The sequence below is a fragment of the Spea bombifrons genome, chromosome 6 (genome assembly GCF_027358695.1).
Source record: "Spea bombifrons isolate aSpeBom1 chromosome 6, aSpeBom1.2.pri, whole genome shotgun sequence".
NCBI lineage: Eukaryota > Metazoa > Chordata > Amphibia > Anura > Pelobatidae > Spea > Spea bombifrons.
In genome coordinates, this window is record NC_071092.1 from 5484845 (window position 1) to 5708357 (window position 223513).

The window sequence follows — 223513 nt, forward strand, 5'->3', positions numbered from 1 at the left end:
CAAACTTCAACAAATCATAAATATCAGACAAACTCCTCAAATTCCTCCCGAATTCCAAGATAACCCAAGCAGCAGGAGCAGGAATGGAGCATGCCACGACGAATGCACATGAGGTTTAACCGCTTTAAAGATTCACCTACATGCCCCCGCATCGAGCCCAACACTCTATTATATAGGAGAGATGGAATAAAAGGTTAGAAATGTTCCCGTAATATCTAAAAAAAAGAGAAATCATTAAATCTAAACCAAGAAGTACCAGGGAAGGTAAAACTTTAAATGCCTTTTAAATATTATTTCCGATATTATTATACATCCTTGGAATTTTATTTTTTTTTTAAGAATAAAAAAATTAGGGAATAAAAATGGTAAAATATTAAGGGAATTATATGAATGAATAGAATATAGAAGTCAATTCCGCTGGGGGGGGGAAAAAAAAAAAATAGGTCACAGATCAAAGAAGATCTGGGGATTTATAGCGGTGTTAATGTGTATTTTTATAATCACGGTGAAAGCTTTCGATCATTAAAGGTCCTCTCCGGTCCTAGTTTCATGTAAAATGCATATGGGAGGGCATCCTGCGTGGATTCCAATGCATTTTACGGCGCATGCCATGCAATGAAAAAGGAAGTAGAAGCAGCCAATCGAATTTATGGTAGCTGAATGCTGCGACTGTCTTGCTCTCTGATTGGTTAGAGAGACAATAAGGTCTATTCTCTAGACAGAGGACGTTGCGGAAAAGTTCACCTTGACTTCACTATACATTATGAAGAACCAACCCCAGTGAGCTTCTGCCGTGGAAGTGCTAGGCTGGCCCTGTATAAGATTTTTCCAATCGTTTCATACAAGGTAGGGAAAACAAATTCTTGATGGTCTTAGATTCGGGAGCCATATGCCTATTCCATGCATGTCTAAGAGGGGAACCTAACCTAATGCAATCTTCAATGATGGCCTAAAGCTGACTGACCAGGTCTTTTAGACGATCGGGCCTGGTTAATGCGTTATAAATAGGGTAGCAGGTGAGTAAATTACTGGTGGAGGCCATTGGGCTTCCGTGCCGGTTCCCTTTTCAATTTAATTGATTTATTAAATTACAATACATGCAGTTTGGGTCACACTGTACAGCGCTATGGAACATGTTGGCGATTTTTCCGAGGATTTTATGTTTCACAAGGGGGTTAAATTAAAAAGAAGTATAAAAATTCAAATCATTGTAAAAAAAATAATAAATAAATAAATTAATGATGCCACGTCAGATGCAGGGACGAGGTTCTGACGGGGAGCCAGTATTCTAGATTAAGGGAAGCGAGCGGGGAGTCCTGATCGGGATCGGGAGGTTGGAACTGAACCCGTTAGTTGTTATCTGCCTTCTGATGAGACTGTTTGCATAAACTGTTTATTACAATGTATCTTAAAATATAACGTTTCTCGTGAAAACTATTTACAGCCGCAGATGTTCAGTAAATTCAAAGCAGTGGGTGGAAATTCTAGATCGTGGCAGGATGTTCCAGCAGTTACAACGACATCCATCTGCCTAGGAAAATGTATGGAACGATATACTGGGCGAAACTGGGGTACGATATACATTCTCAGCACCACTAATAATAATGGAAAATAATAATAATAATAATAGTAATAATAATAATAATAAAAAGACTTTATAATTCCACGGACTTCACGTAAGCCTCGCTTCTGACCCTGGTCAACCCTTCCCAAGGTGCCTTATGACACCTCTGGTTCTGAAAAGGTTAAATTTATATATGTTATATAAAAAAAAAATCTACATTTTAACTTTTAAAACAAACACAATAATCTCCTTTATCGTGTACAAGTCTGTAGTTCTATCTTTCCATTCTATGTAATTAATTACTAAATTATGGTTTTATAACCCATTTTTGTATTTTCCCAAATATTTTTAATTTTCTGTATAAAAGACATGCCCAGTTCCCCCCTCCGGCTAATTCTAATAGGTTACAGATATTACAGAAAAATGGAAAATCATGTAACGGTTACGAAAAACATGTTCCCTTGAGCAATAAATGTATAATAATTAGTACAAATATATAATGACATAAATGTATCATAAAATAAATTAAAAAAATAACTTCATTTTTATGGTATACAGAGAAGAACTAAACCCGTTTCGGTGGCCGGCCCACTTTAAGGCTTTAAGACCCTTTCGCCATTGCCTGTTGACGCGCGAGAGATTGCGGTACACTTTAGAGCCCAGGAAAGCAATATTAATTTGATCTTAAAATTCAATTCACTTTCCGTCTACGCTCAAAAGTGGATCAATAATACTCCAGCTAAGAACTTTGCCAGGAATTTGGAAACACTAAGTCGTCGTTTCTTTTCTGGGATGCTAATGATCGCATTACAAGGTTATTCCTTAACCCCTTCCCAGTTGTGGCAAAAGGGGTTTATTTTCCGGGCAGAAATCTGCCCCTCTATACGGAAAATGGGGTAAAAACAAACAAAAAAAAACTCACGGGAGAAACATGGGGACCAGCAAATTAAAGAGAGATCTAGTCCAAAAACCTTCAAATGCCCTCCAAGGTAGCCAGCCATTGTTGGTACTTTTTGTGCCATAAATGACACAAAACCAGATATTGAGACACATTGAGACATAGAGGTTCAAGCAGGTCTGTTCCTGATCATGAATACATGATAGAACGGACTTTCGAGGCCTTAAAACGTACTGTGGCCCAACATCTTAACCTCCTTTAGATGTAGGCCCACTAAAACATCATTAAGTGCTAAGAACTCAACCATAAGTAACCGTTGCCTAGTCAACATCTCATGAAGGTCAACGCTGATATGAGAGACCTCAGCAGACACTGGGGCAGCTACCTTGTGACGAGGTTTACTGATGATCATACCCCACCACGAGAGCAAGAGAGCCCCCCCCCCCGGTGACTGACATCTTCCAGGACCAACTCTGGCCAAACGGTTATCTGAAAACATTGCAGTCTTTCTGGCAACAAAAACCGGATACAGTTACAGTAACGGAGATTGAGGCCACAAGACATGTCCTCCAAGCAGATTAGAAATAAGGACGTGGACACTGGATAGAAACTTCTGGAAAGATACATTTCTTTACAGGACTTTCTCAACGGGGTGATCCGGTCTTCAAGTCTACACGGAGCTTTGACAAATAATTCAGGAACGGTTAGAAAATGCCTAGCGGTGCGTCTTCACCTGGGTTTCCACCCAATAAGGTAAAAGGTTCGGAACCTTTATGAGGATTTGTCAAAGTAGTAAATGGAAGGAGAATACGGACATTCTACACCCTCAAAGTCTTTATTCCAGAAAGTCAGACAAATGGAAAAAAAAAAGCTTGGAGACCATCGACTAACATCTGGTTCTTGAAGTCTAGGTCCCAAAATTCCAGAAGCTTTACACCAGGTTTTTGGGAAACAAACAGAATATCATGGAACAGAATAAAATAATGGTAAAAAAAAATGTATAATAGTCTTACTTTTTTTAATTGTGAAAAATAGAAGTAGTTATATTTTGTGAAACGGACTCTGAGAAAGCCAATAAATAAATAAATAAATAAATAAAAAAATCACATTTTGCTCATCCTGGATAGACAGCAAATTCAACTGTCTTCCGACACTCACAGAGTCCATCTCCGCTGCTGCGCATGGTTAGATAACTTTTGCTATTTTTAGAGACTGAATGCAGGGTTTTTATCTTCTACCTATTTCCCCGGACCCGCGTTAAAAAAGACTACGGTTATTAATCCCGACCATAACGAGGTTATCTATGATTTTATAATAATTACGTAGATGTTGAAATCCCTTTTATCTTCCTTTTTGTAAACCTGCAACCACCAGCGTTGAGAAAGCAAGGAACTTCTGAATGGCTGTCTTGCCCCAGAGACCACTGCATCCTGTAAGTGTGGGGGGGGGGGTAGAAAGATTAACCCTTTCAAATATGACCCTTATGGAAAATGAATAGAATTCTATTTAGAACCCCCGGGCTGCCACTCGTCATCGCTGTGCCAAAGAAAAGTAGCGCGGGTTAGATTGTAACCCTGAAGTCGACGGGTCTATCTGGGAATCTTTTTAGAACTTCCATGGAATCATCAGGTTTGATCTTTGAATGCCAAATTCTAGATTTTCTAGAGAAAAGGTAGCAGGTGCCCTCAGTCTGGGCCAAGAAAGTTTCAACCAGCAGGGGTGAGTGTACCCAAAGATTACACCAAAAGCAAAATCCAGATGGCGTCACGAGATGGGGGTAACGGACCATCTTTGGAACATTTGAGGTTCCTACACCCCGGATCTGGCCGGTCACCTTTTCATTGGCTTCCGTTCCCGTGTTCTCTTAAAACAGAAAGGCATGCAAGTGATATTATGATGGCCGATGAAAGCTGGATTTGGCCACATCATGGGAATGACGATGGTGTCCTCAAACTGGCCAAACGTCTACTGAAAAGAACAGGACATCACCTTTGAGGTTCCTACACCCCTGATGTGCTTTGTATTTGGGCTTTTGTTCCCACTCGCTCTTTATGTGGCATGATGGGACATGCTACCATATCCCCCGGAAGCTGAATTTGACCACTTTGTGGGAAGGACACCTTAAACCGTGCAAACTTCTCCCAAAAAAGGAACCAGGACGCCAGGTTTCCCTAAGTTTATATTTCTGCCCCACAGACTGTTGTGACCCCAGAATCGGCCATGACAGATGGTAAGTACCACGTTCTTGTAGGTTCTGCCAATTTCCTACTATCGGAAGGCACTTTTTTAATAGTAACATTGGAAGACGTGCAGGAAATTATATTGCACGGGGGGCATTTGGAAGTCAAAAGGGAACCTCTGCTGCGAGTGCTTATAACGAAGGGAAAAAAAATAAAAATAATAATGGGATTTCAAAGCGAATTACCGTCTAGGTCATAAAAATAAAACAGCTGTGGATGGCATCTGTGCGCTAACTGCCAATTAGCGTGATCTCTGTATACAGAACAGCCCCGCACAATGAACTTCTGCACTGGAAGAAAGACGCAAAAAGTACTTAAATCGCTTAAAACGCAGGCAGCAAACAAATCCCCCCCCCCCCCCAGGAAAGAAAAATCATTTTTCAACTGATGGAGAACGGATAAAGTCATGGAGACCGCAACTGTAAAAAAAAAAAAAGGTATCGCACGGTCCCACTGTCAGTCAATCAGCGTGGCAGATATATGAGTAGCCCCTGAGATATTAACCCTATCCACGACGACAATGCGTAAACACAAGAAGATGTAGATGGCGGGCAGGCGATTAAAGAGAAAAGGATGGGACAATAGAATGGGGTGAGGTGACACAGTATTCCGTGTATTTAGTGTGTGCGGTGACATTGCCTTAGGAGAGGTTCTGTTTGCATACGGTTCATATGTCGGGTTGATGAGCGCGGCGCTGAACTCGACGCAGAATGGATTTAGGAAATGAGAATGCTGTAGCCCGGAGCTATGGGATCACCGGAGGTTCAGCGTTCAGGCTGGGTGGCTGTCAGCGAGGCAGAATCCCCCCGGGGTACGATTGATTTTAATGATTGCTTTCCTCCCACCACGGAATACCAGTCTCTCCCCACTTAGACCGGTACAGTAAAAAAGAGCACAATTACCCAGCGCTGGCTCTGCTCTGTGAGATCAGACTGGACAGCTGATTAAGAGGTTCTGCAGCAGCATTTTTTTTTATGTATATGACCCCCCCTTTAGGATTTCTGCACTGGCCCCGAGCATCCTGGGATTTACCCCAGTGCTGTTCATCTGCCCTCAGTCTACAAATCCGTCACCAAAATGAAGCCTAATCTGTGCCCAATGCACCAGGGAAGGGCAGTCATGGCATCAGAGAGTGTGAGCGCAGGTGAGACAGGGACCCCCACAAGTCTCAAGATGAATGTGACATCCTGATCCATGCCACTGGCAGCTGCCACCTGTATACCCACAGCTGATGTGATTAGGAAGAGACATCCAAGGCACTGGTAAGATAAAGCCCACATGTACTGTCCAGCAGAGGTGTGCTGCTACTCCCAGCGAAGGAGGTAGCAGGAATGATGTATGCATGCCTTACCTGGGCAGGATCCGGACACGTCGGCACAGGCTGGGTCCTTTGTGTGCTGGCTGCTATCACCGTGTCTGTGCCTCCAGTCCCTGCCTCTCCATCCTACCCTGCCCAGGGCTGATGTCAGCACATTCAGGGGCGGGGCCTGGAGTGCAAGGTGGGGCCTCAGACGAGCTGGCGACCAATAACAGCGGAGGGGAGTGGTTTACGTTTAAAAGGACCTGTTTGACGGGGAAGCGCATTTAATTCATTCACAAACCGTCACCCTGGGGACGGCGGGGTAGGCGTGCAGAGCAAGGTGGGGTAGATAGGGATAGCGGGGCATATTGGGGCAAAATACTGGAATAAAACGGGAGGGATATTTAATTCAGTTCCAACTCTGCATTAACCAATATTTTTTTTTTTTTTTTATAGGCGTTATATAAATAAAAAATGTTATATTATTGTATTCATTATACATATCATTTATTGGTCACATGGAATCACTCTATTATTTGTATTACATGAGATATATAATATGGTAATCACTGTGTGGCATATTTGCATAGGGCCTCTAATGGGGCTCCAAATTATTCCTTAATCTATTTAGTAGGGTCACCTATAGCCCAGCCCTGATAATCCAGTATACGATCCCACACAGACCAGTACATGGGGTCTAAATCAATTACAAAGTGCAAGTGGCAGTCTATAAAACCTGCTTTTATGGGCTACACCTCCAATCGCGTCCCTTTGGCTGACCCTGATGGGAGTTTAAAGTTCACAAGGACTGGAATTGTAAAGAGTCATTTAAGGTTACCTGAAGACCACCCCCCCGGCGTGAGCAGCAATGGGGGGCATTGTAAGGAATCATAAGGGCACTAAAAACATGAACCTGAAAAATGCAAGATGTGAGTGCCTTTAATAAATATCAATTCACAAATTCTACATATGGGTAGGATTCCTAGGTATACATATATTTATATTATATATATATATTTATATTATATATATATATACACACAGATACACATGTAGTCAATACTCAATAAATAATATATAGTAAAACGGCATGAAATTAAATGTTCCTTTTTTTTATCACAGTGCCCTTAAACATCAACAGATGTCCCTAGAAGGTAATCACGCCCCGACACTTAATAGGTTAATGCAGATTTCTATCTATATATAATATGTATATATATGATGGCTCCAGGGATGTCTAATTGAACCCAGGCTGATAGTAACCCTTCCCTGGGTATCCCAGAAACTGCAAGAAAACCATGTTTTCAGGGACATAACGACTAGACGGGTCTTCATCTAACCTAGAAGTTGCACAACTTGTCTTCTAATTGCCCCTGTTTCCATGACAATAAATATCAAAAGGATTTGACATTATACAGAGCTAACTTAATCTGAAAATGATCTGCCTGTTATCCGCAATGTTGACTTAAAAAAAAAATTATAAACAAGATATTGCTGCTTTTCCTAAATTTATAATCCCATAACCGCCGTCTACTCGCCTTACTTACACGTCTGTAAAGTTTTTATTTTATTATTTGATGATTTGATAATATGATGGCGCTATACAATCCAATAAATAATAGTAATAATAAAAGTGCCTGGGCTGTAACCCTCAGGACATCAAACAGTCTGAGTTTAATTTTTGTCATCCAAATATAATTCAATGACATAAATTGCCCACATGAACTCACTATTTTCAGCATAAAGGCAATTTTTTAATCTGGATTGTTTTGTTATTTCCAGATATCTCATGAACACAAATGTTCCTCCCTTTCTATCATGAAAGAGAAATCCAAATACGAATTCAAAAATGAATAAAACCAGAAATCAAAATGTAAAAAAAAACTGAATTACAGAACACAAAGTAACCAACATCCTTTTATTATTATTATTATTATTATTATTATTATTATTATGTTTAATTAACTTTGTTTTTGTTTAGTTTTTATGTTTCATTTTATGTTTTGCCATAGGTGTAGCATACAATGACTAAGACAGGTAATGTTGGAGATCATTATTCAGGATGTCCAGACATTATATAGAGTTCTACGCAATGCCTCATTTAAATGCGTTTTTTTCTTTATACTTTTTCAGTAACACAATCTGAAAGTGACTGATTCTCCAGTATTGGCCATTTTCGAGGCATATTGTCTGCTGGAGTCAGTGACGTCACCAGGGTTGGTGTCCCCCAGCGTGGTAACTCATGGTGTCGCCCCGTGGACCTCCTCCAGTACCTGACCACATACACACAAGGACGCACATACACACACATACAGTTACATACACACAGTTACATACACATTCATTCACACACATATGTAATCACACATTCATGCACACACATTCACATACACACACACAGTCACATCCATGCATGCACAGTTACATACACTATCACATACACACCACCACATAGTGACGCACACAGTCACACACACACAGTCAGTCACCGCTCCATGCTTGTGTGTGGGGGGGGGGGGCAGCAGTTTTGGGTACAGTGATACGGAATTTGATGGCGCTATAAATAATAATAATAAGTGTCAGTCACCCCAACCGATGGTGTCACCCGGTGCGGTTCGCAGTGACGCCCCTGATCGGAGCATTAGAGCTGTGATAAATCTTATTATAAGGGCCACCTTCTGCCATTTCAACGCCCCGTCTGCAGGGCCTGATGTAGCCGAGCCGTAAATCTAAGCGTTGCCTAATAAAAGAGGAGGCTTTAGGAAGCAGATGCAGAGGGGTCCTGTCATTATAAAGGATCGTGAGCTTTAATTAGGCAAATATGTTGAATAAAGGCCACGGTCCGTAGTGCAGAGGGCTCCATAAAGCACCGAAGTATCATCGCCAGCACGGCGCAGGCAGGTTGCCGGCAGGCATCATTTTTTTGTGGTCTAATTATAAATATTCCAAGTGCTGCCTGGATGTCGCTGGAAGAAAGGGCAGGTTATGGGGTCCCTGGTTACTGATGGGGGTTATTTCTGCAGAAAAACAGACCTGGAAATGTGTAACTATCACACAGAATAGAAACATAGACCCATTCGGCCCCATCTAGTCTGCTGGGAGGCTGTTCCACTTATCTACCACCTTGTCTTTAATATAAATCTTCTTTACATTACACCTAAGCCTCTGACCCTCTGGTATACGCACCTTGTAGTTTACACCCATGCTGATTAACCCATACTCTGCTACTCTAAGCCCATAGTCCCTTCTGTGTATGCTTAAGTGTACTATTTTTATTTAATGTTTGGTTTAAGCTTCAGCCTATAATTCCTTGTCCTTTTGTCTACACCAGAGCGGTACGACCAGTTTCTCAACAAGGATTTCGCACCGCAAAATGGTTTAAAATCTACTTATAGTAATTGATGTTAAGATTATTATCAACCTTTAGAGTCATGTAATTAACTTATCTATGTAATATGTGTATATATATATATATATATATATATATATATATATATACACACTCAATGTACAGCACTGTGGAATATGATGGCGCTATATAAAACAATAAGTGATATATTTATACATATATATATATGGAGCATATAGAGCATGGTTGGCAAAGGCTTGACTTGACTGTGACAGCTAACTGTGTCACAATAACTAGATTGTAAGCTTGCGAGCCGAGTCCTCGTTGCTATATGTATCGGTTTGTCTTGGTCCGGCAGTTCTAGTTTTGGCAGACCCTTTGAATGAAGGGACTATAAGAAGCGCACAAAATAAATAAGATAACTGAACGCACGTTATTAGTGGGGACCTTTATTATCAATACAAAATGCACCCTCTAGTGTCCGTTTGTGGAATTGCACGTAGGGTCTTTAGAGCTTCACATTGTAACGCAGTCATTTGGCCACTTAGTGGAAGGTGGGAGCAGCAGTTTTTGGGGTCCTAAAAAAAATACTGGGTTCCCTTTTTTTAACACAAATAGTAAAAAATAGTAAATACAATAACCAGAGCTGGATTGCCCGTGACTAAGCAGCCCTGGCACTTTAAGGCTAGCGTGTGGGTAAGTATGTGGCCCTACCAGCCACCGGCACACTAGCATTTGTCCCGTGTGTCAGACGGCAGATCCGGAGCTGTAAATAAAGGGTTAATAATGGCAGGGCATGTTCAGCCTCTCTCTTGCAGGAGAAGATCGACGAGAGAAATCAATGGCTCGAAAATGCTCATCTCACCTGTGAACCGCTTTTTGATTAAATGCACCTCGGAGGCATCGAGCAATGCCAGGCGGGAAGGGGCGACAGTAAGAAACGGGTGATTTGAGCCGCTTCTCTGTCATTGTCGGTCCGAGTTGATTCGTTATTTGTCACCAGGGTCTCTTTCCCAGCTTCTCTGGCGTCCGAATGGTTAATTCCCGTCGCACCTGCGCAGTGATGGATTGCAGCCGCCGCTGCGCTGACCCCGGAGTCACCCACAGATCGGCGCCCGCGCCTCCGCGCGAAAATGAATCAAATCTTTTATTTATGGAGCGCTTCGTTTTCCTTCTGATCCCGGCTTCTGCGGAAAGGAGCCGCCTGCATCTTAATGCGCTTCCCGCTGGAGGATCCGGCGAGAAGCCGCAGCGACTATTAATAACCTAAACGTGTATATTCACTAAACCATGCGCTTTCAGTGCCTTTATCAAGCGATCCACTCCTCCGCAGGTACCCGTGATATAGCCCTTCTGTGATATACAGAGGACAGCAAGCCATGTTCAGGGCATCCCTCCCAAGTGACCCTCTTCGGGGGGACAAATCCCTTTTTAGAATCAAATTCCTTTGTCCCCTTTTCCTCCCCTGATGCCCCCCTCTTTTCTGTTTGCTGGGTATGAGGGTATCAGAGGGTTCTACAGCCCTAAAAGCCCCGATCAGTATCCGAGAGCCGATGACAATGACGAAAGAACCTTTATTACTCGGAGGTTATATCAGTAATTCATCGGATTCCATTACCGTATAAAGCGGTCCTCGCCGGGATTTCATTGGCTGGAATATAATGCGCTCCTTGAGGGATTCTATTAAACTGTAGCCGATTATATTATAATATCGAGCAGATTTGAGATTTTTTTCCCATACCATAGTTCTTATGGTTTAGGACTACACAGAGCTGTAAGGATAAAGAACATTATGACCTACATTTATAAAGCCGGAGGGCGCGTATTTCGTAAAGCTCTTTATACAGCTGCAACAAAAATACAATCTGGGGGCGGGGGGTATGTGGAGTAGGGTATTTATTCCTCCCCTTAAAAGATTTAGATTTTCAAAGTAACACTTATCTATTGTTGGAGCTTCGGCGACATTCTGATTTTTGTTTGATGAGGTCCTGCAGCCAGTAAGCTCTTTTCTATTGGCATATATAGATTGTATAGGTGGCACCTATTATTTAGGAGGAATTTGCTCCCCCGATGCCCCTCTTTTCTAGGAGCTCGGAATGTTTGCTGGGTATGAGGGTATCAGAGGGTTCTACAGCCCCGATAATGTGTATAGAAACAGCAGTAAAAAGTAAATTATGTCAACAAAATACATTATTTTTTCTTGCACTTTATAGCTATCACTGGGTCACAAAGTCATATAAAATGCGTCCGTAATGTTTCCTCCTAGGCATTCCTCTAACTACGACCTCACCTTCATAGCTACCAACAGTTCCAAATTTGCAGGGACTGAACAGCTGCTTTCGCAACTTTATCACCCAACTTTAAACACTAACAGACCGGAACCCTCCATAATGCAGCAAAAACTGGGCGGCGAGCAAATCAGAAAGGATGATGCTTAAGTGGGCAGGGCTAGCTTTAAGCACCGCCTCTATGCAATTTTTAATTCGTTTTATCTTGGCTTGCTTTACCATCCAAAGGCATTATCCGGCACATCGTTTTTCCTCCCCAATGATCACTTTTGCTCTGCGTCTCACAAAGGGTTAACCACGAGTCATATTCATTGGTAAGAATGGGTGAGATGGTTGCTAGGCAACACCACGGCTATGATCTCCGATTCAAACATATCCCTCGTTTAATTTAAAGGGACAGCATGATGATAAAAAAGTGCTATAATATGAAAAACACTATTATCATTTTTATTTGCTGGCAGCGGCGCTTCTGTATCGGCGCCTTTATGAGTCTGCCTACGTCTGGGGCAAATGTGACACTTAGATAGGGGTCTGTTATGCATTTTAGGGATAAATCTATTCTCCCACCCATTACGGATTGAAATTAGAGATTTAGATATATATATATATATATATATATATATATATACACACACACATATACATATATACACACACACAGCACAGAGTAAATGTTAGATAAACGTTATTGGTATCTGTAAGTTACCGTAAAACGTAAATACCTCTTTTTGTTTACATAACAAAACAAGTAATTTAAAATCTATTTTCCCAATGTATAGGCGTGGAAAGCACAAATGCATTTAGAATAGCTAAATTGCTAATAGGCAAATGGCTATATTTAGTGTAATCAGTAAATGTAGTCCATAGAATCTGGTTTTACCTTATCCCCAAAATAAAAAAAATGTATGTATGTAATAAATTATATATATATATATATATATATATATATATATATATATATATATATATATATATATATATATATATATAATAACACAGCATATGCCTTCTAGCTTTTGTCACATTAATCTTTCAGAATTTCAAAAAGATTTATCACCAAAACGTTTAATTCTGTATGGATTCTAGTGCAGGGGTATCCAGCTGTCTACGTGATTAACCGAATTTTACACAAACTTTCTTTTGAAAAACTTCGCTAACCAAAACGGTAACTCGTGTCTTGTTAAATCGACCCCAGGACGGCAAAATATTTCACATTTATTTTATTCCAAATAAAATATCACAATGGGAGATATGATCACAAAGGAGAGGTCTGGGGGACGAAGAAAATAATATTAATAATAATAAAAAAAAAATGAATGCAACATACAAATATTTATATAAAAAAAGTTCTGTTTTCTATTGGAACACTAAAATGTCCTCGAGGGGGCAAACGAAATGGACTCACATCCGTACTCTGGGGTTCCCTGGTAACCAAGTCTGCTCGCTGAAAGCACACAGCCTTTCATATCCCAATCCACCAAACACATGTCCGTTTCACGGGAACCCCCTTTATCCGTCCAGTAATTTTAAAATGCTCTCCCTTTCTTTGAGGGCTTTCCAGGCCTGATCCTTCTCTTTCTTGGTCGGGGTTCTCTTCTTCTGCCGGGCCGCCATGATCTTTCGGAAGGCGTCCATAACCTCGTTGTCGGCCATGCGCACCCTTTGCCGTAGCTCCTGTTTATTCATTTCCTCCTTTGCTAATCTGGATCGGCAAAAAAAAAACAAAAAAAGTTACAAATAATCATAAAAATATAGTACAAGGTAACACATTTATAACACCAGACCAAACATCTCCTGCACGGCTGAAGTGTCCCTGTAAGGGCCTCGATTCACCAAATGGTTTAGTTAATAAAGCCCTTTATTGCAATGTAGTTTGTGACACCTGGGATCATGATATTAAAGAACGAAGGCATTGCATAGAAGCAAGAAGCCGTGGTGCGTGTCAGAGGACGTACTCTTTAGGCTGCGGTGGGACTCCTTACCTAAGCAGCTCTTGTTTCTTGGCTCGATTGTGGGCGCTCAGAGCTTTAAGCTCGGCCTGCCTCTTGCGTAGTTCTGCCAACACCTCGTCTTCCGAGTCTTCGGCAGGGCGATCCTCTGACTCCAGCAGACCCTGAGCGATCAACTCCTCCTTTATCCGAACCTCTAAGGACTTTGTGTGGGGGGCACTGAAACAAAAACGATCACCGATCAGTCGTAGAAAATCGTATTTGTGTAAAAAATATATGTTTAAATGAAAGAACCGCTCATCCTCCTTGCCAGAAGATCACAATGTTTCAGTTTTGGTCATTTATCTATACACAGGAAAGACATAGCGCTGTACGAATAAGCTGGCTTCCACTACAAGAATGTGCAAAGTAAGGGGAATCGAGTAATTTAATGGAAATTGCTTCATATCAGTCTTTGGTAGGCCACAGGGGTCTTAGGGATAAAGAAAATGTACCTTGTCCATATGATATACGATACATAAATAGTGTTCTACAGAGAGCATCCACATTACAATAAGAAATACATTAATAAATAAAAAAAACACACACATTCATGCACACACACACACACACATTCATGCACACACACACACACACACACACACACATTCATGCACACACACACATGCATTAAGTGGCCTTACCGGCAGGGACTTTATCATCCCCACACAGTATAAAGCATTTTGGAGCATCTCTCATAATGTAGATGTTGCTTGCTCTACATACACAAATTTGTCATTCTTTCTTGGCCCCGTTTGGAAATATTGCTACTTTAAACTCCTTAAATCAACATCTTAGGTAGCGAATAACATGTTAATTACCTGAACGGTTTATTTTGGCTTCTGGGAGATGTACTTGCGCCGTCGGTTCCAGACTCCTTCCCAGATATCTCTGGAATAGACGAATCTTCTATCGGGGATATAATGTTCTCCTGGTTTGGGGGAAAAAATCCAGTATGGAATTCTAAATTAAAAATGATTTCCTTTTGTTCCTTTTAAAATTAAGTATTTAAATCGGATTTATTGTATAAATAAGTCATTAAATGGACTTTCAGGAATAGAAGGGGTTGCATTGGATAAGACAAGCATGAAGCCTAACCGCGCATGTTAACGTGGGCAATTACCTCAACGAGAGCCTGCAGGAGACGCTGTGTCAGGTGACCAAACGGGCAGCCGTCTTCTGGCTGATCGTGCTGGGATTCGGATTTCTTTAGCAAAGAGTCCACATCTAAAAGCAGCCAGGACAACGTGTGACATAAATCTGCCCCGGTGTATGTTACGGAACGTTACGGTATAAGGGAGGCTTTCTTTACTGAATGGAACCAAGAAGCCGCGATTGTGTTATGTACTTGCCGGGCTCTTTAGGCTTTGATTTCGCAACAACGGCTACGTCACACATTACCTTCATACTATGACGCTAAGGTTTGGGATAAAGATACGTAAAGGGCTGGCGAGTTTTAAACACAAGCCCCCGTGCCATGCTGGTGAGCAGTTAAATGCCCGTAGACACAGTTTTCATACAATGTATTCTCTAGGCATCGATGCCAATCGCCGTCTGGGAATGAAGGGTCCATTTTTAATAGCCAAGTATCCGCTGCTAATAAAACACACGTTGCCTTGTAACTGTACTTAACCCCCACTCCAGGAATTATAAAGTACTACTACCTTTGGAGTCGAGTTCGGTCAGCGGTCCCAGGACACCTTTCTTCTTGTCTCCGGTTAGAGAGGCGCGGGCTCCATCTTTCTGCTCTTCCTGCAGGTCCTCCTGTGCCCACCGATGTGAATAGTGTTTCCCAAGCGGTGGAATCTTAAAGCAAAAGACACAGCATATATTTAAACAAAAACACCCCCAAAAAACTGAGCACGTTTGCTTTGTGGACTTTGGATGAAGGCGCAGCACCAGTGAAACCAGTACGTGCCAAGCGCCGCTCGATTCACGTTTTATTCTTACCTTGTAATAATCCGCCTCGTCCTCGGGAGGCTTCAGCAGATCTTCCAACACCTTTATCTCTTCTGAAGTGACGTCCGCACAGTAGGGTTCCACGGAGGCCCAAAACCTGCATTTCAGATCCACCGAGTCAGCCGAGAACATGCATTATTTATTATTTAGCCTCATTAAAAAATAAGAATCGCCAAAACCTTTTATGAAACGCTGCCCCTCATCCTGTCGTTAAGGATGCTTCCGCCCAACCACTCCGTACTCCAAGAGGCCTTAAAGACTCTTCATAGCGATAGGAAAAAAAATGAGGTTTAAGTTAAAAATAGAAATAACGTTACCTGTTGGGGGCATCATTTTTGGGAATTCTGGGCACATCTACGGGATCTTCTGTCATCTCATAGTCCTGGATCTTGGGCTGCACGTTTCTGGATTTGGGCCGTCCGGGGCCGGTGTTGGCGGCGTGACTACCCTTTCCGTCCAACTTCTGTTTCTTGGGTTTGCTGTGTTTAATGGGTGTTCCCGGCTCGATCTCCTTCCCCACCTTGAGAAATCTTCGATCTCCTTTTTTATCTTGCCAGTCTGTCAGGATCTATAATTAAAAGAGAGAAAGAGAGGGGGAGATCGTAAATAAAGAGCTGCGAGAGAGGAGTCAACTAGACAGACGCACACCGCGCACTTAGAGAGGGAGACATTCGCCATTTCCGGGACAAACATTAAATATTTGTGACCTCGAACAGCAAAAGTCACCTGGGTCTCAGCTTCCAGGACACGGAGCCGCCGGCTCGCTGATGACAGCAGAGTTTCCAGTTCCAGCTGCAACGTGTCGAGCTCCTCGATGCCGATTCCATCGTCTTCGGAGCGGGAGAGCACCGCGGTGTACCTGGGGCACAGCTTCACGTGGTCTACGGACTTAAACTCGTGGAATTGCAGCGGACAATCCTTTAATTCACTCATCATGGCAACAGAGAGGCTGAGGAAGGGGAGAAACAAACGGTTTATTGGCAGCCAACTTGCTCTGTGCGCTACCACACAGCAACACTACTACTACCACACAGCAACACTACTACTACCACACAGAAACACTACTGCAGGCAGTGCTCACTCACACACTACTGCAGCCAATGTCCACTCACACACCCCCACCCACACTACTGCAGGCAGAGACCACACACACACACACACACACACACACACACACACACACACACACACTACTGCAGGCAGTGCCCACTCACACACACTACTGCAGGCAGTGCCCACACCCACACACACTACTGCAGGCAGTGCCCACTCACACACACCACTGCAGGCAGTGCCCACTCACACACACACACACACACTACTGCAGGCACTGCCCACTCACACACTACTGCAGGCAGTGCCCACTCACCCCCCCACACACACACTACTGCAGGTAGTGCCCACACACACACCCCCACCCACCCTACTGCAGGCAGTGCCCACACGCACCCCCACCCACCCTACTGCAGGCAGTGCCCACTCACACACACACACACACACACACACACACTACTTGCAAGCAGTGACACCGCAAGCAATAGTACCAATTCCTACACTATTTCAGGCAGTGTTCACTCACACACTATTGCAGGCAGTGCCCATGCATGCCCTGCCCCCACATACCCCATCAGCCATTGTACCCACCATTCCCTCTCCAGCACTAAACACTCACACTTCCGCCCCACAGCCTGGTGGTTCCTGCCAGCCCCTCTCCACCGCCACCAGCAGATGGCAGGCCAGGGGCACCAGCGGCCGGTGTCACCTCCTCTCACTTACCGGGAGCCTCCGGCCTATACCACTGCAGAACAGGGGAATCCGCTTTTAGATTTTAATTTACCAAGAGCGCTTCGCGTACATTTAATACCCCCTTCAATATACGAATATGTACCGATACCATCAGCCGCCTCCATAAAGCTGAGTCATACTCAGGCATAACATTTACCTCAAAGACCCCTCTTCAGCCACATGGATTCGCCCAAACCGCTCACCGAGAGGGCTGGCTGAGCTGACAATGGACATGTCGCACTCCGCGAGAGGGGAGACCCTCTGAATATTTTAAAAAGAACAGAAACTCTGTGACATGAAATAATGTAAAATAAATGTTAAGTGACCTATACTTGTAGATATTCGTCTTACTTATAATCTTCCACGTAATGAAAGTCAGTCTGAATGGGGCATCAATCCACCCCCGACAGTCTGACTTGGTCTGATCCTTCAACATTCCATATTCCCTAATATGGCGAGAAGCTTTCAAGAAGGATGCATTTTCAGGGTAGAGGGAGAGCACATCGAATATTCCTTTCTTATGTTCAAAATATACGTCGTTGAGTCAACCCGTACCAACGGTTCTTGGGTTATTTATTACTATTAATCATGCCATCGTAAATTCCGAAGTAGCGGTTGTAATTAGAATCAAGGAGAGAAAGCAGTGGAATAATTCCTCCCCTGTCACAGGAATGGTATAGGCCGGTCGCTGGCTGTCTCAGTGAGGGGGAAGAAGGTAGTTGCGCCTGCGCAGAGCCGCCACTTCCGCTATCGGGGAGACCGGAGCGATGGTGAGGGGGATGTTGGGGTCCTCGGGGATACGGTGGGGTTGTCGTGCATGTAGTGGAGAAAGGGGCACCCAGGCCTGCACCGGGAATACCGGAGGCATTGTGGGTGGTGGTAGGGGGAGAGTGTCCGTGGCATGGGCATGGGAGTGGCCCTGAGGTGAGTGAATCAGTCTCTGCAGAGAGCACAAGAGCGGGCCCAGCCCAGGGGCCTCCTTAACATACCGAGGGTGCAGTTTCCGGCTGTCTGCCTCTGACAGGGGTCAGTCCAACTAGCACTTAATGATTTCGGGTAAATTTGGCTTCAGGACAATCTAAATTTTGGTTCAACTCATTCATTATCCAAAAAACAAGGGCTAGTTGTGCCAGAAGAACTGGTGCAGGAGCAATTTGACTGGCATTTGTTGCTGGGGCACCTGGGCTGGCGGGACTGTGTGGCGCCGGGGCACCTGGGCTGGCGGGACTGTGTGGCGCCGGGACACCTGGGCTGGCGGGACTGTGTGGCGCCGGGGCACCTGAGCTGGCGGGACTGTGTGGCGCCGGGGCACCTGGGCTGGCGGGACTGTGTGGCGCCGGGGCACCTGGACTGACGGGACTGTGTGGCGCCGGGGCACCTGACGTGACGGGACTGTGTGGCTGTTGGGACTGTGTGGCACCTGGGAGGTCGGGACTCTCTGTGGCGCCGGGGGGCACCTGGGCGGTCGGGACTCTCTGTGGCGCCGGGGGGCACCTGGGCGGTCGGGACTCTCTGTGGCGCCGGGGGGCACCTGGGCGGTCGGGACTCTCTGTGGTGCCGGGGGGCACCTGGGCTGTCGGGGACTCTGTGGCTCCAGGGGGCACCTGGGCTGTCGGGGACTCTGTGGTGCCGGGGGCACCCAAACTGACAATTGTTACCTTTGTAAAAGAAGTTGGTGCGTTGATATCTTTAGTGCCAAAACTATCTGTGTTCAATCCTCAACTTACAGTTGCATCAGCTGTATGACTTGCGCCAAACACAAAGTCTGTTTAATGCTAAGCCAGCTGTTTTCCTCAGCAGGATTCCGTACGCGTCCTGGGCATCCATCATTAGTTCCAGATGTTAACATTTTAAATAACACCTATTTTTAATTTTACTCCTTAATACCGTTATTTGAAGCACCGCATCATCTAATTCCCAGACTGTGTCTGAAAAAGAACTAAACTCCTGACTCGGGGCAGAATTTCCAGGTTAGATTGTCCTTCTTGAGTTGTAACTGAAGATTTAGAAGAAAGAAGAAGAAAAAAAAAACACAGCCTTTCCGCAGCCTTGTGGTTTCCTTATTTCTCAATCTCTTTATGCAGTCATGCTTCTGACATTTGAATCTGTTACCCAGCAAAGACGGTTCAAAATGCTGGCCTTCCGTCCCTCAAGAATAGCTGGTCGGCTGCCATGCATGCTAATAACGCAACGTATTGTGTTGACAATGAATTGTATAAAAGGAGTACTTTATATATGTATATAGTGTGTGTGTCCATTCATTGTCCGGACACTTGGAATGAATGCTACTTTGTGTTTTCTTTGTTAATCCTTTTGTGTTGTATACATAGCCTTCGTTGTTAAATGTTTGTTCTGACAGTAAAATCCTAGAAAAGGTATGAATATATGTAATATGTGTAAATCTCTGTATGTGGAAATGCCTCGGTTTGGGCAGGGTAGATAACGTGTTGTGATAACAGATTGTGAGCTTCTTGGCCTGTATAGAGGTTAAAGGCGTGTGGTTTTAGTGAAACGTTCCAGGTAATACTCGTAGTCGTGTACGGGCGCGTCGAAATGCCTGTGAGCTACTGCGTGTGTTACGGGCTTTGGGAATTTTGTAGAGGTATGTTGTGAATTCTGGTGAACGTCTTCCTATCTGGATCGTGTCGTTAGATCTATCTTTATGGTGATTTTCTCCCTCTTTGTCTGTAATGCTATTTCAGCCGTTATCAGATAATAAGAGAGCAGGCGTGATGGGTTTGGGTCATCCAGCGCGGGTTCAGCTCCTTTACCTGCCCGTTGCTTGTTCCGGAATAGCGATTGCTTTGCTTTAACTCATTCAAAGCTGGGACAGCTGCTTTTCCGTAACGTCTTCCATCTCTGCTGAGAACAGCCGGCTCCAAAAATAGACGCGGTTTCATTATTGCCGAAGCTGTGCCGTTATTCTGCTCGTGGGGGAAGCTTGTTTGGGAAACTGTAGGATGTTTTCTTTTTTTAGACATCACAAAAAGATAAGAAGGATTTAAGTGTCAATCTGATACTTTTGCTTATTTTTGTTCCTAAAAGGAATTCAAAGGAAAGTTTGTGTTAAATATAGGGAGCATTTCATTGAAATAGCTGAAAGCATTAAGTAGCAATACGTATTCCGGAAGTGTTTACCAACATTTATTTATGGATACGTTTATGTAAACAGTGGGGTATTGTGTGCCGTTCCACGCTGTGTGCACAGGAGCCGGGTTATATGGATCTTTTCATGTTTGGCTGTATTCTAGGAACAAGTTCTCTGCGGTTCAGAGGCTTATCTAAGGATTTGTTTACTTAAGGCTAAAGCAGATCTGTCTCTTTCCTGAGTCTTTATTACTTTATGTTCTATGCTTTTATATATATATATATATATATATATATATATATATATATATATATATATATATATATATATATATATATACACAATGTATCTTACAATGTACCATTTTTACCTGACTTCGAATTCGGGCTTGTTATGTCCGAATATATATATAAACATACATACATACATACATACACGCATTGCGTGTTCTCGGGATCAGCCTGTGTGAGGGTAGCGGATGAGAAGGGAAGTTCAGGAGATAAGATACATTGTTTATGTTGTCTACTATGCAGTAATTGTTAACGTCTGCTATGTTTCCTCCGTAGACCGCCACACTTCGCCCGTACCTCTGCGCAGTCCGTGCCACGCTGCATGCAGCACTATGTCTGGAAAACTTCTCGTCCCAGGTGGTGGAGAGACATAACAAGCCCGAAGTCGAAGTCAGGTAAAAAAAAACAAACATGCCGTGGAGGCCATATTAGTGCCCATCCATTCTGGATTAGTTTATCAGAAAGCTAGCTTTAAAACACCTGCTATTCTGTTTAACCACATTTCAAAATGCTGTGCTTATGAGCAGCTGAAATATTTGACGGTGGAAATATTTCTGTTAAATACTTTTATCAAATCACTGATTAACTCTTTAAATGCAAGAGGTTGAGACATGAATAGAGAGCTCCCCATAACAGCCAGGCTCACAGAAGAGATCCATCTCCTGTATAAAGTGATGCGATTTGTGATTGGATGCAGGCTGCGTGTTTACGAAAATAATATCCCAATATTTACACATTTTTAATGGAGGTTTACAAATAAAATGCGGCCTGTTTGATAACGAACTGGTTTATATAGTATCTTGTCTTTCTGCTTTTGTCACAATATAACCTTGTATTACAGGAGTAGCAAAGAGCTGCTGCTCCAGCCGGTGGTCATTAGCAGAAATGAAAAAGAGAAGGTTTTGATTGAGGGATCCATTAACTCCGTGCGCATCAGCATTGCAGTAAAGCAGGTGAGTATTCTGGGAATAGCTAACTCTGCCATTTCACGTTTTAGTTATCAGGCACAATAATTGTTCAAATTATTAGCAGTCTGTGCTGGGGGACTGCCATCTATGCACAGGTTTCATATGGAGTATTCTGGTTATATATTATCTGAGATGATAACTCTCACCAGTAACCCAGAACTTTGTCACTGGAGCATATAAAGTAGCCTTTGTGTTTGTAATTTGTTTTAAATACATTTTTTCATGATGAATCTCAGCTTGCCATAATGTGATGAGTTATCCAGGGAATATCTAAACAAATCACGTTTAAAATAACACATCATGTTGATTTTCATTCAAGTCTTAGCCAAGGCAGTGTAACTTTTTTTTTCTTCCTTTCAAAATACAACTTGATGTCTTCCTTCAATTCAACTAAACTTCGGCAAATCGTAATTTATTTTCTCGTCTTCTTCTCCAGGCTGATGAGATTGAAAAGATCTTGTGCCATAAATTTATGCGCTTTATGATGATGAGAGCTGAAAATTTCTTTATCCTCCGTAGAAAGCCCATTGAGGTAAGGATTTGGGGAGGGGGGGCTATTTGTATTTTTGACTTGTTTGCTCTTGATTGAGCCAACAATCTCTGGGTCTCTTCCATATGATCTGTAGTGTCTTATGTAATGGATCCCACCTGCAACAAGGACTTGTTGCTTATTGAGCTATATAAGAATCCCCCAAAATACATTTTGTCTTAACCTCTTACCGTGTAAAAGGTTTATTTTCCCTTCTGCTGAAGATACCGCTCCCCCCCCAGTCATTTATTTCGCCAATTTAATACATTTTATTCCTCTATGTACATGCCCAGTTCTTTGTTCAGAATTCTTTTATATAAATGCCCACATGCTGTCTGAAAGCTAATTGCTTCATGTGTAGGAGTGATGAGAAGTTTTTGCTCTATTACTGTATTGTTCTCCTGTATCTGAAGAACGTGTTCTTGTTCCCAGGGCTACGATATTAGCTTCCTGATCACAAACTTCCATACAGAGCAGATGTACAAACACAAGCTGGTCGACTTTGTGATCCATTTCATGGAAGAGATAGACAAAGAGATCAGCGAGATGAAGCTGTCGGTGAACGCAAGAGCTCGTATCGTAGCTGAGGAATTCCTTAAGAACGTAAGCTTGTATTTTCTTGGCTCTGTGATCCTTTCTGTTGGTTTTGGAAAGACTGGGTACAACCTGGCTTGAAGTCATCATTACATGGGGAGCTCTTAACACTTTTATATCTGTGACTTACTGTTTTTATTTCTCTCTTTTTGCAGTTTTAAAGACTGTGGATCAGACTGCAGGATGTAACTTCCTCAATTCGTCCCTCGATCTCTGCCTTGCTATCCCCCCAAAAAAGGGAGCCAGGCAGGGGATAATAGGGCCAAGGGAGGGGGCTTGCATTTCGGGGCAGAATAGCGAGGCAGTGAATGTTTGTAAGGGAGACCTCCGGGGGGGAAATGTTGCTTAATGGCATTTATCTTCATTCCAAATCCCCCGACAGGATGGGACAGAATATTTTTATTGTTTATTTTGAGAGAAATTATGTGCTTGTCTTTATTCTTCTTTTTTTATTGTTGCCTTTTTTTTTTTTCTTCTTCAAAGACATTCTGAGAGACATGAAACCAATAACCAACTGTCATAAAAGTGACATTTAGAGGGGTTTATAAAGCCTACCTGCCTCCCAACACAACAAAATTATTATTTTTTAATCTTTATTCAAGAACCGATAACCTGCAGCGATACAAGTGATAAATGAGTAAAAGCACAGATGATAGATGAACTGTTCACTTGCTCCGTGAGGCGGTGACCCAACCACCTGCACTACACGAGGTGTGTCATTAAAGTGTGGTTGTTCTGCTAATTAAATACAGTTTTACTGCCCTTGTATCCGGAGGTGCTGTAATAAACACCTTTCTTTCTGCTAAGACGGCTGTGCGCCCGTTCTTATTGACAGTCGTAGTGAAGGAAAGTAATGAGTCTGTATCTCTGGAACAGGCATCGCTATTTTTTTTTCTCTCTCCCATAGACCTTTTTTTGCCAAATACCACGGTTACTCCCTGAACTTCTTTGTAAATGACTTAAAGGTTTACATGCGGTCCAGGTCCAAATGAAAATTGGGAAGCTAAAGTCGTATCTTCTGTTTCTTCTGCTTTTTGCACTTAACTGTAGATTTTTTTTTTTCTTATTCAAAAAATAAATAAAGCCTTTTTGTCCTGTCTCCTGTGTGCAGCTTTGTGCATGTTACTTAAACTCGTATTTTTCAGTAGACTATTCAGTGATCAAAAACGTACATTTTACCTTTTTGAGCAGATTTCTACTCAGTTTTGCTGTTCATTTTTAGTAATGGTTATTAATGATACATCTGACCCAATAGCACGTGCATCATTTCATGGTTGAACCGTGGATGGAGCTTTCTCAGATCCAGACCCTCACCTGCCTTACGTTTGTTTGATTTCACGTTGCGATTGGTCGATCAGAATGACAGAGCAGTTGATTTGTCATCCGATTCTTTGTCAATATCGTTTAAAAGGAAACTCCACCGTCACAGTTTGTGGGTAGTTTTATTTTTTTATCTTTCTGTATTTCAATCAATAAGACTGGGAATGAAATGGTTTAAAAGTAAGGAATTTGTGTTTTTCTCAAAAGACTACACAACTGGTGTAAATAACCAATATTGCCTGTTTTATATTTTTCCTCCCCACCCTTGCTAAGGCTGCCAGAACAAATTAGCTGCCACCAAAGAGAGGGGAGATATGTATCAAAGAGGTAGAAGTAATGTAATGGGGAGGAATAGTTCTCCAGACCCTTTTGAACAGAAAGGTGGGATGTCTGCTCCCGCGGTAAACAGGTGAGTTTCTAGTACACTTTTTAATGTCGTGGAACTTGAGTGCAAAGAGAAAAGGTAGTGAGTGCCGATGGTGACGCCGTTGGGGAAGTGGTCGAAGTGTTATTTCAATAACGTGTTAGTATGCAACTTCCTCTACTTGGTTCTAGCGGGCGAGTAACGCAATTCCTGATACTCTTTACGTCGCTTTGTGTATTAAACACCTCGGTGCGCTATGGGGAGATGTTGGAAACTTGAGACCAATGGATAAAATAGTAAAACAAACCCAAACCCATTTTGTTGGCGGCGCACGTTATTCAGTCTGATTTAATACAAATCAAGACAAGAAGCTGCACTCAGAAGCCACGGAAGGACCACTGAAAGGATCTAGTACAAATGGTGCTGTATACTTTAGAACACTGGGCAAAACATTTTACTTGGCGTGGTGGTTGTAGCTACTGTTGACTGGTATAAGTTTGCAAGCTGTATTATCGATGTATAGTTGTCATTCATTTACACAGATAAATACACATTTATTCGTAGCAGGGGATCGTCTTCGCTATAATTTTAGGGGTATCCATGAGGTGCAGTCAGTGCACAGGTAGTAAGACAAGTGGTATAATACAGGTACACACAGCCGCAGGGGTACAATCAAGGGGTATAAAAGGTATACAGACAGTAGGTAAAGGGTACAGTCGGGGCACAGATTGTTCTCCCTCAAACCTCTTTTATATGCTCACAAATCGCCAGGGGTATCAGCCCTCCCCACTGGCACTGAAAGGGTTAAATGCTGCCTGTGTCCTGGGGACAGTCCACGCGAGGTCGCTGAAGATTGCCCGTCCGGGCCAACGTCACGATGGCTTTAGTTTACCTTGTTACCCTGGAAATGGTTGTCACGTGGACTACAAACAAAAGGGGCGGGATTACTCCGAGCAGGCAGTGTCAGACCGACTGCAAGCGACGGTGCATGCTGGGTGTACCGGGAGCCGGTGATACCCCCAACCCGGGCCAGGCCTGGGTCTGGGACTACCTGGGATGCCCCTCCTGCTATACGGTAAAGTGTATAAGTATATAAATAATCACTGTGCATTAAATAATGAGCAGAGGGCATATTATTATTATTATTATTATTATTTTTAATATTATTACTACATATAGCATGACATTAATAAAAACCACAAAATATTGGGCTTTAGTCACTGTTATATGAAAGTTACTGCATCATTTGAAAACATACAATTTTTGTAAATTGAGAAATAAAATAAAACCGGAAACGAGTACAAATTATAAAAAATAAAAAAAAGATGGTGATATATTAATTTCTGTGTATGGTTACCATATAGCCCCCTTTAGATAATGCAGGGTAAGGGGCAGTTATGAGGTTAATGCAGCCCTGTATCAGGATAGATTATTCTCCGGTATGTTAAAATACTTTTTTCTCACACAGGTCGGTGTATTTACCGTTTATCTGGTTGGACCGCGTGTCTCTTTCTGAAAGAGCACACATTTGATTATTGATTCCCGTTACCGATTGAGTCAACCCGCCACCATGGTGGTGCAGAAGGTACCGTTCATCTTATTATTTCTAATAATGGATACGTTCAATAGTGAAACAGGAACCCCTCTTCTTCCACTGTTTCAGAAATTCCTTTTTTGGCTAAATATTGCTTTCGATTGTTTTTCCACAGATTTCTTCTGAATCGCACAAGGAAGGGGGGGATTCCATTGGGAAAGAAGGTCCCAAAACGGGTAGGAATAATGATATTGACATAACCTGTACTGTATTTAATATATATATATATACTTTTATACCTCTATACATTTTAAATCCTTATCTTTGAATATATTTACACCAGCGCAAACACTGATATACAGAATAATTACACAGAGCTTTATTTAAAGGGAAAATAATTATTTTATTTTATTTATTGTCATATTACTCTAGAAAGAAGAGCGTCTTCTTCTGAAGGGCGTCTGCGGAAAAGAACCCTTCACTCGAGAATTAATCCGGAAAAACTGAAACAGGCCAAACTCCTGGCGGATAACGCCGTTAAGGTCAGCAGAACTCACTGTTACTGATTTAGTTATGTTATAGAAACATTTCCATTCATTTTGTCATTTTGAAGCTCGGGGGGTTACTGTATGGTCCGTGTTCTAAATTAGAACTCCAAGGTCCGTATTGTTACAAACATTTCACTTGTTTCCATGGTCCTCATTTAGATTTTTAATACAACTTTTTCATTTGGATGGAACAGAGACGTGCGTTCCTCAACTTTGGACGTTCGCTTGCTTTTCTTTTTAATTTATTTAAAGGAAGGCTGGGGGGGGTCCCCCGATTCGTTAGTGTAAATGTTGGGAGGTATGGAAACATGGAGTATGATCATTTAATGTGCATCTCCTCTCCTAACACCGTCGTACAGGAGAAGAAGATTTTTACCATCCATGGCCCGTACCCAGTGATCCGCAGATGCCTCAGAGAGCGAGGATGGGTGGAGAGAAAACTCCCCAGCCTTACAAAACCTTGTAGGAAAGGCATGGACGGGGAAAAAGGTGTTGGAAGTGGGAACGACGATGAAGGTAATAATACAGAGGAGGCGCTTTACTCATCATCAAATGTCTGCCGTCAATTAACATTTTTAGACCAGCTTGTTTTGTCGGCTCTTTAAATTATGTGTTATTTTTTTTTTTTTTTTTTTTTTTAATTATAAGATGAAGATGGTGATAACATGGACAAGGACGGTGATCTAGATGATTTCCACAACCTCACGGTAAATATTTAATGTATATATTAACGTACAATACAGATTCTTATTTCTAATCGTACATATTTCATATAAGTGCTGAGAAATATGCTGATTACCACGTTAGCTGAACAATTACCAGGGGACTTTAATCATCTTTGGGGCTCCTTTTAAAGACTGAATGGGATAAGAATAAATGTATCCTTTACACGTTTCCTCTTATTTCACTGGGTTTGGATGCTTTGAGTAACCATTGTTTTATATATATATATATATATATATATATATATATATATATATATATATGAAACCCCTGGTGTGTTTTCCCCATGTAGTCATGTCTTGTCCGCAATGAAGATCCCTATTTTTTGTGGACAACCAGACGCGACTCCGTGGACTGTCGTTCCCTGCGAAAGGATCAGATAACGAACCATTACGCGCATGCTGCAGCTATTACAACCAAGGTAAGAGGATGTAAAGACTTACAGTCCATTTAAAGACAGGCATCAGTACACGGAGAACCGATCTGTCTCCATCTATGAAAGCAGAACTACAAGTTATTTTTTTTTTCTTTTAATTGCTTGCAAATCTCTGTCGAGGTTATAGAATGATCAGGGAAACCATTAACACCCCAATATATTAATCATAAATCGCCTGTAGGTAGTTGTTTGCCCCCTTTGCTTTGGAAACGCACTCGAGTTACTTCCTAAACTGTGGAAGAACTGTGGCGGCTGCTTATTTTTGGGGTGAAACATGCTGTAAGTCTGCTGACTTGACTGGCCTAATACTTGAGTCTCTGATAACAAATAAGTTAGCAAAATGAATTACTTTTATTATAGGTTGGCTTATGTGTGAATTTGAGAAATCTGCGTTGGTTTGATGACACTGTTCCAGACACCTTTTTCCCGCGTTGCTACAGGCTTGGAGTTTTTGATGAGAAGCGAGCATTTATGGGTAGGAATACTTATCATGATAACTGCGTCCTCTCTGAATTGTGATATGTTGGTCAGATCTAGATGTAATTCTAGAGCACCGAGTAATGATACATTCTGTAAGTTACAGCGAGGAAGTTTGTATCTTGCTGTTATTTGTGAAAATCTCTTTTTATTTTAAAATCAGAAGACTTTTGGCTAACTGCTGCCCAGAGTATCCTGAAGCTGGTGTCAGGAAGCCAACACAGAAGTGGCATCATTTGGGACGGTGAGTAGGGTTTATATAAGACCAGCATAGAAAAAAATGTAGTTATAGAAGCTTTTGTTCCATCTAAGGCACTGAAAGCTTATGTAATTTTACATTATTTTCTATGTTGGTCTAGTAAAAGGTATCAACTTTGCATAAACGTTCCATGTTCTCCTAAAACAATATGACAATATCCAATTTGCTTCCCAGAGATGTTAAAGTAAATATCTAGGACTATTAGACGGATTAAAACACAAAAAGCTCCAATCAATTAATTATTTCAGCCAACAGTTCTGCAAAGTGCATTCATTTTAACCCTGCGTGTTCTTCTCTCCAGCAAACCGCGTCCCAGCTCAGGTTATTGTGACTGCCCTGCAAGCCTGTGAATCGTATCTCGGCACATTGGAACATCAAGATATCGATACAGAGATTCCCATCGTCACTGACGCAGCATGGAATGAGTTTCTACGCAGCTACTATCAAATCATCCAGTAAGTGACGCCGTACAGCGCAGATCTAGCTGCGATTAGAAACTAAATTATAATGAGAGAACATCTAGAATTAAGAGCATTTCTAAAATAACCGGTCAATCTAATTCTTATTTGTTTGTCAACCTAAACCCAGAGACCCAACTTGGGTCGCACCAACATTCTTTCGGTGAACTGGAGCAATGGCGCTTCAGGTAGGAGTATATGAACTGTACCCTTTTTATTGTTACAGTGATGGTGCTGCGATTGAAGACTCGGATCTGTTTGCGAATCGGTGCAACGATGTGCTGGAGAAGTTAAGATCAGTGAATCCACAGCTTGATATCGATGGCGTCAGGAACATCTGGATTGTAAAACCAGGAGCTAAATCCCGTGGCAGAGGTGAGTAGGTTGAGATGTCAGTCACTGCTAGATAGAGTTTCAGCCATTGCTGAATTATAGACAACAGTAAAAAGGGAAAAGGTGAAGAATTTTTTCACTCCTCTAGATGAAGTCCAAAATAAGAAATACACAAGTCTCATTTTCTCTATTTACGAGTAGCTCTGCCTCCATCTGTGTCTCTCAATGCCTGTCCGGATCTTCAGAATCAGCACCCACATTCTTTTTAATGAGGAAAGGACTTTAATCAACGGCCCAGACATTTCCCCGTGGTATTATGATAGCTGCTTATGTAATTGCATCTGAAATGAAATCCCTGTGCATTTCACATGTTCAGTAAAATGACCAGTTTATACTGTTATTTGAAGCTGAGAAACCTTGCATGTTTTCAGTTTGTGAGTAAGATTCTAAAGTCAAATGTTTGTTCCGGCGTAGGTATAATCTGTATGGATCGCTTGGAAGAAATTCTAAAGCTGGATAGCAGTGATCCAGGGATAGTCAAGGAGGGGAAATGGGTCATCCAAAAATATATTGAGAGACCACTGCTGATTTACGGCACAAAGTTCGATGTGCGCCAGTGGTTTCTGGTGACCGACTGGAACCCTTTGACGATCTGGTTCTACAAGAAATGCTACATTCGCTTCTCATCCCAGACCTTCTCCTTGGAAAATCTAGACAGGTAAATTAGTGGTGGGATTAATGTTATGTTATTCAAGTATCTTATTTATATTTAGTTTCCAAAGTCCCATAACAGACAGCCTAAACCTAGACAAGTAGTTTTTCATTGACTTGAAACTAAAAGCTAAACACCTTCTCTCGTTACTACAGCTCCATACATCTCTGTAACAACTCCATACAAAAGTACTATGAGAACTCGTGGAAGCGCCATCCTCTGGTGCCTTCTAGCAACATGTGGTCCTGCGATGAATTTCAGAAATATCTACAAGAGATGCGAGCGGGACGCGCCTACAAGGAGGTGATTGTGCCAGGAATGAAATCTGCCATAATCCACGCCATTCAGAGTTCCCAAGATGTGATGGAGCCCAATAAGAGCAGTTTTGAATTGTACGGAGCAGATTTCATGTTTGGAGAGAACTTCCAACCCTGGTTGATTGAGATTAACGCCAGTCCAACCATGGAACCATCGACAGCAGTGACCACCGAGCTTTGCGCTGCGGTGCAGGAGGACACCCTGAAGGTGGTGTTAGATTGGAGACGCGACTCAAAAGCGGATGTGGGGTTATTCGAGCTCATCTACAAACAGGTATTGCCTTAACTGAGTATCCTTTCTATGTTTTGCTTTAACATATTTTAACCATGTTTTACTGTATTTTGTTCTTTTAGGCTTCTGTAGATGTTCCTCAGTATAAGGGAATAAACCTGCTGGTGGAAGGATCCACTGTTAAGAAGCCACGTCCCCCTCCACAGAGACAGTCCCACGGTGGATTTAATATGGTTATCGCTCCTAGGATAAGACAAAAGTCTTCGTCGATGGTGCAGGCCAGCATCTCAACAGCAACTTCCCAGGCTAGTCAAGAGGCTATTACCGGATCACCGGCAAGCCATCCGTGTACATTAACCAGGCCAAAGACAACAGCGACTCTGACACCACCTAAAATATCTAGGGCAGAAAACAAAGATGTGCTAGGACTGGCACATGGTGGTAGATTATATAAGAGCGGAGTATCTACTTTCCATCATCATTCTCCAATCGACCTAAAACTGCGCCTGTCTGAGAAGCCGCCAGTCCTGCGTTATTCTACCGGGCTACGAGATAGAGGCTACATAGACATGAAGCTCACCAGCCTCGACTCTAAAGTCTTGCCGATTCTTAACAAAGGGGCAACAACCGGTAAGATGACTGACAGTAGAAATGTGTCCTTTTATTTTTTTTGTCCAAAGGGATGGGGTAACAACGCGTAAAACGTACACACTTTTTCATCTTAGCTACATGTAGCAAGAACCAAGCGATAAAAGACCTTTCAGATTTTTGTTGAGGCCTTCTCCATAAGTGAACGTTTATTGTTATTAAATACATGTTACAGGTTCCCATTATTTGATACGTTTGTATATTTGTGTGTCCTGTTAGAAAATTATTTTCCATAGTTTCTGTTCATTTAAAACGACTTGCTTTCCCAGAATTTTTTTTCCAGTTGCTACCCCATAACACTTTTTCAGGATCTCCACAAGCGAGGATGTCCTGAATTCTTTGGGGTAGAGAGAACAACTTAAGGGCAGAATTGTCAAGTGTAACCAACTAAAAGTCAGATTATTCGAGACTCTGCTGAAACATCCTTATTCCTTTTATCCACAGGTCCCATTTACCAACAAAAGATGCCCAGCGTCTTCTTTAAGGGTCCGCACTCCCTGAAGATCCCCTATGTAACAGGTTCCAAAAGTGGCAGGCTACTGGCTAAATCTACCTGCTTACACCTGTCCATGACAACCAACCCTATTAAGCGCCATGAACGAGCACCGCCATATATTCGGAACCCCGTTATCCCCACGCCGCTTCGAATGTGAATGCCACGTTTTCCAATACCACGGAGCGGTCATCTGCCGCCGAAAAAAACAAACATTTACGTTTTCAGGACAAATACCTAATTGTATAGACTTGCATAATTTACTCAGGATATTTCCATGTCGGACTATGTTTATTTTTTTTTCTGCTTAATGCAGCCATTCAAACAATTTACCGATATGCTGGTGCTTTAATATCCTCCCAGGCAGAGGGACAAAAAAAAAACCATCAACAAAATATATCTCAGGTTTTTAACAGATTAATACCTGTTTCAATGTGGCGCTAAAGACTGTTACAGCCAACATAATGTGAATAAATTACTGATACTACGTATAAAATATACATTTTAGAAATGTGTTACAGGGATATGGGTAACAAAATCAGACACTGATTGTATGCTAAACATGCAAAACATGAAGCAAATTCAAGTCAAGCAGATAAGCAGCGCACGGACTTAACTGCTGTTATAGAAAAAACATCGAGTCCAGTACGATTCAAAATCTTTATTTATCTTCGTAAGGATCAAATAATGAATTGCGCTGGATTCATGCAGATGTCATTTCTATGACGGCAATCTAGTGAGCGGGCTCCTTATCTGCTCAATCTGAATTTGTTTTGCTTTGTGATGGAGGGGAAATCTGTCGCGGCGGCACCCGGCTGTCTGGACCTGTATTGCTGGGAGAATTGGTGGGTGGGATGCCTGGTCCACCGGGATCCGTTTTTTTTCATGTAAAACGCAAAACTTGAACATTCGTTCATTCTCCAGCCAGGTACTGTACAGAACGCCTGAATCAGTGTTGGAAATTGACTGAATGGAACAATGCTCTGTTAACACAGAAGTGCTGATCAAACATAAAGAGAATACACATTGTTTTTTTTTTTTAATTATCTTTATTTAATTTTAAGCCTTTAAAGACCATTTTGTACCCTTCGTCACCGTGAGTGTTTTATCATTTCTGTTCTGTTGTGTTTGTGCTTAGCTGTAATTTTCTCATTTACTGTGTTCACACAAATTATATATTGTTTTTTTTTTTTAGAAGGGTTTTCTTTAGATACTATTATTTTGATTACATCGTCAAAATTACTATAAAATTAATAAAACATGGCTGACAAAAAAACAAAACATTTTTGTGGACTTTTGTTTAAATAATATTTAGAAATGCCTAATGTTTTTTGCATGTTACAGGGCAAAAAGTACAAGTAGCATATTGCTATTTCATAACCCTTTTCCCCCTAATCTGGTCATCCTGCACTCATGTCTTCTGTGGGACTTCTGTGACTCATGATATTACTTGTGTGTCTTTTATAAAATATACATTTCTTAAGGCAAGAAAATTATTTTATCAGTTTTATATTCTATTTTGCTTGAATTAAAGTTATTTAAAAAATAAAGCCATCAATTACTAGTGTTTTTTTATGTATTCCTATGTTTTTAAATTAGGAATAAGTAAGAAGTCAGATTCCAGTGTCCCAAAAAGCATATTTACATCCAGCTGAATATCCGTAGGAGACCCCCGTGACAGTATGCGTTCTGTTGCCTTTAGACATTACATTATTGTCCCAGGTAACCGACTTTAGGCAATCGGCTTTTTGCCTGCTATTGGAAAACACAAAATATCATTGTTGCGGACCGGCTTCTCTTCCATGGTTAGTCCCAAGAGCTGGAGCGTCCTTAGGTAGAAAGGTGGAGGGGGAGCCGTGATGAGTCGAGATCCCTTCCCATCAGGCTTGTCTGGTATCAGGAGCTGATGTAGATGGAGGTGAAGAGGCATGCGGTGCATCTGTTGCTGAGTAAAGTGCATCCTACGCAAAATCTTCTCTTCTAGCAGCTTGTGGAATAAAGTAAAGTAAAGGCATGACTGGAATTCACAAACAATGCATGTTTGTTTACATTTTATTTTTGCAAGCCGCATTTGCCCTAATTTTTGCCCAGACAATGTATAAAACCTCTAAAGATAAATTAATAGAATAAAGAGCATCTGCATTGCATTCCAAAAACATTATCTACAGTGATGCAGATATATTTCTATCACAAAAGTATGTTTTTGCTCTCAATCTCTCACTCTGCACTCACTCTGCCTCCGTATTATTTTATGCCCCATATAATTAATGGCAACATTTAAACACACTAGACTTATCTGAGACATAGTGGGATGGAAGCGACTACCCCTTTTATGCACATAATAACTGCAGGAAAAATACATGTTTTTTTTACTACGCCAGGACTCATCTGACAAATCAAGACTTACCTGCGTCCGGGGGACAGCATTCTCCAAAGGCACATATATATACTGCCCCAATACCCTCCCGACTCGCGAGGAGTATGTGTGATCTCCCAGCACAGGGCAAAGCAACCTCGTCATGTGAACCAGAAGCTGAGACTGGAAAACTATAAATATACATGGAAAAAATATATAAATATTTATCCAAAATGCACCATTAAAATGAAAACGCTGCTGCAAGTTCTTCTGGGCCCAAATTCCAAGCATGCGCTGATTTTATTTCTGACAGCCTTCATTTATAAGACATTGAAAATAAAAAAGATCTAAGATTACATTAAATAAGAGTCTCTTTGAAAATGTATTTCAGAAAAAAACGGCATTTAAGGGATTAAGGGTGTAACTTTAACCATTTGAGTCATATTGTTTCATGTTTTTTCGTGTTTGCCTGATGGAGGATATACGTCCTGACATATCACGCACATACCTGACATGGGCTGCAGCTGTACCAGAGAACAGCCGTCTGCGGAGTCTAGAACCTTATACCGGGTCTCTGTTCTCTTCACCTCTCTTCTCTCCAACTCTCCTTGCGTTGGATGGATAACAGGAACAACCTGTTTGTAAACAGGAGATGAGAAACACTATCAGTTAAAGTTATTAATAAATACCGTTTCACAGGCTGGACAGAATTCTATTTATTAAATTAACATGTAAAAAGAAATGGTTTTAACATTATAGTTCAGCAATAATTACACCATATAAAAATGTAAACTTAAATTTTACATTAAATCAATGATTACATTTTTTTTTTAATCAGGTTTATATAATACTAAAAATCAAAATGCATTACTCTATAGACATTGTTTCATAAAAGGTCATGCTTGTTCTGGATCGGACTACTTCCCCCAAGTCTCGGATCAGCCAGCCACTCAGTAACCCCAAGTCACCGGCAAGAGGCTCTGACCATTAAAAAACAAAAAATCCCAAGCCAGTGATCTGCTTAACCTAAACAATAACATCCAGATCATTCCTTTCACTGGCCGTCGGCATATGGTTCTTACCAGCCTTTGATCTCCAATTTGTTCCACCTTTAGTGCTACCTTCACTTCTCCTTCCAGAGGGTTAGGGACCCCGACAGTCACTGCGCTGGTAAACAGAAGCGGATTATTTGTTTATTGTTTTTTTTCTACTATCCTGTCTTCTATAAAGGTGCAAATCTTGCTAATAAAAAAATAAAAAGAAAGGCGACCTGGTTCCCCATCGGAGTTTAAATTTCCTATTCCTTAGTTTTCTTTTCCAGGTAGCCTTACATTAGTCCTACACAACTCTATGAAAATGTTAATTATACACAGATACTAAAATTATCAGTCTGAAGACGCAAGACTTTTGGAATATAGAATTTTAGTATTTTTAGCTCATCAGGGATAAGTGTATATATATATATAAGTGCAGATGAGTACATCTATACTACGGCCCATGCAGAAAGCTACTGATCTCAGCAGAAACTCACCAGTAAGTTGTCACTGGTGTCTGTGCTTTGCGACACTTGGCATAGAAATCTTCGAATTGCTGTGTAGTTGTATGACAGGTGGAAAGGAGAACCAGACCAGAACTTTCCCTGCATTGAGGAAAACATGCGAGGTTACAATGGGAATCCCTGCTTCCCAAAATCTACCCTTTAATACACACAGCAAACCGTAAAGAGGAATGATAGTCAATAAATGGGATATCCCAAAATGCAGCTCTCATTAACCATTCTTTAGTCCAAACAAGAATGTGAGGACCAACTGCTGGCTACCTCTGGGCTATAACATAATGATTTGTAACATTCGAAAACACGGAATTTAAAGAAAAAAACAATTGTAATAAAGTGTGAACGTCCCTTGACAGGGATCACATATGCCTGGAGTGCACTGTACACGTACTTTGATGCAGCTTTCACAATGTGCAGTTCAGAGCCGATTCCCAAATGATGCTGCAGGTGAGGGAGTAGTGAAGACACAGAGACCCCCTCCGGACTCCCTAAACATAAAAAGAAATATAAAAAAAGGGACATTCATAGAAAACGACAGCGGTTATTCTCACTAGCGATTGTACTGAAACAAAAGCCATCACTGTGGCGCCAGCAATAGCCAAATGACAGGAGCGAGTCCCGAGTACCGAGATGAAACTGTACCTGTAATAGGCAAGCCTTGAGGTTTGTTGATGGCTACGACGGGACCTGAAAAATAGAATAAACGCAGCGGTTAGCATGATTAAAGTAAAGGCTTGCACTGGGAACTTTAACCGTGTGAGTTACAGGGTGTGAACCTATCCAAAATGTTAAAACGCGTTCCAGACCTTTTCACTTGTAACTTGATCTATACATTTCTGCTCGTATCATTATGCCACCGACCGCTGTGCCAGTAAGAGGGGTAATTTACGGATAGTGCTGCGATGTATTGTATGCTCAAAGCGCACCATTTACACTAAACGTGAAAACATTAGCGGCATTCGCTTTAAACATTTACTGTCGCAAGGTACAAATATTTTCTTTATTCTATGTTTGTCGGATACACATTGAACAGTGTGAGACGTCGTCATTCCATGTACAGCCTACGCTTCCACAAACCCACCATCCGCGTAGACAACATTTTCCGTCAGGAGTTCACAAAGTTTGTCTCCGGTCAGATTGTGAAGCGAAACGACTCCCGGATCCCGCAGAATGCTGACTTCTTTCGTTGCAAAACGCGGCTTTCTTCGTTGGTCCTTTACGTCTAGCTTGGTCTTATACCTTAAATTTAATACAAAAAAACCCCAATACATTTATGCAGCATGATTACTGTCAAATCACACTATGATACAATATAACATTATATATATATAAAAAAACTTTAATTTCATTTAAAAATCTACAGTTTTGGAGCATTTCAGTTTGGCAGGAATCTTTTTTTAACGCTGCTGAATTTACCAAAATCCTCTTTATTCCTACTCCTGGCACACATGTGCTGTTACCGTGCCGTAGCCGGTGACTCGGTATTAACGATTTCTAATATTCTAATACATTTCAGTGAGATTTCATATAAATGAGCTTTTAAAAACCCGACGGGGCAGTGCATACATGACATCACACACAGCCACACTGTCTTCACTTTTCCATGAACAAGAAACAGAAGTGCTTTAAATGCTCGGCTGACTTACCAGGACTCTGTGTTCTTGGTAGTGACAGCAGACATGCACCTGGACACCCTCCGGTAACCCGCCTCACACGACGCCAGCACGGCCCTGCCGAACACTACCTGCCCACACAACACAGCCATCCCCAAAGCCCCGAGACTTTACTCCACGATAAAAAGAAACATCGCTGTCCTGTACTGAATATGTGACACACTCATACTGCCTGACAGGACGCTGCCATCTTGGATTCCTCACTGCACATGCGCACAGCTCAATGCATTCTGGGACGTGTAGTTTATGTTACCCAATGAGCGCCAGAGTTGCTACTGCAGTAATTCGGCTTTACCAGCAGGGGGCAGTGAGTGTTTTGGAATGGAAGGAAGGAGAAGAAGGAAGAAAGAAGAAAGAAGAAAGAATCAGATGCTTTCTTAGCTGAAGTGCCAGAAATAATTCAATGCTTTTTTTTCCCATGGGACTTCCTTTTACCTTCCAAGTGTCCCTGTTTAGGAAGGCTATTCCCTCCTTGGGATCCAAATTCCGTTTCCCTCCTACTTTCTAGGAGCTCGGAATGTTTGCTGGGCATGAGGGCATCACAGGGTTCTACAATAATAATGTGTATAGGAACAGCAAATGAAATGCATTATTCTTCGGAATGCCACACGCAGTAAACTGCCATCCATAGGTCTTTTACTTTGTTTAGCTAGTCAGGTTTGATCTTTTCTTGGCGCTCTCCCAAATAATCTTTGGAAAGGCTCTTGTGTTACTTAAACTTCCTAAACTGTGGAAGAAAGATGCTTATTTTTGGGGGTGAAACATGCTGTAAATCTTTGATAACAAAGAAGATAAAACAATGAATTATTTTTCTCCTAGATTGGCTTAAGTATGAATTTAAGAAATCTGCGTTGGTTTGATGACGCTGATCCAGACACCTTCTGGATTTCCCTATCTTGATTTTGGTTACTGTGCCGCTGTGGGTTTTATTTTTCCTAAAAAAGTTATTATATTTATTGATGTACGTGGCGCCATCATGTTGTGCAGCGCTGTACAATGGGCAAACAGGACATAACAAAAACGACATAACTATTTTCACCTAGAAAAATAAAAAGTAAGGAGGGCGCTGCTGGAACGAGCTTAAAGTCTAGAAGGAGTTGGAGGAATAATCTACACAAAGCTTTATTAGGTTGTTCTGCCAAATAATTTCACTGATAACCACTGAAAGGATCCAGTACAAACGATGGCTAAAGTCCTATACACTTTAGAACGCTGTGGGCAGACAAAATGCGTCTGGTAGTCGTCTGTTATCTCTAATCTGTGCCAGCCGTCTGTCCTGGCGGGGGCCGTTCTTTGGGTGGGATGGTTGTAGTGACAGTTGAAGGGTCTGAGTAATTTACAAGCTGTTGTATAGATGCATATTTATTCGTCATCAGCTATATTAATCATCCATTTACACAGATAAATACACGTTTGTTGGTAGCAGGGGATCGTTTTCACTACAAGAGGTATATGCCCTCCCCACTGGCACCAAAGGGGTTAAACGCAGCACATGTCATGTCTACAAGAGGCTGCAGAAGGACTGTTGCTGCGTGTGATGTCACAACGGCCTCAGAATGAAGGTTGCAAAAGAAATGTTGCGGCTTGTGATGTCACAGTGGCCTTGTTGCTATGGAAACGGACTCCAATAAAGGGGACGGAATTCCGCAGAGCTGTCAGTGTCAGTGTCAAACTGAACGCGCTCAGATAGTGGATAGTTACTATTTGTATTAACAGCCAGTCATCCCCGAACTTGGCCTTAGCCTTTGTGCGGGACAACCTGTGATACCCCTCTCATCGGGTAAAGGGGGAAAAAACCCCTGTGCTTTATATATTATTATTATTATTATTAATACGTGTAACATGACATCAGTAAACACCACAGAATATTGGGATTTAGTCACTTGCATATGAAAGTTAATACTTTAACAACACAAAGTAAAACATTCTGAATAAGTCAAACATCCAATAAGTAACTGGGGGGATGGGTTAAGCTGGGGGGTATATGAATTTCTGTGTATGGTTACCATATAGCCCCCTTTAGATAATGCAGGGTAAGGGGCAGTTATGATGTTAATGCAGCCCTGTATCAGGATAGATTATTCTCCAGTATGTTAAAATACTTTTTTCTCACACAGGTCGGTGTATTTACCGTTTATCTGGTTGGATCGCGTGTCTCTTTCTGAAAGAGCACACATTTGATTATTGATTCCCGTTACCGGTTGAGTCAACCCGCCACCATGGTGGTGCAGAAGGTACCGTTCATTTTATTATTTCTAATAATGGATACATTCAATAGTGAAACAGAACCCCTCTTCTTCTGTTACATTAATTCTATTAATCAGTAATCATTTTTTGGCTAAATATTGCTTTCAATTCTTTTTCCACAGATTTCTTCTGAATCGCAAAGAGAAAGGGGGAATTCCATTGATAAAAGATGTCCTAAAACAGGTAGGAATAATGATATAGACATGACCTGTACTGTATTTAAAATATATATACTTTTATACCTCTATACATATTACATTCTTATCTTTGGACATATTTACACTGAAATACAGAATCATTATTAATTCAAATGATATTTTTATTATATAACTGTAGAAAGAAGATCTTCTTCTTCTGATGGACGTCTCCGGAAAAGAACCCTTCACTCATGCGTCAAACCGGATCCACTGGAAGAGGCCAAACTCCTGGCGGATAACGCCGTTAAGGTCAGCAGAGCTCACTGTTACTGATTTAGTTATATTTTGTTATTTACAATAAGCCATCTTTAGAAACATTTTCACTCATTTTGTCATTTTGAACTCATTTTGAATTAGAACTCTAAGGTCTCTGCTGTCGCAAACATTCCGATGGTTTCCATGGCGATTTCACCAACTCTCATCCCAGCACTGCTTTAGTTCTGGGTTGATTCATTTGGTCCTCAGCGTGACTTTTAATACAATTTCTATTTTGTTTAGCATGGAAAAAAAATGTTTTCCTTTTAATTTGGTCAGACGCTAAATGCTGACGCTTTTCACGTATGTAAAATGTAGCAAGTTCAGAGTATGATATTTCAATGTGCATCTCCTCTCTTCACTCCCTCGTACAGGAGAAAAAGATTTTCACCATCCAGGGCCCGTACCCAGTGATCCGCAGATGTCTTCGGGAGCGAGGTTGGGTTGAGCGAGAGTTCCCCAGCCTCACTAAGCCTCCTAAGAAAGACATAGACAAGGAAAAAGGTGTCGGAAGTGGGAACAGCGACGGAGGTGATCCAAAGGATCTCGCGGTAAATATTCAACTGACATATTAATAGAAATGACAGATTCTTAATTCTAATTGTACATTTCCCAAAGTGCTTTATAATGGAGAAATATGGTGGTTACTGAGAATTATCTGGGGACTTTAATCATCTTTGGGGCTTCTTAAAGACTGAAGGGGAATAAGAATAACTCTATCCTTTATAGACATTTCCTTTTATTTAACCGGGTTTCCAAGACATTTTGTTGCAGATGTAGTGGTTGAAATTCATGTCTATGTTGTTGCTTTGAGTTCTCTGGATACTTTGTAAACCATTGTTAATTTATATATATATATATATGAAACCTCCGGTGTGTTTTTTTTCCTGGTAGTCATGGCTTGTCCGCGATGAAGATCCATATTTTTGGTGGACAGCCAAAAGCGACCCCGTCAACTGTTATTCCCTGCGAAAGGATCAGATGAGGAACCATTACGCCCGTTCCACGGCCTTCACAACCAAGGTGAGCCACGCTGGGGAGCTGCTGTGTCCCCTCAATAAAATTCAAAAACAGTCCATTTAAAGCCAGGCCTCGGGACACGGAGACCCGATCTGTGAAAGCCGAGGGTTAATTTTCTTGCAGTGGTTAACGTTTTATCTTAAATCTCTGTTGAGGTTATAGAATGATCAGGGAAACAATTAAGCCCCCACGATATTATTCCTAAATAGTCTCTAGGTAATTATTTGCCCCTTTGCTCTGGAAGGACTCGTTACTTCTTAAAGTGGGCTAATAACGGAGTCTCCGATAACAAATCAGATAACGCAATGAATTCCTTTTCTTGTAGATTGGCTTATGTGTGAATTTGAGAAATCTGCGTTGGTTTGATGACGCTGATCCAGACGCCTTTTACCCGCGTTGCTACAGCCTCGGAGATGTCAACGAGAAGCGAGCATTTATGGGTAGGAATTCTTATCATGATAACTGCGTCCTCTCTGAATTGTGATATGTTGGGCAGATCTAGATGTAATTCTAGAGCACCGAGTAATGATACATTCTGTAAGTTACAGCGAGGAAGTTTTGCTATTAATTTGTGAAAATCTCTTTTTTTTTTTAGAGGACTTTTGGCTAACGGCTGCCAGGAGTATCCTGAAGCTGGTATCAGAAAGGCAACACAGAAGCGCCATCTGTCTGACCGGTAAGTGGGGTGAAATAAAGGGTATACTTAGGGGTATTTGGTATTTAAAATCTTACAATACACAGCTTTCCAGCAGAGATTGAAGCTTTAGTTTAAATTATTTATTATTTCAGCATAAGAAGGGAAAATGTAATTATAGAAAGGTTATTTAACTTTACATTATTTTCTATGTTGCTCTGGGAAAAAAAGTACCAAATTTCACTAAAGACTCCATCGTCTCCCGAACCAACATGACTCTATCCGGGTTCCTTTAGAGATAAAACGGTCATTTTAATTGGAATATCCAGGACTATTAGACGGATTAAAACACAAAAAGCTCCGATCCGTTAATTATTTCAGCCAACAGTTCTGCAAAGTGCATTCATTTTAACTCTGCGTGTTCTTCTCTCCAGGAAACCGCGTCCCAGCTCAGGTTATTGTGACTGCCCTGCAAGCCTGTGAATCGTATCTCGGCACATTGGATCATCGGGATGTCGATACCAAGATTCCCACCGTCACCGACGCAGCACGGAACGAGTTTCTACGCAGCTACTATCAAATCATCCAGTAAGTGACGCCGTACAGCGCAGACCTAGCTGCGATTAGAAACTAAATTATAATGAGAGAACATCTAGAATTAAGAAAGAACCGGTCAATCTTTTATAACATTTAAAAAAAAATTATAAAAATAAATACATTTTTATTTATTTGTCGACTTGAACCCAGAAAGGGCGTTTGGGTCGCACCAACATTCTTTTGGTGAACGATGATTGTGCTCCAGGTAAAAGTATATGAACTGTACCCTTTTTATTGTTGCAGTGATGGTGCTGCGATTGAAGACTCGGATCTGTTTGCGAATCGGTGCATCGATGTGCTGAAGAAGTTAAGATCGGTGAATCCACAGCTTGATATCGATGGCGTCAGAAACATCTGGATTGTAAAACCAGGAGCTAAATCCCGTGGCAGAGGTGAGTAGGTCCAGAGACAGCGTTTTGGCCATTTCTGAATTATATACAACCGTGAAAATGGAATAAAAGTGGAGAAATTCTACAGCCCTCTAGACTTGGATATCAAAAATGCAAAAATGAGCAATTAAACAAATAAGGTCCAGAATATGACGCATATAAATCCCGAGCCTCATTTCTCCGTTGAGTAGCTCTGCCTCCACCTGCGTCTAGTCAATCCCTGTCCACGTCTTCTGAATGACCAACCAAATCCTGTTTCATTGGGAAACAAGCGATTTAATCAACGGCCCAAACATTTCCCCGGGGTATTATGATAGCTCCTTATGAAACTGCATTTGAACGGAATCCCTGTGCATTAATCTGTTAAATTATCCGGTTTCTGCTTCTACTATTTCTTTAACCCTTGCATGTTTTCCATTTGTGAATAAGATTCTAAAATCGAATGTCTGTTCCGGCGTAGGTATAGCCTGCATGGATCGCTTGGAAGAAATTCTAACGCTGAATCCAGGGACAGTCAAACAGGAGAGATGGGTCATCCAGAAGTATATTGAGCGACCGCTGCTGATTTACGGCACAAAGTTCGATGTGCGCCAGTGGTTTCTGGTGACCGACTGGAACCCTTTGACAATCTGGTTTTACAACAAATGCTACATTCGCTTCTCATCCCAGACCTTCTCCTTGCAAAACCTAGACAGGTAAGTTAGTGGTGGGATTAATGTTATGCTATTTAAATATCTTACTAATATTTAGTTTCCAAAGTCCCATAACATACAGCCTAAACCTAGACAAGTAGTTTTTCATTGACTTGAAACTAAAAGCTAAACACCTTCTCTCGTTACTACAGCTCCATACATCTCTGTAACAACTCCATACAAAAGTATTACGAGAACTCGTGGAGCCGCCATCCTCTGGTGCCTTCTAGCAACATGTGGTCCTGCGATGAGTTTCAGAAATATCTGAAAAAGATGGGGGCAGGACGCGCCTACAAGGAGGTGATTGTGCCAGGAATGAAATCTGCCATAATCCACGCCATTCAGAGTTCCCAAGAACTGGTGGAGCCCAATAAGAGCAGCTTTGAATTGTACGGAGCAGATTTCATGTTTGGGGAGAACTTCCAACCCTGGTTGATTGAAATCAACTCCAGTCCAACCATGGAACCATCGACAGCAGTGACCACCGAGCTTTGTGCTGCGGTGCAGGAGGACACCCTGAAGGTGGTGTTAGATTGGAGACGCGACTCAACCGCGGACGTGGGGTTATTCGAGCTCATCTACAAACAGGTATTGCCTTAACTGAGTGTCCTTTCTATATCTTTTTTATTAACACAGTTAGCATTATGGTCTGTAGGTTAATGTGCTTTATAGGCCAAACATGTTTCACAACACAAACCCCTTTAACATACCTGAATCACGCGTTACTGTATTTTGTTCCTGTAGGCTCCTGTAGATGTTCCTCAATATCAAGGAATAAACCTGCTGGTGGAAGGATCTGCTTTTAAGCAGCCACATCCCCCTCCAGAGAGACCTTCCCGCGGTTCTGTTAAAACGAGGATCCCTCGTAGGAGAAGAAAGAGGTCTTCCTCCATGGTGCAGGACAAGGTCTCAATAGCTTTTTCTCAGGCCTGGGAAGAGGCTAGTATTGAGTCGCCGTCTATTGAATCATTAGTGCCAAAAACAACGGTACTTGGGGGAGACAAAAAAATATTAACTCCGACACCACCTAAAACACCTAAGACTGAACGCAAAAATCGGACAGGACAGGTACATGGAGGTAGATTTCATAAGATCCGAGAATCTCCTTCCCATGATCCTTCACCGGTTGCCCTGAAACCGTGCGCGTCCGAGAAGCCGCCAGCCCTGCGTCATTCTACGAGGCTGGGAGACAGAAGATGCATAGATGAGGCGATCACCAGCCTTAACATCAAAGCCTTACCAATCCTCAGCAAAGGAACGGCAACAGGTAAGAAGCCTGACAGTAGAAATGCGTCCTATTATTTAGTGCCCAGAATTAAGTTATGGGGTAAAAACACGTAAAATGTACCAACTATTTCATCGTAGCTACACGTAGCAGAAGAACCTAGTCATTAAAGGACCTTCAGATTTTTTGGAGGCCTTCTCCATAAGCGAACCCATCTTGTTTGCTTTGCAGGAAATGAAGATATGATGTCATATTCCAATGTCTATTACTGAGTCTCCTGAGAACAGCTTTTAAAGCTTCTGACTACAATATTCTAGTTTTCCCTTTTCTGTGGTTTGATTAATTTGTAGAAGGGAAAAGTATATTTTTATTAAATACATATTACAGGCCCCCGTTATTTGATTCTTTTGTATATATAATTGTATCCAAGTCGTGTTAGAGAATGCTTTCCCCTTGTTCCTGTTTGTTTCAATTAATGAAGTGGTGTCCTATATAAAAATAATGGTTCTTAGTTGCTCCCCCATCATAACACTTTTACACGATCTCCCCAAGTGTCCCGGGAGGTTGTCCTGAAATCGTTGGGGTAGAGAGAACAACGTTAGGGCATAAAGTGTAACAAACTAAATGTCAGATTACTCGAGTCTCGGCTAAACCATCCTTATTCCTTTCATCCGCAGGTCCCATCAACCAACAAAAGTTGCCCGGTGTCTTCTGTAGGGTTCCACATCCCCCGAAGATACCCCGTGCGACATGTCAGAAAAGTGTGAGGCTACCGGCTATATCCAGCCCTATGAAGAGCCATGGGCGATCAACATCACGGAATCCAGTGATCCCATCAGCCCTCTTTCTGTAAATGTCACGTCTTTCAATTTCCAATACTGCGGACCCATCATCTGCCGCAGAATAAACTACATTTTCCTAAAAAAAACAAAAAACGTGAATGTTTTCAGGACAAATACCTTATTTTACAGACTTTCAATGTGACGCAAAGGACGTTACAGGAAACACAATGTTAATAGATGAATGATATTGCTTGTAAAATATACATTTTATAAACGTGTAACAATTAGACACTGATAATATGCATAAAATGCAAAAAGATTCCTTCATACCCCGGCTGGGTGCTGAATGCCTAGCGGTGCGAGGATTCATGTTAGTGAGACTTGTGGGTACAAAGTACCGTCTATTAACCCCCTTATTCATGAGCAATAAGAAAGCTTTAACCCCACTGACCTTACTTAGGGAGATGTACGAATCGTTACATGGAATTGTTATATTTAAATCCTTTACCCATTTATCAGCTATTAATAATTTATTAGTAGACGCTTTTATCCAGACGATGGTTTCCTTAGGTCTACTATATAGATATTTATGTATTCCATGTTCCCCCATATTGGGGAAATGATTTAATGTTGGAATCCTTTTATTCATATGCCGGTGCTATAATATCTTTCCTGGAAGAGCGGCAAACAGCACTTTTCAACAAATCAAATCTCAGGTTTTTAAAAAGTTAAATCCCGTTTCAATGTGATGCAAAGGCTGTTACAGCCAACATAATGTGAATACAATGACGCTACTAGATAGACATTCATCTCTAGGACTCGTGATCTCATTTGTGTGTCTTTTATAAAATATACGTTATATATCCCAAAGCAAAAAAAAAAAGTATTTTAGTAACTTTATATTTTAAATAAAGTTATTTAAAAAAATAAACCCAATTATTATTTTTATTTATTGCTGTTTTAAAATGATCAAGATTTACATTTTTAGCTCTGACATCCATCCGACAAGCAATGGATTCCATGCACATCCTACTTCTTTTCTCACGATCCACACGTCTTGTAGCCAAGGTGCGCTCTCTCTCTCTTTAGAATGCACAGTCCCTCCTTCGGGCCCAAATCCTCTAGATTTGGGGCAAAAACCCTGAGCTTCAAATCCTGAGGAGTTCCCAGATATAGAAATAAGGTTCAAGGAACCCACAAGCTGCAGTATATGAAGTAGTTCCAATAAGACAGATACACATTTGCACAAAATGAATACATTTGTTTTAATATTAAACAGAAATTGGTTTATAAATATAATAAATATGAAAGTATTACACGTTAATATCACATCCATGTAGTAGATTTAGTGCGGGGAGCGGATAAAAGTCACACACTGTGAAGCTACTGACTGAATCACAAGCAACGCCGCTTTTAGTATTAGCTGATAAGAAATATTCTGAGTTTATTTGTGCGGTGTAGTGTCTACATTACCTGCCCTATGGGGGGGGGGGTCGGTACTGCATGGTTAACATTTCCTTAAATATCATTTATTTTGTACCAGCAAAGGTTTATGGGAATTGCAGTCAAAATGAAAGGTCATAAACCTGTTGTAAAATGTAAAATATATATAATATCTTAATATGTAAGTGATCGCTGTGAGACAATTTAAGTTAAAATCGAGAACATTCACAAAATAACAGGTGGAAATCTTATAAAAATGTTGGGTTTGGATTCGGAGTATGAGTACTCGACAGGCGTTACTCTTAGCGTTTGGGTCATTGAGCTGCGGGTAATAGGAAGATCCTGGAAATGCTTACAGAACAGTCCGTATGTCAAAGAGATAATGACAGCTTTCATCATTCATCTATACTGGGATTAACCTAAAGGTTATCTGTTGCTGGACTACCTCGCCCATCATCCTCTATCTCATAAAGCATCGCGAGAAACGCAGTTCAAAGCGTTGTGCTTTTGGACACCTGTCGCCTATACCTTTCTTTAGAAACCTACTTAATATTCTCTATGTTCTCTGGAACAGTCCTATGTTAACATGCTCGTGTGCAAGCGTGATGCTCGATACAGATTGCGGCATCCAGCGGGTTAAAGTGAGGATTAGCTGCGGAGTGAGTGCTTGTCCCGGCAGAAAGGAAAGCCTTCGTTGAGTTTTCATAATGTTCTCCAAGTGCTTTCAGGTCTCTACAGCAGCATTTTACGCGGGTAGAAGGGAAGCAAGTCTTTAAGACCAGGCGCGGGTTTGTCCTCCACCGGCGTGGCCTTCTCTGTATGTTCCAGGAGCTGCTGCATGTAACACGACGTCCCCAGCAGGACATGGCCGGTGGCTTGCATGGTGAAGAGCGTCCATCGTAAAGCCTCCCTGTAATGAAGCAAAATGAGAAGTATGCTTCCAAAATATCTACTGATAAATGATGGGTGTCAAAGCGGTGGGCAGTTTGTCGCTAACTGGCTACGGGGTCTCTACTCAGACCTCGCTAGTTACATTACGGTAATGAGTTTACCCCCTACACTGCCAGGGGACTTCATGACTACATACAATGAGACTTATTCTCCTGCTACACTACTAGCCTCCAGTGTTATATCCACTCACTTCATCATTCTTTTCGCTCCGTGGCACTGCAAGTCGTAAGAGACAGTATACGCGCCATAAAACGTGGCTTTGACGTTCAAGCAGCCGATGAAATCCTCAGGGTGGTTCTTGTACAGATCAAAACTGAAACGGGCAACGTCGATCTTCTTCGGAGGCTTGTTGGAGAGGGAGACGTGGTATCCGGCTTTCTGTGGGACACAAGGTGACGGCCGACGGTCAGTACGTCCCGTGACATACGGAGGAACAGAAGCTGTACAAGTTATAAAGAGTTTTAACCGACTCACCCGTTCATCAGGCTTCCACTTCTGTCCTTTCGCTAGAGCCATGAAAACCGCCCCGCTCTCCAGCGACTGGAAATAGTCCTCTGTGTCCACCCCGGTCCCGTCCTCATCCAGTACTAGAGTTATAGCCTCGTTCATCAACATGGCGTCTTGTGCCTAAAGAAAAATTAACCATTAAACAATTTAACCATTGTTAAAGAAAATCGGCTGAACGGTCACCAGGAAAACATACGAGGTCTTACCTTCTCGACCAGGTCGCCGAGGCTGTCGGCCATTATTCCTTTCCGTATGCTGCGGTCATGGTTGCACACTCGAAAGGGCCGAGGCTTGGCTGGAGGGCCATATAGCAACTGTTGAGTCATGGAAGTGCTAACGGAGACACATCTGTAAATAAAATAGATGCGTTACGTCTATTTACTAAGACGTTGGGAGGAAGACATTCAATGAGAAATGATGGGGTACGTCAGAAACTGATCCGAGGCTTGTATCGACAAACACAAGGTAGATCCCTGCATGGAAATATTCCAGACATATATATATATATATATAACAGACACTAAATTAATTGACCCTATAAGCTATAGGTATATAGGGTATATAAACCTATATGACAGTTTGACTTGAATTGAACTCTGGGGTGGAAAAATAGATGTTTTTTAGTATTCCGCTTGCTCAATACTTTTTGTCATTTTTTCCTGACCTTTAGTCTCGGTTTCCAGCCCCTTGGATTTTGGACACAGCGTAGAACATCGATCGCAAGCGGCCAAGTTTCAGATAACCACCCCGGATTTCAAAACCAGACTGTCTGAACATGAAATGGAGCTAAAGGTGACCGTGCCCTTTAACGACTAAAGAGAATGTTCTAAATCATATCCCGATACGCTCTAATCACTCTATAAAAATCCTACTTTCAGCTCCTGAAATTAGCTTATAATCAGACAGTTTTACACGTGAATAACTCTTAATGTTCTGCGCTGCGCAGTAAAGATCTTGAATTCAATACTATACGTTTGTAATCTATTGCCGTGAGTTAATATTTAATATATTTATATTTCACTATTTGGAGAGGCAGCACTCTAACCCTATTTTTAGTCTAAAAATTCCATTTTCCAAAATGTATTAATCATATCATATTGATTATCCTGAAAATCAGTACATTTCCAGATTTGTTAATGAGTTTTAATAAAATTCAATGTTGCAGTTGGATCATCTGCATGTTTTCTATATCACCTGATAATGTTAATTATTCTTGCATTTATTGCCTTATTCTTGAATTAAAAAAAAAAAATGTACATATTATTTAAATATTTATATACTGTGTATACATACTACCGTTCAAAAGTTTGGGGTCACTAAGCTGTTTTTATGGAAAACAAGGAAATTTCTGGCTGTAACATAATTACAAAATAAAGGTTTTCTAACCATCAATTAGCCTTTTAAACTTAAACTTGGATCAGCGAACACAAGAGTGATGGGAGTGATAAAGGAGTGACGGGAGTGACAAAGGGCCTCTGTACGCCTATGAAGAGATTCCATTAAAAATCAGCCGTTTCCAGTTACAATAGTCATTTACAACATTAACCCCGTCTGCGCTGGATTTCTGATCCATTTTATGTTATTTTAATGGACAAAATGTGCTTTTCTTTCAAAAACAAAACATTTCTAAGTTCCCTTAGTTTTGAACAGTAGGGTATTATATAAATAAATAAATAAATAAATAAAATGAAATGTGTTTTCTTACTTGGAGAGAGACTTTGGGGATAGAAAACTTAGAGACTTTGCTGCATACTCCATCCTTGTCAGAATTATTTGGTTTGATCTAGAAAAAGAAAAGAGACAAAGCGTTTTACCGAACTCACATTTCCACAACGTAATGACTGTTGGACTTTCAAAGCTTCTCAATCAAATTCTGAGATTCTGGAGGAATAACGTAACCAACCTCTCTGCATCATTTGCATTAAATATAATAAAAACATCGCGTCTAATGCATACAAAGTATACTTACGCCGAAGCCATCGTATCCAAACCAACTGCTATTGCCTCAGCCACAGAATCTACTGTTAGTCCCCACCAGAAACCGTCTTAAATGACCTGACAGGTATCTGACCTTTGTGCTGTTGAGGAGTTGATGAAGTCACCTGAAGGGTCAAAGTCTCTGCCGGTTACTGTGACATCTGCCATATAAGTACAACGTCCGTTCTGACTAATCTTTGTAAGCTTAAATAATCATTAGTAATTTATTTTACATAGAGGTGGCCAACCCAGTGTAGGTTCTTCTGTCACAAGGTTGTGTTATGCTGAAGTTTCTTTTAGATGTCATGAAATAGTCATCACAACAAGTGAACTCAACGACAGATCGGCTCCATTTGGTCGCCTGTTTCTCTTGCTGTAAAGACTCAAACCTTAATCAGTCGTTGGTCTCGTCTTAGATTCAGGAGCCGTATGTCTATCCCATGCGTGTTTATCCCCCCTCACTGTATGAACGTTCGTGGCAGACCGGGAAGGAAGTTGGGTTGGGGATGCATAAGACCCTGCGGAGTCCGCTGTGAAGGGAATCTTTGTGTCTACCCATAGCTAGAATGTAAACCGATGGAACCTCCAACTGCAACTGATGTGTCTGGTAGGCTAAAGGGAGAGCTGACAGTCGAGTTGGCAAGAGAGTTGGGTTTTCAGATCTCCATCGTTTCACTATACATTATGAAGTTCCGACCCCAGTGAGCCTCTGCTGCATGAAGATCTTAGCCAGCCCTGAATAACGCGTGATGAAATCAGTGAAAGTTCTTCAAATTGAATTATACATTATACAGGGCCAGTTCAGCCCTTCTTGCTGATAAACTTGCCAGTGACGGACCTTCATAATGTGTGGTGAAGTGACAACTCTTCCTTTAGTGAATAGGCGCCAGAGTTTCTCAACCTTAGGTCTTCGGGATCTCCTGGCTTTCATAATGGAAGACAGCAATAGGTCCATATGTGCCGGAAACCTGCCCAGCTGGGGGCAATTGAGGACGGATGTAGTGGCCCGCCAAAAAAGGTTTCTCAAATGGGTCTCATATCGGTCCTCATGAAAACCTTGACTTGCCATTATTTAAAGATACACTTCACACAGTCACCTGCATTCAAGCAGGGATATCGACCATAACATCCTGGTATCAAAATGACTAATTGGGAGGGTAGAATACAAAGGAGTCGGCTCCAGTCTGGGTGACCCTAAGAATCTGCTCCTTCACACTGAGCTTGGGGCAAAAACCCTGCAACTCAGGCTCAAATGCTGAAAGCTACCCAGTACGATCATAACATCACGAGGTTGTATGACATCAAATGTCAAGTTCCCAGCGATGGGCAAAAAAACTAAACATAAAAAAATCAACACCTGAGACATTTATTATATATTTTACTGTTTTTACATTATTTCTGCCTTTCAATCAATTACTTTAATATTCGATATACATAATTATCTCTCGGTATTAGCAAAGAGGTCTCACACTCCTGTTTTGATGAATTCAGATTACAGACTCACATAAACCGTATCCCCCCAATAATAAAATTATTAATGTATGCGACTGTCTGACCAGCCTTATACTACATCTCAAAACACCTTCCTAATCCAGCCAGGGATCAGCCAGAAACCTGCTTGTTTTAGGTTAAAAATCACTCGCATTAGTAGAAGCAAATCCCAGAAATACTAATTATTACCAGGTTTCTTTTTTCCCCAAATTAGTGATAATTCCAAGTAAAATGAAGCTTGGCTCCGGCTACGAGTTATTATAACAGCTGTTATAACAAGCAAGCTTTTAGTTGAAAAGGAAATTATTTTTAGATCCGGATCAAAACAAAAATTGTGTATTTCTTTTTTTTATAAAAAAACAAATCTGATCTGTAAAAAGAGACATTTAAGGCTGATTTTTATATGGAAACACATCACAGTGACATATAAAGCACATATATGTGGGATACATTGTATCATGGTATACTCACATCACAGCTGCCCGATCCTCTGTGTCTATACCTCACTGTCACCTGTCTTGCTACATACTGTGACTGTGACTTCCTGTTGGGATGTATATGACCTTCTCTCTGCCCCACTCCCTTCTCCCCACCTCCCCCAACCGCAGAGTATTTGCCCTCAGATCACAACCCAGGGAGTGTGGAAAGTGGAGCACAAGTCACTCCACATCCCAGTGTTTTCTGCCCTCAAGTCTGCAAGCAGTGCCAGCTGCTGTCTGGGACCATCCACACCCAGTCAATTTAGCCAGGGATATAACTGACTTTTACCAAAGCTCTTCATACTGAAGCCTATTCATTTAAAAATAAATACTAATTATTAGCTAATATAGACACATAGAAGTCATGAATGTGGTTATTACGTGAAATGTATGGGTGAAAGGTGGCTGATGATGACGTATTAGTGTGAGTAACCATCGCTTGGCAATGACTGCTGGAGATGAGGCATTAAGATGTCAGCCATCTCCCTTTCACTGACACACTTCCTGAGTGGCGCTGCTTCCGGGTGTAGCAAGATGGCGCGGGGTACTCACCGGAAGTGATCATCGAGTAGCGCTGACTGTGCTGTTGTACCTGGTCCTTGGGCTGAGGTAAGTCGTATTCATGCCTGCTGGGCTCATGTTAAATGTCAGCATTGCATGCATTAACCCCTTGGGGTTCAGTTGGGGTAAATAATGATAACGTTGCAGATTACTTCTCCAAAATGCGGTGTGCAGAGGCAGGGGCTGCTGTCCCTTTGTGTCTCATTGATCTGGGGTAACAGGCCATTGACATCTCTTCTCTCCTCATGCGTGTACAAAAAGAACAGAATCTGCCCTTGAAGAAATCCAGGGCCTAAGCTGCAGCAGCACCTCTTGGCAGGCAGTCACGTGTTTCTTCATACATCTCAAGTTCATTTTCCTGAATTTCAGTCGATTAAAATAATGGAGAGGAAATCCCACAAGAAAACCATAAAAGCCCCTCATCCGAATGCCGCGCTGCCTGGCGATATCCCCCGCTTATTAACATGAATACGCAGCCATTATTGTCACTTGTATCCCTGACATACATTGCAGTGGAGATGCATACATTGTATGTACTATTCCTAACGCCATTTTTAATGGTCAGCATGCGAATGAATGAAAACGACTGATCTGTGTGCGCTTAACTGGACCCTACAGCCGTCACTCGGTGCATATCGTAGCTGTGAGGTCCCTTAAAATATTCGGCGTGACCCCGTTGCAAGAAAAGTACCCCCCTCTATGTATTTGCCCCTTTCTCCATCTCCTAGGTACTCTGCGTGCCGGAAATGTGTTCAGCCGAAGAACTCGAAGAAAACTTTCTTCTTTTCAGGGACAGTAAAGCTTCCCTTTAACTTTAAATCATATGTAAAGACTGCGTGTCCGCAATGCACGTGTTATACAGATTGCTGGCGTTCCGCAGGCTGTCGCAATATTTACCATCATCCCACGGTACAGAATTAACTGATAGAAGTAATTACGTTTATCCTCAGCTATCTGGAAATTGCTGTCATTGTCATCTACAGCAGCAATGTTCTTTGTGAACATTTCCACGTTTGTAGAACATGGCTCTAGAATTATTTATCTAATGGCGTATGATGATTATTATTATTATAATTGAAACAATCTCTTTTTTTCTGTTCGCTTTTAGAGGTTTGGACGTTGACGATGGCATCACGTGCAGGTCCCCGGGCATCTGGAACAGATGGAAGTGATTTTCAGCATCGTGAACGTGTAGCTGGCCATTACCAGATGAGGTATAAACACAGAACAATATAGAAGGGCTACTCAAGCAAGCATTTTATACATATCTTTGGGCACTTGGTGGCACTGCCTGCTTGCCGCTAAAGAGACGCAGTTCCAGTCTCAGCCAGTTGTCATTTCAAGGCTGCTTCGAGCAAGGTAGCTGCAGCTTCCACCTCTGGTTAGGGCTTTATTTTTGAAAAATGCATATTAAAATACTTGAGAGTAATTTAATGTGCATTTTTCTCTAGTAAACTGCCCCCTTTAATGGAAAGTTTTTGAACCCGGCCTTGCAGATTTCGAGGGGCGTGCGATTGGTCGAGTTGCCATAAGGTGGCCGTGCAGCCAATTCACGTGAACCACTGGCTTTCCGCTTGTCTTCCCTCTTACAACCAGGAAGACTTTTCACCAAATAGCATTCGCTCTTCCGGTTCTCAGTAACATTGCATTTTGATAAACAGACCAAATTGTTTTTACATCCGATTTTCAACTTATGTACATTATATATAATATATATATTTGGATTATGTTAATGTAGTTGGAACATCAGGTTGTTCACTTAATGCGTGTTTGTTTCTTTTCAGCGTATCGCTAAAGTCTGAGATCAAGAAACTAATCTATGCCCACCTGCTGATTTGGTTACTTGTAGCGGCACAGATTGGTGTTGCTCACCTAAAACTGGTGCCCCATGATTTGGTGGCAATGCCTTACCAGTGGGAGTACCCTTATCTACTGAGCATCGTTCCTTCACTCTTTGGCTTGTTTTCCTTCCCACGCAACAACATTAGCTACTTGGTGATTTCCATGATCAGTGCGGGTTTGTTCTCCATCGCCCCTCTCATCTACGGCAGTATGGAGATGTTCCCGGTGGCTCAGCAGCTGTACCGCCACGGCAAGGCTTACCGCTTCATCTTCGGCTTCTCAGCAGTCTCTGTCTTGTACTTGGTCATGGTGATCGCCATCCAGGTTCACAGCTGGCAGATCTACTACAGCAAGAAACTCCTGGACTCTTGGTTCACAAGCACTCAAGAGAAGAAAAAGAAGTAAATTGGGAGTGAGACGGTGCTGAGAGACTTGGAAGTGGGTGCAGCGCATCCTCCGCATTCATGATGAATAGTCAAGATTACTGCAAACACAAGACAAAGGAGGCATCAGAACTGTTTTCTGAAATCATTCGGAAATGTAAACCTTTTCAGGTGCAGAGCTGTCTTCAAGCCTGTGGCGCTTTGAAAGGTGGCTTCCTCGCTCACACGAAACATATAAATTGTGCTCATGGAAAAATGCTTGTGCTTTATATCATGTCTGCTTGTTATATCACTTGCTCTTTGTGGTCTTCAACTCATTAGGAAGAAATGGAAGACCCAAGTTCTTCTCAGTTCTTCTGTTCCTCGTTAAAATGATTACAGAACAATTTTCTTTTTGGATTTCAGTTGTCCTAAGTCCGCAGAATAAACCATTCCTGATTTGCCTGTATGTTCGTGTCTGTGTCACGTATCACAGTTTGGTCTGTTATCCAGTTGTTGATATGGAAGTCACACGGTGACACATTGATCACGTTGTTGGTTTCCATAACTTGATTGTGTTTCCAGTTTGGTTTGGGTTTTTTTTTGCCTTTTTTGGAGAGAAAATGCATTGCCAGGCCGACATCTCGTTACTGATGCTGTTAAACCGCTTTCTTTATCACTGTAGTAAGTTACTTTAACACAGCAAGTCTTAGGCTTCTGGTCACTGATCACTCTTGTCTCAGACCCACGCAGGTTCAGTGATCGCATCTATATGATAAGTCTATATAGTTGCAGGGTTTCCTTGTAGCTTATCTCGAAGCCAAAGTACTAAATGAAATGGGTAATTGTGAACATTTTAGTGAAAATGAATTGTGATGTTAGTTTTTAGTTGCAATTCAGCAATATCTCCACTAGGGGATGAGAGGCACCCAAGAGCGTAAAACAGCTTATTCCTCCCCATTTGTCTTTCCATTTCACTTTCATATAACCTTCATTGTAACTCTCCACGCAACAAAATGGTTAATACATCCAGGATACAATGTATGCGTGTTTTTCCCTATTAAACATTACCGTGATTATTGGCTTGCAATCAATTGGCAATGAGTTGCTTCAACACGGACCAGATAATTGACGTCGAATAAAAGAACAAAATGAAACGGCTTTTGTGTCTTCCTTTAAAGGGGGACTTAGAGGCATAAACACAATGCAAAAAGTGCATCATAATTCTAATAGGAATCCGACTTTGTTTTAAAGTCAAATAAATTATTCATGTGGGACAAGGAAAATATTATCAAAAGGAAAAAAAAAAAAGCAAACTGACGGGAATCGGTTGGCAAACGGAACAATACGAGGATACATGTCTTTGTGGGATGGGTAAAACCGGACAATAAAAAGCCTTTGGCAATATTTTCTTATAACCTGGAATGATGGGTTTATATTCAACTTTCTCATTCAATTCCGGATATTACAATCTTGTTAACCGTTGTATGCAAAAGAGTAATTTGTCAGTAAATCTGGATCTGTCATCTTTTGTTATTTTTTTGTCATTTAATTTACCTACACAAACAGTCTGCTCTGCCTAATGGTTTATAAGCTATATAATTAATTAGGGAAGATTGTATCTCGGTATGTTTTGAAATGTCCTGATCCGACCTTCCTACTTCCATTACCTGTTAGCGTCAGCATCCACCAAACGGGATAAATTAAAGAGCCGTTCCAGCCGTCATATTTAATGCTGAGTGGTCCTTATGCATTTGTTTTACATAATCCTCCATAAAGAAGTACTTAAGGAGAAGCTGCAGCTCTAGAGCTCCTTTACGCCAAGGGCATGGAAGAAAGAGGGTAAATAGTACATATGGAGAGGGGACATAAGAAGGGAAGAAAATGGTAATTTAAAGGGGACACTCGGCTATCAAATGTATTCAAGTGGAGACAGGACTGTCTTTTAAAACTCAGGGTATCGGATCCATTATAGGTGTCCCCCAATGATGACTCTAGAGCAGGGGTTCTCAAACTGCGGCCCTCCAGCTGCTGCAGGACTACATCTCCCATACTCCTCAGCCAGCCCCTTAGCTGAAGGAGCATTATGGGAGATGTAGTCCTGCAGCAGCTGGAGGGCCGCAGTTTGAGAACCCCTGCTCTAGAGCACAGTGTACAGAAGACAAAGATACATTTAGCTTAGACCATGTTCTAGGCAGCTTTTTGTGAAAGTGAGTGTGAGTGTGAGTACCATAGAGATCTCTTCTCTCCTCTAGACAGAGTTGAGTACACCGTGTCTTAAAATTGGATCATACGCAGCAGCCAAAATATGCTTACGATGATCTTTCACAAACTATTTTTTTATGTGGCTTCTACCATTGAAGTTTAAGGTAGAATGTTAGTAAATTGGGTCAGCAGTATGTGGGAAGATGCGTTCATCTTCCTCTTGGCCTACTTTTAGATGCCTGTTCTATCTGTGGGGTTATGTGGTTCTTTGACTTGACTGCAGAATGAGTAAAACCCCGTACATGGGTTATCTGAAACCTTCCCTTCTCTCAAGCCTGTTGTTTGTCTTGTATAGGAGGAGCCTTCTACAGACTCAACGATCTAAAACAGGAATCAGGATAACAACGAGTCCTGTAAAACTTTACGAAATCCACTCACCCTACAAGATGAGTTCTAGTTCGTTTCATCTCAAATCACTACAAAAAGCAACCCCGGGATCAAACGCCCTTATGGGTTTGGCAAGTAGGCTGGTAAGATGTGTGCCCACCAGAACATAGACCTCAAAAGACCACCAAGAACAGGGGTCTTGAGCCATTGAACCCCTTAGATTCAGGAACCTGATCACAGATGAAACATTTGTAAGTTTGACCCCAGGTACATCTCAGGGGCAGTTTCATCAGCAAATTACTTCCATAAAACTTCATAATGAGGGCAGAAACTTCTAGCCATAAGACACCATTGGCAGATACCCCCCCCTTGCCTTCCAACTCAATCTTTATATAATTAAAAACGAGTCACTTTTAGAATACCTGTCATTGTGGTGTTTTTTTGCCCTTACACACCAGGAGTGGCTAGGTGCAGGAGCCACATTACCACTAAAGAAGCCCCTGACAGTCCCTTTTTCCTCCCCTGATGCTCCTCTGTTCTAGGAGCTCAGAATGTTTGCTGGGTATGAGGGTATCGCAGGGTTCTACAGCCCTAAAAGCCCCGATAATGTGTATAGAAACAACAGGACATGCCTTTATAATTTAAAGTGTGTGAATGAAATACATTCTTCTTCTTCTTCTAGATGTCTTGCCCAATAACATAGTTATAAATAGATTGTAAATGCACATAAACCCTGCCCTTAGCTCCACCTCCAACCACACCCCCAAAGCTAAAGTGTCCTTGCTTGGCCATTTGAAATATCGTTTATAGCTAACCTGGGGAATTTGGGTAACCATATTTTTAGATGTCATTGCTAGTGGGTGTTGGCCATAATTGGCCAGAGTGCATTAATGGGGTAATGAAGTGTGACGCGCGTCTTTGCGTCTCTTAGGTGCCCTTTTGCTTGACCGAACTAAAGCACTTTACTAAGAGACACCGTGTGTCTTCAAGTGATCAGCCTTCTGCCTGCAAGGGTGCTTCAAACCTACATCTTCCCAGCCCACCCCACCCCACCCCATGTTCCTTGGATCCTTCCAAAGTCTTTCACGTTTAGCCCTTGTTGGTACCAGTAAGACTTCCAACCTCTGCCAACACTCCCGGGTGATACAGTCACAGCTGCTGTACCCGAACTCTGTTTGGTTGCCAACCGCATACAGAATATATACGCCAAATAGGAGTGGCCCAGTTCACGCCTGAGTCATCTGGAAACTAACCTTGACTCATTACACCTTTCTGCCTAGGGCTTAGATAGTAAACAACAACACTAAGGATATTCCTATGGATATGCATGAAAGCCTGAAAGAAAATATACATAACAAAGGAGTTATGCAAAAATCTGTGTGTATGAATGACTGTGTGTATGAATGACTAACGTGTATGAAACCCAACGACCCAGAATGCAGGATAGCCTTGTGAGCGAGGATTGGTCACCTGTGCATTATGGAGTCATTGTTTATACGGATCTGAAAAGTCATTTGTAAGATTTTCAGCAGTAGTTGATTCCTTTCGTTGAAGTTAGAGAATGTGCTTCAAGAAATGGGCTGTGTACAGGAGAGTCAGCCAGTCCAACTTGAAGTTGAGTGTCAGCCATGCTTGACCGTCCATTGGGAGACTAGAAGGTCCCTTTATGACCCTTTAAGTAATTGGCTGAAAAATTGTAGAAATTTACAAAATCATAGACTTATATAATCTGGAAACCCTCCCAAAAAACAGTAAAATACAACATCTTAACCTTAACTACATACTAACTCAACCAATGTCAACATTTGCACCTTGCTTGCGGCATGCGTTACAATGTAACCATTTACTAAACTTGACAGATGACCATATTAGCTGAATCAAGTCACCTGTATTAAAGCAGGGATCAGAGTCACCTCCAGACTATGTGATCCTGAGAATCTGCACACTCATCCTCAGATCTGGGTAAAACCTAGGGCCAAACCGTGACAGCTCCCATGCATGCTTATTGCGTGTTAAGGAAATCATGTGACCGAGTTGACCCGGTTTCTCTAGTTTTTAAGCGAATTCCACGTAACTGTTACCTCTCCTGTGATGCGGATCTGACCAAGACAAACCCATTTGCACAAAGACGCTTCACCTCTTACTGTCCGTGGCAGACTGTTGCATGAAGTTATGTGATTGTGTTGTTTGTATCCCGTCGCCATTGTACTTTTCTTGATTCTGTGCGCTGTTCCTCATGGGTTTTGGTTGTCTTTGAATGCAGTTGTTCCAGAAAATGTTACGAACAAAGGTTTGGCCGCTGTGGTTTCTGCCTTTTTAATCATTATTTTTAATAAAAATATTGAAGCCCCAAATCCTGGCACAGATCTTTCTATAAGGGATTCCTCCTTTGAGGTCCATCTGGTGCGATACCATATCCCGGCGCTCTGCAACATCTGGGGGAGCACAGACCTCCATCACAACCATATTATACCCATGGCTGCCGCTCAGGGGGGCCAAGGGACAGCTGCCGTGGGTCCCTAAGCCTGTCTCTGGGGGAGCTGTCTCTTTTGCCCTATGTTATAAATGACCCTAATTGCAAGCCTAGCGTGCTCTTGGCATTCCAGGGAACATTTCGGCTCCAGCTACCCAGTGTCCTCCATTTTCGGGATGTGGACGGGTGGTCTTCTGACGTCGGCAGGCATTAAAGGTGTAAAGCACCTTTTAAAGCAGTCTAGGCAGCCTCTGGGCCAGTTGGGGAGACCAGAGATCTCCACTGTAACCGTCTCATTGAGCGGCAGTGCACCGGGGGTCCTCATCACCCAAGAGGGTGATCTGCCCCTCCAGTTTTGCAGGAGGGGGACAAAATGGGCATAACTACCCCATTAAGTTAACTTACACTCAAAGAGACGTTCCTTGGTGTGCAGCCGTCAATCATGTTTGTGACCATTGTGTAGGGTGTAAAAGACCGTCTGCATTTGGAAGAGACAGAGAAAACAGCTTATTAAATGTTTTTTTTAGCCCAAAGCCTTTTTTGATATCGTCATTCAGATGCATTATTCTCCATAGTAACCATTCGCCTGGACACGGAGGAAACAAATTGTTATTTTAACAAAAAGGTAACGTCCAGACTTAATCGCCCAACTAAAGAGGACGCATCGTACATTCAGTACTCGGATTAATTAGCAGTCTAAGTGATTACATGAATTATTAAATAGGCGATATCTGTCACATTTCCGCAATCTAATATACCAGATCAGTGCACTAAAAAAACCCACATCTTATGATTACGGATGGGAATAACCCACATGTACTTTTAGAAACCCATCTACTAAAATGCGAGCCGCCATCTTTACTTCTTCCCCATTAGGTTATCTCTCCCCTTTTGTTACGTTGCTGATTGCTGTTGATTGGTTCAGGCAGTCTGGGGGGGAGGGGTTAGGAGAAGTGAGAGGAAATTGGTTAGATAATGCTGGATTTGCCACTGGCTTCCTCCTATCTCTGCTTTTCATATATATATAAGATCAATTACGCTGGTTGGCAACTGCATAGACCTCACTTGGCTGGTCAAAAGAGATGAGAGGATAGGAAAGCAGGACAAGCCAGGACTGTCCAGCAAATAACAGGATGGTTGGAATACACATAGTACATCCATATATATAAATATACGATTAAAGGACTACATGATAAAACCAAACAATCTTTTATCATCGCACGAAGCTCACACCATCGCAGTCTAATGAATTCTGTGCTGATGGAACGGAGATCATGAGTATTGTAAAGATGTCATTTCTTACTACATGGATGTTAGAACCGAGGAATTCCAAATATCTCCATTGCTGTATCATTTTCTGTAGGGTTAATCCGTAGACATTTTAGTTGTTTTAAACTCAATGTACCCCAATCCTGTTTGGCAATCTTTCATGCCAAGTCTAGACACATCTTCGTTGGGTTCAAACTTCAGGACCCATAACCCAAGGTATGCAAAAGTAACTATGCCATGCCGCCTCCATACTGTTTAATGTCTCTAAAAATCAATGCCGAAGAAAAAGTCTAGAATATAAAACAATCTCCAAGGAAGCCAATGGAGTATTCCTGCTAATTGCTACAATTTACAAGTTTGACCCAGAATTGGCCACTTTTAGAAGTATATTTCATGCCCAATAAATCAATATTTGGAATCCTACCAGAACATCATGAATATATCATAAATGTTAATTCCCGATAACATACATGCTATATATATATTATATATATATATATTTTGTTATTTTCACTGGCATAAACATGTGTGAGCATGGCTGTGTAATTGTGTGCGAGCATGAATGTGTAACTGTGTGTGAGCATGAATGTGTAACTGTGTGTGTGTGAGCATGAATGTGTAATTGCGTGTGTGTGAGAATGTATGTGTAGGTTTAGTTGAAGTTGGGGAGCCTGGGGCAATTTTTGCACCAGGACCCCGTGGTTTCTAGTTACACCCTGGTTATTTTTATTTCATTTGAGACTGCATGTAAGAAGCTTGCAGGTGTCCCGAAGGGCCGGGTGTCAAAAGAAAACGAATGTAGATAGAAATATTCATTCTTTTTTTTAAAAAATGACTTAAGTGGTGTTATGAAGAACAGGTGTAAGCGAGGAATGAAGAGACTATCCTTCAGGGCCAGGTGTATGATGGCAAACATGACCTTTCATTTCTGAAGTGGAATCTAAAGCACTCAGTTTACATGCTTTGAATTATTCCGGTTTCGGGATTATTTGTAAAAACAAGGTATTATGTTGTGTACAGGCCAGCGGGGGATGGGCGACAGAGAAAAACAGATTTTGAATGGTGAACGAACATTATTGAATAAATAAGCTGTCTTAAAAAAGCTCTATGATGTGAAAACAAGAGCAGGACATTTGGGGTATTAAAGGGGTCCTTGATGTTCTCTAACTTCTCCTCAACCAATCCTTGAAAACGCTGCCTGAACCAATCAACAACAATCAGCAATTTAGCAACGGGGGGGGGTTAAAGGGGCACTACAGTGTCCAAGGCTGCCTAATCAAAGAAGATGCATATTAAATTACTTTACTATTCATTCTTCAATATGCTAAAAAAACACCTTTAAGAGAAGCTGCAGCTCCAGAGCAACGCAGTGCAATCCTTCTCTCCGTGGTCCTGTTTTCTCACCCAATCAGAGGAGAGAAAGCACTCCAGTTGAAATCAATGGCAGTGGTTTCTGGGGTCTTCGCAGTACTGGAGCTGACTGGTGGTGAGAATACCGCATATATACGTAGGTGCAGTAAGGTGCAATGCAAGGAGCTAAGGGGGTGGGGGAAAGGGGCAATAAACATATGGGGGATTCCGCAAAATCCCTCCACGCATCTGCAAGGGGCAGTAAACGAAACTTTAAAGGGACCACTCCGCTATCATACACATTAAAGTGCATATGACGGCTGGAGTGCCTTTTTTTTTAAAACAGCCACCCAGCAGAAGTGAGAAAAGTTTTTTAAAAAAGAAAGAACGGTTAACCCTTTCATTGCTAGGAAGGGACGATGCAGAATACAATTAACAAGGTCTATTCGCTAAAGTGGAGAGCAGTGTTTGCTAGAGCGATGTGTTTCAGCTCATTAACTTCGCTGTTCACTATGAAGGACCAATCCAAGTGAGCTTCTGCTGTAGAAGGAGCTTGGCTGGCCCTGCATAATGTATAGTTCAATCAGAGTCTACATTACGCAGCACGCAAAATGGAAATTCATTAATAGGCCCGGTCAGTACACACTTTAGCGGCACTTAATTCTATCTGTGGTCAAGCATGCTGACTGGTATTAACGTATCTTTAGCATTTAAGAGCCCTGTAAAGTGACCGGCAGATTAAGCAGCACTCCCATCACTACTGTGCTGAAGACACCGGCCAAACCTCTGGTCATTTATGTGCAAGAATTCATTTGCCTTCCTGACAGCTTCTTACCGTGCAACTTTGTGACAGTTCCTAGTACCTACTACTACTACGCCATCGCCTACACAAGGAATGCGGCTCTAGTTTAACCACAAAGCATCAGCATTTTATTATGCAATACCCCCCAAAGGCCATAAAGAAATTTACTAAAATAAGTCAGAACTAAATAGTTGTGAAGATTGAATTTATGACAGCAGGTGAGTCACTGGTCCCACCTTAACCTGGAAGCATGTTAGGTATGGAGCCATCAATAGCACATAGTGGGGTGACTATAACTCCCATCACTCCCAGCAGGCGGCAGCTGAAACTTTCTTTTATTCCCTCCCTACTGTCTAACTGTAAATGATGAGTGATGGGTGACCTCTGCCAAAAAAAAGATGGGCAGGTGTGATGGAGTATGGGTGCTCATGTGCTGGCTGAGCATGATAGGAGTGTGTCAAGCAGGTTCCTTCACTGTGTCTGACAAGGAACTCGTGCTGTGACGTTGAGGCGTTGTCCTGCCACCGACAGGTTTCTTGCATTTCTGGGAAAGGTTGGGTGCCAGGAAATCAGAAGAGCAGATAGTGGGAGGGAGAGAAGGGCAGGAGGAGGAGGGCAGGGGCAGGGAGGAGCGAAACGGCGAGGGACTCAGACACAAGGTAGCCAGAAGTCTGCTGGGGAGACAGGCAGGTGACAGCCCCTTAAACAATGCGGCTCGGCCGGGTGTAGCAGCTCGGAGTTCGCCCTCCACCATGGAGCCTGACTGTCACCGCGCACTAGGAGCTCCACCATGAGATAACAAACTGGAACCAATGGGGATCGTACTGGGATTTGGGACTTTTCTGCCGGTTGCTCTCACCCTTCCTTTACTACTCCTGCTCCTGGGCTCCAGCCACTGTTGGGTGGAAGATGTTTGCGAAGTCAGATGGGCCAATTTTGTAAGTTCCTAGAGGCAGAGAGGGATTATATGTTTGTTTGTTAACGTGATACAATGTATCGTGTATTATTATTAATATTATTATTATTATTATTATTATTATTACGCTCATAATCACTGTATGATCATTGACTTATTTGTGTACAAGTATATACTATATAAGTAGATAAATATATATATACTGTATATACTTCCCAGTCCTTAGAAATATATATATATACACACACAGTGTATACACACACACACACACATATATATATATATATATATATATATATATATATACCTTTCTGTATACATGATATTCGATGTGTTGCTGTCTCGTGTCACGCTGATGAAGTTCTTGTTATTCCGGTAAATCCTGGGGTAATTTCTTGCGCAGCAGTTCACGTTACTATGACACGATCATTTCATCAGAGTACCTGCCTTGCGCCCTCCTTTAGGGTATCACCTAACCCCCCCAAATCCATCTGTTCTAAGAAAAAAATTCCTTCTAGCCGTGTTAGCCCACGAGAAAATGTTGAGACCTTTTATTGGCCCAGCATAAAAAAACAAGATGCATAATTATATGTTGCAAAGTTACATATGTTTTCGGGACCTCAGAGGTCTCTTCTTCAGATGGAATGAGGTGGAGGCCCCCTAGGTGTGTGTTTTCTTGTGTTTTAAAGGATGATGCACTGGAAGATAACTCTAGTTTAACCCTTTCAGCTCCAGGGGGCGTATTTCATTCCCATTTAACATTTAGGTCCAGAAATGTTTAATTTTAAATAAAAGTGAATCAATTCCTCCGGTAATTAAAGTAGTTCTGTCTTTTGTCCCCTGTTCCTTACTGAAGACCCTGCAGTAGATATTTAATCAGTAATATTTGTTGTGAATTAAACAAGAAATAAGTTGAAATCCAGGATAAAATCCCACCGCTTTAGCATCCTGGTGACACCAAAAAAACGTAAATATGTTTCTTGATATTTTTGTACATAATTATAGAATTTTAGGAGACTTTGTATATTTGGAAGAGAGATGACCCCGCAGAGTAGTCAGATACCCCTCTAAATGTAAAAGATACATGGGTCAGGTCTTCCAGCCAATTAACAGCCTGCTTGTTAGAGCGTGATAAGGGTAAATCCGTAGGTTTCTGCTGTGATAATATAACATAAATGTTTATGTCAAACAGTGTCAGGGGTATAACAGGGCCTGGGAGCCCTCAGTTCCCGGGACCCCTAAGATTTCTTGATCTATGCCTAGTGGCGTTCATATCTGCTGCCAGTGACTCGTACGATTACTTATTATCAATCGTGCAGAGATTTTCGTATTTTTATTATTTTGCTGAATTATTTTTGCAACAATCACGGTCGCTGGGGTCGCAACTGTGACCACCCCTCTAAAAGTCACTAGCTGAGGGTAACACCTGCAGTCAGTGGCACAGATAGCGATTGGATGATCTCTCACACTCTCTCCCTACAGGCTGTTTGATGCAGCATACAGGAAGTGACATCACATCCATATCCTGCATGCTGGATCAGTCTGTATGGAGGGAGAGCATACCAAAAAAAGCAAGCTGTTTGAGGGCTAAAAAGGCTCAGGAAAGCTGTTTGGGGCTAAGATGGCTCAGATAAGCTGTTTGGGGGTTAAGATGGCTCAGATAAGCTGTTTGGGGGTTAAGATGGTTCAGGAAAGTTGTTTGGGGGCTATGAAGGCAGAGATAAGCTGTTTGGGGACTAAGATGGCTCAGACAAGCTGTTTGGGGTTAAGATGGCTCAAGAAAGCTGTTTTGGGGCTAAGAAGGCACAGATAAGCTGTTTGGGGCTAGGATGACTCAGGCAAACTGTATGGAGGCTATTATAACGGCTGTTTGGTGACAAAGTTGCCTGGTAAAGTCGGGGGGGGGGCTCAAAACAACCAGCATGGGGACCCCGGTATTTTGTATTATGCCAATCATTAGTGTCTCTTAAAAAGTGTACTATTTTTTTGGGGGTGGATCAGTGAAGGAAATCTTTGTTTATCCACCTAGAAATCTTTCAAGCTTCTAACCGCTATTTCCAAGAGAATGTTTGCCGGTTCGCTCGACCCCGCATCCCTCTCCTGATTAGATCTGCATAAAAGGTGAACAAAAGCAGAAAACTTCATGTTTTTTAACAATCGCCCCCGAGAGCAAAGACATGACGGGTAGTTTCTGATGTCAAAGTTCATGACGCGAAATAACTCGGAAACATGACTTTCCTCCTCGGCATTTCCCTCCGGGCATAAAGTGTTACATTTTTCCGCAGTACGTTGTAGAGTTTAATACACCAAATTAGCCTATTTCATATAATATTACATAAAAATACGTGTTTAAATCCGCCATATACGCTTTTGCGAATCTATCCCTCTGTCCCGCTTTTTGGAGCTTGGCAGGACAGCGGCAGTGCATTGAGCAAACTTGTGTGCATGCGCAGCAGCGCTGACAGTTTGAGTGACACTCTACCTCTCAAGCTCCGCCCCCTGCACAGGTACACTTAAAACACATAGCGTGCATTAACGCGTGTACATGACTATAGATCATGCTCTATCAGGGCGTATGTGCAGACCTCTCTTTTAGATACCAACTATGCTGATCATAGGAGCCGAACGAACTACCTCCTTATTCTATATATTGAATGATCAGGTATTTGTAACCCAGAGCACCATCGCTTTTACCAAATCCTACATTTTATACTTGGTGTTTACAGGTCAAAATTAGCAATAGAGAACTCCAGGGCAGGAAGTTCAGATCATCAAACTAATTGTAATTTTACACACAGATGATTTCATGTATAGAAGGAAAAAAAACGGATCCAACCCCACCTGGCCCTATGTTAAAAAGTAATTGACCCTTTTAGTTACTAAATCAACCAATTAACCAAATTGAATCAATAGTTGGGTTCATTTTCACGAGACGCATCGGAGGCGTGATTACTGCCGCTTAAAACGTCAATTAGATAGAACCTGTCTAGTGAAATCTCCCACAAAGCAGCACGTGATGCAGGTGAGAAGCCATCGACGTCTGTCAGTCTGGGAAGCGTTACCAAGCCCTTTCTAAGGCTCTAGGAGAGAGCCATAATCTATGGAGAAACCTTGGAACGATGGTGAACCTTCTGAGGAGCGGCCTGCCGGCCGACCAAAATTCCTCCAAGAGCTCATCCAGGAGGTCACAGAATAACCCGACTGCCATGTAAAGTTCCGTAGGCTTCGCTTGCCTCGGCCAGCGTTCACGATTCCATGGAAGAGTTACCATCGCTGACCAAAAAGAACACAAAGACTCTTCTCCCATTCGCCAAAAAACTTCTCGATGACCCCCAAGCCTTTTGGGGTAATTCTCTGCAGACTGATGAGTCAAAAGTGGAACTTGTTGGAAGACGTGGGTCCCGTTACATCTGGAGTTCCACAATAAGAACGTCACGCCAACAGTCAAACAACACGCTCTGGGGCCGCTTTACTTCTTCAGGACCTGGACGACCTGCCATGATTAATGGAACGATGAATTCCCTCTACCAGAAAAGCATGCAGGAGAACGTCCGGCCATCATGACCTAAAGCTCAAGCGCCGTTGGGTTATCCAGCAGGACGATGATCCGAAGAACACAAGCAAGTCCACCTCTGAATGGCTGAAAAACCCAAAATGAAGGTTTTGGAGGCCGAGTCAAATCCCGACTTGAATCCGATTGAGATTCTGCCGCAGGACCTTAAAAAGCCAGCTCGTCCTCCGAAACCCTGCAATGTGGATGAATTAAAGCGGCCAAAAAAGGGACGTGAGAGACTCATTGCCGGTTATCCCGAACGTTTGATTGCGGTTGTTGGCGCCAAGGGTGGAATAACCACTTATTGGGTTTTGGGGGGGGGAATACTTTTTTTTTTTTACATAGATAGTGAAAGATTTAGATTTGCCGCGTAGAATAACACAAAAGATTCCGCTTTCTGAACCCGCGACGCGTGTTATTGTGAAACGCGTTCAACCCTAATAACAGCAGTGTGACATTGCACAAAGAAACAAAGGTTACCTACTCCAAAATAAATAAAACAAGGGAGCGCTGACGGCCGCCATATAGAGTTTGGGAAACAGAAACAAGTTTATTTTAACTGATTTTTTTTTAAAAAACCAGACCTACCTCCAGGATAAACTTAATATAAAATAAGTAATAAGTAAACTGCCCTTTTTTTAACGTTGGCCAAATTTTAAACCTATAGTTACTTCTCTGTGCTCACACACTCCTCGAGTCCTGCACCAGTCATCAGTCAACAGAAACTATCTAAGTCAAAGTCAACCAGAAAGAGGGGGGGGGGGTCAGGCACTGCGTGCTTTGACGTTTTTAGTATTCCTCGTCCCTCTGGTACTTAAATGGTTAAAGAGGACATAGCAGAGAGGTGATTATGACCCTGCTGAGCCGGTTGGTTGTGGTTTTAGGTGAGTTTAACGTAGAACGACTCGGCGGCTTTCTCAGAACTCCGAACCAAAGCTGAACCTTCGCCGACTTCTCAGTAGAAGTCAAGAACATGCCCTAGTTTCTTGCGGTCTTGAAGCTGATCTGTGGCGGATAATCTAGAAGTCGCCGGTGGCATTTGCCACGGTCACTAAAGTCTGACAGTGGCTCGGATGCCTCTCTAGAGCAGCAACAAAACGTCATAGAAACTGTGAATATTTACGCTTACTTAAAAATGGCATTTTTTCCATCGAACCCAGCTATGTTGTTTATTGTAAACTGGATTTGTCAAATTTCGGGCATAATGTATGGATCAAAATATATATATATATTTTTTAATATTCTTTACACTCCTGGCTGACATTTTGTTCCGATCAGTGGCAGATCTATTAAAAATAAATCACATGGTTGCAGTATTTATAAGCGCGAATTTAAATAGTTGCAATGGTAATTACGTAAATAAAAAAAAAGAGATACAAGTTTATCAAGTTCAGCATTAGGAAGAACTTTAAACGCGATATCATTGGATCCATGCAAATTTATTGGATCCATGTAGATTTGTGATCCTCCAAAAATAATTCTTTTAATAAGCCAGATTTATCAACGAATATTGTTACACATTGCTGTTGGATGAAGACCTGGGAGATGATACGAGAGAATTAGAACGATTGCTTTACCAGTCCCTACGTGGCTAATACAGGTAGGGCTATGGCTAAAGAAACCTAGAATTTGTCAGCTTATCTAATCGCCTCCTGCTGTAAAGACTCAAACCTTAATCAGTCGTTGATCTCGTCTTAGATTCAGGAGCCATATGCCCATCCCATGCATGTTAAAATCCCCCTCGCTGTATTAGCCTCTACCATTTCTGCCGGAAGGCTGCTCTACTTAACTACCACTCTCTCACCCTCTCTCAGGTGCAAGTCAACGGTGTCTACAATATCACGTGCCTATTCCTATACAATTAAGGAAGTGTTATAGTGGACATCCTTGCCTTGTACCTTATTCTAAACCATTTGGAAAGTGGGCCAAAGCTATCATTGAATGAGCACATAGCACATGCAGCCATCGTGTAGATATCTATCTTTTAGGGAGCAGCATGTCCTGTAGCTTTGTGGAGGAAAGACCCAGAAAATCCAAAATTACTCAGGGGTCTACCATTAACGTTGTTCATGGTGGACATTTAATGGGGTCTGTGGTGGACAATTTAATGATGTTCTATGGACCCCATAAATCTTGCCGTGGTCACTCAACGCTGCCAATTAATGATGTATATTTGGTTTGTGTGAGTACGAGCGTGTGTGAGATATGGGTATTGTTGTTTAAACTCCCTTGGATCTCGCCCTGTAACAAACAACCGTTTATTTCCGTGCAATAAACTCAGTTATTGACACTTATTTCATAAAATTTAGGACGTGCTTTATAGCTACCAAGACTTCCCTAAGAAAATACCTGCTGACCTTTGAAGTGTAATAAAAAAAATTTACATCTCTGTGGACGTACGTCGGTTGCCACGGTGACGAGACCGCTTCAAACGTTAAATCAGAATATATATTTTTTTATATTTTAGTTCGGAAAACCAGTTTTATCGCCAAAACAGGATGAAATCACCAGGAACATTCTATTGGTTGCTATGGTGACAGGACAACATTTGAAACTTCGCACCGCAATCACTTTTTATACGGTGGTTGTCAGGATAGTTATTTTTGTGAAATAGCGATGACGCGTCGTTGGCTTCCTATAACCCCAAACATTTGGAATAATTGGTATCCACTCTATGAATAGCAGGGTATTCCACCATAACGTATGGTTATTATACAGGGCGGGACCCTATATGTTTGCATTATGTAAGATGGCGGTAACCATGTACCTGCACGCCTCCTTCCCTAATTATCTGTGGTAGGAGGGAGAGGAATTACGACGAAGAATAAATGAAGGGAATTTCCTGAAATAATCGGTTGTCAGAGACAAACTCACACAAACAAACAGCGATCCCTTCCGAGAAACCTCCGCAATACCTTGGAAGAGAGAGGCGTGTGTTTATTAGATATATATATATATATATATATATATATATATATATATATATATATATATATATGTGGGGTAAACAGCTGGGACGGCCCATTGGTTGCCATAGCAACTATCCCGCTTTTATCACTTTTGCACCAGATTTTCTCAACATAACCCTCATGGTATCTGAAAGAGGTTATGATCTAGTGAAAGCTCGTCAGTCAGGGATACAAAAAAGTAAAACTAGAAATATCAGCTAAAATCTATAGATTTGTTAAAATGTGTTTTTTTTTATATGGTCTATATTTTGAATTACCCCTTATAGCCTTGGAATCTTTTAGGATAGGAGCATAGATGGCTAACCCCTACGGTGCGTCATGCGAGGGAGGTAGTGATGCGTATAGCCATATATAAACAGGGCCGGACTGGCGATCACCAGGCAACCTGAGCGCTTTAAGGCCAACGGCCACTCGATCGCTTGGGTGTGGATGACCGCTGGATATCCACCCTCAAGCCCAACGGCAGGTCAGGCGAGTATGGGGCGCTGATGGCCAGCCTGGGCCTGTATATAAAGAGCTTGAAGACCTATTAGCCTAGATGTAATATTATAAACGCTGGATCCTAAACATTTGTGTTATCTCGTATAGAATTCTAGGCACGTCAGAAAAACAAACTGTCTCGTAAAGGTTTCTGTGTGGTCTCCACAATCTATATACGTTTTCCCCTTTCTCTGTTTAATCACGTAAAGCTAATTTTAGACGGCTGTAAATGTTCCTTGCAACACCATCGAGGTCGAACTTGACGGACGTGTATTTGTTTTCAACCTAAATTACCAGGTTACCATTCTGGTTAAGGTCTGCAACCAGATTTTCTCTGGTGTGAGCTGAGACGTTTCATGGTTGGACTCCTCTGCCTGTGAGCTTCTAGATCAGCGATGGCCAATGTTTGGTCCTCCACCTGTAGCCCACTAGAGTCTCCAAATGGTTCTAAAGGTGGATTGTGGAATCCTCAGGGTATAAAGCTACATTCTACGGCTAGATGAACGTACAGGTGGACCTCCACCTGTGGCCCACTAGAGTCTCCAAATGGTTCGGTTTCTTTGTTGAAAGATTAGTCTGCTGATCTGGATTGGCAGTACTATCAGAGGGTTATAAATAGGTTGACTATCTGTTATGTTTAGCACAGGACAGTTCTCTTTTTGGAAGGTGTGTCCTTCGTTCTGTTCCAGATACATTGTGTTCTGCGCTTAAGGCCAAACCTGCCAAATCTGTTTGTGCTTGGGTTACTAATTATCATCATAAGCGGAGATCTGGTTCTACCAGGCAGTCAGGAAAATATGCGACTCTCTAGAAAACCTGGGGTTCCCCTTAGGATATGGTTGGGCAGGTAGAAGCGAGAAGTCACGAGAGAAGGCTCGTCAGGAGGCTGGTTTGACTTGTGGAGCCAACCTACGAGGCAAGCTGAGTCCTCTTGGCAGATAAAGGTCTCCATGCTCACCCTTAAGGTGGCCAACTAAACCCTCAAAATACTGAACCACCTATCAATCCAGAACTTGCAGGGATTTAAAATAGATATCGAAATGTTTGTGGGTTACAAGTCCGTGACTCTTGTGTTCTGTAGAACAGGCTACCATTTTGGGTATTTATTCATATGTTATGGTTTTAATGCAGCCCCCAAAAATTATATTGATACATTTATGCCTTTATACAATTTTTTACAAAGAAACAGCACATGTGATGTGAGAGAATCAGTAGGGAGCCGCGTTGAAGGTTCACCACCCACGCAATGGACCTTAAATCTATTTAATCAGCCCATTGAAGGAGATGACATTAGTTTTGTTTATATTTCAGTAATTGAGCATTCTTTATGGCTAATATTCAAATAATTGTAATTTGCGTACTCATTAGTTCCGTGTGTTTCATGCCAAGCTTTTGGGGATTGAGTAAGAGACTGGTGTTATATGAATACATTTATTGTCAACATGTTAGGGCAAAGCTCTGGGAGCTTCACACAGAAGAGGAATGAGGCTCCAGTTGGGAGACTCCCGTGCCTTTTGCTCCATACTCAAGCATTGAGGTTGTCCAGGGATGAAGCCTGGAGCAGGAGACCGGTGTTTCTGATGGCTTAATTCCACTATAATGGAACTGGGAGATAATGTCATGTCCCTGGTACTGTCTGTCTCTGAAACAGCAGAATGACAAGCGATCATGGCGTGAGTGAATAGGTGCCTCAGGCGCGCTAACATGGAAAAGGGCATATTAATTAGTGTATGTTTTTGGTTTGAGAAAACGCAAACTTTGTCCAGATTGGTACAAAAAACAGGTTCACAAATTGGCCTGGATTGGTTCGTTTCAGACTGTCTATGGCTACATTCTAATACTGGGTATGAGGATTCTCCGGGTATAAAGCTACATTCTGCGTGTAGATCTCTGGGTATTCAGGGTATATGGCCACATTCTAAAGATGGACGGCGGAGTCTCCGGGTATAAAGCTACATTCTGCGGGTAGATGACTGGGTATTCAGGGTATATGGCCACATTCTAAAGGTGGACGGTGGAGTCTCCGGGTATAAAGCTACATTCTGCGGGTAGATGACTGGGTATTCAGGGTTTATGGCCACATTCTAAAGGTGGACGGTGGAGTCTCCTGGTATAAAGCTACATTCTGCGGGTAGATGACAGGGTATTCAGGGTATATGGCCACATTCTAAAGGTGGACGGTGGAGTCTCCGGGTATAAAGCTACATTCTGCGGGTAGATGATAGGGTATTCAGGGTATATGGCCACATTGAGGGTGCATAACACGAATGAGACGTAGGGACGTCTAGCTGAAAATGAGTTAAAGACACGAGCACATTTTTTTCCACAATAGTAAACATAAAGGAAGTAAGTCAGGTGTGGGAGTCAGGAAGCTTCTTGAACTCAAAGTTAAATGTCAACTGCTAGAGCTGTCACCAGAACTAACGAGGATTAATTGATGTTCAGTGTGAATTTATCGTCCAAAATAAATAAGCACTTTCTGCCTGCAGCGTCCCCGCTCTCCCCATTTAACTGATACACGGAGCCAATTGCTATATAAAACCTGGTAAAATCGCGTTTTTGTAGCATATGGCCCTAAAACACGCAAGACCCTGCTTTGTCTTACGCTAGGTACTAATACCCTTTAATAACCCATCACGGACAGTCTATGTAGTGACTCCCCCAATGTGTTACCCAAATGGCTCTAATACCGGTCATCATGGTCCTCGTACACTTAATGGAGTCACCTGCATTCAAGCAGGGATATTAACCATAATATACTGGTAGCAAAAGCTCCAACTGGGAGTCACAGTGCAGTTAAATAGGCATCTGGCTGCTTACCTACACCCTTAATTACCCCTTCAATTACCCGGTTACGCTCTATAATTATACCCTTTTACATAATCCATCGCCCCGCCACACCTCTGCTTTTCGCAGGCATACTTACTAGAATTCCTTTTCTGGTTTCCAAATATAAGAAGAATGGAACCATAAAACACGCTAGTCAAATAAAAATAACTTTTCCTGGTTTTATATGCTTGACGCTGCTGCCACCAGGCAATGAGACAGCAGGAATCCGATAGAGCGCTTTCATCACGTGTGTCCGTGTTCATGCTACATTGTTTCCGTACACACCGCCGTTCAAAACTTTGGGGTCACTCAGCTGTTTTCATAGAAAACAAGAAAATTTCTGGCTGTAACATAATTACAAAGGGTTTTCTAATCATCAATTAGCCTTTGAAACTTACATTTGGATCGGTGAACACAACGTGCCATTGGAACTCAGGAGTGATGGGAGTGATAAAGGGCCATTGGAACTCAGGAGTGATGGGAGTGATAAAGGGCCATTGGAACACAGGAGTGATGGGAGTGATAAAGGGCCATTGGAACACAGGAGTGATGGGAGTGATAAAGGGGCCATTGGAACACAGGAGTGATGGGAGTGATAAAGGGCCATTGGGACACGGGAGTGATGGGAGTGATAAAGGGCCATTGGAACACAGGAGTGATGGGAGTGATAAAGGGCCATTGGAACACAGGAGTGATGGGAGTGATAAAGGGCCATTGGAACACAGGAGTGATGGGAGTGATAAAGGGCCTCTGAGCGCCTATGAAGAGATTCCATTAAAAAGCAGCCTTTTCCAGCTACAATAGTCACTTACAACATTAACCCCGTCTGTGCTGGATTTCTGATCCATGTTATTTTAATAGACAAAATTTGCTTTCCTTTAAAAAACAATGAAAAATTCGAAGTGACCCCAAACCGTTTGAATGGCTGTGTGTCTGGGAGTTACCGTTATATACAGGAGGGAGTACTGATTGTAAATGACACCAAAGCTCTTCTTTCTGAATGGATCACTAAAGAGAACTTTCTGTTTGTTTTTCAGAACTACAATGTGCAAGGTGAGTTCTCTTATACATTCTTCTGTATGTTGGGCACGGTATCTCTGTGTGTTTAGCTTTATACGTTTAACCCTTTCCTGGCTAACATAGAAACCCAGAATTTGGCGTCAGATAAGAACACTCTTAAAAACGTCTTATTCGTCGGCATCCCAAACTTAGTAGTCATTAACACTGTCTTTATGTTAAACTTAACCCTTAAGCCTATTTGATGCATGATTACTTTTTCTTGTTGCATTAACCTCTACCACTTCTGCTGGAAAGCTATTCTAGCCGTCCGTCACTCTCGTTAAATAAATACTCTCTCACGTCACGTTCTAAATGTTCTTGTCCTGCTATTCCTATGCTTCTTGGTCAACCCTTTATGTTTTGAAATAAATAGTTATGTATCGCCAACATTGTATCGGACTGCAGATTATTACATGTTTTCCCCCAAAACGAACACATAAATGTGCCCTGCGTAAAGCCAACATAATCCAAAGAGATGAAAGTCTTCATAGCCCCCCAAGTCAGTTCTTAAACCCATGCTTTACATATACATTTGTTTTGTCTGCGCTCCTTCTTTGAATGTGCAGATCACCCATAAACAGAGCACAGAAAGGATCCGATCTTTGTGTAAGTGATAAAATTCTTTATATATTATGGAACTGCAGGTACCTCTTATTGGGCCAACATAGAAAAAGTTACATAAACCTTTGTGCCCTCGGGAGTCTCCTCTTCAGATGGAAATGATTGGAAGTAAAACACACGATGGAACTCCAGGTTCAGGTGGCAAAAACTGTTTAAATCAGGGCTACCTGGGTTGGGGGGGGGCAGTTCCAGGATCTCCTACAGAAACTCCAGTTCCTTATGTTTTTAAATGGCCAGAGAGGCATGGCGGACAATTCGGGGTTTGGGATTTTACCCTCATAGCCCTTCTTTTTTTGCAGATGTGATCTTTGACGACATTAACTCTATGTTACCCAGCACCCAGTCAGTGCCATCAGATGCCCTCGTTCTGTCCACCGTCGAGAGTTGTTCCTTGACAGCCTCGTGTGAACATTGTCTTCGCATCGACATCTCTCTGAACGCGACAGGTAATGCAATGTCGGCACCCAAATCACTGCAAATCTTTATCGTCTGGCAAATGCATAGATCATAATCTATAATTAGAGGGTCGGAGGCTTAGATGGAATGTAAGGAAACTGAATAGAAGGGGCCGAATGGGGCCGATCTGCCAGCAGGTTCTATATTTTCTAAAAAGACCCCTAAAAATACCAAATACACTTCCGGACACCCTTGGGTTTTTTAAAAATATATCTTGAAATCTTAATAGTGTTATTTGTTATATAGCGCCATCATATTCTGCAGCGCTGTACAAAACACAGGAAATAGGGCATCACATAACAAAGGTAAGGCGAGCCCTGCTCAAAGGAGCTTGCAATCTGGAAGATACCAGTCCTATGGACGCCGTATAGACGAGGTCGTAGGAAAGAATATGTAATGTCAGGACGGTTCTGCATCCGGATTATTAGAGGCGTCCTGTTTGGATTGAGCGTTTGTTCTTGGGTTCTGTTTCTCGCCCTCCTCCTTGGCAGAGACCTCTCGATATAAACGAGTTTGGGACTCGTGTGCCGCAGCTTCCTTATACACCTTTGTCAAAGAATCATTCGAATAAATCAAGTTTGTTTTCCGAGTGCAGCTTCTCTGCAAATACAGAAATTATTTTATAATAAAGCTTAACGCGACAGACAAATGTAATTATCTGATAAAGTAAAACGCTGATCAGAGCAGACAGGGTTCTAGAAGCCTGTAGATGGAATCAGGGGTAGATCAGGGGTCCGGAATAAACCCCCTCCCAGCACGTTATGGGGAAACGCATGAGAAAAATAGAATCTGACAGCAGATCGGCCCTATTCGGCCCCCTCTTTTCAGCTTGTTTTTCCTGCTGTAAAGACTCAAACCTTAATCAGTCGTTGGTCTCGTCTTGGATTCAGGAGCCGTATGTCTATCCCATGCATGTTTAATACCCTCACTGTATAACCCTCTACCACTTCTGCTGGGAGGCTGTTTCGATTATGTACCGCCCTCTCGGTTTTATGTCCACCTACTGTGGGAAGTATATATATATTAAATATCTGCGTAGGTAAAGTAGTCATGTAGGTCAGTGCAATATCAAAGGAAGAAAGTGTATAGTACTCTGACTTCTACTGCCGTCTGAAATGATTATTCTTTATCATACCCCTCCCCCCGTCTCCTTTATTCCAGGGCTCCCGCAGCTGAATGGTTTTGGAATCCAAATTCTGGAAGTAAAATACAACGCGTTTCACTCATTCAAAATCACTAGAAAGAAGACTAGAAAGGAGTTCAGGAAGAATTTGGTGAGTGATTATTTGGGTTCTTTTGGGCATATTTGGAGCACATATGGTGCAGAATTTGTCCTCGTGAACAAAGAATGCATACTAGATGACTTTGTAGGGTCTTTAATATGCACAAAAAATAACTTACCTGAAGGAGAAGCTGAATCCCCAGAGCTGCAACTGCTTATCTGCCTTCGGGTGGGGGGGGTCCAACAAGGTATTATTATCGCCCCCTTCAGTGCTGTAGCGGACTGGCAGTAAGCGTAGCAGGTGCCCAGCTGAACGCGTGGGCAAAAAGATGGTGGGGAAAGAGGCCAACGCATTTGGGGGGATCCTGCTCATCTATCATATGGCTGGAGTACCTTAACCTTCCCCATACATGTGAGGCCGGAGGGTCATGAAATGATAGCTGGGGGGCTTCGGGTCTTGTATTGTAGGTTAATAAAGTAGAAACACCTGCTGGTGCTGCAGACTATGGAGCGTTGCGAGGGTGGTCCGTGCTACGATTCTTCTTCTTCTGCGGCCGTTCCATTGATGGTGCTCTCTCTCTCTCTCTCTTTGCCTCCCCCTCAGTGGAAAGCACAGATTGATTGCTGTAATGTTGAAGTCGGACAGTTCATCGACGTGACGTTATTTACCGATCCTAACTACAGCTTAAGCATCAACAAGCGCCACTTCGTCCCGGACCCCGATGGCAGTAAGTAGAACACGAGCGATAAGTGTCATCAGAGACATAGAAACGCATCAGATGAGACCTGCGTTACTCTTAAGGGCAAAAAACGCATTGACCCAAGGGGGGGGGCTCCACGCCGTTTGTATTGACCACTTTTTCTGTTTCTCGATCTAGTGCCGGATTTCAACCACACGCATATCCCGGGGAATCGAGAAATCGAGGTTTTCTTATCTCCTGGCCCGGACGCCATCGCTAGTTTAATGTATAAAATTGAATCCGGTGAATGTGACTTCGTGAGCCTCAACAGGAACGGCGTTCCAAAAAAGGTGAAACGCGTGGCCTTAAAGGGACACAACCTCGAGAACTATTTAAAAAGAATGTAACAAAACGTGTCCCAACATTCCATCCGGCAACAAATCAACCCAATCCATCCATGACAGCCATTAATAGGAAAGAGGAAGCCTTAACAATGCTACCCAGTGTTTTATTTGGGTGAAGAAGGTGGTATGTTTTGCGGGGGCAGACAAAATTTCCATACCCGGAATTTAATTGTTGCTTATGGGGCATTTAGCCAAATGTTGTTCACAAAGCCCCAGGTGAGGGGCAAAATTATTACAACATCAGCTTCCTAATCATTAGTCAAAAAGTCAACCAAAATAAGCCCCGGCAGTGCTAGAGGGGTATTAAAGAACGACCTTCTTGCGATTTACAATGGGATATTAGTGATTTAACACTTATTTACTAATCTCTCTGACTTCCAGATTGATGCCTCCCAGAAACTCATCTTAAAGTATGAAGTCCTTCTTCCCTGCCTATGCATTGAGGTAAATACCACTGTTTTGCGTTTTTTAAGCTTTCCATTAACTGTTTGGGAAGAATAACAAAATATCAATAAATCGAAGCATATCATATTTGAAGTCCAAAATGATGTACTCCAGGATGGGTCTGCTGTAAATGTACTCCTTTTTATTTATGAGTCAACTGTCCATCATCTATCCTGGGGCAGAAGACCCCGTAGCTCTTCGGCTGATGTTGAGTGCCCACTGGGAACCTCGCTGTACCTTCTCGGAACACCAGGGGTGCTATGGAGCATGTTAAGAGCTGCACTACCTCTCACTGTCCAGTGGGTGGCAGCCTAGAACAAACTGCTAAAAGTTTTGCGCTTTTCTAGCTCTTTAAGCCAATCTCATTTAACTTTCTTTGCGTAGACATAAAATTGTGCACAGGGGTCATATGTTATTTGGTTCAGGTGGGTTATGTGTTCCCCAATCTAAGTTACACACTTCTTATTCATTCTGAACTATGTAACATCTATAAACTGTCTTTTTTCCCCACCATAGGTGTATTATAATGTCACAGACGCGGAACGGAATACAGCTTGTCCATTTTACAGAAACAGCATAGCCTGTAAGTCATGCAGAACAGTTTAACTCCATGGTTGCTGGATTTTGTTGAACATCCCTAATATAAACACTACCATTCAAAAGTTTGGGGTCACTGTTTTCATGGACCCCAAGGAAATTTCTAGCCGTAACATAATTACAAAAGGGTTTCTAACGGTCAATTAGTCTTTTAAACTTGGTTCAGCGGACACAACGTGCCACTGGAACACAGGAGTGATGGGAGTGATAAAGGGCCGTTGGAACACACGAGTGATGGGAGTGATAAAGGGCCATTGGAACACAGGAGTGATGGGAGTGATAAAGAGCCATTAGAACACAGGAGTGATGGGAGTGATAAAGGGCCATTGGAACACAGGAGTGATGGGAGTGATAAAGGGCCATTGGAACACAGGAGTGATGGGAGGAACACAGGAGTGATGGGAGTGATAAAAGTCCTCTGTATGCCTATAAAGATATTCCATTAAAAATGAGCTGTTCCAGCTACTTTTCTTTGTTTCTTATTTCTCAGCATTGATATTATGTTGCAATTTTGTTTTCTGGATAAAAATTAGACTTTTTCTTGATTCTCTTACAGACACTGAAGAATTCTGGGACATTTCTATGATAGATATCAGTAATCACACCAGCATGCACATGGCCTTCAACAAAAAATGCGATCTTGAACCCAGTGTCACCCTGTGTGAAAAGAAAAATGACAGATGCACTACTGTCCCGAACGCCACAATCCAGACAAACCAATCCAGTCTAGCATGCATAACGGTAAGAAAGCCAACGGATTTAAGTTAAATATAACAAAAAAGGAAAAATCCATAAACTGATTTTTTGGTTTGTTTTCTTCCTTTAGGAGTATAGCATTCCCAGCATCGACCGAGACCCTCACCTCTGTTTTAAGGTTAGTTGGGGCCGTTTTATCCAAGTTGTATACATTTTTGCATTCATTTTAGGATTTGTGAAAAGTGAGAGTATTTTAAAAGCACGTTTAAATCAAAGGTCATAATATATCGGATCCCATAGTTGGATTTAAACAGGGTAAAGTATAATCACCCTGAAAGGCAGCTCATCGGACCTGCAGAACATGACTTTATTATCCCTATAAAGAGCGGGATATACGTAGAGAGAGGGGTCAAGACCTTAATTGCTTAAAAAGTACTAACGCGTTTATTTTCTTGCAGTTCAATGTATCGAACGTGACCCATGAGAGATGCCCCGAGGCCAAAGGTAAGGACAAGTGCTATATAACATATAATCTACCCAAAAATCCGCTTTGCTCGTCATATACTGTTTGCCAAGAGATTAGGTTCCACAATCTGTATTTATGTCCGTCATACTGCATCGAAGTAACGGCCAATTAAATATACGAGCGTTCCAAATCACGAGCCTCGCACCCCTACAGCTCAGCCTCTGCTTCGTTCACAGACCGCGTGTGGAACGTGACCGTGGACGTTCAGTCCTTTCGTGTCCTCCTCACCATCTTTACTCGGCTCCCGTCATCTTACAGCGCGGTCATCTGCAAGCCAAACATTTCCACGGGCCGGTGCTACCCGGAGTCATCTGTATATGACATCACGGTGGTAGGAAATGAATTCGTTACATCTACCTATAGCTGGTGCCTTTTGTTTGTCAATCGGTATAATTGCTGTGGAGATTTAAAGTTTTAAGATTTGGGCAGCTGCTCTTCATTGGTTAATGCTAGACGAGCCCCGTGCCGGCGATCAATAGTGTCGCCCTTACTGACCTGACGCCGAAGCCATTAGTCTTCCCAGCCAAGTTGCTTCGAGGTGTACCTTGACCTACCCTTTGTCAGAAGGACTCAAATCCCTGTTCCCAGGCCAAGTTGCTCGGAGCGGTTGCCTATGGACACATACTCTGACCATATACACACATATACACATACACTGCCTTTACAAATACCTGCCCATACACACACATATACACTACCCATATACACACTCAAATACAGTACACTGCCCATATACACATAAATACATTGCCCTTACAAACGCCTACCCATACACACACATACATACACTTGCACATTCACGCTTGCCCTTACACACAAACATACTGGCTCACTGTGACATAACCCCACTGAAATATGTTTCAAAGCCACCTAAAGTGTATATATATATATATATATATATATATATATATATATATATACTGTATCTTCCATACATAACCCCACTGAAAAATGTTTCAAAGCCACCTAAACCATATATATATATATATACTGTATCTTCTTTCTAACAGGAGCAGAATACTGATGGAGAGCTGAGGTATCTAACCGTCCCGAAGCCCAATATTGGCAGCTGCATTCAGGTAAGAACTTTTAGATGATTATTTGTAAAGATCGATGCAAACCATACAAATAAAATAATAGTTACCATATAATGAGCCAATCCACGTTATATAACTTAAAAAATGTTTCATTAAGTGGAAGTCCAAATCCATGCAGTGGAGGGCTGGCAAGTTTGGCAAAGTTGGCAACGGGGACGCAATTGCCTCCTGGGGTATAGTGTTACAAGAACATTACTCATTGACTGAATCCTTTCTGTGTTCCCTTTCTGTTTTGTTTATGTACTCCTTATTTGTTAATGATTTTGAAATGAGACTGGATACAAGGCAGTAGCATGATATCATCCAAATAACTTTATGAATGAGCCCCCTGGCTGGAATCCCCCCCCCCCCGGGTATCTACATATACTGTGTTCCTTAGTTTGTATATCATTAATTACCATAACGTGATTTTGGTAAACTACAGCCACTTCACCTTTATTCCAAGTAATCAAACTTGAATATTTTCCGTTCTTGCAGGTGTGGAGGTCCGATGTGAATTTTTCATATAAACATATTTTTTGTCCCGACTGTAAGTATAATCTTTTAATAATATATTCCAATGAATATGAAACTATTATCAGAGCTCAAATTGTGTCCTGGTTAGTTCTTGGATAATAAAATGCTTTCAGTCAGCGGCGTATCAGCAATTTGGATGAGTTCTCGCTCTGTTATCTGAGCCCCCAATCTACTAAACACCCCGACTCCTTATCATACTGCCTGTGGGGAACAATAGAATGGCTCAGTCTTAATCACACAGCTAGTCACACTCTGACTAATGAAAGTCTATGGAGAAAGTGACTTCATTAGCATTGCCATAAAGTATCAGCTCAGCGTGGTGATTGTGCAGGGAAAGTCCCCCAAAATATCACATGACTGACAGCAACGGCCGCTCCAGGTCTGCAGATAAAGGGAGTTTATTGGAACAAAATGAGATAAAAGCAGTTTTTTTGTCAATGCTGATCTACAACATTGCCGGTATTACTGTATACAGCCCTGGGGGGTTATATTACTATATACAGCGCAGGGGGGTTATATTACTGTATACAGCGCTGGGGGGTTATATTACTGTATACAGCGCAGGGGGGTTATATTACTGTATACAGCGCTGGGGGGTTATATTACTGTATACAGCGCAGGGGGGTTATATTACTGTATACAGCGCTGAGGGGTTATATTACTGTATACAGCGCAGGGGGGTTATATTACTGTATACAGCGCTGGGGGTTATATTACTGTATACAGCGCTGGGGGGTTATATTACTGTATACAGCGCTGGGGGGTTATATTACTGTATAAAGCGCTGGGGGGTTATATTACTGTATACAGTGCTGGGGGTTATGCTCAAAGAGAGCATAGGACTATATGTATGCCTATATATATATATATATATATATATATATATATATATATACATACATTTAAAGCAAGGCCTTGGACAGCCATTTTGTTTGTGGGGCGAGGGACTGTAGTCTCGCTGAGCCGGTTTTTCTTTTATTTTACTCCATTTGCTTCTTTCTTGCAGTTTCTCAGAAGCACCTGGGACTGGTTTTCCTCGGGATGTCTGTGGCGGTTTTCATGCTCGTTTTGCTCGTATTTCTGACCATTCAAAGGATTTGGAAAAAAATCACAGGTAAGAACTCAGCGGCTAACACTTGGGGTCAAGCCGTTACCCGCCATTCCAAATACTTTACGGCGGACGTTCCCTTTTAAGGCAATTTGTTGTCGAGTCGGTGCAGGTATTTATGAGCTAATTCTGGTAAAAAAAAAACAACCAGTTCCCTCTCTGACCAAGACCTGAAGTATTTATGGCGCTGCAACTAGCTGCCGCAGTTAATAATTATAACACAATTGTGAATTTTTCCCATACTTTTACAGAATGAGGAATTGTGTCAAATGGTAACAATGTACAGTTCCCCAACAACATTAACCTATATATACAGTGTATATACACACATATATATATATATATATATACCGTATATATCATCGCGCTTTAATTTATGAGGCACTTCAATGAATGAGGGACTCCCAATGAACCAAATAAAATTAATGAAAATACTCCAGATATTAATGTTATATTTGTTCATTAGTTTGTCCTGGAGGGAGATGCCTGGGTGGAGAGGGCAGGCGGCACAAAGATGGCTAGAGGGAGAGGGTACAGAGAGGACTGGGGGAGAGAGCAGGGGGCACAGACAGGGCTGGGGGAGAGAGCAGGGGGCACAGACAGGGCTGGGGGAGAGAGCAGGGGGCACAGACAGGACTGGGGGAGAGAGCAGGGGGCACAGACAGGACTGGGGAGAGAGGGCAGGGGGCACAAACAGGACTGGAGGTGAGGGCAGGGTGTATTGAGAGAGACTCACAAATTTTGTTTCCAAACAAAAAACCTCCAAATTTAGTTCAAACTGAAAACACAGGAAACAAAATCCGTTTTACAAAAACCAATGAGCCAAAAACAACAACAAATATTGTCCGAAATGCTTTAATGCTTTTAACGCCTGTAGCATCCATGCTTCCACTCATACTCTATTTTCTCCCCCCCCCAGCCCCGCTTTGGAGGACGACCGTTCTGCTGGTATACTCCCCAGACTCGGCCGAATACAAAACACTTATCTGCGCCTTTGCCGATTTCCTGCAAAGCATCTTGGGTTGCGAGGTCATTTTGGACCTTTGGGACATGAATACGGTCAGCCAGATCGGGATGTTGCCATGGTTTTATCAGAAAAGGGATCTGGTGAGCGAAAGGAAAGGGAACGTCCTTCTTATTTGGACAAAGAAGAGCCGGTTAATGTTCGATCAGTGGAAAAGCAGCACCTTCGGCACCCTGGGGTGGAGAGACCCGAATAACCTGTTTGGTGCAGCAATGTCATGTCTGCAGAAAGATCTCGAGGTTGAGGACGACAAGGAGGTCTTGAAAAACTATTCCGTCGTCTACTTTGAAGGTCTTTGTGAAAAACGAGACATTCCGGTCAACCTAAGGAAGTTCTCAAGGTATCGCCTATTGAAAGACCTCTACAGGCTCGTTATCAAATTACAAGGTACCACCTGCCTCCCCCCACCTTGTCTGATAAAGGCAGCTGCCAAGTACCTTATGAGGAAGCTTAAAAGCTCGGAGAAGAGCACGGGACTCCAGCGGCACTTGGACCATTGCAGACAGAACCTTAACGACGGCTTTGGCTAGCCGGAATCCGACAGGTTAACCTTAGATAGAGACTGAGATTTAACATTTTTCTAAATGGGTTAAAAACACGGGATCCTACGACATTTACATCGTTACACCCCGTTTACAGACATTAAACAAGATATAGCGGAGCTTCTGAAACCGTGTCTTCAAATCACCCATTTTCCTTCCTAAATGCCCCGGAATTCCATCGTGTTTTATGAAACCGTTACCATGTGGGGCAGGAGTGGGAAAAAAAACACCACGGGCAGAAATGAGTTTTTTTATTCTTAAAACACCGTATTTAGGTCGAGTTGAATTTTAAGAGTTTGGGTCATTGAATGGTTTGAAGAACGTCAGCGCTGGGATCTCGCAGAAGGTTAAGTCATTGGGCGGCAGGATTGTTCACAGAATTTTTTGCTATATTGGGAAAAAAAAGTGCTGCAAATATAGAGCCCCCCGGATGATGGGTCTATATCTCTTTAACCCCTTCATTCCTTGAGCCTACGCAGATGTTTCATAGGCATAGAGAAAGGAACAAGGGGTTGTAAGCTGCTTGTGATTTATATACAATCCGGAACCAGGGCCGGGGCTAGGGATCCGGTACTTTAAAGACCATAGAGTCAATAAAATGACCGACACGTGGCGGCTGCCGGGATACACGTGGCTGCACACAAGTACAGCGAGGGGCCGCACACTAAAGAAGGACGGGACTGCACTAGCGGGGGCTTCATTGGGCACCAGCCCACCTGAAGGACAGTCTAGAACTGCCGGGAATTGCTTACTCCAGAACTCACTGACGACCTGGATAATTAGTGCGTTTAGTGACACGCGCCGTACATGATCCACCCAGAACATGTACACTAAACATTCCCAGCTATGCTATCAGAGTTATAAAATTGTACAGTGTTAACGATCCCATTTACTTATGATGTGGGTTTGCAAATTTTATGTTTTCACCAAATCCTTGATATTTTCGGTTCTTGGTTCTTTTTGGCATTGACTGTCAATAGAAATGGTCGGCTATGTAAGGTTTATATATATAGTAATGTTTATATACAGTGTGTGTGTATATATATATATATATATATATATATATATATATATATACCATTCTAATAATGAAGTAATAAAATAATGAAGTAATTGACGTGGCTATTGTATAAAAATGCTGACTATAATTAATATGTACATAGTTGAAAGTTTTATGAGACTGAATAAATGTACAAAGTTTACATATTTACATAAATTTATTTCAAATGCAAAGAAAAAAATCCCTTAGTACATAGATTCTAGGTGTGTTACAGCAGACCAGATATTATATTAGGACTATTCTTGCCACTGATTGGCTGACGTGTCCCTTTATTAAAGCATTGCGATTGCTGGAGGCCTCAGCCAATCAGGACGAGCTTGGTTATAATATATTCCACCGCTGTCAACTCAAGTTTAATGGAAATCTGTACTGGAACCCAATGGAGTAATTAAGCATTTCGTTAAAAGATGTCTAATTCTAGTGGATACCTCAGCACCGGAATTCAATCACAATGTGTCACATTTCCATGAAATTGCTACAATTGTTATTAAAAAAATTAAAATATTGAAAATAAAGTCCAAGATTTGTACAGGGTAATCGGTTTGACATGTGTTTTTTTTTTTTGCCAAGACTTTCTGTGCCAACGTCCTATATATAGCACAAATATTAAGATTTAATAAAAAAAAAGAAAACAAATTGGATTTTTGTTACATGTTCCAGAACACAGAAAAACATTTTGTCTGGTTGGTTCACGGAAGAAGCTCAGGGAACGTTGTTATAATGTTGCATTTCTCTGTAAAAGTGGACAAAAAATTCTCCAATCACCCAACATGTTTTCTTGCTGATGTGTATGTCCACTGCCAGTCGTGATGTCATAACAACACTCAGCGTCTTAGGAGATGTCGCATGCGCCATGACATCCGTGGGTGAAAACCAATGGTTTCTTCTCACTTTCATGTTTGTCGTCACTCCGGGTTACTGTCAAGATTCAGTCCTCATTATTTCTCCAAGCTTTGCTCTGTGGCTATAAACCCTTCGGGATGAGACACCCAACGGGGTCGAGTCTTCAACTGGTGGCAGCGATGAATTCACCTTCCGTGCTGTACTAGACCCAACCAAGGCCAACGACCCCAGTCACCTTTTCCGATGACGTCATATCCCATTGCTCTGTCTTAACGATGCACCTTTGAATGCGGTCTACGGAGGCTATGTTGAGCCGGCAAAGCCTTTATAGTGTATAAGGGCCAGTTGTAACCAGACCATTGAGTATCGGCACACCATTGGGCCTGATCACCCAAGAGGTAGATCTGCCACCCTTGGACCTGTTGCCCTAGACCTAGTTGGCCCAACCAGGATACGTCACTGATTGATGGCAAGGAGAAGGTCACCCTGATATAGTGAATACAATCAGTTTATTTTACAATAAATTACAATTATAGATGTATAAAAATAGGGATAGGAACCCAAGGTTAGTAAACCAACCATTCCCAGTTAAAACCAGTTCATTTTCCACCTAAATACTTATAAACTGTGCGATTCAACAAGATAAACTGGCGGAGCCGACGTGTTTAAAGGGACCGTGTCAAACTATTCTTCAACTCCAGTCCTTTGTAATCTACAAAAAAAATTCTCTCTGTCTATACAAAATCATGGGCTTGGCAAACACCAACTGAACTTTGATTCCTCCGTTGAATAAGCAAGCAAACATTGTGCGTCCCCGTGGCAAAAAAGAAAGCGTTGTGTTACGATTACACACTATGGCAACCACACACAGGGAATGATCCGCTAAATAGAGACTTCCATCAAAGTGTTTGTTTTTTTTCTTTAAGATTTAAAAGGGATGTGTTTGTAAAGGCGTCAGTCCTTATTTATCTATTATAGCTTAATCCTAATAGAAAAATGAAGATATTGGCAACATTTTGTGTTACAAATAAAGTCACGATTCAGGAAATCTTAAGAATATTGTGTTTTCTTACATTCCGTCTAAGCCTCAGACCCACTAGTTATAGATTTAGACTCTAAACTAACTCTAACATTTCTCCTCCTTTGAAATAAAAAAGGTGTTGGGTAATTAGAATTATCATTATTATGTATTAATGCTATTGTTAACTCTTTGGGTTCGGAAGTGTTGGGTGTCGAATCAGAAAACAATGTAATTAAAGTTTTTTTTTAATTATTGCATTAAAGCTTTACATGGGAAGTCAGCCCATTTGACATATTCGTTGGAATCCATTGGGTTTCTGCCAAATGCCTGTGTGACATCATAGATCTAAAATTAACATTGATGGGAGTGATGAAGTTGCACCCTCGGATTGTGGCTACATATTTGTAATATATAATGAGTCACAATCTCAATAAATAATACCAAGGCGAGTCAACCCGGTATTAATGAGAACTCAGTTTTGTTGAAGATTTACGAAGCCTTCACGAAGATGGATCCCACCATATGACTTCTAAAGAGGTTCTGCATCAGCTCCAGTCCTTAAAAAAAAACCTAAGAGACATGAGGAATTGTTTAAATTGTTTAAAAACTAGATCAGCCAGTTTTGATGCTGCCAACATTTTAAATGGCCAGAAGGTGACAACTTTACGGTGGTTTGTTGGTAGCCCAATCCTATATATATATAAATGTTTTTCTTATAATTGGGTCATCTAAACAAATGCCAGTATATTATTTATATTATATATATATATGTGATAAATAATATTATTGTTGTGTTAGATCATAAATGCACCCCTCACACGATGAATTGAACTGTATTTGCACAGTTATACAGAGTAAGGATTGTGAGCTGGTAGAAGAGGGGATCTTAGGGGTTGTGGTGGGCATCAGGGTGAGATCTGGGTGCCAGGGGGCAGTTCCAATGTAAATGGCTGTGAGGGATGGGGCATGAGCTCTTGTGCAAGCAGCGCAGTGAGTGGAAGCTGTGCCAAGCTCCGGGGAGAGGAGGGTGTGAGCTCAGTTTATGAGCAGCTGCTTTCCATAGCAAGGCCAGGAGCAGGGTGTGGGAAGGAGGCTGGGTCAGAGTCCTCAGCAGATAGACCTGATCAGCAGCAGCAGCAGAGTGAGCCGCAGGGTGACAAGGGCAGGAGCCAGAGTGCCACTGATCAGGGGCCACACAAGTCACACTGGACAGGATCCACACGGTGATAAAGGCCAGGAGCCACAGAGTGACACAGACCAGGAGCCACAGAGTGACACTGAACAGGAGCCAAACAGTGACACTGAGCAATGAGCCACCCAGTGACACTGAGCAGGAGACACACAGTGTCATAGCCCAGGAGCCACATCGTGACACAGGCAAGGAGCCATAAAGTGACAAAGACCAGGAGCCACAGAGTCACACTGAACAGGAGCCACAGAGTTACACTGAACAGGAGCCACACAGTGTCAAAGGTCAGGAGCCACACACGTCACACTGACCAGGAGCCACAGAGTGACACATGGTCTGAAGCTCCAGTGGACAGAAGGCACAGAGCTACACTGTAAGGGGGTCCCTAGGTGACACAGGACAAGTGGCAGCTTCACCTACAATCCTCCAGCTATTAGGGTTGTCAGGTGCTGCCTTCCACTCTTCAACATGAGTCGCCCAGGTCTGCGGGATGCCGGCTAGTAACCCAAGGACTGTTTCACCTCCTTGGATTTAGGATCTTCATCAATTCCTCATCGGAACTCTGTGACCAGGAGAAGATCTGGATGATACCCCTTCCCACCAGGGCTACCTCCCCCACCCCCCTGATCTCCTAACCCACACTCTCTGGATATTGTCCTCTCTTGTTTTCCTTTTTAAGATTCCAGGATCCCATTTCTCTAACCCCCTGTTCCAATCCTTGTCATCAAACTCACTTCTATTAAACAACAAATTGTTACCCAAGTTCTACAAACGGATACTTAGTATCTCTTGGAGGGGTGACAGCTGCCCACAGCAATGACACACAACATACTGGTTGGATTTTTGTGGATTCTTCTCCTAAACAATGGAACTTGTGAGCCCAGTGGTACTTTTGAGAGGATCTACTACAGCGAGGATCAAGTCACCTGCACTGGGGTATGTGTATTTCCATCACCTAAAGTCATTAACCTTCTGTGTACCAGATGTGAGAGCTTGTCATTTCCCTTTGAATTAAAGTCTGAATTTCACCCCCAAAAAAGGGGTAGTTAGTGATAAAAAGCAATGTGTCCCCTGATCCAATGTGGAAGGAGAAGTTCAAGTGAGAAGCTTATTGGCTTCAGGGGATGTGAATGAGAAAGTTTCAAGCAGTCCATGTTTCTCAGATGGACTTTTGGTAGCACTGATCCTTATACCTGAAGGGTTCCTATCTGGGTGATCAATTCAGGGATGTTTAAGTCAAGAGGAATGGCTTTGTAAAGGAATAATAATAATAATAATAATAATTATTATTATTATTATTAATCAAAACAACAATCATGTCGAAACACATTAGAACTCAGCATTTAAAGCCCACAGAAGGGATTCATATATTAAATATATTACATATTAAAACAAATAAAAGCTTTGACGGGTGGCCTAAAGATCTGAGATCACCTTAGCCATGCCAAGATTTATGAAAATACATTTTTTTACCAGTTACCCATTTTATATACCCAGTTATAAATAATAGAGAATTTATTCTGTATATTAGTTAATCATGTTCTGTTTGGAAAAAAGATGCCTTAATTAATTATGCATTAATAGTCCAATCAGCAGGGGCTGGTTGCTTACCGTTGCTATGGTGATAGGATTTCTTCACAAGTGATCACTTTTTTTTTTACACTATTATTCTGGAGCAGAACTTGAAAAAATGATTGTATCACCATAGCAACTGATTGTTTCAATGGTGATAACTCAAGAATCTTTTTTTAAAAACTACCAACATGTGTCTCCATCTTGTCCTTAGGAAATATGCTCTCTGTATATATATATATATACATTGGTTGGTTGATATGGTGATAAAACACTTTTTCCTCCCCATCATACTCACACACACACACACACATATATATATATATATATATATATATATATATATAGCATTATCTGTAAACGTAAGACACCAAATATCCAGCGAGGGAGTCGGTGTAATATTTCCAGTTTGAATATTTTTTACAGATTATTTTTAATTATTTATTTTTTAATTATTAATGTGCAGTTCGGTGTTTACCTGGCGTCTATTTGTTTAGAAGAAACAAATTAAGATACATCCGAGTTTAAACAATTATTAAACCTAACCAAATATAGCAGGGGCGACTCCAAAGGGTGTTATGGAAATGTTTGTTACATGACGGCCCGCAATAAATTTAATTAAAATTCTATTTGCCCAGATTAAACTTCCGTCACAGATGAAAGATAAATATTTGGAAAATTCAAACATCCATGGTGGCTGCGTGGATGTGCGAGAGATATGCTGCAGCGTAATAAAAGTTTCTAAAGCAACATAGGATTATTAGACGAATAAATATTTATGTAAACATTCTATGTAAACATTCTATGACCCATTCAAAATCTAGGTATAAATAAATTAATAAAGGTAAATGAACAAGAGCTCATAATCTAAAACTAGGGATGTTTTACTTTACTAAGAGGGTGGTAGATAAGTGGAACAGCTTCCTAGCAGAAGCGGCAGAGGCTAATACAGTGAAGGAATTTAAACATGCGTGGGATAGGCATACGGCTCCTGAACGACTGATTAAGGTTGGAGTCTTTGCAGCAAGAGAAACGGGCGACTAGATGTATTATCTTTTATTTCTATAGTGCCTAAAATTCCCATAGCACTTCTTACAGTCCCTACATTTAAAGGTTCTGACAGAAACAGAACTGCTAGACAAACCGATACATAAATACTGAATTGTGCTTGCCAATTTACAAAACGTCTAATTCCTTAATCTGGAGATTGTCCCCTGTTTGAAGGACACTCGGTATCTAAACTTTACCGAGACCACAGAACCTTTAGAACGTGTATCCCGTGGGATACCTCTGGTGGAGCTGTGGTAGAACTTCAAAAACTGTTTGGTTTTGGAATTTAGTGATATTTCATAGGAATTGATGACTTCTTGAAGACCACGTTGTATGGATCCACATGAGGATGAGTCGCAGCCATATGGCTAATCCCATGTATGTAGTTACGTAGGGAACCTACAGCCAACTGAGTTTCAAAGCTTGTGCGTTCATGATCAGGAGAACGTCTAAAGCTCTTTTCATCTTCACTCACTTCTCCTGTTACAGACAAATATCCTTCGGGACGTTTAATTTATAATCCATAATCAGGGCAAACAAACTTTTAATTAATGTTATCGCTGGAGATAATCCTTGCAACAAACCGTTCCTTCGGTTGAACGACACCTGGCATCAAAGCTTTACCAGCATCACAGAGGACCGGTCAGTAATGCCCTGCAAACACGAGGGCGCTGATAAGACTGTTCCAAGCCGGTGGCAAGTGTATCCAGTAGCATACTTCTGATGGAGCTATGGTAGAACTTCAACCAGAACCAGTAGAACCAGTAGAACGGTTTCATATTTTAGCGGCATTCGAGAGGCATTCTTGAAGGTCACGTTGAGTAAATGATGAATTTAACATAAATGCTTTAATATCCTTAATCCCATGTATGTAGTTACGTAGAGGACATAAAGCTAAGACTCAACTGCCAAAGCTTTCTTTCCATCTCCATTGGCTTGTACTATCGCTGGTGAATTTCCTTCAGGATATTTCATTTATTCCGTCCACATGAGCCATCTTGGGTCAACGTTGAGGACCAGCTCACCCTACGTGAGAGACCCAACAGCCCCAAAACGTAGCGGCTGTCCTCACTCCACAAATATAATTGGTGCTGTAGATAACGTCTTTAAATAGATTGAGCCGAAATCATCGGTCAAGACATCGTAAAAGTGATAAAACACCTAAGTAAGCAACTGAGGTTGAAGGTTTATTGTCAGTGAGATAATGTTACAACATGGAGAACGTATCGTTGAACAAGTGGGACGGCTGCTCTAGGAATGTTTATTGTTATGTTTGCTCTCAATGAAACGAATGCGATCTGCCCTTGCGGTTGCCCCGTTGTATAATGTTCCCGTCTGTGTAGAAGAAGTCCATATAAATATTGACAATAAATTGTTCCCTTCCTTATCGAGCTTGAACACTCGGAGACATTGGGCAAGGTCAACGGTAAGAGGGAAATTCACACACTTGGTGTCATCAGGCTCCACATTGTGCGAGACCTTGTTAAAGCCAGAAATAATTACCAAAAAAAACAATAAAACATTGAGAAATTCCATCACCAGGGTTTATCTTGGCAGGAGGCCGCGCTACCTATTAAATTGCAAGCTTTTCAGCGTAGCCAAAGCATCTGAAGCACAATGCCTGCCTTCCTTTAGACTTTAAGCTTGGCATAAAATATAACTTTTTCTAACATTTAACTTTTCAAAATCTGCTGGTTTTGTTTTTTTTATATTTTTTTTTTATAACCCTAAAAAAACAACAACATTTCAGATGGAATGTAAGGAAGTTTTACTTTACTGAGAGTGGTAGATAAATGGAACAGCCTCCCAGCAGAAGTGGTAGAGGTTAATACAGTGAGGGAATTTAACCATACGTGAGACCAACGACGGCTGATTAAGGTTTGAGTCTCTACAGCAGGAAAAAACGGGCAGACTGGATGGGGGGCCGAATGGGGCCGAGCTGCTGGCAGAATCTGTATTTCTAATTACTAGGGTCTACAAAGTTGCTGTAAAAATGTTGATGAATTTCTAGAAAAGTCTTTGCCGATTCACACGGATGGGGGAACTGTGTTGTTTATTGTTATTTAAGGGTTAACTAAGATCCCCAACTCTTTCATTGGAGCAGAGTGCAGAGTAGCGGAAGGGGTTAATCTTTTACTGCCATACATATTTCAAGCATCCAGTTTTTGGCACAGACCTTCCTCATTCTCGTTTACATCAGGCAGGTAAAGTTCCTCAATTTGTTCGGTGAAAGAACAATAGCCGCGTTACCGATGAATGGAATTGAGCTGAACCCTTAAGGAAATTGTTTCCGATGGGTTAATGTTACTCGGGGAAACTCCAGCTTTGTTTAAGAATTATGTGTTAATAGATGGCATCCTATTGCAAAACTCCAGGCAAAAGGAGTAGGAAACCGGACTTCTTTACCCTATAATAAATATATTATAAATATAGAGAGGGCTCTTTGGATGTAAAGGTTTACTTTACTGAGAGGGCAGTAGATAGGTGGAACAGCCTCCCAGCAGACGTGGTAGATTTTACTACAGTGAGGACATTTAAACACGCGTGGGATCGGCCTATGTCTGAGGTCTGAGATCTTACATCAATAAAAATGGGTCTTATCAGCTGTCAACTTCTGATTCTAAAGAATTCCAGCCTTAGATGTTGCCAGGATTTAAGGCTGTGTTTTCACCATTACTGGATCCTTTATTTCCGGTCCTTTTTAGTAAGTAATGGTGGGTTTATTTTGCCGTGGATTAACCGGCCACAATAATTATTCCAAATTTTAACACTTATTTTTTTCTCATTTCAGAATTTGTCATGCACCATTTCATGTAAGTACAACAAATGAATTCCAATAACATTTATCCGACCTCCTGTTACTCGGATTCAGGAATCTGGACATACAGCTTTTTCTGCATTTTTTCTTTTTCTTTTTCTCATATTCTCAGTTTATGATTGACCTAAAGCTCCATTCTCTTCGGCAAATAACTTCCTTGAGGTTTGACCGATCGAAACTTTCTTGTGTTTTCTAAAGTGAGCTTATAAGCCGGGGCGCGTGGACAGTCGTTCGAGACATCTTGAAAATGCTGTTTCACCTAGAATGTCTCATAAAATATCACCAGATAGATGCTTATGATGTAAACAGGAGCAAAAGAAACCAGACAGCCATTATATTCTAATATATATCTATATTATATACTAAATGCTCCGTGTCGCTTAAAAACTGCATTTAAGGGTTTATTGAGATACTGGAGCTGCTTAGAAACAGAGTCGGGTTATTCTTCCAGAACCCTCCTCTATCTATTACATCACAGCATTCCGATCTCCTGCAGCCACTCCCAGCCCCCTTCAAACAAATCGACCTTCAAGGAAACGCCCCTTCTGTGATGTCAGAAATTGGCACGCAGAGCAGTGCACTAACTAAATCTAATGATGTCCCCAGGTGGACACCATCCCATAGAAGAAGTCATTAAGATCTACCTTGGCTGGGTTGGTTGTAGATTCTATTGACTTGAGTCAAAACCCCAAGTTCCCGGTGTTTTAACTCATTGTTTGGCTTCCATAGCTGTTTGGTGCCTACCCGGAGACATCGAGGAAGCAACTCATCCTGTCTTAGTACCAAGGAGCGTGAGGCCGAAGACTGTCCTGCGCTGTAGCAGTGAGGATTGCCATCCATGCGTTCAGGTGGAACTAGACATGCATGTCGCCTACCGGTCAGGTACGGCACGCTGATCTATGTTTTGGGATATTGGTATGTGTTCTACAAAAGGGCAGGAAACCTTGTGGACAAGAACGAAAAAGGGACATATTAGAGTTGGGCAATGTATCAAGGGAAGGGGCATACAGCATTCATGAACCCAAAAATGAAACAAATAATAAGGGCTCCATTCACTAAAAATCAAGTAAATACCAGTAAAAAAACGAGTCTGGTTGATAAGGCATTGTAATGTCGGTCCGTATTGAAAAAAAACCTGCTGATAAACTCCCTTTATCAGCAGACCTGGAGGCCGCCATTGCTGTCAGTCATGTGACATCTTGGCTGACTTTCCCTGCTCAAACACCACACTGAGCTGATGCTTTATGGCAATGCTCATGAAGGCCGTTCCTCCATAGACTGTCATTAGTCATGGTGTTTGGCTGGGTGATTTCTCTGCATGGAAGCAGGCAAACGCAAGTCCACATAGAACGTTCCTACAGCATGCTCTCTTTATCTAGGATCAGATAACGCACAGCCACAGTAACCCACACCTCTTTATCTTATGATACGTTTCCTTCTAGAATTTCTATTTAATTTTATTTTTATTTTATTTGAAGACTTCTTTGTGCTCCATTTCTCCAGACTGGACCATGGGCAAGAGTGAAGATGGCTGTGAAGACTACTACGAAGACAATGGAGAAGATGGAGCTTCATCTGATGAAGACCTTTGGTCTTCCAGCCCTTGGAATGACAGCAGTGGTGAGTCTGATATTAATGAACTTGGTACAAAATTGGGGGCAGATATACCATGTAAGAAAAAGGAACTCGGGACAGTATTTAATCCCGTGAAATATGTTGGTGGGATGGGTCGTTGCATGAAGAGATTAGTTAACGTAAGAAAGGCAACTCCCTGTAATGGATTATACTGCTTATGGTCATTAATCCTCTGATTTTATTTATTTCCAGAGCCTTCGCTCTGTGCCAACCTGTTTATAGCTTATGTAATGCCGCCCACGTTAGGATGTGTTATGGTGAAGGTCTGGATGCCTTTATCTTCTGTTCCATCGAGCCAGGGAAACACTAGCGTTGAAGTGGTAAGAAGAACCCACGTTCCTATTTCGATTGCGCAATAACTGTTGACCACCAGCAGGTCTCTGGACTTATTTAAGGCTGTAGAGAGTTTAATTACTCCTAATAATGTATAATTTCATGTTCTTCTTTCTCCAAGGGAAAAGTGGTGTTTAACTGTTTGAATGCCTCGATAGATAATGACATGGCTCTAATGTCATACACCGTACCACGGTACCAAGAGGTTCTGAACAACACGTGTGAATTACCAGGCAAGTGCCCCATTTTGCCTACATTTGACTTCTATCTCTTTTCTTATGCTAATTATGCTAATATAAATCAAAGTCTTCAAGCTTTTTGTCTGTTTGAAGTAATACTGAAACATATCTTCCAAGTGTCCCTCCATGTGAGGAGCAGTCCCTTTTGGCCCCAAATCCCTGTGACCCTCTTTCCTCCCTGATGCCCCTCTTTCCTCATCTGATGCCCCTTTTTCCTCCTATAATGCCTTTCTTTTCTAGGAGGTCAGAATGTTCGCTGGGTATGAGGGTGTCACAGCGTCCTACAGCCCTAAAAGCCCCGATAATGTGTATAGAAACAACAGGAAACGGGTTAAATTCAACCTTGTAAATAATACATATTCATCTTCTTTTAAATGCCTTACTTAGTAGATCACAAAGTCATAAAGAGCCCCATGTGACACCCCTAAAGAAACCTCCTTTTGCCTAAATTGTAATATTGGGACTGGGGTATAGTCCCCAGTGATGTATTTACCTTGCGCTCTGCCCTATACCCAACCTAGGGAATCGGTGAATATGATGTCATATCCCGGCGCTCCGTGTCTGCATCGCCAATGCTGTCTGTGGTTGTGCGTAGTGGGCACAGCCGCCATGGTGTAAATAGGGGGGGGGGTGGGGAGACCAAAGAGCTCTGAATTCTAACTTGGAATGTTGCGTGATGCGGCTAATGTTTACTGTTGTGTTGTCTCTATTGTTTGGACAGGATGCAACGTCCTGCGCTTCATACCGGAGGTGAAGCAATGCCAAGGTAATGGCAGCCGGCAAGTAGATCGGTGCCTTTTCTATATAATTACATAAGTGACACCAGCCAGTGCAGAACATTATTAAACAAATAAAAACTGAGTAAATATCAACTTTTTCTCAATTTTCATATTCGATGTTCAATAAAATAAAATATTAGGTGTGAATTTGGATCGATTATCGATTAGAGCAGATCTGTATCACTGCATACCGGGTTATTTGTAAAATAATTTGAAAAACTAATAAGCTGAAAAATAGCTGATTTTGGAATTACATTTAGTGATTTCCGCTTTTTTTGTTACAGTTCCTAATTTGCAGTATACGGCCGAGGAATTCGGAATTTCTGTTGGGATAACGAATGGATCGGAAAAACGCTCCTACGAACTGAAGATATTGCATAATAAAACAAAGATAAAACAAGTTACCTTGGTGAGCTTCACTTGAGTGCCGGACGGGGGGATTCTGCGATCACAGCGAGGCCTTTGTACAGCGCTACGGAATTTGATGGCGCTATGTAAAACAATAAATAATAATAATTCTTCATTTATATTGGAAAAATATATATATTTTTTTTACCTGTCTAAACTTTCCGGTTCGGATATTGTTGGTGCCCCCCCTTCTGCGCATGTTCTATACACTGTAGGGGTGAAGCCCTGGCGCATTAATACGCAAAAGAGAAGCGTAAAGATAAATTACACTCACTTCCAGTTTGTCTTTTAGAATGGGAATGAGCGCTATCACATTCCAGAAGAAGATTTAGTGCCGTGCCTATGTTTCCAAGTAAGTCATTCTAGGATTTTATATGATCTATGCATGATATTTACATCACGTTTGAAGAAGGGACCCCTGAGGTCTTGAAAGACTACGTGTCTCAATAGCTTTCTTTTCTAAAAAACTCTGGTTTAGTAACGATTGTCTGTGGACAACATTTACTGGGTAAAATACACTTCATTTTAGATTCAGTGAAGTTAGCGGGAGCGCTTTCTGGGCATGCATACCCCCAAACTGTCCATCTGTGCGCGGGAGAGTCCTGATTCTGCCTCTCTGTCCCGCTGTCCCATTGAGTGCTACCTCTGTCCTGGCAGGACAGCAGAATCTGTGGCCGCAATGCCTCTGTCCCGATTGCGTACTGCACATGTGCAGAATTGTGCACATGCTCAGTAGCCCTGCCAGTTTGAGTGACACTCTACCTCACAAGATCCGCCTATCCCAATTGGCTGGGGATAGGAATTGTATGTACTTGGGGTATTCTCCCATAGCTAACCATGGTCCTCAAGTGGTAAGACTCACCCTCAGAAGAGGGAGCACTCTGGGTAGTCTACCCTCATGTAGCTTAGTGAGCTCACCAAAAATGATCAGAAGGATCCAAATATTCAAAATGGCCGCCAACTCTAGTAACCAGGTATCATGGATTGTTTCTATTATGTTATATACACGATTACAAAGGTTTATCGAGAGCACTTGTTTACGGAACGCAGGATTTAAGAAAGTGACAGCAGCCACATCTGGTGGCCCCTGGCTTCCCACAAAACCAGTAGCCCGGTCGGCTTACCTATGAGCCACCCTACTAGCTATACGACACCTTTAAGGATAGACCTAATAGGCCGAACTGGATTATGGAGGCCATTAACACCATCCTTTTCTCCCTTAGGTTTGGTGGAGCGATTTGTTTGACGCCCCACGTCCAGAAGACTGTCCATTTACGAAATGTACGAAACGTGAGAATTTTTTAATATTTCCAGTACTGCCTCCATGTTTTTTTTTTAATAAATGCTTAAAAATATTCATTATTCAAGAAGGTGTCCGGCCTTCTACCCCAACCGAGCCATGTATGATTTTTTTTTTTAGATGATCACTTGGAAAAGAATGTATGGAAAAAGAGTAACCTGTCGGTGAACCTGCAGAACGAGGTCCTCTTGTATAATTTTTCCGCCCCCTGTAAGCTGCCGTCGGTGGAGCTCTCTGTGTGTTGGAAATACGGCCGAGGGTCTCACTGTCAGGAACTTCCTTCCTCTCGTAGAAAGATTGAGTCCCAGGTATTATCAGGCACAAAACCTAAAAAAAAAAAAATAGAAAAATAATTGAAATATTTGGATTATTTTTTAATCAGTGACCTAAAATTCATTATGGATGTTGGATAATATTATTTCAAATAAGGTCATGGTTCATGGACAGATATTTGCATTCCAAATTGTATTTTATGAGTTTTTTTGGGGGAATATCCATAATTTGTATTTGTTAATGAATTAACTTTGCATTTTGGGATAAACAAGGTTGATAGATCTTAACCTTCAAGTGAACATAAATGTTACAATAATAAGAAAAATAAAACAGCCAGACTGTCTATAAAGTAATAAAAATATCTAATATCTAGAATAGAGATGGTTCTGGAAAAGGTTAAATTGGTGTTACTGGATAAAAATCCATATTTATAATGTATAATGTAAAAACTGGAGCAATTCTGGAGAAAATCGTTAGATTTTAAGCAGTCACTAAAGAAGAAACAAACAAAACAAAAGAACGTTCCTGGATACTTTCTGTAGGAGTACAATAGAAATTATAGTCCGCAGAACTTGGACTGTTGAAACATCCCATCCGTTGCCCCCTTCATGTTTACCCTCTTGGTGTTCCCATTATGGTCACCAATGTTTCGATTTATCTTTTACTGGTTCTGGATTTTAATCTACAAGATTTATAGTTCTGTTATTTTTTTTCCAATAATGGGGAATGCTTTACTCAAAATCTCCCATTATCAGAGTTTTGGTCAAATGGCGAGCCACCAGCCGCATAGTTTGGTTGAACGGTTCTAGTCTTTGGTTGAAAGGTATAAAAAAAGAGGAGAAGGGTTCCGAAGAGAAGGAAGGGATCAGTAAAGTAGATTGATTCTAGAATCATTATTTTTTATTGTCACGTTTGGCTCTTTTAAACAGGGTGCTGAGCCGGTCGGAGATCTGAAGCTCCACTCATCCCTCTGCGTCCAGGTAGGTAAATCCGCCTCTCATTCTTATTATCAAAGTGAGATCTGAAAAGGCAGACTCTCCTTTATTCTTCTGACGTTATATGTCGTCAAAGCCCGGCCTGCACCCGAAAGGTAAATAAACAAGAACTATATCTCGGAACTCGTCACGGCCATGCGCTCTTTCTCCTTTATGTTGGAGGTCTTATCATTTTAGAACTAATCCACCCATAAGAAAAGCCACATGACTCAAAAACCCCCATAGGCGTTCGTACTGGAATCCAACGCCCTTAGTGGAGTTGCGTATGTTCAGTGTCTTGTGTGCAACGTGGTAACCCTTTATTCTTCCGTAGGTGTTCCAGAAAGACCAACGCCGACATATTCAGTGTCTGCCTGTCAATGGTAAATTGCGCAATAACGGATGATAGACACGGATGGGTTGAAGAGTCAAATGACTTCGCGCTGTGAATTATTAATTTTATCATTGCCCTTTGATACACGCTCTCATTGGCAGTGATGGGATATTAATCTGAATCCAGCAGAGCTAACAATCCCTTTCCTAGAAATAACTCAACTTCCTGAGTCATAGAACGGGTCACCTTGGATCATAAAAGCAAATCTGTCACCTGAAAGAGGAACGTTTACCTCAATCGGAAGATTTAACACAATAATTAAATTCGACGTTAGAAACATTGAACGTAATATTATGCCTCTTTCTCAATTTTTCAGGGAATGCTTAATTGCCATGTGATGCAAAAGAAGGCACTGATTGGTTGTTGCCTTGGAAAATCCTAAAAGTTTCTGTGTTGTATTTAACCCTTCAAAAGAATGAAAGCTCGGTTAAAGTTAATTTGTTCATCTTGCAAGAGAGAGTAATTAATGTAACAACATTTCATATCATTGCTCATGACTTAAGAACACATGTGAGAAGGGGGTAGTATGAACACGTGTATGTCACTGAGAAGGGAAAGTTTAAGGAAAAGCCCCCGACCAAAACAATTGTTTTATGTTAATCAGCTTCAGTTTTATTCTCTAGTCCATAAATGTCAATAAATCCCTCTGCTTTTTATTTTCCTCCGCAGACTCCCACAGCACAGAGCAAAGATCTGAAGTCCTCGTGTTGGTATCGCACCTTCCGGAGAAAAATGTCTCCTCGCTCTGCCTTATTGAAAAAGACAACTGTACAGATTTATATAACTCGACGCACCATGTAAGGGCACGCAAGTAACGGAAAAATATTATAAAGCTTTTCTTACACACACAGACACATGCATACACACACACATTCACACACACATACACACATTCACACACACATACATACACACACATACATACACACACACACACATACATACACACACACACATTCACACATAGACATACACATACACATACATACACAGACACATGCATACACAGATACACACACACAGACACATGCATACATACACATACACACACATACATATACACACACACACACATACACATACACACACACACATACATACATACACAGACACATGCATACACAGATACACACACTTACATACATACACAAACATAGACATGCACATTCACACACACACATACACACACACACATACACACACACACACATACACATGCATACACAGGTACACACATACACATAGACATACACACACATACATGCACATTCACACACACACATACATACACAAACACACACACACACACACATATATATATATATATTAGACTTGTGTATTCATATTTTTATTTTTAACAAATTCTGCTAAATTTGTTAATTCATGTGAATGTCTGAAAACGATGAGGGTGGAAACAAGCAGAATTTATAATTAATATATCATTAAAAACAAGTTTTTTTTAAAATTAATTTCCAGTTCCAAAGGGGCAAACGGTCAATTGCCTCCGTCCAGCTCTGATTTATATTCTTTATAATTCTACTTTTTTGTTTCTGTTGCTCGGTTTAGATGGTGAACGGCGCTGGGTTCTTCAAGGAGAAGATAGTGGAGAACTATTTTTCTGGCCACTGTATGAAGGTGAGCTGAAGGACGCGGACAATCTCTGATTAGCATGTTTGCTTCTGTGTGCGTTACCCGAAAAGTTCAATTCAGTTTAATAAAAAATGCTTTCCCTTTCCGTTATAGCTTGGCCTCTCATGGGTTAATCCACATTGCGGTTTATTTCAGTTTCGGGTTGATTTACAGGAAAGCGCGTAATGGTATTTGAGATTTGGCATCGCTGAAGGGGTCACCGGGAAGGGACGGCAGGGAGATTTTTGTATATGGAGGAAAACAGAGTAGATTTTCTTTATATTATTAAAAATCATAAAACACGGTTTTAAAGTAACGATATCTGATTGTAACAATAGTAGCGCAGCGGCTTTCTTGTTGGTTCTCGTCTTGGGTTTAGATTCCATTTATCATATAAAAAAATCCAAAAGATGTGTCAATACTAGGGGCTTGCCGTATGTCGCAACTCCTTTAATCGGAGGTTAGAAGACCCAATCAAAACGTTTTATTGATCATTTTGGGATTCCAGCATTGCAGGCGGGGGGGGGGGGGGCGGACGGACGGACGGGTGTTTGACTCATACTACCATTCCTAAAAATAAATTGTTGGATGAATCTAATATTCTTTTGATCTCCTAGATCTGGAGTAACGGTGGCAAACAAAAGGTTTTTGTCTGCTCGATGGATAAGTGTAAGTAGGTTTTTTAAGATGTTGGAAAGCGGCCCTCAATGGTATTCATCCGGATTTTCGCCAACACCCAAAATAAATACACTTAGGGAATGAGCCAAGGGAATTTTTTTTTTGTTTTCAAAGGCTTAAATGAAACAGAAAGCCAGAAAACCGGACGGCACAATAACAAAAGGATGACGCTCTTAAATTAACCCTTTATGGAGCTTTCGGCCACGCTGAGTTATGTTTTAATACGGGGTTACTATATAACCCATCTGTATTTTTTTCCTTTAAGCTATTAATAATTAATCTGCTAACTTATTTATAATGAATATTGATACAAAGTCTAAAGACAGGAGGTTAAATTGACTGCTCTTATGGTGCGCATGCGAAGTCTGTCTCCAATAGACATACGACGTATATATACACCCTTTTTCATAAATGTCATAGTTGTTTCCAAATGAAAAATGTAATCTATGGGGTGACAGATCTCTTTTATATCTTAATTCTAATATAATCCCCAATATAAATGTAACTTTATTTTTTAATATTTTTATTTGTTTTTTTAAAATTTTATTTTATTTAACAGATATGCCACAAAGATGGAAGGTGTATTCGGTGATAGCCTTATTCTGCGTGCTACTTCTTCTATACATATTCAACAAACATCTTAGAAGTAAGTTTGCTTTGCTATGAATTGTCCTCATGAGAAAAGCGTTTGGATCGGGATTCAGCGGATTAGAATGAATGACGGATGTAAGCAGCCAATGGGAGATGATGTCTTAACACTGCTCTTTCCCTATTGGCTGAACACTATACAAATATACATTATTAAATTTCAAACAATTCTGAAGTATAGAATTTGCCGGCAGATTGGCCCCATTTGGCCCCCGTCTAGTCTTCCCGTTTCTCCTGCTGTAACGACTCAAACCTTAATCAGTCGTTGGTCTCGTCTTAGATTCAGGAGCCGTATGTCTATCCCATGCATGTTTAAATTCCCTTACTGTATTAGCTTCTACCACTTCTGCTGGGAGGCTGTTTCATTTATTGTAAGCTGTTTTTTTATCCAGATTTGTTTTACCAGCACATTTGAGTTCATTTTACAAATAAATTGCATTAGCAAGCAAATTATGTCCACTTAGAAATCACTCCAGTCCTCTAACTTAATATATCTTTTTTTTTTTTATACAGAGTGGGTAAAGTTGGCGACTTCGGAAAAATCACTGGGTAAGTGACATTGAAAGGCTTTGTTGTCACAGTAGGTCATTTTCCGATCTCTTATCTCCAAAGGAATCCAATTCTATCCCCATCACTTATTCCAGTTTAATATCACGAGTCGGTTTCTTTTTACAGCATCTCAAACCAATGCAACGTTGAGGAAACTTCATTACATTTCCTGGCTCGAGAACATTAGATTTAAAGGGATTTAGCTTAACGAAGGAAAGCTTTTTTTCCCAAGAAAAGGGTTTTTATGTCTTGTCCCTCTCTTGTGCAGGTGAAATCTTCATGGATCGGAGAGTGTTTATCGTCTACTCGGCAGATGACCCAGCTTATGCAGAGCTCGTGAACGTTCTGGCCACCTCGTTGAAGGAGCTTCGCCTCACGGTGGTTCTGGACCAGTGGCATCGCGTAGACATGTGCTCAGTGAACCCAATGCTGTGGTATCATCGACAGAAGTCACTCATTTGCAAGGAAAATGGAATCATCCTTGTGCTGCTTTCCGAAGATGCCAACGAGAAGTTCCATAAGTGGTCTGATAGGACCTCACATGAGCTACCCAGCAGAGATCCATACTGTGCTTTCGGGGCGGCCCTCAATTGCATTCATCCGGATTTTCTTGATGGGTCAGCTGTAGGACGTTATGTGGTGGCTTCTTTCAGTCGAATCAGAATCCCCCAAATTTTGCAGACTGTTCCTTTTTTTATATTACCTACAGAGACGAGGAAACTGCTAAAAGAACTGTCAGGGCCAAACAGAAGGAAACTCAAAAAGAAACAACTGAACCGCCTCTCCGCTGCGGTCAACGAAAGACTACAGAAACTGAGCGATAAATATCAATGCAACGGGCATCAGAAGACGGGGTCCAGCGTGTCCAGCAGGGAGACCTTATCTGTGAACTATGAGGGCAACGAGCCGGTGGAGATATGCCCGTTAATTTAACTTATGGGCACTGAAGGTTATTTATTAAGAACAATTTATGGTACAAAATGTTATAAACCCCTTTTGGTTGCCATGGTGATAAAACCCTCTTTTCCCATCAAAATTCTTCTTTATAACCTATTATTGAATATTTTCTAGACCAGTTGGGGCGAAGTTGGTTTTCTTCATGGATTGGAATACAACGAAGATGTGGAAAAAATGGGGAAAAAAAGACTATTTGTGAATTCAGTACAAATTTTATTGTACATTCAGTACTGAAACCTGAGAATGTTCAACGAATCGTTAAGAAAAGCCTCAGTCTCTCCAGAACATGTCATTGTCTGTAGCTTAAGTGTCATGTAAAGATACATAGTAACACCGTTGCATTAAGTGGCTGCTACAACAATCATAGACTTCATGGGAGAGGGTATCCACTGGCATTGTCTAAGCTGCATGGGTTGTGATTGGATAATGGAAAGCCATTCTCCTCTTCTGATTGGCAACCTGATCACTGTATTCATCAAGACCTGTAAGCACCTGATCAGGTTCCCAAGAACCACCGATCAGAGGACTCTTCATGAAGAATTTGGGGAACATGAACGAATGAATGAATGAATAAATGAATGAACAAAAATGAATGAAAGTCACTCCAGTCTTATATGTCGTAGAAAACAGTCTCTTCTGCTGATATTCAGCTCTCTTATCTCCTATAACTCTGTTATTTAGTTTCTGTGAAACTATCTGCACACTCATTGCAGGAATCCAATGAAGGGAGGACTCAGGTGGATCACATGTTAAGCTATGTTAACAATTAAACATTAAGATACTTTATTATATTGTGTTTCTTCTTAGTGTGCCGCGTTTGCTTTTTATCAAGAGCTACATCGACATAAAAATCACAAAATGATTTAACAAGCAGCAGAAAAAGGGAAACATTTATTAAAATTCTAATTTTCTAACCTTAAATTAATCTATATCGCTTTCAGACGTACAAAGCCGTGCTATATAATTGTGCTTTTAAATGAAAATGAACCACCAATAATTAACGGCATTAAGATATTTATTGGTATTTTATAAGGCGAGTCTGCCTTTCAATACCTTTTTCTCACAAAAATTGTAATTCTGTTACATCGAGTAATACGTTCGTTCCCGTGGATTTATTCAAATCATAAACATTATGGGAAATGTGCGTTATTAGGGCGGTAAATATCCCTACATGTTCCTACTAGAAACGTAGTCAAATTCCTATTATTATTATTTACCGATAGCGCCAACATATTCCACAGTGCTGTACGATAGGTAAACAGGACATAACAAGCAGCGGATAACATAACAATTTGGACTTAGAGAAACAGAAGGTAAGGAGGCCGGGCTCAAAGGAGGTTACAATCTAGGAATGGGATAGTATTAACCGTCTTGGGTTATTTTGGCCCCAGTGCCGCATTTAGGCGATACAGACCCATTTATAGACCGGTAATTGGCTACATTCAGTGGTTGTATTCATGGCACATATTACCTCAGTAATTACCAGGGCCTGACGTACTCAGGAATTCGGTCCTTATAGGCAGGAGCGTAATGAGAAACCATAGGGTCTCCTAATGCTGAAAGTATAAACCAAATTTGGGACTACCTCATTCTAGTCTGGGGCAGATGTCAGCTATAAGATTTCACGGTCCATGCCAGCACTTTCTAGAACCCTCCCCAGCTCTATTTTTAGATATGGGTGTGGCTGACCTTTAAACTAGCATATCGCATTCGCTCCTCCCAGGGGTAGGCGTGGAAGGCGCGCTCCCGCTCCCTCGCGTTCCACCCGCGCGCCTTGACGCACTAAGAACCTGTCATGCCGCGCACGAGCGCTGATAGTTGACCACACCCGGCACTCAACGAGTTAACTCTCCATCAGCGTGGCGCAGGCTCTCCGCAGATTGGCTGTGTGGCGTCACTGCACATGGCTGCCTCTGATTGGTCGGGGGAGTGTGTCCAATGGGAGCGGCGCGCTGCTGCCAGCTGACGATTGCAGTGCTGGGCGCGCGGTGCATGCTGGGAGTTGCTGCTGCTGCCTCTTGCATATAATAAAGCTTCCCCTGCACCCTGTTTCTGCCTCTGCTGTCACCCACCCTGCAGGGGGCGCAGATCTGCTCGAGGTAAGTAGATACCCGAGAAAGGGGCATTTAGGGGTGGGTTAACCCTTTAAGGTCACAGCACTGTGCCAAGAAAAGGTTGCAGAGGCTTGTGGGTAAATGTGTGGGTTCTTTGGGGTCCCCTGTAATGTGCTACATCTGTCTTAGAGGTTCTGTGTTAGCGCTGAAGGCTCAAGTAAAGGATACATCCAGTGGTAGCTGCTGCAGAACCTCTTGGGATCCATAGCTGCCATATGCTCTGCTTCTTGGTTCAGTAACCGGGAGACTCGGAAGGTTTCCTGTAAGACGTGGAATGCAGGAGGCTGGTGAGAAAGGATGTCTGCGGATATAAACGATGGCAGACATCTGGCAGCCGTGGCAATTCCACGAGCCGCAGCCACGGGCCAGCTGTGCAAGCGGCTAACTCGTGGTGTCCCGTCCGTAGCCTCCTGCGGGTCTCCTGGTCTTGGACAGGTATTTTTGGAGTCAGGACCCCAATGTCTCGGATCATCTCGGTCCATTCTAGTCTTGTCGGACCCTTTGAATGTGGGGACAGTAAGTAGCGCTGCGGGAGTAGTTGGCGCTATAGAAATTAAAGATAATAATAATATTGGGTTTGTGTTGAAGCCGGGCGATGCTTTGCCAATCTCTTCTGTATTGAGCCACCCGCTGGCTGTCCCCAGGCACCCGCGCAGGTTCTCGAGCTGTAAGAACGCCGGTTTGCTTCCGGCCCCCGTCCATCTCACTGCTAAATTATTCAGGAGCGTTCAGCCCGTTGGGACCGCCATCCATTTCTCTGCTCTTAAGTACGTTGCGTGCAAAAGGACCGTTAGTGCTGAAAAAAATGGATATTGCAACATTAGCCTAAGAGAGAAATGCATTGTGTAGAAGTTAATACCTTTCAGGACCTCACAGGTCTCCTCTTCAGATGGATACAAAGCTTGCGCTGTAACATATCTTATTATGGAGTTGGAGTAGTAGAGCGAAAGAAAATGGTGTTTTGATCTAACTGTATCCTTTTCTGCCAAATCCCCATGGATTTATATATAAAAGTGGCCTTATCACCATAGCAACCGGTGCGTGGCGATACTGATGCTGGCTCTGCCACAGGCTGCCACCGCTCTGAATATCCGGTATGTCTGATATCTGCCAGCTGGAGGTAGTTTTAATGAATACACTTTATATTCCCACAATTCGTTCTCTTCATCCCCATCACGGAACGTTATTAAACAGAACGGAACGTTTAAACCGGTGGGTTCTGTGATTATGTAACCGGACTGACCTAGAACGCTGTAAAGTCCTCTGTCTGCCTCTCGGCGTCCCGCTTCTTACATCATCGGTCTATTTACGGATTCATGTAATAACTATCGCTGTGGAATTAACCCCTAAATTGTATCTCCGTATAATTTCTTCTCAAAGTATCCGCTTCCTTGCCTGTCACCCTTAACAGATCCGGTTTCCATGGTGATAAATCCTTGCTATGGATGACTCTCGGGGAAGATGGCGTCCTGTGTGCTCCCTTTTTGGGGTCGTCTTGCTTTTTCTGGTGGTCGCTGACCCCGGCAGTGCCAAGCAGGAGCCGTGCCAAACCTGCCGCAACCTGGTCTCCAATATCCATAAGGTAACTGTTCTGAACATCGGGGGGGTGGGGGGGCCATGTCCCCAGGACATTACGGTGACAAGTCTGGCTGATATATTTGGGAGCCGGTCCTTTGTTGCCGGAATCTGCCATGCGTCACATTGATAGGCAGCCAACAAAGACGTGTTTGTCGAGATGAGTCGGGTCCGAAAACATTTATTTATGGGTATTTATGTCTGTGTTTTAAGGGCATGGAGAAAACAGCCGGGCAGAACTTCGGAGGCGGAAACACGGCATGGGAAGAGGAGAAACTGGCAAAATACGAATTCAGGTGGAGATCTTTAAATTAGGGGCTCGGCCGATAGTCGGGGTTTAGATGTTCTCAGTGTCCCCCCTCCCTTATCCGCAGACCGCTCCTGTCTCCTGTCACGCAGATCCGCTTCTCCTCTTGCATCTTCTTGTTCTGTCTTCTCTTTTCATCTTCTGCTCGTCCCCGTGTCTTCGGTCTTGGCTCCTGGTGCACTTCCGCAAAAGGGCGGAGCTTCCGGGGACACCTGCTCCTCCGATTGGAGGAATAGGGGAGAGGCTGACCCTGTGACTTGGCTCCGGAAGCTCTCCCCTTTCACGAAAGTCCCCCGGGAGTCAAGACTGAAGACACAGGGACGATGGGAAGATTATTATAATTTTATTACATTTTCTTTACAATATCAACTATTTTGGGGCGTGGCCTGTATTCTGGTAATCGTTATTGGTGGTGAAAGAGTGAAATCTGGAGGTTTCTCTAGAATCTGCTTTGGATAATAAACGTAACTGAATAAAACCTGTCTTCACTTGCTAGATATGCTTGGAGTAGGTGCATTACCTGTAGATAAGAACGAACTGCCCGATCCCTGTTTTGTTACCGATTCACAAAACATCAAATTCCTTGTGCTTTCAGCGAGACGCGGCTTCTGGAGGTCATCGAATCTGCTTGCGATAAGTCTGACTTCGAATGCAACCGGCTGCTGGAAAACGGCGAGGAACACCTGGAGAAGTGGTGGTCTAAAAGGTGACTTTGACCTGTCTTCCAACGTTCATCAGCTATACGGTGGTGTATTCACTAAGCCGCTAGGGACACACTTGGGAATGCCGCTGCTTGATGTTGGACGAAAGCACTGGTTTTGTTGACCATGTGGTCACCATAACTTATAAGTCTTAATTCCTTCTTAGATCAAAGCATGACCTTGACCTCTTTCAGTGGCTTTGCATGGACACATTGATGCTGTGCTGCCCAGAAGGCACCTATGGCCCCGAGTGTTCGCGTAAGTATTTCCAACAGAGGGGATCCGCGGCATTCTAGTGACTCCTTATTTATGGTAACGTTGTAATTACCCGGTTCTCTCCCGGTTTTACTGCAGCCTGTCCCGGAGGGCCAGAGACACTCTGTGGTGGAAACGGAAAGTGCGTGGGTGACGGCACCAGATCCGGCACAGGGACCTGCGACTGCTTCCCAGGTTATGGTGGCCCCACCTGCACAAATTGCGCCATTGGGTATTTCGAGAAGGAGAGGAATGAGAGCCACCTGGTATGTTCTGGTATGTAAAGGGAGGATATATTAGTGCATGCGCAGCTTTGGTTTTAATTGTCTCTGTTCCCTTTGGCACTAAAAATATCTTATTCAAGAGATAGCGATGCATACAATGAACGTTATAGGTGTGCTGCTTATCTAGTCACCTCATAATAGTGGTGCTCAACTAGTTGGTGCCGCTAGTATGAAATTTGCTTAATCAGAAGCAAAAATCACTATTTTGCTAAATAATTACTAAATGCCAACAACAGCCCTGTGTTGAAATATAGATCTTTATTGAGGATTTTGCTCCCTATAGTGTAAAGATTGGTTAATTTTGTGATCGCCGCTGCTCATTTCTGCATCATTTCTTATACAGAGTGCCACAAGGCTTGCAGCAAGTGTGTCGGACCCGAGAGCGATGAGTGCGTGCTCTGCAGAAAGGGCTGGCTTCTCCACGACAATAAGTGTATCGGTGAGTAGCGGCAGTTTATACAGCCAGGGCTTCATTCTTTAACCGTCACGGCATTTTGGGCTGGAAATCCCATTTCAGGAAACCTATTTTTTTCTGATATAAGCGTGTTGGAGTATTTAACTTCCCTCAGACTAATTTTGAGGAGTTTGCAGGCCGGTCCTCCCTCGTTCCGCCCCAAATATTTTTTTCTTTTTTGACTTTTTGATGAAAAGCATGCTTCATATTTATCTCGCATGCTCCCTTCCCCGTATTGTGTGCTATCACGGCTTTTACAGTAACTAAATTCAATTTATGGCTTTTTGTTTGTTTTTTGTCAGTCAGTGTAACTGAGATGGATATGTTATTGTTTAAACATTAGCTTCTTTGAAACTCAGATCTTCGACAATTCTAGAATGTCTAATAATAATAATGACCGACAGCATGGGTTCCTTGCTTGTGTTGCAGATATTGACGAGTGCGGCACTGAATTAGATCGCTGTAAGTCGAATCAGTTCTGCGTGAACACCGACGGATCCTATGAATGCAGAGGTAAACGGCTGTAAATGTACGCTAATATCTGCCAAGAAAACTAACTTAAGACATATTCAACCCCCAACTTCATCCAACATTGTATTGCCTTCAAACATTTACTTAAAAGACAAACTTCTTCCCCCTTAGAGATTCGCCATCCTTGTTCTTCCTAGTTATATGTAACATTTGATAGTTTTTGGTTTATTTTTTTTTTTATTTTTTTTAAGATTGCGACAAGTCTTGCATTGGCTGCATGGGAGCCGGACCTGCGCGCTGCAAGAAATGCAACAAAGGGTATAACAGGGACGGAGCCAAGTGTCTGGGTAAGAAGAAACCGTGGTGCATTCCGAAATGCTTTATCATACGGTTGTAGGTTTGTGTCGTCAGGGGGTCGATATCCTGAGACTCTTAGCGTTTCTTTAACAAAGTCAAGCACTTATCAGTGTTAGAAGAGTCATCCTGAAGCCCCAGAGAGATATTTGAGGTCTGGAGTCGAAGCAAAGAACGCAATGGAGGTTGTGGAAGGGAAATGGCGCCTATAAAAGGTTTGATGTGATTTACTAGATGAGTGGAGAAGAGGGTATAGCGTATTCTAGGTCATCTCCTTGCTGGTTCCAGTTTTTCCATTAACTGTTACCAGTAAATGGGAGCGATGGGTACTTTCCATTGATCTCTGACGAGGCTGGAGAAGAACTAGTAGGTGGGAATATTTCTGACAGGACCTCTACTTACAGTTATGATGTAATCGGGAGATGCAGAGGCTTGTTTTTAACCTAACGCTCCTTTCACTCAGATGTGGATGAGTGCGATACGGAGCTGCCAAAGTGCAAGGGTGCCAACGAGGCGTGCATTAACTCTCCCGGCAGCTACAGCTGTGTGTGTCAGAAGGGGTTCACCAGGCTTGATGGCATCTGCAGAAGGAACCCATCTGACGGTAAGTGAAAACTTCCTAAATGTAACAAACCCTGTCCTTCTCAAACAATGTCTCCTTAATGTGGTTCATTTATGAGCCGGTAAAGCTTCTCTGCCATATTTCTCTTTGTAGATGACGGTGAGAAGGGCCTGTTTGAGGACATCACGGATGATGAGATTGTGGTTCTCCAGCAGATGTTCTTTGGAGTCGTCATCTGTGCTTTGGCTACACTAGCGGCAAAAGGAGACATGGTCTTCACCGCAATATTTATTGGAGCTGTGGCCGCCATGGCTGGCTATTGGTTTTCGGAGAAAAGCGATAGGGTCCTTGATGGCTTCATGAAAGGGAGATAGCTCTGCGTGTATCTGGATTCAAACCTTACAGAAGAAAATACTTGGATTGTTTCGGAAACACCCCAGTGGGAGATGACTGTCCTCGCTTTAGACTTCAGCCAAAGATTTTATTATTCCGTACTTTGATACTGGCTCATGAAGTGGTCTCCAAACGAGTCCAAATTCACAACACAGATGCGGTTCTGCCTTTTGCAAGGTCTATAGGTTACGAAGACCAGCGCTGGACTACAAGCATCGTGCAGAAAATAACTCAATCTATCAAGGATTTTTTTTTTTTTTTTTTTTTCATTTTGTTTTTTAGATTTTCTCAGCATATGCAATTAAAGTGTGAAGACTCCGGAATGGAACTGACTCGATAAGCCAAGGTTTAAGTTCATCCTAAACGTAAAAACAGAGCTACTGAAACGTACGAGTAAAGGAGAGGGCGCTATAACGCTCCGTATGTGCATTAGAAATGGCTGGTGCCAACGGACTGGGGATAAATGCTAGATTGCTAACCACTTACACTAAGCAGTCTTTAGTCAGGCCACCTGGTCCTGTGGCAAGCCTGTCAATTTTTTAAGCATGCGCTCTGGTTTCATCCATATATTGGAGAGGATAGAAGTATACCCAGATCATGGCATCTGTTTAAAATTACGGTTCATTTATTCTACAGAGGTTTTAGATGCGTTCGGTAACCGTGGTCGTCCTCGTTTCTGTTTGTTGCACAAGCCACCGGCGGTGATGTTTTTGCGGGTGACGGTTCTGTCCGGAAGTTGCAGACTGGAAGCTAAAGTCAGTTTCACCTTCCTTGCAAAGAACCCGGGAAGGCAGTTTCATGCGTACGTGTGGGCCAGCCGGTTTATAACACATGCAGAGGTCGAAGGGTAGATTGGATGATTACGCAGCTATTTTCCTGAAAGTTTCTGTGTATGTATAGCGTTGTCAATCATCTGGATCGGCTGAATGTAGTGAGAGTTGTAGTTTTGCAGAGAGCTAGTCCTGTTGTCGAGAATATTACCCATTTACGTTAATCTTGCCCCACTGCATCAGTTGAGCTTCTCCTGAGTCATAATCAGCCGTGCCTGAAAGCCTTGTTTTTATCTCATTATTGCTACCAAAATGCATTAGAAATCAAACCCATCCTTCTGATAAATGGTACGTTGGCCTCTTGCACAAAAAATATTTTAATTTGCAAATGTACATTGTTTACTAAAGCAATGTTTTTAATGTCAAATTCAATAGGACAGCCAAGTTAAAAAGTTAAAAAAAAATAAAAAAAGGGAATTTCTGTAACGAGATACTCGCTTATTTACAGCACGCTGATATTAACCCTTCATTATCATATATTTACAATTCTACTGTTCTAAAAATGAAGATTTCCCTTTTTTCTCCTCCAAAACTGGCTTCCATAGGAGGTCTGATGACCTGAGAGATCCTGGTTAATGGACCCTCCGGGATAGATTTTGGTAACCCGCTCTATCTATATATCTCAAACCTGGGGCTGGGGAAACTTTTGGCCCCGTAGAAATAATTTACCGGGGTCCATTAACTCCTTTATTGCCTGATCTGTTGCTATTTTCGCCGATGGCCGCTGTTCAGGTATCAATCAGCAGCGGCTCGCGCAAGAGCAAAACGCTCATCGTGACGGTCCGCCTTTCCTAGGAAGTCCGTGATTCTACAGAGGTCCTGGCTGAGGATGATAGGTGTTATTTTAATACGAATATGTACTTATTAGGGGCATTTCCACTTATTGGTTATAGGATGTTTCACTCGGTCCAACTCCACTTCACCCTTAAAGCGCGGACCGTTTCGCGTCGCAGCGGTTACTGTGATTATGGAAACCCCGACGGTTTCGCGGCACGATACTTGAAGAGCTGTCTTTAGAGACGTAGCATTTTGTAGCTAAATATACCACTTACATACGGCTCTAATTTATGGACGTTAATGGATGCGAGAAAGGAATGCATTGCTTGGAAAGCGTTTTTGTGCGTGGATTTTCTTTTTCTTTGTTATTTATGCATTTTTTTTTTGTCGAATGTTTGTATTTATTCATCTCACAATAATAAACCTATTTAATTGTTTAAACTTAAGTAGCTCAGTGTGATATTTTGTCTCAGAAGTTACAAAAAAGCCTGTGATACTTGGGATGATGGGAATTGTTCTCCAAATGTATCTCCAGTAGTTACCGGACTACAACTCCCATAGACCTTTGCAAACCATGTACTTTTATTATTATCTATAAGAATATTTTCTTGCAATTCTCTTTACAAATGAATGAATGTTTCGAAATGAAAAAAGAATCCCTAGACGCTCGTCTGGGAAGAAGCAGCTGCTCTCGATCTAAATGTTCCATCGTAATCGTACGGGACGGGTTACTGGAAGCTCTATGTTAAGTGATCCACCTCCTGCTTAGAACCTCTAGTGCTTGTGGGTTCCGAGCTGCCTCATTTCAATGTTCCGCTCCAGTTAATCGGGTTGTACTGTAGAAGTTCCCTCTCCCGCAGCGTCTCCAAGGACCGGGTTAAACGGCTCTCCTGCCATCTCGTCTCCATTAACTATAAGAGAAAGAAGATTAATGAGATGTGTTTGCTAAACCTTGATTTCAAGCCCCAAGGTCAGTGCTTCGCTGTGAAGAACAAATGGGTGTAAAAAGTTTTGGTGTCCTTTTAAGGGCCACGACAGACACCAGGTCCCCCAGTCTTTTGTCTTTCGTGGGGTCGCTCTGCTTTTGATGGCAAGGCAAGTAAAAAGTCTCCGCACCCCCTAGGTGGTCCTGTTGGTCCCAATGCCTTCCACAAGCCTTGCCCCAGACACTGGTGTCCTTCTCTTCCCACAGACGAGCTGCACCCATGATTTAGATCTCACCTTCTTGTTCTCATCCCGATATCGTCTCAAGAATAAAGCCCGCGAGCGTTCTTGCTCCAGGTCCTGCGTTAAGGCCGTGCGGTCGTTCTCCATCAGGGCTTCTATCTCTTTGCTCTGACTGCTCATCCTCTCCCTCTGCAGGTCCCACTTCTCGTTCATTTGCATCTTTAGCAGCTGCCTGATTTCTTTCCTAGGATCGCATCATATCGTGTTCTCAATACAGACGGCTACAGAATATCTACAACGCAAGCTTTGGGCGTTTAAACAAAAGTTGGCTTATTTTGGCCAGCAGAGGGTGCCGTTGATCCATTGTCGCATGTCCGGAAACAAAAATACTAGTGTAAAGTGGTCTTATCACCATAGCAACCAGTGGAACGTTTCCAACGGCAGGAACAATCCATAGGTTGCTATGGGGATAATACCGCTTCTCGGGATTTGCACATGATCAGTGCTTAGTAACTCATAAAATCACATTTCTTTTTAGAATCTTATTCTCTGTTCATGGATGGGAATGGATCTTTGGCCGCCCCTTCCACCAGTGTGTCAGGTTCCGCTTTTCATTCCTCTAGGATTGTGTAATAGAGAGAGTTTGGGAATCGTCTCTCTAGTTGTAGGTCTGGTATAAGATAAGAAGCTTCTCTTAAAACTCACAAGGGTACAAAGTTTCGTGAGTTACCTGTATTCCTCTTTTTCTGAAGCTGTTCCATAAAATGGTCTTCTCCAGCCCTGGTGATATCTGCCAGGAAAACACACGAATCATTAATACCCGGCCTTTAAAATGGATGCAGCAAACTTGGGTGGTGGTCCAAAGAGACATCTTGCGGGACTCAGCTACATCGAGTTTCCGTCTTCCTGGGCCGGTTGGGGGAGATCAGAGGGCCTTCCCACCATCCTATGTTCCCCACTGCCTTCAAAAGTAGGACATTGCCCTGAAATCTTTGGACTGCCCAATAGAACTGAGACAGTTGGGGTGCAGGTATGCTGTAGACTATTTATAAGGAAACATGGAGAGAAGAAGACCAGCAAGGGAGAGTCGTCCACCTAGATTATTCTGATACAGGACCTCACCCCGAGATTTACCTATAGTACTCTTTCTGTTGCATGTTGAGGGCCCTCTGTTGGTTGTGATGATGCGCAGCTATGGTTTCCAGACCGACCGTCCTCCTCCTCACCCCAGGAGGGTGTAAGGGATTCAGTCGAGGGGCGCCCTAAACAAAGACACAATTTCCGCCAATGGCACACGCGCTAAAATGTTACATAAGATACAGCAGAGGTATTTGCCGGGGGGGGTAGAAGCTAATCTACCACCTGCTATCAGCTGTAGCAGGTGGTGGGACTCTTGGACTCAAACAACCAAGACAGTCAATGCTGATTGGTTATAATGTATTATTAAAAAAAATAGTGCCAGAATGAAAAAAAGGTAAAATCAATAACAAAGTCAATAAATTTTGTTCATAATTAATGTTTTTTACACGTTGATGCTGGTAGTTAAATTCAGTTCACTTCTTATTCTCCTTCTGCGAGTTCGTATGTTAGAATCTGTCTATAAACCAAGATATCTGCCGCCAGTAACCTCATTTTTTGTATTTGACTCATTTAGTATGTATCGGAAAATGCCGCGTTCTCACCATGCTCGTTGAGTGTGACACTGGGCCGTTGGAAAGAGCCGGGAGGCACAGAGGAGCCACCGAACATTTTCTTTTTGGGGTACTAAAATTCCCCAAGGTGACAATTGGTGTGCTTGGCAATGACACCCCTCCTGAAATAACGAAGAGAATACAAATTAAATTCTGTGGGAGTCGAATGGAGAAATTAGCGATCAAGATTGGATCCTTTCCGCCCAATTCACACTGAAAACCCCAATATTCCACTCCGCACACGATGTCTTCTACACCCCTTCCTCACCCCGTTTCTTCTACGCTCAATCTAGTATTCTTACATTTTAAATAAAAACATAATGGTATATTTTATATTTAAAATGTAATTTATAAAGAAACTTTCTGCAATATACACATTATTGTGACTTTTAGGGCCGTAGAACACCGTGACACACGCTTACCCTGCAAACATTCTGGGCTCCTGGAAAAGAGGGGCATCAAAGAGGAAAGAAGGACACGTGGATTTGGGGTCCAAAGAGTCACTGCCCTTCCTAAATAGGGATACTTTGTAGCTATACAGTTTTCCATACCAATCAGCTGCCTAGGGGCCCCTAAAGCTGGGGGTGTCCTTAGCTTCTGCATTTTCACAATAGTAAAGCCAGTTTTGACTATAATTTCACGATGCAGTGGGTTACGTAAAATTTGGGCGAGAAACTGAATCCCTAAATCTGAGACCCGAGGGAACCCATCTGTTTATTCATATACTTACGTAGGCTCATTCTATAGCCCAGCAGGGGGCGGTAGCGGATCAGTGCACCTGTAAGAACAATCACAGACTATTCACAATGTGTCGCTTCAATCACTCGCTTATACAAACACACGACGGCTACGTGGGGGAGCGAGAAACCAACCACAACTCACACTCACACTTCGCTTCAATTTAATAATCCACAGCCCGACCTTCATCTGTCTGCCTTTTTTTTCTGGGGACTTATAATTTTACGGCAACAATTCATGTTTTATAAAGCAAGAATATCATTGATTTCAATAAGTCTGAACATGCGCTATTCATAAATATATTCATTTTAAATGGCTGAATATATCTATGTTTCATAAATACATTTTTAAAAAGTCTTCAGTTTCAAAAGTTTTGTGCATATTTTCTAAAAATACCCATTTTTCACAATTCCTAAAATAACCCGTAATATTAATAATAAAATAATGTTTGTATAATAATAACAACAATAATGTTTCTATAATAATAATAATAATAATAATAATAATAATGTTTATTATTTTCCTGTTTATTGAAATTAAAAGTTTTTTTTTTAGATTTTCCCTGATTTTCTTTTTTTTGCGGGGCCCCTTAAATCCTAGAGCCGCTCTTGGCTCTGTTCCTAAAATCCGGCTCGCTGTGCAGAAACGCAGCTCACTTTGCAGCTGAATTAGAAAGTCCGAGGTGGCGCCGGCTGGAACGTAGAACGCTAATGGCTCATCGGAGTGAATTTAAAGCCCGTGTCAGCAAAGTGGGCTTAGAAGTGAAGAAAGAAGTTAAAATTGTGTACTTACTGGTTTCGATCTCCGGCTCTCTCCTTTCCCTTTTTGTGTCTCCCTCTCTTCTCTTTTCTTTCTCATTGCCGCTCTGTTTGTATCATGTGATCCTCTGCTTCTCCTGGAAACCAAAGTGACAATTACAATGGGGCCGTCAAATGGCAATCTCCCGGAGAACAGGCTTTGCCCGGGGACACCCACAGAGGGGACAGAGATGCCGGAGTCCGGCGGAACTCGCTGCCGGGGTCACAGCCATAAAGGGAATGGAGAAACCATCTGACTGCTGTCATGGGCACTTGTGTATTGGCTTGGGTTATTCAGCAGGGGGTAAAAGTCCTTAAAAGAGGGCATTAGAGCTCCGTTTAAACCCCAGGATTTTGCCCATGATCCATAATGTACTGTATGTACGAAGCGAGGCGTAGTCCATGGCTGGTGGAGGTCCGGAGGAGTTAACATACTCAATATATATTCTCCAGAGAAAAGGAGTTTACAAAGTACAGGAGGGGGGATTTATTTCAAAGGGAATTAGAAAAAGAGGTCATTATCTAAGACTACAGGGTCAGAGATTAGATGGAATGTAAATTCTACTTTACTGAGAGGGTGGTTGATAAATGGAACAGCCTCCCAGCAGAAGAGGTAGATGTTAATAGAGTGAGGAGATTTAAACATGCATGGGATAGGTATATGGCTCCTGAAAGACGAGACCAACGACTGATTAAGGTTTGAGTCTTTACAGCAGGAAAAAAACGGGTGACTAGATGGGTCTGATTTGAGAAGTAAATACTAAATACAACTAAGATATTATGTAAAAGGGAGGGAAACAATTAAAATACCCCAGTTAATAATTACAGGATTATACGTTTCTCTTTAAGATTCTGTTCAACTTCTAAGAAAAAGGCATAAAGTATATATATTTGCGGGTGACCTACCTGTATGAGTATAAATATATTTAGTTAAACCTCATTTCACAGAAGGTGAAAGGTTGGAGGTTGTAAATGCCTGGGAGAAGAACCCATCACTGTTCAAAGTTTTTAGCCCCAAACATGTATAACCTATACACAGTTTGGGATGACTTAGAAATCTCCTTGTTTTTGAAAGAAAGTACAATTGTGTCCATTAAAATAACATGAAATGGATCAGAAATCCAGCGCAGATGGAGTTAATGTTTTAAATGACTATTGTAGCTGGAAACGGCTGATTTTTAATGGAATCTCTTCATAGGCGTACAGAGGCCCTTTATCACTCCCATCACTCCTGTGTTCCAATGGCCCTTTATCACTCCCATCACTCCTGTGTTCCAATGGCCCTTTATCACTCCCATCACTCCTGTGTTCCAATGGCCCTTTATCACTCCCATCACTCCTGTGTTCCAATGGCCCTTTATCACTCCCATCACTCCTGTGTTCCAATGGCCCTTTATCACTCCCATCACTCCTGTGTTCCAATGGCACGTTGTGTTCGCTGATCCAAGTTTAAGTTTAAAAGGCTAATTGATGGTCAGAAAAACTTTTGAACGGCGGTGTATACGCGAGTGTGTGTGTTGCTTTTGCATTGTTCGCTGTCTATTCTCGCCTTGCACGTCCTTATCACCGACTGGTTAGTCCTGTTTATCTTCTTCACAGAGAAGCAGACTGAGAGATGAGCTGCTGACGTGTCACCATCGGCATGACGTCTGTCTCTGCGTTCTAACCAAACTATGCAGAGCGACCTAACACTTTCATGTCAGCCCTGTGTCGCCACTTCATGGGGTGACATCAGATAAAAAAAGACTTGTCTTTCTTCTCTATGTAAATACGACGGGATTTCTGCTTTATTTTACCCATTTATTGCTATTTTATTTATGTAATACGTCTTTAGGTAATCCTTTGACCTCTGGGTAGAGATGGATCTCAGTCTCTATGGTTCTTCTAGATGTTTTGCGTTGAATTCAGCGGCGACAGCATTTCTTAAACACAGATATCCAGAGTTTGCGTTGGCCGCCCCTTAAAGGTTAGCTCTCCTTCTATCTACCCCGAACGTTGATCTAAATTACCCTTCTGTAGGTATTTCAGCGAACCGCAGCGATGTGCTGTTTGTAAATCCCTTTTGTATTCAAATAACCTCTGTGACTGTAGCCAATTCCGTTGACTGTCAGACAAAGGACTGTTTCGGTAACGACAGAACACAGAATGTTGCCGTGAAACTTCTAAAACCAGAACTAAGCAACGGAAGGCACGTCTAGGTATGAGCCTCGGGGCGATTTGGCTTCTGCTAATTGATTAATTATTGGTTTTCAGTTCATGAAGCCCCTCGCGTGGAATTACGATCCAGTCTTTGATGTATTTCGATCCGTATCACACAGCCGGAGTGCAAGAAAGTAGCTGACCCTCAGGAATATGATTCCCCGATGATATAGGAGCGGCGTTCTAGAGGAGGTTGGATGAATGACTTGGGTTTAATGTATATCAGAGAGGTGATATGGGGTCCTGTCGGCCCACCGGGCATTTGATACTATTATGGAAAGCCTGTTAAGGACTGAAGATGAAGGATATCAATCTCACTTAAATTCCCGGCCAGCACCCTAAAGTTAATGGTACACCAAGTAGAGACCCTAAGTCTACTCAACTCAACTTGTGACAACTCAAACTTGAGTGACCTGGTACCTTTTGGTTTCAGTAAAAGGCCATGTAGTGTTGATACCAATCTCCTGTGGATCATCATGAAAACCTGTTGTCTTTGTGACCTTTGAGAACTGGAGGAAGACGCCTCAACTCAAAGACTCATTAGATATGGTGGCCCATGGAATGGACAGGAATGTGGAAAGAACAGCGTCTTTATGCTGAATGATAAAATATATCTACTTTCAGGAGCACCCTACTCTACCCTATGGACAACGTGACCACCAAGAGAATGACCGGGTGAAATGACTGCAACCATCTATATTAGTGTGCATTTTGTCAGCATTTAACTATTTTAGGCCATTTTATTTTGAATAAATTGTGCTTTGCACATTTTTACTGAAAATGCTCTTTGATATACGTTGTTTAAATGTATAGGAACAATCCCCATACTGGAAATTGGCCACGTGCCCCATGCTGTAACGTCCTGATAAATAACACCTCGTGAGGCTGACAGCACCTTGTATCTGAAGAATGGTGCAGGACCAAATGTATACATTTGTGCGGTTGTCCTGCCAAGACCACCCAAAAAATGACCACCCTTCAAACACTTGTTCTCCTTATTTAAATAAATGGAAAAGACTGAAGTTTTGGTCCTTTTCATGTCTCCCTCTGTAACAGACACAGAGTTTGATGGCAGGATGGTGGAACTTGGCCAATTTAGTCTCATGCCCTTTGCACCAGCTTTAAGATCTGACTTTTTTTGGGTCCTGGGCCCTATCCCATGTAGACTTGTTCTTGCAGTAAGCTCTGTTTTAATTAGCATTAATTAATGATTGCATTAAATGATGGTATTTGTCAGCGTGAGGCTCACACCTTGCTTGATTCTGGTGGGTAATCATTAAGTGACATTTATACCGGTTCTCTCATATCAGGGGGACACGCTTTGATTACACGGAAGTCAGGGCAACCGGTTATGTTGTTCATATTGTGGTTGAGAGACTGTATTGTACCCAGACAATAGGTCTTTTTCTGGTCATTATTACTTCCTTAATCCCAGATCCGAACCACTTCAGGAAATTATAACCCTCGTAATGTTACTTTTGGAAAATATAATATTTCCTCTTTTGCCTTGCGTTGGTATAAACATGAAGGGAGATAGTGGACAACCACGCCGGGTTACTTGAATGTTTGTGATGCCAGTAAATCCCATATTACTTGTTGCCTTGGTTGACGTTAATGAGGTGACAATGTATCTCTACAATGAAAATTAGTTTATTAATATCTTCATTTTAAAAGTTTTGATTCTGAGCACACCAATTTACCAATTTCTTCTTTTAATTTAAGGCTGGTTTCTTATGTGGCTTTAATGCTCTATTTTCTTTGGCTAAGAAAATAATCAAGATTTGTAGAACTGTTATTTTTATTTATACCACAGGGCGGCGATAAAGTATATCTTTATATGATATATATGATAAAGTATTAACCCCTTACGGACAATGGGCGGTCCCTAAACCCATTGAAAACAATGCATTTTGAGCCCGTACATGTACGGGCTGTGTCATTAAGGGGTTAATACCAAACAGCTTCCCCGTCTGGTAACTTAGCAAGCAAACAACACATTTTTTTTATATGAAATAAAAACAAGGTATAATGAATATTAAACATAAATACTACTGAACTAGAATGGAATGCAAATTATAATTTAAAAAAAGAAATAAAAATAAATCAAAAAAATAAAATAATAAAAAAAACACAAAGTTTCTTGCACTTTTTAAAGACGATTTTTTATTTACAGGGATAATTTGGCACAGAGCACGGCTGGTACACCAAGCCTTAACACTTGTCTATATACAAGTACAAATGGGTTAAAGTCCTGGGGAGAGACACAGACACGTCACGCTCTAATGCAGAGAGACTGCTCCCCCCACAGATTGTCACAGTGTTCACTCCACCCTCTCCACCAAAGGCATATATCAGACCACACGGGTCAATAACTCAGCTGCCCTAAAGACTCCTGCCTCTCCGAAACGACGACGTCTTATATATATTTTATTTAAAATAAGATTGCTGGTGCAATAAACGATAGTATGTGTGAATCCATATATATACACGGGTCACGGGTAGAAATATATATGTATATACAGAGTGGAGTGGTAGTAAAATACACTTATAAAAAAGACAGCGGTAAAATATTAAAAAGTGAGAATGGCTCCTGCGCATGGGGTTTGCACTTGTGTCTTAAGACCCACGCCAAGGAGCTTAATTAACATGCCCCATGTACTAAAATAATGTAAAAAAAAATTCTTTAAGCAGCCGTGGGAAAAAAATATTTTTTTTGTTTAATTTTTTACTTGAAATTAGAACCAATATATAGAATTCTAATATATATATATATATATATATATATATATATATATATATATTGGTTCTAATTTCAAGTAAAAAATTGAACAAAAAAAAAATTTCCCCACTGTATTCGGTAACCGACTGTTAACACTATGAGAGAATCTGTATCAAAGACCGATTTAAAAAACGTCGTCCAGTAACCCTTCGTGAACAGATATCGCTATCTGTACTAACCCAAGGTTTCAAATCCGTATCTATAAAGGGTTAACCAGCTTTCCTTATCACACTAAGCGCTCACCAGTTTTTGTTTTAGCATAATTTGCTTTTTAATTAACTTATAAAATGTATATATTTGCGCAGCAGAGTTTACCCTCTGCTGCCCCCCCCTTAAAAAAAAACAAAAAACAGCTAGCCTGGCAGGGACGGATAATTATAAGCTAATTAGCCTTCGAATGTCAAGACGCACGTACTTCATACTAAAAGAAAACAAAATTAAATATTTTTGATATATGTTATGTTATATGCATTATATCACAACAAAAATACTATATACATATATAGATACATATATACACATAGAAACTGGGGGGGGGATCCTCGGCTTTCTTGACGTTATCTACGCTGTGTGCTTCAGTACACAATCCACGCCTGATTGTCATAAACCAATTTCTAAAAATGTTCGCTTGTTTTTTGGTTTGGAGCGAAGCACTGGGTCTCAAAGGGTTGCCATGGAAACACAGGAGGCCATTGTATGTGTCTTGCGTGACGCGTACCTCGTTACTCGAGGTACCGCATTCAGAAATGTGATTCCTGTAGGTTTCGGGCTCAGCATTTTAGAGGATTAAGTTCAATGCAATTAAATTGCTAAGTGCTTTTTCCGCAACGCCAAAGAATACGGCGCAACGTACACGTCTTAAAGTGGATTTTTCTTTTTGCTTTTATGACCCACAAAGCAATGACATCATAGGAAATTAAAGTATGAAAACAGAAAAAGAATACGGCTAAAGAAGGAAATGTATCAGCTGCCCACTTATACAGATTGGATGTGCTTATCATAGATAACTATTGACTTGGGGACAAGCGATGATGAGTCTTTGTGGCAACTTTGTGGCGATTTTACTACTTAGAGTTACCATTTCCTTCAGGATGTCTTAAAAAAAGTCTGGCCGGGTTTCCTTTCGATACAAGTGCTTGCTCATCTTCTCTACGATGGCCTGGTTAGTCTTTACAGCTCGATGGTTTCACTGGCAATGCTATTAGAATCCGTGGTTTGGCTCCTTTCCATGAACCTCTTGCCCAACGTCTTCTCTGGGTTGCTGGTCTTTGAAACAATGCTGGGTTGGGAGTCTTGCTTTAAAAGTTGGGCGTCTGGCGTATCTTCAAGCGGAAGGCTTTCCACCGAGGACAGTCCATGCTGCCAGGGATTCCAGCTTATTTTGAGGGACCCTTTAGAGAAACTGTCCAAGGAACTCACTGACGCGAGCCCTTCCGTCGGTACGTCATGTGGGAGCTCCTTGCTCTGCTGCAGGCTCTCGGTTGGAGTGTCAACCTCTGTCCCCGAGTTACATCTCGCCAAGCTGTACGTGAAGTCGGGGTTACTGCTCCTTCTCATTTTCAAGTCAGCGGAGATCAATGGGTCCACGGTTTGGTTCAAGGCAGAACATTCCTTTAACGAAGAACAGGAGTCTTGTCTGATCAGGTAGTTAGGATACTGGAGGCTTGAATCGAGAAAAATGCTGTCTCTGACCAGATGCTCCCTGAACAAAGCTTCGTCGATACTCCTGCTCAAATTAATAGGAGATGGAGGTCGGAACTCCAAATCAGTCAAGGAGAGCATAGACTCCTTTTCAAAACAAATGCTTGTGTGGGAACGTCCCATGGTGACATTTTGAGACTTTGGTCCGAAAGACTCCGGTTTAGGTTTAAATAGTGGAGACGACGACCTACTATCATAGCCGAAAACCGTACTTTTTGTTTCGTTGCTCTCTTTGACGATCCTCAAGGGAACGTTTTCTGGATGGTTCCGGATGATGCTCTTACTGATGTTGTTATTAACGATTCTGTCTTGGATACTGTTGGTCCAGTCGTAGCAGTTGTTTGGATACTCCGGGACCTCCGTTTTCTTGTAGGTGCAGAAATAACTGATTATCTTGGACCAACAGGTATGATCGTTGCTACCGCACTGCACACAGAAGCTGTGCGAGGCTACGAACAGCATGGAAAAGCAGAGCGCCAGTTCGAATATGCGGAACCAAAACTGTAAGAACCACCAGGACCACGAAAACTCGTCCTTCTTCCCAAATAATCCGTAAATCCAGAGTACTGCATATACCTGCAACCCACAACAGAGCAGCCCAAAAACACTACTGACCAACAGCACCCTGGACGATGTGAAAAGACACTTAATGTTCCTCCCCGCCGTCTGCACAACAACGATATCTTCGCAGGCCGGAGATACCCTCTGAGTCTCATTTACAATGTCTTTGCCGCTTCTTCTGACTCGGAAATAAGCCACAAAATTCCCCACCATGAGAAATACGCCCCACGAGATGGAAAGCGTCTGTAAGACAACGTTTACTGAAGGATTAAGTAAATGCGCCAGGAGGTCTGCACTCAGGAGGACAATGAAGTGAATGACTCCAATCACGGCAAGCAAAGCCAGACTCTGGATATTTGGGGGCAAAAGCTGAAGACGAGCCATCTTCAAAACCAGCAGGACCAGGGTGGCGAACGCAAAGAGCATGAGAGGGAAGGTGACGTTGTAGAGCACCAAAGCAATACCTTGTGAAATCCTCGACTTTGATCCATAAGGGTCCATAAGAAAAAATACAGCTCGAAGGACCCCGCTGATAAACAAGAGAAGATTGGACGTTACGATATATGGCAGGTAGGAAACTCGTAAAATGGGAGACCCAATGAGGTTGATCAGGGCCACCACAGATAACAGAATAAAAAGAACAGCTGTCCCATAAACGTGCATTTCCCAGGCAAAACTCAAGGTCCGTTGCAAGTCATCCCAGGTTAGAAGAGTCTTGTTGGATCCTAGGAATTCGCACTCTCCCCCCGCCTTGGCGCACAGCGTTGCGTCTGAAGTCGTCTTTTTGGACGGAAGACTGGTCGGGACGTCTAGCATTTTAGATTTGTGAAGAGCTCTTTGAGTCGTTACTCTAATTTCACCTCGACGGCCGGCCCTTTTCGTTGAGCTTGGAACAGCTTGAGGGGTGGCGATGAAGTCCGTCCGGTGCGTGTTTTCTTCTGGAACGTTGCCTGGGAAAAGACGATAAATGAGTGAGCGTCAGCATAATATTATATAGTAATGATTGACTAAATCTTACAAAAGTACACCTGATTTTAAGACATTTTGGGTGGGTTTACACACAAAGCACAAACACGCTTTAGCCATGTCCACTACTTTCCCCCATATTGTAACTGACTATAAGTAACTGTTACTGGTCTCTTTCTTTGGGTTATTAAGGGGAAATTTCCTCTTCTACCCAAAAATTTAGATCTGTATATATTTATTTTGAGTCGCTGGCTATCGCGTTAGTAAATTGTGTAACACTAACATCTTTGAGCGTTTAAATGGTTACGGGACTAAAGACCAAAGAGCAGTCGTAGGCAATTCGTTTTCTCCGTATCTGCCGTGGGATATGAAACAGCGAGGGCCCTGGTGGACGGGCAGATTGCGGATGGCCGGGGGGGGGGGGGGGAGTCACAAATGGAATCTCGACTCAATAGGACGTGGAGCCCTCTGTATACCACTGATAGATGAAGTTACCAGGGTGATAGAGGTCATTCACGCCTTGTATCAAGGTCAACGAACAAAAAGCGGAAGCATGTGATCAATAAGTCAATAAAAAAAAAAGCCAAATATATTGTTACGGCTAAAAGGTTTAAAGGAAGGGAGGGCGTGAGGTTTGTGTAGGTGGACCGTACGGCTGAATGCATAATTCTGAATGTAAAACGCAGCGTGAAAACAACACAAAAGCTTTTTGATTAGGCACATGTGAACAGCTGGATCATAATTGTTTACAGAATATATGGAGGTGGGATCAGTAGATCATGCAGTTTTAAATATTATTTATCATTAACCTTGAAGGAACTGACATGGAACTAGTGGTGGGATACGGGTGAGCGAAGGCCCCATATAAATTCTGGTGGGGTAACCGATCACCCCCGTACCCCTATCTCATATATCAAAGGTTAACTTTAAAGTTGGTAAAGCTGTTTATGGCTTTTTATTCGTATCTGGTGTCAGATTGGGCTCCTAATCCCCCCTTTGTCCAGATAGTAGCGGTGGGGTATCTATATATCTACCTATTGCGCAATGTGGAAGTAGAGGGACATGTTCATCATCACCGCAGATTCTGAAATACATTGTATCATCTGAACTTTGCAGGGAGGTTTTCATACCAAACTTACTTGGGATCTGTCTGATCATCACAGTCCTTAGAAGGAAGCATTTGGCAGAAATCTCCATGTTGTTTGCTTTTCTTCTATTTGACTTGGGTGGCCCAGCCTAATGTAGACTAAATGTTTCTATTGCACGGAAGAGAAGCCGAACTAGAACAACAACTGAGTTGATGGAATTAGGCGATAGAATGGATTGTGCTAATGTCTCGACTCTAATAACAGAGCCAAGCCGATGATATTAACCTAGCCTAGACTTCAGGCACAAAGGCTTCTACTGATGGACACCCAGATACAGTGATACAGATACAGCTTTTCACTTTTTGCTCATTTTTCTGTATAGGAGTCAATTACTATGTTTTATTAACTTTTTAGAACAATGGAAAATTAGAGCTAATCCCCATAAATTCAAGAATTTCGCAATATAGTTCTTGCTAAAAACTGCTAATATTTTTGCGCTGTTGTTCTAGACATGACCACAGAGGGCGCCAGTGTGTCAAATGAAATATGAAACTATAAATATTACATGCCTAAAAAATTAAAATATAACAAGGAAAAAAACACATTTCAGCTGATCCCAATATTATGCATAAAGCATATTAATCATATTAGTCCCTTTTTTCTGAAGCATTTAAATAAAAATGTTATTTTTTTTATGTCAGAGAATATTTGGAGCTGCGTTCGTCTCAGTGGCATGATGGGAGCCTCTGTAATACCGAGCTGGCAACAAAAAAGGCACTGGCTAAAATAAATCACTAGTCTGCCAATCGTACAACCGCTTTTATTAACAATAAACATCGCTGAGCGATTTCAGAACAATAAAACACAATGAGAACCTTATGGGAGTCGAATAAAAAAAATATCCTCTGTTTACAGAGGGGGGGTAACCAGGGTTTGGCTGAGAGATTTGAGACTTAAAAGCAGACCTGTGATTGGCCATCCGAATCGACCTTCTCACTAATCAATGGACCATTAAAAAACAACAACATTGTTGCAAAAAACTGAACAGTTTGCTTAAATATTGTTAAATATAATAAGTATATATATATATATATATATATATCTATATATATGGCATGAATATATATTTTTTAATTTTACTAGAATTTTTTAAAATGTTTTCGGTGCGCAGATGAGTGTAGAATTTTAATTCAATAAAATAGCTTTAAAGCCAAAAATTCTGGGGTGCATGGGATGGCGAGAAGACGTTCCCCTAAAACAAAGAGGAGAACTGAACAGCTATTCTCATCGTTCTGTTTTACTTTTTCCTTCGTTTACTATTTTGTGTTTTCTTCTTTTTTTTTTTTTGCTTTGAATTCTAGTTTGTTCGAACTCGCCCTGGGTTTTGGGAGTTGTGTGCGGGGCGGGCCGTGAAGTGACAATGGCCCTTTGGATGCGCAGAATGTGAACTGTAGGCTGTGAAGCTGCGCATGGACAAGAGGCAGCAGACACGAAATGCCAAACAGCCTAGCAGAGAACATAATAGCAAAGATCCCAACAGCCTTACAAGTGTCATACCTCCCAACAGCCCCAGGTTTCACAAAACAGTGCCAATTTCTGGGCACTACCCCGCTGTCCTGTATAACTGCCCCACTGTCTCACTTGGGCCGGTTGGGAGATGCTCTGGTCTTCCCTGACTCGCCAAGGGAGCCGTTAAAAAAGGAGGTCTGTGCTATGGCAGCCCTGGCCTCCATTGTAGCTTTCACATGGCCCCTCGTCAATGTCGCAAGGTAAGGGTTAAAAGCAGGGAGGTGGCCAGTTACCTGGCCCTAATCATTTCCAGGCTTGGTCCTGCCCATTTTCAGGTATGACCCTGCCCACTTTGAGGTCTGACCCTTCCCATTTCCAGGTCTGACCTTTCCCATTTCCAGGTCTGGCCCTGCCTATTTCCAGGTTTGACCCTTCCCATTTCCAGGTCTGGCCCTGCCCATTTCCAGGTCTGGCCCTGCCCATTTATAGATATTGTAAATCTGTCATTTTCCGGCTGTCGATAAATAAGTAAAATAAGAAATTACATTTTATATCACCGAATTATCAAACGCCACGGCAACATTCTATGGCAATTTAAAAAAAAAATTAAATAATATCTCTTATTGTTTAGCCTTTTTTTGTTGGTATTAAAATGAAATTGTTAATGTTTGTTTTAAGTGAAATTTATTTCATAACATAATTCATAAAACAAATGCGGTTCTGTTTTTATTTCATAACTTTCATAAAGCTGTTTTCCATGTAACGATGACATAATCCGGCTCCGGCGGCGGCAATCGTTCAAGAAATCATTCCAATAAACATATGGAGCGTTTTATCGAACCGATGAGTCATGGAAAAAGCAGACATTGTTTATAAGAACCGTGAAATATGAGAAAAAAAGGAAAATCTGGAAATACAGCGAAAAAAAAATTACTCTATAATGTGGAAATTCACTATTTTTATAATTGTGACAGTAATTTATAGGGACAAAAAGATGGAAAAAGAAGCATTTATATACAAAAAGGGGTTAAACTAAGAATGCTTTTTAGGGTAAGATGCCGTAGACTAAAATTTAGGTAGGCAATGACAAATTAATATTACCAGACCAAGGAATTCTGGTAGGAAACCGGTTAACGGAGACAAAAAAAAAAATAGTAATAAAGTCACCCGATATCCAAGATTTCAGAATCTGCTTTGTATTGGGCCGAATAGGGCCGATCTGCCAGCAGATTCTATGTTTCTGTCCCAGGGTTCTAAAGCCCTAATATATATATATGTATATATATATATATATATATATATATATATATATATATATATATATATATATAAACGGCAGTTAATGTGTTAATAAATTATGTCAAATAATAATAATAAAGTTATCCTTCTTTCTACAGAAAAATATATGATTTTAACCGGCCAATCTGTGCTATTTTGTATAATTTCTAAATCCCTTAATTTACCCTAATTCTAAGAAATTTTGAATTAGATTATTTTTATACTACAGAGACAGATACATTTTCCAGGAAAAGTGCAACATTCTAAAAGGGGCCCCGTAGTCATCAAAACAGGTGGTGCGTTGTGGAGTGGGGAGGAATAACATTACTCAACATTAGTCTTTCAATGTTCAAAGCTGGAGCTGACTAATGACTCCCCGTGATCATCGCTTTGCTATGCAAATTGGTCGAGGCTCTTTTAAAAGTCTTGAAGGTAATATTGGAGGCCGATGGGCAGAGATTGAGTCATGGGCCCCAGACCAGTTTCCCCGGCCACAAGCGCATACAGCACCACTCAGGATCTCCTCCGATGAGCACGGATTTACCAATCAGGTCATGTCAGCACCAGTCTTAACCTCAATATTGTGGGGTATCTTTTCAGGGTTGCTGTAGGATACTTTGTTTCTTTTTTTTTATTATTTGCGGGTGATGACATGCGAGGTCACGATTTGAATGCCCTCGCCTGAAACTCACAAAAACTTAAAATATAGTAATATCGAATTATTAAAAATTAAAATTAAAAAAAATAAAAGTCACTTGCTGTTCCAAACAACTTACACATTAGTGCATCTGCAAGTTGTTTTGCTAGAGTTAGCATGTGAGTGCATGCGACTACAGCCGAGTTAACCCTTAACTTGCCTGACCACTCAACTTAGTAAGTAAATAGTAAATAGTAAATAGACCCAAGAGTTTTGACCATAATAAGTATTAAGAATCCAGTCCTTTGGTGCTATAAAGATATTCATACACAGACCTTTTTAGTTTTTGGTAGCCGCCTCCAATCCCCCCCCCCCCAAGCCCTGAACCACGATCCAGACCTAGTGAGTCACTTCCTAGAGAACAGACGGTGGACTCCAACACCTGCCCAGCTTCTACAGTAACAAAGTATTTCTGTGTTCGCTCAATTGTCTGTTTTTAACTTTCCATGGTTTTTCACTCTGGAGACAGGAGATCTGGGACAGCGATCAGGAAACGGAGTTTAATTCTTTTTATAACAAAGTCTGACATCTTAAAGAATTCTCTTAGGATAAGAAGGGGGGGGGGTCGGACGATTCTTACTTCTGAAATGTGTTATTGAAAAAAAAGAAGAGAAGAAAATAGAAAAAAAAATACCCTGATCCCACATTTTATATCAAAGCTGATCTGGCGCATGGTCATTGGTGGGTTTTTTAAAGTGGATCTCTCACTTTAAGTGTCTCCAAGTAAATATGGAATTTATTAGTTCGTCTTTTATCAACTTTTTTTCTAACGCAGAGCATGGAGATTTTAAGAAAATTTTAGTAAATAATGCAGTTGACTGCACGCTCTGATTGGCTGTTGTTATTTTGTATTTACAAAGACCTTTGAACATAATAATTTACCAATATCACATCATTCTGATTAGTTGTCTTTTTCTAAACTTTAACAAATTAATAAATTAAATTGAAATGTAATAAATTATTATGGCGCGCTGTAACGTCTGGCAAACTTTCTCTGATCCTATTGGGCTATATTATTAGATGTTGTGTTAAAATTGCTAATAATTACTATTTAACACTTTTTACAGGGGGGGGGAATTGCCTTTAAAATATATATATTTTGAGAGGTTTTGTAGTCTGGCGCCATCATCCACACAGTTCTGCAATGTGGCTTTTCCATAAATGTATCTAATAAAAATAGCAGTTTTTGTAAGACAAACCCTGACGCATTACATAATATATAAAACATGCTGTTAATTTTATCCCTATTTGCCCATAATTGACGGGTTTAACAGAATTTATACTTTCCTTCTATAATCCTACTTAGAAATCTGTAATTATTCACATTGTACGTACATTGTCAGATTAACACCAGCAATAATTTAAAGGGTTAACGTTCTTAATCCCACTTCTGCCACCATCCCCCCACTGACAACTTTATCCATCCATCTGGTTCTTGTTACTTTTTCCAGTCTCATTTTAGGGCATTTTCAGTACATAACTAATGGGGGATGAAAAATGTACATTGATGGATCTTTAAGGTGGAGCTGGCTTTGGCCGATACGCTTGCAGCCATAAAGTTTCACGCATCGTTAGGCAGGGGACCTATGAAATGTAAACATACTTTTTATAGGAAAATGTATGTATTCCTTTCTTTTCACGGCAAACAGCTATACCCCAGTCTGATTTTTTTTGGTTGGTCTATTCCTCGTGAGGCTTTTCTGTACACCAACATAATAATAGGCGGTGGAAAATTGTCTTTGCATATACTAAGCATATATGTTCCAGAACTATATTGGACACAAAAGTTCTAATTGTCTTTTGGGGGATAATTATCCCCAAGCACATTTTTTCCCCCAAAGAAACTATAGGATATAGAGTTTTGGAGAAACTAAAATAGGGTCTTACCTTGCTGCCTGGTCTTCAATGTCGTAGATGGTATGAGTTCTGGAGGCACTTTGTCAGATATTGGGTTCCTCTGAGTCATTGTCAATCCATTGTCTGATTCTACTGGACTTGTTTCAGGGTCTAGAAGTTTATCAGGGTCTGACAAGGTGAGAAAGAAAAATAGGCTCAAATACTTAAAATGGAACCATGGAATTCCAAAACGATGTGATAGTGGTTAAAAATAATTAATAGTAATAATCGCATACTATACTGACCTTTACTAGACACTTGCATCGCTGGCGTTGGTGTTTCATGAGCTTGCTGGGAAGATATCTCCTGAGGAATGGTCTTTACGGAGAGTTGGGAGTCAAAGCCACCAAGGTCACCATCGCCGTTCTTGACCAAAAAAGACTTCCGCAAATTTGGAGAAGGAGACATTCTTTCTGTCTGAGTTCTCGACTTTGCTTCTAAAGGTACATGCTTGGTGTGATCCACGGTAGCATAGGGAAGGTTGGTCTTGCTAGGGAAAGACTGGAGCGTTGGTTGCTCTTGCTTGATAGATGGGTCAGACGGAAGAAAGTGAACGGAAATCCCAGTGGGGAATGTCTTCTGACCATTTGCCTTTTGTTTATGTAGGAAAGTAGAAACGTTTGGTGCCCCTGTTACATTTTCTGCTGCCATGGACTCCTCTGGGATGGAGTTACTATCCTTCTGATAATGTAGGTTATCATCTGAGTGACGTAAATCCACATCTGCTGATATTACTTCATTGCCATGTGGTCTGGTGTCTTGTAAGGCTGAGTAGCTCTCTGTGGTCCTGTAGGCTGCGTGATATTTCTCTGAAGGTTGAACTCCAAGCACCTTCGGGATTAAATTATCATCAAGGAAATTGCCTTCGGATATCTGTCTCAGGGCTTCAGAAGAGCCACGTAGCGAGGAACTGTTTTTGTCAGCTTGGACAACCAAGGAATTCTTTGATAAGGCTTCATTGTCCTGAACACTGCCACTGTCTATCTGGAGTTTTTGTATTTGAGTAAAAGGCCCAGCTTCCCCCGTGAAGACATATGGTTGTGTTCTAGCAACTAGGGCTATGGTGGAGACCGTTGGGCTAACAGTGCTTAAAATGTGTGTTGTCCTGTCGTTTTCAGGTTCAACATGATTTCCCATCGGCAACGGCTTGGGTAGCATCTCAATGGGTTTCATTCTGGTTCCTTCGTCCTCATTTGAAAAAAAGATCGAACTCTTGCCCTTCAGGTTATGTTCCAACTTTTTGGATTCTCGAGAAGGAGTCTTACGATCATCATGTCTGGTTAAAGATTCCTCGGAGCTTGTATGGTCCATGGTCTCGAAGCTAGTTTGGCTCATTTTATTATTAACAACCAACACTGTTTTGTCTCTATTATTTGGAAATGTGTCAGATTTACTATCCAAGTACGTCTCCGCATTTTGTACTGGCTTCCGACCTGGTATGAACGCAGCTGTTATTTGGAAATTGCCATTTTTTTCTGAAGGTGGTTTGGTATGTAATAAATCCTCCACGTTTCCTTCCTCTAGTGAGGAAACCTTTGGCTCCTCCAGTTTTTGGATTCCTAAACCTTCCTCCTCCTCGGAGTGGTTCTTTTTTGAAAAGTCCTTTGCAAGCCCTTGAATCAGTTTTTCATTCGTGACATAGTCAACGTAAGACACTGTCGTAGAAGGCTTGCTTACTGCCAACGTGGCCAAGAACACCCATAGGTGCAATAGCATAGATTGGGCCATGATCTGTCCTTTATGTAGAAAGGGCTACTTCATTTATCTGTCGGGCTGAGACAGAGCTGTACGAGTGCAAAGGAAACCTGTAAAAAAAACACCAAAAAAACAAAAAGAAATTACTAAAAATAGAGAGCAATGAGGATATCAACACTCAACAAGTTCCTCGAAGGTTTGTTAGAAAATAAAACATTATTTATTCTCCTTTTTTTCCAGGCGACTATTTCTTTTGGTGAACATTGTTACAAGGTGGGGGGTTACTAAGAAACAGATAAAATTGTAACATTAACCCCTTAAGAACAATGGGCGGTCCCTACACCCATTGAAAACAATGCATTTTGAGCCTGTACATGTACAGGCTTTGTCATTAAGGGGTTAAATCCCTATTTCAGGGCTGATTTATCTGCATCAGAGTGAAGCTAATAAGAATAATACAGTTTGACCCGAACAGGATTCCTACCATAGCTACAACTGCAGGGTTCAGCTCTGCCGGGTTCGCTTCTGGCTTCCTGACCCCTTAAGCTGAATTTATGGTGGCTTTGCTTAAACTCAATGAAGAGTATATTTATCAGGTTGTAAAAGCCGAACTTTCTGCCTGATATGAAACCAGTTGGGTTGTAGATTCCACCCTTTTTAAACACATTGACCTAAATCTCCCATCACTCCCAAAAAAGATGGTCCAGAATAATGGCTACAGAAGTCCAACAGTAGGTTGGAGTCATCTCATCCTTACTTACAAAATAGGAAAAATACTCGTAACTGAAGTCTGGTAACAATATCACAGAGCTAGGCCTTCGTCCGGCTTATAAGACATACTCTGTAGGCGTAATGGTAAAATGTCCTTATTTTATCCCAGTTCTTAACTTTATCTCCCAGCATTTAAGTTTTCCTGTTTTGTTTTGGAATAAATTAGATCAGCTCGCTGTTTTGGGTTACCGGCTCTTCTCAGTTAGATATAGGGTATTGTTTGCTTCCAAGGTCTCTCAAGGTCACATTCCTTAGAATGTGATGTAACATTATAACAAAAACAGATAACTATTTCCAAACATAAGGTCCCAAAAACTGCTGAGAGATTGATGATTTTCGAAGAGACTAGTCTGGTTTTGGTCCTGGCAAGCGGACACAGCACTCAATAGATAAGACTTGAAAGGATCTGTATTTGTGTTCACGTGTATCAGCGCGGAGTGTCTGAGAACGCTCAGGAGTGTTTAGGTTACGTCCTCTTCGGCTTCTGGGAATTGTGATCCCAAACAAAAAAAAAACCCTGCTTCAGCTGGACGGAAAATATAACAATTCCATGTGAACATTTTTTGGCTTCTATGTAAATGCAGATGTATTGATTCAACGGAACATGGAGTCTTCAGTCGAAGACAATCCCTTTTATTGGAACATATAAAAAGATGTGAAGTTAAATAAGCTTTCCTGGACCTCTGAGGTCTCTTGATCAGACGGAATGCTTTCATTGGCTTTTATGGGGATGCACAAAACATTATAAATTGTCAGGACATTAATGATTTCTCAAAAAGTTCTGGAGAATTTCCGTAAATATTCCTTGGTTAACCCTGAAAACCTAGAATGATCTCCAGGGAGAAATGAGGCTTGCAAACAAACCAAAAACATCAAATAATAAATAAGAAAATGCTCAATAAACCCATAAAATCAATTTTTTTTTCAACATATTGAAATGCCCATAATTAGTAGCGATGACGATAGCTGCAAGCGAAGGGCGTTAGACTCTTGTTGTTAGCCGGCAGATCCTCCCTTTCTAATTAAGAGGCTCCAAATATCTTTTTCAGTCCAATTTCCCATTGTTTAGTAAATTAAACTGTCTCAATGTGATCTACAAAGCTAGAGACCTGATGTTAGAAATTAGATTTCACTTACAGTTACGGGGGCCGCAGCTGCAGCTAACTCCATGAAGTCTGTCTCCTCTCATTTTGTTTTTTTAACCCAAATTGTGGCTGTTTGAAACAGCGGCTTCCAGGGATAAAGGACCTCATTGTCTCCTCATCAATAGAAGAGGAGTGAATTCCATGTTTTCGCCCACATGGCCTCCCCTTCTTCACAATGACAACGATCCCAACGGACAGCTCTTGACATGTCGCCGAGAGATTAACCCCTTTTTAGAAACCCAAACAAGTTCAGTATAATTGTTTATTTTTTTCCCCCTAGGCAAATATTAATTGGAATAAAACACTTTGTAACAACTTTATGAAGAACGGTGGAAACTCTTTGGTTATTTTATATCGATACAAAATAACCTATTAAATTATTGAGTTAAAGTACCCGTTTCTTCCTTTTTAAGGGAAACATGTCCCTAATAAACTCTAAATCCATTCTAGCGTGAAAGGAATCGCTGACACGGCAGAAATACAGGCGGGCAAATGAAAACCGTCCTATCTTTATGCCGTACTCACTGTTATATATATATATATGAATTAAATACTAAAAGGACAGGGTGCCGAGATCGTGATCACCGTATGATGTCACTTCCTAGAATCAATAATTTATTATCACTGTATTATTATTATTTATTGTTTTATATAGCGCCTTCATATTCCATAGCGCTGTACAATGGCTAGACAGGACATAATAAGTAGTATGTAACAATTGGACTTACAGAAACAACAGGTGAGGAGGGCCCGGCTCAAAGGAGCTGACTATCTAGCTACCCTGTCCACTAGGGGCGCTGTGGAGCGCGTCGGGTTTGTCTTTGGTAATGAGTTCTTTGACTTTCCTTCCTCGGTGTCTTCAGCACAATCTGTTACACGTACCCGCGATAATATTGTGTTTGGAAGGCACTATAGAGATGATGAGGTGAGATAACGTGGATATCACACGTGCCGCCCGTAGAGAGCGCGTGTTCAGCGACACAGCAGCCCAAAGCGAAGCGGTCACCTTGATCTATTCCAGCGATACCTTGATCCACGCTGCAGTAACGTGGAACACATGGTGATTATCCTGACGATCCTAACGTCGTGCGGGGTTCTACATGACATGAATTGTTGAGAAGCTCATGGATTCCGTCGGCAGCAATGGGCACTGCCGGCTCCAATAAAATACACCGCAAGAGTGTAAGCGTGCACGCCGGGTCCTCTATACATAATGTCTCGGGTCGTCTTACTCGGTAACTTCTGGTTCTGTCAGACCCTTTGAACGCAGGGACAGTAAGAAGCGCTGCAGAAATTGTTGGCGCTATATAAATAATATTATTAATAATAGTAATAATAATAATAATGATGATGATCTCCCCCATTATATTTGTCATTACAAAGCTGACTCGATAGCTCTGTTACAGAATGCTGCAATCACACATTTCCACCAAAGCATTTCTGTATCCTTCCAATTAATTCACCGCATGCATCACTGCCAGTTGCAGGGGACCCTTTCTGATTTTGCATCACTGGGGTTAAAAATCGGTAAACTTATTAACCCTACACTAGACAGACTTCATCCCCTTCTCTTCGTCATCTTGCCATTAATCTGCCCATCAAAACAATCTAAAATGACGACCATTTTACCGGATTTTCAGCAAAAAAACAAAAACATTGTAAAACACCAACACAAACCACACGTTGTTATTATTTAGGCGATTCAGGGTTAAAATGGCAGACCCTCTAGCGACAGATGCCCTGTTAAAAGGCACGAGGCTATTACCACCAGCAAGGCAGGGGTTAAAATCAGCATGCACACAATTTTCCCGGAGGCACGTAGGGTTTTAAAAGCGGAATGCTTGCCGGGGGGGGGGGGGGGGGGGGGGGGGTTCCCCTTTCATTTTTTAAATGCAAGTCGCTGGCCTCCATCGGGCTGTGATGGGGGAGCTCACCTTGAGACGGTCGGGGCGATCGGGGCTCTGCAGCATCGCGACGTCCGCAGAGGCAGCCGCCTCGGAGTGTGAGGCTGAGCGTGAGGCTGAGCTGATGCAGTCACACTTAATATGGCCAGCGAGGGGAGGCCGCCTGCAGCTCTCTCTCTCTCTTTCTCTCTCTCTCGTCTCGCCAAAGCTGGGATTTTAACAGGCGACCGCCGGCCGTCTAGCTGAAAGCTGCTAAAACCCCCAAAATAGCCTAAAACGGGCAGATGTCGGATTTAAATACCGGTAAAAAAAAATGCGCTGCGACGGGAAGACATATACAGGCTGCTAATTGCATGAATACGTCCCGTTATACACAATCAGCAACACTGTAACGATCCCATTGTACAGCGCTACGGAATATGGTGGCGCTATATAAATCCATAAATGATAATAACGACCCACGCTGGTAAGATAAACGGCGCAGCTCCAAACATGCGCTTTCACGGATGCCGCTCCGAGCCGGATGAGCCGCGTCTTGCACTGCGGAGTGGTCCTTAAGGTTTAACCCTTTCCGCGTCATGGATTAGAATGAATGCAGGGAAAAAGGATGAATAATAATAATAATTTAAAACATAAAATCGGCCAAAACCTAGAGGAAAAAACTGACAGAAGCGAGAATTCCTGGTGAATTTACGAGCGGCTCTGGAATGCCGGGGTGCTGACTTTATTAGAATGAAATGCCGTGTAATCCCAGCGTTGAATCATACTGGGATTAATGGTTTGTCTCGGTGCCATCACCCAGCTAATTGCCATAGAACTGACACCGTTTGACGAGCGCGGCAGGGGTATGAAGAACAGGTTTAATGTGGGTTTACCCATAAGATTTTTGGGGTGCATTAAGTGCGCGCGCACACTCACACTCACTCACTCACACTCACACTAAAAATATCTGGGAGCCTTTAAAGGACAGAGACCGCATGTTCTATTAAACAGATGTATTTACTAAAATTAAAACAGCGTTCTGTATAAGAATATATATGAGCTCAGCACATATGTGCAAACTGACCTGGATTTGCAGGCACAGTCCCTTGTTCTAGATCAGTGTCGTCCGATATCCTGCATTTCTCAAGCTGAATAGTATGTTTTTAGCCCCCATTATGTTCTGTACAAAAAAGCGACCCATACCCCCCAACATTACCGGTGTCCAAATCAGGATGAGGCTGGAAGGGGTGGGTCCAGATGCAAGAGGGGGTGGGCTAGGACCACCCATCCATTTTACCCAAAGACCCTCCTTGCGGCGCTCAGCTCCAGAGCGTGGTGAGGTCTATTTACTTTAGAGAAAAAGGTGGTCAGTGGAGCAGCTGGGGGGGGGGGCAGAGTGACAGTGCCCAAAAATCGGGACTGTCCCACAAAAAAAGGGACACATGGGAGGTATCGACAGGATGTTCCATAGGAATCGCCTTTTTGCGGATATGTACGAAATCCACGATCACAGCAAATATAATAACAGCTGACGATAAACATTTAATGTCCTCGTCATTGTTTAAGAAGCAGCTGGGCGTGCAATTAATTAAATATCGCATGAGAGAGTGCGGCCAGGGTGTGTGATCGCGGCCCCCACCCTGTCTGGGCCATTATTAGTCATTTTCCCGACACCCTGCGTTGTCTGTATGTTATTAAAATACACGTCTTAATTACAGCAAACAGAGCCCTGTATAAACAGAAGACACGGAAAGGAGTCCGTCCACAACCCGTCCGGGACATGAGCCCAGCGTGTGCCCAAACGACGCCAGCCATACGGCTCCGGAATCTAAGACGAGACCAGCGACCGATTAACGTTTGAGTTGTTACAGCAGGAGAAACGGGCGACTAGACGGGGGGCCGACGGGGGCCGATCTGCCGGCAGCTTCTATGTATCACGAACCGGATTCATTTAATGATCTTCTAGATTGTAAGCTCTTTGAGCAGGGACCTCCTTATCTCTCGCTATGTTATATGCGACTTATTACAGTATGCCCTGTATACCCATTGTACAGCGCTGCTGAATATGATGCCGCTATATAAATCAACAAATAATAATCTGATAACAAAATCCCATTTAATACACTGAGCCTCTGTAACACCTCGTACTGCTGATTCTGGTCTTTGTAAACCAAAATAAATCTCTTTCTGGGTATTATCATTAGGGAGTCACGTATCTGGAGCATTATTTTGTTTCTACTTGCGCACAGGTGTGCAGCGCGGGAGGCCTGGACGATGATTCGGTTAATTGCACAAAAAAAGACTCCTGCCCCGAGTATCAAAGTCAGGCTCAAGTGGCTGTCAGACTTCAATCCTTTTCTCAGATCAGGCTTAGACATGAATGGGCACAGAGGTAGACAAAAGCTGGAATGTTTATTGGGGTAAGCGCCGTGTATTCACGCGCCGGCAGATCCCCGCTTCCACCGGGCTAGCAGGGAACAGAAGAACATGCGCGCGGAATGTGCCTTAAACATCAACATGGTAAATCATCCATTAGGAATGAGTGATGGTTGGATGGAGCTTGAAGCGCTGACAGGTGACCCCACGCCGGTGGCTTCTTCAGCTGTTGATGACCTGCTGTATCTCAACCATTGAAGAGCTGGAGCTGTTGCCTGGATTAATCACTGGATGATATTACCCCTCTTTAAATTCCAGAGGTCCTTATTAATAATGCCAGTTGGTTATAGAAAGCATTTGGGCACCGAAGGCTAAAAGACTGAATCATAATACTTAGGGTGGCTCCCGTGGCCCTCTCGAGCCGGTCCCAGAGATATCTGATTAAGGCACTTGAATAGATTCTCTTTTGGACAAAGTCCAATAGCTGGACAAAGCAGACGTTGCTAAATATTAGCCAACCCCGGTTATGATAATGCCCTACCCAGTCAGGTCTGTTTTTCTTTTAACCCCACCACCATCCCACCAGCTCCATGTGAGATGTCTCCAACAGCCACCATTATTGAGACAATAGAGAGGATATCCAGAGTATGTTTGTTAATGAGCCAATTAGGATGCAATCAGTACGAGTTACTCTCAACATGTTAATGGAGACCTCAAAACCAAGAGTGTTAAAAGCTGATGCCTAATACCCTCCATATACAGGAGGGGAACGAGAAGATGGGTCTTCTGAGGACCACTCAAAGTTTCACTGGTTGTTCTCATCTCTACCAAGTACCAAGTACTAGCAATGTCTTAAGTGATGTCTCAACTCCACTCCACACAAGTGCTTGGTGCCAACAAAACCTCACGAGGTTCTTCTGCCAAGTTGAGTCAGAGCTAAAAATAACTTAATTCTGAGCTCAACAGCCAAAAGATTTTGAGGGCAGGAAAAAGTACGCATGGCCTCTACGCTCCAGATAACATAAATGCTAAGCTCCTTCCAGTCCAGAACCTGGGCTTTTAGTACGTTGGAACCATCTTCCAGAAAGTATACCCCCCATGTCCACCAACATGGCTCATGGTGGACATTTTAATGATTTTTTTTCAATGAATCCCCACAATCTTTGCCACGGACACTGGTGTCCATTTACGGACTCTTTGTCTATCCCTGCCCATCTCTAAAATTCTGGAATACACCAAGGGGGGTGTAATTGAGCAGTCGGGAGGATTCCACAGCTGCTCGGTGATGGAACTTCACAGATAAGAATAATGGATATGGTTTAAATACAAAGAAAGATTAGATGCACGTATCAAAAACCAGTACAAACACTAAGGTCCTCTTAGCGGTCAAACTATAAGAAACATGCAAAATTCCTTACACCCCCAAGCAAATATATCCAGGGACGCCCAAGACCCCCGGTAAAATCCCAACTACTTTCATAATTTGCACGGCCCTTACAGCATGGAGCCGTAAGCATTGGCCTGGTCTATGACTATGATTACGCCGAGCCTGCTGGACCATTAAAGTAACATGAATGGTCATTTTCAATGGACTGACTTTTTTCTTCCTATAATTTAACGCCCCCCTCGGGTTGCTGTGCCATCATCTTTATAGAGAAGCTTCTGGAAAGCCATTTTTTTCCGGGCTTTTCACTGAAAATCTCCCCAGGCTGAAATAACCCCCATTAAAATGGCAGCTCGCATCCCGATCTACAAATAATATCAACAGACAACTGCTTGCTGGGCAGTAACAGCCTTCTCACGCTGACATTAATTGGATTTGATTGCTAGCACACAAGGCAATTTAATTACCCCAAGCTTGATGCACATGGCTTTGATCAAGGACATTTTCCAGAAGATGACTTTGTAAACAGGCCGTCGCCGGAAACCTTTGAGCTCCAGAATGGGTTATCGTTTATTGAAACGTGTCGTGTGAAGCATGTCGCTGGAACCAACAGGTTTCGTGAAGCCAGAAAAGACTAGAACCAAGCTCAAAAATACATTCATTAAAAAGATACATATATTTATGAATGATGAGAAGACATCTGGGGTGAAGCCACCATCACCCTTCCTGGAACCCACAGGACTTCTCATCATAAAAGCGATTGGTTCTGCTCTTTTTTACATTAAAATAAAGACTTTGGTCACCGGTATTCAAAAACGTAATGATAGAACGAGGGCCGTGCGGTCTTAAATCCGGAAACGCGATATTATCATCCCCTTAATACCTTGGCAACAGGAAAAAAAAGAGGCAGCCGTGATCTTTTCAATGCCTTATCAAGATAAGCGGCTTTGGTTAAATGTTAGAAACAACTTCCACGATGTAGGCAAACAGCCAAACCTTTCAGACAGAAGTAGAAATACATCGATAGTGCATGATATGAGCCGGATCCTTACCGATGGCCGCCGTGAAATACTGTAACTAATGCACAATTTAGGTGCACTAAGTGAAATAGTTTATAGGGGGCATCTCTAAGTAATAGATTTAAATATAAGCTGAATAAGGATTCAATATGTGCATGACATTAAAAAGCATAAGGATACAGTATCTGTGTACTCACATTATAAAATAATAAGGATACAGTATATGTATTCACAGTATTACATAATAAGGATATAGTATGTGTGTTAATATTATTAAATAATAAGGATACATTATCTGTATTCACATTATGGAATAATAAGGATACAGTATATGTATTCACATTATTACATAATAAGGATAAAGTATGCGTGTATTCATATTATAAAAGAATACGGATACAGTATCTGTATCCACATTATTAAATGAGTATAGAGTATCTGTATTCACATTACTCAATAATAAGTATATAGTATGTGTGTAATAACATTATAAAAGAATAAGGATGCAGTATATCATTCATTATTAAAGTATATAGTATGTGTGCATTCACATTACTAAATAATACGTATATAGTATGTATATTCAGATTATTAAATAATAAGGATAAGGTGTAAATAGTATAAATAATATAATAATTATAAATAAAACGGGTTTATAGTGCGGTAAATCATTTTCTTTCAATGAAAGGTCTCTATCATTCAGCTATAGGGGTCCCAATGAATTATTGGGGGTCCTTGTAAATGAATAAAAGGTGCTAAGCAGCTGCCTCACCTGCCTTTATGTTAGTATCACCTGCGAGTATTTGCTGCTACTTACTCAGAGGTGAGCAACAGGTTAAAATGACCCGGATTCCACGCGTTCGGCTTTAACAGTAATCCTTTGATGGCGATTCCTGTGAACGCAACCTGTTGATGTCCCCCGTATCCCGACTTCTGCTCTACGATATCCCTCTGATGCACAATTAGACTGTAAGCTCCTGGAGACAGACGCGCTCGCCCCATTCTCTACAGCCATGAAGGCGACAAATCATTCTTACCATCTGCTGCGCTCTGTCATGGGTCCCCGCGTTAAGTCCGATGTACGCTCCTCTAGACTGCGACTAAACACCGCTGCTCTCGTTCGGTTTTCTGGAACAAGGTGAACAGATGTAATATCCCCCCGGGGGGCCGAACATGAACGGCGAGGAATTTCCTTTTTCTATGTGGCTTTCCGCCGTCTCTCCATGTACGCTGCGTGTGCCTTTTTTTCCGCTCTCTTCCTTTCGCTGAGCTCTCGGCAATCTGCACCCAACATAATAAAGCGAGTGGTTACTCCTCCAAATCAGCGAGAAAGAAAAAAAAAAAAAAAAACGAGAAGGGCCGCCTCGTTCCTGCTCAGCCGCTTTCTAACCCCGGCTACTTCCACGCCAGGAAGCAGGGGGAGAAAAAAAAAAGCAATTTCTGGCAACAGACAAATAAAAACATATAGACTGTTTGTGCGCGAAGAGAAAAGGCTATATATATATATTTTTTTAAAAAATGTCTATTAGATAAAACAGAAAGAGATATTTTTTATAGAATTCCAAAGCTGGTATGGTTAGAAATTGATGGCTGATAAATATATATTTTTTATTATTATTATTATTTATTGATTAATATAGCCCCGTCATATTCCGCGGCGCTGTACAACGGCTAAACAAGGCATAACGTGTCATCTTTAGGAAAATAAAAAATAGCAACATTTGGTATAGTCATCGATATAAAATCAGTCAGGTCTCTTATCATCGGGGGTTTCGGTAAGAGCTTTTCTCCAATATTGAGGAAAATATTCACAAAATCCGCAAAACTAGTTTGCTAGCCGAGATCGTTTGTTTACGTGTGTTAGAATCTGTGTTGATTTTTTTTTACATTTGTGTTTAATTTGTTTACATCTGTAAACATCAGTGTTTACATTTGGGTCCTAACTTTCCGTGCCATTTTAAATGTATTTGTATATTATTCCCATCGGTGCCCTGCATTGTAAAGCAAAGCATTGAGTAAGGAATCTCAGCTGTTACTCCTGAGTCATTACTCATCACTCCTGAGGTCAGATTGTCTTTCACTTCAAGCGCTGTGTACGTTGTTAATGTTTTATGAGTAAATGATCTATACATTCTGCAAGCGGAGCAATAAAACCTGTAAACAAGTTCGGTCCATTCTATATGTGTTGCCTACTTATGCAAAAGAGCTTCTCCTCCCAAAGTTAATTTGCATATGGCACCACACAGTGATGTCACAAAAAGAGAGAGCGCTGAATTTTAGAGACGTAGAAGTCGCCAGCACTGTAAAGACTCTGATCTCAATCAGTCGTTGGTCTCGTCTTAGATTCAGGAGCCGTATGCCTGTCCCATGTATATTTAAATCCCCTCAGTGTGTTAACCTCTACCACTTCTGCTGGGAGGCTGTCCCATGTATCTACTAAAAAAACCCAATCTTAACTTACATCTTACTAGCTTTTTTTTTTTGCTGGAAGCTAGTTAGAATACCGGCTCGCGTTTAAGTTCGGTTTAATCTCCGGGGACTATAGGATCTGTTACAAAGGTTTTCATAGTTCTACAATACCTTGACAAACATCTTTATCACCCTTATCATCTGTGGGTGGAAGTTTCTCTCGGGTTTAAAGAAAACGAATGACCCATTTAATAAATGACTTAAAGCGCAGCGTTGGGTATTACGCGTTATATGATCTACCGGATCGGTAATTACAATGTTACTGCTGTCTGAGTCTTCTCTAGCCTACTTATATTGTCTACTCCTCAGTGATACACACACAGACACATATATATATATATACACACGCACACACACACACACACACACATATATATATATACACACACACACACACACATATATATATATACACGCACGCATATATACATCAGGAAAAGCGGGCGACCAGACGGGGGCCGAATGGGGCCGATCTGCCGGCAGGCTCTCAGCAGTATCTGTGGGATAAAGGAATGGAATCGGCGGCTGGCACTGTGAAGACCCAGCCTGCCCTCCGGAGATTAAAGACGAAGCCACGTGGGATGGCGCCTTTAAGTGATTCTGATATTGTTCATCCCGTGGCCAGGAATAGAATGACCGCATGCCGCCGCCGCTACCCCAGAAGAACCTTTTGTGCAGCCTCGAATCCCGCTCCGTACAGGGTGACCAAACGTCACGGCTGTCTCTTGATTGAGACTTCAAGTCTTCTGAAACTCTGTCAATTCAAAAGGAGAATGACAAATTCTACAAATAAATAAATTGATTTAAATGTCATGAATATGTCGTGAATGACAACTAAAACGTCATAAAAATTATTAAAATACATTTTACTGAATGGAATAACAACAGTTACGGACAAAATATCTTTTATTATAAATACATTCATTTTTATTCCAGCAAATCAAAAATATACTTCTTACTCCTTATTCTTTAACGTGTTGGAATCATAAACGATAGGAATAAGTCCCCAGATCATAGATATGATGGGGTCGTGGGGGGGGTCGGGGTAACAGATATATCAAGGTGGGTTCCGTTGGGGTACACAAATTGCCATAAATCACACTATTTTATATCACAAGTGTCAGTTTTTGGTTATCTTACCCTAAAAGACAATAAGTCTACAGCCAAAGTCCATAAAGTGCATGAATGGGACCACCACCCTGTCCCCCCCTCCATAGATATCCGTCGCACACGCATGAAATTCCCGCACGCAGGGACGCGTTCCGTTTCAACACGGAAGCCGAATGATGTCTCATTAAATCCATGTCTAATCCGAGATGTCTGACACGGGGAGATGAATAGATTATACCGTTCTTCGCTGTAGCCGCTAATTAAACGTCCTAATTCTTCTACAGAGACCATAAAAAGCTAATTTTCTTTCCCAAAATCAATTTTCAAATATAAGTTTTTTGAGTGCTTACTGATTTTTTGAAGATAAATTGTACAGGTTGTTGCACATCAGAACAGCGCTCACTGTAATCAAAATACATATATTTGGTGCAAAGCGTTTTTTTGAAATAATTTTAATCTAAAGAATAGCCTGTTAGTTACATTTAATGTTATGATTTAAATGTCTGAACATCAGGGGATGGCTGTTATCTTCTGCCCCGGGGTGGGGGCAGGTGAGCCCAAGTGCCCCTCTGAAGCAAATAGCATACACAGTAGAACACACACTCACTCTAACATATACACTCTAACATATATGAAAAGAGGTGGAATTGTTCTTTGAACCTAGATGATTACCAATGAAATTCAATAAAAATAAACAGGAAGCATTTAGATAAGCAGTTCAGCGTTTTCACGAGTCGTGTGACATAGGATGGTTACTCTATGACATCACAAACAATCAAAAACTGGCCAATAAGAAGTTTCGATTTGTCACATGGTAAGCCGTGTGACATAGAATGTTCGCTCTATGACATCACAATAGAACACTCGCAGCAGGCAACAAAGGCCTGCGCGCACACATTTTCTTTGACAGTGTGAAGTGACTCTGAACAGCAGCCATGCCGATTCAGGGAAGCTGTAGTATCTGTCTGGATTTTTTCGATAATTCGAGCCATGTGGCAGCGACTCACTGCGGGCACACATTCCACCATAGGTGCATTACGCAGTGGTTTGGCAACGCCAGGAGAAAACCATGTCCAAAATGCCGGACCCAAGTGGTCTACGGTCAACAGCTAGTTGAAAGGCTGTATTTTGACACCAGAGGAGAGAATGCCATCCCTGATGCTAGACAGCTGATGGAGCAGGTGAACAGCCTGAGTGCCCAACTTCGCTCAACAAGGATGGAGAAGGAGGAATGGATGGATCTGGCTTTTGACATGAACAGAAAAGTCAAGAGCAAGGACGAAGAAATATGGGCATTACAAAGCCAGCTCAGGGATATGGACACAAAATGCTCAGGCCTCCAGGAACAACTGCACAGCTGTGAGCAGCAGCAACTGAAGACCGAAATTGCCATGGAGAAACAACGGGCTGAATTCTGCAAGCAGCAGTTGGATGCCAAAGCTTCCATGGCAAAACAGCAGACTGAATTTTGCAAGCAGCAGTTGGAAGCCAAACTCAGCATGGAAGAACAACGCAGTGCATTTCGCAAGCAGCAAATGCTGGCCAAAGCTGCTATGGACGAGCAAATTAGTGCATTTCGCAAGCAGCAGTCGGAGGCCAAAGCTGCTCTGGACGAACAACAAAGTGCATTTCGCATGCAGCAAATGCTGGCCAAGGCTGCTATGGACGAACTTAGTGCATTTCGCAAGCAGCAGTCAGAGGCCAAAGCTGCCAAGGATGAAGCAGAGGTGTTAAAAAAGAAGATGACAGCCATGGAGAGCGTAGAGAAGCGGCTGACGCAAAAGGTGGATGAGTTGGAGAAGGAGTTAAGCTTGTGTAAGGACAAGGCTCAGAAGGCGGACGCTGAATTTCGCAAGGAGCTCAGTGCCACCCAGACGGCTCTCAGTGACATCCTCAATGAGCTTAATACCAGCCACGAGGCGTTACAAAGGGCCGATCGAGTCATCATGAGCCTGAAGAACAAAGTGGAGGTCCTGCAAAAACCCCACCTCTCACCACCAGCAGCCGACCGGAACATCAGTCGAGGGACGGGTAATACTCCAACGTCCCCCAGACTTAAGCCTTCAGAGCTCAGGTTCTTAGCAACCTTGGTTAAACGTCTGACTTCCCCCAAAACATCTGAGGAAGCCACAAATGCGGCAGGACTTGACACGCCTGCTCGCACCGAACCTCAGGGAACGGCGTTAAACCCAACATCACCTTCAACACCTGAACACAACTGAACTCCATCTAGGTTGTAGTTCGTGAGAAGAAGACTTCTGGTTAGGAAAAACGTTACATCATCTGCAACACCTGACAACATCCGAACCTCCTCTCGGTTATAGGTTGAGACAAACATCATAGTTATGAATAAATCATTACTTGTCTCCCATTCCTTTGTGCGATTGGTTCCTTTTACATTTCTCTGGCCCAAAGAAAATTAAAACTGATGCAGACGTTCCCAACGAACTGTCTGTTATGTCTTTTTGTAGATGATACAAGGCTCCTCAACCGGGTAGACATTCCTGGTGGGACAAGCCAAATGGCTAATAGTGTAAGTTAGTTAGAAGAACGGGGGAAAGCACGGCAGGTTCCATGCTGATAAACGTAAAATAATGTACTTGGTGAATCCAAATCCAAAATATAGTAATAGGGCACTGATCTCCCAAAGACACCATAATACAGGGGCTTCAGAGTGATTATTTCTGTGGGCTTTAAGATGGGCTACAATATCCCTGTATTGGAAATATGTGATTAATTTACATTAGTATTAAATAATAAATACTTTGTGATGTTATAAAGAAACATTGTAGCTATGGCTATTGTGGCAGAGATTTAGTGACGTTAAACATTCCTTACAAATGGGTTAATTTCAGGTTATTGGAGTGAAATTGAGGGTTAATGTGAAGTGGTAATTCATCCTATCCCCCGGCCCCTCAGTTACCTGTACCCCAACTGAGCCCCGGTACTTTTAGAGGGATACCGATGAGGAGGGGACATTCGGCGTTGTCTCTTCTCAAATTCCCATTTCCTAACGGATCCAAAATCAATTTTCAAATATACGTTTTTTGAGTGCTTACTGATTTTTTGAAGATAAATTGTACAGGTTGTTGTTTATCAGAACAGCGCTCACTGTAATCAAAATACATATATTTGGTGCAAAGTGGTTTTTTTTTTAAAATAATTTTAATCTAAAGAATAGCCTGTTAGTTACATTTAATGTTATGATTTAAATGTCTGAACATCAGGGGATGGCTGTTATCTTCTGCCCCGGGCTGGGGGCAGGTGAGCCCAAGTGCCCCTCTGAAGCAAATAGCATGCACAGTAGAACACACACTCACTCTAACATATACACTCTAACATATATGAAAAGAGGTGGAATTGTTCTTTGAACCTAGATGATCACCAATGAAATTCAATAAAATGCTTACTCTATGACATCACAAACAATCGAACACTGGCCAATAAGAAGTTACGATTTGTCACATGGGAAGCCGTGTGACATAGAATGTTCGCTCTATGACATCACATTAGAACACTCGCAGCAGGCAACAAAGGGCTGCGCGCACACATTTTCTTTGACAGTGTGAAGTGACTCTGAACAGCAGCCATGCCGATTCAGGGAAGCTGTAGTATCTGTCTGGATTTTTTCGATAATTCGAGCCATGTGGCAGCGACTCACTGTGGGCACACATTCCACCATAGGTGCCTAACGCAGTGGTTTGGCAATGCCAGGAGAAAACCATGTCCAACATGCCGGACCCAAGTGGTCTACGGTCGACAGCTAATTCAAAGGCTGTATTTTGACACCAGAGGAGAGAATGCCATCCCTGATGCTAGACAGCTGATGGAGCAGGTGAACAGCCTGAGTGCCCAACTTCGCTCAACAAGGATGGAGAAGGAGGAATGGATGGATCTGGCTTTAGACATGAACAACAAAGTCACCAGGAAGGACGAAGAAATATGGGCATTACAAAGGCAGCTCAGGGATATGGACACAAAATGCTCAGGCCTCCAGGAACAACTGCGCAGCTGTGAGGAGCAGCAACTGAAGACCGAAATTGCCATGGAGAAACAACGGGCTGAATTCTGCAAGCAGCAGTTGGATGCCAGAGCTTCCATGGCAAAACAGCAGACTGAATTTTGCAAGCAGCAGTTGGAAGCCAAACTCAGCATTGATGAACAACGGAGTGCATTTCGCAAACAGCAACTGCTGGCCAAAGCTGCTATGGACGAGCAAATTAGTGCATTTCGCAAGCAGCAGTCGGAGGCCAAAGCTGCTCTGGACGAACAACAAAGTGCATTTCGCATGCAGCAAATGCTGGCCAAGGCTGCTATGGACGAACTTAGTGCATTTCGCAAGCAGCAGTCAGAGGCCAAAGCTGCCAAGGATGAAGCAGAGGTGTTAAAAAAGAAGATGACAGCCATGGAGAGCGTAGAGAAGCGGCTGACGCAAAAGGTGGATGAGTTGGAGAAGGAGTTAAGCTTGTGTAAGGACAAGGCTCAGAAGGCGGACGCTGAATTTCGCAAGGAGCTCAGTGCCACCCAGACGGCTCTCAGTGACATCCTCAATGAGCTTAATACCAGCCACGAGGCGTTACAAAGGGCCGATCGAGTCATCATGAGCATGAAGAACAAAGTGGAGGTCCTGCAAAAACCCCACCTCTCACCACCACCAGCCGACCGGAACATCACTCGAGGGACGGGTAATACTCCAACGTCCCCTAGACTTAAGCCTTCAGAGCTCAGGTTCTTAGCAACCTTGGTTAAACGTCTGACTTCCCCCAAAACATCTGAGGAAGCCACAAATGCGGCAGGACTTGACACGCCTGCTCGCACCAAACCTCAGGGAACGGCGTTAAACCTAACATCACCTTCAACACCTGAACACAACTGAACTCCATCTAGGTTGTAGTTCGTGAGAAGAAGACTTCTGGTTAGGAAAAACTTTACATCATCTTGAACACCTCACAACATCTGAACCTCCTCTTGGTTATAGGTTGAGACAAACATCATAGTTATGAATAAATCATTACTTGTCTCCCATTCCTTTGTGCGATTGGTTCCTTTTACATTTCTCTGGCCCAAAGAAAATTAAAACTGGTGCAGACGTTCCCAACGAACTGTCTGTTATGTCTTTTTGTAGATGATACAAGGCTCCTCAACCGGGTAGACATTCCTGGTGGGACAAGCCAAATGGCTAATAGTGTAAGTTAGTTAGAAGAACGGGGGAAAGCACGGCAGGTTCCATGCTGATAAACGTAAAATAATGTACTTGGTGAATCCAAATCCAAAATATAGTAATAGGGCACTGATCTCCCAAAGACACCATAATACAGGGGCTTCAGAGTGATTATTTCTGTGGGCTTTAAGATGGGCTACAATTTGCCTGTATTGGAAATATGAGATTAATCTACATTAGTATTAAATAATAAATACTTTGTGATGTTATAAAGAAACATTGTAGCTATGGCTATTGTAGCAGAGATTTAGTGATGTTAAACATTCTTTACAAATGGGTTAATTTCAGGTTATTGGAGTGAAATTGAGGGTTAATGTGAAGTGCTAATTCATCCTATCCCCCGGCCCCTCAGTTACCTGCACCCCAACTAAGCCGCGGTACTTTTAGAGGGATACCGATGAGGAGGGGACATTCGGCTTTGTCTCTCCTCAAATTCCCATTTCCTAACGGACCTTCTTAAGTAAAACGAACCAGCAGATGGATCGTAGTTTTCTTTTCCTATAGTAAGAAAAAAGGCTTGCTGGATTTAGCTAACAGAAAGCATATTATTGTGTTGGAGTCTCTGGTTTGAGAAAAAATATGCATTCAAAATATCATGCCAACTGTGATATTTATTACTTTACTAAAGAAAAAAACTCCAATATGCCATATACAAAGTAGACTGGTTTATATCAACTGATTTAAGAGTTGATTTGCTCTTTCCTATGGAACCTTATGTAGCCGAGCGGTCCATCGATATTACTCCATTCTTATTAAGAAAATCCATAGATTATCAATTTCCCCGAAATCTACTGGAAACCCTTTGGGGCAGAATGACAATAAAAGATAATTCTGTAAATAATTCAGTAGTAGAAAGAGTTAAGGGTTTGTGTTAAAACCTTTAAAGACCTCTCCATTTTTCGTGGCTGTTGACACAAGAGAAGGAGAATATGAAAAAGGAATGAAGTTTGTGTAATGACAGCGGTGGAATTGTTCTTTGAACCTAGATGAACACCAATGAAATTCAATAAAAATTAAACAGGAAGCATTTAGATAAGCAGTTCAGCGTTTTCACGAGTCGTGTGACATAGGATGGTTACTCTATGACATCACAAACAATCGAACACTGGCCAATAAGAAGTTACGATTTGTCACATGGTAAGCCATGTGACATAGAATGTTCGCTCTATGACATCACAATAGAACACTCGCAGCAGGCAACAAAGGGCTGCGCGCACACATTTTCTTTGACAGTGTGAAGTGACTCTGAACAGCAGCCATGCCGATTCAGGGAAGCTGTAGTATCTGTCTGGATTTTTTCGATAATTCGAGCCATGTGGCAGCGACTCACTGCGGGCACACATTCCACCATAGGTGCCTAACGCAGTGGTTTGGCAATGCCAGGAGAAAACCATGTCCAACATGCCGGACCCAAGTGGTCTACGGTCAACAGCTAGTTGAAAGGCTGTATTTTGACACCAGAGGAGAGAATACCATCCCTGATGCTAGACAGCTGATGGAGCAGGTGAACAGCCTGAGTGCCCAACTTCGCTCAACAAGGATGGAGACGGACGAATGGATGGAGCTGGCTTTAGACATGAACAACAAAGTCACCAGGAAGGACGAAGAAATATGGGCATTACAAAGGCAGCTCAGGGATATGGACACAAAATGCTCAGGCCTCCAGGAACAACTGCACAGCTGTGAGCAGCAGCAACTGAAGACCGAAATTGCCATGGAGAAACAACGGGCTGAATTCTGCAAGCAGCAGTTGGATGCCAGAGCTTCCATGGCAAAACGGCAGACTGAATTTTGCAAGCAGCAGTTGGAAGCCAAACTCAGCATTGATGAACAACGGAGTGCATTTCGCAAGCAGCAACTGCTGGCCAAAGTTGCTATGGACGAGCAAATTAGTGCATTTCGCAAGCAGCAGTCGGAGGCCAAAGCTGCTCTGGACGAACAACAAAGTGCATTTCGCATGCAGCAAATGCTGGCCAAAGCTGCTATGGACGAACTTAGTGCATTTCGCAAGCAGCAGTCAGAGGCCAAAGCTGCCAAGGATGAAGCAGAGGTGTTAAAAAAGAAGATGACAGCCATGGAGAGCGTAGAGAAGCGGCTGACGCAAAAGGTGGATGAGTTGGAGAAGGAGTTAAGCTTGAGTAAGGACAAGGCTCAGAAGGCGGACGCTGAATTTCGCAAGGAGCTCAGTGCCACCCAGACGGCTCTCAGTGACATCCTCAATGAGCTTAATACCAGCCACGAGGCGTTACAAAGGGCCGATCGAGTCATCATGAGCCTGAAGAACAAAGTGGAGGTCCTGCAAAAACCCCACCTCTCACCACCACCAGCCGACCAGAACATCAGTCGAGGGACGGGTAATACTCCAACGTCCCCCAGACTTAAGCCTTCAGAGCTCAGGTTCTTAGCAACCTTGGTTAAACGTCTGACTTCCCCCAAAACATCTGAGGAAGCCACAAATGCGGCAGGACTTGACACGCCTGCTCGCACCGAACCTCAGGGAATGGCGTTAAACCCAACATCACCTTCAACACCTGAACACAACTGAACTCCATCTAGGTTGTAGTTCGTGAGAAGAAGACTTCTGGTTAGGAAAAACTTTACATCATCTTCAACACCTGACAACATCTGAACCTCCTCTCGGTTATAGGTTGAGACAAACATCATAGTTATGAATAAATCATTACTTGTCTCCCATTCCTTTGTGCGATTGGTTCCTTTTACATTTCTCTGGCCCAAAGAAAATGAAAACTGGTGCAGACGTTCCCAACGAACTGTCTGTTATGTCTTTTTGTAGATGATACAAGGCTCCTCAACTGGGTAGACATTCCTGGTGGGACAAGCCAAATGGCTAATAGCGTAAGTTGGTTAGAAGAACGGGGGAAAGCACGGCAGGTTCCATGCTGATAAACGTAAAATAATGTACTTGGTGAATCCAAATCCAAAATATAGTAATAGGGCACTGATCTCCCAAAGACACCATAATACAGGGGCTTCAGAGTGATTATTTCTGTGGGCTTTAAGATGGGCTACAATATCCCTGTATAGTAAATATGTGATTAATCTACATTAGTATTAAATAATAAATACTTTGTGATGGTATAAAGAAACATTGTAGCTATGGCTATTGTGGCAGAGATTTAGTGACGTTAAACATTCCTTACAAATGGGTTAATTTCAGGTTATTGGAGTGTAATTGAGGGTTAATGTGAAGTGCTAATTCATCCTATCCCCCGGCCCCTCAGTTACCTGTACCTCAACTGAGCCCCGGTACTTTTAGAGGGATACCGATGAGGAGGGGACATTCGGCCTTGTCTCTTCTCAAATTCCCATTTCCTAACGGATCCAAAATCAATTTTCAAATATAAGTTTTTTGAGTGCTTACTGATTTTTTGAAGATAAATTGTACAGGTTGTTGTATATCAGAACAGCGCTCACTGTAATCAAAATACATATATTTGGTGCAAAGTGGGTTTTTTTTATAATTTTAATCTAAAGAATAGCCTGTTAGTTACATTTAATGTTATGATTTAAATGTCTGAACATCAGGGGATGGCTGTTATCTTCTGCCCCGGGCTGGGGGCAGGTGAGCCCAAGTGCCCCTCTGAAGCAAATAGCATGCACAGTAGAACACACACTCACTCTAACATATATGAAAAGAGGTGGAATTGTTCTTTGAACCTAGATGATCACCAATGAAATTCAATAAAATGCTTACTCTATGACATCACAAACAATCGAACACTGGCCAATAAGAAGTTACGATTTGTCACATGGGAAGCCGTGTGACATAGAATGTTCGCTCTATGACATCACATTAGAACACTCGCAGCAGGCAACAAAGGGCTGCGCGCACACATTTTCTTTGACAGTGTGAAGTGACTCTGAACAGCAGCCATGCCGATTCAGGGAAGCTGTAGTATCTGTCTGGATTTTTTCGATAATTCGAGCCATGTGGCAGCGACTCACTGTGGGCACACATTCCACCATAGGTGCATTACGCAGTGGTTTGGCAACGCCAGGAGAAAACCATGTCCAACATGCCGGACCCAAGTGGTCTACGGTCAACAGCTAATTCAAAGGCTGTATTTTGACACCAGAGGAGAGAATGCCATCCCTGATGCTAGACAGCTGATGGAGCAGGTGAACAGCCTGAGTGCCCAACTTCACTCAACAAGGATGGAGAAGGAGGAATGGATGGATCTGGCTTTAGACATGAACAACAAAGTCACCAGGAAGGACGAAGAAATATGGGCATTACAAAGCCAGCTCAGGGATATGGACACAAAATGCTCAGGCCTCCAGGAACAACTGCACAGCTGTGAGCAGCAGCAACTGAAGACCGAAATTGCCATGGAGAAACAACGGGCTGAATTCTGCAAGCAGCAGTTGGATGCCAGAGCTTCCATGGCAAAACAGCAGACTGAATTTTGCAAGCAGCAGTTGGAAGCCAAACTCAGCATTGATGAACAACGGAGTGCATTTCGCAAGCAGCAACTGCTGGCCAAAGTTGCTATGGACGAGCAAATTAGTGCATTTCGCAAGCAGCAGTCGGAGGCCAAAGCTGCTCTGGACGAACAACAAAGTGCATTTCGCATGCAGCAAATGCTGGCCAAAGCTGCTATGGACGAACTTAGTGCATTTCGCAAGCAGCAGTCAGAGGCCAAAGCTGCCAAGGATGAAGCAGAGGTGTTAAAAAAGAAGATGACAGCCATGGAGAGCGTAGAGAAGCGGCTGACGCAAAAGGTGGATGAGTTGGAGAAGGAGTTAAGCTTGTGTAAGGACAAGGCTCAGAAGGCGGACGCTGAATCTCGCAAGGAGCTCAGTGCCACACAGACGGCTCTCAGTGACATCCTCAATGAGCTTAATACCAGCCACGAGGCGTTACAAAGGGCCGATCGAGTCATCATGAGCCTGAAGAACAAAGTGGAGGTCCTGCAAAAACCCCACCTCTCACCACCAGCAGCCGACCGGAACATCAGTCGAGGGACGGGTAATACTCCAACGTCCCCCAGACTTAAGCCTTCAGAGCTCAGGTTCTTAGCAACCTTGGTTAAACGTCTGACTTCCCCCAAAACATCTGAGGAAGCCACAAATGCGGCAGGACTTGACACGCCTGCTCGCACCGAACCTCAGGGAACGGCGTTAAACCCAACATCACCTTCAACACCTGAACACAACTGAACTCCATCTAGGTTTTAGTTTGTGAGAAGAAGACTTCTGGTTAGGAAAAACTTTACATCATCTTCAACACCTGACAACATCTGAACCTCCTCTCGGTTATAGGTTGAGACAAACATCATAGTTATGAATAAATTACTTGTCTCCCATTCCTTTGTGCGATTGGTTCCTTTTACATTTCTCTGGCCCAAAGAAAATGAAAACTGGTGCAGACGTTCCCAACGAACTGTCTGTTATGTCTTTTTGTAGATGATACAAGGCTCCTCAACCGGGTAGACATTCCTGGTGGGACAAGCCAAATGGCTAATAGCGTAAGTTGGTTAGAAGAACGGGGGAAAGCACGGCAGGTTCCATGCTGATAAACGTAAAATAATGTACTTGGTGAATCCAAATCCAAAATATAGTAATAGGGCACTGAGCTCCCAAAGACACCATAATACAGGGCTTCAGAGTGATTATTTCTGTGGGCTTTAAGATGGGCTACAATATCCCTGTATTGGAAATATGTGATTAATCTACATTAGTATTAAATAATAAATACTTTGTGATGGTATAAAGAAACATTGTAGCTATGGCTATTGTGGCAGAGATTTAGTGACGTTAAACATTCCTTACAAATGGGTTAATTTCAGGTTATTGGAGTGTAATTGAGGGTTAATGTGAAGTGCTAATTCATCCTATCCCCCGGCCCCTCAGTTACCTGTACCTCAACTGAGCCCCGGTACTTTTAGAGGGATACCGATGAGGAGGGGACATTCGGCGTTGTCTCTTCTCAAATTCCCATTTCCTAACGGATCCAAAATCAATTTTCAAATATAAGTTTTTTGAGTGCTTACTGATTTTTTGAAGATAAATTGTACAGGTTGTTGTATATCAGAACAGCGCTCACTGTAATCAAAATACATATATTTGGTGCAAAGTGGGTTTTTTTTATAATTTTAATCTAAAGAATAGCCTGTTAGTTACATTTAATGTTATGATTTAAATGTCTGAACATCAGGGGATGGCTGTTATCTTCTGCCCCGGGCTGGGGGCAGGTGAGCCCAAGTGCCCCTCTGAAGCAAATAGCATGCACAGTAGAACACACACTCACTCTAACATATACACTCTAACATATATGAAAAGAGGTGGAATTGTTCTTTGAACCTAGATGATCACCAATGAAATTCAATAAAATGCTTACTCTATGACATCACAAACAATCGAACACTGGCCAATAAGAAGTTACGATTTGTCACATGGTAAGCCGTGTGACATAGAATGTTCGCTCTATGACATCACAATAGAACACTCGCAGCAGGCAACAAAGGGCTGCGCGCACACATTTTCTTTGACAGTGTGAAGTGACTCTGAACAGCAGCCATGCCGATTCAGGGAAGCTGTAGTATCTGTCTGGATTTTTTCGATAATTCGAGCCATGTGGCAGCGACTCACTGCGGGCACACATTCCACCATAGGTGCATTACGCAGTGGTTTGGCAATGCCAGGAGAAAACCATGTCCAACATGCCGGACCCAAGTGGTCTACGGTCAACAGCTAATTCAAAGGCTGTATTTTGACACCAGAGGAGAGAATGCCATCCCTGATGCTAGACAGCTGATGGAGCAGGTGAACAGCCTGAGTGCCCAACTTCGCTCAACAAGGATGGAGACGGACGAATGGATGGAGCTGGCTTTAGACATGAACAACAAAGTCACCAGGAAGGACGAAGAAATATGGGCATTACAAAGGCAGCTCAGGGATATGGACACAAAATGCTCAGGCCTCCAGGAACAACTGCACAGCTGTGAGCAGCAGCAACTGAAGACCGAAATTGCCATGGAGAAACAACGGGCTGAATTCTGCAAGCAGCAGTTGGATGCCAGAGCTTCCATGGCAAAACGGCAGACTGAATTTTGCAAGCAGCAGTTGGAAGCCAAACTCAGCATTGATGAACAACGGAGTGCATTTCGCAAGCAGCAACTGCTGGCCAAAGTTGCTATGGACGAGCAAATTAGTGCATTTCGCAAGCAGCAGTCGGAGGCCAAAGCTGCTCTGGACGAACAACAAAGTGCATTTCGCATGCAGCAAATGCTGGCCAAAGCTGCTATGGACGAACTTAGTGCATTTCGCAAGCAGCAGTCAGAGGCCAAAGCTGCCAAGGATGAAGCAGAGGTGTTAAAAAAGAAGATGACAGCCATGGAGAGCGTAGAGAAGCGGCTGACGCAAAAGGTGGATGAGTTGGAGAAGGAGTTAAGCTTGAGTAAGGACAAGGCTCAGAAGGCGGACGCTGAATTTCGCAAGGAGCTCAGTGCCACCCAGACGGCTCTCAGTGACATCCTCAATGAGCTTAATACCAGCCACGAGGCGTTACAAAGGGCCGATCGAGTCATCATGAGCATGAAGAACAAAGTGGAGATCCTGCAAAAACCCCACCTCTCACCACCACCAGCCGACCGGAACATCAGTCGAGGGACGGGTAATACTCCAACTTCCCCCAGACTTAAGCCTTCAGAGCTTAGGTTTTTAGAGACCTTGGTTAAACGTCTGACTTCCCCTAAAACATCTGAGGAAGCCACAAATGCGGCAGGACTTGACACGCCTGCTCGCACCGGACCTCAGGGAACGGCATTAAACCCAACATCACCTTCAACACCTGAACACAACTGAACTCCATCTAGGTTGTAGTTCGTGAGAAGAAGACTTCTGGTTAGGAAAAACGTTGCATCATCTTCAACACCTGACAACATCTGAACCTCCTCTTGGTTATAGGTTGAGACAAACATCATAGTTATGAATAAATCATTACTTGTCTCCCATTCCTTTGTGCGATTGGTTCCTTTTACATTTCTCTGGTCCAAAGAAAATGAAAACTGGTGCAGACGTTCCCAACGAACTGTCTGTTATGTCTTTTTGTAGATGATACAAGGCTCCTCAACTGGGTAGACATTCCTGGTGGGAAAAGCCAAATGGCTAATAGTGTAAGTTAGTTAGAAGAACGGGGGAAAGCACGGCAGGTTCCATGCTGAAAAACGTAAAATAATGTACTTGGTGAATCCAAATCCAAAATATAGTAATAGGGCACTGATCTCCCAAAGACACCATAATACAGGGGCTTCAGAGTGATTATTTCTGTGGGCTTTAAGATGGGCTACAATATCCCTGTATAGTAAATATGTGATTAATTTACATTATTATTAAATAATAAATACTTTGTGATGGTATAAAGAAACATTGTAGCTATGGCTATTGTGGCAGAGATTTAGTGACGTTAAACATTCTTTACAAATGGGTTAATTTCAGGTTATTGGAGTGAAATTGAGGGTTAATGTGAAGTGCTAATGCATCCTATCCCCCGGCCCCTCAGTTACCTGCACCCCAACTGAGCTGCAGTACTTTTAGAGGGATACCGATGAGGAGGGGACATTCGGCGTTGTCTCTCCTCAAATTCCCATTTCCTAACGGACCTTCTTAAGTAAAACGAACCAGCAGATGGATCGTAGTTTTCTTTTCCTATAGTAAGAAAAAAGGCTTGCTGGTTTTATCTAACAGAAAGCATATTATTGTGTTGGGGTCTCTGGTTTGAGAAAAAAATATGCATTCAAAATATCATGCCAACTGTGATATTTATTACTTTACTAAAGAACAAAACTCCAATATGCCATATACAAAGTAGACTGGGTTATATCAACTGATTTAAGAGTTGATTTGCTCTTTCCTATGGAACCTTATGTAGCCGAGCGGTCCATCGATATTACTCCATTCTTATTAAGAAAATCCATAGATTATCAATTTCCCCGAAATCTACTGGAAACCCTTTGGGGCAGAATGACAATAAAAGATAATTCTGTAAATAATTCAGTAGTAGAAAGAGTTAAGGGTTTGTGTTAAAACCTTTAAAGACTTCTCCATTTTTCGTGGCTGCTGACACAAGAGAAGGAGAATATGAAAAAGGAATGAAGTTTGTGTAATGACAGCGGTGGAATTGTTCTTTGAACCTAGATGATCTCCAATGAAATTCAATAAAAATAAACAGGAAGCATTTAGATAAGCAGTTCAGCGTTTTCACGAGTCGTGTGACATAGGATGGTTACTCTATGACATCACAAACAATCGAACACTGGCCAATAAGAAGTTACGATTTGTCACATGGTAAGCCATGTGACATAGAATGTTCGCTCTATGACATCACAATAGAACACTCGCAGCAGGCAACAAAGGGCTGCGCGCACACATTTTCTTTGACAGTGTGAAGTGACTCTGAACAGCAGCCATGCCGATTCAGGGAAGCTGTAGTATCTGTCTGGATTTTTTCGATAATTCGAGCCATGTGGCAGCGACTCACTGCGGGCACACATTCCACCATAGGTGCCTAACGCAGTGGTTTGGCAATGCCAGGACAAAACCATGTCCAACATGCCGGACCCAAGTGGTCTACGGTCAACAGCTAATTCAAAGGCTGTATTTTGACACCAGAGGAGAGAATGCCATCCCTGATGCTAGACAGCTGATGGAGCAGGTGAACAGCCTGAGTGCCCAACTTCGCTCAACAAGGATGGAGACGGACGAATGGATGGAGCTGGCTTTAGACATGAACAACAAAGTCACCAGGAAGGACGAAGAAATATGGGCATTACAAAGGCAGCTCAGGGATATGGACACAAAATGCTCAGGCCTCCAGGAACAACTGCACAGCTGTGAGCAGCAGCAACTGAAGACCGAAATTGCCATGGAGAAACAACGGGCTGAATTCTGCAAGCAGCAGTTGGATGCCAGAGCTTCCATGGCAAAACGGCAGACTGAATTTTGCAAGCAGCAGTTGGAAGCCAAACTCAGCATTGATGAACAACGGAGTGCATTTCGCAAGCAGCAACTGCTGGCCAAAGTTGCTATGGACAAGCAAATTAGTGCATTTCGCAAGCAGCAGTCGGAGGCCAAAGCTGCTCTGGACGAACAACAAAGTGCATTTCGCATGCAGCAAATGCTGGCCAAGGCTGCTATGGACGAACTTAGTGCATTTCGCAAGCAGCAGTCAGAGGCCAAAGCTGCCAAGGATGAAGCAGAGGTGTTAAGAAAGAAGATGACAGCCATGGAGAGCGTAGAGAAGCGGCTGACGAAAAAGGTGGATGAGTTGGAGAAGGAGTTAAGCTTGTGTAAGGACAAGGCTCAGAAGGCGGACGCTGAATTTCGCAAGGAGCTCAGTGCCACCCAGACGGCTCTCAGTGACATCCTCAATGAGCTTAATACCAGCCACGAGGCGTTACAAAGGGCCGATCGAGTCATCATGAGCATGAAGAACAAAGTGGAGGTCCTGCAAAAACCCCACCTCTCACCACCACCATCCGACCGGAACATCAGTCGAGGGACGGGTAATACTCCAACGTCCCCCAGACTTAAGCCTTCAGAGCTCAGGTTCTTAGAAACCTTGGTTAAACGTCTGACTTCCCCTAAAACATCTGAGGAAGCCACAAATGCGGCAGGACTTGACACGCCTGCTCGCACCGAACCTCAGGGAACGGCATTAAACCCAACATCACCTTCAACACCTGAACACAACTGAACTCCATCTAGGTTGTAGTTCGTGAGAAGAAGACTTCTGGTTAGGAAAAACTTTACATCATCTTGAACACCTGACAACATCCGAACCTCCTCTCGGTTATAGGTTGAGACAAACATCATAGTTATGAATAAATCATTACTTGTCTCCCATTCCTTTGTGCGATTGGTTCCTTTTACATTTCTCTGGCCCAAAGAAAATTAAAACTGGTGCAGACGTTCCCAACGAACTGTCTGTTATGTCTTTTTGTAGATGATACAAGGCTCCTCAACTGGGTAGACATTCCTGGTGGGACAAGCCAAATGGCTAATAGTGTAAGTTAGTTAGAAGAACGGGGGAAAGCACGGCAGGTTCCATGCTGATAAACGTAAAATAATGTACTTGGTGAATCCAAATCCAAAATATAGTAATAGGGCACTGATCTCCCAAAGACACCATAATACAGGGGCTTCAGAGTGATTATTTCTGTGGGCTTTAAGATGGGCTACAATATCCCTGTATTGGAAATATGTGATTAATCTACATTAGTATTAAATAATAAATACTTTGTGATGGTATAAAGAAACATTGTAGCTATGGCTATTGTGGCAGAGATTTAGTGACGTTAAACGTTCCTTACAAATGGGTTAATTTCAGGTTACTGGAGTGAAATTGAGGGTTAATGTGAAGTGGTAATTCCTCCTATCCCCCGGCCCCTCAGTTACCTGTACCCCAACTGAGCCCCGGTACTTTTAGAGGGATACCGATGAGGAGGGGACATTCGGCGTTGTCTCTCCTCAAATTCCCATTTCCTAACGGACCTTCTTAAGTAAAACGAACCAGCAGATGGATCGTAGTTTTCTTTTCCTATAGTAAGAAAAAAGGCTTGCTGGATTTAGCTAACAGAAAGCATATTATTGTGTTGGTCTCTGGTTTGAGAAAAAATATGCATCCAAAATATCATGCGAACTGTGATATTTATTACTTTACTAAAGAACAAAACTCCAATATGCCATATACAAAGTAGACTGGGTTATATCAACTGATTTAAGAGTTGATTTGCTCTTTCCTATGGAACCTTTTGTAGCCGAGCGGTTCATCGATATTACTCCATTCTTATTAAGAAAATCCATAGATTATCAATTTCCTCGAAATCTATTGGAAACCCTTTGGGGCAGAATGACAATAAAAGATAATTCTGTAAATAATTCAGTAGTAGAAAGAGTTAAGGGTTTGTGTTAAAACCTTTAAAGACCTCTCCATTTTTCGTGGCTGTTGACACAAGAGAAGGAGAATATGAAAAAGGAATGAAGTTTGTGTAATGACAGCGGTGGAATTGTTCTTTGAACCTAGATGATCACCAATGAAATTCAATAAAAATAAACAGGAAGCATTTAGATAAGCAGTTCAGCATTTTCACGAGTCGTGTGACATAGGATGGTTACTCTATGACATCACAAACAATCGAACACTGGCCAATAAGAATTTACGATTTGTCACATGGTAAGCCATGTGACATAGAATGTTCGCTCTATGACATCACAATAGAACACTCGCAGCAGGCAACAAAGGCCTGCGCGCACACATTTTCTTTGACAGTGTGAAGTGACTCTGAACAGCAGCCATGCCGATTCAGGGAAGCTGTAGTATCTGTCTGGATTTTTTCGATAATTCGAGCCATGTGGCAGCGACTCACTGCGGGCACACATTCCACCATAGGTGCCTAACGCAGTGGTTTGGCAATGCCAGGAGAAAACCATGTCCAACATGCCGGACCCAAGTGGTCTACGGTCAACAGCTAATTCAAAGGCTGTATTTTGACACCAGAGGAGAGAATGCCATCCCTGATGCTAGACAGCTGATGGAGCAGGTGAACAGCCTGAGTGCCCAACTTCGCTCAACAAGGATGGAGACGGACGAATGGATGGAGCTGGCTTTAGACATGAACAACAAAGTCACCAGGAAGGACGAAGAAATATGGGCATTACAAAGGCAGCTCAGGGATATGGACACAAAATGCTCAGGCCTCCAGGAACAACTGCACAGCTGTGAGCAGCAGCAACTGAAGACCGAAATTGCCATGGAGAAACAACGGGCTGAATTCTGCAAGCAGCAGTTGGATGCCAGAGCTTCCATGGCAAAACAGCAGACTGAATTTTGCAAGCAGCAGTTGGAAGCCAAACTCAGCATTGATGAACAACGGAGTGCATTTCGCAAGCAGCAACTGCTGGCCAAAGTTGCTATGGACAAGCAAATTAGTGCATTTCGCAAGCAGCAGTCGGAGGCCAAAGCTGCTCTGGACGAACAACAAAGTGCATTTCGCATGCAGCAAATGCTGGCCAAGGCTGCTATGGACGAACTTAGTGCATTTCGCAAGCAGCAGTCAGAGGCCAAAGCTGCCAAGGATGAAGCAGAGGTGTTAAAAAAGAAGATGACAGCCATGGAGAGCGTAGAAAAGCGGCTGACGAAAAAGGTGGATGAGTTGGAGAAGGAGTTAAGCTTGTGTAAGGACAAGGCTCAGAAGGCGGACGCTGAATTTCGCAAGGAGCTCAGTGCCACCCAGACGGCTCTCAGTGACATCCTCAATGAGCTTAATACCAGCCACGAGGAGTTACAAAGGGCCGATCAAGTCATCATGAGCATGAAGAACAAAGTGGAGGTCCTGCAAAAACCCCACCTCTCACCACCACCAGCCGACCGGAACATCAGTCGAGGGACGGGTAATACTCCAACTTCCCCCAGACTTAAGCCTTCAGAGCTTAGGTTTTTAGAGACCTTGGTTAAACGTCTGACTTCCCCTAAAACATCTGAAGAAGCCATAAATGCGCCAGGACTTGACACGCCTGCTCGCACCGAACCTCAGGGAACGGCGTTAAACCCAACATCACCTTCAACACCTGAACACAACTGAACTCCATCTAGGTTGTAGTTCGTGAGAAGAAGACTTCTGGTTAGGAAAAACGTTGCATCATCTTCAACACCTGACAACATCTGAACCTCCTCTCGGTTATAGGTTGAGACAAACATCATAGTTATGAATAAATCATTTAATGTCTCCCCCATTCCTTTGTGCGATTGGTTCCTTTTACATTTCTCTGGCCCAAAGAAAATGAAAACTGGTGCAGACGTTCCCAACGAACTGTCTGTTATGTCTTTTTGCAGACGACACAAAGATCTGCAACCAGGAATTGGTGGGACAAACCAAATAAATGGCTAATAGTGTAAGTTAGTTAGAAGAACGGGGGAAAGCACGACAGATTCCATGCTGATAAACGTAAAATAATAAACTTGGAAGATCCAAACCCAAAATATAGTGATAGGGCAGTGAGCTCTCCCTGTTTGGCCTGGTTTTACAGCAATAGATGAATAATTTGGTTATTCCTGGTTGAGCCGGTTGGCGTCAGAAATGAAATAATCTGGAATTCACATCATTGTGGGAAATGTTATTAGTAATCACATAGCGGTCTGTTATCAGTCCAGTTATTCTAGAATACTTTTAGTATCATTACTTCACTGTTACTGCACACACAAGGAAATGTAATCATTGATAGGCAAATGGCTCCTGAGAGAGTGCTAGATAATGGAACAGCCTCCCAGCAGAGGTGGTAGAGGTTAATACAGCGAGGGAAACTAAGCATGCATGGGATAGGCATATGGATCCTGAACTTAAAATGAGACCAATGACTGATTAAGGTTTGAGTCTTTACAGCAGGAGGAACAGGCAGAATAGACGGGGGCCGAATGGGGCCGACCTGCCGGCAGATTCTGTGTTTCTATATATTCCGCCCCAGTGTGCACTGTGGTCTCCTGTGTCAATTAGCAGGAATTAAGCAGTGTTTGATGGGCGCGCACCTGCCGGGATGTGTGTTCCTTCCGTGGACTTTGAATCATGTGTGTACTGAAGCGTTGCGTGTGCGGTGCCTGGTAGGGCTAATAAAAGACTGGAGTGAAGGAACGGGGCGTATCGATGGAAAAAAAGGCACTTTTACAGAACCCCCAGAGCAGTTTATTCACATAAAATACCCCAAACCTTGGAAGTCAATCAGTTATAAGTCTGCCCCACATCTGTATCCGGTCAGAATACCTTACAGACCAAAGCACATGATCACACAACGCATACTCTGACATTACACGCATGGGGTATAACCATACCACCCAAGTGTACTTCTTTAGGCGGTACAGTCCCTCTCTGGGACCTACAGTATATCCCTGTGTTCCTTTTTTTCTAGGAGCTCGGAATGTTTGCTGGGTATGAGGGCATCGCAGGGTTCTACAGCCCTAAAAGCCCCGATAATGTGTATAGAAACAGCAGGGAATGTGTTTATAAAATAAATTATTGTTCCTGTAAATGTCTTACTAAGCTGCTAATAAGTTACAAACCACATAAAAAGTCTCAGTAAAGCCAATAAAACAAAATCGTAAATGTAATATGTTGGGAGGTATGATTTAGCCCTGCCCATAGTCTACACTATACATGCCGTGCATTATGTTTATTTATCAGAAGCCGATACAAACAACGGTTCCAAATAAACATAAGAATGAAGAAAAAATATAATCTGCACTTTCCAGAATGGAATAATGTCATTGGAAACATATATATATATATACTACTGTTTAAATGTTTGGGGTCACTTCATGGACGTACAGACGCCCCTTTATCACTCCCATCACTCCTGTGTCCCAAAGGCCCTTTATCACTCCCATCACTCCTGTGTTCCAATGGCCCTTTATCACTCCCATCACTCCTGTGTCCCAAAGGCCCTTTATCACTCCCATCACTCCTGTGTCCCAAAGGCCCTTTATCACTCCCATCACTCCTGTGTTCCAATGGCCCTTTATCACTCCCATCACTCCTGTGTTCCAATGGCATGTTGTGTTCCCTAATCCAAGTTCATGTTTAAAAGGCTAATTGATCGTCATTACAATTGCCTCAATAAAAGCGTGGTGCATCATACCAGTGTTATGTGCACTATTGCCCCACAGCGCCCCCTGTGAGAGGGGAGATCTGGCCACAATAAATTAGGTGCCTTCAAAGCAAGTGCTGATCTTGACGTGATCTGCGAGCCATAATTATCTAACGACAAACTCAGACCAGCTGCTTCATTGTGTAATAAAGAGTCACCGGCAACTTCTTATTCATCAGTACATCTGCGAGAGCACGAGATGCAATCAGATACCGGCCGTCAGCGTCGCCCCCGGAACTTTCTGTTACCACTAAGTGTCTGAAACATTTCATAGAAATGATAGATAAATAATCTTCTGGAAATACAAAGCCCGGTTATAGATCTGGTGAAATGGGCCGTTACTTTCTATAGCGGACACTTCGCCTTCTTGTTGCTTTTGAGGCCTTGGCAGGGAACCTTCCGTGATGGAGAAGGTTTGAGAAGCGGAGGGAACACTCGGAGGAAGCCGGTGATATAAATATACACGTGAAGCCCATCTCTGGGGTGTGGAAGGAAATCCCACTATTTCCTTCAAATTCCACAGCCTCCCAGTTAATGGTTGCAACGCGTCGCCGCGATATAAGGGGCCGCTCTGGAGATATTACAGGGGTTGCTGGTGGGGATTAAGTGCAACTCTCATGGTGCACAGCCAGGCAACAGCAGGGCCACAATAGAACAGCGCAATAAAGTATATCACACAACACCTTATATCATCATATTGAGTCAATTCTATAGCATTTTAGAAAAAAAGTTAAGTGACGTAACGCGATACAACTCACTAGCATGCAGGGGAGGTCGGGTGACAAGTAAAGCCAAGCGCCCCCCCCAACACATTTTAGTGGCGCCCCCTTTCTCCTCCGGGTAAAAAAAATAAAGACAGCAATTCAAAAGACGGCTGCCCGGGACCTACGGTACATCACAAAAACACATGCACACTTACACACAGGGCCGGCCTCAGGGGTGTGCGACCTGCACATGGCACCATGGCAACAGGGGCGCCTGCCCGGGACTTAAATTAAAGCATCGTTTTTTTAAACTTTATTTAAAATGGAGGATGTTAAAACAAACAAAAAAGAACGATGTTTCCATTTAAGTCACGGGTAGGGGTGCCGAGTGGTCGCTCGTGAAGTTTTCAGCGACCGCTCGGCGCCCCTCACTCTCCGTGACAACGTCACGGTGCCGGCGTTTCATGCTGAGCGCTGGAATTTTTCTGCAGCGCTCAGCTGTGAAGCGCGCAACGCGGCAGATCGGGAAGACGGACGCCTCCCGCTCCCACCGCGGGATTCCGGCAATGAGGTAAGTAAGGATAGGGAGAAGGGGCAGGGGGGGGCAGTGAGAAGGGGCAGAGGATGGGGGGGCAGTGAGAAGGGGCAGGGGGGAGGCAGTGAGAAGGGGCAGAGAGAAGGGGATGGGGGGGCACCAGAGGAGTAGTCCGCACAGGGCGCCAGAACACTTAAGGCCGGCTCTGCTTACTCACACAATCTGACACACACTAACACACACTCAGACACTCCTACACACACTCCCACTATCACACACTAGCACACACACTCAGACACTCCTACACACACTCCCACTATCACACACTAACACACACACTCAGACACTCCTACACACACTCCCACTATCACACACTAACACATACTCAGACACTCCTACACACACTCCTACTATCACACACACTAACACAGTCCCACTATTGCACACTCGCAATTGCACACTTCCTTTATCACACATACACATTAAGACACACTCTTCTAACTCACACTTATACACACTCACTCTGACACACACGCCTTCAACATTCATCAAAATAACAGCAGTTTTATCATCTTTTGCTGCAGCTGTCAGCTTCCACCTGGTGAAATTACATGTTTTTAAGCGTACCTTCCAACCAAAAGTTTCCAAAATAATTACAGATATTAAAAATGAGAAGAATCGTTTTAAGACAATAATTAAGCTTTGCTAAAATATGTAAATATAACAGTCCCCATTGAAACTGGGCAAATACTGGAACTGCAGCTCTCCCCATAAAAAAAAACAAACAAACAATATTTAATGATTTATTTTTTTTTTATTTTTGGGTGCGGGACGTCGGATCGGGTCAACTTTAAACCAAACCCAACACTGGATTAAAATGTAATTCCTGCTTGAATGTACGTAATCTGCATAGAGGGGGGATTTGGAAACAATGTATCCGCAGGTGCCCGGTGAGGAATTTACAAACCAATAAAAAGGGGATTTTTTTCCCGTCTACTATAAAGTAAAGGAATTTAATAACAACAATAAAATCAGGCCGTTTCTACTGGACAAACAACCGCGGCCGTTTTAACCCTACGGAGGCGAAAGGCCTGGGAATCAACACTCAGGCCAATAAAGATTCAATAAGGAGGTGGAATGTTATTTCTGATGGGTTTTGTTTTATATTATTTTAATATAAATATTTTTCTAATTAAAATCTGGGATAGTGTCCTGAGACGCCGTTACATCCCAAGCATTTCTAGGCATAAATAGTGCGTAAACTCCGTTATCCGTTGCCAGGGAAAAAAAATTAGATTAAAAAAAAAAGTAATCTAAAACTACAGGGTCAGAAGCTTAGATTAAGGAAGGTAGGTAAGTGGAAAAGCCTCCCAGCAGAAGTGGTAGAGGCTACTACAGTGAGAGCATGTCAACATGTATTTTAGCACCTGATACTCCAACCGGCTTCTTTAGTCTGGGCCATATGTAGTTGGCCTAACGTGGTTTCTTTATATGTTTTGTACCATCGATGATGTTTTTCTTGAAATGTTCCAATTTGCTCAAAATATTTGAAACCAACAGGAAATTCCATCCTATATTTTTTTATTAAAAAATATGTATTCCACATGATTAATAATTTGTCTTAAAAGGGCTTCGAGTGATCCTGAAGCAATGCTGACTTGAGCGGTCCGCTGGTTGCTATGGTGATCTTGGAATTTGCACATTCGCTTACAATTCTCTGTGCAAAGTGCTGTTTTTTATGCTATACATTAAAGTGTAAATGGGCTGGCGACCAGAATCCTGTAAATTTTAGGAATTTTTTAGAGAAATTCTCTTGATCAACAGAATTTTTTAATTTTTTTTTTAAAACCCATAATTTAGTTACTGTACACAGCGCGCCGGTAACTCCTAATAATTTTCTTCTTTTAAGTGTTCCGTGATCCCTTTGAAAAACGTCACGCGGTGCCAAACCAGCAAGTGGTGGTAATTATCCAGAAAGGCGTGTGCCTGTTTTCTGTTATTCTAGAAAAGGCCGCAGAGGGTCTGTGCGTTCAATCATAACCCTTTAATGTTTGTTCTCTCCGCCAGAGTCAACACAGGCTTCTGTTCCCATGCTCTCTGTGTCTTTGAGTCGGGAAAATGAGGTGCGGAAGAAATATAATATAAGAAAAACAACATAGTCAAGGTTTTTAATAATATTTTTTTTGTTGGGAGAATGATAAATAATCCTGCATTTGTAAGTTAAGTCCTAGACAAACACCTTTGAAGTAATCTTTTCTAGAAAATGTTCAGTAGAGCTATTATTTGAAATTTGTCAAATAATAATACATTTGTCAAATAATAATCCATTAAAACTTACATATAAATATGTAATTCTGTTTATATATTTAATTATTTATTATATATTTATATAAAATAAATTTATATATTTAATTATCTATTATATATTTATCTAAAATATATTTATATATTTAATTATTTATGTTATATTTTTGATATATTTATATAAAATATTATATTTATATATTTAATTATTTAATATATATTTATATAAAATATTCAATTTTTATATTTTTTTTATTATATATTTATTTAATATTTATATAAAATATTATATTTACATATTTAATCATTTATACTTTATATATACCGTATATACCGTTATATAATATTTATATTATATATAAATATTGTAATTATATTAATATATATATTTATATAATTAAATATATATAAATATTTAATTAATAGTTAAATATATATTTTTATATTATAATAATTTCTGTTACTTAAAAAGAATTTGTATAAGAATTTTTGTGATCCAGGTTATGGAAATGGAGTAAAAAAATGTATATTTATTTTCTGAAAATAATAAAAAATATATATGATAAATAATTAATAAAAAAAAAATGAAAAAGTAAAGTTAAAGTACCCGGGATTTCTGAGCTTCCATACTCGCCCTTTCTCCTCCTCATGACAGATGCATTAGTTTATGGAGATGGAGTCTCTTTTATTGGACCAAATATATACATAGTGACAGAAGCTTCCAGGATCTCAGAGGGCTCTTCTTCAGTTTATACAGGTCGGCCCTCCCTGGTGATGGAGACTTCGGTCCCCAGTTACTGTTTAACCCAAGAAGTATCCTGTATCCGTTCCGCTTGTTTAATTTTTGTTATTTCCTATTTTAGATTCATTGTCGTGGGTCGTTGCCGGTCGCCGTGGTAATAAAAGCGTTAACAGCTTGGCACTGATATAAATTTAATTATAGTGATCTGGAAATTTTAATGACTCCATTATTCTCCTGAAATATGTCCTCTATTTATATTGATTACCCACATGAGACTCTCTAGACAAACAGATTTACTTTACAAACCAGATTTCCCAAAGAACCGGCCAGACCGGTGTCTTTTACAGACTCCATAAACAAAGAGCAGGCGTTTCGTCCCGTGGAAAGTATTGTACAAACTGACTGTCTTTTAAACAATGGAACGAGACGGTGAGGTTCTGTAGACCCTGCGCAGCTGGGAGATAATTTAACTCTATTCATCATAGGCACAATTTGCCTCTGTTTATAATGGAGAGTTGGGAATAATGAATAAAAACTTAATTATGTGCCAAAAAAAAATGTGTAAGGTTTGTGAATTCGATATGGAGGAATGTGAGCTTACTTTATGGCAGAGGAAGACATTTTTCCAATTGAACTACAATTCCTACAATCCCCAGGCACTCCGGGAGCCCTAGTTTAACTGGTGGAAAGCTTCCCTTTGGAGGATTCTGCTCTATAGTTTTTTAAATGGTTGTTCAGAGCCGTTGTCTCAGACTCAGCAACTTGGCCTGGGAGGAACAGGGATTTTAATCCTCATGGCAAAAGGCAAAGCAAGGCACACCCCGGAGCAACTTAGCCTGGGGAGACCAATGGCCAAGGATTTAAACGGTCTGTAACAGCGACTCTATTGGTCGCCGACAGGGGGCTCCTCTGGCATTAACCAATGAAGGGCAGCTGCTCTTCATTGGTTGATGCCAGACGAGCCCCTTGCCAGCGACCGATAGAGTTGCTCTTACGGAACTTTAAATCCTGGCACGATCCTACAGATTCCCATTAACCCCTGCTATACTACGGAAGACTTAGGCTAGAAAACTGGCAGAAAACGAAGAGAAAAACGAATAGGAAGATTCGCCCGACACTAATATAGGGGCCAAGTAGGGGCCATAGATCTATTCACTAAAATGTTTGCTGGTGACCATTTCCTTATGCACTATACGGGCAGAGTGAGTTACTCTAAAATAAAAATGCTTTGTTAGCCCTTTATGATGTATAACTGATAACCAAGTCACCTTACCAAATGAGCAGACACTCCACTTTTTCTAGGAGAATACATCTTAATACATATTGAAGATGATGCGTTAAAAACCACAACAGTCTCCCCTACGCATCACCCACCCTGCTTAGTATAATACACACACACACACATATATATATAAATATATGTTTAACTTCACTTGGAGATAATCTTGAATCAGGCGGGTTCTTTCCGTATGGTGCCGTTACTGCTGTAGCGTTTCTTAAATGGAAGGACCGGACACCTGGGATTTATTAAAGAGAGATTTCCCCCTTAACACATTCTTGATCTTCGGAGCTGTCCTGGTAATCCATCGGGAGACCACAGAGTTTTATTTTAAAACCCAACAGCCTGGCTTTATAAACCCAGAAATATAATATTCACTCGTTCTTTTGTCATTTGGCTCCAATTACAGAGCCCTATTATGCTTTCTAAATAATTCCATATGGTCAGTGGCTGCAGACTGATAAATTAGTTTAATTTCCACCATTATTTGCCGCTAATATGAAAGACAAACTGATACCATCGTGCGTCTGGTTTCCTGACACCGTGCGAGGATAGAGACGAGCTGGGGAGAATATTCTGATTTACAGACAGAAGAAAGCTGGCTTTTCCCTGCAAATCGTTCTTGGCTTTATAGGCGATGCCGGAGATTCATCTCGGGGTATTCACAACGGTATTTCAATAAAAACAAAACGTGATCCTTCTGATCAGAGACGTTTATTCTCCAAGTCCCCAGAAAAATTGCTTCTTTGCCTGCACAGGAGGGACGTTTATTTGAAAGGAGGAGAAATGCGAGAACAAGAGGTCATCATCTAGGGTTAGATGTTTTACCTACTCTGCTCGTAATCAGGGTGGCCATGGTAGGTGTCCACTTCAAGGGCTCATCCCTAACTCCCTGTATCAGACAAAACTTTTATTACACTGAGAGGTTGGTAGATACGTGGAACAGCCTCCCAGCAGAAGTGGTAGAAGTAAATACAGTAAGGGGTTTTAAAACATCACATTAATAGAGATTCCTTTCCTGCCTCGGAAACATGTTACTCCTTACGCTGCCGAGTATCTCTATATCATGCTGATATTTCCTTATAAGCATCATAATCATGATCTTTCTGTCACTCGGAGGGTTAAACATACAGTAACATGTAGAGCGGTAATAATGGCCGTCAGGCCTGGGGTAATATTATAAGGCTTGTATTCTACTGCCCTCTTGAGGGACATTTGCTCAACTACACAAGTGATGAAAGATTACGTATTTTTGGCAGAAATATATATTTGCAGCTTTTTTGTAGGTATTTCAATGAAATATGGACCTACCTTCTGAAAGTCTACTGGAAGATATTTTCCTGGTACAATTCGATTTGAGGGCTACGTGTGGGATAACCTGATGCCTATTTGTCATGGAAACGAGAATTAAGGAATAACTGCCCAAGAATCCCTACATTTTGCCTGCATAACCTCGCACACCCTCGCATTAAACCAGAACAATTCTGCCAACAATGTAGCTGTGGCACTCGTTGTCTCCCCTCTTGTAGATTGGCACATTTTATTGTGTATTTTCTGGAATATTCCATTCACCTTTCCTGCTTTACAAGTTGCCCAAGTCCAGGGCCGTATTGATTTATCATCTGTTTTACTAATAACCATTCCAGCTTTAGTTTTCTATTGGCTTTAATTCATTCTCCGCACCTTGAGAAGCACCCTGACCCCCTCTGTCCTCCCCTCTGCACCATGATCCGCACGAGGCAGTCAACAGAATGTTGGACTCCGATTGTGTCTCAATCAGGATAATATGTAATATGGCTATAGTTATAAGATTGGTTAATGATTATACAACACTTTGTACCATTACAGTATAATCCAACACCGGATCACATGCGTAGAATTGTCAACCACAGCATACCGAGGCAATAAATAAACTTAATGTGTTTATCAAGGTAGAGTCATTACTTTCGGTTCTTCCCAATTCATTGCTACTAAAGCTGTGTTAAAAACAATAAGTATATTACTGATAATAAATAGTAAAGTATATATAATAGAAATACACATTTCCTTTAAAACATTTCTAAAACGTTACGGTAGGATGCCCTAGAACCCAGGAGAATCTAGAACGATGTCCTTGAGATTATTGGTCACTGTGACGAAATAAGTGGAAGAGTTTCAGAGTCGAATTAAGTTATTTAATTAAGTTATTATGTTTTAGAATTACACAGATAATTCTACCAGCTGTCATGCCTTTTCTTGTTCTTTTGAAGAAGTTAAGAAAGACTAAAGTTCCAAGGCTAGGTTACACTGTATCTAGAACAATATATTTATAAGCAGGATTCTGTTTCAGTTTGTTTATTTTGCACCCAATACTAAACCGGCATTTGAAATGTTTTATGGAGTTTGAATTATACCTGAGACCAGGTAAGCGGGGCAGATGTTGTGCACCTGCGATTTTCACAAGCCTATCGTTATCGTGATATTAATGTTATGATTTATTTTATGGTTACAAAGTTAATTGGCCATGGAGTCGAATCAATCACATTTAGGACGGTTCCCAGAAGGAGATCCGATAACATTTTATATAAAAGGACTCCGGACGGGTTTATCCGATATCAGTGAACAGACACAGAGGAACCATAATGGGGAAATCCTTCATTTTGCTGCTTCTTTTGGGGATCCTTGCGGCTGGTAATGATTTATTCACATTTAAAGAATACGTTATAATTCTAAAGATGCTTTATTTAATCTTGAATTTGTTTATGGGAAAAATTAAGGTATTTTGCACCAGGAACTAGAATTGGTGGATATGCAAATGTGGAGTTACTTATTTTAGGATGTTCTTGATGCCTATGGGTCCCGGGCAAAGCAACTTTTTTGGGCCTCTTTATGTATGTTTATACCGTTTACAGAACTAACGAGAAGAGAACATTGGCACATAGTCAGCTACAGAGGGGATTGTCGAACGTGACCGTTGTTGGGTAAACCTGTGTTTTTGGGTAAACTAAGACTCCGTACCCCCTTGCTGGGAATCTTTTCTAAATGTTCCTTCTTTATATTGTACAACGCCCTCCTTAATGTCAATATGAATCTTCTTTAGAAGAGGTAAGAATGGTTTTGGTGGAACACAAAAGTAGAGTTTGATGGATGAACATAGACGGTGCACGGTCAGGCAACGACAACAAACTTTTTCTTGGGTTGACTCCATTTTATTATCATTTTTATTCTTTAGGTGAGGCCCAGAGAAACTTTGTGACAGCATTCATGGAAAACTACTCTAGATCAACCGAGACAACATACCAGCTTTACCTAGTCACCTACGCCAGGGCAGCCTCAGTCTCTGTCACTGTAGCCAACCCGCGGTTCAACCAGACGGTGTTTATTGAAAGGGATAGCCATGCCTTGGTGACGCTCGACTATCAATACATGGTTTACGAAAAACAAATAACTTCAAAGGCGGTGTTGGTCACGTCGGACGCAGATATCTCTGTCTTTGGTTTTTACACGGCGCCTGGCACGGCTGATGCGATGGAGTGTCTGTCTGCAGAGGATCTAGGGACAGAATATTACATATTTACCCCCGGAGCGGGGCAAGCCAACCAATTTGCTGTTGCTAATGGCATGGAAGAAACGGTCTGGGTAAATGTTACTGTGTCTGGATCCGTCGAATATAACGGAGTGCTGTATGGAAACCAGGACACTTTCTCATTGTCCCTCGGCCATCAGCAAGTTGTACAATTCCAAAGCTCCAAGGACCTAACGGGCACCAGGGTTGCATCGTCAGCACCAGTCGCTGTCTTCAGCGGGAACAAATGTTTCACCGGCTTCTCGATACTTTGTGACACCATAGTGGAGCAGTTATATCCCGTCCAAAAATGGGGGAAATCCTTTGCTGTCTTCCCCTTGTTGAATCACACTCAAGATATCGTTGATATTATGGCCGCGAACCCAAACACCACGGTGAATGTTAAGGGTCCCAACAGAACTACCCAATACAAACTCCAACCAGGATCTCATATCCGGCTTTCTTTGGAGGAAAGAATCCTTTTGGATTCTTCCAAACCCATAATGGTTTCATATCTCTTCCAAGAAAGCAAACCTGGACTGGCCAATGATGACTATGACCCATTTTTCTCAACCGTCCCACCGCTCTCATTAACAAGGAAATACTATAAATTTGTTACACGGAATACATACTATAACTTCTTGTTCATTGTTTCCCAAGCAGCGTCGGCCTCTGAGTTCTTCCTCGATCACCAACCGCTCAGCTTTTATGATTTTTCTATAACGGAGATCGGTGGGTTCAAAGGCTGGGAGGTCTCTTTGGGAAAGGCGGACGGCCAGCACGAAATTTACCATCAATCCCTGGAATTTGTGATCCACGTTTATGGAATTGAATCCTACGTTTCTTTTGGCTATTCGATGGGCCAGGAATCAAGGTTTCCGGGTAATTAAAATGATGTTTTAATGGTTTGCTGTGATTTGCTGCTTTGAGAAACTGTCAAACTTTTGACCTTCATGGGTTGATGGTCCATGGAAAATCCCACCACTCCAATCGTAAGCATGAGCGCACCCGTCACTCGTGGTAGTTTATTCACAGGCTTTCATGTTCTTGCAAGTTGAACCAACCTACTCTATTCTTTTTTTCTTTCCATGCATACCCAGATCCGCCTTTGCCAGAACCAACAGAAGGTCCAGCAATGCCTCAAGACCTATGGTGTCTTTCCAGTGGCGCCGTCTACCATCTCCCTCTTAGTTTCTTGTTTGACTCTCATCTCTCCGTCTATGATGTTCATCTTGAAGATCCACGATGTCACGCTGTCCAGGATGGGGAATATGCAGTCGTTAGAATACCATTCAACAGATGCGGATCCAAAGTTATTGTATGATCTGATTTACCTACGTTACAAAAAACCCAGTGCCAAGAGTTCAGAATACATCGGATCTCCTCGTATCTCTGGAACATCCTATAATTAAAGTGTTTGATATTCCATTTATAGGTTCTTGTGCTTAGAATTCTGATTTCTACTCTAACGTGTCTTATTGATTGAAATGGAGGAACAGAATTCCATAGTGGATTCCATAGTAGACAATGAGATGTACAGTATAGATACCATAACGTTAATAGGCATTAAAATGTACGATAGACACAACACAAAGGTGGTTTCCTTCAACCTCTTGATTGATGTTCAAGAGGAACGGTCACCTTTGGATATGTTTAATTATCAAATGGGTACTTTTTTTGTTTAATTTTTTTTATTTAACTAATAATTAGAAATTAAATAGGGAAGTCCTGTGTTGTTTGGTTTAAGGGGACTGCTCTATAATACTGTGAACAAAGTATTTTTCCCCACTTAGAATGAAAACGGGAAGACCTTCTACGTAAATACAGTCTTTGGAACCGTCCCAGAGACCGGCATCCACCGCATCAATGTCCCGGTGAGTTGTGAAATGCAGCCGAATGAAACCCTTGGATTGAGATTTCATCCCAAGGTCACCGATTTGGTCTCCCGAGGTCATTACAACGTTTCGCTGAAGCTCTACCCCAGCGAGGCGTTTAACGACCCGATTGCATCGTACCCGTATGAGCTCGACCTACGCGCCAGACTTTACGTGGCGTTTAAAGTGGAATCGGACGACGAGAAGCTTCAGATCCTCGCGGAGAGCTGCAGATCCTCACCTTCTTTAGAAGACACGGAACAGATCTATAATCTTATTCAGCATGGGTAACACTTATTATTTCTCTATGAGTGATGATAAAAGAATAAAAAGAAAAGAAAATACACGGAGACACTTATTGGTTGCAGTGATACAAACTAAATGACTAAATGAGTTAGGGTACAGCGGCTGTTGCCATGGGAACTGCATTTTCACAGATTCGTTCTAAATATCCTAGACTTTTAGAATTAGGATTTCAGAAACATTATCTGCATTCATTTAAGATAAAAAGCAAGAACCCCCCCCATGAAAACCATTTTTAATGGTTAATTTTTACTTAACGGCTGTGGAATTTTTTTTAAAGGTATAAAAATATTATGAATGCGTTTTTCTTCTTTTATTCCCAGCTGTCCCGAGGACTCCACCGTCCTCTCACATTCGGCGTCGGACCAGAGAGAGACGCGCTTCAGTTTCCACGCCTTTAAGTTTGAAAACTCGCCGGAGGTGTATCTGTCCTGTGATGTCATCATCTGCCGCAATGACACGTCCCCTAACCGCTGCACGCGGGGCTGTGCCACCCAAAGGCGCAGACGGGACGTTCCAAGCTCCAAACTGCAGCTGGGCTCCGCACAACTATCCCAGGGGCCCATCGTATTCAGACATGGTAACCCATTGTTCTTCTAGCGAGTTCATTTTAAACAAAGACACTAGATCCTATTGGGATGGCAACCTCTTGCACCCCAGCTGTTGTGTACTGCAACTCCCAGCACCCAAATCCAGCCTGGAATTGTAATATATTCAGGAGCCAAATGCCTATCCCATGCATGTTTAAATTCCCTCACTGTATTAACCTCTACCACTTCTGCTGGGAGGCTGTTCCATTTATCTACCAACTCTCTCAGTAAAGCCAGATGTCTGCCCACCATCACAAAGACAGTATGTAACTTTTTAGTTAAAAAGTCTGATTTATCTCTGTGTTTGTTGAAATGCTCTCTTCTGCAGGAGATCCGGCCCGGAACGCAGCGGATAACGTTACGCTCCCCTCCTCCGCGTTTATAGCCGCGATGGGCACCGTTGGGTTATTGTCCGTTCTGCTGCTGATGCTTCAGAGATATTACTACAAGACACGGGGATATTCCCGTCTGCAAAACTCAGTAAACTAATCGAAGGCCGTGAGATATCTTTCCATACTAAACATTTATTATTCTTTAAATATTTTAAATTCCAAAATAAATTGGTAAATCAATACATTTCAAATCCAGTTGTGATGGAAGCTCCCTGTGCTTGGGAAATAAAAAACATCCGATGTAATATTATCTTATTCCCAGTTGTATTAATCTTTGGCCACCAGCAGCTGTTTCCGTCCGCACCGCCATTCTTACTGATGAGCGTCGATATATGACATCATATCCCGGAGCTCCGCCTTCTATAAGAGAAAAGTTGGTAATAAATGTAGGTCTAGAAAGGGTTATTATGGAATCTTTAAAATACACCAATAAATAAATGACAAGACATCATAAATATTAAATGTTCCAGATTAACAATGAAAAACCGAAATTTTCAAACAGATAAAAAAAAAAGAAATTATTATTTTTAATTGTATTTATTAATTTATTATCAAATGAATTGGAACAACTGTTTAAAAAAATGAGTTAAAAATAGCACGAGTTGTATTTACAAAAACTATGTCATAACGCGCATGTATCGATATCGCTTGTTGAAGGCTTTCTTTTATTAATTAACAATAAAAACAGAGTAAGTCTGTAAACTCGCGCGTCTCATTTTTAATCCATGGTGGAAAGACTTTGTGTTGTATTTAAATCACAAAAAATTATTATTTTCAGCTGTGCTCTACTGCCCTCTAGTGGAGCATAGGTATAATAATAATAATTTATTATTTTTATTATTATTATTATTATCTGCTTGTAAAATGCCCAATATTAGCCTTTTAATTGCCAAATTAAAACGTTGATAGAATTTATAGAAACATAGAATTTGACAGCAGCTAAGAACCATTCGGCCCCCATTTAGTCGTCCGTTTCTCCTGCTGTAAAGACTCAAATCGTAATCAGTCGTTGGTCTCATCTTAGATTCAGGAGCCGTATGCCTATCCCCTGCATGTTGAAATCCCCTCACTGTATTACCCTCTACCACTTCTGCTGGGAGGCTGTTTTACTTATCTACCACCTTCTCTACACGTAAAATAAAATACTATATAATACCTGCACATGTAAAAGTCTAATGGATTGTCGCAGTGGCATTTTTGGAATCCTGTGTATCTTCTATAGGAAGCGGAAGCTCGTAGCTGTCAGAGAGGTGCAGAGTTTTCATGAGGTTTATAATAATTCTTCCTGGTCGCTGCCACCTTATAGGTTCATCAAAGATTTAATTGATCAAAATGATACATCGGGACAGTTAAAACTTTCATGAAACGCATCTGTTGTAGATCGAACATAATTAAACTGCACTAATAATTAATGAGGGACACCGTTATATATAATTCATTGCCTTTTATTGTGGATAAGTCATTACGTTTTCAGTGCTTCGGCGGTTATAGAAGATAAAACCGAGTTTTTTGGACGGAATTAAAGGAGCAAGTCCGTAGATTTCGGTGGCCTCCTGGGCGCATAGCGGGGGCAACAGGGCAATTTCCCCCCTCGAGGAGAATTAGGTGTTATCAAAAGAGTCTCATTTATTTTCAGTAAACATCAGGCCAAATATTATTTATTGATTTTTATAGCACCATCATATTCTGAAGCATTGTACAATGGGTAAAAAATAGGCAGAAACAAAGGCAGGGAGGGCACTTTAAGGCCAGCTGCCCCCGATGATGTATGTGCAGCCGTCGGCTGGATATGCTCGTCCGCGTGTCACATGTTCACGTAGCGCGTGGCCGGGCAGATCCCTGGGTTTGGGACGCTGTCGGCCAGTGGCCCATTGGGCATTTGCCCAGTGTGCCAGATTACCAGTCCACACCCGACCATGCTCAAATGACCTTGCAATCTATATGAAGTCATAGAATGTTCCGGACAACCAGATTAACACTCCAAAGGGACCCGAGGCAAGGCGTGATGTTCACCCGCATCCATATTGTTTTACATACAGGGCAATGTATTCCTGCTGCAAAAGACCCCCCGCTTTAAAGCTTCTGCTCCCAGGTGGGCACTTTCAATGTGAGGGGCCGCGGATCACTCACACTCAGAATCTGGGATTGCGGGATGAGTTTATTCTTGTATTTTATCGGTTAGAGTCTGCTTTATCTCTGCATGAAGGTCCATTGTTACGTTGTGTATCGCATCACTACTGCAGGGGGCGCTGTTGCGTTGGGCTGAAGAGAACTTCGTGGATCTGGATCTCGAATCTCAGGGCTTTCTAAGGTTTTAGTCTCTCTTGACAAAGCCCACACAGCATAAACAGCGCATTCCGGACATATTTCCTGGAGATCCAAGACATATATGGGATTCTGGGACAATGCCCTGCGTTACGTGGAGCCCAGTGGGACTTTTTCCATCCATTGGGAATATTTCGGGCATGAATATTAGAGCGCCGTGTCCGGTATCGGCTACTGATACGTGAGTCACCGAATTCCAAGACTCTCCATTCTGCTGATAGCTGCCGTGTTCTGGGATTTTATCCTCGGTGTCCTCCAGACCGACGTCAAGAACAGTAAATGTTAAAAAAGAGCCCAGACTGAGGTGACCGGTCCCCCATTTTTGGTGCTGTTGGCCAGTAGCCCACCGGGCATTTGCCGATCTGTTAGACAGGGAGTTGGTTCTGTTTGACCCACATCTTGCCTCCTAATTAAAATATCCAATTATAATTAAAAAGGCCGGAGACATTCTGAATACTGTTGTCTACATTTCTAGAGCTCACAGTGGAACAATCAATAAGAACACTCTGTTGGTTTCCATGACGATTGCCCCATGATTGCAAGACGCGATGCATTTAGAATGTATTAAAATTGTATCAGCTGTGAAGGATCGCGGTCCCGGGTTACAAGTTTCTGGAACATCACATGGAAAACATTTCATCCGTAGAAATTTCCCAGTTTGATCTCCGGCTCTTTAAAGTTACCCAGGGGTTATATTGCGTTTTTACAGCTGTGACCTACGTAACTGGTCTCGGTGGGTAACACAGACGTATTGTTCCAGAGCAGCCTTAATGAGCTATTGTGTGTCGACGTGGGAATTGGCATCATGATAACTTTTATTATATTGCGATGCATTATTGATGTCTCATGCATGTTAAAGGGACACTCCAGCCATCATGTGTACTTCAATGCAATGTCCCTTTAAACGTACATGGCGTCACTTTAACAGCTAATAACTGTCTCAGTGCTGGATGAGGGTCGTGTGAGTTTCATTGTGAGAACTGCCTATTATTATTTATTGTTTTATATAGCGCCATCAAATTCTGTAGCGCTGTACAATGGGTACAGTGCTCACTGAAGCACCCGATCTGCTACTAAAGCTGTGAGCTAGCGGCCCTCCGCTCATTTCCCCCTCTGCTTGGTTTTCGATAACAATAAAATATTTTCACCTTTCGCTATCTGAGTGAGTAAACAATGAACACAAAGTACATAAAAAATTAATGCTAAAAAGGACATATAGGACATTTAAATGTATATCAACTGTTCTAGGTTTCACATTATAGGGTTCCTACAAGGTAATACAGCCTTTTGGACACTCAGTCCCCCATAGATGTGCAGTCCCATATACAGGCCTCCCTGGAATCATGGCTCTTCTAGCTTTTATTCTATCTCATCTTCTAGCTGTTCTTCTAGCTTGTATTCTAGCTTTTACTCTAGCTCTTATTCTAGATCTTATTCTAGCTCTTACTCTAGCAGTTATTCTAGCTCTTATTCTAGATCTTGTTCTAGCTATTACTCTAGCTCATATTCTAGATCTTATTCTAGATCTTATTCTAGATCTTATTCTAGCTCGTATTCTAGATCTTATTCTAGCTCTTATTCTAGATCTTATTCTAGCTCTTACTCTAGCATTTATTCTAGCTCTTATTCTAGATCTTGTTCTAGCTATTACTCTAGCTCTTATTCTAGCTCTTATTCTAGATCTTATTCTAGCTCGTATTCTAGATCTTATTCTAGCTCTTATTCTAGATCTTATTCTAGCTCTTATTCTAGCTTGTATTCTAGATCTTATTCTAGCTCTTATTCTAGCTGGCCGGATATCGGCAGGCCTCGTCTTCCTGGCTTTTAGTGAAATTGGTCTGTGATTGAAATTCGTTTGATCCACCATAATAGTTTAATGGCTATCTGTGAGGTTCCATTAGTGGCTCTTCCCGGTTCCTAAAGCAGTGTTTTTCAGTAAGAGGGCGAGAGGCATTGAGAAGTTCGTAGGCGGCTGATTTCGGATACACGCCGGCGGGGTGGAATATTACCCTACGGGGTAGCTGTCTGCAGATGAAATGCATCCGTCAGCAAACAGATGTTCACATCAAACAGTAACATTGAAGCAAGCGGGTTTTAGTGACAGTCTTGTGTGCAGACGAGATTACCGTCATACACGTGTGCCTGTCTCGGAGGGGGGTCTCTCTGGGGCTGATTCACTCCACAACACCGTATCAGCTGACTACCCTGCATTTTAAGACACAGTCCCTTGGTTTCACCTCTGCAGTAACTCCCTAGACTCTTTCGTCTTCGCCCCTGTATCAGATGGTTACAAAGTTGCTTTAATAGTTTAAATTTCACATTTTAAACTATCGTTTTTCCCATAAAGCCGACACAAAATCACATGTGAAAATATTCTCCATGTTTTTGCATTGTATGTATTTTAGAATTTGTGTCTATGATGCTAAAAATGATCAAAACCTCCCCAGGGTTGAGGGGCCAGATTTTTCCCACCCCCAGATGTGTTCTGAAAGCGTTCTGTTGGCGACACACCGTACTACACGCAGTTAGTGACGTGCCGGCAGCTCCCGGCCCGGCTGCGGTGCGCTCAGGGGAATATTTTTAGGAATTTTTGACGACAGAAGGACTCCAATCCTTGAGGGCCACAGGACTCGGTACGGGCGTTTTACTAAGTAGAGTTTATAAAAAAAAAGAAAATGACTTTTAAAAGAAATTTAAAAAAAATTACTTTTCTGACAATTTCAGATGATTTTAGGGGCTACGGTTCTATTGAATTGAATAATTATATATAAGCCAAGTAATGGAATACATTATGGGTATGGAGCTACATAAGGGACCCGCGTGTCACATGATCTGAGAGGGCCCTGTTCATTGGGTTGCGTAATCTTCTTGTGTGGTAGTGTAAACACAACTATATAGAGCAACTGTAATAGGAACCTCCCAGGACCGGCCCCCAAGGAGCTTTGTCACTTTAGGTTGCAGGCAGGGCGGGCATAACTGAGTTAAGTGGCAGGGCTAGCCACTTAGGGGTGGGGAGTAGGCAGGGCCAGGGCAGGAACTGGGTGTGGCCAAACTGACAAAACACTGACCCAGAGGTCTGGTAATCTACATTAAATTCTACAGCATTCTACAGCATCCGGGCCAAATGGATATCGGGTCATTGTAAATATTGTACACGCAGGTCACCCGGTTGTGGTCGGTCCAGCATTCATGGGGTTAAATTGCTCCATCGTACTTTCAAGCGCAAACGTTAATGTGAAACATCAAGGAAATGAATGCAAACTTTACATCATGTGGCTGACTGGCAGTCATGCAAAATCAGACAATTTGGAGAATATTATTAATTCATTAATTCATTAAATTAAGTCTAACAAGCAGCTGACACCCAGTCTAACTTCTTGCTGCCAAATAAACAATAAAAATGATGAAAGTATTGTGTTTTTTATAGGAAATAAGGTGCATGAATGTAAACTACTTACTTAGAATCGTAGCGGCAGAATGAAAGATTTATGGGGAATTCAGTAGAGCCAGGAATTCCGTAATAGGTTAAAATAATCCTGCAGGGATTAAGATAAAGGCATGAATAAGAGTTTTTTGCAGGGCGCGGCAGGAAAATGGATTTTGGCAAAATCATTGAGGATGAAGCAACGGGGTTTATTGTGCGTTCCTGAGATTGGGGGACGAGAGGGATCGCTCGGATGCCATTCATATACGTTGTATCTCGACAAGCTAGAGTGCTGTGCGTTACACCAGCTGGAGTAATGAAAGGAGATTGGGTTTAGTGTCGAGTATAATTTACAAAGAGCAGCTTTTTGGACAAAGTTTGAAATTATATGTAAACTTATCACTATAGCAACCGACGGAATGTCCCTGCTAATTGAAGCGTTCCATTGGTTGTCATGGTGTTAAGACCACTTTCAGAACTTTGCTTCAGAATTTTTCTGTATAATTTATATTAATAAATTATTTCTCTGGACTGCTCTGATTTGTTCCTTCCAATGGATTCCTTATTGTCACAATGTATCCTGTCCACCAGCAGAAGACCTGTTCTAGTAGCTTCCACCACTACTAGATGAAGAACCAAACTGAAGCTTCATTCTACGTCATTGATCTGATTATCCATCGAAATTATTAACAATAGCCACGGTCGTTGACCTTCCCAAATGTACTTTAGAAGAAACCGGACCATGTTTTAGACATTAAAAGCAACAAATAAAACTGAAGCCTAAACATGGTAGGTGACACTGCCCAGATCAACCAATATATCAGTCGAGATCTTGAGAAAGCTATTTATTTTAAATTATATATTGTTACAATTTGATACATAACCTTATAAACTGTTGCCTTTAGTCATTTACAACATTAACCCCGTCTGCGCTGGATTTCTGATCCATTTCATGTTATTTTAATGGACAGAATTTGCGTTTCTTTCAAAAACAAGGACATTTCTAAGTGACCCCAAACTTTTGAACAGTAATGTGGGTATATATATATATATATATGTATATATATATGCAGTTGCGATGGCTAAACTGGTGCGTTTGTGGAATATTTGCTTTGCAGCTGTCAAGAAGTGATTTATGATCCAAATGAAAGAGCCCTTAAAGGGTTTAGATGGGTATCTCGCTACTAGCGCATTTTCCCGGGCTGTTTACACGCATGTTTTTGTCGTATTTAGCAACAGACTTTTCACGCCATCCTGGGAAAGAATTTTTCGCTCTAAATCCAAAACTATGCGTAGAAGCCCAAAAAATGAGTGAATTGGCCCAGAACACAATGAAGTAATTAGTGCTTCTGCAAGCTTCTGAAAGATTTCCCTTCCATGTATAATCTTTGTTTTTTAAAACATCAGACAGGGCATTCCTCGGCGTTAACCTGTTCCATGCCGTGGGACGGAATCACAGTTTTCCAAACCTTTGCAGGTACCGCTGCGGCCGAGAAAGGGTTAGGAACCCGACACATTTTTGGAATTCTATTGGGGGAAAAAAATGAAGCCGTTACTTATAAATACCCACGGAGAAATGCCATAAATGTATGCGTTATTAGTGCGCATTTTAAATTCCTACCAATGTATATTGCAGTTTGATGAATAGCTTTGACAGACGCAGTTAAAATAACCCAACTTAGACATGTTGAGGCACCAAGTCTTGTATGCCAGACACGTCGCCGCGTGTCAGCTGCTGTTAGCAAACACTCAGGGCCGCATTAATAAGCGGGCAAAGCTGGCCCATGCCCAGGGGCCCACAAGCAACAGGGGGCCCACAAGAGCTGGCCCTTTAACGGGTGCTGGGGGGGTTCATGGGAGCAGCACTTTGACAGGGGCGGCAATTTTATGCCCCAAAGACATGTTCTTTCTGGATAGATTCAAGGAGGAAGAGAAGAGTTTCTGCACCTTTCCTTCTTCTTGAATCTATCTGCGTTACTCTGGCTTCTCGTTGCTCTGGGAGAGCCTCTCCCTGTTCCTCCAATCAGAGGAGTGGTTGTGGCCAGAAGCTCCGCCTTTTTGCGGAAATGCACTGGGAGCAGTGGCCTTCTTTAGGAGATGGGGGGGCAGTCCGTCACAGGTGCCACCCATTTAGAGGGCACAACATTGGTCCGATACCGTTCACAAAGGGCCGGTCTGACCTGATGAGTCTATGATGGGACTCAAGGAACACATGCCATGGGCATCTAAGGTGATCATGGGCCCAGGGCACCTGCCCCTTGTTAAAGATGCCCCTGGACACACCAAAATGGTGACCTGATTGTTTTCTATAGACATGTTGGCAGGAGTAACAGTTGGAGACCTCACAACATACTTCCCAAGTGTCCCTCTTTAGTGTAGCCAATCCCTCTTTCCTCCCCTGATGCTCCTCCTTTCTAGGAGCTCAGAATGTTTGCTGGGTGTGAGGATATCACAGGGTTCTAAAAGCCCTAAAAGCCCCGATAATGTGCAGAGAACCAGAAATATTCACTTATTATGGAAATTGTATTCTAGAGCATCTGTCATGCTGAAAAGAACATTTTATAACATCAAAAACCAACATGGAACGGTTTCCTTGGCTTGTCAGCATTTCATAAATCGCAGTCTCCGTCCAGACGTTATCGCAGGTTGGGGGACGCGATCCGTATTTGCCCTCTTAGCTCGCGTCTTGCAGCTGCCTCTTGTTCAGGAAGCTTTTTGTCGTTACCTTTAGAATTAAGCCCTGTGAATAAAACCAACCGCGTCCGGCGCATTTCTTTTTTATTTGAAGAATCTATTTTTGTTCCCATTCCTGGAATGGAAGACGTGTGAAGGGTTAGCTGTAGATCTTATTGACATTGTAAAAAAAAAAAAAAACCCCAAGGCTGGCCAAGCCCAGATGTGGAGCATCAAAGAAAGAGGTTGGTGGTCGGATCTGAATAATGGGGTAGTGACATCATATTGGCACGGGGTATGTGTTATGTCTACGATCACTCGTGAACTCACCAGAAGGAACACAGAACTCACAGCCACACAACGAAGACGCGATGTGTTTGTGTGAAGGCACCTGCAGATGACACAATGTTGGCTCCGCCACTTCTGCATCGCAATCACATTGTGGTCAACACTAAAAAGATGCCGCATCTACTGAGGTGCCATCGGTGACATAAATCTCGTGACAGCCGGTATGTTCTACAATCTTTGTGTATAACATCCAACCAATAAATATTTCACGAGTTCCTTTAAGGACTTGGACCGATCTTGTATCCTCCGACCCCTTATGGTTTCGCAGATGTTCCAGAACAAAGCATTGAGGGTGTATTTATACAAAGCGGTTATGATACAAAGTTTCAAAAAGTGGTTTTATCTCCATAGCAACCAATGGAATGTTCTTGATAATTGGAACAAGTGCTACGGCAGTAAGTCCACTTTGCACAGAACTATTTCTATATATAACTCCCATTGTGCCATGTAAATACCAAACGGGATGGGGCACATTGGCCCCATTCGGCCCCTGTCTAGTATGCACGTTTTTCCTGCATATCTTTAGGCACAACTACTAACTCATGGACTGAAAAACATAATAAAAAGAATAAAACAAAAGAAAAGCTTGGCATTGGTTAGGAGTCATTCGTGTTCTAAAATGAAAAGGCTATTCTCCAAATAACGAGCGTAGGAGACGATTAAGCCCCCACTTTGCATCCAGTCGCACCCCTAAAAACAGGGCTGGACTGGGGACGATAAGGGACCGAATATGACGTAAGTGCGACCGACAGATGGATATGAAAAGCCGACAGCTACTTTTCTATGCTCAGCGTGCGGCCAGCTATGCCCAGCCACGATCTGCCCCTGGAATGGCATATTGGGTATGGGGCACTGTTGGCCAACGGCCCACCCGGCTTCCGCTCGGTGAACCAGACGGTCAGTCTGAGCCTGCCTTAAAACATATATTTTTACTTCTTTCGTGGTCGCCTATATAAGGAAGCTATTCCAAAATGTGAGGAAATTAAATAAATACGCTCGCATTTGGAAATGCTGAAAGAACACACGGTTCCCTATTGCTGCAATATTTTTCTTATTGGTCATGACTTTTTTTTTTAAAAGAAAGAACATTTATAGGATTTGGGTTTTTTTTTAATGAAAACTGCTATTTCTGATCGCCTTTTAAACACTGGCACTGTTCCCTGTGGCTTTATATTTATTTATATTTATATATTCAATCTTGAATTTACTGAAATTTTATCTATCTATCTATCTATCTATCTATCTGCATCTATCTATCTATCTATCTATCTATCTATATCTATCTATCTATCTATCTATCTATCTATCTATCTATCATCTATCTATCAATTCATTGGTCTTTATCTCTTTGTCTATTTATATCTATCTATGTCTTCATTTATCTATCCTCTCTTTTATCTATCTATCTATCTATCTATCTATCTATCTATCTATCGATCTATCTATCGATCTATCTATCTATCTATCTATCTATCTATCTATCTGCATCTATCTATCTATCTATCTATCTATCACCTATCTATCTATCTATCTATCTATCTATCTATCTATCTATCGATCTATCTATCTATCTGCATCTATCTATCTATCTATCTATCTATCTATCTATCTATCTATCTATCTATCTATCTATCTATCTATCATTATCTATCTATCTATCTATCTATCTATCTATCTATCTATCTATCTATCTATCTATCTATCATCTATCCTCTATCTATCTATCTATCTATCTATCTATCTATCTATCTATCATCAATCTATATACTTTATACACCTTCTTCTGGACCTCTGACTACCTCTTAGAAGCTGTGTTGAACAGCTGTCTGTTTTTGGCCACAATGGGCACTTTCTTCTTCAATGACAGAATGTTTTGGAATTTTGCTTTTTGCCTGGGGGGGCAGACGGCGTGTTTTGCACCCAGCTGTGTGAGTCGTAGGCACCTTTCTCCTTTCCCGTGTGTGACGCACCTCGCATGCCTCGGCCCAAGGGCTTTCTTTCACTGGCGGACAAACACAAGAAGCTTCTTACAAAGCAAGGGCGGCAGGGAACCCTTCCAAACAGCTTATCCTCCCATTAATCACTTTTTCTATTCAAAACCATTCAAAACTATTTAAACATTCATGTGGTTATAACACGTTTGGTTAATGGCGAAGGTGAAATCCACAAGTATTTAGAACGGAAGCACCTTGAACCAGAGTGGTACTGCAGCTTTAATTCTATTGCCTACAATAGCAGCCACATCCCTATTTACAGAACACAAAGGTTACAAAAATCACACCAATTACATTTTCTAAATGCTTTAATTATTCCGATTATTTGTTTAATGCTTTGTGTTTATTTTTAATATAAAAAGTAATTATTAATGATATTAATTCCCACTGGGCGTTTACACCAGGTATCCACTACCCTTTAAGTAACGTATACCGTGCTTACGTTATCCCTCTGTCATTAAGTAATTCTCGGTCGTTCTTGCACCTCTCTTTCTATGAAACATGTTTGATTTAATGGCTTTGGATACTTTTTGTTATCATATCTCTCTTTCTCCCTTTGTTCTTAAGGGTTCTAAGTCTTGGTTCTGCAGCCCCCCCCCATATGCATTTACCCCTTTTCCCACCCCACATATTGAGATGGGTTTGGCCAAACACATGTCCCTCCAAGTCATATGCTTACCGTCAGTGGGCTCAATCGCTGGCTCATCGAACGCTTGGGGTGGGGGTCTTGGGACCCCCAATGCGCCTGCATGGAAATCGCTCCTATTGATTTCAATGTACTCACAGTGATTTAATATGTATTTTTTGGTGAGGCTGTCAGGGGCGTTGTACTGTCTCTTTAAGGGTCCATTGACGGCTGGATAAGGAACATATATAGAGTCATTATAGGAAATATAATATAATCATTAGAAATATATAATATATAATAAAATATAATATATATATATATAATATATAATAATAAATATAATCATTAGAAATATAATCATTGCTCCTTTCCACTTTGATGTATAGTGTACATAGTATAACATAATAACATGACTCGTTGTGAAATGACTAAAAGTGGAATTTCGTCCCTAAAATATTTTAGGTGGGTGTTATGACTTACTCTGTATTGTCATTGATCGGTCTGCATCCAGTTCTAAGAATAAAGTGAATAATAACTCCCTGTCAAGCCGGTCATTTTTTAAACAAATTCTCTTGAAACAGGAGGTTTGGGAAAAATCCAGGATTGCAAAAAAAAAAAAAAAAAAATTGACATTTTTGGTTTCCTATATGATAGGTATGGAGCATAAAGAGTCAATGTCTCATCGCAGTCTAGAACTCTGCCCACTTCCTAGATGTTACTCCACCTCCCGTGCTAGTAGCAGGCAAAGCCATTGAGAAAGCCTACTTATCATCACACAGCAGCTGCAAAGAGCATCGAAAGCCAGAGCTGCAACATCGCAAGACTTCAAATATTCATTTTCACCATCTGGACAGCCAGGAGTAGTGAGTACCATACACTGAAGCCAGGAGTCAGAAGGCTGTTATAGATTCTGGATCGGATGCTTTGAAAAGGTGGGAAGAAAAAAGTTTTTCTGTTACTAAAAACTTATTTATTATAGACTTTGTTTCGTAAGCTGAGGAGGTCTGACGTGGTAGGATCCAGGTTCTGCAGATGCTTGATGTGCAGATAATCTAGAACCCTGCTAGTCTTTTTAAGAATCATGTTTGGTTCTAAGTGCATTGCGTGTTACGCGTCGCATTGGAAGCCTTGATGTAAATGTTTCAATGATTTTGTGTTTTTTTTGTGTTTTTTTTTCTTGTGTGTCGGCAGGTTCTGGATGTTGATTGCGGAAGGGAAGATTTCTTGTGATTTTGCACTAAAGACAATGACAGGTGTGACTTGTGGAAGTGAAGACAATGATTATGATCAGGTCACGTTGGCTAACAAGATGACCATAGGTCACCCCTTGGGGTGCAGGAAAGGTGCAGAGCACAGCAGGGATGGAGTGAAGGTCCACACCAGGGATGGTGCAAGTCCCTGTAGGTCCAGAGATGCCGACACGAGCTCTGTCACCGGAGCCGTAAAGAAACACCATCACAAGCACAGTATTAAGCACAGATATGAACTTTTGGAGACTTTGGGAAGAGGCACCTATGGCAAGGTCAAAAGAGCCATCGAAAGGGATACTGGGAAGATGGTGAGTGTTCCAAAAACATGGTGGGAGCTGCATGTTTGCCAAAAATATTTTCCAATATTGTTGATGTAACAGTGTAACTTACAATGTATCACAATGCAGCTGGGTTGAGTTACAGTAGTCTTTCAAAACCCTGTGATGGTCATTTCATGGTCCTCAGAGAATCCCTCGCATACTTTTGTACATCTCTGTCCTTTTCTCTAGTCCCGACCCATCTGTATCTGTAATGCTATCTAATAATTGAAATATCTCATCTGCTGTGGAATGTGTGGGAAAACATATCATCCAATCTTTATTCTGCCACATGGGGCAATTACACAAAGTTGGACGTTGAATGGGATGTATGCTTCCCATGAGTTTCTGCAGCACCCCATGGACTTTTTGAACGTCCATCAAGCTCTAGCTGCCTCACAATTGAACTATAATTACATTTTTCTAATATTGTATCAGTCGTTTGGCTACGTTTCTAATCGGTATTATCAGCTAAAGGAGATCCACTTTATCAGGCAGACAGCCATTCAAAACACACTGAACAGATGGAAGCTGGGAAATGTAATACTTGGGGCCAAACTGTTCTAGAACTTACAGGGTTTGACTATAGAAGCTGAAAAATAGAGTAGGAATGACAATAATGTGCAGCCGGGTGAGATATACTCTATGGTTTATTCACCGATAAGATATACTTTAAGAAGCTTAAAAGAAACTTAAACTTAAGGTTGTTGTTGTCCCATAACTGCTAAACGCAACGTGTTGGCTGCTGTGCTTTTCGGTAGCTTACACCTGTGCATAGAATCATGTTTCTAAACAGGTGAGCATGGCATGGGTTCGTAGAGTTGGGTATATTGACGACGTTCCTCTGTTCCTGCCGAGTAGTTCTGGTCGTCCGATGAACACAGATGGCTTATTAGTTTATCCAGGCTTGAAAGTCACACCTGGATTGATCCACCTGTGCGATCTGAGCCAACTAAAACACCTTCTCCCCTTTGGTACCTTGGTCCTTCTAGTACTTGGTAGATGAGTGCGGCTCAGCTTGCTTTTGACACAATAAGCCGAGACCAAGGTCCGATGAAGCCCTGGCTGGCTCACCAACCTCTGCCTGCGCATGTTTAAGGAGATTCTAAAAAAAACTTCTGGCCAATCAGCTCTGTAACTCAATTATACAGAAACATAGAATGTCCCATTTGGCCCATCTAGGATTTCCTTTCAGGAGCCATATGCCTATCCAATGCATGTCTAAATTCCCTCGCTGTACCAACCAGTTCTGCTGGGAGGCTGTTCCACTTATGTACCACCCTCTTGTTAAAACGTCCTTGCATTACCGTCTCTGACCCTCAAGTTTTAGTCTATGAATTGCCATCACACCTACTGAATCATCAATATTTCAAACATGCAAATTGTTGCAAACATTTATAAGGAAGGAACATTACTTAGTTCATCTGTCGCCTTTCTAAAAAAGAACAATTCTTTCCACCTTTGCCAGAAAATGTGTCATCCGTTATGTAGCAACAACTTGCTAACTTGTTGAAACTTGCGTAACATTCAAACCCACAAGTGGCTGTCAAGCTGCACGAGATTTATCAGAGTAAACAGATTTTTGCTTTAAGAAGGGAAAAAAAAGGAGAAAAACAACAGCAAGTGCCGGAGACGTAGAATTTTTTTTTCTCCTCCGCTATGCCGCCTCCTATAGGGTTAATACAAGTTTACGTTAATATACGCTGCTATGGCAGCCGTCGCCGGAGGTACCTTTTGTTATAATAATGGTTAGAACGTGTTGTATGAACTTGGTAATTATTTGTATTACACGAGTCCGTGTTTATGTAACACGTTATAAGAATGTTTCGAAACTAAATGATTGTTTCTTTCACTTTCCATAATAAACGAACACATTTTATAACTACATGCCAGGCTTTGGCTTCATTCATATTTAACGGTTGAGTTTAGCTTTTAAATAAAAAAAAAATCGGTTTTTTTACAGGAATCATTTTTGGGGGTGTCAGTAAGGGGGGTCAGTGCGAAATCTTTAAGGTTTCAAGCAGAAAAATGGATAGTTTAGGTTAGCACTGGGTAAGCGTGCATGAATGGTGTTACATTCATGCGCACACGCTGGGAACGGGCTTTCCCATTGCTTTCTATATCCTGCACTCAGCTGAACTGGATGTGGTTTAGTTGGTTAAGAGAGTTAACTAAGTCCCGTAAAAAAAGGCATGTCTGTTCCTTTAAGACTCAGTACCAATGTATGTCTGCAGACCCGCGCGTGGAATTCACAGCTCAGATCTTTATATTGAAACAATTGCATTCCTTATTCACTACGTCATGGAGGTCGGAAGACCCCGGGGTATTGGGAAAGAAAGGGAACTTGTAGCCTGCCATAGAACCCAAGCTGAATTCCTTATATATTAATATATCGGAGCTATTTTTATCCCGCGATAATGCGGTGAGTTAGCATGGGATCAACATGGGATAACATGAACCAGATGCTGTCGCTCCAGGAGTTTAGTAACTCATGCCTGAATTATGCCGAATGGCAATATGCGGAAATATATTCTAGATTGTAAGCTCTTTGGAGCGAGGCCCTCTTCTCCTTTTGTTTCAGCAAGTCTCGGCTGTTATGTTGTGTTTGTCTATTGTACAGCGCTATGGAATATGACAGCATTAGATAATTAATAATAATAATATATGGTTTAATATAATAGACATCTTAGTGGCTTATAAATAAGTAGAAGGATATTTTTGGCAAAAATAATTGTAATAGTAAAAAAAAAAGATAATGATAAAAAAAATAAACCTGATTTATCAGACTTTCGCAGAATTCACAATAATGAAGCACATTTACGGAACGACATGATGTGTCGCTGGAAAATATCACAATTTAGAGTTTTAGCAGTAATGAAAGTTTGACAGCCAGATCTGTCACTTCAGAACGCGGTCTCCGTTATCTCCGAGACGCATTCTTAGCACAAGGATGTGGTTAAGCGCTCCGGAAGCAGCTGATCCGACTGCAGCCAAGATAAAAGCTTCTTAATGTAACCTAACTCTGCCGGCTGCATGCCGGCTATCAGTATACAGTTCCTGGCACCGCACTTAGGATATGTATACACGTATGTAAATATATATATATGCTGTGTATTTATAGTACAAATGCTTGGGTCATTAGCATCCAGCGGGGTATATATTATGTGAATGCCCTTATCAAGATCTTCTTAACAAGACTACACAGCTGATACAAGTTTCTGGTGTGAATGTATATCCACGTTCCTAATTATTGTCAACAGAATTAGGGGTGTATTCACTAAGCAGCTGAAAAATTCCATCTCCCTGGCGCCACTACGTCTCATGGACCAACACCTGTTGAGTTTGTCCATCAAGATAGAGTTGACCAATCCTAAAAGCATAGTTAAGTTGGTGAATGCCATCCCGATGATTTAACTATGCATTACGCAGGGACAAGGTGGCCCTTCCTATAGGGGAAATGTGCTGTTTTTGGCCCTTCATACACTGAGGTTGAAATGTTCCATGGTGCCTCAACTCAGGCCAAACTACCCTGGGCTGGCCACCTGGCACGCTGGATGAATGCCTGGTGGCCCACTGCTTGACATCACTCCATACACTCCTAGGTGCTGTAGTCTGCGGCCACCAGCTGGACATGCCGGGCCACTTGCTACATGAGGATAAAAACATGCAGCCTATCATATCCGGCCCTCGGGTGCGATAAGGGCCACCTTATTGTCCCCAGTCTGGCGCTGCTATTTTTTGGGGGGTAAAAAGAGAATAAATCCATTCCAGAAGCAGTCGATGGGTCTGAAAGCAATCCACCTTGGGGGTTATTTTTCTTACAAGAGCCAAATTTATTTTGAGAGCCACTTGAATCTAATGGAATGGAAGTAAATATTATTTTTTAGGATATATTTGGAATTTTGAGAAAATACATCTTAAAAATAACTTTCCGATTCTATAAAAGAAGTAAAAGTTATTTTTAAAGTTTAGATACTTGTTATAACCCAAAGGTTGTCTATCAGAGGTGACGGAATGAGCTTTCCTCCGAACTAATAAAAAAAAAAAAAGCAGCATACTGGATGGCAGATATATTATCGCAAAAATAATAAAGTCGTGAGAGCGGTATTTTTATAAACAGCAGAAGCACAGATATAAATAAAATTCAAAACACGGGGCTTTCGCAAGATTTCAGAGAGATTTCAGAACCTAATTCTGCGCAGAAAGGTCCTTAGACGCTCACTGATTTCCCCATTTAAAGGGATATTTGCCCCTATTTGTTCTCATAAAATGAATTTAGGCCGGGTATTGATGATGTCATATGTGCTCAGGAACATCCCAATTGTTGTGCCTTTTTGTTGCAGGTAAAAATATATACTTTGTTCAACAAAGAGTAAAAACTTTAAATAATTATATATATATATATATATATATATATATATATATTTATCAGTTATATAAAAAAACAGTAATTTAATATATCAATATAAAAAAATATATATTAATTAATATTAATTAATATTAAATACAGGAGGGAAGTTTATTTCAAAGGAGGAGAAATGTTAGAACAAGAGTCCATAATCTAAAACTAAGGGGGTCAGATATAATGTATATAAGTTTTTGCTTTACTGAGAGGGTGGTAGATAAGTAGAACAGCCTCCCAGCAGAAGTGGTAGAAGGTAATACAGTGAGGGTATTTAAACATGCATGGGATAGACATACGGCTCCTGACGACGAGACCAACGACTGATTAAGGTTTAAGTCTTTACAGCAGGAAAAACAGGCAGACTAGACGGGGGCCGAATGGGGCCGATCTGCCAGCAGATTGTGTATTATGTGGGGAGTCAGAGCATCAATCGTTTCTCTGTCCTGTATATTTCTCTATGAAACTCATTTTGTTTCCATCCCACCTCGCAGGTTGCGGTGAAGTCTATTCAGAAAGAGAAGATCACGGATGAGCTGGACAGGGTCCATCTCCAGAGAGAGATTGAAATAACTGCGCTGCTGAGACACGAACACATTATACAGGTCTTCGAAGGTCAGTCTGCGGCCCCCGGGGCCAATGTCAGAGAGAATTTCAATAGCAGGACACGTCCTGACCTCGCAGGAGTCACGAATGACACGATGAAACGGTTTATTACATCAGGTCTCTCCTATGACTGTGGGGCATGTACGGTGCTCTACCCCAGAAGATTGTAAGCTCTTTAGGAAAGGAATACCGAGCATGTTAGGAAGATTTAGCAGCCTGCGTGTTCCTGAATACACAATCAAGAAACAAACAGTGTCCGTGCACTAAAATGTACGGAGTGTTACAGATTGTAGGTCAGGATAACCTCCTCCAGCACTACCTGTCCCACGGTTCAAGAATCCATCATGCTGGAGGCTGCCAGGGCTTGACATCAAAGCTTCCCATAGAACATTATATATAATGACTCCCATCACTCCTGTGTTCCTCCCATCACTCCTGGGTTCCAATGAACCTTTATCACTCCCATCACTCCTGTGTTCCAATGGCCCTTTATCACTCCCATCACTCCTGTGTTCCAATGGCCCTTTATCACTCCCATCACTCCTGTGTTCCAATGGCCCTTTATCACTCCCATCACTCCTGTGTTCCAATGGCCCTTTATCACTCCCATCACTCCTGTGTTCCAATGGCCCTTTATCACTCCCATCACTCCTGTGTTCCAATGGCCCTTTATCACTCCCATCACTCCTGGGTTCCAATGAACCTTTATCACTCCCATCACTCCTGGGTTCCAATAGCACGTTGTGTTCCCTGATCCAAGTTAAAGTTTAAAAGGCTAATTGATCGTACAGAAATGTCCTTGTTTTCTACAAAAAAACAGCTCAGTGACCCCAAATTTTTGAACCGTAGATGAGAATAAGATTAGGCAGCTTCTGGTATTCCAGCAGATGTGGGGTATAACTCTTGAGACCCTCAGCCAGTCATAGCTTCACAATTCCTTTAATTAACATTTAACTGATCAGCAGATTAGGCTTTGTTCTACGGAAGCAAGAATCCCTATGATCTTCATGCGGCATTTATGCCACTTAATGCTGGCTGAGGTTCATAGGGTTAGTAGTTCAGCGATAAATGGAGCAACACCGGCTGATTACCCCGGATCTAAAGGTTATTCCGTAAATCTGCCTTTCAATCCCAAATCAAAGTGTAAAACAAAAGCCGACAGCTGCAAATGGAAGAATTCACCCAAGAACCAGAAGAAGACGCATCTGAGTTGTTAGGATCGTGAAAGGATTTAGGAGTAACAAATGCTGACACCAGGGAGGGCCGGTGAAGCGGAATTTCACAGTCTGCCGGAGACCCAGGAGAATGTCTGGACGCGTCACGCACGCGGATCACCGATTATCACGGGCGCAAATATTCCACCGCGGTCATTTCAGATTCCCTTAAATAGCAGGTTCTTCCAAGTAAATTTAAAGAGGGGAAAAAAGCTAAGGGCTCTTTCTCTCTTTCTAAGGAGCACACAATAGACGCTTATAATTGGATTAAAAGCGAGTTGAAATAGAAAATGTTCAAGTTTGGCTATTATTGAAAAAGTATATATATTTTTTTCTTTTCAGCAAATTTTGATACCGCTAAGGAGCGTTCACTCTAAAAGAAGAGTATTTACTGTTACTGCCCTAGGCCTGACCCAGCTGCCCCTTCAGTGGCCGGCGTCCTTAATGAGTGTCGGAATATGACATCATATCCCTATCTTCCATAGTAGAAATGGGTGGGTTGGGGAGAAATCTCCCATACCACAAGCCCGTTCAGCAGCCCAAAACACGCGTGGCAAGTAACCTCCTTAATGTGCTTTACGCAGCCCTGTCCAAAACAGATTCACCAAAAGCCGCAGGGAAAGCCCATGTGAAGAGCACAGAAAGGATCCAGCCAGGCTGTGAACGTTGTCTATAATCCCCTGCTGGCCATATGTGGAACTGCAAGTAACAGTCAGGAATACAGCTTTCACTGGTGGCTCAAAACCTCCAAATCAGAAATGTTAAGACCCGTTTCCCCTTTATTTAACATACCGCCTCTGCTTAGGGGCCGTAGAGGTTAAAAGTCCTCTTTTAACCCTGTCCTTGACAGACTGCTTAGAGGGAACCATAGTATAAGGAGCGTATTTACTGCAGCTCCACAGTATATTATTGGAGTATAAAATTAGATGTGTGTGATGTCTGGGGCCTAATGAATTAATCTGACTCTGGGACCACATAAGGACCCCCAGGGGCCATATTGTGTTTTACATTCTATTGCCTCCTAGCATGTCTCAGCTACAACACCGTATTTTGTATTTTATACATTCCCATAACCTTCTAATGCGTTAATTTTTCTCTTTGGCAGTTTTCGAGAGCAGAGATAAAATAATTATAGTCATGGAGTACGCCAGCAACGGGGAGCTTTACGACTTCATAAATAACAAGCACCAGATCTCCGAGAGTGAAGCCCGTGGGATCTTCAGACAAATTGTTTCCGCCGTTCACTATTGTCACAAGGTAAATGGGAATGCCACCTCCTACCGTTAATGTTTATTTACTCTGAAAACTACCGCTAGGAGCCAATCTGCCTCGTTAGACAGAATAGTATAAATAAACATAAAATTCCGAAAGGGAACCCGAGACCTTCATACTAGGATCCCTGGGAGGATTTCGAGAGGAAAATGGGTATGGCTGTATTGGTCTTAGAAGATGTTGTCCTGATAACGTATATCTGGCCAACATTGAAATAGACGTAGAGAGGCATATGCGTTCGAGACTTCAGAGGTCTCTTCTTCAGAGAGATTTCTTCATATGGAGACCTCTGAGGTCCAGACAGCTCATGTGACTTGCTAAGTTGGCCAACTGAAAAGAATCACCAACGTGGTGATCCACAAATTGAGTATGGCTTATTTCCCATTCACACGATTGGTTGCATTGGTTCCATTCACATGATATTCCACTAGACTGGTCAATTAAGTGAAGCCCCCAAGCAATGGATCCTCAATCCCCTTCCCAAGGTCACAAGCCACCTGGTGATGGGATGAGACTTTAAAGCAGCTTCTCCGGACCTCCCGTCGGCCCACACTTTATTTGAAAGAACTCGAGCATCATGCATTAATACAGTATCCCTTTAAATCGGAATGTTCATGTTCTTCACCGCTATGTGCAAACATTCTGTGTGATTCTCCTGCCTCATTAGTAACATCGGACAGATGCTACATATCTGAGATTTAGGTAGGTCATTGACATCACACTTGTCATCGTGACCTCATATCTCAAAGTTACAAACATTGCATGATTACTCGTGGCGTCCTGTTTCTCCATTTTAATGTGAGCCATGGGGACTGTCCAAAAGTGAAGTCATCCCTTAACCTCAGGAACATACAAAGGCACGTCTAAATTCAATTTCGAAAAAAGCTGAACTGGCATCTGGTCATCGGCAAACGGAACTGGATGACCACATCCTTCCAAAGAGTCAGCCCGGGACGCGTCCGTGGATAGTGTGTGTATTCACAGCAAAAAGTAATGTTCTAGACAAACAACATGCGTTCAGTACTTATTCCAGATCACCGCAGATAAATATTTCTATGTAGATTGCAGAAAAAAGGGGATTGCTAAAAATACATTTCTGAGTCGGATATACGAACCGATCGAGAGCAGAGGTCAATCCAGAAAGGAAACGCTCGATGCTGATTCAGGAGGATAAAATGTACCTGTGCTGATTTTTTTAAGAGGCTATTTCAGGATAGGATCAAAAGCAAATAAAATTGGCTTAAACCTTTGATGGAGGCTAAAATAAGATTTTTCTTTTATATCGCCTAGATTTAAATGCTAAAGGAGCCATGCGTAAGCCTTTGCCAGCGAAATACTGTCTAGCCTGAGAAGCTTACAATCTATTAGGGATATATTAAGACAGATGTTGTTTGTACACAAACATATGATAGTAAAATATGAATACAGTAATGTATGTTATTTGGTAAGGACCAGTGGCAGATCGGGTGGGTATGGGGCATTATCGAGGGAAACAACAAGAAAAAATAAATTGTCTGTTTTTGAACAAATATATTTTTGGCCCACTAGCCTCGATTTAGTTTTTTTTTTTTTCCAACTCAGTGGAAAACGCGTCTGAATCTCTTCCTGGATTCTAACTAAACACGCATTTACGATAAGATACTATAAATACTGTCCTGACACGGCGGGGTAACACGGAGAGGAATGTAAATATAAAACAGAGGCACAAAGGCATTTGAAGTCACTCGTAGATAATACAGAAGCGTCCATCCACTCAGTCATTTCCACATTCAGTTCCGTTATAATCTAAACAGAGTTAATTAGAATTCTTTCTCTTTACGCAAAATATCCAACACGTTGCAAAATACCCTTATTGTGATGCAGAACTTAACTGGATACTGGATATTTTTTTGGGGTGAGATTCTTGCAAATCTGGATCATACAATAATTATTCTTGGCCAAAAATGGTCAAGCTTTCCTGAGTTAGAATGGTATGAGTTCCATTCATGAACTTAACCTTGGAGTCTTGAACACACTAAGGCATTCTAAGGCTTTCGAGGACTTGTTCTAATACCCAGTTCCACCAAAGTTACTTGCAGGAGGTCGTCTTTTCATCGTCTCATGTCCATCGCAGACTAAAAAAGTTTTTTGTATCTAGAATTCTTGTGTGTTTGGCCCAATCCTCCTTGCTCTTGGCGTTGGATAGTCTCCTACTCACATTAGGTTGTCGCTAGTACATGGGGCATGAATTATTAGTCTTCTAAAACAAAGCTAAAAAGAGGGGTGGAAAAGATTTGGGTCTCAAAGGGGTCTTTCCCTCATACAAAGTTATATCGGGCGAGAATACGGCTGTGATATCAAAGAGCGCATGCAGCTGTGAAGTTAATCCTGATTAAGGGGTGGTGATGTGATGTTCCTCGGGGACCCCTGTTCTACCTCCGCTGGGTAGAAGTAAAGCCCGTTTCGACATAAAACGGGAACTGTGCATCTATAGTGATGGAAACACCAGAATGTTGGAGCAGCCGGGTTGTGGGACACAAATGTCAGGACAGTCCTTACCCAGTTAGCCACTTGGCAAGTATGCTTGGGAGGCATGAAGTCTTCATAAGAAACATAGTTACTGGAGGCAGTCATCCCCCCCCGAGCAGACTTCACTTTTTACGCGAGTGTTCCTTGGTTCTGAGCCGGATTGCTTGTAGACCTCCTGTTGGAAGGCACATTATGTTGCTGTCTAGGAAAACATTATTTGGTTTCCCGGGTAGCGTCTGGAGCTTTGTATATGTTTCCTTTAAGAAACTTCATATTTTCACTTCCTACCCTCTCAATCAACGTATTACTTTGGAGCGTCTGGAAATAAGAATCTCCAGATTCTGTGAATCACAAGGTAATCTCTGCACGTGATTCATTCTTCTCCGTCCATTAGTAAGACACGCAAGCTTCGCAGATCGCCCGGAGAATCGATGGCCTGCCAGAACCCTGTACATTTAACGAGGCCGAGTGTGGTCATCCGGCTGTGGAGGATCTACCGCTTCCGTGACTATTTGTCAGCATTTAGCTGTCTAAAGGCAGGCTGAGAGTCATGGGAGTGATAGCTCGGCAACACTTTAAGATTTGCCCCAATTTCGTCAATCTAGTAAATTAATCTGGCAGCTGAGGAACGGCAACTCCAAGCACACTCAGCCACCATGACTTCTGAAAGTTGTATGTCCATAACAGCCAAGCAGTAACTGGTAGGCATCTCTTGCATTTCCATACTCTCAATCGTTGCACTGTCGCTGTCTATGTACATTCGACGCACACGCGTGTCACGTGAACCATGATAACAGCTTCTGATGTTTTGTGTTTTATTTTGGTATTTTTAGAACGGAATTGTCCACCGTGATATAAAGCTGGAGAATATTCTTCTGGATGACAAACTGAATGTAAAGGTAAGGCTAAAGCACTCTAGCGGATATGCTATCGTGTATCGGATGTCTCCGATTCGTGTTCTGCTGTTTCGTGAAGTTGATCCCTCGTGACGGGGAAACGGCCATCGGCAGCGCATTTAGATGTCAAACTGAGACAAGCTTCTTCGTATACACAGCGAATATTTTTTAAGAAGGATTTGAATACTGTATGGAGAGTTTGTCTGGAATTATTCGCAATGTTTTTTCACATTTTTTAAATCTAATGCTACATTTAAATCCGGAGACTATGAACACAGCGGGCAGGCTGTATAAATGCAATGCCTGGGTTATAATGAAGACAAAGCTTTAAAGGGACGCTATCACGTCACGAAAACCATGCCATGAAAACCAAAGCATAGTGACATGAAAATTACTTTTAATCAAATTGAGCTCTCCTTTCTATTTGGCAACTATATAAATTAAGTTTGCTACCCCTCTGCAAAAAGCCGTATCCCTAGTAGCCAAAATACATCCCTTAGATCTAGATAGAAGTGTTATTGAGAGCGATATATATATATATATATATATATATATATACATCATTCCTTAAATCCTGATACTTGATACTGAGAATAATGAATGGCATTTTAAAAAATATGCAGATCTGTACAGTTGGACAGATAAAAATTTGTAAGAGAGCCCAGAATTCATCAAATTTAAGTTTACCATTGAGCGACCAAAAATGTTTACTTTATAACATATCTATCTCTCTCTATATATATATATATATATATATATAAAAAATATAATATAATATATGAATATAAATATATATATATATATATATATATTAGTATATGCCTGGTAGAGAGCGAGGGAGTGACCTGTCAGCTTCCTATCTAATCCATACAATTAATGAGCCAAAAGTCTGGACTGTCCAGACAAGGCTAGGAATTGCTTGCTAGATGCAGGAATGCTAATGGGTTTTGAGTTGGTCACCCAGCCAGCTTCCTACCGAGCATGTGTGCCTTTCCCAGGAGTGATAAACTGTGGGAACAAATGAACCGCGCCTGAGCCAAGAACAAGCCTCTTTACCCCGCAACATGCAGCTCAAGTGTAACCCGGCGGAATTAGCATAGAATGTCTAAATACAGCCGCAGCTAATAATTAGCCGCCTGGCGTTCCTTTACCCTTTTAAGGAAGGTATCATGGAATTGACTTTTTTAGGGTGGAATCCTGGGAATGTCTGTGTTTTTAGAATCACACCAGGGAAAAAAAAAACAAAACACTGGATTTAATTGGGTCCTTGTCCAGCCTGACGCTGAATTCCCAACAAATAACAGGAAGTATTAGCATTCCTGGAATCTCGGCTTCTAGGAAACGTTTCTACTCCATTTTCACTTGGCCGGCTATTGTTGGGGATCAACGAGAGCGAGTGTTGAGTGCCTGGCCGAAAACAGTAGATGGCGTGGTGTCTCCAACTAGTATTAGTGGGAAGAGATTTTTTAATTAAAATAATACAATTGGTCTGAGGATATACACAGCGGGTTGTGGCGAGAAGAAACATTTCATCTAACTGATGTAACTATTCTGATGAGTATTTAAGTAATCTGTGATGTTCTACTGCCAATGGTCTTCACAATATATCATTTCTTGGAGGTGATTAAATGTTTCCAGCCAACGTTAATCATTGCTTTGTGAATACACCCCATTGTGACACTACCCAGTACACTCTAACAAAGTGCAGATATTTACATTAATTTAAATACCCTTAGAAATATCAACGTTTCCATCATTTTTGGTACGCTTTGATGCCAATTGTGTACACCCTGATGAAGACCTCATATTAGTCGGCTGTAGCAATTAAACGGGTATTTAAATGATTACTTTTCTATATAACTCCAGTCTATTAAAGTGTGCTGGTTGGGTTTACAGCTTGATGGCTCATAATCAGAATTTTCTAGTGTTTCTCTTTGACTGCCAACCATCTGGTTTGCATTAAAAAAATAAATAAATAAAAAAAAGGTATTTTATGAATTCTATTTATTTTTAGCTTGCAGATTTTGGACTGTCAAACTTCTACCACAAGAACCAAGTTTTGGAAACATACTGCGGAAGTCCTCTTTATGCATCTCCGGAGATCTTAAATGGCCTTCCGTACCAAGGACCAGAAGTAAGTACCCAGGTGCTGGCCAATAATATAATAATATAAATTATATTCCAAAAGTACAAAAGGGTTGGTTTACATTTCTCTGGCATGTCCTCAGAGGAGAAAATTCCTATGTGACTGAAGTATGGAAAGTTTATCGTAAATGTATACAGTTTGGTGAAGGCATTGGCATTTCGTAGATGTTGGGTACGGCTACAGTCAGCGCTCGCGAACGGAGAACAGAATACGTGTAGGATGAAAGCTCATCTGTAAGGAATTTAAATCGGTCATTTTCTGCCCAAACATACCATTTATAATAAAGCAAGATAAACTCACATTAAAAGTGTAAAAAAGTGTAAAAGTGTGTTACCTTGGCAATGATAACAAAATATGGATCAGGGCAAGCAGATTTGGAAAAAGACACTAAAAGAATTAATGCTTTTGTTCTACCTCACTATGTAGCAAGAATGTTTAGGGAAGCAGAGTACTTATTTTGCCACCTTTGGCCTATGGGCCTCCTTTGTATAGTAACAGTGCCTTTTCTTTCAGGTTGACTGCTGGGCCCTCGGCGTCTTGCTCTACGCGCTGGTGTATGGCAGTATGCCGTTTGACAACAGCAGCTATAAAACCCTTGCAGAACAGATCCGCAGCGGACACTACAGGCAGCCTCCTCACCTCTCAGGTAAATGCTAAGTATCTCTAAAAGGATACACTTTTTATAATTCTATATTAAGAAGACCCCTAATCCTTCATATGCCTATGGCACAACATGCAGTCACCGCTCTTTTGAGTACGTAAATATCATAAACAACCTAATGAGTTGGCGTCATGACCTTTGGAAAATATGTTCCGTTACCCACCTTGACAAACAGAGTAGCTGCCTTCTGGTAAAAATGTATCAAGACCTCATTCAATAATAATGTTGCTTTCCAAAGTATGTCCACGTTACTGTACACCCCTCTTTACTTTGTTGCTAAAGATATTGCTGAAAGTAATAATGGCTTCACATGTAACGTGATCAGCTCTGTAGGGTATTCCAAGTCACACTGGTTCCTCCCCAGTTAATAGCAAATATTATGAGATTTAAACATTTGCCATTTCATATTCAAGAGCATGGATAGCGGTATTTTGAAGATAATTAACATTTGAAGAAGTAAATCCTTAATCAAGGCAAAAGCTGATAATTACAAGGGATGCTTCGGCAGACTCATCTTTCATTGTAATTGGGCTCTTTTAGAACTTTGCTGTGAGCATTCTTTAAAATAGCGAATAGATTCTAAATCAGAATGCAGGTCTTTAACAAACAGCTGGATAAAATAAGATACCTAATTGTGAGTTATAAACAGGGGCACATTATGTATGTGTGCAATCCCAAATCCCGCGATGCTATAAAATGTAGCTAAATGTAATGAACAAAAAAGAACAAAACACCATAATATATACATATATATTTATATATATTAAATAAACATACTGTTTTCTGGCACAAACGTATCACTCACGTGAAGGTAGCGGGGCAAAAAAGCAGATTTTGGCACACAAGAGTGGCTATGCCTTTGGCAGTTCCCCTTTTCCTCGGTGTAAAAGATGTGCCGGGTCTAAAGTTGCCCTGTAGAAAAGACAGACCATTCAAAAACATTTTAGGCAGCATTTAGAGATGAATGTGATAAATATTGTATTTATGATTTGTTATCTTTATGTAGGAGCCTGTGGACTCATTGACTGGACACTGGCAGTTAATTCGGCCAATAGAGCCACAATAGAAGATATGGCAAACCACTGGTGGGTCAACTGGGGTTACGACTCGGTGGTGTGCGACTGCGACTCGGTGGCCGACTGTCACTCTCCTCTGTTGGCTCGCTATATCGAATGTCAGAATACCCTTGGCTTCAAAGGGACCAATAAGAAGCAAAGTGGGGGTCCCCTAGAGAAAGAAGAATATGAAGGATGCCTGAGAAAATCCAAAAAGGAGAATGACATTAATCAGTCCCAACAAGAACTGAGTTTCAGTGTCCCCAGCCAAAAACCAAAGGGAATCCTCAAGAAAAGGAGCAGCTTTGACAGCTCGTTTTTGAACTCCTCGGCTTTCTCTGAAAAGCTTACCCAGAATGGCTCAGAGCTAAACGGAGAAGCGCAAACCACCCCAGCCTGTAGCCCGCACACGTCAGCTAACAACGAAAGCCAAATGCCAAAGAAAGGAATCCTCAAAAAAACCTACGAAAGAGAATCGGGGTATTCATCGTCTCCAGAAAGAATAATATCGCCATCGGATTGCCACAAGGCATCTCTTCGTGTTCAGGAAGAAAAAACGAAACCTGCGAATCATCTGAAGAGAAGGAAAGGTATCCTAAAAAGGAACGGACGGTTTTCTACCAGTCTGGACCTGCCGGTTGACTGTTCCGCACTAAGCCTTTCCGACTCCTTAGAAGATTTGATCTTTTCGAATGCAGAGCCGGCAGTGAGTCCGAGTCGCCCATCAAGTGTCATTAGCGATGACAGCTTCCTTTCAAGTGATTCGTTTGACCTGCTCGATATGGTCTCGGAGACAAAAAGCCAGCTTTTTACTTACACTTCTCAGAACGTTTATAGCTCCGAGGAAGACGATCTATTGTCCGGCAAACTCATCAGGAACCTGTCCAGTAAAAATCATCAATTCTAAAGAAATTGCTGAAAATCTGTGGTCAACGAAGACCTCACATGCAGAGAAACGTGATTTTAGTAAATAGTGCAGTACTTTATCATTTTTATACTTTTTTTCATACTGTCACTCTTGAAAAAAAAAAAGTAGTAGAGTTTGTGCCAAGCACACTGACAGCCATGCCATGCGTTCTTACTAAATGCATTAAGATGTTTACAGATAGTCACGTTATTTCTCTTAAGCCAAAGGAAACGGAGTAACAAAATATGGAAATGCCAGAGCATTCCGTTTCACGAGGGAATTATAAATAACGTGATGCTAAGAAAAACATTTGTCCTGCTTTGAGACTTGAATAGAGTACAATGGCTGGTTTTATAACAAAAATAAAAGAAAAACAAATCCCGTAAACCTAACCGGCACAAATGATCAGCTCGACTTAACCTCTTGGTTACCAGGAGCTCCAATGTGCACATAGAACGTTTAAAGGCATAGTGAAGGCGTTTGGTTAACGGGACAAAAAAGAGCTAGTAGATTTACCCTAGTTTGTATTATTTTAATAATGATGGAAAGTCTCACCTTGTAGCTTGGCGAGGACGTTAGGAGGCTTGGCATTGGTCTCACCAGACCGAATGCTGATTTTTCTATTTTCATAAGATTGGATAGAGAGACAATGCTATGAAAAGTTGCGTTTTTTCTTAACACTGTCTGCAGAAACTGTATGATGAACCACGTTCTCATCGTAACGAGCAGCTATTCGTTTGAGAAATAGCTTTGTTTTCCATCGCAGTTCGTTACGGTTAGTAAAGCTGCGTTTTGGTCACGGGACTTCACGTTTAGCTGCGGGAGTACACGTACTGACTGTCTGGTTTTAATCATTCAGGCTGCTATATCACACATAACAAGTTGCTGCTTAAGCTCCAATGTTCAATGTGCTTTCATGGGCCATCAGAAGCTGTACTTACTTAATTATTTCAAGTCCCAGTTCCAGATTTACCCTAAATACGGCTTTGCTAGATTCATCTAACAAGCCCAAGTGGTCTTCTTTCAGCACTGACTACTGTCCAAAAGACGATTATTAATGCTATAAATATTTTTTGTTTGATTAAAGCAACCAGCCTGCTCTGTATGTTAAGTAATTTATTTGCTGTATATATATATTGGAAAGACCATGCGTTGGATACACCCAGCATTTATTGTTTATTACAGTTCCGGTGTAATAAAATACTACTGACGACGAGGTTACTTTGTTATAGAAGTAAGAACCATAAGGACGTTTCGCTGCTGTCCGGCCGTAACACTCAACAAACACCAAATAATGTTTCGGTAGCAGCCGTTATTCCCATTAATGTCCCTTTTCTGCAATGTATCAGAACACTGGGTAATAGGGGGGTTCTAAGGCTTATTGTTAGAAAGACTTTAGAAGAATACGCTGTTTGTTTAATTTGTTAGGATTTGAAGTTCTGTTGTACGATTTGACAATGATTCCCAATAAATATGACTTTGAGTCTGCTTTGAACCGTATTTACGTTAATTGCTTCTATATAATTTGATGGCACCATTTGGTCAATCTAGTCTGTTTTAAAGACTCAAACCTTAATCATTCGTTGATCTCATCTTAGATTCAGCAGCCATATGTCTATCCCATGTATGTTTAAACCCCCTCACTGTATTAGCCTCTACCACTTCTGCTTGGAGGCTGTTCCACTTATCTGCCATCCACTCAGTAATAAACTTTTTTACACCACGGCCAAACACATCTACACGCGTGTGACATCCTTACCCCCAGTCATCTCCAGCGCTGGCTCTGCGAACACTGTGAGCGAGGGGTCTGTCTAGTGCTCTCATAGTCTTCAATAGGATCACTTTCCTGTCACTGATTGTCCGCTTCGAGACGGACCACAGAGGAGGAGGACAGCTGCAATGGTTAAAGAAAATCTGTCAAAAACCCTAAAAAATATCCTAATCATAGACAAGTGACTCCTTCCTATGGTCAAAATCCTAGCATTCAAGTCCCGAAGGCAACACGCCTATCCTCACACAAACTTAAAGCCGCTATTATAGTTATTAAACCTTAGGGCTGCTCGTCAGTGAGCCGGGTGAAAGGTTAAATTATAACCAGCATTTAAATATAGACTGGAACGCTGTTATTTTTAGGTCCATAAATGTATAGTTCTCGTACGTTGCTTGAGATATACATAACAATTTGTCTAAGCGACGGAATGTAGAGCTCCTTAAATATTTCCAAAACAATTCATAAGTGGTACTCGATGTAAAGTAAACCGCTGCCGGGCATGTTAAAAAATACCGTATTCTGTAAAATATTTCTATTAACAAGTCCAACAGACAAAAAGAAAGATATGACGAATTAAAAGGACAGTTTAATGTCCCTGATAGCCCCAGTAAGTACGCACATTGAAGGAAAAAAATAAAGTACTTACCTGGGTAATGCATATGGGGGGATTTAATGCAAACAGACATTTAAAGGGACCTCTCAGCTATCTCGCATTAAGGTGCACATGATGGCTGGAGTGTTCCTTTACGTTTAAAGGAAAAGTGTTCTGGTTTCCACAAACCATCCACAAGCAGTAAACTGTCCGGTATTTTTTTTTCACCATTCGGGTGCATGTAACTAAGCAGATGCAATTGGAAACATCGCTGTTTGCTCGTTTGTGTCTCTTTTGATTTCCGATATGCTACAATGAAGGCATCTTACTTGTTTTCTTGCACTTTTTACACTGCATTTTTCAATGTTTCTCCCAGCTCTTGATACGAGGCAAACTCAATGCTTTATAAAACAGAAATTGTGCAATACTCCATTCAGAATCATTTTATTAGCCTTAAAGAAAACCTCTAAATCTATAAACTGGGTCAGGCAAATGATATTCAGTAACTCAGATCATACATTTTACCAATAGGCTACATGAGAGATTCCTAGTGTGTCATGAGCAATGACGATATGTATTGCACCAAGCATGAAAACCCGCAATACATCACCTCGGTGGCACCCACACCTAACAACTCTAACAATATCAACGACTGTCAACTACTTTGCTTTCTCATGTGTGTTTTCACATAAGATAAGCCTCAGATCTCCAAAACGGTGCACAGTGAGCCTTGAGGATCATAATTAGTAGTATTATTAAAAGTGAGAACAGAAAACAGGTATCCTTTAAATATATAAAGTGAACACAAATCCTGATGTATGGATTATGCAGCTCATACAGCATCACTCACTTCGAGGTAATTGCATCTAATCCAAGTAATATGCATGCATGGACTCTAATGCATTTTACTGCATGCACATTGGAGCATGTATTCTTAAATTATTGGAATTAGAAAAGGGGCTTCTGTCTCTAAGTTCCCCCCTGGCTGCCTTTACTCAAAGTAAGAGGCATTTGTATGTTCTTGTCCCATTGAAGTCAATGACGCAGCAGCTAATAAAACTACATCCATTGCCTTCAATGGGAGATCAGCTTCCAGCGACTAGAATATGAGTTATCCCGAGCAAGAAGCATCTATATATATATATATATATCTTGGGTTTGTAATTATTATGCCCAGAGTGCAATCTTGGGCCCATCTTGGGCTTGTAATTATTATGCCCAGAGTGCAATGAAATGTGAATACAGACATCAGGTGTCAAGCTGAATCTGACACCTCTTGTTAGTCAGAGTCATCACTGCTACCAAAAAACACAGACATGAAATTTCTTTCCTCGAACTGGGTGGCCGGGTGACTCGGGCTGATTTCCAGCAAAGGGCTCGAGGGGCAAAACCAGGTCAAATGACTTTCATTCTGTAAACTGCAACGCAGGTCCATGCCTTCTTGTGTGGAAAAATCCCAGCGAAACATCTTTTTTTCTTTTGTATACAGGCCGGTTTTATCGCCGGCATAGGGTTGTCGCTTTGCAGATGATTGCTGCTCTGTTCTTTGATGGGAACTGAGTACGGACAGTTGATCCCTGTTCTTCTTCTGTGCTTTTCTCAGCGGAGCATGAATGACAGGTAATGAAGAGCCGCAGCTCTCTGTATAACGGCTCAGGCAGTCTGCTTCTGAAATGATGACAGAGGTCCCACGTTCCAAGCTGACAGGTTCATTTCTAGATTTAACTTTAGATGTTTTTGCTAGAGTTCTAGAAGCTGCATCTGTATTCTTTCTCCTGGAAGATCCTGATGGTTTCTTTCTATAGTTTGTTTTATGTTTGTTGGCTGTTCCTCTCTTCCCGTTTCTTTGCCCATTTTCCTTTGCTACGTTCTTCCGTGGTGCATTTTCCTTGCCAAAAGATGAATCTACATTCTTAAACAAATTACCTGAGCTGTCGTAGCTATTTTCATGCTTTGACTTCTGCGTATGTTTTTGGGTCGCATTGTATGAAACTGTTGGGATTCTAACAGCTTTTCTTCGAGATGTAGGACCCTTCTCTGAAATATTGCTGAATTCACAACCCGATGAAGAATTCTTAACACAATCAGTAGATTCGGATACATTTTCTTCAGGATCTGCAGAATAAGCATTACTAGTTCCATTGGTTTGGGGTTGAATGTTGCCTTGTAACAGGGGTAACCGCTCTGGTAAAGTCGTCTTTACACTAAACGGTGGTTCAACATGGTTTTTAAGAGATATATTCGGAATGGCTGCTGGTGAAGTCTGTGCACTGTTGTCTTTTAAGCGAAGGGGAACCAAGTTAATCTTCTGAAGCTCACTAATTATTTTATCTTCAGAAGACTTTATATAATCTGACAACCAACTTATTTTTTCTGACAGTATTACTTGCTGCTCGCACTGTTGAGATTTTAATGCATCCATGTTTGACAATAGCAGCTGCATGTTTGACTTTAGATCTGCCATCTCCTCGCCATTCTGTAGAAAGAAGATGAATTAGAAAATATTCAATATAAGAAAGGCTTATTGTTTAAATTACATTTTTTATTTCATTTCAATAGGTAAGCCTTGCATCATTATAAGGTGGAACAGACCCCTGATTTTAGAGGGACCCCAACACTTTACAATGTCTACTTATCAGACCAGGGGCGTCCAACCTGCGGCCCTCCAGCTGCTGCAGGACTACACCTCCCATAATGCTCTTTCAGCTAAGGGGCTGCCTGAGGAGGATGGGAGATGTAGTCCTGCAGCAGCTGGAGGGCCGCAGGTTGGACACCCCTGTATTAGACGCTGATTCTTGCCTACTGATATTGCCAGCTCATCCTCTGGGATCTGGCATAAACATGGCAGATAATAAGTCAATGAACACACGATTTACCAAGTATTTTGAGATGCAGCTGACCTCCCTTTAAGTCAGCCTCTGGTAGTGGGCTTTGCACTGTACTGAGTGGACTTCCAACTGCTATTTTCTTGCCACGTCCACTTGAATAACCCAAGGTTTTTTTGGCAGATTATGACTCTGGTGCCCACACCACCAGTGGAGGCCTCCGTGTTGCCATTTTTTTCTGCACTGCTACACTGCTTTTTTGTCCCTGAAATAATTTGCGGCTGGCAGGGCCAATATCAACACGGCTCCGTCAGCGTTTTGAAACAGCTACATCTAAACAATGCAGGTTTGAATTGTGGCTGATATTACACCAAGGCCGCATTCTCCTGCATGACAATCAAGGTGGCTTCGTGAAAACAGCAATTTATACTCATTTTTAAAGCCATGTGATATTTTAGAACATCTTGGCTAATGGGGTTCTCTTTTTTCCCATTTAAACTTACTTCTGTGCCATTTCTAGCCCTTTCACATATATATGTTAGTCTCTATTTTTGCTTGTGGGCGTTATTGTAGGTACAGCATTATGTACACACGGCCTCATCAAACTACTTCATAGGAATTCAAAGGCTGAACTAAAATTCATGAGTGCCGGCCTTTTTTTATGGCACAATTTAAGTATAACAAGAGTCTAGCATATTTTATGAAGGACAGACAAGGACATCTCCACTTACCGTATGCAGTTTTTGTTCAAAGCCCTCTAATGCTTGTTCCACATTACATTTAGCTGACAATACTTTTAGTATTGATTCACAATGTAAGGATGCATTATCCTGTACTAAAGAGAAACAACAAGAAAACTACTTAAAAAAATGACATTAGGACGTTTCTTTGTGGCCATTGCATATATATATATATATATATATATATATATATTTACAGTCTTTATTAAATAGATACTAAGTATTTATATGTATTTTCTAGAAAACAGTAATAATGTACTCGATGCTTATTAAGCAAATATTAGCATTGTCTGCCTTTAGCAACAATTCCAATAAGAAACATAGTTTCCATATGCCCTCTACTGGCAACACTCATTACTGAAATTGACTCACATGTTTTAGTACCGGCGTTCATAGAATCCACGAGTGACGTGGACCGTAAATGAGCATTCTCCTCAATCTGGCAAAGTGCTGTTTTCAACTACAATTCATTTGCAAAGATGTCAAGATAAAAAATTAGATGAGAGAGAGAGAGAGAGAGAGAGAGAGGGGGGGGGAGAGCAAGGGAGAACAGATAGCAGATTTGAACAATTGTTAAAGTTAAATATTATCTGTAATTCAATCCAGCGATATATTCAATAAAATAATTCCACAAGCTTTTGTTTTGTGCACAAATAATTCATGTTCGTAACAGTTTAAATTTCAAGCGTATACTCACCTCCTGTATAGTTAGTTGAATGCTGGAAATCAAGTTATGTAGCTGCTCACTGATGGGAAAAAAAAACATGTAAAATTAATTTATATCATCATTTGTAGCATTTTGGGTTTTCCCTCATTTTGAGTTATTCACAAGTTTACATACAAACTGAATATATACCCACCTAACTGTGTGGACATCACTAATTGGGACTAAAACATAAATAACTGGGTTTTTTTGGGGTGGGGGGAAAAACAGTAAGTACTAGTAAATGAAATATCAAAAAGAGTGTGTTCTAGAGCAGGAGAGGTTCCGATTCTGACCCAGATATTAGCAGCAAGTGATGTTGGAGTTATATAGTTTTTTGATCTGACCGCTTATTCTCATCTAACCTATAAGTTATGCTTGGGTTGTTTTAAAATAAGTTTCTATATTATTTTAATTTCTTTCACCCTTATGAACCAATATCTACACAGACATGAACTAATTTGGCACCAGTTTCAAGAATTGTATGTTTATGGACTGCATATAAAGAGAGAGAGATAAAGAGAGAGACAAATACCTTTCTAATTTTTCTTTAGTTTTTTTCTTGCTTTCTTCATACTGATCCAAAATCCCTTTCTGTTTTGCTGTACCAAATAATGAAAATGAACTCTTTTCCTTTGGGTCGCTGTTGAACAGATTGGGTTTTGTCTGGTATTTCAGGAAGAGGCTGGAGTCATTCTGTCGTTTTGTTTTTATAAGAAAAACATATTATTTTGAATATGATTAAGGTCAAATAATATTTATTCAATATGGAGAAATAATTAAAACACTACAATATATTTATATATATCACACACACCTACAGTGTTTGAATAACACAAGAGTTAATTACATTTACGTGAATGAGAATTTCCTAAATAATAATAATTTATATTATCCTGCACTAAAAACAGAAAACTCCAGATGGAGCTATATAGCTAAATATTAACTAACATATCTTTTTAGGTATTGTCATAAAAATGTGTATTAAAATAAAGAGATGCAAACAAATCTGAAAACTGCAGATGAAGCTATATTGCTAAGCATTGAACTACAACATCTACCTTCTTCTATAGGCTTCATACAACTATTATTCTTGTATTATTCGCAACCACATCTATACCTCTGGTTTATAAATATTTAATGTACACATTCAGCAGTGCTAATATTTTATAAATATTAACCTTTCATACTGAGAGGGTGAAAAGCAACGTCACTCGCCAAGTGGTGCTATGCATTAACGTCAGCAGTAGTTCCTATATTACTTTGTGTATCTCAAACGCAACCTAGATATATTACAGGTTTCAGAAACGCACCCTCTCCCAGTAATAATATTACATTCTGTTGAAATATGGGTAATTTATTCTCGTTACCATTTGTATCCAATGGTGCAGTGACTAACATGGACACATTTATACGAGGAAGAGACATGTCACCAAAGGAAATGTACGAAATGAAATTCAATAGTTGCATAAGCAAGGGAGCATCCAGTCACTTATTTTTGCCTTGGGCAAAGAATGATATATGGTACCCCCTACGCATTTTATACAAACGACATATACAGATTTTATACAGGGCCACTGATTGAGTGCTGTACAAATGCAAAGCTAATACAAACATACAATTATGCAACAGGGAAGTTCAAAAAACATGGGAAGTCAAAAATGAAGCCCTTGATGCTGCCTACACACAACCACCGCATAACCTCGTATTACCGTGTCTCCGAATATGACTGTTTCACCCTTTAAGGGGAAAAAGTTACACAGATTTGTGATGAAGAAGAAGCCCAATGATCCATTCTCAACAAAGTCATCCTAGTTGACTCCTTAAAATAATTTACAGATTTCCTGGAAGCCGCTTTGGCTAAATATAACTTCCCTGAGAAATATATATATATAGGTGGTCATGGCCTTATACTCCAATCCTACAGTAAAGATTTCCTATGAAGTTTACTCCTCAATAAACCTCAATAAAATTGTATTACCAAAAAAAAAAAGAATAGATGAAATAATTATTTGTTTCTGCCATTAAGTGAAAGAATGTATATAATGTATTGAAAACTTTTCAACCCAATTACAAATCCTCACTAACCAATATTCTTCAAATGCATTTAAGGACTCTGTAATGACTCTATTAATTCACAATTACATTTAACCTAACACACTGATAATGTCAAATGTGTTATTTTTATTAAATATATGTAATTTATAACTTACCATTTCATATCCCTTAAATACAGTTTTATTGGTTTGGTTGTTTTATTGCTATTTCTTACTGCAGTGAAATAATTAATAAAAAAATAAAGAATAAAAAATGAACGTATGGTAGTTCTGATTTATCTTGCCATGAGAGATGTCTAGTGTTAAGAACACAATTTTATCTGAATATCCCTTTCATGAACTGTATCATTTTAAGGGCATTTGAATAATATTTTGACCACCTCTATGTATGGACCAGTATCTATTCAGGTGTGAATGTGCATTTTATGCAATAATCATCCATGTTAAGATATCTCAAGCTAATCTGGGTTCACTGACGGTTAACTTTGATTATGTAGCTCTGAGACTTTGCAAAATAAATAAATAAATAAAAACATCCGCCACTGAAGAGGCGTACATTTACTTCAATCAGATGGAGGATTGACAGCCTATATCATGTGTAACGTAGCGCTTACTTCCTGGGAGTTTTGCTGCGAATTCTTCATCTGTTTGTAGTCAATGGTTGACGGTTGAGAAATATCTGCGCAAAGCTGGGAACCGAACAAAAACTGTGAATCTGTCAGGCTCGAGTGGTCCCCGGTACCATTCCGACCTGAAGACTTACTCCCCCTGTTCAGACATATAAAAAATTACATGTCATTCGACAAATGCCACCAGTCTGCAATGTGAATATTATGCCATGTTAATGTATTATCAGTTCTATATAACGACCTCTAGTACTAGAAAGACAAGTATTGACGGTGAGTTACAGCAGGCAACTAAAAAATATTTAATCTTTCGATGACAATCTCATACCCATATTTTTTTCTCATGAGTTAAAAATGACACATGCCTTGCCTAACTATTGAAAACTTCACTGACTACCATGTTCTAGAGCAGGAGCGTCCAACCTGCGGCCCTCTAGCTGCTGCAGGACTACATCTCCCATCCTCCTCAGCCAGCCCCTTAGCTGAAAGAGCATTATGGGAGATGTAGTCCTGCAGCAGCTGGAGGGCCGCAGGTTGGACGCCCCTGTTCAATGGTCAACCTAGGTAGACGAATGATAAAATAACATCATATGCTATTATCTGTGATATCAAGCCCACATTTATTTTTTTAATTTCCTATCTGACTAAGCAGAACAATTGACACATGAAACAGAATTATAAAGTTATCAACACACACATAATTATTCTCCTTAATACATTAAAAGGATTAAACAAAGTGTACTACTGATCTACGGATACAATGAGTATGAATAACAGCTTCCCTGTTTTTATTATTCAGCTCTGTCTATCTCAGTATCAAATATAAGCACAAAAAACCATACACATACATTTTTTAGTTTGATTAATTACACGACCTCAAAACATTTAAAGGTCACAACTAACTGTGAATGATTCTATTACTGCATTCGTGGGGGCAGATTGAGTATTTTGATCCCAAAGGCCTGATCATCTGCTCCAGATACATTAGAAATATTAACTAAAAGGTACAATGCTTGCTTTAAGCTATAAGCCTGGACATTGAAATTTAAATACCTTCTAGCTTATGGTTTAAAGTCAACAAGCTTAAATTCATTAAATTTCATTACATTTACAGGAATTATTCTTGGCACTGCTGGCAGTGACTGCTAGAAAGTAAATTACATTATAAATACTGAATCCCCTCACCCAGTTCCTGGAGGAACGCTGAATAAATCTTTGATGTTCCAAACATTGGGATTCATTCTTTAGCCTAACACTGAAAAATAAGGAAAAATATATAATATATATATATATATATATATAATACATATCAGGAACTAGTATATACTTAAAATCTATGTTACTAAGACAATTTCTGTTATACTACATTTTTCTTGACACCAGTAAACTGATTAAGGTTTGAATCTCTACAGCAGGAGAAACGGGCGACTAGACGGGGGCCGAATGGGTCTGATCTGCCGACAAATTCTATGTTTCTTTATACTGTATATATAGTAACAATTGGTTTTAGGAGAAGAAGAGTATTGGGAGATTGGCCCTAACCAAGAAAGAAAAGAGTTAGGTTTAAGAATCAATTTCTGATTTGAAGGACGGAAAGCTATATGAAAAAAAAGAAAAATCCCCAAGCGGCCTGTGAGAGGTTTTCAGATAACGGCTTAAATTTATACGATTATTAATATAATATAAATAAATATGTATTGAGTGAAATGCATTGTAGGTCAGCAACATCATTCAGCGACATCCTGATGAATAAACGGAATCTGAAATGAGACTCGAAGAGAAATAGGCAGAGTCTGTTAAAGCTACTAAAACAATCTAATTTAAACCAATGCTCTGGTGTCCTCGCTTGCTGTCTGACTCAGATTTGGTATACCTGCCTTTAGCAATATAGGAATTATAATAATAATTCGGGGTGATGGGAAAGGGGAATGCACTTTGCAGAAGTGCTCAGTCAATTCAGAGATGAGGTTTGGGAGCTGAGGTAAGATATGATGTGACAGTTAATTATGAGGTTAGAGGCTTTTTGTACCAGAAAGGTCAGATTCTAAAAATAATACTCACATGGAAGCAGTAGAATAGAAAGACTGACTCGATGCTGAGAAAAAAGGAAAGATTACTGTGCTTTATCCTTAATGTAGTCTTCCATTACGGGTAGCCTGTAAGTATACAACGCATGAAATCCTTCCAGTGAAGACAGACATCTACTATCATTTTGTTGTATAAGCTTGGGAGCTATATTTTAAATTCTGTGATCCTCAAAATTAAAATAAGATACAGAGAGATGGTATGATCAAAGAATGTATAAAGGCAAAAAAAGGGTAAAGAAAAACTATGAAATATGAAGAACGGTCACATATTACATAGATTTATCAGCTCCGCAATTCTGATGAATCATATTTTTGATTGGCAACAAAATCTGACATCATGATCTGTGATCTTATGTCAAATATGTGACATTGTAGTCAATGTAGAACTATTAAAGAAACAGAGACTAAATGATACAAAGCTTTCATACAAACCGGTTCCAATTATGATGATTTCAGATGATACTGGATGCAGATTTCTTTGACTGAGCTATAAGACAATACAGCTGAACCATTTTTTTCTGAAGGAGAAGAAAGTAGCCTTTTTATTATCAGATACGGCAGCAGTGTGTATAGACACAATATGAACAATTATATATATATATATATATATATATATATATATATATATATTAGCTCTTCTAAGGTCTCGGAACCTTTCATTAAGCCTTTAGGAACTTTCCGCCCAGTTCTAAGGAAGCAGATGACATGATGTTGGTTTTAAGAATAATTGGGCATTATTTAGAGCTATTTGTCAGAGAACCGATGAGACAGGGCTTTAGTGATTTTGCAGACATGTATGAGTTAAAAAGGCTATTACAAAATTAAATCTAGGTAAAAATCAATAGCCATCTGACCTTACAGGGAAGGATTCTATTATTTTGCAACAATGTTTCATTTTAAGTGACAATGATCCCAAAAGCACGAATATTAAGAGGGCTAAAACTATACAAATATAATATTAACAGCCATTAAAGCCCCCATTTAAGCTTTGTAAATAAAAAAGAAATAATGTAAGAAAATAAAACCCCTTTTTGTGTTTGGAAAATGTCCCTTGTGCTGGCAGTCTAGTTATCCTGACCTCATATATATATTTCTATCCAACTTAAATATCGACACAGTTCTAAAAAAAACCCCGAATTTGGTTGTCATAGAAAATCCCTGATAGAAAACCTAAAAATGAATAGAAATGACTTTAAATGATGAAAACATTATCCCACTTCTTAGCAAGTGTATAATTGTTCATTTACCAATGAAATTTCTGTTTAAGTACCAAAGGGTATTTGCATGGTTTGTTATCCATTAAAAAGCTATAGTCTAAAATGTATATACATATATTTAATATATAGTTTTTATGGCATATATGTTTGTTGCACATGTTAAGTAGTAGGGGCATTGCATTGAGGTTTTATCCCTTAACAGCTTTTACCCCAATGGAGAGCCAGGCATCTGTACCCACTACACCCTTAACACCTTTAGAGCTCACACACTTACCACCTCTTGGTGCAACGCTCATAATACACTCCCATGTGGCAGAGAAGGCCCCTCTCACTTCCGGTCAGAAGTACAGGGTCCAGCAGGTTCCTGTCACTCACGACAATTAACGGAGTACCCCTCTAATGACGGGCTGACTGGACGCCCTGTTTAGCCTCCCTGAGCTGGTTCAGATCCATTCTTGATTTTAGACACCGGATTGGAATCACCATGAAGGCGCGCGCGCACCTTTCCTCACCTTCCCGCTTCTTTTTGCAGCCTCGTCTGCGCGCGGGCGCGGCACGTGAGGGCTGCAAACCAGGCACGTGGACGCTGATAGCCTGACCGCGGATGTGGACTACGTTTCCCATAATGCTCAACCGGTTCCATGGCCAGCTAATCATCATGGGAAATGTAGTCCACATCAGCTATATAATCGCCTAGTTATGCAATGGTGAATAAATTGTTAATACAATTTGAAAACTAAAAAACACTAACAAAATAAATACGTGGTAAATGTCTTTTCTAGACAGTCTTGGGGTCAGATAGGTAGGGTGCTGTATGCTGACCAATAATAATCATAAATTGTTTTAAATAAAGTTAGCCAAATTTGTATACATGTATAGAAGGCAGAAGACTCTAGGCTTGTTTTAGCAGCCATATCTGAAAGATTTGGCTAATGTGGCTACCTGGCTTCTGATATTTGCAGAGCTCTCCAGTAAATATTAGTTAAATTACTTTGTATTTATTTATATAAATTGGTGTAAATATAGATAAATATTAATGTGTTTTCTTAAGACCCAGCATGCTTTATTCCTTCAGATATTACATTTATGCAAAAATAAGTAAAATCAGCTTTTAATGGAAATGTCATGAATTAATTTCACAGCCGGCAGTAAAGTGTGTCTTTAAACTCATAAAGGTAAAATATCGGTTTGCTGAACATCAAACCCGCCGCAGGAGTCATATTAAAAAAATAAACATTTTTCTTTTAAAAGGCAGATTTCCATTTTTTTTGTTTGAATGAGAATTCTATATGATCTGATTATTTTGTGCTTAATGGGATTAACAAGAAATGATTTTTCTCACCAGTAACCTTTTTTATGTTATTTCCACATCAGACTATTTGCTTTCCTTTGAAAAATATGACCCCCCCCCCAGTAATCAGCTTCTTAAATGTCACTGATGAAGGCTGTTCCTCAAGGAACGGACAACACTTTAATAGCTTAAGAATTAATGTACTTCTGGTGTTAACAGTATGGGGAATAACAGTGCTTTTTATGTAATATCTGCTAATTTATTAGAAATATGAAACCGTAATGTAAAGCTTTATGACAAACCAAAAATGCTCCGCCATTCAAAAGTTTGG

General features: G+C 41.7%; 14 protein-coding genes across 19 annotated transcripts in view; 7 read left to right on the forward strand and 7 right to left on the reverse strand.

Annotated features, from left to right (window-relative positions):
• Positions 1 to 6165, reverse strand: part of CAMK1 (calcium/calmodulin dependent protein kinase I) — a 35216-nt gene extending 29051 nt beyond the window's left edge. The window contains exon 1 of the mRNA XM_053470100.1: positions 6054 to 6165. The gene's annotated coding sequence lies outside the window, so the exon portion shown is untranslated. The remainder of the gene's footprint in view (positions 1 to 6053) is intronic.
• Positions 6166 to 12833: 6668 nt separating this feature from the next.
• Positions 12834 to 17653, reverse strand: TADA3 (transcriptional adaptor 3). Of its 5 annotated transcripts, none has more exons than XM_053470094.1 (9): positions 17529 to 17653; positions 16313 to 16535; positions 15904 to 16154; positions 15578 to 15683; positions 15289 to 15433; positions 14751 to 14854; positions 14449 to 14558; positions 13622 to 13807; positions 12834 to 13341 (listed from the first exon to the last, which is right to left on the reverse strand). In XM_053470094.1, exons 1-9 carry the CDS (start codon positions 17603 to 17605, stop codon positions 13149 to 13151), a joined length of 1395 nt encoding a protein of 464 aa, XP_053326069.1. In that variant the 5' UTR covers positions 17606 to 17653; the 3' UTR covers positions 12834 to 13148. The 5 variants fall into 5 exon arrangements, with proteins under 5 accessions (XP_053326069.1, XP_053326070.1, XP_053326072.1 ...); XM_053470095.1 differs by having other exon boundaries at positions 15292 to 15433; positions 17529 to 17652; XM_053470097.1 differs by lacking the exon at positions 17529 to 17653 and adding an exon at positions 17363 to 17498.
• Positions 17654 to 18051: 398 nt separating this feature from the next.
• LOC128500443 (tubulin tyrosine ligase 3-like) lies at positions 18052 to 31897 on the forward strand. The gene is made up of 19 exons (XM_053469605.1): positions 18052 to 18141; positions 21026 to 21144; positions 21591 to 21702; positions 22154 to 22249; positions 22679 to 22849; positions 26044 to 26109; positions 26234 to 26294; positions 26491 to 26600; positions 26966 to 27122; positions 27255 to 27313; positions 27622 to 27750; positions 28126 to 28240; positions 28406 to 28486; positions 28803 to 28956; positions 29186 to 29334; positions 29767 to 30010; positions 30160 to 30595; positions 30676 to 31183; positions 31646 to 31897. Exons 1-19 carry the CDS (start codon positions 18139 to 18141, stop codon positions 31852 to 31854), a joined length of 2979 nt encoding a protein of 992 aa, XP_053325580.1. The 5' UTR covers positions 18052 to 18138; the 3' UTR covers positions 31855 to 31897.
• A 1345-nt stretch (positions 31898 to 33242) lies between these two features.
• RPUSD3 (RNA pseudouridine synthase D3) lies at positions 33243 to 37467 on the reverse strand. Its single transcript, XM_053470102.1, has 9 exons — positions 37252 to 37467; positions 36687 to 36844; positions 36248 to 36292; positions 35997 to 36093; positions 35582 to 35689; positions 35133 to 35217; positions 34559 to 34685; positions 34102 to 34241; positions 33243 to 33681 (listed from the first exon to the last, which is right to left on the reverse strand). Exons 1-9 carry the CDS (start codon positions 37368 to 37370, stop codon positions 33427 to 33429), a joined length of 1134 nt encoding a protein of 377 aa, XP_053326077.1. The 5' UTR covers positions 37371 to 37467; the 3' UTR covers positions 33243 to 33426.
• A 2030-nt stretch (positions 37468 to 39497) lies between these two features.
• On the forward strand, positions 39498 to 45387 carry LOC128500446 (tubulin tyrosine ligase 3-like). Its single transcript, XM_053469607.1, has 13 exons — positions 39498 to 39512; positions 39648 to 39708; positions 39862 to 39971; positions 40352 to 40528; positions 40872 to 41000; positions 41323 to 41437; positions 41593 to 41673; positions 42066 to 42219; positions 42472 to 42620; positions 43078 to 43312; positions 43462 to 43897; positions 44054 to 44576; positions 45212 to 45387. Exons 1-13 carry the CDS (start codon positions 39498 to 39500, stop codon positions 45385 to 45387), a joined length of 2361 nt encoding a protein of 786 aa, XP_053325582.1.
• Positions 45388 to 46556: 1169 nt separating this feature from the next.
• On the reverse strand, positions 46557 to 52239 carry CIDEC (cell death inducing DFFA like effector c). 2 transcript variants are annotated; one of them, XM_053469385.1, is made up of 6 exons: positions 52157 to 52239; positions 49923 to 50000; positions 48424 to 48565; positions 48185 to 48337; positions 47901 to 48088; positions 46557 to 47669 (listed from the first exon to the last, which is right to left on the reverse strand). In XM_053469385.1, exons 2-6 carry the CDS (start codon positions 49973 to 49975, stop codon positions 47492 to 47494), a joined length of 714 nt encoding a protein of 237 aa, XP_053325360.1. In that variant the 5' UTR covers positions 49976 to 50000; positions 52157 to 52239; the 3' UTR covers positions 46557 to 47491. The 2 variants fall into 2 exon arrangements, with proteins under 2 accessions (XP_053325360.1, XP_053325359.1); XM_053469384.1 differs by lacking the exon at positions 52157 to 52239 and adding an exon at positions 50187 to 50465.
• Positions 52240 to 53850: 1611 nt separating this feature from the next.
• JAGN1 (jagunal homolog 1) lies at positions 53851 to 55398 on the forward strand. The gene is made up of 2 exons (XM_053468845.1): positions 53851 to 53939; positions 54510 to 55398. Exons 1-2 carry the CDS (start codon positions 53851 to 53853, stop codon positions 54970 to 54972), a joined length of 552 nt encoding a protein of 183 aa, XP_053324820.1. The 3' UTR covers positions 54973 to 55398.
• A 20643-nt stretch (positions 55399 to 76041) lies between these two features.
• Positions 76042 to 85255, forward strand: IL17RE (interleukin 17 receptor E). The gene is made up of 14 exons (XM_053469608.1): positions 76042 to 76288; positions 77460 to 77572; positions 78125 to 78248; positions 78399 to 78550; positions 78986 to 79048; positions 79565 to 79631; positions 80202 to 80386; positions 80472 to 80519; positions 80800 to 80845; positions 81044 to 81198; positions 81878 to 81946; positions 82442 to 82493; positions 83487 to 83594; positions 84508 to 85255. Exons 1-14 carry the CDS (start codon positions 76072 to 76074, stop codon positions 85140 to 85142), a joined length of 2034 nt encoding a protein of 677 aa, XP_053325583.1. The 5' UTR covers positions 76042 to 76071; the 3' UTR covers positions 85143 to 85255.
• Positions 85256 to 90077: 4822 nt separating this feature from the next.
• On the forward strand, positions 90078 to 106289 carry IL17RC (interleukin 17 receptor C). The gene is made up of 19 exons (XM_053469610.1): positions 90078 to 90203; positions 94681 to 94702; positions 95437 to 95589; positions 96211 to 96351; positions 96535 to 96662; positions 96797 to 96908; positions 97636 to 97680; positions 97978 to 98102; positions 98394 to 98453; positions 99325 to 99382; positions 99522 to 99709; positions 100604 to 100654; positions 100983 to 101031; positions 101712 to 101839; positions 102609 to 102677; positions 103289 to 103340; positions 103909 to 103995; positions 104511 to 104546; positions 104815 to 106289. Exons 1-19 carry the CDS (start codon positions 90084 to 90086, stop codon positions 105477 to 105479), a joined length of 2289 nt encoding a protein of 762 aa, XP_053325585.1. The 5' UTR covers positions 90078 to 90083; the 3' UTR covers positions 105480 to 106289.
• A 1189-nt stretch (positions 106290 to 107478) lies between these two features.
• CRELD1 (cysteine rich with EGF like domains 1) lies at positions 107479 to 113168 on the forward strand. Its single transcript, XM_053469292.1, has 11 exons — positions 107479 to 107602; positions 109029 to 109199; positions 109406 to 109488; positions 110095 to 110205; positions 110367 to 110458; positions 110555 to 110731; positions 111083 to 111178; positions 111623 to 111706; positions 111916 to 112011; positions 112482 to 112622; positions 112734 to 113168. The coding sequence occupies exons 2-11, from the start codon at positions 109059 to 109061 to the stop codon at positions 112952 to 112954; spliced, it is 1242 nt and encodes a 413-aa protein (XP_053325267.1). The 5' UTR covers positions 107479 to 107602; positions 109029 to 109058; the 3' UTR covers positions 112955 to 113168.
• Positions 113169 to 115140: 1972 nt separating this feature from the next.
• Positions 115141 to 119189, reverse strand: LOC128499938 (uncharacterized). The gene is made up of 7 exons (XM_053468931.1): positions 118969 to 119189; positions 118169 to 118216; positions 117430 to 117560; positions 116882 to 117009; positions 116478 to 116537; positions 115802 to 115991; positions 115141 to 115491 (listed from the first exon to the last, which is right to left on the reverse strand). Exons 2-7 carry the CDS (start codon positions 118176 to 118178, stop codon positions 115381 to 115383), a joined length of 630 nt encoding a protein of 209 aa, XP_053324906.1. The 5' UTR covers positions 118179 to 118216; positions 118969 to 119189; the 3' UTR covers positions 115141 to 115380.
• A 5630-nt stretch (positions 119190 to 124819) lies between these two features.
• On the reverse strand, positions 124820 to 145249 carry PRRT3 (proline rich transmembrane protein 3). Its single transcript, XM_053469674.1, has 4 exons — positions 144961 to 145249; positions 133893 to 135452; positions 133639 to 133776; positions 124820 to 127163 (listed from the first exon to the last, which is right to left on the reverse strand). The coding sequence occupies exons 2-4, from the start codon at positions 135373 to 135375 to the stop codon at positions 125122 to 125124; spliced, it is 3663 nt and encodes a 1220-aa protein (XP_053325649.1). The 5' UTR covers positions 135376 to 135452; positions 144961 to 145249; the 3' UTR covers positions 124820 to 125121.
• A 47581-nt stretch (positions 145250 to 192830) lies between these two features.
• Positions 192831 to 209743, forward strand: LOC128500835 (NUAK family SNF1-like kinase 1). The gene is made up of 8 exons (XM_053470129.1): positions 192831 to 192971; positions 193231 to 193597; positions 198503 to 198623; positions 200934 to 201085; positions 204442 to 204507; positions 206519 to 206638; positions 207164 to 207296; positions 208318 to 209743. The coding sequence occupies exons 2-8, from the start codon at positions 193238 to 193240 to the stop codon at positions 209271 to 209273; spliced, it is 1908 nt and encodes a 635-aa protein (XP_053326104.1). The 5' UTR covers positions 192831 to 192971; positions 193231 to 193237; the 3' UTR covers positions 209274 to 209743.
• A 3096-nt stretch (positions 209744 to 212839) lies between these two features.
• Positions 212840 to 220836, reverse strand: IHO1 (interactor of HORMAD1 1). Its single transcript, XM_053469624.1, has 8 exons — positions 220649 to 220836; positions 219773 to 219842; positions 218576 to 218729; positions 216440 to 216600; positions 215899 to 215947; positions 215574 to 215661; positions 215193 to 215296; positions 212840 to 214112 (listed from the first exon to the last, which is right to left on the reverse strand). Exons 2-8 carry the CDS (start codon positions 219826 to 219828, stop codon positions 212916 to 212918), a joined length of 1809 nt encoding a protein of 602 aa, XP_053325599.1. The 5' UTR covers positions 219829 to 219842; positions 220649 to 220836; the 3' UTR covers positions 212840 to 212915.
• Positions 220837 to 223513: the final 2677 nt, after the last annotated feature.

What these genes read in the sequence shown, in the direction of transcription:
- RPUSD3 (XM_053470102.1), bottom strand. Translation starts at nt 37,370, where the DNA reads ATGGCTGTGTTGTGTGGGCAGGTAGTGTTCGGCAGGGCCGTGCTGGCG. An exon ending in AAATGTTGTCTACGCGGATG is followed by an intron (nt 36,293 to 36,686) that starts GTGGGTTTGTGG and finishes TCTATTTTTCAG; the next exon opens with GTCCCGTCGTAGCCATCAAC. An exon ending in ATTGTGAAAGCTGCATCAAA is followed by an intron (nt 35,690 to 35,996) that starts GTACGTGTACAG and finishes TCCTCAATGCAG; the next exon opens with GGAAAGTTCTGGTCTGGTTC.
- LOC128500835 (XM_053470129.1), top strand. Translation starts at nt 193,238, where the DNA reads ATGTTGATTGCGGAAGGGAAGATTTCTTGTGATTTTGCACTAAAGACA. An exon ending in CCGTTCACTATTGTCACAAG is followed by an intron (nt 201,086 to 204,441) that starts GTAAATGGGAAT and finishes TGGTATTTTTAG; the next exon opens with AACGGAATTGTCCACCGTGA. An exon ending in TTCCGTACCAAGGACCAGAA is followed by an intron (nt 206,639 to 207,163) that starts GTAAGTACCCAG and finishes CTTTTCTTTCAG; the next exon opens with GTTGACTGCTGGGCCCTCGG.
- CRELD1 (XM_053469292.1), top strand. Translation starts at nt 109,059, where the DNA reads ATGGATGACTCTCGGGGAAGATGGCGTCCTGTGTGCTCCCTTTTTGGG. An exon ending in GAGAAGTGGTGGTCTAAAAG is followed by an intron (nt 110,206 to 110,366) that starts GTGACTTTGACC and finishes ATTCCTTCTTAG; the next exon opens with ATCAAAGCATGACCTTGACC. An exon ending in CGGATCCTATGAATGCAGAG is followed by an intron (nt 111,707 to 111,915) that starts GTAAACGGCTGT and finishes ATTTTTTTTAAG; the next exon opens with ATTGCGACAAGTCTTGCATT.
- IHO1 (XM_053469624.1), bottom strand. Translation starts at nt 219,828, where the DNA reads ATGAATCCCAATGTTTGGAACATCAAAGATTTATTCAGCGTTCCTCCA. An exon ending in AGCGTTCCTCCAGGAACTGG is followed by an intron (nt 218,730 to 219,772) that starts GTGAGGGGATTC and finishes ATGTCTGAACAG; the next exon opens with GGGGAGTAAGTCTTCAGGTC. An exon ending in TTGAACAAAAACTGCATACG is followed by an intron (nt 214,113 to 215,192) that starts GTAAGTGGAGAT and finishes TTCTTTCTACAG; the next exon opens with AATGGCGAGGAGATGGCAGA.
- PRRT3 (XM_053469674.1), bottom strand. Translation starts at nt 135,375, where the DNA reads ATGGCCCAATCTATGCTATTGCACCTATGGGTGTTCTTGGCCACGTTG. An exon ending in GATGCAAGTGTCTAGTAAAG is followed by an intron (nt 133,777 to 133,892) that starts GTCAGTATAGTA and finishes TCACCTTGTCAG; the next exon opens with ACCCTGATAAACTTCTAGAC. An exon ending in ATTGAAGACCAGGCAGCAAG is followed by an intron (nt 127,164 to 133,638) that starts GTAAGACCCTAT and finishes GTCTTTTCCCAG; the next exon opens with GCAACGTTCCAGAAGAAAAC.
- TADA3 (XM_053470094.1), bottom strand. Translation starts at nt 17,605, where the DNA reads ATGTCCATTGTCAGCTCAGCCAGCCCTCTCGGTGAGCGGTTTGGGCGA. An exon ending in TCCTGGAAGCTGAGACCCAG is followed by an intron (nt 16,155 to 16,312) that starts GTGACTTTTGCT and finishes TTTTAATTATAG; the next exon opens with ATCCTGACAGACTGGCAAGA. An exon ending in ACGAGGCGGATTATTACAAG is followed by an intron (nt 15,434 to 15,577) that starts GTAAGAATAAAA and finishes TTTTGCTTTAAG; the next exon opens with ATTCCACCGCTTGGGAAACA.
- CIDEC (XM_053469384.1), bottom strand. An exon ending in TCGGCGACCTGGTCGAGAAG is followed by an intron (nt 48,338 to 48,423) that starts GTAAGACCTCGT and finishes ATTTTTCTTTAG; the next exon opens with GCACAAGACGCCATGTTGAT. An exon ending in AGTGGAAGCCTGATGAACGG is followed by an intron (nt 48,089 to 48,184) that starts GTGAGTCGGTTA and finishes TGTGTCCCACAG; the next exon opens with AAAGCCGGATACCACGTCTC.
- LOC128500446 (XM_053469607.1), top strand. An exon ending in CCACGGCCTTCACAACCAAG is followed by an intron (nt 41,001 to 41,322) that starts GTGAGCCACGCT and finishes CTTTTCTTGTAG; the next exon opens with ATTGGCTTATGTGTGAATTT. An exon ending in AAGCGCCATCTGTCTGACCG is followed by an intron (nt 41,674 to 42,065) that starts GTAAGTGGGGTG and finishes TCTTCTCTCCAG; the next exon opens with GAAACCGCGTCCCAGCTCAG.
- IL17RC (XM_053469610.1), top strand. Translation starts at nt 90,084, where the DNA reads ATGACACACAACATACTGGTTGGATTTTTGTGGATTCTTCTCCTAAAC. An exon ending in GTCTGATATTAATGAACTTG is followed by an intron (nt 96,352 to 96,534) that starts GTACAAAATTGG and finishes ATTTATTTCCAG; the next exon opens with AGCCTTCGCTCTGTGCCAAC. An exon ending in TGCCGTGCCTATGTTTCCAA is followed by an intron (nt 98,454 to 99,324) that starts GTAAGTCATTCT and finishes TTTCTCCCTTAG; the next exon opens with GTTTGGTGGAGCGATTTGTT.
- LOC128499938 (XM_053468931.1), bottom strand. An exon ending in TGTCACACTCAACGAGCATG is followed by an intron (nt 117,010 to 117,429) that starts GTGAGAACGCGG and finishes GTCTTTGTTTAG; the next exon opens with GGCGCCCCTCGACTGAATCC. An exon ending in CAACAGAAAGAGTACTATAG is followed by an intron (nt 116,538 to 116,881) that starts GTAAATCTCGGG and finishes TTTTCCTGGCAG; the next exon opens with ATATCACCAGGGCTGGAGAA.
- LOC128500443 (XM_053469605.1), top strand. An exon ending in GAAAGAAGGTCCCAAAACGG is followed by an intron (nt 26,295 to 26,490) that starts GTAGGAATAATG and finishes ATATTACTCTAG; the next exon opens with AAAGAAGAGCGTCTTCTTCT. An exon ending in TAACAAAGGGGCAACAACCG is followed by an intron (nt 31,184 to 31,645) that starts GTAAGATGACTG and finishes TTTTATCCACAG; the next exon opens with GTCCCATTTACCAACAAAAG.
- JAGN1 (XM_053468845.1), top strand. Translation starts at nt 53,851, where the DNA reads ATGGCATCACGTGCAGGTCCCCGGGCATCTGGAACAGATGGAAGTGAT. An exon ending in GCTGGCCATTACCAGATGAG is followed by an intron (nt 53,940 to 54,509) that starts GTATAAACACAG and finishes GTTTCTTTTCAG; the next exon opens with CGTATCGCTAAAGTCTGAGA.
- IL17RE (XM_053469608.1), top strand. Translation starts at nt 76,072, where the DNA reads ATGGCCAGAGAGGCATGGCGGACAATTCGGGGTTTGGGATTTTACCCT. An exon ending in ACCCTCACCTCTGTTTTAAG is followed by an intron (nt 80,520 to 80,799) that starts GTTAGTTGGGGC and finishes ATTTTCTTGCAG; the next exon opens with TTCAATGTATCGAACGTGAC. An exon ending in ACATATTTTTTGTCCCGACT is followed by an intron (nt 82,494 to 83,486) that starts GTAAGTATAATC and finishes TCTTTCTTGCAG; the next exon opens with TTTCTCAGAAGCACCTGGGA.